The 288,358-nt window shown below is 38.6% G+C and overlaps 3 protein-coding genes and 1 pseudogene across 9 annotated transcripts; 3 read left to right on the top strand and 1 right to left on the bottom strand.

Annotated features, from left to right (window-relative positions):
• Positions 1-2,878: 2,878 nt before the first annotated feature.
• Positions 2,879-156,396, top strand: ATP7A (ATPase copper transporting alpha). 7 transcript variants are annotated; one of them, XM_041741456.1, is made up of 25 exons: positions 2,880-3,146; positions 4,249-4,305; positions 49,031-49,092; positions 52,015-52,155; positions 80,541-81,030; positions 81,699-82,424; positions 92,122-92,325; positions 95,738-95,901; positions 101,311-101,472; positions 102,920-102,996; positions 103,380-103,605; positions 104,887-105,120; positions 106,459-106,550; positions 107,790-107,917; positions 109,151-109,305; positions 109,521-109,655; positions 127,005-127,199; positions 128,741-128,923; positions 131,181-131,397; positions 136,830-136,976; positions 138,932-139,074; positions 148,676-148,879; positions 149,409-149,526; positions 151,833-151,935; positions 152,484-156,396. In XM_041741456.1, exons 4-25 carry the CDS (start codon positions 52,036-52,038, stop codon positions 152,758-152,760), a joined length of 4,500 nt encoding a protein of 1,499 aa, XP_041597390.1. In that variant the 5' UTR covers positions 2,880-3,146; positions 4,249-4,305; positions 49,031-49,092; positions 52,015-52,035; the 3' UTR covers positions 152,761-156,396. The 7 variants fall into 7 exon arrangements, with proteins under 7 accessions (XP_041597392.1, XP_041597393.1, XP_041597390.1 ...); XM_041741455.1 differs by lacking the exon at positions 4,249-4,305 and adding an exon at positions 22,259-22,344; XM_041741457.1 differs by lacking the exons at positions 4,249-4,305; positions 49,031-49,092 and adding an exon at positions 22,259-22,344.
• LOC121483029 lies at positions 114,464-118,129 on the top strand (annotated as a pseudogene).
• Positions 156,397-174,299: 17,903 nt separating the features above from the next.
• PGK1 (phosphoglycerate kinase 1) lies at positions 174,300-195,833 on the top strand. Its single transcript, XM_041741607.1, has 11 exons — positions 174,300-174,469; positions 180,836-180,886; positions 183,925-184,080; positions 184,192-184,336; positions 188,206-188,309; positions 188,990-189,109; positions 192,484-192,598; positions 192,848-193,027; positions 194,233-194,410; positions 194,878-194,976; positions 195,350-195,833. The coding sequence occupies exons 1-11, from the start codon at positions 174,405-174,407 to the stop codon at positions 195,388-195,390; spliced, it is 1,254 nt and encodes a 417-aa protein (XP_041597541.1). The 5' UTR covers positions 174,300-174,404; the 3' UTR covers positions 195,391-195,833.
• Positions 195,834-199,385: 3,552 nt separating this feature from the next.
• Positions 199,386-208,190, bottom strand: TAF9B (TATA-box binding protein associated factor 9b). The gene is made up of 7 exons (XM_041741684.1): positions 208,059-208,190; positions 207,330-207,411; positions 206,879-207,015; positions 206,480-206,614; positions 205,285-205,360; positions 202,252-202,362; positions 199,386-201,366 (listed from the first exon to the last, which is right to left on the bottom strand). The coding sequence occupies exons 1-7, from the start codon at positions 208,107-208,109 to the stop codon at positions 201,197-201,199; spliced, it is 762 nt and encodes a 253-aa protein (XP_041597618.1). The 5' UTR covers positions 208,110-208,190; the 3' UTR covers positions 199,386-201,196.
• Between the last annotated feature and the right edge of the window lie 80,168 nt (positions 208,191-288,358).

The raw sequence follows: 288,358 nt of genomic DNA on the forward strand, positions 1-288,358 counted from the left end.
CTTTTAAATTCATTAAACTTGGAGCACCTGGGTGGCTCAGTCGTTTGGGTGTCGGACTCTTGGTTTCCACTTGGGTCATGATCTCAGGATTATGAGATCAAGCCCCATGTCAGGCTCTGTGGTCAGCAGGAAGTCAGCTTGAGGATTCTCTTCCTCTGCCCCTTCTCAGCTTGCTCATACACTCACTCTCTCAAATCTTTAATAAAAGAAATTCATTAAACTTATTAAGAACTAGATACTAACAGATATTGAGTTCTCACCCTTGTGACTATTAACTTTTTTTGAGATATATTAATATCACTTTATAATCATTTTGGGGGCACCTACTATCGGCTCAACACCAGAAAACTTGATTACTTGATATTCACTTCTATTTGAAAACTAGTTAATAGTATGTATAAAACTGTTAGTATGCTTATGCATTGATAAAGGGAGGTTAGGGATGATGCACTTAGAGATGGGAGGTGTTTTAGAGTGAGGGAAAAGTTCAACGACTAAGGATATACATAATAGTCTTGCAGCTCATAATGGTAAACTTTATATAAAAATTAGCTGGTGAATTTGAGACTCTGATAAGGCTTTATTAATAGTTTCTCATTTTTAGTGAGTTTCTTTGTAAGCTTAACTGATAATATTGTAGTTATAAACCAACTGGCTAGGGCAGCCCTGGTGGCTTAGTGGTTTAGTGCTGCCTGCAGCCCAGGGTGTGATCCTGGGGTCCCAGGATCAGGTCCCACATCAGGCTTCCTGCATGGAGCCTGCTTCTCCCTCTGTCTGTGTCTCTGACTCTATCTCTGTGTCTCCATGAATAAATAAATAAAATGTTAAAAAAAAACGACGGCTAATAATTGGAAGCCCATTTAAAAGTCATCTTACTTTCATGTGATGTGATTTTTAAGATTTTAAGTTTGGGGTTGAATTTATGACTTAAGTTTGTGAACATTGACAATTACAACTTAATGGCTGGGAAGGTTAGGAGTCTAAAAGATATTTATGTGGATGGGTATAGAGGAGGAAGGAATACTTCTTTCTTAAATACTTAATTGTAGGCCTAAAATTTAGATCTGTGGGCAATTTTAAATGTTGCCTGTCAAGTCTTAATAGGGATTTCACAACAGGTGGAATGTAATTAGTTTATTTAACCCTTTTTCCCCAAAGATTTATTTATTTATTTATTCATGAGAGACACAGAGAGTCAGAAACATAGACAGGGAGAAGCAGGCTTTCCACAGAGAGCCTGACACGGGACAGATTCAGGGATCCCAACTACTGAGCCACCCAGGCGTCCCTAGTTTATTTAACCCTTAAGTATGTTTAGTGTGTGCCACTTTCATAAGCCTTTTACAAATACCAATTTAATATTATACTTAGTGTACTATTTTGGGTTTGGCATTATTAGGGGAGGGGCGCCTGGGGCATCTGCCTTAGGCTCAGATCATGACCTCAGGGTTCTGGGATCCAGCTCAGCTCTGTGGGGAGTTGCTTCTGCTCCCTCTGCCCCTCCCCCCCCGCTTGTACATGGGCGCTCTGCCCCCCCCAAACAAATTTAAAAAGTCTCTCTATATATATATATAAAGACCTGATACTCTTCTTAGGGGAACTGGGTTCAAATGGTTCTAGTTGAAAAAATAATTTCCGGGATCCTTGGGTGGCGCAGCGGTTTGGCGCCTGCCTTTGGCCTAGGGCGCGATCCTGCAGACCTGGGATCGAATCCCACATCGGGCTCCCGGTGCACGGAGCCTGCTTCTCCCTCTGCCTATGTCTCTGCCTCTCTCTCTCTCTCTCTCTCTCTCTCTCTCTCTCTCTGTGACTATCATAAATAAATAAAGATTAAAAAAATAATTTCCCCATGCATCTCATGACAGATATTCAATGAAAGGAAATATGAAAAGATCACACCTCACTACGAATTTAGTGAGATGGAGCCTGTCCCTCTTAATGTTAATATTCACTGTTTTAAAAATCTTAGGATTTTAGGGCGCCTGGGTGGCCAAGTGTCTGCTTTGTAAGTGTCTGCTTTCGACTCAGGTCATGATTCCAGGGTCCTGGGATTGAGTTCTGCATGGGGCTCCTTGCTCAGCGGGGAGTCTGCTTCTCCCTCTACCCTGTCCCCCTGCTTGTGGTCTCTCTCAAATAAATAAAATCTTAAAAAAATTAGGATTTTACCATTTCTTAAAATGGGAAAACAGGATTAAAAGAATACATTTTTCTCAAACGCTTTCTGTAACAGTGCATCATATTGCAACATTTTATGCATCTCATTTCTTTCTAAACTCATGGTGGTAGATACTCTAACATTGTTTGCATCCTTGGAATCCTCTAGGTTTTTAGAATGATAGACAAGTAATGGATAAATGGGCAAGTGGTTCAAAGCTTTAGATTGGTGATATGAAGGTAGGCATGAGGTGAGACGCCTGCCCCAACTCCAACACACACATAAAGGTTATGAATTCAAAAGCATGAATAAAAAATCATAAATTTTTTGACATCATTTTTGAATAGAGGGACGAGTGCAAGTTCATAGTTTTGGAATTGCAACTGGAGTTAGGCTACACAGTAACAGCAGCACGTTAATTTCACGCTGGGAAGGGCTGAACTATGCAGAAGATGATTTGCAAACAGGTCTATGGTACTTCTTGGCTTGGGGTTAGGATACTACAGATGATACAGGTTTTGGTGGGATTTTGTTTTGTTTTGTTTTGTTTTTGGTGATGGGGGAAGGAGAGGTCTCTGCCGCGCCAAAAAGACTTCCGCCCCAGGCTGCGTGTCAACCCAGGGGCAGTAGGGGGCGGGAGAAGCTCAACTCTGGGGCTCCTGTCCCTCTTCACGTGATGCATCCCTCACTCCGCGTCTCAGGCCTTGCTTCCGGCCTGGGCGTCACCCGGAAGTGGGGGGGAGTGAGGAAAGGACGAGTAAAGGCCACAGGCCCTGGCGGCGGTGGGTGGAGGAAGAGAAACCGTGGGAGTGCCGCCACTGCTGCCGCAGCTGCCGCGGCTCTGACGCCGCCGCCCCCCTCCCCGCAACCCCCCTTCCACGCCACCACTACTGTTTCTTCTCCCGGTGTGTGAGATCGGAGCCTGTGTGTGGATTTGCGGCTGCCACAGCTGCATAGCTCGCGAGGTTTAACCATAGTAAAGAAAAACCAGGTAAGTCCTATATTGTCTTCCTGTAGTCCCCTTCTACTGGAGAGGTGTTTTGTATTGTCAGTCTTTACTACGGAGTGTAGTGGGGTCATTTTAATCAGGGGCAGTCTCCAAACTCTCACTTCTCCACGACTCTCGTATTTACCACCCTCACGTTTTATCTTCCTAGTAGGGGATAATCGAGGGGAGATTGAGTCCAGACCCAAGTCACTTTCCTTGTACTCTCCTGGGGAACTGTCTTGATTATCCAGTGGCCTATGTTACCTAATTAGTTGAAGGTACAAGAAGGTCCGTGCCCGGTATTGGAAGTCGTATGGACTGATGACGATTAATAATGTAAAAAAATTATTTTTCTTCTTGTCTCGCTCTGGGAGTATAAGCTAAACTGAGAGAACACTCTTATTTCCATTTCATTTTGTTCATTCCGCCCCTTTCCCAGTAAAGTTATTCTCCATCTCTGTGGCATCTTTATCCTTGACACTTTTTGTTGTAGACGTTGAGGTTATTCTAAGCACCAACAACTCTTTTTGTTGTTCACAAGTTCGTATTTTCAGCATCTGATTTTTTTTTAGAGTCTGTTCATCTACAGAAATATGGTTTTGTATTGAGTCTTAATGTGTGCAGAACATTGAATTGGGTGATATTAAGGTGTAGGGGTGGTAGGAGGTATACACAAGAAATAGGACTGAGTCCCTGGCCTCAAATGAGTATGCAATCAAGTTGGTTTAGTTCAGTTATGAAGACAGTGGGTTCTAGCAGCCCCACTGATTGAATACTTTGCGTATCTCATCCTTTTTATTTATTATTTTTTAAAAAAGATTTTATTTATTTATTTGAGAGAGTGTGAGAATGAGAGAAAGAGCAGGAGCGGGGGTGGGGTGGGGTGGGAGCAAGGGGAGGGGCAGGGAGAATGGGAGAAACGGAGGAGCACACTCCCCTCAGTAGGGAGCCTGAGGCGGGGTTTGGGTCCTGGGACCCAGAAATCATGACCTGAGCCCAAGGCAGATGCTCAACTGACTGAGCCGCCCAGGTGCCCCAGTATTGACAAACTTTAATCAAGAATTTTGATACATTCCAATGACTGAAAATAATATTTTTTTGCCAGTTGGGAAATTAAACTGTGAAGAGAGATTTGCCTGAGGTGATACAGGCACTGGCACAGGTGAGAATAATATTTGGGAATTTTAAAATTCCCTCTACTCATCTTTGTTAAAGGTTTTACAGAGTTTTGTTTTTAAGTTGTGATCTTTCTTAAAACATAAATCAAAGTGTGGGTGGAGGTGGGTGGTGGGCAGGAGAGAGAGGCAACAAGCCTATTTTGGTTCAATTTACCATCCCAGCAATCATGTTTTTTACTTACAAATCTCAGTCTTCAGGTCAATTTAATGTGATATAAAACTTGCTTGGTTACTTGCTGAAGCAGTATGGCAAGAAAACTATCACAATACTTTAAGAATGTGTTTCATTAAAGTGTAAGGGTAGGATGTTTCTTGTTTTATAAATATGTTCCTAGCTTCTTCAGAACTGTTAGAAAATCGAAATGATTTCCATATCTTTGTTGAATTAAATGTGTGGGATATTAGTAGATTACATTAGTTTTCACAAATATTTCTTTCCTTAAAGAAAATGAAGATAAAATATCCCCATTTTGAGCCAGTTAATTGTACTTTGTCTCATGTTTTCTGTCCACATTTAGAATTGTACAGCTATGTTTTTTAAACCTATTTTTACTCTAATTCTCTAGTGCAGAAATCCAATTTTCCAGACCTATACTCAGGAGTACATTTTCATAATATACTAATTGAAATTAATAGGTTATTTTACATCTTAGGGGAACTGTTTTAACTTGGCCATTTTGTTTTTTTTTTTTTTTTTTTTTTTTTTTTTTTTTGGCCATTTTGTTTTTAAGAAATGTTTTGTTTTATGCTCTTGTAATTGTTGCTGATTCTGCTTGGGCATTGATGTCCCAAAGATTGGGAGGGAAAAATACTGGAATCACTTCCCTCCTCTACTCTGATCTGAGAGTTTGCAGGGCATTGTATATTCTTGGAGTTGTGAAGATGGTTTCCACTCTCTTGAGTGTTCATTTCAGTGTGCTACCTGCCATTTAGGAGAGGAGAGCATTAAGAGGGCTTCTGTTAAGACCTGAAAAACTGTCAACAGAGATATAAGGACAGAGAAAAAGAATTCCATAGTGCAGAGCCCTTTAAAGAAAATTCTCAGGACTATTTAATTTGTAGCTGACTTCTAGTGTCATGAGAATACTTAAGAATTGATCCTTGAGCTAACAAAAGGTTACAAAGCTTGGTTGTAAAGTAGTTCCAAGTGTTATCTCCTTTGTTGATCATTGCACTTATATTGGTAAGGAAAAAAGGTATCTTTTTTGTGATAATAAGATTATTTGCTCTAAGAAATCTAATTGAATTATTAAATCAATTAATAATAATGCTATTAAGGGGTGCCTGGGTGGCTCACTCGGTTAAGCATCTGACACAATCTCAACTCAGGTCTTGATCTCAGGGTTGTGAATTCAAGCCCTGCATTGGGCTCTATGCTGGGCATGGAGCCTACTTAAAAAAAAAAAGGCTAACAACCTATCAGAAAAATGGGAAAAAAATAATGCTATCAATATAAAGTATATTGTATTGATTGTTAATAAATATATTATTAAAACATTCTATTAATATTATTTATATACGACCAATTTCATTTTGGCCAACAAATGCTTTCTGTTCTTTTACTATGCCATTTCACCATTAATTCTAAATATCAGTTTTTAGTTCAGACTTACAGCCGCAGTATCTTGGTATTAATTTCTAATCACAGCTGTAAGTGGGTTTTTATGTATTAGCAATCAAATTGGTGTCATATGTCTTCAAGTATTGTCTGTCAAAAGCAAAGTGTTTTATCTGGCTTCTCTGTTTCTAGCTAGGTGGTAATTGGATGACTTTTAGTCATAAAAAACCTTTGTAGTCTTCATATAGTTTTTTTTTAAAGGTTTTATTTATTGAGAGACACAGAGAGAAAGAGGCAGAGACATAGGCAGAGGAAGAAGCAGGCTCCCTGCAGGGAGCCCTATGTGGAACTCCATCTTGGGATCCTGGTATCACGCCCTGGGCTCAAGGCAGATGCTCAACCACTGAGCCACCCAGGCATCCCTTCATATAGTTTTAAAGCGTTAAACTCACTATATGATGACAGAAAAAATAATAATTTATTTAGTGCAGTATATTATTTGACCTTGAATTTAAGGTATGATTAGGATTGCATAAGAGTGTGTCCACTGTGTTTATTACAAAAATAACGCACAAGTGCCTGTTTCTTAACTTTGGGGGAAGTATTAAGTCATGGGATCTTGAAACTTTTTTCTTTCTTTTTTTTTTTTTTTGTGCACAGAAATGAAGGAGACTAGAACTGATCATTCCTCTGGTGTGATACAATGAATCTGGTATTTTGTCTATAGTTTGCACTTTGGTACGAGTTGACATATTCTTTCATAGGGCCAAATTTTATTTCTAGGCCTGGCAAGTGGCTAGGCTGAGATTTAAAGCCAGTCAGTCTGGTCTTAGAACCTGTGTTCTTTTTTTTTTTTTTTAAAGATTTTATTTATTTATTCATGAGAGACACAGAGAGAGAGAGGCAGAGACACAGGCAGAGGGAGAAGCAGGCTCCATTCAGGGAGCCCGACGTGGGACTCTATCCCAGGTCTCCAGGATCATGACCTGGGCCGAAGGAGGCGCTAAACCGCTGAGCCACCCGGGCTGCCCAGAACCTGTGTTCTTACCTTACATAATGGAACTGTATTTTTTTTTAAAGTAGACATTTGTGCAAAATTAACTCTATTGGAATTAAGTTTCTTGTTTGTCCTAAAGGGAGAAATAACTCATTTATCTTCTTTGAAAGTATGAATGAGCAAATAGATTTGATGATAAAAAAAAATAAAGTATTGGTGGCTCAGAATTTCCTTGATACATTCAAACTAAATTCGTAAGTAAGGACTCATAGTTTTGTTTTTAGCTAATTACATTATTTAAAGATATGCAAAAAGGGGGATCCCTGGATGGCTCAGAGGTTTAGTGACTGCCTTCGGCGCAGGGCATGGTCCAGAAGTCCCGGGATCTGGGGATCGGGTCCCACATCGGGCTCCCTGCATGGAGCCTGCTTCTCTCTCTGCCTCTCTCTCTCTTTGTGTGTCTCTCATGAATAAATAAATAAAATCTTTTAAAAAAAGATATGCTAAAAGACCTAACGTTTAAAATGGTTAGTCTTTTTTTTTTTTTTTTTTTTGGTATTTTCTAAGTCTCCCATGAAGAAAAGAGAAATGGTCTGTGTGTTTATTTTTATCTTTTTTGTAAAAGAAAGAATGTTTATTCAAAAAAAAAAAAAAAAGAAAAAAAGGGACGCCTGAGTGGCTCAGTGGTTGATTGTCTGCCTTCCGCTCAGGGCGTGGTCCTAGAGTCCCGAGATTCAAGATTTGAGTCCCTTATCTGGCTCCTCTCGAGGAGCCTACCTCTCCCTCCACCTGTGTCTCTGCCACTCTCTGTGTTTCTCATGAATAAATAAATAAAATCTTTTTTTATTTTTTTCTCTTTGTTTTTGTATTTTTATTGGAATGCTCTATAGCAATGTTAAAAAGCCATGAATAGATTTCAGAAATTTCAGAATCAGTCTTAGGATTTGGCTCTTTTTAAAAAACTTTATTTTATTTATTTTTTGTATATTTTTTTATTGGTGTTCAGCTTGCCAACTATATAGCATAACATCCAGTGCTCATCAGTGCCCCCCTCAGTGCCTGTTACCCAGTCACCCCATCCCCCCGCCCACCTCCCTTTCCACTACCGCTTGTTCATTTCCCAGAGTTAGGAGTCTCTCATGTTCTGTCACCCTCACTGATATTTCCCACTAATTTTCTCTCCTTTCCTCTATAATCCCTTTCACTATTTTTTATATTCCTCAAATGAATGAGACCATATAATGTTGGTCCTTCTCCGGTTGACTTACTTCACTCAGCATAATACCCTCCAGTTTCTCTCTCTCTCCCTGTGTCTTTCATGAATAAATAAATAAAATCTTTAAAAAATTATTTACTGTTAAAGTAATGTTAGCAACCTACCTATATAATAAAATTGTAAATTATAGTTTTGCAGTAATACAAATTGAGTGGACTGTAGGAGAAATATATTGATCAATCAGTACTTGCAGGCAATATTTAGTTTCCAAATGACACCACAGAAATATGGAAAACTCAGATTAGAAGGGCACAGTAGTCTACGTACACCTACAGTAAGCTAACATCATATCTCAAAACTCATTATGACAGTTATCAAGTCAAATCACCCTGATGTACTTTTCCTGCTTCTCTACTGAGAAAACTCATGATGATCTACTTGTATAATTAGTGAGCTACAGACTCTGGGCCATTGAGCTTTTCTGGATTATTTCTCTAATTGCTGAATGCTGAAACATACTTCTGAATGATTTATTAAATACAAAATATAGGCAGTAGAGAAGGCTTTATGTATGTCTAACCTACTCTGCAAAATAGTGCTGATCCTATGTCAGCACTCCAATGAATACGTGTTTATTGTGTGCTTGTTGTATATCTAGGGTTTATGTGGGTTCTGTAAGATATTCAAAGAAGCATAAGGCATATGCTCCAATGTCTAGCCAGAAAAAGAAATCTAATATCAAACAATTACAGAGTAATTAGGTGCTAAACTATGATGCTGATTCCAAGGGTCTTCAGAATTTAAAAAGGAAGTGGGTATGAGTATTTGACATGTTTTTCATGGAGGAGGTGGGACTTGGGTTCATTGATTAACTCAGCAGTTACTTGGGTAGCTATGATTTGCTTTTATGATTTTCTTTGTTTTTTAAAGATTTTATTCATTTATTCATGAGAGAGAGAGAGAGAGGCAAAGACACAGGCTGAGGGAAAAGCAGGCTCCACGCAGGGAGCCTGGCGTGGGACTCGATCCCAGGATTCCAGGATCACACCCTGGGCTGAAGGCAGGCGCTAAACCGCTGAGCCACCCGGGCTGCCTGGAAGACTAGGATTTTCTAATACAGCCATCTTTTGAATGCTTTGAGCAGCTATTTAATCTGTGGTAAATTCCTTGGATAGGGTGTTTTGGAGAGGGTTAGCATGCATGGGCTTTGGAGTCATAGGCCTCAATTTGATCCCATTTTCATTCTAATTTGTTACCTGAGTTTAGATTTTTTTTTTTTTTGAGAGAGAGAAAGCGCATGTGAGGTGCAGGACAGAGGGAGAGGGAAAGAGAATCTTAAGCAGACTCCATGCTCAGCTTGGAGCCCCATGCAGGCCTCAGCTCATGACCCTGAGATCATGACCTGAGCCCAAATCAAGAGTCAGATGCTTAACTGAGTCACTCAAGTGCCCCCTGAGTTTAGAATTTTGTATTAAGTTTTCTTAATGACAGGACTATGTAAGCAATAAAATAATATTTACACAGAGCAGCTGGGATTAGTAACCCTAGTAGCACCAAGTAGCACTAGAGAGCAATGTGTCAGTGGAAGTGCAAGAAGGAGGTTAGGCAAGAGAAAGAAATACACTCTGTGATGGTTGGTAGAATGCTATCAGAAATATCTTCAAGATACAGAGTACATTTGCTTCGCCTTTGTTTTCAGTTGTGTTCCTTTAAGAATAGTGTGTTTTCTTTGTCCAGATATGAGGAAAAGAAACTTAACTGCAGTTGCTTGACATGACCACTTGAGGACTACCGATGTTATTTTAGGTTTTATTCTACATTTGAATCATCTGGTCAGTTTCAGATTATCTTCTATATTTGAAGCATCCGACTAGATTATTCTGTCCAAGTTTTGTATTTTACCTAAACATAACTTGGTCAGAAGCTGATATAGTAAGTTTTGTCTATAATCTGTGTTAGGGTTCTCTCAATTGGTTTAAGGCATGAGTGGATTACCAAATGAATGCTTGTTATGATCTGCCTTTTGTTTCTTGTTACCTTTGGATTTAATATAAGTGTGATCATATTCTAAGGAGGTTTAACAGAATACTGTTATTCTGGCACTTTCTAGAATTTTTTCCTGCCAGATAAGTAGAAATGATTGATTACATCAGACCATTTTCATCTCTTCCCAATCCTTTATCAAGGTGATCTCCAACCTTATTATATGGAAGGCCTTCTTTTTATTTCTCTCTCTCTCTCTCTTGAAAGTAGGCTCCACGCCCAAAACGAGGCTTGAACTCACAACCTTGAGATCAAGAGTTATGTGCTCTACTGAGTGAGCCAGCCAGTGCTCCTGGTGGACCTTCTTTTAATCTGAGTCTTGAGATTAGAGCAGATACAATCATTGTAGTTCCTGAGAAGTAGTTGCTGGCTGTACTGTTCTCCCTTTCACTCTGGGAATGTTAGCTGGGATGTGTGGCAGAAAGGGGTTGTAGCAAAGTGGAGAAAACATTATTGGAAGCCACCTTGGGGCTCCATGAAGCAAGATTCCTAGACCTACCAGTAGATCCTGATCTGCAGGTTGGAGACTTCTTTTTTTCATCTAGGGCTATTGTCTTACACAACTCTGGGGGCAGCAATCACATTGTTAGTCCATAAATATTATAAATATATGTAAGTCTATAAATATTATGATGTGGACTTATACAATAGGCTGTCTTGAAACCTACCCAAACCATTTCTATTTCTAGCCCCTTTTTCTTCTCAATACCTACAACATTCAGCAGCCCAGGTAGTCCCAAGCTCATCACTTGAATCTCACTTCCCACCTTGAGGCTCTTCTGTAATCCAACAGATGAAATTTAGATCTTTGAGGATTTTAAGGGTTACATCATGTTTCTTACTCTATTTAAGTGTACTCATCAGTAAAATGGTGATACCTGCCCTCACTCATAGGTTAAGAGTATCAAGTGAAATAATGTTGAAATCACTTTATAGATTATAGAGTGCTATATAAAATGTAGCATAATATTCTTTCTTGATGTGTTTTCTTGTAGTGGAAAGAGTACTGACTTTGAGGGATGCCTGAGTGGCTTAGTGGTTGGGCGTCTGCCCTCGGCTCAGGGTGTGATCTTGATAGAGTCCCACATCAGGCTCCCTGCATGGAGCCTACTTCTCCCTATGCCTGTGTCTCTGCCTCTCTCTCTGTATCTCTCATGAATAAATAAATGAAATCTTAAAAAAAAGAGTACTGACTTTGGAGATAGTCTAGAGTTTAAGTTCCATTTCTGCTATTAACAAACTGTACCTTGGACAAATTAGTGTTTCTGGGCCTTTGTTTCTGTCTATAAAAGGAAACTAATAATGCCACTCCTCTCTACCTAGAAACCCAAGAATTATTTTTTTCCTTGCCCCGACATTGAGTCAGGTTACCAAGTCTGTTGTCTAGTTACTTTTTTTCTTTTAAGTAAGCCCTATGCTCAATATGGGGCTTGAATTTACAACCCCCATTGATGAAGAGTCACATGCTAAGCCAACTGAGCTAGCCAGGCCCCCCTGTTGTCTAGTTCTTGATATTTATCAACATTTCTCCCTCTTCTGTATCTCCATTTAGTCCCTAATCATTTCCTTTCTGGGCTATACTCTTTTAAAAGTTTATGGTAGGGGTACCTGGGTGGCACAGTGGGTTAAGTGTCAGACTCTTGGTTTCAGCTCAGGTCCTGATCTCAGGGTTGTGAGATCTAACCCTGCTTTAGCTCCACGCTTATTGGGGGAGTCTGCTTGTCCCTCTCCCTCTGCTCCTCCTGCTCTCTTCTCTCTCTCAAAAATAAAAGCACAGACTCTGGATCAAACTTACTGGGTTCAGATTTTGGTTGTCACTTACTAGCTGTGTGACCTTGGGAAAGTTCCTTAACCTCTCTGTCTCAATTTCATCATCTGTAAATGGAGATAATATTAGTACCTATCCCATTAAGTTGTGAAGATTAAAATAGTAAAAAATATTAAGTACTATTATTTATTATTATTCACTGACAAAAATATTAAGTACTATTATTTATTATTCACTGACAAAAATTTTAGTTTGAATGAAAAGAAACACAGTACATAATTTTTATTAAAACTGTGTGTGTTTAACTATCTCCTAAACTAACACAACACACACACACACCCCTACCTCAAAATGTTAATGTAGTTATCTCTTGGTAGTAGATTGATTTGTTGTTTATTTTTATATTTGCTTATCTATGTTTTATATTTTTCTCTAGTTGATGTTTATTCCTTATATATATATTTTTTTGATTATTCGTTATATTTTAAAGGAAAAAAAGACACAAAGTATCTCTTCTATGAAGTCTTCACTGAACTCCCTTCCTTCATCCTTTAGATCACCAGTGTAGCATGCATTGCTAAACTCCTTGAAGGCAGAGCCTATGTTGTATTCATTCACTTTTTTTATCCAGCTGGGCCTAGTATAGAATCTAGAAGATACTAGGAACTTGGCAGTATCAGTAAGGTGAAGAAGAAATGGAATTATGAGCCTGGCACTTTACATGTATTACCTCATAATGTTTCTCTCAACAGTCCCATGAGTGAGTTATCTATGTTTTTAAATGAGAAAATTGTGTATCAAACAGCTCAATTTGCTGAAAGTCATACGGCTACTAAGGTGCAAAATTTAGATTCAAGTCCAACTCTGTCTGGTGCCAAAGATGTTCTCTTTAATGTATATCAAATTAATGAATTGCTTAATGAATATACTTGCTGTTTCTAATGAAATAATTTATGAAGCACTTCTTTGTAAACAGAAATGTGCTGTGTGAATGTAAGGATATGTTGTTGTTGTTTCTTTTGTGATATTCTATTTTCACCTACACCCTCAATTTTGACTAGGCAAACCTGTTTTCCTGTTCCCACACACAATTTTTCTTCTCTGTTCAACTGGCATTTTATTTCCTTTTGTCTTTTTATATTGCTCATGCTCTATCCACTTTTTATGAACTTGGTTTCTAATAATGATGTGAAGCTTTTCAGGTTAATCCATGCATTTCCATCAAACTCATTATTGTGTATTATTATGGCTTCTGCTTGCTTGTGATAACAAAGCACTTGAGGGGTGCCTGGCTGGCTCAGGTTTCATGAGTTCAAGCCCCATGTTGGGTGTGGAGCCTACTTAAAAAACAAAAAAACAAAGCAGTTGAAACTTCCCAGTTAAAAACTCTAAAGGGTATGGAATGATATAGGCCTTTTCTGAATTCATTCTCATTTATCTGTATCAAAAAAAATACCCAGCTAAACAGTTGCTTTTGACAATTTGGAACTTCTAGTCTCTTTTTAAAAGCTGAACTCCCCGGACATTCCTAGTACATAGTTTTTCATCCTTATATGTTCTGATGGTGATTGAACTTTGAACAGGAGAGAATGTTATCAGATTTTCACCTTCGTTAACTGAAGTGTATTAAACAGGTCATTAAAGGAATTAAGGGGTTGGGTGTGGGTGGGGATATAGATCTGGACTATATTTACAGGGTGTCTGCTTGCTTCATACTGAAAATTGTTCTTTGAACCTTGGTTTGATAAAAAAATATGAAAAATATGGATGTTAGGAGTAGTTAAACTATTTTGAAAAATAGATACATATTTTTATGTTTTAGTCATTGCATACAAATATTCCATCTCTAAGAATTAAGACAAAACAGTTTTTTAAAAAAACCTTTTATTTTTATTCATTTATTTTTAAAGATCTTATTCATTTATTCATGATAGACATAGAGTGGGGTGGGTGGGCAGAGACACAGGCAGAGGGAGAAGCAGGCTCCATACCAGGAGCCTGATGCAGGACTAGATCCTCCAGGATCTGGGACTCCAGGATCACGCCCTGGGCCAAAGGCAGGCGCTAAACTGCTGAGCCACCCAGGGATCCCTGACAAAACAGTTAAAAAAAATTTTTTTTATTTATTTGAGGGAGAGAGTAAAAGAGAGGGAGAGCACAAGCAGGGCAAGTGGCAGAGGGAGAGGGAGAAGTAGGCTCCCTGTGGAGCTCGATCCCAGGACCCTGAGATCATGACCTGAACTGAAGGCAGATGCTTAACTGACTGAGCCACCCAGGTGCCCCAAGACAAAATAGTTTTTCTACCAATATTTTAACTACTTTTTTTTTAAGTCCTGGAAAGATTAATTATATTCTTACCTGATAGGGGAGATATTTTTGCATAATCAGCAAGATGAGTCACCAAGATATACCACATGTACTGAGTATTACAGTTTCCTTCAACACAAGTTAAATGTTAGTGTGCATGGTGTTGGTGATATAAATCTATGTGATACGTTTATGGTTTGGCTGATTTAACAGTATTAATGAAGCCAAAATTATAGATCTCATCCCTGTGTGTACTTGTCTCCTGGTGTCATTAGCTATACCTCTAACTCTGCTTCACAGTTTTCTGAGTGTAGTTTGTTAGTTAAGAGGAAGACTTGTCCAGAGGAGAGATAGGTCACTAAAATAGTCATCATCAATTCCCATGCTTTTTTTTCTCTTGATAGGAGGGTCTATGATACCTAGATGTATTTGTAATTTCAAACACTTTATACATATTTTTACTTATCAATGGAGGCTGCACTTTGAAACTTACTCCTTTGGACTTCCAGAATATTCTGCTCATGTCTCTGTGCTTTCAACTCTAGATCCCTTTTGCCTTTATTATAGACTCTTTTGCCTTAAAAGAACCCTTGGGTGGCTCAGTCGTTGAGCGTCTGCCTTAGAGTTTGGGTCATGATCTTGGGATCCTGGGATCAAGACACATCTTGGGCTCCCTGCTCAGTGTGGAGTCTCCCTCTTCCTCTGCCCCCCGCCCTCGTTCATGTGCTCTCGCTCTCCATCTCTCAAACAAATAAGTAAAATCTTTTTATTTTTTATTTCTAAAGATTTTATCCATTTATTCATGAGAGACACACAGAAAGAGGCAGAGCCATAGGCAGAGGGAGAAGCAGGCTCCCTGACTCATCCCCAGACCCAGGATCATACCCAAGCCACAGGCAGAAGCTCAACTGCTGAACCACCCAAGCATCCCAGTAAAATCTTTTTAAAGCAACAACAACAACAACAACAACAACAACAACAACAAAACCTTTCATGGTTTCAGAGAACCAAGGAAAGCCTTGGCTCACTATATACATTTTTAAAAAGTAATAGTTTTTTTTTTTTTTTATCTCCATAAAGTGATCTCAACAAATGTCTCTGGAGTTGTAGATCTACAGTTTTGGAATTGAAAGTAAATAGCTTTTTTGGGGTTTAATAGGCTCATCTGTAGAGAAGTTTTAAGTGAGCCTCTGAAGATCCCATGAAATTGAGCCTCCAGTGCAGTCCAGGGTCTTTGTGATCTGTAGTACCTTTTACTAAGCATCGGTGAGGAATGAGGAATTTCACAGAAGTGAATTTTCCAGAGAACTGAAGTCTACCCTTTAAATTTTAGTCATTCAGAGGTCTTAAATGTGTCTTGGTCCAGTCCCTTATTAATGTATGAATCCTCCAAATGTATCATTGAAATACATTAACTTTTTTAAAAGTAGAAATACTTTTTTTCTTATTAGAAAATTAGTAAATGGTCAATGTAAAAACAAAATCTAGGCAATATTTTGATATCTGTCTTTACAGGGTTTTGTTTTTTTCTTTATAACATCACTACTTGATTTTATATATTACTTTGTTGGCTTACTGTCCATCTCCCACATGAGAATGTAAGCTCCATGACGGTGTAAACTGTGTCTATGTTCTTCACTTGCTCTATCACCAGCATCTAGAATAGTACTTGAAATATAGTAGGAATTTAATAAATATTTGGTGACTGAATGAATGAAGAAAGTGATTATTACCCTAATTCTATCATCTAAGTAGTAGCTGTTGTTAAGATTATGATATAAATTCTTCCAAAAGTGGGGCACCTGGGTGGCTTACTCAGGTAAGCATCTGTCTTTGGCCCAGGTCTTGATCCCAGGGTCCTGGAATCGAGCACTGCATTGGGCTCCCTGCTCAGTGGGGAGTCTGCTTTTCCCTCTCCTTCTGCCTGCCACTCCTCCTACTTGTTCTTTCTCTCTCTCTCTCTCCTTCTCTGTAAAATAAATAAATTAAAAAATTGGCATTTCTGTGTTGAAAGGGCATGCATATTTTCAGGCTTTGATAAATATTGCCAAATTATCTTTTAGAAACCCTACAGGGTTTTAGTTTGTGTTCCCATCAGCAGTGCATCAGAATTAATTCACTCAAAACTATTTTTTTTAAGATTGTTTTATTTAAGAGCAAGGGATAGAGCATTCAAGGGAGCACATGAACAGGAGGAGAGGGAGAGGGAGACAAGCCGACTCTACTGAGTGAGGAGTCTGACACGGGGCTCCATCCCAGGACCCTGAGATTAGGACCTGAGCTGAAATCAAGAGTCCGATGCTTAACTGACTGAGCCACCCAGGTGCCCCAAAACTATTTTTATATTGAAGATTTTGTGTAAAAGACCTTGTAAAATATATCAAGTATTTCATTCAGTAATATATTGCTTTCCTAAGCAGAATACCAGGACCTGGGATCCCTGGGTGGCGCAGGGGTTTGGCGCCTGCCTTTGGCCCAGGGCGCGATCCTGGAGACCCGGGATCGAATCCCACATCAGGCTCCCGGTGCATGGAGCCTGCTTCTTCCTCCGCCTGTGTCTCTGCCTCTCTCTCTCTCTCTGTGACTATCATAAATAAAAAAATAAATAAATAAATAAATAAAAAATAAAAAAGAATACCAGGACCTGACTTAATTATCTATGAAAGACCTGGCATGAGTTCACTTGTTATTGTTGTTGAAGATAAGCATCACTTACCCCTATCACTGCCTGCATGGGGCAGAGGCATCTTTTTTAGAGCTGAAAATGTAAATAGGAGATAAGTGTCTGTTGGCATCTTGATTTCCTAATTGGAACTCACTGTGCATTGCTTCATAAAAGTCAGTGCTAAAATACTATTAATATATAATCTAGCTTCATTATTGCCAAGAAACTTCTGAAGATCAATCTGTGAACCTAGCCAAGAAACTTCTGAAGATCAATATGTGAACCTAGCTATCATGTATAATGTTCTTTCTATGAGAAAACATGGTTCATCTTCAAAATCAACTGAGAAACAACTGTTCAAGGAACCCATTTTTTGGTTAAAAGTAGCTTATTGAGGTATAATTTTACATACCATAAAATTCACCCATTGTCTATGAATAGTTCATTTATGCAGTTGTGCAATTATTATTGTAATTCAGCGTCAGGGTCAATTTTTGTTTTCTCAGTCCATCTTTTCTGTATGGTAAAGTCATCTTTGAAAGGCCTCTTCAGGGATCCCTGGGTGGCTCAGTGGTTTAGCACCTGCCTTCGGTGCAGGGTGTGATCCTGGAGACCCGGGATTGAGTACCACATCAGGCTCCCTGCATGGAGCCTGGTTCTCTCACTGCCTGCGTCTCTGCCTCTCTCTCTCTCTCTCTCTCTGTGTGTGTGTGTGTGTCTTTCATGAATAAATAAATGAAATGTTTAAAAAAAAAAGAAAGGCCTTTTCAAAAAAAATGAAAGGCCTCTTCATTGAAAGATGGTGGATGTTGGATTCTAAAATTATTTTCTAATCTAATGATCTGAGTCTCTCTCTTCAATTTGACATATGCATCTTAATAGCACAAAATGATTTTATTTTATTTTAATTGATTTTTTCTTTTTCTTTTTTTTCTTTTTTTAGATTTTGAGAGAGTGCACATGTGCATGCATGTAAGCATGCAAGGAGAGACAGGGTAGTAGCAGAGGGAGAGGGAGAAGCAGACTCCCCACAAGCAGGGAGCTGGATATGAAGTTTCATCTCAGGACTGTGAGATCATGACCTGAACTGAAGTCAGATGCTTAACCAACTGAGCCACCCAGGCACCCCACAAAATGGATTTTAAAAGCAGCAGGAAGGTCCTTTGCTATCTTTAGTAGTAAAATTTTAAGGGTTAGGCAGGCATGATACAGCCTAGATTCTGTTTGGCGTCCCATAGTAAGATCATTATTCTTTTTTTTAAGGATTTTTATTTATTTGTTCATGAGACATACAGAAAGAGAGAGGCAGAGACATAGGCAGAGGCAGAGGGAGACACAAGCAGGCTCCATGCAGGGAGCCCGACGCAGGATCCAATCCCGGTACTCCAGGATCACATCCTGGGGCGAAAGCAGATACGCCTAACTGCTGAGCCACCCAGGCATCCCAAGATCATTATTCTTGGTCCTTTCACATAAAAAAGTTCCACAGAATGAGTACAGTCATAGTTCCCAACAGAAATGTAGGTATTAAATGGAACAAAATGTGAATAGTTCTCTTATGCTCCCCAATCCTGCTGGCAATGAAGTACGCAAGCTGGTGACATCTCCCAATCCACCTAGGAAGCTGGCTGCTACAGTCTACAAGCTAGGGCCACTGATTCTCAGTGAAGCACCCAGAGAAGGGGCCTTTGGTATATTCACTGAGTGCCCTACAACAGAGAACCCTGCACAGAAGCAGAGCAAGGACAGCCAGTATTTTAGGCAGGCCGGGCATAGCACAGTGGGAACAAAGAACATGGCTTTATCATTGAGGTGCGGGATCACCAGGAAGGTCCTGCTTCCATCTCCTAGCATGCCAGCCAGCTCCTGACTTTTCATTTGTTCCCTGGAGTCCCAAACCCATACGAAGCCCCTTGCTAGGACTGCTGCTGCCAAACACAGAAAACCCACTGTTTCCATGTTCTGTAAGTTGCACTCAAGGAACCCATTTTTAAATTGAAAAATAATAAATAAATAACCCATTTTAAATTCAGTAAATACTTATTGAGACCTATCATATGTTTCAGAGAAATAGGCACTCAATTGATATTTTTTTTCTTGATTCACTGTTAAGGCACCTAGTCAACACTTATTTCAGGACAGGATAACCAGTTGCAGTTTTAACTTGGGGAGGAAACGTTGCTAGAATGTATGTGTTTGCACCAGGTAGGGGACCAGAGGGAGGGGATTCTATAGAACTTTGGGGACCAGAATCAAAAGAATAGCTACTCAGAAGAAACAGAAGCAAAAAACAGCTAGGAAATGATAAGGAAGTAGGAGAAATGGAAAGAATTGGAAAGTTTAATGTTTGTTTGGGAGGGGGGATACTGTTTGTGTGTCTTTTCAGAATGAGTGAAGTTGGACATTCATGTTAAATTGTATTTGTCACCAAAATGCCATGTGTGAATATTAGTATTTGCAAATACCTGTACAAAGCTGATCACTAGTGTTCTGTTTATAGTTGAGTACTTGAGAGCAGTGCTATACTGCTGCTATAGTATATGCAAAGAATCTCTTGAACCCACTCCCTATTTCAACTTTAATGACTGTTATCTTAGTTCAGGCCCTCATCTTTTGCCTGAACTGTTGTTTCTAGACAAATCAAGTAGAGGAAAGGACATACTTTTGGGGAGTCTAAGAGATGTGACTTAGAATCAGACTCTATCATTCATTAGCTTCTTGGCATTAGGCAAAGAAGCTCTCATTATTCTGAACTTGAATTTCATATTCAAAAGGAGAGCAGTTTATTTTTTTCCATTTGTTTTTATTGAAGTTTGATTTGCCAACATATAGTATAATACCCAGTGCTCATCCCATCAAGTGCCCAAGGAGGACAGTTTATTTTTTTATTTTTATTTTTTTTAATTATTTATTTATTTATTTATGATAGTCACACAGAGAGAGAGAGAGAGGCAGAGACATAGGCAGAGGGAGAAGCAGGCTCCATGCACCGGGAGCGCGACGTGGGATTCGATCCCGGGTCTCCAGGATCGCGCCCTGGGCCAAAGGCAGGTGCTAAACCGCTGCGCCACCCAGGGATCCCAAGGAGGACAGTTTAACATGGTTGTTAGGATTATAGTATTTTAAAATCCTTGGCATATAATAGTAACTCAGTAACTTTTAATTACTTTTCCCTTTTATTATCTTCCCCTTTACCCATATTTCTACCTACTATCAGCATCATCTTCCAGTTTTTAAATCTTTATTTGAAAAAAAAAATCATAAAAGTAGTATATGGAGTTAAATATGGCCACCCAACCATACATGTTTAGCTCTTGTCTGTCTCAAACTCCACTAATATGATATAGTAAACAAATTTTAAAAAAGATTTTATTTATTCATGAGAGACACACAGAGAGAGGCAGAGACATAAGAAGAGGGAGGAGAAGCAGGTTCCACGCAGAGAGCCCGATGTACTTGATCCCGGGACTCTGGGATCATGCCTTGAGCCAAAGGCAGATGCTCAACCACTGAGCTACCCAGGCATCCCGATAGTAAAGACATTTTAAAAGGCTTAAACCCACAAGGACAAAGAGAACAGAAGAGGAACATCACCAGACGAAAGGTTTAAACACATAAGTGGAACATAGGAAACAGAAGAGGGGGAATCTTGCCTGCAGAGGGAGATATCAATGAAAGTGAGGTCTTTTATCATATTACCCATGAGAGGTTCAGAATTTGGAGATAAGTATTTATTACTGAAAGGTGAGGAGGAGACCCATGGCTGAAAATAAAGGAAATGTTTTAAAAATTGACAGAACAGGGACACCTAGGTGGCTCAGTGGTTGAGTGCCTGCCTTTGGCTCAAGGCAAGATCCTGGGATCCCAGGATTGAGTTCCACATCGGGCTCCCTGCAGGGAGCCTGCTTCTTTCTCTGCCTGTATCTCTGCCTCTCTCTCTGTCTCTCATGAATAAATAAGTAAAATCTTTAAAAAAAATAAAAACTGATAGAACAGGGTTGGACCCCTCAGGTCTCTTCTGTTTCCTGCTACACTAAGGTGATCCTCTTGCTTGTTTCCCCATCCTACCCTGGGGAATAATGTGGCTGTGAACAAGTTATTTAACCTATTTCTACCTTAGTTTTCTCATCTGTAAGATGGAGGTAATTATAGTATTTACCTCAAGATTGTTGTAAGGATTAAATGAGGTAATATGTGCAAAATACTGTTCATGGTAACCTCTTGATGAATGTTGAGAAAGGAGATGTGGTGCCCAGGGACTTCCTAGTTGCCAAAGGCAGCTCTAGAATTTACATCATGCCCCATGGTGATTAGCAGGCTTTAATACTTAGGGTGGAAGATGGGGTCAGAACAGAGGTTTTGACCCTGCAGAAAGCACCTTTCCCAGTCCCTCTTCTTTGCTTCCAACTCTTTTAGGGATGTCTTGAACTATAAGACTGGCTCCAATTGGATCATTAAGCTCTTATTATTATTTTACTAGGTTAATATTTATTGGGTGCCTGCTCTGTGCTGAGGACTACTCAGGCTACTGGAATGACAGGTCAATAATAATAGCATTTATTGAGTGCTTACTGTTTTGCTAAGTGCTTTATATATATTAAGTCTTATAATTCTCATTACAACCCTGTGGGAACAGATGTTGTTATCTCTGTTTTATAGATAAGGAAACTGAGGCACAGAACTTAAGTAACATGCCCAAGGACACATAGCAAGTGGCAGAAATAGGAATCAAACAGTCTGGCTCTCAAGTCTGTTTTTAAACACTATGCCTCCCTACTTTTATGGAGCTTACATTTTGGAAGGGGAAGACAGATAGTAGATAATTAAAGTACATAGATATCAAGTAGTGATAAACAGTATGGTAAAGTGTAAAACAAAAAGATTGTGATATTAAGAGACTGGCAGAGGGTAGCTTGTAATGGAGAGGTCAATGTTTATGAGTATCAAATAAGAGATGTGACAGTTCTCTAAGAATTGATTAGAGTATTGCTGTCTCTGCAGATTTGCAAAATGCCCTTTTTATTATTTGATTCCTAATGCTATAGGCACATTTTGACATTGCTAATAAAAAAACAATAGCAGTTCGGGATGCCTAGGTGGCTCAGGGGTTGAGCATCTGCCTTCTGCTCAGGGCATGATCCCGGGGTCCTGGGATCGAGTCCCACATCTGGCTCCCCACAGGGAGCCTGCTTCTCCCTCTGCCTATGTCTCTGCCTTTCTCTCTGTGTCTCTCATGAATAAATAAATGAAATCTTAAAAAAAACCCAAAACCCAGTTCATGTGCACTGATGGCTTACTGCATATGAAGGACTGTACTAAGCAATTTGCATAGATTGTTTCATTTTATTCTTACAGCAATGTTTTAATAATTTTTATTTTTCAGCTGTGGAAAACTGAAGCTTAAAGAGACAAATTAACAGGTCCAGGGCTTTAAATTCAGCAAATGACAGAGCCAGGATTCAAACCAAGGTAGACTGATTCTGGAATACGTGCTCTTAAATACTTATATTTTATAGATTTGTCCAAGGTAACTCTTTTTTATAAACAATAATAGCAAAAAAATCCCCACCCTACAATTAATAGCTAACTTTTATAGAGATTCAAAGTATTCTAAGCATTACTAGGTCTTCACAGTATCAGTGAACTTACCTATATCTTGAAACCTCAAGATGAGAAAAGCAGCACATTTGAGTGAACAAGTTTCTAGTGCTATGATTTTATCACCCCAAGTTGGAAATTTCATTCATATGAACTAAAATGTGTAAGTTATTTCAGCACAAAGCCAGAGCCAGGATTTGACATGAGGTCTTTTGACTTCAGATTAGAGTTGTTATCTACTCCATTGCAAAGTAAAATAACATGTAGCTTATCTTTGTTCAATGTATTGTGGGAAACCAATGTAGTGAAATTACATTCAACAATCCCCAAGGAATGTTTGTTAAATTATTTGTAATTCTTAAAACTTAAAAAATTTTAAACATAAAAGCTGAAGAGAGAGTTATTCAGAGATTTAGAGGTAGTACAGGGAATGGTCTACAGTTAGAGCTCTGGGATTGGATTGTCTGGTAGCTTCTACTCATCTTCACTCCTTGATTTACTGACTCAAGTATGACCTTGAACAGGCAACTTTGCCCTCCAAGCCTCAGCTCTTTTTATTGTGAAAGAAGCGGGGATGCCCGGGTGGTTGAGCATCTGCCTTTGGCTCAGGCTCAGGGCGTGATCCCGGAGTTCCAGGATCGAGTCCCACATTGGTCTCCCTGCGAGGAACCTGCTTCTCCCTCTGCCTGTGTCTCTGACTCTCTCTCCCTGTGTCTCTCATGAATGAATAAATAAAATCTTTTTTTTTTAAAGAAAAAAGCGTAGTATACTATCTGCCTTATGAGTATGAGGACTAAAAGAGACAACTTTTCTACATGGCTCATTTTGTCTGGCTATTTTTCATCTTGGAAAAGAATCTTCATTCATCTTCCATGGATCCAAAGTGAATCTTTGGCTCCATTGCATTGGTTTCAGTACTGCTTGAAGTGTTTTAACAAATATGTATGAGCTTTGGAACATAGACATCCCTGACATATTGTTGCTTGGTTGCAGTTTTTCCTTTTTATTATGGTAAAGTTATATTATTATGGTAACAAAATTTTACCATTTTAACCGTTTTCTAAGTGTTAGGTTAGTAGCATTAAGTAAATTCATGTTGTTATGCAATCATCATCACCATCTGTCTCTTGAACTTTTCTAGTATTCCCAGACTGAAACTCTGTACCCATTAAACAATATTAGTGGCAGTTTTTGTTTATTTGTTCTCAGCCTTTGTGACTGAGGCTGCTAATTAGGAGAAATGTTACTCCATGCAAAAAGACATGAACAAAGAAATGTGATTAGAAATCTATATTATCCCAAAAGCACAATCCATACATGAAAAAATGGTTATTTGGACTTTATTAAAATTAAAATTTTTTGTCATATGAAAGAAAATGCAAAGACAAGTCACAGATGGGGAGAAAATATTTGCAAATAACATTTCTGATGAAAAATTGTAGGTTTTAAAATTTAAAACCCTCAAATTTCAAAATTCAACAATTAGAAAATAACCCGATAACAAAATAGGCAAAAGCTCTGAATAGACACTTCATCTAGAAGACATACAAATAAGCAAATAAAGTAAATGCAAATTAGGCTGATGCAAATGAAAACCGTTAGAGAAATGTAAATTAAATCCACAGTGATGATTGTAACATGTACAATCTGATTCAGGATGTTGATAGTGGAGAAGGTTGATTGTACATGGGAGAGGAAGAGTATATGAGAAATCTTACACTTTCTGTTCAATTTTGCTGTGAACCTAACAGTGCTTTAAAAAATACTTTAAAACATTATAGTGAGATACCTATGTCAAAACAAAACAAAGCTGCAATACCAAGTGTTAGCAAGACAGAACAACTGGAACTTTCAGATATTGCTAGTGGGAATGAAAAATAGTACAGCTACTTTAGAAGAGAGTTTGCTAGTTTTTTAATGAAATTAAACATATATTTGCCATATGATTCAGCAATTCTTCTAGCTATCTAAGTGAAATGAAACCTATGTTCACGTAAAAACCTATATCTGAGTATTTAGAGCAGCATTATTAAGTATTAATCACTAAAATCTAGAAGCAACCCAGTTATTTCAACTGATGGATAAACAGATTGTTCTATACCTATACTGTGAAATACTACCCCATGACAAAAGAGGAACTACCTGTTGATTCATACAATATCAGGTGAATCTTAGTATGTATTTAAGTGAAAGAAGCCAGATTCAAAAGGCTTATGTAGCCTTATGTGATTCCACTTACATGACAATCTGAAAAAGCCAAAGTATAAAGAAGAAAACAGATCAGTGGGTGCCAGGATTTAGGGATGTAGGGAAGTGTTGGCTATAAAGGGATAGCATGAGGGAATTTTGGAAGTGGTTCTCACATCCTTCCCACCCCCAACCTCTGTTGCCAACTCTCACCAAAGTAACAGGCATGTAGTGAGTGTTAAATACATTCTGGTCTGTCAACTCTCATAAGTAGAAATAAAGGCAACTAATTATTCCCCTCCCCCGAAATCTGTATTATCAACTTGGTAGCATATAAAATGCAGTTCACCTAATGAAAGTAAATGCAACTTTATTAACTGTAATGTCATATGGAAAGTCATAGAAGTGCCTTTTTCATTTAAAAAATGGGGAATTCTATGTTAAAACCAAAAGCCTTCTCATTTCATTGGAATTTGCTGATCCTATCAGATGAACTTTTACTACTGCTTGATCATTCAGTAAACCATGTGGGTAAGTTAATGATAAATGTTATAAGCAAACTACTTGAGCTCCTCAGATTGTTACAGAAAAGCTTTTATCTTGCAGTACAGGCAGCCCAGGATGGAAGGTGCTAAAGTAAGGTAAATGCTTTCCTTTTGTAAGTATCTTAAAGTTAGATGGAACAAGATATTTTTCCAGCGAATGTTTTCTTCTTTTCAAGTTTATTTAAATTCCAGTTAACATACTTTGTAATATTAGTTTCAGGTGTAGGGGGTTTAGTTATTCATCACTTAAATACAATAGCCAGTGCTCATCACAAATAACCTCCTTAATACCCATAACCCATTTAACTCATGCCCCCACTTTTTTTTTTTTTTTTTTTAAATCTTCTCATAAACATCAGGTATCATACAACTAACTCTTCCAGATCAGAGAGTGGCACTTTTTCTAAGTTCATTTTTTTTAAAAAAGATTTTATTTATTTATTCATGAGAGACACAGAGAGAAACAGAGACACAGGTGGAGGGAGAAGCAGGCCCCATGCAGAGAGCCCGATGTGGGACTCGATCCTGGGACTCCAGGATCACGCGCTGAGCCGAAGGCAGACACCCAACTGGCAAGCCACCCAGGCATCCCTAAGCTCATTTTTTTAAATCAAAGGTAATATGTATGTTCATAGTGATAAAATGTTACGATACAAAAGTGAAAAGTAAGATTTTCTGACTTCCCAGCCCCCTTCTCTAAGAAACTGTTAGTAGATTCTTGTATACTCCTCAAAAATTTTCAGTGCATTTTCAAGCCTATGTAATGCCTCTTTTTTTTTTCTCTTTTGCACATGGGATCATACTATGTATGATCATAATATAATACATATGCATATATAATATGTATATTACTATATATGTATGTACACATTATTTTGCAGTTTCCATCTTCCATTTAACATATCTTGTACATCTTATATCAAGAAATATTGACCTACCTTATTTTTTTAAATGGTTGTATGATATTCCATTGTGTGAATATGCTGTATTTTATTTAAATTAATTCCTTTTTGATTAATATTTAGGTTGTTTTCGGTTCTGTGTTATAATAATAAACTGCTTCAATGAATATTCTTTTGTGTATATATATATGCATATATATACGTGTATATATCTTTTTAAAAATATTTGATTTATTTATTCATGAGAGACACACAGAGAGAGGCAGAGAGAGAAGGAGGACCCATGCAAGGAGCCCGATGCGGGAATTGATCCCAGGACCCCAGGATCACAATCTGAACCAAAGGCAGATGCTCAACTGCTGAGCCATCCAGGCGTCCCTATATCTTTTTTTAGAAAGATTTTATTTATTTATTCATGAGAGACACAGAGAGAGGCAGAGACATAGGCAGAGGGAGAGCAGGCTCTCTGCGGGGAGCCTAATGCGGGACTCGATCCCAGGACCCCAGGATCACAACCTGAGCCAAAGGCAGATGCTCAACCACTGAGCCACCCAGGTTTCCCTTCTTGTATATATATCTTTATGAGCATATCTTTTTTTTTTGAGCATATCTTTTATATAAAATTACTAGAAGTGGAGTTGCTAGGTTATAGGGCATATACATTAAATATTTTGATAAATAGTGCCAAAATGGCCCCCAGAAAAGTTGTACAAATATATACTTCCAGTAACATATATAAAAGTGGTTAATAGTTTTTAAGACTTTTGATAACATACTGCCAACTTTTGTTCAGAAAGCTACCATTTGGGCAGCCCAGGTGGCTCAGCGGTTTAACGCTGCCTTCAGCCCAGGGCATGATCCTGGAGACCCAGGAGGATCGAGTCCCACGTTGGGCTCCCTGCATGGAGCCTGCTTCTCCCTCTGCCTGTGTTTCTGCATCTCTCTCTGTGACTATCTGAGACATAGAGAGGCAGAGACATAGGCAGAAGGAGAAGCAGGCTCCTGGTGGGGAGCCTGATGCAGGACTGGATCCCAGGACCCCAGGATCATGCCCTGAGCCGAAGGCAGATACTCAACCACTAAGCCACCCAGGTGTCCCTATTCATAGGGCTTAATGTAATTTATGTGTCTTATTCCTAATTTGATAGACTTTCTATATTACTAGTTTTGGAGAAGATTCAATTAATTTAGAAATTTTGCAAATCCCTTTGCCCCAAATTTATTCCTAAAGTCAGATTATTAAGAGATGCTGTGTGTTTTCCTAGGTATTCCAAAGATTCCAATCAGGCAGTTTAGAAACTGGTTTGTTCATCTTTCTCTTGAGGCTTTGTATAATTTCCTGATTACAGGTGGATTTTCCTAGGTTTTTAAAACTAATTGTAGTGAGATTTTTTTTATTGCTGCTGTTTATTTTAAACTCCCCTTCTGTGACTAAGGAAATTATATCTCAGTTTTTCTTTTCACTTCTCTTTCCAATTTAAGATTACAGAATCATATTCTGCTCATTGTTTTCATGCCCAGCACTAAAAGAATTCCTTTCTGTAGGTTTTCTATCAGTCTGCTCATATTCCTCTTTTCCTCATTTCCTTTATTTTTTGCAATCTCTTTTTTTTTGGTCATCCTTAACCTTTGCTTGTTTTTAAAAATAAGAACTGTATGTGACTTTCTTCCTCTTTTGTATTTGAAAAAAAAAAGCTATCTGTAAATGTCTAAGCTCTAGGAAAAAAATATATGCATCCGTTTCCAGCAAAGAAAATATGTTTGGAAATTTTAGCCTTTTATTTATTATATTTTTCTGAATACTAAAGTATTACATGCTTATTTTCATGAAATTATAATAATATGGAAGTATATAAAGTAAAAAAAGTCACCCCTTCAAAGGGTAATTATTTTTAATAGTTTATATCTTTCTAAACTTTTTTTCTATTCATTGATACGCTTTCATCATTTTCAGTTGAATCAAGACAGATTTAGCTCATTCTTTAACAGCTGTGTAGTCTTCTATAGTATGAATGCATCACAGTTTATCTATTACTGTATTGACAGACATTTAGAGAGTCTCCAAGTTTTGACTGTTTTAACTACTTATCCTATAGCCTTCTACATCTGTATATTTTGTAGTTTAGATTCTTTTGTGTACAATTGCTGGGTCGGATCTTGATAGGTATTGCAAAACTGCCCTCCAAAAAAGGCCATAATGATTTGCACTTCACTGACAGTATGGTAGAATATTTTTCTGCACCCTTGATCATATTGAATAGATACATTGGTCTTTCTTTTTTTATTTTATTTATTTACTTGAGAAAGAGTGAGAGTGCATGACTGGGAGGGAGGAGGAGAGGGAGAGGGAGAAGCAGGCTCCCCGCTGAGCAGAACCTGGGGATCACGACCTGAGCCAAAGGCAGATGCTCAACCACTGAGCCACCCAGGTGCCCCTAGTAATGTTTTTTTATAAAATTAATAATACACTTGAAAAGTTTGGTCAAACCGAGTTGTTATTTTCAGCCTCACCAAACTTTTATTATTTACAGTTTTCTTATTCTTAATCAGTTATAGCGAATATAAAATAAATGCTTTTGCTACTTACTCTCTATAATGGTTAAATACTGGGATCCCTGGGTGGCGCAGCGGTTTGGCGCCTGCCTTTGGCCCAGGGCGCGATCCTGGAGACCCGGGATCGAATCCCACGTCGGGCTCCCGGTGCATGGAGCCTGCTTCTTCCTCCACCTGTGTCTCTGCCTTTCTCTCTCTCTCTGTGACTATCATAAATAAATAAAAATTAAAAAAATGGTTAAATACTGACAGTTGCTTTTATTTTTCATAGATGATGTTTCTTCATCATGGTTTGTAGCACTGTTTTGTCTTATTTTTTTAAAAACACTTGCTTTTTTTTTTTTGCAGGTTTTATTTATTTATTCATGAGAGAGAGAGAGAAAGAGAGAGAGAGAAAGAGAGGCAGAGACATAGATAGAGATGCAGGCTACATGCAGGAAGCCCGATGTGGGACTCGATCCCGGGACTCCAGGATCACGCCCTGGACCAAAGGCAGGCGCTAAGCCGCTGAGCCACCCACGTGTCCCTGTTTTGTCTTAGAACTAAAATTGTAAGGTGGATTTTTCCTTATGAAGAAAGTGATGTCATTGCAAACAGTCTGTTATTTACCTACAGATTGTATCTGACAAGCTTGAGTTAGATCATTATTTTGACAGGGGGGAAAATCATACCAAACAGTCTTCTTAGAATCTGAGTGAGTGCTACAGCAATACCATATTATACTATAATATGGTTGAAAAGTATCTGACACATTTCATTGTCAGATAGTTGAATCCTACTACACTCTACTTTTCTGGGATAACAATGGTGTTGTCTGAGGCAATGAAAATTTTTATCTGTACTAAAAACATGTTTTTCCCTCTAGTCTGTTATTTACATGGCAGCAGATGCTCATCCCCTGGTGGAAAGGCACCTAGTAACTTGAGGACTATTTCTCAGTTTGGTTAGAACCTGTCCCTACCTGTGTACATTGAAGGATATCAGTACTTCTCAAGCATTTTCCCCATCCTACCCCCAAACCTTTGGCTGGTTTTATTTTATGCATTTTGCAAACATTGCCTTATTAATTCATTTGAGGCTATTGTTAGGTCTGGACTTCAGCCTGAATTGTCTGTATAAGGGTGAATAAGCCTGAGTGTTAGCTCCCTTAATTTTATTTATTTTTTATTTTTATTTTTATTTTTATTTTTTTTTAGCTCCCTTAATTTTAAAAGGAGACTACCACTCTATTTTATGGCAGAATTGAGAAATTCATGTATATGATGGTTTTGTCAACTATTCAGTGTTACAAGAAATTGAAACATCTGTATTGTTATTATAAGGACAGCTCTTTTGTAGCAAGGCAATAATTAGCCCAGGAGTCACAAAAATGACCAACAAGACACATTACCTTTTCTCAATTTGAATGTTCTATTCTGTTCTTTATTTGACTTTATTAATATGTCTTAAGTATTGACTCCTAATCTTTTGGGAATGGTCAATTTATGTTTTGAAAACGTGCTTGTCTACTCCAGCAGTTTCATCTAGAATATTCATCCTCTATTTATATAATGACAATTGTCTGATGGAAGAGATTAGGTACTTGGTATTTTGAAAATAGGTTAAAGTGTGAGATCAATTTTCATTTTAAAGGCTTACACAATTTTTTAAAGATTTATTTATTTATTCATGAGGGACACAGAGAGAGGCAGAGACATAGGCAGAGGGAGAAGCAGGGAACCCGATGTGGGACTTGATCCTGGAACTCCAGGATCACGCCCTTAGCCAAAGGCAGACGCTCAACCACTGAGCCACCCAGGTGTCCCATAAAGGCTTACACAATTTAAACGAAAGAGGTACCATTATATAAGACAATAGAGAAGTTAATGTTTTCCCTTTTTGTTTGCAATTTAGAGTTGGTAGTAATTTTATTTTGCTGTTTTTTTGTTGTAAGTAAGCTGTAGGCTTGAACTCCTGACCTCAAGATCAACAGTTGCATGCTCTGTAGACTAAGCAACCAAGTGCCCCTAGAGGTGATAGTGATTTTAAATAAAAGCAAATGGGTAGGAAACAATTAAATAGACTTGGAAATATTATATAGATACCTTGAAGGCAGCTGGTTTAACGTTTGCACAGCTAGAAATCATCAGTTTGTTTAACAACATCGAGATTGTTTTTATAAAATGGTATAATAGGGGTATTTGGGCTGTTTATATGTTTATCATTAGTCTCACATTGAATTATTTCAAATTTAGTAACACTTCTCTTAATTTCTGCACATTCCCTTTATTTTTCTTCTTTATTTCCCCCTAAAATAAGCTGGCTTTTTAGAAATGTTTTTTCCTCAGCTTTATTGAGGTATGATTGACAAATAAAAATTATATATATTTAAAGTGTGTAATATGATGTTCTGATATACCTATACATTGTGATTACCACAGTCAAGCTAATTAATCATCACCCCACAGTTACCTTTTTTGTTTTTTGAGAACAATTAAGATCTCTCTTAGCAAATTTCAAGTATACAATATTTTTAGTCATAGTTACCATTCTGTAAATCTCCAGATATTAATCCTATATAACTGAAACTTTCTACCTTTTAAAAAGAGTTTTTATTCAAATTCCAGTTGGTTAACATACACTGTAATATTAATTTCAGCTGTACAATATAGATTCAACACTTATATATAACACCCAGCGCTCATTACAAAAAGTGCACTTCTTAATCCCTGTCACCTGTTTAACCCATCCTTCACCTAGTTCCGCTCTGGTAAGCATCAGTTTTTCTCCATAGTACCCACTATTTTAAATTTTGTTTAAAGAAAAGTTGCCCTTTTATGTAAAGTGCCCTTTTTATAAAAAGATTTATTCATTTAGAGTGGGAAATATCAGAAAGGGAGACAGACCATGAGAGACTCCTAACTCTGGGAAACGAACAAGGGGTAGTGGAAGGGGAGGTGGGGTTGGGGTGACTAGGTGAGGGGCACTGAGGGGGTCACTTGATGGGATGAGCACTGGGTGTTATACTATATGTTGGCAAGTTGAACACCAATAAAAAATATATATAAAAAAGTCTGTTCCTTTTTTTAAAAAAATAATTTTTATTGGTGTTCAATTTACCAACATACAGAATAACACCCAGTGCTCATCCCGTCAAGTGTCTACCTCAGTGCCCGTCACCCATTCCCCTCCAACACCCGCCCTCCTCCCCTTCCACCAACCCTAGTTCGTTCCCCGAGTTAGGAGTCTTTATGTTCTGTCTCCCTTCCTGATATTTCCCAACATTTCTTTTCCCTTCCTTTATATTCCCTTTCACTATTATTCATATTCCCCAAATGAATGAGAACATACACTGTTTGTCCTTCTCCGATTGACTTATTTCACTCAGCATAATGCCCTCCAGTTCCATCCACGTTGAAGCAAATGGTGGGTATTTGTCATTTCTAATTGCTGAGTAATATTCCATTGTATACATAAACCACATCTTCTTTATCCATTCATCTTTCGATGGACACCGAGGCTCCTTCCACAGTTTGGCTATTGTGGCCATTGCTGCTAGAAACATCGGGGTGCAGGTGTCCCGATGTTTCATTGCATCTGAATCTTTGGGGTAAATCCCCAACAGTGCAATTGCTGGGTCGTAGGGCAGGTCTATTTTTAACTCTTTGAGGAACCTCCACACAGTTTTCCAGAGTGGCTGCACCAGTTCACATTCCCACCAACAGTGTAAGAGGGTTCCCTTTTCTCCGCATCCTCTCCAACATTTGTTGTTTCCTGCCTTGTTTATTTTCCCCATTCTCACTGGTGTGAGGTGGTACCTCATTGTGGTTTGGATTCGTATTTGCCTGATGGCAAGTGATGCAGAGCATTTTCTCATGTGCATGTTGGCCATGTCCATGTCTTCCTCTGTGAGATTTCTGTTCATGTCTTTTGCCCATTTCATGATTGGATTGTTTGTTTCTTTGGTGTTGATTTTAATAAGTTCTTTATAGATTTTGGAAACTAGCCCTTTATCTGATATGTCATTTGCAAATATCTTCTCCCATTCTGTAGGTTGTCTTTTAGTTTTGTTGACTGTATCCTTTGCTGTGCAAAAGCTTCTTATCTTGATGAAGTCCCAATAGTTCATTTTTGCTTTTGTTTCTTTTGCCTTTGTGGATGTATCTTGCAAGATGTTACTGTGGCCAAGTTCAAAAAGGGTGTTGCCTGTGTTCTCTTCTATGATTTTGATGGACTCTTGTCTCACATTTAGATCTCTCATCCATTTTGAGTTTATCTTTGTTTATGGTGAAAGAGAGTGGTCCAGTTTCATTCTTTTGCATGTGGATGTCCAATTTTCCCAGCACCATTTATTGAAGAGACTGTCTTTCTTCCAATGGATAGTCTTTCCTCCTTTATCGAATATTAGATGACCATGCATTTCAGGGTCCACTTCTGGGTTCTCTATTCTGTTCCATTGATCTATGTGTCTGTTTTTGTGCCAGTACCACACTGTCTTGATGACCACAGCTTTGTAGTACAACCTGCAATCTGGCATTGTGATGCCCCCAGCTATGGTTTTCTTTTTTAAAATTCCCCTGGCTATTCGGGGTCTTTTCTGATTCCACACAAATCTTAAAATAATTTGTTCTAACTCTCTGAAGAAAGTCCATGGTATTTTGATAGGGATTGCATTAAACGTGATTCCACACAAATCTTAAAATAATTTGTTCTAACTCTCTGAAGAAAGTCCATGGTATTTTGATAGGGATTGCATTAAACGTGTACATTGCCCTGGGTAACATTGACATTTTCACAATATTAATTCTGCCAATCCATGAGCATGGAATATTTTTCCATCTCTTTGTGTCTTCCTCAATTTCTTTCAGAAGTGTTCTATAGTTTTTAGGGTATAGATCCTTTATCTTTGGTTAGGTTTATTCCTGGGTATCTTATGCTTTTGGGTGCAACTGTAAATGGGATTGACTCCTTAATTTCTCTTTCTTCAGTCTCATTGTTAGTGTATAGAAATGCCACTGATTTCTGGGCATTGATTTTGTATCCTGCCAGGTTACCAAATTGCTGTATGAGTTCTAGCAATCTTGGGGTGGAGACTTTGGGTTTTCTATGTAGAGTATCATGTCATCAGCGAAGAGGGACAGTTTGACTTCTTCTTTGCCAATTTGAATGCCTTTAATGTCTTTTTGTTGTCTGATTGCTGAGGCTAGAACTTCCAATACTATGTTGAACAGCAGTGGTGAGAGTGGACATCCCTGTCTTGTTCCTGATCTTAGGGGATGGCTTTTAAGATGTCGAGGAAAGTTCCCTCTATCCCAACACTCTGAAGGGTTTTGATCAGGAATGGATGCTGTATTTTGTCAAATGCTTTCTCTGCATCTAATGAGAGGATCATATGTTCTTGGTTTTTCTCTTGCTGATATGATGAATCACATTGATTGTTTTACGAGTGTTGAACCAGCCTTGTGTCCCGGGGATAAATCCTACTTGGTCATGGTGAATAATTTTCTTAATGTGTTGTTGGATCCTATTGGCTAGTATCTTGTTGAGAATTTTTGCATCCATGTTCATCAGGGATATTGGTCTGTAATTCTCCTTTTTGGTGGGGTCTTTGTGTGGTTTTGGAATTAAGGTGATGCTGGCCTCATAGAACGAATTTGGAAGTACTCCATCTCTTTCTATCTTTCCAAACAGCTTTAGTAGAATAGGTATGAGTTCTTCTTTAAACGTTTGATTGAATTCCCCTGGGAAGCCATCTGGCCCTGGACTCTTGTGTCTTGGGAGGTTTTGGATGACTGCTTCAATTTCCTCCCTGGTTATTGGCCTGTTCAGGTTTTCCATTTCTTCCTGCTCCAGTTTTGGTAGTTTGTGGCTTTCCAGGAATGCGTCCATTTCTTCTAGATTGCCTAATTTATTGGCGTAGAGGTGTTCATAATATGATTTTAAAATCGTTTGTATTTCCTTGGTGTTGGTAGTGATCTCTCCTTTCTCATTCATGATTTTATTAATTTGAGTCTTCTCTCTCTTCTTTTTAATAAGGTTGGCTAATGGTTTATCTGTCTTATTAATTCTTTCAAAGATCCAACTCTGGGTTCTGTTGATCTGTTCCATATTTCTTCTGGTCTCGATTTCGTTGAGTTCTGCTCAAATTTTAATTAACTCTCTTCTGCTGGGTGTAGGGTCCATCTGCTATTTTTTCTCTAGCTCCTTTATGTGTAAGGTGAGCTTTTGTATTTGAGTTCTTTCCAGTTTTTGAATGGATGCTTGTATTGTGATGTATTTCCCCCTCAGGACTGCTTTTGCTGCATCCCAAATATTTTGAATGGTTGTATCTTCATTCTCATTAGTTTCCATGAATCTTTTTTTTTAAATTTTTTTTTTAATTTATGATAGTCATACAGAGAGAGAGAGAGAGAGAGAGGCAGAGACACAGGCAGAGGGAGAAGCACGCTCCATGCACCAGGAGCCAGACGTGGGATTCGATCCCTGGTCTCCAGGATCATGCCCTGGGCCAAAGGCAGGCGCCAAACCGCTGCGCCACCCAGGGATCCCTGCATGAATCTTTTTAATTCTTCCTTAATTTCCTGGTTGACCCTTTCATCTTTTAGCAGGATGGTCCTTAACCTCCACGTGTTTGAGGTCCTTCCAAACTTCTTGTTGTGGTTTAGTTCTAATTTCAAGGCATTATGGTCTGAGAATATACAGGCGACTATCCCGATCTTTTGGTATCGGTTCAGACCCGGTTTGTCACCCAGTATGTGGTCTATTCTGGAGAAAGTTCCATGTGCACTTGAGAAGAATGTGTATTCAGTTGCGTTTGGATGTAAAGTTCTGTAGATATCTGTGAAATCCATCTGGTCCAGTGTATCATTTAAAGCTCTCGTTTCTTTGGAGATGTTGTGCTTAGAAGACCTATCGAGGGTAGAAAGAGCTAGATTGAAGTCACCAAGTATAAGTGTATTATTATCTAAATATTTCTTCAGTTTGGGTATTAATTGGTTTAAATATTTGCAGCTCCCACATTCGGGGCATATATATTGAGGATTGTTAAGTCCTCTTGTTGGATAGATCCTTTAAGTATGATATAGTGTCCCTCTTCATCTCTCACTATAGTCTTCGGGGTAAATTTTAGTTTCTCTGATATAAGGATGGCTACACCTACTTTCTTTTGAGGACCATTTGAATGGTAAATGGTTCTCCAACCTTTTATTTTCAGGTTGTAGGTGTCCTTCTGTCTAAAATGAGCCTCTTGTAGACAGCAAATAGATGGGTCCTGCGTTTTTATCCAGTCTGAAACCCTGCGCCTTTTGATGGGGTCATTAAGCCCGTTCACGTTCAGAGTTACCATTGACAGATATGAGTTTAGTGTCATCATGATATCTATTCAGTCCTTGTTTTTGTGGATTGTTCCACTGGACTTCTTCTTAAAGGGGAATTTTAAGAGTCCCCCTTAATATTTCTTGCAGAGCTGGTTTGGAGGTCACATATTCTTTCAGTTGCTGCCTGTCTTGGAAGCTCTTTATCTCTCCTTCCATTTTGAATAAGAGCCTTGCTGGATAAAGTATTCTTGGTTGCATGTTCTTTTCATTTAGGACCCTGAATATATCCTGCCTGCCCTTTCTGGCCTGCCTGGTCTCTGTGGAGAGGTCTGCTGTTACCCTAATGCTTCTCCCCATAAAAGTCAAGGACTTTTTTTCTCTTGCTGCTTTAAGGATCTTCTCATCTTTGGAATTTGTAAGCTTCACTATTTTTTTTTTTTTTGTAAGCTTCACTATTAAATGTCGAGGTGTTGAACGGTTTTTATTGATTTTAGGGGGGGATCTTTCTATTTCCTGGATCTGAATGCCTGTTTCCCTTCCCAGATTAGGAAAGTTTTCAGCTAGGATTTGTTCAAATACATATTCTGGACCTCTGTCCCTTTTGGCGCCCTCGGGAACCCCAATTAAACGTAGGTTTTTCTTCCTCAGGCTGTCGTTTATTTCCCTTAATCTGTCTTCATGGTCTCTTAATTGTCTCTTTTTTCCTCAGTTTCCCTCTTTGCCATCAACTTGTCTTCTATGTCACTCACTTGTTCTTCCACCTCGTTAACCCTCATCGTTAGGACTTCTAGTTTGGATTGCATCTCATTTAATTGATTTTTAATTTCTGCCTGATTGGATCTACATTCTGCAGTCATGAAGTCTCTTGAGTCCTTTATGCTTTTTTCTAGAGCCACCAGTAGCTGTATAATAGTGCTTCTGAATTGGCTTTCTGACATTGAATTGTAATCCAGGTTTTGTAACTCTGTGGGAGAGAGGACTGTTTCTGATTCTTTCTTTTGAGGTGAGATTTTCCTTCTAGTCATTTTGCTCAGTGCAGAGTGGCTAAAAACAAGTTGTACTGGGAAAAGGAGAAAAAGAGAGGGAGAGAAGGAAAGAAAAGAGAAAAAGAAAAAAGAGAAGAAAAAAATGGAAAAAAGAGAAAGAAAAAGAGAAAGGTGAAAAAAAGGGGTGGGGGAAGCAATAGAAATCAAAAAGAAAGAAAAAACAAAACAAAAAGAAAACAAAGAAACAAAAAAAAACCCAAAAAACACGGCGGAGTATCTTCTGATTCTGTATACTTTAAGTCCCTTGGTTCCCCTGGAGCTGGTCCGTCTAGCTGGTCTTCTGGGGTAGGGGCCTGCTGTGCTGATTTTTAGGTGTTAGCACTTGGGGGAGCTGCTCTGCCCCCTGTCTGGTGCAGGGCTCAGTTGGGGTTGTTTACCCCGTGAGGCCCCAAGAGTAACAGCCACAATGGCTAGGCAGCTCTGGAAACCTGGATTCAGCCCCCGCAGTAACTTCGGGGCTCTCCGTCTGCAGGGCATGGAGGCTCCGGGGCGGGGCCGCTGCTCTGCTCAGCTCGGGGCAGGAGCGTCCTCGCTGTCCTGGGCCCTCCCGGCCTCTGCCTGTCCCGGGGGGAGGTCGGATCCTGGGCTCTATCCCAGCGCCCTGTGCTCCGGGGCCTGCGCTGTTGGATTCGCGCTCTGGGCAGTGCAGCCCCCTCCGCGGAGCTGCCGCCCGAGCCCCCCCCCCCCCCCCCAGCTGCTCCCGGAGCCGCGCAGCCCCCTCCGGACGGAGCTTCTTCCTCTGCCCGAGCCGCCGCCTCCGAGCTCCTCCCGGAACCGCGCAGCCTCCTCCGTGGAGCCGCTGCCCGAGCCCCTCCGAGCCCCTCCGAGCTGCTCCGGGTCCCTGCTCCGGGTCCCGCCGTGCGCTCTGCAGCCCTTAGGGAGCTCGGTGCACTCTCCCGGGGCGCAGGTGTCTGTTAGTGTCCCAGGGAGCCTGAGGGTATCCTCGCCCCTCCTGGGATCTTGGTCCAACTCCCTGCGAGCGCCTTTCCATCCGGGAAGGTTGGTGCAGCTCCTGCTTCTCCGGGACGGGGCTCTCCTGTCCTGGGGACACTCGCCCTGGCCTTAGCCCGGCTCCTCGCAGGGCCCCTCCCCCTTGGAGGCCTTTTGTTTCTTTATTTCTTTTTCCCCGTCTTCCTACCTTGATAGAAGCGCGAACTCTTCTCACTGGAGCGTTCCAGCTGGTCTCTCTTTAAATCTCAGGCCGAATTCGTAGATTTTCAGGATGATTTGAAGGTTATCTAGGTAATTTGGTGGGGACAGGTGATTTGGGGACCCTACTCTTCTGCCATCTTGCCCTTCCCTCCTGTTCCTTTTTTTTTTTTAAAGATTTTATTTATTTATTCATGGGAGACACACAGAGAGATAGAGGCAGAGACATAGGCAGAGGGAGAAGCAGGCTCCATGCAGAGAGCCCTAGGCTGGACTTGATCCTGGGTCTCCAGGATCACGTCCTGGGCTGAAGGCTAAACCGCTGAGCCACCGAGGCTGCCCCTCCTTTTTTGTTTCTTAAATTCACACATGAGTGAAATCATTTGTCTTTATCTGACTTATTTCACTTAGAATAATACTCTCTAGCTCCATCCATGTCATTGCAAATGGCAAGATTTCATTTTTTTTATGGCTGAATAATATCTTCTTTATTCATCAGTCGATGGACATTGCATTCTTTCCATAATTTGACTATTGTTGATAATGCTACTATAAACATTGGGTGCATGTATCCCTTTGAATTAGTGTTTTTGTATTCTTTGGGTAAATACCCAGTAGTGCAGTTGCTGCATCATTGGGTAGTTCTATTTCTAAGTTTTTTTTAAAAGATTTTATTTATTTATTCATGAGAGACAGAGAGAGGCAGAGACATAGGCAGAGGAAGAAGCAGGCTCCATGCAGGGAGCCTGATGTGGTACTCAAACCCAGGGTCTCCAGGATCACGCCCTGAGCCGAAGGCAGAAGCTCAACCACTCAGCCACCCAGGCGTCCCTATTTTTAAGTTTTTGAGAAACCTCCATACTGTTTTCCAGATTGGCTGCATTGTTTGCATTTCCGCCAAAAGTTTCTCCACATCCTTGCCAACTCCTGTTGTTTCTTGTGTTAATTTTAGCCATTCTGACTGGTATGAGGTGATATCAAATTATAGTTTTTAAAAAATTTTTTTTAAGATTTATTCATTTAGGGATCCCTGGGTGGCGCAGCGGTTTGGTGCCTGCCTTTGGCCCAGGGCGCGATCCTGGAGACCCGGGATCGAATCCCACATCGGGCTTCCGGTGCATGGAGCCTGCTTCTCCCTCTGCCTGTGTCTCTGCCTCTCTCTCTCTCTCCCTGTGTGACTATCATAAATAAATAAAAATTAAAAAAAAAGATTTATTCATTTATTATTTATGATAGACATAAAGAGAGAGAGAGAGAGGCAGAGACAAAGGAGGAGGGAGAAGTAGGCTCCATGCCGGGAGCCTGACGTGGGACTCGATCCCGGGATTCCAGGATCGCACCCTGGGCCAAAGGCAGGCACCAAACCGCTGAGCCACCCAGGGATCCCCCTCAAATTGTAGTTTTGATTTCTATTTCCCTGATGATGAGTGAGAAACTTTGTACCGTTGATCAACACTTCTTTATCTCCTCCACTGCATCCCCCTCCAGGCCCTGGTCATCACCCTTCTAGTCTCTCCTTATGAGTTTGACATTTTTTAGATTCCACATATAAGTGAGATCATGCAGTTTTTCTCTGTGTCTGGCTTATTTTACTTAGCATAATGTCTACCAAGTTCATTCATTTATTTTCCTTTTAAAAATTCTTACAATAAAAGAATTTAGGTCAACAGAGTATAGAAAGCCCTGTAAGTTAAGTGTGTGTCTACTACACAGCCTAAGAAGTTAAACCCTACATATATAGTTGAAATTCCTCTTTGTGCTCCAGTTGCATCCCTTCCTCCCTCCCCAAACTTCTGAATTTGACATTTGTTATTCCCATGCACATTTTTATATTTTGACTAACATTACTACATATGTATGCATACAGAAACAATATATGGTATTGTTTTATGTTTCTAGACTTTTGTGTCCTTGTGAAAATTTTTATTGCCTCAACTATGTTAATTAGATTTATCCACGCTGCTGCTTATACTTCTAGTTTCTCAGGCTCTGTTGTATTGACATTTGGGACTAGAAAATTCTTTGTTGTGAGTGGATTTCTTTTTTTAAATATTTATTTATTTTTTAGAGCGAGCAGGTGTGAGCAGGGGTTAGGGGCAGGGGGAGAGGGAGAAATAATCTCAAGCAGACTCCCTGTTGAGTACAGAGCCCCATGCAGAGCTCTGTTTCAAGACCTGGAGATCATGACTTGAGCAGAGATCAAGTCAGATACCCAACTGACTGAGCCACCCAGACACCCCTGTGAATGGATTTCTTGTTTTTTAAGGATGTTTAGTGGTGTCCCTGGCCACTGCCCACTAGATGCCAGTAGCATCTCCTCCTATTCCCCAGTTGTGATAACCAAACGTGTCTCCAGACTTTGCCACATGTCCTTTTCGTGGTAAAATCTCCCCTTCTCCCAGAAAGAACCATGCTTTAGTTCATTATTTTAACTACTGTATCATTCTCCATTATATATATATTCCACCACCTATTTTTCCATTTTCTAGTTGACAGACATTTCCAAAGTTTTAACTATTAGGAACACTATTGCAATGAGCATTCTTGTTCATGTTTCCTCTGCACATGTGTGGGGTGATACGCTTAGGAGTGAAAATGTTAAGTTGTAGTATACGCATATCTTCAACTCTACCAGATATCACCAAACAGATTCCCTAATGGTTGTACTAATTTACATTCTCCATCAGCTGAGTAGGAAAGATCTTGTTGCTTCACATCCTGACACTTGGTATTGCCAGATTTTGAAATTTTTATCTATCTGATGGATGTAAATGATATTCATTGTGGTTTTAATTTGCATTTACTTAATTACAATTTATTAATGCAGAAACCATTCCAAAATTATGAAGGCTAATTATTTTAGGGGGCTTAAAAATGATATTTGAGCTTCTGTGATCAGCTTTAAGAAGTGGTTTTGAGCAGACTCCATATATATGTATCATGTTTGTATTCAACTCATTCAGTTTCTGTTTCTTAAACCAGAGATGATGATCTAGTCATAATGCTGTTCTTCCTCTTAGAAAATGTTTCTAATGGTGATTACCATGTGTGTTTAGGGAGTGGCTCAAAATATTTTAATAACCAGAAGTTATTTCCCTCAGTGTTGTTGGATGCTGTTGTTCTAAGAGTTACTTCATTCCTAATAGCCACATGTCAGATTTGTTCTTTGATATTGTGATCTCCCAGAAGCCTACGTGTTTTTCCATACCATATGAAATTGTTTATGTTCCTACTCTGTTTTCTGAGTCATTTTGCTAAATACAGTAGGAGGTTATAAAAGATGTTCCTGACTTTGTACCTATTATTGAGACATTTAAAATTCAAAAGGGGGACGTAGCATATGTGACAAAATCAATTAGTTATACATATAGGAGTAGTATGAGGGAGATGGAATTCTTCTGCGCTTTTGTGTATAAAGGACAATTTGAGTAGAATTTTGAAGAGAAAATGCAGGTGAATTATGAAGGCAGGAGGAAATACATATTTTCATAGATGATTTAACATGTTTGAGTTAGGATTTAGGCAGAAATGTGGCTATATTAATGTAATTTTCATTTGTGCTCAGAAATTCTCTCTTCCCGAATACATACTTCCAGGTGAATTATCCAGTTACTTTATTTTTTTTAAGATGTTAGTTATTTATTCATGAGAGACACAGAGAGAGAGGCAGAGACATAGGTAGAGGGAGAAGCAGGCTCCCTGCACGGAGCCCGAGGTGGGACTTGACTCCAGGACCCTAGGACCCCAGGATCACGACCTGAACCAAAGGCAAACACCCAACCACTGAGCCACCCAGGTGTCCCTATCCAGTTACGTTAAAAGTGCCTTTCTATTTAAGTTTCTCTCAGTTCCTCAGTAAGCCTGAGAGATGCTCCAGTACTTTGGTCTGGGACATACCCTATTAGAAAACCGTATTTCAGTATTACATTTCTAAATAACCAGATAAACTAGCTTTCATTTGATGAATGTATTATAGTCTAAAAGTTTGTTACCAATTCTATTTGAACTTGACATTTTCCCATAAAACAATTTAGTTTTGGTAGTATGCCTAGATCAACCTTCAAAAGCCCCATTTGACCCATAACATATCTGAGTTATATAGTACTAAGTCTAAGTGTTCTGTCCTAGAGGCAGGCATCCATGTGCTACAAGAGGAAAGAGAAAGGGTCTCCTTTATAAGGCAGAGGACTGACACTAGACGACATTTTGATAGGATCATTTGTTTTAGATGTTACTCTGCTTCCCTTTTTATACCCATTACTGCTAGGGAGAGTGACCCTCTCCCTAGCCACTGATGCCTTTATGTTGGCCTTAAGTACCTCACCTTTGGACGTTTCACCTGGGCCCATGAATTCCCTTCATCTGAGGTATCATTTGTTCACAATTACCTGCTTTTCCTGTCCCATCTGGGCTTCATAGGTATTAGGGGATTAATTCTAGCTATGAGTCTCTTAAACTATCAAAGAGGAGTTTGTATTTTATTTTATTTTATTTTATTTTATTATTTTATTTTATTTTATTTTATTCTATTCTATTCTATTCTATTCTATTTTATTTTATTTTCATGAGAGACACACAGAGAGAGAGACATAGGCAGAGAGAGAAGTAGGCTCCATGCACTGGGAGCCTGACGTGGGATTCGATCCTTGGTCTCCAGGATCGTGCCCTGGGCCAAAGGCAGGCGCCAATCCGCTGTGCCACCCAGGGATCCCGAGTCTCTCATGTTCTGTCTCCCTTTCTGATATTTCCCACTCATTTTTTCTCCTTTCCCCTTTATTCCCTTTCACTATTTTTTATATTCCCCAAATGAGTGAGACCATATAATGTTTGTCCTTCCCCTATTGACTTATTTCACTCAGCATAATACCCTCCAGTTTCATCCACATTGAAGCAAATGGTGGGTATTTGTCATTTCTAATGGCTGAGTAATATTCCATTGTATACATAAACCACATCTTCTTTATCCATTCATCTTTCGATGGACACCGAGGCTCCTTCCACAGTTTGGCTATTGTGGATATTGCTGCTATAAACATTGGGGTGCAGGTGTCCCGGCGTTTCATTGCATAAGTATCTTTGGGGTAAATCCCCAGCAGTGCAATTGCTGGGTCGTAGGGGAGATCTATTTTTAACTCTTTGAGGAACTTCCACACAGTATTCCAGAGTGGCTGCACCAGTTCACATTCCCACCAACAGTGCAGGAGTGTTCCCCTTTCTCCACATCCTCTCCAACATTTGTTGTTTCTGGTCTTATTAATTTTCCCCATTCTCACTGGTGTGAGGTGGTATCTGATTGTGGTTTTGATTTTTTTTTTTTACCTTGAATACAGGCTGCTTCAGGTCATTAAAAATTAGACAAAATGTATTCCTTTATATTGAATAAATATTGTAAGTCTATGTAAAAATAGATAATAATTTAATACTGGTTTCATAAGAAGTAGTAGTGGACACAACTGAATTGTTACCTATCACATTTGTAATAGCTTTAGCCATAACTTTATTTTTTATTTATTTATTTATTTATTTTATGATAGTCACAGAGAGAGAGAGAGAGAGGCAGAGACATAGGCAGAGGGAGAAGCAGGCTCCATGCACCGGGAGCCCGATGTGGGATTTGATCCTGGGTCTCCAGGATCGCGCCCTGGGCCAAAGGCAGGCGCCAAACCGCTGCGCCACCCAGGGATCCCTAGCCATAACTTTAAAAGTGAATAACATGGGGGTGCCTGGCTGGCTTAGTCAGTAGAGCATGTGACTATTGATCAGGGTTGAGTTTGAGCCCCACATTGGGTGTAGAGATTACAAAAAGAAAAATAAATAAACTTAAAAATATAAAAGTAAATAACACAAGGCTTCCAGTTATGGAATGAATAAGTGATAGTGATGAAAGATACAGTATAGGGAATACAGTCGATGGTATTGAATAGTGTTGTATGGTGACAGATGGTAGCTGCACTTGTGGTGAGCATAGCATAATACATAGACCTGTTGAATTACTGTATTGTATACCTGAAGTTAATGTAACATTGTATGTTAACTATACTTCAATAAAAATAAATATAAAAAATAAAATAACACAAGTAGACTAATTTATGAATCAATTTCAGATAAGTCATACCATATAATTATTCCATAATTAATGCTAGTTGAATGAAATTAAGACAGAATGGTGAGCTTAGTGATGAATTTTCTTTCAGCTTTTCTTTTTTAGAAAACAGATTTATTTATTTATCTTTAGAGGGAAAGCATACAAGTGGAGGGATGGAGAGAGGGACAGGGAAGGTAAGAGAATCTTAAGCAGACTCCTTGCTGAGTGTGGAGCCCGAAGCAGGGCTTGATCTCATGACCCTGAGATCATGACCTGAGCTGAATCAACAGTCAGTTGCTTCACGAACTGAGCCACCCAGGTACCCCTCTTTCAGCTTTTCTATGTTTTTACATTTTCAAAATGAATATATAGAAAATAGTATGAATGAAGGTTCCTCAAAAAATTAAAAATGGGACTACCATGTTATCCAGCATTTCCTTTTTTTAAAATAATAAATTTATTTTTTATTGGTGTTCAATTTGCCAACATACAGAATAACACCCAGTGCTCATCCCGTCAAATGCCCCCCTCAGTGCCTGTCACCCATTCACCCCCACCCCCCGCCCACCTCCCCTTCCACCACCCCTAGTTTGTTTCCCAGAGTTAGGAGTCTTCGTGTTCTGTCTCCTTTTCTGATATGTCCTACCCATTTCTTCTCCCTTCCCTTCTATTCCCTTTCACTATTATTTATATTCCCCAAATGAATGAGACCATATGTTTGTCCTTCTCCGATGACTTATTTCACTCAGCAGAATACCCTCCAGTTCCATCCACATTGAAGCAAATGGTGGGTATTTGTCATTTCTAATGGCTGAGTAATATTCCATTGTATACATAAACCACATCTTCTTTATCCATTCATCTTTCGATGGACACCGAGGCTCCTTCCACAGTTTGGCTATTGTGGACATTGCTGCTAGAAACATCGGGGTGCAGGTGTCCCGGCATTTCATTGCATCTGCATCTTTGGGGTAAATCCCCAACAGTGCAATTGCTGGGTCATAGGGCAGGTCTATTTTTAACTCTTTGAGAAACCTCCACACAGTCTTCCAGAGTGGCTGCACCAGTTCACATTCCCACCAACAGTGTAAGAGGGTTCCCTTTTCTCTGCATCCTCTCCAACGTTTGTGGTTTCCTGCCTTGTTAATGTTCACCATTCTCACTGGCGTGAGGCGGTATCTCATTGTGGTTTTGATTTGTATTTCCCTGATGGCAAGTGATGCAGAGCATTTTCTTATGTGCGTGTTGGCCATGTCTATGTCTTCCTCTGTGAGATTTCTGTTCATGTCTTTTGCCCATTTCATGATTGGATTGTTTGTTTCTTTGGTGTTGAGTTTAAGAAGTTCTTTATAGGGATCCCTGGGTGGTGCAGCGGTTTGGCGCCTGCCTTTGGCCCAGGGCGTGATCCTGGAGACCCGGGATCGATTCCCACGTCGGGCTCCCGGTGCATGAAGCCTGCTTCTCCCTCTGCCTGTGTCTCTGCCTCTCTCTCTCTCTCTCTGTGTGACTATCATAAATAAAAAAAAAAAGTTCTTTATAGATCTTGGAAACTAGCCCTTTATCTGATACTTCATTTGCAAATATCTTCTCCCATTCTGTAGGTTATCTTTTAGTTTTGTATCCAGCATTTCCATTTCTGGGTATTTATAAAAAAAAATGAAATCACTGTCTGAAAGATGTCTACACCCATATTCATTGCAACACTATTTACAATAGCTAAGGCATGGAAACAACCTAAATGTCTTTCGATGGATAAACGGTCAAAGAAAATGCAGTGTAATATATACATACATTATTCAGCCATTAAAATGAAGGAAATTCTGTCACTTGTAACAATGTGGATTTAGGGCATTATGCTAAATGAAGTAAGTCAGAGAAAGGCAAATTACTATGTAAACTCATTTATATGTATAATCTGAAAAAAGCAAACTCCTACAGAACAGATTGTTGAGTTTTCAGAGGTGAGTGTTGGAGATGGGTGAAATGGGTGAAGGTGGTCGAAAGATATAAATGTTCAGTTATAAGATAAATAAGTTCTGGGTATATGATGTACAACATGGTAACTATAGTTAACAGTACTACATTGTGTATTTGAAAGTTGCTAAGAGAGATCTTAAAGGTTTTTATCATAAGAAGAAAAATTTAACCACATGGTGATAAGTGCTAAATAAACTTATGGTGGTAATCATTTCACAGTATACACATATATCAAATCATTTTGTTGTACACCTAAATCTAATATAATGTTATATATAAGCTATATCTCAGTTAAAAAATGATTAGAGGCAACAACAACAACAACAACAAAATAGATACATTGGACTTAATCAAAATTAAAAACTTTTGGGCACCAAAGGACTCTATCAAGAAGGTGAAAAGATAACCCACAGAATAGGGGAAAATATTTGGAAATCATATATGTGATTAGGGATTAATATCTAGAATATATAAAGAAATCCTACAACTCAACAACAACAAAAAAACAACAAAAGCCCAATTAAAAAATGGGTAAAGGACTCATGTAGACATTTCTCCAAAAAAGATATACAAATAGCCAATAAGCACATGAAAAGATATTAAGTATCAGGGAAATGCAAATCAAAACCACAATGAGATATCACTTAACATTTACTAGAATGGCTAAAATAAAAAAACCAGATAATAACAAGTCTTTATATGAGGAGGTAGAGAAATTAGGACCCTTATATGCTGCTAGTAGGAATGTAAAATGGTACAGCTGCTTTGGAGAGCAATATGGCAGTTCCTCAGTTGAAACATAGTTATAGGACCCAGCAATTCCACTCTTACCCAACAGAAATGAAAACAGAAAAATTTGTACATAAATATTTATAGAAGCCTTATTCTCGGTAACCAAAAGATAGGGACAACCTAAATTCCCATCAGTTGGTGAATGGATAAACAAAATGTGATATATCCTTATATAATTCAGCCATGAAAAGGAGTGAAGTACTGATACATGCTACGACATGAATGAACCTTGAAAACATTATGCTAAGTGAAAGAAGCCAGTCACATATTGTATGATTTCATTCATATGAAATGTCCAAAAGAGAAAAATCTATACAAACACAAAGATTAATTGTTGCCTGGCAGTGGGTTAGAGGCTTAGGAGGTGGGAGGGTGATAATTAAAGGTATCAGGCTTTTTAAGGTGAAAGAAATATTGTAAAATTGACTGTAGTGATGGTTGCAAATATCTGTGAATGTAACACCTATTGAATTCTACACATTAAGTGTGTGAATTATATGCGAACTTTATTTCAGTAAAGCTGTTTTAAAAAATGGTGCTGGGAGAACTTGACATCCACACGTAAAAGAATATAACTTGGATCCCTACTATACATCATGTACAACAATTAACTCAAAGTGGATTTAAAGACTTAAATATAGGAGCTGAAACTACCAAACTCTTAGAACATAGAAGTAAATATTCATGGCTTTCAGTGTAGCAGTTGTTTCTTACATAGGACACCAAAAGCACAAGCAACAAAAGACAAAATTGATAAATTTGGCTTCACAAAAAATAAGTATTTTTTGCTTCAAAAGATGCCATCAAGCAAGTGAAAACAATGAAGTACAGATACATTCCACACATTGTTAAACCTTAAAAATATTATGCTAAGGGAAAGAGTTCCAGACACAGAAAGCCACATATTGAATTAATCCCTTTTTATGAAATTATCAGGATGGGCAAATCCATAGAGATAGGAAGTAGATTCATTTTTGCCAGTAGCTGTAAGGGGACCAAGGAGTGACTGCTGATGGGTATGGAGTTTTTTTTGAAGGTAATGAAAATGTTCTGCAATTACATAGTCATTATTGTTGCATATCCTTGGGAAATACTAAAAAGCACTGAATTGTACATCTTAGGGTGAATTTTATAGTGTTCGAATTATATCTCAAAAAAAGAACACGTATAATGAAAAATATGTGCTTAAAATGAATTAACATTTGAAAAAAATTATCCCTAAAGGACTTCTGTGGTTTTAGATATTTGGAAATTATATTGGTCCAGTTGTTCAAAGCTCCAACGAAATCAATCAAAGAAATAAGAAGAGTCCATTTAACTTGCTTTGTTAGGAGCAGAGGATGTGGGTCAGCAGCAGTTTCTGTTTGTTTCTCTGAGCTTAGCAAAGCCAGGATGATGTAGTAATTGTTTTTATACCACTCAGAATAAATTTATTGCAAGAGATGTTTCAGTTTAAATAGTTTTTCCTAGGGGCACCTGGGTGGCTCGGTGGTTGAGCGTCTGCCTTTGGCTCAGGTCATGATCCCGGAGTCCTGGGATCGAGTCCTGCATCAGGCTCCCCACAGGGAGCCTGCTTCTCTCTCTGCCTATGTCTCTGCCTCTCTCTCTGTCTCTCTCATGAATAAATATACAAAATGCAAAAGCTTCCCCAACCACCCAGTCTCTTTCCCTCTCTGGAGTTAACTAATGTTACTGATATAGTATTTATGAGTCCTTCCAAAGATCCTTTTACATAGTGTTTTGATTTTTAAAATTACTGCCCTCTTGTAGTTTGGCGTTTTTAAAGAAACTACTTTTGGGGCAAAATAGAGTCAATGTAAATCATGGTATTTGTATAATACCTTTTGAGTTCTGTAGTTGGCCATTGTTAATTTTGACAAATAAGTCTAAGAGAAATACTTTGTCTCTAATTTTTTATTATGGTCACACAACAAGATCTTTATCCCAGGTCATGGAGACCCTAATGAATATTGGATTAATTTTATTGGACCTAAGACTTGTTTTTTTATTTGTACTTCAATTTTAGGTGATAGCATCTCATGATAACTGGTTATTTCCTGTTCTTCTTTTCCCTCATCACTGGTTTGGGTAAGTTTTACTTCAGTATTTCTCTTCTCCCTCTTATTTTTTTAAAAATATTTTATTTATTTATTCATAGAGACACAGCTAGAGAGAGAGAGGCAGAGACACAGGCAGAGGGAGAAGCAGGCACCATGCAGGGAGCCTGATGTGGGACTCGATCCCGGGTCTCCAGGATCACACCCTGGGCTGCAGGCGGCGCTAAACCGCTGCGCCACCGGGGCTGCCCTCTTCTCCCTCTTAGACAAAATAGTCCTTTCTACATAATTTATAATCTTTGCAAAACTTTTTGTTGCAAATCTATATAATTTGCAAGTTCTTTACATTGAGCTAATATATTCTTCCAAATAAAATTTTTCTTCCATAATTAAACACTTTCTTTTTTAAAAAAGATTTTATTTTATTTATTTATTCATGAGAGACGCAGAGAGAGAGGCAGAGACATAGATAGAGGGAGAGGCAGACTCCTCACAGGGAGCCTGATGTGGGACTCAATCCCTGGACCCCGGATCATAACCTGAGCCAAAGGCAGACACCCAACTGCTCAGCCACCCAGGCGTCCTGTAATTAAACATTTTCTAATTAAACCCTCTAATTTACCTAAACATGAATAATTTCTAGTGCTCTAAGAGAGACCCCTAGATCTATATTGGGAAATCTCTGGTTTTATTCCTGAATAATTTCTTAAGCCTGATTCTAGCTGCTTTTATCATAATCATTTCACATTATCCATTAAAGAAAATAGTTTTAAAGAAATATGTTCTTTTTTTTTTAATAAAGATTTTTCATTTATTTATTCATGAGAGACACACACAGAGAGAGGGGCAGAGATATAGGCAGAGGGAGAAGCAGGCTCCACGCAGGGAGCCTGATGTGGGACTCGATCCCGGGTCTCCAGGATCAGGCCCTGGGCTGCAGGCGGCGCTAACCCGCTGAGCCACTCGGGCTGCCCAAGAAATTTGTTCTTAGTTTTTTTTTCTTTTCTTGTAATTTTCATTTATCTTCCTTGCTCTCTATTGGCATAATTTAATTTTCTTTATTCTCTTTCTCACTCTACTATTTTGGAAGCTATATATTCTATTTCTAGTCTCCTACTAAGTACCTTTAAATTTTTAACATGTATTGTTAACAAAATCTAAGGTTTATTTCTTTTTATACATTCCAAACAAGACCAGGGATCTCAGAATGCTTGAGCTATAAACGCCCATCCCTATTATTGTTTTTTATTATTTCAGGTCCATTGTTCCTTTGTGTGTGTGATATGTGTGTGTGTGTGTGTGTGTGTGTGTGTGTGTGTGTGTGTTTGAATAGATAATACATCTTCATGGTACAAAATTTAGAAGATACAGAAGAAACTAGATCTTAATTGTTCTCACCACAAAAAATGAAATGATGATTAAGTGATATGATAGAGGTATTAGCTAATGGTTTTAATCCTACAAACCAACAATCCTACAAACCAACACATTGTACACCTTAAACTTACACAATGTTTTGTCAATTATATCTCAACTTTAAAAGAGATGCAAAAGGTCATATACTGAAATTTTTTTCTCCCACCCTTATCCCCTAACCACTTAGTTCCCCTCACCAGAGGAAAACACTGTTTTCATGGGATATATTAGGTTGATCTATATGAAATTGGCAGTATTTGACTATTTTGATACACAACAATGGCAACTTCACATGGTTCAAACTAACATCAGTGGGAAAAAAAAAGATTACTGCATTCATGGAATTTTCATTCTAGTGGGACATATATTAGTTAATTATTGCAGTGTAACAAATTACCTAAAAATGTAATGGCTTGAAAGAACAAACACTTATTATCTTCTAGTTTTTGTGAGTCATAAGTTTGGGAGTGGTTTTGCTGAGTGGTTCTGGCTTAGGATATCTCATGAAATTGTAGTAAGTATGTGGACTGGAGCTTCAGGCATCTAAAGGCTTAATTAAGTCTGAAGTATCAGCTTCTAAAATGGTTCACTCATCTGGTTGTTGGCAGGAGGCCTCAATTTCTTGCCACATGAACATCTCCCTAAGGCTACTTGAGTGTCCTTATGATGTAGAAGATGGCTTCCTCTAGATCGGGTCATTCAGGGAAGAGGACAAGGAGGAATCCACAGTGACTCCCTCCTCCCCCAGTGCCTTTCATAACCTACTCTTGGAAGTCATACCTTGTCTATTCCACCATATTCTGTTTGGAAACAAGTTACTGAACACAGGCCACATTCAAGGGGAAAGGATTTAAATTCCACCTCTTGAAAGAAGGAGTAATGAAGACTTTGTGAGCACCTTTTATTTATTTATTTTTTTAATTTTTATTTATTTATGATAGTCACAGAGAGAGAGAGAGAGAGAGAGGCAGAGACATAGGCAGAGGGAGAAGCAGGCTCCATGCACTGGGAGCCTGACATGGGATTCGATTCCGGGTCTCCAGGATCGCGCCCTGGGCCAAAGGCAGGCGCCAAACTGCTGCGCCACCCAGGGATCCCTGTGAGCACCTTTTAAAACTGCCACAGGAAAACAGATAATAAGCAACAAACGGTAACTGAATTATAGACTGTATTAGAAGATAATAAGTTCTATAAAAAGACAAAATAGAGCAGATGTAAGGGGAATCAGAGTGTATTTGTGTAAAAGGGATGTGTATTGCAATTTTAAGCAGGGCGTCAGTGTAAAACTCATTAAGGGGATTAGATTTGAGTAAAGACTTGAAAGAGATGAGGAAGTTAACTAAGCAGGTATCTGGAAAAAAGTCTATTCCAAGGGAATAGCTAAATCAGTGGTCTTGAGGTGAGAGTAAAATGAGATGAGAGACAAGAATGCTGACCATATTTTATTAGTAGAATATTTTCAGTTGAGAAGGTGGGGGAAAAGTTGAGGAAGGATTATTTCCATGGCTGAAATTAGTGAGTTCATTTTTTCTAATAGGAATGTAAAGAAGAAATCAAGATGGATCGAAGTATGAGTGTGGATTCAGTCACCATCTCTGTGGAGGGGATAACATGTGATTCCTGTGTTTGTACCATTGAGCAGCGGATTGGAAATCTCAATGGTGTATATCATATTAAAGTAAGTTTGTCTTTGGAAATCAGTGAAGTCAAATGTTGTTGACTGGAATTCTAGAAAATCACTTCTAACACTGAGATTGAAGCAGACACACTGACATGTTTGATAATAAAAACTGAGAAGATTAATGTATTTTCTTTGCCCCTTTAACTTTTCTTTTTATAAAAAATACAAAATTATATATTTTTTCAACTTGAAACATCTGAAAATGGAATCTTGACATTATTATGGTTGTATGTTTATAGATTTATGTTTTATAAGTGTATAGATGCTAATATACTCTTTATTACTCTTAATTTCATACTGAACTAAAATATATGTTTTCAGGTAAAGGGTTGTAGGCTTTCTTCTCTTATATAGTGTGACAATTATGTGAAATAATAATGTAGTCTTCCTTAAGTACATGCATACAAGGTGTAACAGCAATTTTCTAAGCTTTTTTACTTCAATTTTTAAATGTTTCTAGTTTTTAAAAAATATGTATATATATTTATTTAAGTAACCTATACACCCAACATGGGACTTGAACTCACAACCCCAAGATTAATAGTTACATGCTCTACTAACTGAGCCAGCCAGGTGCCCAGTTCACTCAGTTTTTTAAAAAAGATTTATTTATTTTAGAGAGTGGGTAGGGGTTGGGAGGATGGGTAGAGAGAGAGGGAGAGAGAAACCCAAGCAGACTCCATGCTGAATGTGGAGCCCCATGCAGGGCTCCATTTTGTGACCCTGAGATCATAGCCTGAGCCGAAACCAAGAGTCAGATGCTTAACTGACTGCACCACTCAAGCACCTCTTCATTTCAATTTTTAATTGCAAAAATAAAATTGACCTTGTCAGACCATCTTAACACTATATATTCTAATTTGTCTATAATGAACCTGAATTATAACCATTATAAATAGATAAGCTAAATGGCTTTGTTTTACACCTTATAAACACAAGAACCAAAGTCCAAAAGTCAATATAAAACTACCCTACAAGGGATATAATGATGCCATCCCCCCTCATATCTTAAAAAAATTTTTTTGGAATGTTTCCCATGTTCATTTTTTTGACATAGACATATGATAAAGCTACAAAGGCTATTACATAATGAATTCAATAATCTAACCTCTTCATTTTACAGATTAGCAAATGGAAGCTGAGATTAATGAGGTGACTTGTGCTAAATTACAGTTACCTATTACGAAAGCAAAACTAGAACTCAAGTTCTGTGATTCCTGGGCCAGTGTTTTCTGGTCATACAGTGTCTACAAATGCATTTTAATTTGCATATGTTCTCAAACTGGTTGTCTCTGAATTATTTTCTCACATAAATTCTGAAAAAGTTAATCATGAAGGTGCCTCTTACCACCAATTGATGTATTAGCTATGTATTGCTAGTCTCTATAAATTCTTCTCAGAATAATTGTAGTATTTTTAGTATGAGAAACCTCAAATTATGTTTTGTCATTACTTTTTTAAACTTTCTATTTTCATGTTCATAAAAATGTCTTTGAAATTAAAGCTTTTGGGGTAAAAAAATGTTTTGATTAATCTTTATCATCCAGCTTTCTCAATCTCAGCACTGTTGACATCTTGGGTTGGATAATTCTTTATTGTCTGAGGGCTGCTCTGTGCGTTGTAGAATGTTTAGCAACACCCCTGGCCTTACCCACTGGGTGCCAATAGCCTTTTCTTGCTTGCACTTATGACAACCAGAAGTGTCTCTAGGCATTGCCAAATATCCTCTGTGGGCAGAGTTGCCCTCAGTTGGGATTCACTGCTGTGGTCCCTTCTCAGAGAACCTACTATACACATTTTGGCTGTTTAGTTAGTATTTTATGATGATGAATTGATTTATTGAATAGGTTCATGTGCCACCTTCTCTTCATAATCACTTCTTATGGTTCTTTATTGCCAGTGACAGATACAGTGAGTAGTGGTCCTCAAACCATAACCTGGTTAGTTGTGAGAATCACCTAGAAGACTTGCTAAAACATACAGTGCTGGGTCCTACCCTCAGAGTTTCTGTTTTAGTAGGTCCGATGGGGCCTGAGAGTTTGCATTTCTAACAAATAGTCAATTAATTCTAGTGGTGCTGGCCCTGGAACCACAATTTAGGATGATTATGTTGCATGAGATATACCTACACTAAAAATTATTTGTTATTTGAAACTTAAATTTAACTTGGTGTCTTGTGTTTTTTTAATTAAAATTTTTATTTATATGTTTTATTTTATTCTAATTTTTTAAAAGTAAGTTCTATGTTCAACATGGGGCTTGAACTCATGACCCCAAGATCAAGAGTTATGTGTCCATGGGTATCTTGTATTTTTATTTGCTAAATCTGGTAACCCTACTTTGAAGTCATTCCTCCTCCTTACTTTCAGCCCCTCATAACCACTGATTTGTTTTTTTGTCTCTATAAATTTTACTTTTTAAAAAAGATTTTATTTATTTATTTGAGAGAGAGAGAGAGAGACAGAGATAGTGACAGAGAACACAAATGGAGAGGAGAGGGAGAAGCAGGCTCCTGCTGAGCAGGGAGCTCGATGCAGGGCTCTTTTGATCCCAGGACCCTGGGATCTTGACCTAGGCTGATGGCAGATGCTTAACCAACTGAGCCACCCAGATGCCCCACATTTTACTTTTTAAAAACTATCATATAAATGGAATCATATGGCCTTTTGAATCTAGCCTCCTTCATGTAACATCTTGCATTTGAGATCTACTTATATTATTTTTTGTATCACTGGTTCTTTTCTTTTTCTTGCTGAGTGGTATTCCATTTTGTGGATGTGCCAAAATTTGTTTGCCGATTCATTCATTGAAAGACATATGGATTGTTGCAACTTTTTTGTGATTATATAAAACAATGCTCTGAGTGTTCACACAAGTCTTTGTTTGGACATATGTTTTCTCTTGGGAAAATTCCTAGGATTGGATTTATTCCACTGTATGGTAAGTGTGTGTTTCATTTGTTGAGGTACTGGCAAATGATTTACCACAGTGGCTGTACTATTTTATCTTCACCAGCAATGTTTGTGAGTTCTGCTTTTTCAGATTCTCTCCAACACTTTGTATTATCAGTCTTTTTAGTTATAGACATTTTAGTCGGTGTGTAGTGGTATCACACTAACTGTCATTTCCTTAATGGCTAATGCTGTTGAGCATTTCGTGTGTTTGTTAGGCATTTGTATGCCTTCTTTGGTCAAATGGCTGTAAAAACTTTTCTCAAAATTTTTTGCTGTTTTTCTTTTGTTTCCTTATTCAATTTTGATTGTTCTTTATATATTCCAAATAAATCTTCTTTTAGATATGTGATTTTTTTTGCAAATATCTTTTCAGTCTATGGCTTGTCTTTTCATTCTATTTTTAAAACAGATTTATTTACTTATTTTAGAGAGACAGTGTGCTCATGAGCAGTAGGGAGGGGCAGAGGCACAGAATCTTCAAGTAGACTTCCTGCTGAGCATGGAGCCCAGCACTGGGCTTGATCCCATGGTACATGAGACCATGACCTGAGCCAAAAACCAGGAGTTGGCGCTTAACTGACTGAACCATCCAAGCACCCCTCCTTCTGTTTTTTAAAATTAAGTTTCTATTCAAATTCCATTTAGTTAACATACAGTATAATATTAGTTTCAGGGGTACAATTTAGTGATTCAACATTTACATACAACAAACACCTGGTATTCATCACAAGTGCTCTCCTTAATCCCTGTCACCTATTTACCCCATCCCCCTCTGGTAACCATCAATTTGTTCTCTATAATTAAGAATCTGTTTCTTGGTTTTCCTCTCTTTTTCCTCATGTTTGTCTGTTTCTTAAATTCTGCATGTGAGTGAAATCATGATATTTATCTTTGACTTATTTTGTTTAGCATAATACTTTCTAGCTCTATCTGTGTTATCACAAATGGCAAGATTTCATTCTTTTTTGGCTGAGTAATATTCCATTGTATATATATGTATACTATATCTGCTTTTTTTTTTTTATATATATCTGCTTTATCCATTCATCAATGGATGGACATTTGGGCTCTTTCCAAAATTTGGCTACTGTTGATAATCCTGCTCTAAACATCGGGGAACATGTATCCCTTCGAAATAGTATTTTTGTATTCTTTGGGTAAATAGCTAATAGTGCAATTGCTGGATCGTAGGGTAGTTCTATTTTTTGAAAGATTTTATTTATTTATTTTAGAGATTCCACAAGCGGATGGGGAGGGAGAAGCAAGCTCCCTGCTAAGCAGGGAGCCCAATGTGGGGCTCAGTCTCAGAACCCCAGGATCATGACCTGAGCCACCCTGGTGCCTCAGGGTAGTTCTGTTTTTACATTTTTGAGGAATCTCCATACTCTTTTCCATAGTGGCTGCACCAGCCTACATTCCCACCAACAGTATAAGAGGGTTTCCCTTTCTTTGCATCCTTGCTCACACGTTTCCTGTGTTGTTCATTATAGCCATTCTGACAGGTGTGAGGTGATAGCTCATTGTAATTGTGATTTATATTTCCCTGATGATTACTGATGTTGAGCATCTTTCCATGTATCTATTAGCCATCTGTAAGCCTTTGGAAAAATGTCTGTTCATATCTTCTGCCTATTTCTTAACTGGATTTTTGTGTGTGTGTGTTGAGTTTTTAACTTCTTTATATATTTTGGATACTAACCCTTTGGCAGTTATGTCACTTGCAAATATCTTCTCCTATTCCAGAGATTGCCTTTTAATTTTGTTGATGGAAAGTTTCCTTTGCTTTTCAGAAGCTTTTTATCTTGATGAAGTCCCATTAGTTCATTTTTGCCTTTTTTCCCCTTGCATCAGGAGACGTATCTAGTAAGAAGTTGCTATGACTGGTGTCAAAGAGGTTATACCTGTGTTCTTCTCTAGGATTTTAATGGTCCTGTCTCACATTTAGGTCTTTAATCCATTTTGAATTTATTTTTATATATGGTGTAAGAAAGTGGTCCAGTTTCATTCTTTTACATGTTGCTGTCCAGCTTTCCCAACATCATTTGTCAAAGAGACTGTCTTTTTCCTGTTGGATATTCTTTCTTGCTTTGTCAAAGATTGAGTGACCATATAATTGTGGGTTCATTTTTGGGTTTTCTTTTTTTAATTTATTTTTTAATTTTTTATTTATATATATATTTTTCAATTTTTGGGTTTTCTATTCTATTCTACTGATCTATGTGTTTATTTTTGTGCCAGATCCATACTGTTTTGATCACTACAGCTTTGTAATATAACTAGAGATCTGGAATTGTGATGCCTCCAGCTTAGCCTTTCTTTTTCAAGATTGCTTTGGCTATTTGGGGTCTTTTTTGGTTCCATACACATTTGAGGATTGTTGATTCCAGCTCTGAAAAATGCTGGCGGTATTTTGATATAGTCATTGCATTTAATGTGTCGATTGCTTGAGTCATATAGACAATTTAACAGTACTTGTTCTTCCAATCCAAGAGCATGGAATATTTTTCCATTTTTTTGTGTCCTGTTCAATTTTTTTCCTAAGTGTTCTATAGTTTTCAGAGTACAGATCTTTTACCTCTTTTTTTTTTTTTTTTTAAGATTTTATTTATTTATTCATGAGAGACACACACACAGAGAGAGAGAGAGAGAGAGAGAGAGGCAAAGACACAGGCAGAGGGAGAAGCAGGCTCCATGCAAGGAGCCCGATGTGGGATTCGATCCCGGGTCTCCAGGATCACGCCTTGTGCTGCAGGTGGTGCTAAACCGCTGCGCCACCGGGGCTGCCCGATCTTTTACCTCTTTGATTAGGCTTATTCCTAGGTATTTCATGGTTTTTGGTGCAATTGCAAATGGGATTGATTCCTTGATTTCTCTTTCAGCTGCTTCATTATTGGTGTATATAAATGCAAAGATTTCTGTATGTTGATTTTGTATCCTGCAACCTCACTGAATTCATGTATCAATTATGGCATTTTTTTTTTTTTTGGTCTAGTCTTTCAGGTTTTCTATATGGTGTATCATGTCATCTGTAAATAGTGAAGGTTTTACTTCTTCCTTGCCAATTTGGATACCTTTTATTTGTTTGTGTTGTCTGATTGCTGAGGCTAGGACTTCTAGTACTATGCTAAATATTGGTAAGAGTGGACATCCCTGTCTTGTTCCTGACCATAGAGAAAAAGCTCTCAGTTTATTCCCTATTGAGAATTGTATTACCTGTGGGTATTTCATAAATGACCTTTATTATGTTGAGGTATGTTCCTTTTAACCCTACTTGTTGAGAGGTCTTATCATGAATGGATGTTGTACTTTGTTAAATGCTTTTTCTGCATCTATTGAAAGGATCATATGGTTCTTTTCTTTTGTTGATGTGATGTATCACATTGATTGATTTACAAATATTGAACCACATTGCATCCCAGGAATAAATTCCACTTGATTGTGGTAAATGATTTTTTAAAATATATTCTTGGATTTGATTTACTAATATATTGTTGAGGACTTTTGCATCTGTGTTCATCAGAGATTTTGACCTATAGTTCTCTTTGATTGTAGTGTCATTATCTGGGTTTGGTATCAAAGTATTGTGGTCCTCATAAAAGGAATTGGGAAGTTTTCCTTTCTTTTCTATTTTTTTCTGGAATAGTTTGAGAAGAAGGTATTAACTCTTCTTTAAACATTTGGTAGAATTCCCCATAAAACCATCTAGCCCTGGACTTTTGTTTTTTGTGAGATTTTTGATAACTGATTCAAATTTCTTTGCTGATTACCAGTCTACTAAATTTTCTATTTCTTCCTGTTTCAGTTTTGGTAGTTTATATTTTTCTAGGAATTTATCCATTTCTTCCAGGTTGTCCAATTTGTTGGCATCTAGTTTTTCGTAATACTCTCTTTTAATTGTATTTCTGTGGTGTTGGTTGTTATTTCCCCTCTCCTATTTGTGATTTTGTTTATTTGAGTCCTTTCTCTTTTATTTTTGTAAGTCCGGATAGAGGTTTATCAATTTTATTAATTCTTCTTTTTTAAGATTTTATTTATTTATTTGACAGAGAGAGAGAGAGCACACATGCACACATGCACACATGCACAAAATGGGGGAGTGGCAGGGAGAGGGAGAGGGAGAAGCAGGCTCCCTGCTGAGCAGGGAGCCCAATATGGGGCTTGATCCCAGGACCCTAGGATCATGACCTGAGCTGAAACCAAGAGTTGGACACTCAGCCAACGCTGCCACCCAGGCACCCTACATTTTTCATTTCTGAGTGATTCTTTTTTAACTCTTATCTGGTAGCAAGGACCTTTCTGAATTCTTCCATTTTTTCCTCAAGCCCAGCAAGTATCCTTATGATTGTTGCTTTAAATTCTCCACCAGACGTATTACTTATATCTGTTTTGCTTAGATTTCTGGCCATGACCTTATCTTGCTGTTTCATTTAAGATGAATTCCTCTATCTTGGCATTTTGTCTAAGTCTCTGTCTTCTTTTTTTGTGTTAGAAAACCTTTTATGTTTTGTGCTCTTGAGATAATGGCTTTATGAGGAAGAGATCATTTACTGTCAGGGCCTGGCACTTTAGGAAATGTCTCTGGTGTGTGCTGTGTACACTCTGCTGCTGTGTTTTGGCTGCTCTGTCCTTCAGGCCAATTGTCTGGAGAGGGTCTCCTTGCCTGCAGTGGACAGTGTTTGGTCCTTGGTCAGAGTGTGGAGAGTTTTAATTAGTTTCTGGTCTGCTGTTAAATGAGACTTGATACTACTTACACTAGCATAGAGGCCTTGCAGAACTGTCTGGTCAGGAGACATGCAGTGGGCAGGGGTGTCCACTGGTCTTCTGGGGAAGGGGCTTGCCGTGCTGGGACTGAGGCAGACTTGACTGAGAAAGGCAGTACTGGCAGAGCACAGCAGTATGAGACCTGGTGTAAGTAAGCAGGTTAGGCAGCCAGGGTCAGCACTGTGCTATTTGCTGCAGGTGGCTGTGTGTTTATGCTATTGGGGTTGGGTAGGGAAATCGTGCCAGACAGGTCCTTTTTCCCCTGGAGAGGGGTCTCTGTGTTTATTGCTCTAAGGAATCACTCCCGGAAGAGCCAATAATCTCCCCCTTGTGTTGCCCTAGGCATTTTCAGTCACTGTTTTCACGCTATCTGCCTATGGATTGTTTGCCTGCCTTCTCTCCAGGAACAGCACAGTAGCCTCTGGGCTCTATGTCAGCCATGCTTGCTAACTTTTAAAAGTCCAGGCTTTAGGGATATGATGGGGGCAGGGGCCTGCAGTGTTCTTCTGGGAGAGGGTTTTGCTCTGCTGGGACTGAAGGAGGTTTGACTCAGAGGGGCAGTTGTGCCAGAGCACAGGGGCATGGGACTGGGATCGAGCAGGTTAGGCAGCCAGCGTTGGGACCAAACAGCCCTGCTTGGGTGGCTGTGTGTTTATGCTGAGGGGCAGGGGATGGAAAAGTGACCCACCAGCTCCTTTGTTTTTGGAGAGATGTCTCTATGAATACTACCTCTCACAGATGTGCTCCAAGAAGAGTGGATAATCTCCCCCATGTGTGCCCCAGGTGTTCCTCAGATCATGGTGTCTTCCCCTGGGTTGTTTGCTTGCCATTTCTCCAGGAGCAGCACAATGTCCTCAGAGCTCTATCCCAGCCAAGCCAGTGACCTTTAAAACTCCAGTCTTTTAAGCCCTGCTGGTTCTAAGAATTAATGAAAATAAGCCCCTCTCATTTTCCCAGCCAATGGCTTTGGGGAAGTGTTCTCCTTGTGCATTTCCCTGTGTGTTCCTCTCTCTTTTGCCTTTCTCCATTGACCAGGCCTCCCGCACCTCTGTGGCACCTGCAATCCATTTCTCCCCCAAACCACATCTCCACACTTCCCGCTTTCCTTGATGTGGTCTCTTCTCTCCCTCTACTTGTGGAATTTGTTTTTTCAGTCCTCGGGTTAATTTCTTGGGTATTCAGAATCATTTGATAGATATTTAGTGTTTGAGGAACGAGATGAGCCTAGGGTCCTCCTACTAAACCACCATCTTAGCTCCCCCTGTCTTCAATCTCTTAAAAGTATCTTTCCCAGAGCAGATGTTTTTACTCTTGATGAATTCTAGTTTATCTACTTTTTTCCTTTATGAGTCAGGGTTCTGGTGTCGTGTGTAAGAAATCTTAGTCTCACCCAAGGTCACAAAGATTTTCTTCTATGTTATCTAAAATTCTATCATTAGGTCTATGATTCGTTTTTGTTTGAGAGGGAAAATGAGTGCACACAAGGGGTTTCAGAGGCAGAGGGAAAGAGAATTTTAAGCAGCCTCCATGCTCACTGTGGAGCCTGATGTGGGGCTCGACCTCACCACCCTGAGATCATGACCTGCGCTGAAATCAGGAGTCAGATGCTTAACTGACTGAGCCACCCAGGTGCCCCTCATTTTGAATTAATGTGTACACATTTGATATATGGGTTGAGGTTAATTTTTTAATACAAATGTCCAGTTTTTCCAACACACACCATTTGTTGAAAAATCTATCCTTTATGCATTGAATTGCCTTTGTACCTTTTTTGAATATCACTTGACCACATATTTATGGGTATATTTTTGTATGCTCAGTTCTGTTCCATTGATCTGTGTTTCTCTCCTTTTTCCAATAAATACCACAAAGTTTTGGTTATTTTAGCTTTATAATAAATCTTAAAATCAGATATTGTGTTTCCTCAACTTTGTTTTTTTTCTTTTGAAAATTGTTTTGACTATGCAAGTTCCTTTCCATTTCCATATAAGTTTTTGAATCATCTTATACATTTCTATAAAAATATCTGCTAGGATTTTGATTGGGATTGTGTTGATTCGGTAGATCTGTTTGGATAGTATTAACATCTTTTTAAAAAATTTTATAAAGATGTTATTTATTTATTTATTTATTTAATTGAGAGATAGCCAGCACAAACAGGGAAGAGGGGTAGAGGGAGAGGGAGAAAGAGACTCCCTGCTGTGCAAGGAGACTGATGTGGGGTTTCATCCCAGGACCCTGGGATCATGACCTGAGACAAAGGCAGATGCTTAACCAACTGAGCCACCCAGCTGCCTTGGGATTAATATCTTAACAATATTGAGTTTTCTAATCTACATATGATATATATCTCCATTTATTTAGGTATTCCTTGGTTTCTTTTATCAGAGATCTATAGTTTTCAGCATATAGATCTTGAATATATTTTTTAGATTTATATTTAAGTAATTCATGTTTTTTAATGATATTTAAATGGTACTGTTTCTTAAATTTTAGTTTCATTTGTTCATTACAAGCATATAGAAATGCAATTCATTTTTGTATGGTGACTTTGTATTCTGAACTTTGCTAAATTGTCATAATAATTAGCTTTTTTGTAGATTCCTTGGGATTTTTCTACATAAGTAATTATGTCATCAGGGCATAAAGAATTTTATTTTCTTCTAGTCTGTATGGCTTCTTTTTCTTGCTTTATTGAACTGGATAGAATCTCCATTACAATTTTGTTAAGATTTTATTTATTTATTCATGAGAAACAAGTAGAGAGAAAGGCAGAGACACAGGCAGAGGGAGAAGCCGGCTCCATACAGGGAGCCTGACATGGGACTCTATCCCAGGTCTCCAGGATCACGCCCTGGGACGAAGGCGGCACTAAACCAACGAGCCACCAGGCTGCCCTCCATTACAATTTTGAATAGAAGTGGTAAGAATGGAATGTGAGGGTGATCAGGCTGCAACATCTGTCACCCCATTGACTGCAAAGGTTGATTCAGCTGATCTGGCTGGCTAGGCGGGTATCACCTTCCTGCCTTACTACTCCTTGTGCATCCTTCCCAAAACTGCATGCTTGGTTGAAGAGTATGACCTTCCCTGATAAAGGAAGACAGTTCTTTGGTCAAGGATATACAAGTAGCTGTGCTCCCCAGCTTGAACTTCCAAACAAGCTCTCAAGGTCCATTTATAGAAGAATGTAGGATAGTCAAGCTTCCAAGACTCCTTACACATCCAAATGGGGTGCTGCATTTGGCAGTCTGCCTTTCTTTAAAGAAAAGTGATAAGAATGAACATCTTTGTCTTTTTCCTGATCATGGCAGGGGTGGGGAGAAGCATTCAGTCATTCATCGTTAAGTATTACGTTAGTTGTAGGGTTTTTTTGCAGATGCCGTATATCAGGTTAAGGAAGTTTCTTTCCATTCCTAGTTTTCTGAGAGATTTTTGTTTTTTTGTTTTTTGTTTGTTTGTTTATAAAGATTTATTTATTCACGAGAGACACAGAGAAAGAGAGAGAGGCAGAGACACAGGCAGAGGGAGAAGTAGGCTCTTTGCAGGAGCCTAATGTGGGACTCGATCCCGGATCTTGGGATCACGACCGTAGCAGAAGGCAGATGCTCAACTGCTGAGCCACCCAGGTGTCCCAAGAGCTTTTGTTTTTAATTATGAATTTATGGATGGTGAAATTTTTCTTTTTTTTTAAAGATTTTTTTTTAATTAACTTTTATTGGTGTTTAATTTACCAACATACAGAAAAACACCCAGTGCTCATCCCGTCAAGTGTCCACCTCAGTGCCCGTCACCCATTCCCCTCCAACACCCGCCCTCCTCCCCTTCCACCACCCCTAGTTCGTTTCCCCGAGTTAGGAGTCTTTATGTTCTGTCTCCCTTCCTGATATTTCCCAACATTTCTTTTCCCTTCCTTTATATTCCCTTTCACTATTATTCATATTCCCCAAATGAATGAGAACATACACTGTTTGTCCTTCTCCGATTGACTTATTTCACTCAGCATAATGCCCTCCAGTTCCATCCACGTTGAAGCAAATGGTGGGTATTTGTCATTTCTAATTGCTGAGTAATATTCCATTGTATACATAAACCACATCTTCTTTATCCATTCATCTTTCGATGGACACCGAGGCTCCTTCCACAGTTTGGCTATTGTGGCCATTGCTGATAGAAACATCGGGGTGCAGGTGTCCCGACGTTTCATTGCATCTGAAAGATTTATTTATTTATTTATTTATTTATTTATTTATTTATTTATGAGAGAGAGAGAGAGAGGCAGGCAGAGACACAAGAGGAGGGAGAAGCAGGCTCCATGCCCGGAGCCCGACGTGGGACTCGATCCCGGGACTCCAGGATCGCGCCCTGGGCCAAAGGCAGGCGCCAAACCGCTGAGCCACCCAGGGATCCCCGATGGCGAAATTTTTCAAGTGCCTTTTTTTCATGTAGAGATGACCATATTATTTTTCTTCTTTAGGGTATTAATATGGTGAATTACATTGATTCATTTTCAAATGTTATACCAGCCATGCATTCACATGGTAAAGCCTACTTGGTCACAGAGTACATACTTTTTTTTAAAAAAGTTTTTTTTTTAAAGATTTTATGATTTGTGGGAGATTCCTGGGTGGCTCAGTGGTTTGGCGCCTGCCTTTGGCCCAGGGCACGATCCTGGAGTCCCGGGATCGAGTCCCACATTGGGCTCCGGGCATGGAGCCTGCTTCTCCCTCTGCCTGTGTCTCTGCCTCTCTCTCTCTCTCTCTGTCTCTCATAAATAAATAAATAAATCTTTTTTTTTTATAAATCTTTAAAAAAATAAAGATTTTATGATTTATTTATGAGAGACAGAGAGAGAGGCAGAGACATAGGCAGTAGGAGACTCAGGCTCCCTTTGGGGAGCCTGATGTAGGACTCGATCCCAGGACCCCAGGATTATCATGACCTGAGCCTAAGGCAGACACTCAACCACTGAGCTCCCCAGGTATCCCTAAAAAAGTTTTTATTTAAATTCCAGTTAGTTAATATACAATGTAATATTAATTTCAGTTGTACAATATACAACACTTCCATACAATACTTGGTGCTCATCACAACTAACATATCCCTTAATCTCCATCTAGTATTTAACCCATTCCCCACCTACCTCCCTTCTAGTAACCATCAGTTTGTTCTCTGTATTAAGAGTTTGTTCCTTGGTTTGCCTCTACTTCTCTTTTTTTTTTGTCCTTTTGCTCATTTGTTTTGTTTCTTAAATTCCACATGAGTGAAATCATATGGTATTTGTCTTTCTCTGAGTTATTTCACTTAGCATAATACATTCTAGCTCCATCCATGTCATTGCAAATGGCCAGATTTCCTTCTTTTTGGTGACAAGTAATATTCCATAGTGTGTCTGTGTATACACACACACACACGTAAGATATATATATATATATAATATATATATATATATTACATCTTTATCCATTCATTAGTCAATTGCACTACTATCTGTATTTACTCAAAGAATACAAAAATACTAATTTAGGGGAATACATGCACCCCAGTGTTCATAGTAGCAATATCTATAATAGCCAAATTGTGGAAGCAACCCAAATGTCCATCAACTGAGTTCTTAACTTTTAATTATTTATTTAAAGGTATATTTATTTATTTTAGGGAGAGTGTATATAAGTAGGGGAGGGGTGGGGGAGAGTGAGGGGGGCAGCATACTCCCCACTGAGCAGAGATCCACATGTAGGGCTTAATCTCACAACTCTGAAATCATGACCTTAACTGAAATCAAGAGTCAGATGCTTGGCCAACTGAGCCACCCAGACACCCTGAGTACTTAACTTTATTTTTTTGTGTGTGTGAGTACTTAACTTTTATTTTTTTATTTTTTATTTTATTTAATTTTTTTGAGTACTTAACTTTTAATGAGAAATTTCAAACATACACAAAAGTGGAGAGCCTAGTACAAGGAACCTCCCTCTACCTACCCCCAGGAGAATCCTTGCTGTTTATTTTCATCATTTGTGTTTGGTAATGTATTTTGCTGATGCTTCTAAGAGTTAATATAGGCCTTTCTGCCTGTTGTACTTTGTTAAGGTAGAAGTCCCTGACCAGTGCATGGAATTTCCTAGTATATCTCAATACCATTTCCAAACCTTTTTGCTGCCCACCCCTGCCTCTTTCCTTGTTACTCTTCAGGATTCTCAGCACTGTTTGGAGTGTAGCTAATATCAGCACTCTTTAATGCTTCATTCAGTTTGGTTCCTTTCCTGTTCTCCCCTGTTTCTCTCCAGTTTGTATCTAAGAGTCCAAAGGAATTAACAATATTGCTTTCTTGCCAGAAGTTTAGGAATTTCTACTATAATGACAGTAACATATGGCTGCTTTTTCTTAAATATTATACTATGAATTACTGCCTCTTGAACTTATTTCACAATCGCAGCTTAATGAGTCAATCCCCAGATATGTCATTTTAACTGAGTTGTTTCCTCATTTGTGTAATGTACTGATTATTTCAATGTGTTATGTGAGTTTTTCACATCATTAAACAACTTTGTATTGGTGGTGGTTCTATTTACTGGAGGTTTTCTATAATTTTGCTTTTATACAATATTTGTTACAGTGATGGTGGAAATTAATGCAACCTTGAAATTTGATCAATTGCATCAATCTTAAAGTGGTTTTCCTATGAGTAGTTCAGATCTATATACAAAGGTACATTTTTAGACACACTACCCTGAGTAGATATTAATATTTTAAAGGGAATTTTGTCCAGCTGCATTTAGCACAGATTTTTAAAAAGATTTTATTTATTCATTCATGAGAGACACACACAGAGAGAAAGAGAGAGAGAGAGAGAGAGAGGCAGAGACACAGGCAGAGGGGAAGCAGGCTCCATGCAGGGAGCCTGAGGTGGGATCAATCTTGGGTCTCCAGGATCAGGCCCTAGGCTGAAGGCGGCGCTAAACTGCTGAGCCACCTGAGCTGCCCTAGCACAATCAGATTTAGCACAACATTTAAATTCAGAGATCAATGGATTCTTCTAATAATCAGAAGATCATTATATTTTTAAGTACATGAGTCATTAAATTTGGACTAGAATATCTGATGTATCCCCAGATCAGCTAGATACTTATGAGAGCTCTGCCTTTTAATTAATCTAAAACATTAAGTTTTACCCATCTACATTGATTTTACCCAATTACATTTTGTAATTTTTTCACTGATCATAACTATCCAACAATTAGATGGATATTTTCCAGTTTATTGATTAGAAAAAATGATGATAAAAGTAGCTCTGCACCCTTCAGTCCCATATCTTTAAAAATGAGTTGTTTAATTTCATTGAGTAATAAATATGACACCTACATTTGATTTATCTTCAAATGAAAGCAGTTAAACCTCCTCTACTTGATCCAAGGTAGCTGATCTTGGAGGGCCAGAATAGAAGCTGAATCTAACTAATTGTCTGTGCTAACTGCAGTAAAGCTATTTTAACCATCCAAAAACTAGTTCACATAATTTTTTTTCAGATGACTTAGGTGCTTATTGTCCACTAACAGCTAGTGTATTTTCTAGAATCTCCAACTCTTTGCATGGCCAACTATTTTAGATTAATATGTTTTCCCCACATATTCATGTATAACTAAAGGAAGGGATTCTGCTTGACATTTGCAAGTACATTCATTAATAGATTTTCCAAAAAAGTCTGTTGCACGCCATTCATATTTAAGGCTGGTATTTTTCCTGCATCTTCCTAGAATTCCCCTGTACTTAATAAAGTCTGTTTAAGGTCAGAAAAATACAATTGAATTGGATTAACTTGGAAAAGTAGCAGTAATATAATATGAAAGCACTTTGTGTTATCAACAGTGATTTATGTGGAGTCCAGTGATAGATAAGCTATACTTTCCAGGGCACATTCATAATTTGCTGAAAATAAAAAGACACATACCTTTTTTTCCTAGCTCTGCCTCTCCTCCTTCAGTCAAAAGCCCAGATGATATAGTATATATTATTAGTAACCTTTCTTCTTTTTTCTTTCCTTTAAAAATATTTTACTAAATGCCTAGTCTTCTAGGCCAAGAGACAGATTTATTGTGAAGTTTAAGTTTCATAGCCTTTCACTTGAATTGACCCCTTCTGAGACTGGAGGGAGTCTTAGCAGTTTGTTCACATGTTATGTGTTTTTGCAAAAGTAAAATATTTTAACCACAAGCATTTAAGTCCGTTGTCTATTTCCACTTAAACTTGTCCTCTGTTAGACTTTCCCTTTGTGTTGAGTGGTATTAGATTTGCCATGGGTATTTTGGGGATCTGACTAAGGAAAGGTTGAGATGGGGATGTTTGGTTTGGGATTAGTAGCATATTTGGCCAAATGTGCTGATCACTTCTGTGTATCGTGAAATTTTTTCTAGGAATTCTGATGTAGAAATGTCTTCCAATAATACTCCTACCACCCATATTACCAACTCACTCAGTATCATGACACAAAAATGTAGGGCCGGGACACCCGGGTGGCTTAGCGGTTTAGCGCCTGCCTTTGGCCCAGGGTGTGATCCTGGAGTCCTGGGATAGAATCCCACATCAGGCTTCCTGCATGGAGCCTGCTTCTCCCTCTGCCTATGTCTCTGCCTCTCTCTTTCTCTTTATCTCACTCTCTCATAAATAAATAAATAAATAAATAATAAATAAATAAATAAATAAATAAATAAATAAATAAATAAAATCTTTAAAAAATGTAGGGTCCAGTGTAAAAATGGTAAATGATTGTTATCAATTCAAAGAGTATTTAATACTAATCAGTACACAAGTAAACTTCTCTGAAATTCTCTGAACTTTTCTAGTACACATATGAAAAAAACTTGATAGTTTTCCCAAACTTGACAACAGCTCTAAAAATTTATTAATACCTAGTTGTGATATTGAAAGGAACTTTACTAAGCTATCATTAATAAAAAATATTTTGACATACGGGGATAGCTAAATTATCTTTCTTTTCTCTTTTTGAAAATGCCTTTACAAAGTTATTGTTAAATGAAGCAGGAGAGGGGTGCCTGGGTGGCTAAGTTGGTTAAGCGCCAGGCTTTGGCTTAGGTCATGATTCCAGGGTCCTGGGATGCAGCCTTGCATTGGGCTCCATGCTCAGCAGGGAATCTGCTTCTCCCTCTCCATCTGCCTCTCCCCCCGCTCATGCTCTCTCTTTTTCTCTTTCTCAAATAAATAATTTTTTTTAAAAAAGAAATGAAATAGGAGAATATACATGAAAATATAGGAAAAGAAAATAGGTATATCAGGATTTTATGGTATTTGGCAGCTTTCTAAACTTTGTAACTTGTGATTTTGTTACTCATTTGAAATATTTACTTTTGTACTGAATTTTGTTATTTATAGTTTTGTGTTATTTTTCTTAAGGAAAGCCCTTAAAATGTTTGCATTTCAGAGGCCATAAACGGTGGATTTATGGGGCACCTGGGTGGCTCAGTGGTTAAGTGTCTGCCTTTGGCTCAAGTTCTGATCCTGGAGTCCTGGGATCAAGTCCCGCATCAGGCTCCTATGTCACTGCCTTTCTCTGTATCTCTCATGAAGAAATAAGTAAAATCTTTTTAAAAATAAAAGTTTTTTTTAAAAAAGGTGGATTCACTTCTTTCTAGGCATTACATAGAAAATTTTCCTGTGCAAACATAATTTATAGTCAGAATGCAACTCAACATGTTAATACATAAATATTGGTCACTTTTTAAAATATTTTATTTATTTTTTTATTCATGAGAAACACAGAGTGGCAGAGAGAGGCAGAGGGAGAAGCAGATTCCCTGCTGAGCATGGAGGCTCCCCACAGGGACTCAATCCCAGGACCCCAGGATCACTTAACCACTGAGCCCCCCCCAGGTGCCCCTATTGGTTACTTTTTAAGAACTCAAGGTTTCAAATTTCTGGATCATAGTTATAGCTGAGATTACCATTAAGAGTAATGTGCAGTCACTTTAGAAAACAGATTTGATGGGGCACCTGGGTGGCTCAGTTGGTTAAGTGTCCAACTCTTGATTTTGGCTCAGGTCATGATCTCAGGGTCATGAGATAGAGCCTTGTCTCAGGCTCCCACTTGGTGGGGAGTCTGCTTGAAATTTTTTCTCCTCTACCCCCCTTCCTCCCCCTCTGCTCCTTTCCTGGCTGGTGGGCACGGGAGCATGCACTTATGTTCTCTCTAAAATAAATAAATAAAATCTTTTTAAAAAGAAAGAAAACAGATTTAAAGAGGGCATTTTTTCAACTAAATCAAGGAGCTCTTGTGTTTGGAATAAAACCCCGATATGAGGTAATGTAATTGTGATCTTAAATTGAGTGGGGTTGTTTTATTGAAAAAATGCTACAGTGGAACAGATTAGAGCTTTAACAGAATTCAAGGAGAGTTGAATAGTCAAGATGTCTCTAATTTTGTAATAAGTAGAAGTAATGTGATTATTTCTCTTTGCAGCATCAGCATTTAAATACATTTTGGGAAATGGTCTTATCTTGTGAAGTTTATAAATGAGTATAATACTCTTGTTTGTCTTGTCAGTGTGAAGACTGGAGACTTTAAAGAGATTAACCCAAAGTTTAACTTAATCACTCTAGTGGTCTGTTCAGGGTAAAAATGGTCAGATGATATGAAGGTCTTTCTCTGGAATCTTTTGGCCTTTTTGAAAGTGGAAATGTAAAAACAAATTTAATTAGATATAAGTACTGGATGACTCCAAAGATTAATGCCTTATTACCAAATTACTTTTGTCCTTGAAATTGATACTGGTAACATTTTGAGTGCTTTTTCCCTTTACTGAGGTAAAGGCTGCAGTCCATACACCTAATTTAGATTATCCTTTAAAAAATGGCCACCTAGATGCTAGCAGTTACCAAATTCATCCTGTGGACCAATACATTCCTTGCCCCCTTTAAAATTAACTGGTTTTTAAAAATTTAAGTATAGTTGATATACATAACAGGTTTTTAATTTTTTTATTATTTTTAAATTTTTGTATATTTTTTATTGGAGTTCGATTTGCCAACAGTTTTTTTTTAATTGAAAAAGTAACACAGAGTAAAATCCCCCTCCCAATGGAAACCAGTTATTAGTTTGCTAATGTATGTATCCTTCCGTAAATAGATTATGAATGTAAAATGGTTTATATGTATATATGTGTATCTATCTATATCTATCTATATATATCCTTTTATATAAATGAGAGCATATGTCCACTGAGAAAAGAGGAAGAACTAAAATAAAAGCATTTATTTGGGGTCTCAGGATTACAATTCATGAAGCACAGATTTAGATAGCAACACAAATTGTGTTCCTCTAGGGAACAAAAGTCAGTAGTTTTTATTTTTTATTTTTTATTTTTATTTTTATTTTTTAAAAAATATTTTATTTATTTATTAGAGACACACACACACACACACACAGAGAGAGAGAGAGAGAGAGAGAGAGAGAGAGAGAGGCAGAGACACAGGCAGAGGGAGAAGCAGACTCCATGCAGGGAGCCCAACGCGACACTTGATCCCAGGACTCCAGGATCACGCCTTGGGCTGAAGGCAGGTGCCAAACCGCTATGCCACACAGGCTGCTCTGCTTTTTTCACTTAGCAAATACATCTTAAAGATTATGCCATAAAAAAAAAAAGATTGTGCCATATCAGCATATAGAGCTGAATCTTTATTTCAATTTGGGACTTTCTTCATTTGCTAACTTTTGCTATGACAAATGATAGAGCTTTGAACATTGTGTTTTTCAAACACTGTATTAGAGTAAAACGGGCATTTTGCTTAATATAATTTCTAGGTGGTAATCATCCGTCCATGAAGATGTAGAGTCAATTATTCGATTATTCGAAGAGGGTTAGGTTTCTGATTTAGTTGAACTTTATCCCAAATTTCAAATAAAGGTCAAATTCAATGTAAAAAACTAGCAGTGGAGGAATGGTATGGATGGAGAGTTTCATTATTTCCTTGTATGGTTTTATATTTAAATATTTCATAGTGAATAACTATGCATTAGTTATAATTTTTGAACAAAATGATAATATATTAGCAATGAAAATTTTGCTAATGCACTCAGTTTACAGATTAGTGTATGAAAAAACAATGCTACAACTTAAAAAATTATAAAATTTGGTTTTTGAATTTTTTCATAAAATAGAAACTTTAATCAATTTTAACAAATGTATCACACCTAATGTAATACATTAAGCAATAATAGGGGATATTGTAAAGGAATAGTTTTATGGGAAATCTGTAGTATCCAATATTCTTTTTTCCTGCTTTTTATGTAAATTTTGGTTAGTTAACATACAGTGTATTATTACTTTTAGGTGTACAGTATAGTGATTCAGCACTTCCATACAACATTTGGTGCTAATCCCAACAAGTCCACTCCTTAATCATCATCAACTATTTTTTTTTAATTTTTATTTTATTTATTTATGATAGGCACACAGTGAGAGAGAGAGAGAGAGAGAGAGAGAGGCAGAGACACAGGCAGAGGGAGAAGCAGGCTCCATGCACTGGGAGCCTGACATGGGATTCGATCCCGAGTCTCCAGGATCGCGCCCTGGGCCAAAGGCAGGCGCCAAACCGCTCCGCCACCCAGGGATCCCCATCATCAACTATTTAAACCATCCTCCCACCCACCTCCCTCTGGTAGCCATTATGTTTATTTTTCATAGTCTGCTTCCTGTTTTGCCTCTCTCTCTGTCTCTTTTTTTTAAAAAACTTTATTTATTTATTCATGAGAGACACACAGAGAGAGGCAGAGACACAGGCAGAGGGAGAAGCAGGCTCCATGCAGGGAGCCCGACATGGGACTCGATCCCGGGTCTTCAGGATGAGGCCCTGGGCTGAAGGCGGCGCTAAACCATTGAGCCACTGGGGCTGCCCTCTCTCTGTCTCTGTCTCTGTCTCTTTTTTTCCTCTTTGCTCATTTGTTTTGTTTCTGAAATTCCACATATGAGTAAAATCATATGGTTTTTATCATTTCCTGACTGACTTATTTCACTTAGCATAATACTCTCTAGCTCCATCCATATTGTTGTAAATGGCAAGCTTTCATTTTTTATGGCTGAGTGATATTCCATTGTTCCATATTTTTTTAATCCATTCATCAGATAGTGGACACTTAGGCTATTTCTGTAATTTAGCTAGTACAGATTATGCTGCTGTAAGCATCAGGGTATATGAATCCCTTTGAATTAATATTTTTGTATTGTTTGGGTAAATACTTAGCAGTGCAATTGCTGGGTCATAGGGTAATTCTATTTTTAACTTTTTGAGGAATCTCTGTACTATTTTCCTGAGTGGCTGCACCAGTTTGGATTCCCACCAACAATGCAGGAGATTTCCCCTTTCTCCACATCCTCGCCAACAGCTGTTGTTTCTTGTATTATTGATTTTAGCCATTCTGACAGGTGTAAGGTGATATCTCACTGTAGTTTTGATTTGCATTTTTTCTGATGATCACTGATCTTGAAGCATCGTTTCATGTGTCTATTGGCCATTTGTATGTCTTCTTTGGAAAAATGTCTATTCATGTCTTCTGCCCATTTTTCATTTGGATTTTTTTTTTTGGTGTTGAGTTTGATAAGTTCTTTATATATTTTGCATCCTAACCCTTTATTGGATATATTATCTGCAAATATCTTCTCCCGTTTGGTAGGTTGCCTTTCTGTTTTGTTGGTTTATTTCCTTTGCTATGTAAAAGCTTCTCATTCTGGTGTAATCCCAATAGTTGATTTTCGTTTTTCTTTCCCTTGCCTTATGAGACATATCTAGAAAAATGTTGCAATGGCTGATGTCAGAGAAATTACTGCCTGTGTTCTTTTCTAAGATTTTTATGATTTCAGGTCACACATTTAGGTCTTTAATCCATTTTGAGCTTATTTTTCTGTATGGTGTTAGAAAGTGATCGAGTTTAATTCTTTTATATGTTGTTGTCCAGTTTTCCTGGCACCATTTATTGAAGAGTCTGTCTCTTTCTCATTGTATATTCTTGCCTCCTTTGTCATAGACTCAGTGACCATATAAGCATAGGTTTATTTATGGGTTTTGTATTCTGTTACATTGATCTTTGTGTCTATTTTTGTGCTAGTACTGAACAGTTTATATTAATGACTTTTAGTTTTCAGTACCCTATATTGAAGCATCAAAGTAGAGTGTCGCTTGATTAATATTATTGTTTTCAACAAATAATAATAGAATTTGTATTATAAAATGTGTAATTTATATCAGGTTCCTCCTATATATTTTATGTTTATTTATTCATTCATTCATTTTTAAATATTTTATTTAAATTAAATTTGCCAAGTTCAAAAAGGGTGTTGCCTGTGTTCACGAGGCGGACACTTGACGGGATGAGCACTGGGTGTTTTTCTGTATGTTGGTAAATTGAACACCAATAAAAATTAATTTAAAAAAATAAATTAAATTTGCCAACATACAGTAGAACACCCAGTGTCTCCTATGTTTTATTTATTCATTTATTTATTTATTGGAGTTCGATTTGCCAACATATAGTATAACACCCAATGCACATCCCGCCAAGTACCCCCCCATTCCCTGTCACCCAGTCACCCCATCCCCCCGCCCACCTCTCCTTCCACTACCCCTTGTTCATTTCCCAGAGTTAGGAGTCTTTCATGTTTTGTCGCCCTCTCGAATTTTTCCCACTCATTTTCTCTCCTTTCCCCTATAATCCTTTTCACTATTTTTTATATTCCCCATATGCGTGAAACCATATAATGTTTGTCCTTCTCTGATTGACTTACTTCACTCAGCATAATACCCTCCAGTTTCATCCACGTCGAAGCAAATGGTGGAAACCTCACTTTCAAAATAAAAATGTTACCCTTTCTTGCATGGGCCTTCAGGTTTCATTACTGTCAGCTGAAGACCCCTGGTGAAGAGTTGCAAATGGTCATGAGAGGAGAGGAGTCTGTATAACCTGCTTCTGTGAGGTGGGGAGGTGGTGGGCAATCACGGAGCCCATGGGGAGCCAGGCTTGGGACAGGGCAGAAGAAGTTTCCCCTCAGGGCTGTGGATATGTCAGGCCACACTACGGGGACTCATGATGGAGGACATCATGCATGACCAGTGTCTCCTATGTATTTTAAATAATTTTTAGTTGAGTCAAAACTATTTGTGGTTGGTGAATCAAATATATTAGAAATTCAAGATAACTGATGAATCATTTCACTTTAATGACTTTGGTCTATATAAAATGACCGAATCCTTTCAAGGTCTGAAAAACCTCTGATTACTTTTATGTTGAGTTGTTATGAAAATGTAAGAAAGTAAGCTTTAGACTGGTCTCTTAGGAAAATGAAGTCCTTTAAGTTAGGGTAACTTGTCCAAAGTTCTAGCTTTCATCCTACTTGAGAGCAAATTATATAGAAATCACATGCAGATAAAGTATACTGTGCTTGAATTTCATGTTTTAAACATTTCAGTAAAGAATACCATACTCATTAAAATAATGGATCTTTACAATTCCTGTGGGCATTTAGCACCCCTTTACTCCACTGTTAATGCTATGAGGCCACAGAGTATCTTTGATTTCTTTTCTTTTCTTCTCTTCCACTTCTGCCTTCATCTAAATACAGCGAATAGTCTTCCTCTTTTTGTCCTTCCTACAAGTCACATTCATAATTTGTAGCCTGTTACATGTTTATTTTTAGAGGAACTGTTGATTTAATGGAAGAATAGTTCTTATGAAAATAGATAAAACAGCATTGGTTCTTTTTTTTGTTTTATTTAAATTCAATTAGCCAACATATAGAACATCATTAGTTTCAGATATAGAGTTCAGTATTCATCAGTTGCATATAACACCCAGTGCTTATCATATCACATGCCCTCCTTAATGCCCATCACCCAGTTACCCCATCCCCCCAATGACCTCCCCTCCAGCAACCTTCAATTTCTTTCCCATAGTTAAGAGTCTCATGGTTTGTCTCCCTGTCTGATTTCTTTCCATTCCGTTTTTCCCTTCCTTTCCCTATCATCCTCTGCACTGTTTCTTATATTCTTCATATGAGAGAAACTATATAATTGTCTTTCTCTGATTGACTTATTTAATTTCTCAGCATAATACTCAGTTCCATCCATGTTGATGTAAGTGGTAAGATCTTATCCTCCTGATGGTTGAGTAATACTCCATTGTATGTGTGTATATATGTCACATCTTTATCCACTCATCTGTTTTTTTTTCCACTGTTTTTTGTTTCCACTGTTTTTCCACTTTTTTTCCACTGTTGTTTTTTCCACTGTTTTGTTTTCCACTGTTTTTTTTTTCCACTGCATCTGTTAATGGACATCTCCGTTCTTTCCAAAGTTTGGCTATTGTGGACATTGCTGCTATAAACATTGGGGTGCAGGTGCCCCTTTGGATCACTACATTTGTATATTTGGGGTAAATTCCTAGTAGTGTAATTAACAGCATTGGCTCTTAATGAAAGATTGAGAGAACAAGACAGGCTGATGAAACTTTGGAATAACGTGGTGAATAGGTGGAGGTGATATCTGTTGGTAGGGTTAATGTGAAAGGGTTAAGCTGACCCAGAATCATATTGCTACCAGCAGTTTCTGGGCTCACCATTGTATCCTAGCAGCTAGCACAGTGCCAGGCACATAATAAGCACCTAGTAAATATTTGTTGAATAAATAAATGTTATTTTAAGCTTCCTGCCTAACGATTTGGTATCTAGAACAGTATTGTGATAATCACTATATGAATTTCCTCTTAAAAGAAACAGAGGTGCTGCTTGTTTTTGTTTCCTTTGAGACTTTAGGCTTGAAAAGTCTTTTTGATATCTAACTCTTCTATGACTTTTTGATATCTAACTCTTAGATATCTAACATTCAGAGGAAAAGTTAAGTGACGTTATTCAAAAGGGGAACATTTTTGTTTGTGCTAAGGGTGGTTGGCCAGCTTTAAAACACACAAATAGAAGTTACTAAATGAGGAAATGTTTTTAGTCTACAGCATGAAAACAACATAGGGTAATATAACTTTTTTTTTTGTAATATAACTTTTTAATGTAGTATTTTATATACTTAGTTTCCTTATCTCCTTATGCCTATTATAATTAGAATATAAGCTAATGCAGTAGAAATTACAGCAAACCATGTAGTGAGAAAGTGAGTTTGCTTATATAGCCAGTTTTAAGAATAGTTTCTCATTGGGCATGTTGGTAAATTAGCATTTTTTGAGGAGGTGGAAATTATTTGAAACCAGATCTTTTTAAAAAGATATGATATAGGGTTTCCTGGGTGGCTCAGCGGTTTAGCGCCTGCCTTTGGCCCAGGGCATGATCCTGGAGTCCTGGGATTGAGTCCCACATTGGGCTCCCTCCATGGAGCCTGCTTGTGTCTCTGCCTCTCTCTCTCTTTCTCATGAATAAATAAATAAATAAAATCTTAAAAAAACCATATAATGTGTATTTAAACATAAAGAGAAAAATTCCCACCCTTTTAAAAAAGTTTGGTACTTTATCATAAAATATACTAGAGCCTGAAGCAGTATGGTCCAATGCAATGTACTACAATGATGGAAACGTTCTATATAGACCCAGTACCATATTGCAGCCACTTAGCTACATTGGCCATTGAACACTTGAAATTTAGCTAATACAACTAATGAGTTTTTTAATCTTAATTTTTTTGTTTAAAACCATTATCATACAGTAAAATTGACTTCTTTGGTATACAGTTCTATTATTTTTTTTTTTTAGTTCGGTGAATTTTAACACATGTACATAGATTCATTTCACTATCACCACAACCATGACACTATAGTCCCCTGTGCTGCCCTTCCTTCCCTACCCCTCATCTGTTCACTATCTTCTTCCTTAGCTTGAAAGTTTAAGTTTTTTTAAGATTTTATTTATTTATTCATGAGAGACACAGAGAGGCAGAGACACAGGCAGAGGGAGGAAAAGCAGGCTCCATGTAGGAGCCCGATGTGGGACTTGATCTTGTTCCGGGATCCCATCCCGAGCCAAAGGCAGATGCCCAACCGCTGAGCCACCCAGGTGTCCCAAATGTTTAAATTTTTTTTAAAGACTTTATTTATTTGAGAGAGAGAGAGAGAGCAGGCATGAGTTGGGAGGAGGGGTAAAGGGGGAGGGAAAAGCAGACTTCCCACTGAGCAGGAAGCCCAACTTGGGGTTTAATCCCAGGACCCTGAGATCATGACCTGAGCAAAAGGCAGGTGCTTAACCAACTGAGCTACCCAGGTGCCCCTGAATGTTTATATTTTTATTTATGTATTCATGAGACACAGAGAGAGAAGCAGAGACATAGGCAGACTGTTGTGGTACTGCAGGGAGCCTGATGCGGGACTTGATCCCTGTACCCTGGGATCACAACCTGAGCCAAAGGCAGATGCTCAACCACTGAGCCACCCAGGCATCCCTATTTTTGACACTTTAAAGTGAGATTTCCTACTCTGTTACTTTTTTTTTTTTAAAGTAGACTCCACACCCAGCATGGAGCCTAATATGGGGCTTCAACTCATGATCCTGAGATGAAGACCCAAGCCAAGATCAAGAGTCGGACACTTAACTGACTGAGCCACCCAGGCGCCCTGACTCTTAATTATTTTTAATTATATTTTTGGGTTGCTTTTATTTATAGAACAAAGGTTTTCACCAGGAATCCAAAATGATAGTATTAATAATAATAATGCCCATATTTTGACTGCTTTTAGAACATTAATACCCTCTTGCCTCTCAAAATCAATGAATCTAAAACTAAATTTGTCATCTTTCTTTTCCCTCCACTTTTAACTTCCTCCAGTTTTCCTTTTAACGTCCTCCAGTTTTCCTCCTCTCTCTCTGATAATAGTTAATGACAACACCATCTATTGGCCCAAACCATAAACATATAAGTCATCGTAATCATCTCCTCTATTCTCTATAATCTCCTTACTAGTTCTTGCCCTTGCAAATGCACCAAATATATGTTGGAAATGCCCCCTTTTTCTTTGTCCCCAGTGTTCATGCCTTAATATCCATCTTCTCTGTATCAGTATTACAATTGCAGTAGTCTCTTAACTGATCTTCCATCCTGTCACTCCATTCCACCCACACACATCTTCTACAGTGTCTCCCAAATGATTCTTCTCTAAAATGCTAAAACAATCATGTCATTCCCTTGTTTAACTTTTTCATAGCTCCCTATTACAAACCATTATTGGCATAAAAGGGGCCCCATAATAAATTAGTTGCCTAATTCTTTTGCTTATGATCTTTATCTACTTTTTCCATTTGTCTAGAATTCCTCCCTCATGCATCCTTGCTGATTTCTGTTTGTCCTTTTACATGAAGATCTCCCCTAAGGGAGATAATAAAAGGCTCCCCTAAGGAGCCTTTTCTGAACCATATTCCCGGGATGAATACATGTCTGTTTTCTGTATTTTCTTTTCTAGTTTTGTTCCCTGTGACTGTGTCACGCTCAGCTTTGTGTCTTGAGAATCCTGGTTCCTGGCACATATAAGTGCTTGGTAAATATTAGTTGTTCAGTGTTTAGCTTTAACTCACTGCTGCAAAGAACTACTTTTTATTTACTCATATGATCCTTATAACAACCCTAGAAGACTATAGGGTATATTTCCCCATTTTTCAGATGTCATAATTAATTAGTGTGGTTGGCTAATAAGTGGAGAATTTTTAAAAAGATTTTTATTTATTTGAGGGAGACAGAGAGTGAGAGAGAGCACAGCAGGAGGAGAGGCAGAGGGAGAGGGTGAAGCAGACTCCCCACTGAGCAGGGAGCCTGACATGGGGCTCGATCCCAGGACCCTGTGATCATGACCTGAGCCAAAGGCAGATGCTCTACCAACTGAGCCACCCAGGTGCCCGAAGTGGAGAATTTTTTATGGAACTCAAATCTTCTGACTCCCAGCCCAGGAGTTGTGTGTTTGTACATATGTGTTTGTGTGTATGACTGTATCATTAACTTTTGTAAGCTGTCAGCCAAAGATATGCAATGCAGTCATGGTAGTAGTAAAATTATATAGTAGCTCAGCTTTAGGAATCCAGTCATTATTTTTATCATTGAATCAGGCAAAACAATAAACATATTCTTATTTTGAATAAAAGTAATATTAGGCTGTAGTAACTTAGAAAGTTATAGGAATATATGCTACAAAATCTTACAGTACTACCTTTAATCATAAACTAGCATGTTTATATCTTTTCTTCCAAACAAAGTTATCTTAATTGAACATCTTAAAATTTAAACTTCATATCACCTTTTATATTCTGCAACTGATCCTGTTTTTTTTTTTATTATCTTTTGAATTGGTAGAGTGTGAAGTATTGGAATAATTTGTGAAAGGAGATGGTAAGAAGGAGTTTATACTCTGTTGTGAAATTCTAGGGTGTGTTTGTCGATGTGTATGTTTCAAGTGCACAATTAGTACTTGAGTCACATACACCTACATATAATTTTATAATTCCTATAAGTACAGGAAACATTTTCTGTTTCTTTCCAAAGAGAATAGTAAAGAAGAGAACTAATAGAGAAACTCCCAGGTTGAATTATTTGTTGCATTCTTCTTGAATGTGATATGATGATTGCAATTTTTTAAGTTCTAGGCCATGAAATGTAATTAAACGGACTTTTGAAATTTTCTTCCAAAAGGTTTCACTGGAAGAAAAAAATGCAACTATTATTTATGACCCTAAACTACAGACTCCAAAGACCCTATTGGAAGCTATTGATGACATGGGCTTTGATGCTGTTCTCCACAATCCTAATCCTCTCCCTGTTTTAACTGATACTGTGTTTCTGACTGTTGCTGGTTCACTGGCTCTGCCATGGGATCATATCCAAAACACATTGCTCAAGACCAAGGGTGTGACAGACATTAAAATTTCTCCTCAGCAAAGAACTATAGTGGTGACATTAATCCCTTCTATAGTGAATGCCAATCAGATAATAGAGCTGCTTCCAGATCTCAGTTTAGATATTAGAACTCTAGAGAAAAAATCAGGAACCTGTGAAGATTACAGTATGGCTCAAGCAGGTGAAGTCATGCTGAAGATGAAAATTGAAGGGATGACCTGCCATTCATGCACCAGCACCATTGAAGGAAAAATTGGGAAGCTGCAAGGTGTTCAGCGAATTAAAGGTAATATATCTTGTGTTATTTTTTTAATTGTCTTGTGAGCTTAGTTTTCTGTTTTGGTCTTTGAGGTTTTTACTTTACCTGAGCATGGATTTTGGCCCCAGTGGACTAGAATACTTACTGTTTCATTGAAGTCTGGGTACAATGTGGGTATTCACAGGGTTGATGTGGGTAAAGTTAATGATTATAATGAAAAATTACATGAGTATTAAACAAGTAAAAAAGGTAGCTTGAGTGGCAGTTCATGGAGTTCAGGTTTTTTTTTTAAAGATTTTATTTATTTATTCATGAGAGAGAGAGAGAGAGGCAGAGACACAGGCAGAGGGAGAAGCAGGCTCCATGCAGGGAGCCCAACATGGGACTCTATCCCGGGACTCCAAGGATCACGCCCTGGGCAGGCACTAAACCACTGAGCCACCCAGGCATCCCTGGATTTCAGGGTTTTTATTGCAACATGCATGTGGTCCTCTCTACCTCTAATGCATTTCTATTCAGGCATGTGGAAACTTGGAGACTATAGATATAGTGGTCATATTTTTTGCTTTTTTTTCCAGTCTGTTGTCAATAACATTTTCTGAAAAGAACTGAAATATCTTAAAGGATGATGATAATAAAGACAGAGAAACAATTGTGTGTGGTATTGATATAATATTTCTCTTTTTATTAACTAGTCTCCCTGGACAACCAAGAAGCTACTATTGTTTATCAACCTCATCTTATAACAATAGAGGAAATAAAAAAGCAGATTGAAGCTGTGGGCTTTCCAGCCTTCATCAAAAAACAGCCCAAGTACCTGAAATTGGGAGCTATTGATATAGAACGCCTAAAGAATACACCAGTCAAATCCTCAGAAGGATCTCAGCAAAGGAGTCCATCTTATACCAGTGATTCAACAGTCACTTTCATTATAGATGGCATGCATTGTAAATCATGTGTGTTAAATATTGAAAGTGCTTTATCTACACTCCAATATGTAAGCAGCATAGTAGTTTCTTTAGAGAATAGATCTGCCATAGTAAAGTACGATGCAAGCTTAGTCACTCCAGAAACCTTGAGAAAAGCAATAGAGGCCATATCACCAGGACAATACAGAGTTAGTATTGCTAGTGAAGTTGAGAGTACCTCAAACTCTCCCTCCAGCTCACCTCTTCAAAAGATTCCTTTGAACATAGTTAGCCATCCTCTGACTCAAGAAACTGTAATAAACATTGATGGCATGACTTGTAATTCTTGTGTGCAGTCTATTGAGGGTGTCATATCAAAAAAGGAAGGTGTAAAATCCATACGAGTATCTCTTGCAAATGGCAATGGGACTGTTGAGTATGATCCTCTACTAACCTCTCCAGAAACCTTGAGAGAAGCAATAGAAGACATGGGATTTGATGCTGCCTTGTCAGGTAATTATCACTTTTTTCTCAGATTCCTCTAATGTTTTGTATTTCCTATTTTGGATTCTTTGGCTTTCATCAATAATAAGTGAGTAATAGGCACTGCAATTCAAGTTTTTCGAAGTAAGTCCTCTAGAGGTAGTCAGCAACGCATACAAAGATGCATAAGGATGTTTGCATAATTATCTGTAATATTTAAAAACTAGAAACATTAAATCATGATATGTCCATATGATGAAATGTTATAAAACTATAAAAAATGACAGTATTTTAATACTGATACTTAATGCCACAGGAAAGTGTCTGAGATATTTTGTTAAATGAAAAAAAAGCTAAAAATCTTTATATTCAGTATGATCGAAATTTTATAAACACATATATAAGGATTTATGCCATGTGTATATTGTTTATGTATATAAGTGAATAAAATTCCTGGCAGGACATGAACTAAAATTTTAACAGTGGTTGTTATATGAGTAGTAGGATAAAGGTGATATTTATTTCCATTGTACTTTCTTTCCTATGTGTTTTGTTTTTTGTGACAAGGATATATGTATACATGTATTATTAGAGAAGCAAATGCTATTTTGAAAAGAAAAAAGGTAGATATAAATAATAGAATTTAAACTTAGTTTTAAATTTAGACATTCAAATGAAACTGACTCTAGAACTGCCTAAAAGTCTATTTCCTGATAGCTCTTGAACTGAAACCAAAAATGAATATTCAATGAATTTGCCTATGTGAACTTGTTATTTTGAACTAGAATTGAACCTAGGCTTCAATTAAATTGGAAATGCTCTAATGAAATTTCTTGCTGTAAATAAAATAGAAAAACAATATAACTAATTTCCAGATAATGTTATTAACTTTTGCTATTCTGATCAGAATGAAGGATATTAAATAGCTATATTCTTTTTTCAAGCTCACTAAAACTGAGAAGCATAAAAAATTATATCAAACACATGCTCAAATTATTGTGGTAGATAAACGTCATTGGAAGAGGAACCAGAAACATACTAAATATTCTTACTTTTCATATTCATGACAAATAGTGGAAATCATAGAATTCTCACTTTTTAATGTAAACATGTAGTTTACATTCCATAAAATTTACCCTTTTAAAGTATACAATCCAGTAGTTCTTAGTATATTCAGAGTTTTGCAGCTGTTACCACTATCTAATTTTATGGTGTTTTCATCACCCCAGAAGAAACCTATACTCATTAGCAGTCACTCCTCATTTCCCCCACTCCTCCCCTAGCCCTTGTTATTTACTGTTCAACTTTTTAAAGATTTTATTTATTTATTCACCACACACACACACACACACACACACACACAGAGAGAGAGAGGGAGAGAGAGAGAGAGAGAGAGAGGCAGAGACACAGGTAGAGGGAGAAGCAGGCTCCATGCAGGGAGCCCGATGTGGGACTCAATCCTGGGACTCCAGGATCATGCCCTGGGCCAGAGGCGGGCGCTAAACCGCTTGAGTCACCAAGGGATCCCCCTACTGTTCAATTTTTTATCTTTATGAATTTGACAATTCTAGGTACCATATAAGTGGAGCCATAGGATATTTGTCCATTTGTGTCTAACTTCTTTCATTTAGTATATTGTTTTCAAGGTACACAAATGTTTATCTTATGTTTGTAACATATATCAATATTTCATTTCTTTTTATTGCTAAATAGTATATATAATATATATATGAATGTCTAAATTTAAAACTACAGTTAATATATACGTATATATATATATATAAATATATAAATATATAAATATGTGTATTTATATACCTTGTTTTGTTTCCCCATCAGTTCATGGAAATTTGGGTTGTTTCCACTTCTTTTTTAATGAATAATGCTGCTAAGGACATTTGTGTATGAGTTTTTACATGAATATATATTTTTTTCTCTTGAGTGTATACCTAGGGTTGTAATTTCTGGGTCACAGGGTGAATGTTTAACTTTTTCAGGAATTTCCATACATTTCCAAAGTGGCTGAACCACTTCACACTGTCACCTAGAATTCTGACTTTAATAAAGAAAAATCTCAAAAGACCAAAGTTTTTGTGCTCTAAAAAAGAGACACATAATTCCTTATTAGAAAATTCAAATAGAATACTGAAATGTTAAAGAGCCTCCGGTACTAAAAGTCTGAACAAAGTACCTGGGAGATCCCTAATTGCAAAAGAAAATAATTATGAAACCAGAAGAAAATTTTTAGTTGGAAATACTGAAGTAAAACTGTATCAGGAAGCCATAAAAATGAATAAAATTGGTTTCAGCAAAATTTAGTTGTATCTATCATTCCTTACAATTTTTAATACTTTATTTATTTAGAGAGCGTGAGCAGAGAGTAGAGGCAGAAGGAGAGGGAGAAGTTGGAGTGGAGCTTAACACGGGGCTCAGTCTCACAACCCTGAGATTATGACCTGAGTGGAAATCAAGAGTCAGGTGCTTAACCAAATGAGCCACCCAGGTGCCCCCATTGCTTATAATTTTAAAAATTTTCAAAATGACAATATTTGAAACTGATTCACATTTTGCTAACTCATAATGTTGAATTATTCTTCAGAGTTTATATTAAAATAATTTGGCATACATGATGCATAATGGACACCACATAAATTAGTTTACCTTAATAATCAGACAAGTTACTTACACTGTGATATTCCTGTGCTTCTTAAATTAGGAACTCAAATCATATCAACTTATACCACATATAGTATAAAAGTGATATACTTTTAAAAAATAAAATCTAATATCTGGCATTATTGTAAGTAGGAACCTTACAGACTTTCAGATTGGACCCCCAAATTAGAATTTATCCTATTGGGATGCATGGGTGGATCAGCAGTTGAGCGCCTGCCCTCGGCCCAGGGCGTGATCCTGGAGTCCTGAGGTCAAGTCTCACATCGGACTCCCTGCATGGAGCCTGCTTCTCTTTCTGCCTATGTCTCTGCCTCTCTCTGTGTCTCTCATGAATAAATAAATAAAATCTTCAAAAAAAAAAAGGGATTTATCCTATTCATTTGAGTCTGTATTTTTGCAGCTTAAAGTATTGTTCACAGATCAGCAGTAGCAGCGCCATCACTGGGAGCTTCTTAGAACTATACTCTCTGACTCACTCCATACTCATTAACTAAAAATCTACATTTTATTTTTTTTAATAAGCTCTCCAGGTAATTCATATGCACATTAAAGTTTGAGAAGCACTGGCATAAATAATTTGCCGCAGTGACCTCCATAAATAAACTCTCTGAATTAAATCTATATTAACACTGTTCATTTAATGTAATGATAATATTAAATAATATAAGATAGCATTTAAGAGTTTCTATATAACAGATGTGAGCAGAGTAAAAGTAAATTTCCAACTACCTCCTATGGCTTCAAATATGTAATATTTTAGCAATAGGAGAAATTATGGTCAGACTAATAAGTGGAATTCAGGAGTACTTGATAGTCTCTTGTACCATGTCTATCATCTACTTAGTCCTCAGGATCCATGAATGCAAGATGTTCAGTAACATTAACAATGGCTTTTACCTTAACCAACTATTGTCAAGGGCTCCAGGAATTGTTTGACAAATAATTACCAGGAGCCTGTTATGTGCCCTACATCCATTAGGGGTCATAACAAACACATTAATGGTCATGATGAATAAGTAAAAACAAACAAACAAAAAACTTGGCACAGTGAATGTCATCATAAAAGAACTGATAGAGTTGTGACTACAGTGACCCATATTATTGAGATAAAATGTTGATATCAAGTGATTGCATTCTGTATTTCTGCTAGAGATCATTCAGAGTTTAAGATGCCATCAGAATGGTGGCTGTCCATTTTCTGAATATCAGTGTCAATGCTGATCCTGGCCTCACAACCTATCACCATAATCCTTTTCCAGACAGAGAGAGGCCTGCATGATTTGTCTTTATGACACACTAATCCTGGGTGGGCTGTAAAAGTTAAAGGAGATAGAGAAATATGAGGTGTTTTTTTCTTCATTGGTGAATTATTTTTTTAATTTTATTTTAAAAAATTTTAATTCAGGTTTAGTTATCATACAATGTTACAATAGTTTCAGGTGTACAACATAGTGATTCATCAATTCCATACATCACTGGGTGCTCATCACAAGTGCACTCCTTAATCCCCATCACCTGTTTAACCCATCCTCCCAACCCTCCTTTTAGTAACCATCTGTTTATGGTTTATAATTAAGAATCTTTCTTAATTTCTTTCTCTCTTTTTTGCCCCTTTGCTCATTTGTTTCTTAAATTCCATATATTAGTGAAATCATACAGTATTTGTCTTTCTCTGACTTATTTCCCTTATCATTATATTCTCTTGCTCCATCTGTGTTATTGCAAATGGCAATATTTCATTTTTTGTGGCTAAATAATATTCCTTTGTGTGTTCATGTGTGTATGCATATGTATATGTGTATATATACATATATGTGTGTATATATACGTGTGTGTGTGTGTGTGTGACACTTTCTCTGTCTATTCATCAATCGATAGACACTTGGGTTGCTTCCATAATTTGGCTATTGTAAATAATACTGCTGTAAACATTGGGGTGCGTGTATCTCTTTGAATTAGTATTTTTATATTCTTTGGGTAAATAACCAGTAGTGTGATTGCTGGATCATAGGGTAGTTCTAGATTTAACTTTTTGAAGAACCTCCATAATATTTTCCACAGTGGCTGCACTTGTTTGCCTTCTCACCAACAATGCAAGAGGGTTCCTTTTCTCCTACCTCCTTGCCAACACTTGCTGTTTCTTGAGTTTTTGTTTTTAGCCATCCTGACAGGTGTGAGGTTATATCTCATTGTAGTTTTGATTTGTATTTCTCTGATAATCACAGATATTAAGCATCTTTTCATGTGTCTGTTGGCCATCTGTATGTTTTCTTTGGAGATATATCTGTTCATGTCTTCTGCCCATTTTTAAATTGGATTATTTGTTTTTGGGTGTTGAATTTGATAAGTTCTTTATATATTTTGGATACTAATCCTTTATTGGATATGCCATTTGCAAATACTTCTCCCATTCAGTAGGTTGCCTTTTAGTTTTGTTGGTTATTTCCTTTGCTGTGCAGAAGCTTTTCTTTTGATGTCCTTCCAATAGTTATTGTTCCTTTTGTTTCCCTTGCCTCAGGAGGCATATCTAGAAAAAAGTTGCTATGGCCAGTGTCAAAGAAGTTACTGCCTGTATTCTCTTCTAGGATTGTGATGGTTTCCTGTCTCACATTTAGATCTTCTTAGGTCTTTAATCCATTTTAAATTTATTTTTGTGTATAGTGTAACAAAGTGGTCCAGTTTCCTCATTTTGCATGTAGCTATCCAGTTTTCCCAACAGCAGATGAAGAGACTTTTTTCCATTACATATTCTTGCTGCCTTTGTCAAAGATTAATTTACCATAAATTCTGGATTTGTTGTTGGGCTTTCTATTTTGTTCTATTGTTTTGTGTCAGTACTATAATATTTTGATTTCTACAACTTTGTAATATAAATTGATGTCTGGTATTGTGATACCTCCAGTTTTGTTTTTCTTTTTCAAGATTGCTTTGGCTATTCAGGGTCTTTTGTGGTTCTATACAAATTTTAGGATTGTTTGTTCTAGTTGTGTGAAAAATGCTAATTGGCATTTTGGTAGGGATTGCATTAAATGTGTAGACTGCTTAGATTAGATGTGTAGAATAGACATTTTAATATTATTTTTCCTTTTTAAAAATATTTTATTTGTTTATTCATGAGAGACACACACACACACAGAGGCAAAGACACAGGCAGAGGGAAAAGCAGGCTCCATGCAGGGAGCCTGACTTGGGACTAGATTCCTGGTCTCCAGGATCACACCCTGGGCTGAAGGTGGCGCTAAACCTCTGAGCCACCCGGGTTGCCCTTATTTTTCCTTTTAATCAATGAGCATGCAATGTCTTTCCATTTTTTTGTGTTGTCTTCAATATCTTTCATCAGTATCAATGTTTTATAGTTTTCAGAGTACAGATCTTTTACCTCTTTGGCTAAGTGTATTCCTAGGTATTTTATTATTTTTGATGCAATTGTAAATGGAATTGCTTTCTTAATTTCTTTTTCTGCTGCTTCATTTTATAATAAACGGATATTGTAATTTGTCATGCTTTTTCTGCATCTGTTGAAATGATCATATGGTTTTTTTTCCATAGAAATACAACAGATTTCTGTACCTTGATTTTGTATCCTGCGACCTTACTGAATTCATTTATGAGTAGTTTTTTGGTGGACTCTAGGTTTTCTATGTAATATCATGTCATCTGCAAACAGTGAAAGTTTTATTTCTTCCTTGACAATTTGGATGCCTTTATTTCTTTTTGTTGTTTGATTGCTGTGGCTAGGACTTCCAGTATTATGTTAAATAAAAGTAGTGAGAACAGACATCCTTGTTCCTGATCTTAGGGGGACAAACTCAGTTTTTCACCATAGAGTATGATGTTAGCTGTGGGTTTTTCATATAAAGCATTTATTACATTGCAGTGTGTTCCCTCTATACTTACATTTTTGAGAGTATTTTATAATAAATGGATATTGTAATTTGTCATGCTTTTTCTGCATCTTTTGAAATGATCATATGGTTTTTTTTTTCCTTTTTTTGTTGATGTGATGTATCACATTGATTGACTTGCAAATACTGCACCACCCTTGCATGGGAGGTTCTTTATATCATGATCATTAATCTCATCATTCTCTTAAAAAGATATATAATATATGAAGTTAAGTCTTCACTAACCAATTAAAGCATAAAAATACTCAAATTCTTTTCCTGTTTTGTAACTTTTTATTTTTAATTTCAAACTTACAGAAAAGCTGCAAAATACAAAAAAATTCCTGTTTACCAATTTCTCTCAGATTCCCTCATTTTTAATATTTTATCACATTTGTTTTATAATTATCTGTTGACAGACACATAGACACACACACTTTTTCTGAATCATCTGAGAGTATGTTGCAGAAATGATGTTCTTAATTCTTTTTAATCTATTATTTGATTATGTATTTGTTTTTCATATTACTTCAGACACTGATCCCACCAGTTTTGAGGATGAGATTGGAAACTCTTTCTTGAAATATTTGGAATCTTCTCTGATTGTTGCCTCAAGTGCAGGAAAGTCAACCTTCCTTCCTTTTGAATTCACTTAAGCATAGGCCATGTTGCTAGAGCCTATAGAAAATCTAATTGAAGAAAAGTAGTCCTTTAATTCAGTGTGGCTTTTTAACACCTGCACTGCTTCTGTGGAAGATGAAAACTTTTGCATTTCTGGTTGCCACACTCACTGGGGTAAAGGGCACAATTTTATGGATCTTTGTTGAGAGGTCATGCCAAGGTAGCTAAAAGGAACTACCTCTATGACTTATTTTAATACTATACTACCAGAGTATGAAAATTGCAGATTGTATTATGGGTTATCTCTGGTACCTAAAATACCTGAATTACTCTGGAACAGGACCTAAAGTAATTAGCAGTATAAACTTTTTTTTTCAGTATCTAAGTTCAAAATTAAGTCTTTATAGTAATTATGAGAGAATGAAGTAAGCTCTTGGATGGATTAAAATCATGTATTTTTTCAAAGCCACAGCTATTTCCTTTGGGCAAATGAACTTCCTTTTTGAATTCTTTAAGATAACAATAGTATTTGGTAACTTTTTCTATCTGTCTTCTAAATAATGCTCTCATAATCTGAATGAATTAGTATAGTTTTCTAAATTGATTTTCTTAAGACAGAGACTGACCAGTTTTGGGATTGAGTATCTAGTCCATGTGATTAGTGTCCTTTGCTGTAACCCAACTGGCTGTAGTGCCATCACCTGGAAGAGTGGTGGAAATGCAGGATCTCAGGTTCCATCTTAAATGTACTGAACCAGAATCTGCATTTTAACAAAACCCCCAGGTTATTATATGTGCATTAAAATTTAAGAGCTATTACTATACTGATTTGGGAAATCTATATCATTATTTATGAGTTAAATGGTTAGGTTAAAGTTTTTGCAAAAGATGCCTTCTTTAACGTCCTGAAAACCAGCCCTGATGCAGGGATTCCTCTATGGGCTAGCCAAATAGACCTGAACCAGTTTTTTGCCCAAGGGGAAGAAAGAACAAGTTAGGTGCCTGAAAATTTCCACGTCACCCCTTTAGTCTTTGTCTCTGCAAGAGAGTATAAAATCTTTAGCTTTGGAAGTGCATGGATGTGCTAGAGAGAATAACTTCTCCCTTCTTGGAGGTGATTAATATTGCTGGGATAAACTCAAACAGAACGGTAGATTTTCTGAGACTGCGGGGGATCTTCTGGATGATAGGAGCTTCCATTGTTCCACAGTGCATAAATATTGTATGGAGGGATTTTCCAAATATTACTTTTATTTTATTATATATTTTTTTTAGAGAGAGAGAGAGTGTGTGCGTGCCTGCACACACTGTGGGGGAGGGGTGAAGGGAGAGGGGAAAAGAGAATCTTAAGCAGGCTCCACATCCAATACAGAGTCTGACATGGGGCTCAGTCTCACGACCCTGATATCACGACCTGAGCCAAAATCAAGAGTCGGACACTTAACCGACTAAGCCACAAAGGCACCCCCCAAATATTCCCTTGCACAGAACAAAGATTACTGCAGACTTACTCCTTGCCTTTTCTTCTATTGTCCACAAAGACATTTTAATGTAAAAAAAAATACTATATATTAGTGTTTAAAATTCAAACAATACAGAAGTGTCTATAGAGAAAATGTGTTCATCTCTCATTCTTTTAAAAAATATTTTATTTATTTGCTCATGAAAGACACACAGGCAGAGACACAGGCAGAGGGAGAAGCAGGCTCCCTGTGGGAACCCGATGCAGGACTTGATCCAGGACCTCAGGATCATGCCCTGAGCCAAAGGCAGATGCCCAACCAGTGAGCCACCCGGGTGCCCCTCATCTGTCATTCTATTCCTACCTTAACCCCATTCCTCAGAAATAGCCACCATTAATATTTTGACCTTCTTATGTATGGTCTCATATATACATATACACAAAAAGTTTTAAAATTACATCATACTGCAGTGCTGTTTTATAAATTGCTTTTTGTTCTACTTACTATATCATGAGTTACTTTAATGTCAGTATGCAAATCATTAACATGATAATAAAAATTCATTATAAAAATAAGAGCTATCCATCAACAAACTACTCTCTACCTGGGGTTTGCAGTAGAGATAATAGCTAGAAGAACTTGGGTTCATTTTTTAAGATTTTATTTATTTATTTGAGAGAGAGAGAGCCTGCATAAGAGAGGAGGGGCAGAGAGAAGGAGTGAAGCAGACTCCCACCTGACCAGGAAGCCTGATGTGGGGCTCGATCCCAGGACCCTGGGATCATGACCCAAACTGATGGCAGACGCTCAATCCACTGAACCACCCAGGTGCCCCGAAGAACTTGGTATAACCAATGTTTTGTTTATTCAGTTGGTTCAGGTTTTCTAGAGAACTGGGATGGACAGTACTGGAATTCAAAGTCACTTTCTGGAAAGTGTAAAAGATAACAGTGCTGAGAGCTCTAGGTCCATGCTGGTTTGAAAGGAATGGATTGACAGTGTCTAGAGGTGTGGATTGTGATGAATGACAAGGATGCAACTGAAGAATACCTCAAATGAAAAGAATCTTTCCCTGTCCACCAGATATAAATGAGCCATTGGTAATAATAGGTCAGACCTCATCGGAAATGCCGCTTTTGACCTCAACTAATGAATTTTATACTAAGATGATGACACCAATTCACGATGTGGAGACAAAGACTTCATCTAAGTGTTACATACAGGTCACTGGTATGACTTGTGCTTCCTGTGTAGCAAACATTGAACGGAATTTAAGACGAGAAGAAGGTGAGACACTCTTGAAGCCTCTCATTTTGTGTATTGATTTGAGGACTGTCCTTTTTGTTCTCTTAGGTGTTTTGCAACCATTTTTGTGGTTCTTGCCACAAAAGGCCTTATGAAGTCCTGCGTATGAGTGATGTGCAGGACAACTTTGACTTTCTGACAGCCAGTTTTTGTGTTTTGTTACCTTAGTTCCCAAGTTCCTATCTTGTTTACCTCATGATCACATTTTAATATCAATGAAATTTGTAGGAAAACAGCAGAAGGAAAGATATAAGGTTACTATTCTCTATGGACCTTGGTTGCAATGGATTTTAAGAAACATACCAATTTTCTGATAAAACTACACTTAAACCTAATAACCACAGTCCATTAGTTTCAATATTAATGTACTTGGACCAAAAACCAGACCAGAACCAAGTTTGTTTAGAATTATGTTATTCTCTTCCAACAGTTTGATCACTGATCATTGCTTGCAGTAAAAATGTTTAAAAAGTTACTTAATATTCTCTACAGATTTTAACTCTAGGTTACAAAATCTTAGAAAATTTACAGCAAACCTTTTTTTTTTATTCAATCAAACTCAAATGTTTTGCGTTATAAGTTTGCACTCATATTAATTGGCTTCACACTGTGACATAATAGATTTGTTAGGGATGCCTGGGTGGCTCAGCGGTTGAGCCTCTGCCTTCGGTCCAGGGTGTGATCCCAGAGTTTTGGGATCACGTCCCGTGTCCCAGCTCCCTGTATGGAGCCTACTTCTCTCTCTGCCTATGTCTCTGCCTCTCTCTGTGTGTCTTTCATGAATACATAAAATCTTTAAAAAAAATTTTTGTTAATTATAGAGATAAAGAGATATACAGTTATGTTTAATGAGACTGAAGTTGGTACTTTGGCAGCCCTAGCCCCAGTGTCTTAACGTGCCCTTAGTCACAAGGGCCAAATAAGTAAGATTAATATCAGCTTATCCCTTCTATTGTGGGAAAATAACTCAAAGTGTGTAATAATAATACAAGCTTGTGGTCCACAGGCCTTATATATAAAGGCCTTATATATTCCATATATATATATGTATGTGTGTATATATACACACATATACACACATACGTTACTTTATATATAAAGGCCAGAAAATTATAACAAAGTGTATGTTATACAGTTATTCCTTTATCTGCATTGTGTCATTTTTGCCTGTCATTTCAGTCTCCGTTTTATCTAATTAAAATGCATTTGAGGCTGAAGCTTGTATCATGCTTTTTTTAAAAAGGATTTTATTTATTTATTCATCAGAGACAGAGACAGAGAGAGAGAAAGAGAGAGAGAGAGAGAGAGAGGCAGAGACAGAAGCAGGCTTCCCATGGGAGCCCGATGTGGGACTTGATCCCAGAACCCTGGGATCACGACCTGAGCCAAAGGCAGACATTCAACCACTGAGCCACCCAGGTGCCCTTTGAATGATTAAAAGAGGAAAGGTGGGAGGTTACAAACAAATGAAAGCAAAGGAAATTTGTAAGGTTCCTGTTTAATTTTAGGACCAACTATTTTTTTGGCAATCCAGAAATAGCCCTTTTCATGAGATAAGCAATGCCTATGCCAATCATGAATCCCTTAAAAAAAATCCATTGTGCTGATTGATTCTTCCAGTTGCTCCTTATTATCCCCTTTACCACCTCTTTACTCCATTAGGAATACCATTGGCCTAGCTAGGGTCACTATATTTACTTTTTAAAAAACTAAGTAACACTGGTTGTCTCAGTTTAATTTGCATTATATTTCTAAAAATGAATAGAATTCTAATTATAGTTTGAAGTAAGAGTTTTAAAAATTATCCATAATTTATGTACTTATGAAACCTATCTTTGAGAGTCAGATTTTCCCTTCTCTTTCTGTTAGGCTATAGATTACATGCAATTGGAGCAAAAAAAAATTTTCCTACTTTCTCTATAACCTACTCTTATTACTGATGGTTTCCTATGAACTGATCCTCTGAATTATTTGGTATCCACAGAGCCCAGAATGCAAGCATTTTATATAGAAAACTTAGATTATATAGGTACTTTGTTTTCTTATTAAAATTATTAAGTTAATATTAAGTTATTAAGTTATTATTTTATTTTCTATCAAACTGCAGAGTTGACCTATGGACTATTGATCCCCATTCCCTGTCAGTCACCAAGTGCCATAGATTACCGGAAAGAGATGACATTTCTGCTATGCAGAATTAATTTTCTTCCTGGCAATGACAGCAATAGCTGGCCTAGAGAAGTAGGATGGTTGTTAATAAAAGGCTTGTGCTACAGAACAGGATAACTGTGATAAAATGAACTCCTTTGTTTTATTGACAAGTAGTATGGCACTTTTTACCCCTATGAATAAGAATACTTTATATTAGTGTGTGTCAGATAGTCATATTTGATAATTGTAAGAAATGACTATTATTTATGTTATAATGTGCATGTTGGTACATTCTTGGATTCTTTGCTGTAACTGCAGTGATTTCCTTAAGTGCATGAGATCCTTTCTGTAGGTCTCTAAGTTAGTTTCTACAAATGCTTTACATTTATTTACATTATTTACATTTATTTACATTATTTACATTTACAATCTATTGCAATTCATGGGTCTTATTTGGATCCCAATTTAAAAAGACAAACTGAAAAAAAAATAAAAAAAATAAAAAGACAAACTGTGTTAGATAAACTAATAATTACAAGACAATTCTGGAAATGTAAATTCTGCCTGTATATTTTGTGATATTGAGGAATTATTTTAGATGTGATAATGGTATTATAGGTATTTTTTAAGAGAAGAGTCTTTTAGAGATATGTATTTAGATTTTTACATATGAAATGTTATCTGGGTTTTGCTTCAAAATAATTGGAGGTAGAGTGCAGGAAGTAAAAGGATAGGAATATAGATGAAACAAGATTAGCCACAATTGTAATTTTTAAAAAGATGTATTTATTTATTTGAGAGAGAGAATTGTGGGAGAGGCAGAGGGAGAGGGAGAGAGAGAGAATCCTCAAGAAGACTCCCCACTGAGCACAGAGACTAATGTAGGGCTTGATCCCAGGACCTCAGATCCTGATTTGAGCTGAAATCAAATTAGCTACAAAACTGACTGAGCCACCTAGGTGTCCCTAGCCCTAGTATTATTGATAATTGTTGAAACTGGGCAATGGTTGTATCAAGTTTATTATGTTGTTCTCTGTTTTGGGTATATGTAATTGAAAATTTCCATAATAAAAAGTCATGGCCCCCTTTCAAAGTAGTTTTGTTTGGGTTCAAGACTATATAAAAGTTAAGTAATAAATGTCTCTAAGTTCACTTTAATCCTTTTACAAGTGAAAAAAAACTAATAGTATTACTCTTTTTATAAGGATATTATCTCAATTGTTTTTCTTATCAATGCTTCTAGGAATATATTCTGTACTTGTGGCTCTGATGGCTGGCAAGGCAGAAGTAAGATACAATCCTGCTGTTATACAACCTCCAATGATAGCTGAGTTCATCCGAGAGCTTGGATTTGGAGCCACTATGATAGAAAATGCTGATGAAGTAGATGGTGTTTTAGAACTTGTTGTAAGTAATTATTTTTATGTGATTAATACAATTTCTAGGAAAACTTAGGGAGGATTCAGAAAATAGTTCCAAAGGTATTTAAGGGTTGGGAAAATAAGACATAAAAGAAAAGTTAAGGAAAATGGAAAATAGAAGGATAAGATATAACTTAATGGAATGGTGGCCTTTGAGCATGGAATGTAAAAGATACTCATATCTCTATTAAGAACCAAAAAAAAGAAGATTTAGGTTTGAATAAAGAAATGAAAATCAACTTTTATTTTATTTTTTAAAAGATTTTATTTATTTATTCATGAGAGACAGAGAGAGGGGGAGGGGCAGAGGCATAGACAGAGGGAGAAGCAGGCTCCACACAGGGAGCCTGATGTGGGACTTAATCTCAGGACTCCAGGATCACGCCCTGGGCGGAAGGCAGGTGCTAAACCACTGAGCCGCCCAGGCATCCCAAAAATCAACTTTTAAATATAGTATGATTCCTACCAAGTAGGAATAGAAAAGAATAAATTTCAGATGCACCGAAGACTTAAATTTTATAAATGAAGTCATAGAACCAGGTTTAAGGCTTAAAATGATCATTTTCTCCAATCCAACAAGTTGCATTTTATTTGTATAACTTAAACAATTAAAACAAAAAACTTAACACTGTACCAAGATTAGTTCCAGCTCAGTCAGAAATTTGAATGTAAAAAAACAAACATGAAATTACTAGAAGAAATATTTAGAGCTCTTTTCCCAGTATTTTATTTTATTTAAATCTTTATTTTTTATTTTTATTTATTTTTTAAAGATCTTATTTATTTATTCATAGACACAGAGAGAGAGAGAGAGAGAGAGGCAGAGACACAGGCAGAGGGAGAGGGAGAAGTAGGCTCCATGCAGGGAGCCCGACGCGGGACTTGATTCCGGGCCTCCAGGATCACACCCCAGGCTGCAGGCGGCGCCAAACCGCTGCGCCACTGGGGCTGCCCATCCCAGTATTTTATTATAAAAACTTGACACATCAGAAAAGTCGAAAGCATTGTACAGCAGACACCCTTATACACTCCACCTAGATTCCCCAATAACATTTTAGTGTATTTGTTTTACTATATGCAAGTCTGTTAATCCATTGTGTAAATAATTTTAGACTCACAAAGTTGCAGAACTAGTAGAGAATTTCTATGAAGCTTCCACCCAGCTTTTCCACAATAACAATATCTAATCTGTTGCTTAAAAAATAATATTAGAGTGGAAATGGCCTTTCTAAATATCATACAAAACCTATAAAAGGAAGGATTGATAAATTCATGTACATAAAAATTTTGTTTTGGAAGGAAAACACCATAAACAAAGTCAAAAGACAAGTAAATTGAATTTATTTCTTATCATAAAGATTAATTTTCTTAATTATATAAAGAGGTATCAATAATAATAAAAGAACCAACAACCCAAAAGGGAGATAGTAAAGGATATGAACTGACAGTTCACAGAAAATCCAAAATATTACCATTTTAAATATATGAAAAGATGTTCACCCTCACTTGTAATAAGAATAAAGCAAATAAAAACTGCATTGAAATGCTTTTTCACCTATTAGGTTTGTAAAGATCATACACAATTTTGGTAACACTATGTGATCTCTCATGTATTGCTGGTGGAGAGTTAATTGATACAGGCTCTCAGGGAATTTGTCAATGTCTATTAAAAATAAAATTGCACATACCCTTTGCTTTGGAAGTTCCACTCACAGGAAGTTATCCAACAGACATCGTTGCAAATGTATGAAATGACATGAGTGCAAATATATTCATTATAGTATTTTTTATTATAGCAAAAGATAGGAAAAAACCTAAATGAATCACTGGGGACTAGTTACATAAATTACAGTACATTCATATAGTGGGATACTAAGCAGCTATTAAAAAGAATGGATAGGTTTTTATTTTTTATTATTTATTTAAAAATTTTTGGGGATCCCTGGGTGGCGCAGCGGTTTGGCGCCTGCCTTTGGCCCAGGGCGCGATCCTGGAGACCCGGGATCGAATCCCACGTCGGGCTCCTGGTGCATGGAGCCTGCTTCTCCCTCTGCCTGTGTCTCTGCCTCTCTCTCTCTCTCTGTGACTATCATAAATACATAAAAATTAAAAAAAAAATAAAATAAAAAAATTCCCCATTTAAAAAAAAAATTTTTTTTAAAAAGACATTATTTTAGAGAAAGGGAGAGTAGGGAGAGGGGCAGCAGGGGAGGGAGAGAAAATCTTAAGCAGATGCCATGCTAGTGTAAAGCCTAATGCAGGGCTCAGTCTCACTACCTGGAGATCACTACCTGAGCCAAAATCAAGAGTGGGATGCCCAACTGACTGCACCACCCAGGCGCCCCTATTTTTAAAGACTTCTAAACATAATAGCTTTATTGAAATAAAATTCACATACCACAAAACTCACCCTTTTAAAGTGTACAATTCAGTATTTGTTTTTTTATATCTTCAGAGTTGTGCAAGTATCACCATATCTAATTTTTAAAAACAATTTTTTAATTGGAGTTCAATTTGCCAACATATAGCATAACACCCAGGGCTCATCCCGCCAAGTGCCCCCCTCGATGCCCATCACCCAGTCACCCCAACCCCCCCCCCCGCCCACCTCCCCTTCCACTATCCTTTGTTCATCTCCCAGAGTTAGGTGTCTCTCATGTTTTGTCACCCTCACTGATATTTTCACTCATTTTCTCTCCTTTCCCCTTTATTCCCTTTCACTAATTTTTATATTCCCCAAATGAATGAGACCATATAATGTTTGTCCTTCTCCGATTGACTTACTTCACTCAGCATAATACCCTCCAGGTCCATCCACATCCACCGCCTGGGCTGCTCCAGGGCACGCCGGCCTGCGCTCTAGCCCTTTAGGGAGCTCGGGCCCGTGGTGTGGGGCGCGTTCTCCCCTGGGGCGCAGTTCCTCTGTTAGTGCCCCTGGGAGCCTGAGGGCATCCCTGCCCTCCTGGGATCCTGCCCAAGCTCCCTGCAAGCGCCTTTCCTTCCTGAAGATTGGTAAAGTTTCTGCTTCTATGAGACTGGGCTCTCCTGTCATGGGGGCTCTCGCCGACCGACCGGCCTTAGCCCGGCTCCTCGCGGGGCCCCTCCCCCTTGGATGCTTTTTTATTTCTTTATTTTTTTCCGTCTTCCTACCTTGATAGAAGCGCGAACTCTTCTCACTGTAGCATTCCAGCTGTTCTCTCTTTAAATCTCAGACCGACTTAGTAGGTTTTCAGGATGATTTGAAAGTTATCTAGGTAAGTTGGTGGGGACAGGTGACTTGGGGACCCTACTCTTCCGCCATCTTCTCCTGCCTCCCATATCTAATTTTTTAAAAAAGATGTTTATTTATTCATGAGAGACACACAGAGAGGCAGAGATATAGGCAGAGGGAGAAGCAAGCTCTCTGCAGGGAGCCTGATGCGGGACTTAATTTTAGGATCCCGGGATCACAACCTGAGCCAGAGGCAGACGCTCACCTGCTGAGCCACCCAGGTGCCCTCACCATATCTAATTTTAGGAGATTTTCACTAACCCAAGAAAGAAATGCCTTGCCTGTTAGCAGTTACTCCTTATTCTTAATGTTAAGCATTTGTGTCTTCTTTCTTTTTCCCTTGGTCTACCAAGTTTGTCAATTTTGTCAGTTTTTTCAGAAAAATAATTTTTGGTTTTATTGATTTTCTCTATTCTTTCTTTTATTAATTTCCATTCTAATCTAATTTCCTTCCTTTTGCTCACTTTATGTTTAGTTTGCTTTTCTTTTCTAGTAGCTCAACATGGAAGGTTACGTTATTTATTTGAGATCTTTCTTATTTTTTAATATTGACATTTACAGCTACACATTTCCAAGTACTGCTTTTATTTCAGTTATTGTACTTTTCAATTCCAGACTGCATTGGGCCTTTTTAATAATCTCTCTTTATCAATATTATTTATTTGATGAGGTATTATTCTCATATTTTCCTTTAATTCTTTTAAAAAAATTATTCATTTATTTTAGAGAGCGTGTGAGTGGGGGGAGGGGCAGAGAGAGAGAGAGAGAGGGAGAAAGAATCCTCAAGTAGACTCCCTACTAAGCACATAGCCAGACATGGGGCTCAATCCCAGGACCTCAAGGTCATGACCTGAGCTGAAATCAAGAGTTGGCTGCTTAACCACCTGAGCCACCCAGGTGCCCCCTCTGATTTTCTTGAATAAATGCTTCCTGGATTGCTGAAAGCTTCTGTTTAATTTCCAAATTTCAAAAAAAAAGTTGGTTCTGACAGTTTTTGCCAGTCTTCTCATTGCTTTTATGGAGGAAATAATTTTCAAAGGCCTTTACTACACCATTACTGATACTCTTTCAGTAGATATTTTTTTACTTGTTTTTATTGAAGTTCAATTTGCCAACATGTAACACCCAGTGCTCATCCCATCTCAGTAGATATTCTTGAATAGAAGCTTTGTAATTTGTTGTATACTTGTTAGTCACTTCCCAGAGTCTTTAAATGGTTGTTTTTTGAAACTTTTGTCCAATTTTTAAAAATGATTTTATTTATTTGAGAGAAAGAGAAAGAGAGAAAGTGAGAGAAAGCATGAGCAGGGAGGAGGGAGAGAAACAGTTTCTCCACTGAGCAGGGAGCCCGACTCAGGGCTGCATCCCAGGACCCTGGGATCATGACCCTGAGCCAAAGGCAGATGTTTAACCGACTGAACCATCCAGGTGCCCTAAAACTTTTGTTCAATTTTATCGTTGCTTTTTGGGGAAAGGATTTGCTGAGCTTCACACACAGTCATTCCAGAAGTTCTGCTATTCTATTTTAGAATTTAATACCAAGCTGAACTATAACCTCACCCAAGACATAAGGCAAAATGCATTTTTAGACAAAAGTATGATACTTTTGTCATCCATTACCCTTTTTAAAAGTAATTAAAAAAAAGACTAAAAATTCTGGACAGAAACAAGACATTAAATACAAGAAACGAGGGATGCATGAGTGGCTCAGCGGTTGAGCGTCTGCCTTTGGCAGGGCATAATCCTGGAGTCCCGGAATCGAGTCCCACATCAGGCTCCCTGCATAAAGCCTGTTTCTCCCTCTGCCTCTCTCTGTGTCTCTCATGAATAAATAAATAAAATCTTTTTAAAAAATACAGGAAACAATAGATGTCAAATCCTCTATCACAGAGTAATGACAGGAAGAGGGATACTGACTTAGTGAGATCCTCTTCTGTTTAACCTATTGCAGCTGGGACCATATCTTTGTTCCATGTAATTTTATATGAAAACAGCATTCTAATGAACATATCTGAAGGATATTAATAGTGCAGATAAGGTCTTGTGTGTTAATCTCATGTTACAATCAATGTTTAATGGAGGTAAGAGTAGATTTCTGAGTAACAAAACCTTTGTCTTTAACAGGTGAGAGGAATGACGTGTGCCTCCTGTGTACATAAAATAGAGTCTATCCTCACAAAACACAGAGGGATCTTCTACTGCTCTGTGGCCCTGGCAACCAACAAAGCACATATTAAATATGACCCAGAAATTATTGGTCCCAGGGATATTATCCATATGGTTGAAGTAAGTGGTAAGATTTTGCATTTCTGTGTTCTTGCCTGTTCAGTCAGCACTCCGTTGAATCATTTCTGGTTTGTATCAGATATGATGAAAAAGATCTGGTCCCTTTGATTACTCTCAATTAACATGTCTCAAATTTAACATAAATATGTTTACAACATAATATGGTTTTTTTTCTTGGTCTTTGTCAGGAAGAGTTAGGCAAAGCCATACTGGCACTATTAATCAGGAGCAGACTGAAGATAGAACCACAAATCCTTTAAAAATATTTAGAAAATAGCAATAAAGTATAATTTGTTATAAGATTATTTAATCATTAAGAAAGCAAGCAGCATCATGTTAGATCCTTTATTGTTAGGTCAAAGCAAATGATGTAATTTTTAAAATTTGTGTATAGTTGACACAGCAATGTTATATTAGTTTCAGGTATACAGTATAGTGATTCAACAACTCAATAGTTATGCTGTGCTTACCACAAGTGTAGTGACACCACATCTGTCACCATACAACACTATTACAGTACCATTGACTGCATTCCCTATGTTGTAGGTTTTTTTCCCCATGACTTATTCATTCCATACCTGGAAGCCTGTATCTCCTGTTTGTCTTCACCCATTTTACCCATCTCCCATCTACCTCCTCTCTGCCAGTAATCAGATTGTTCTTTGTATTTATGGGTCTGATGCTGCTTTAAAAAGATGTGTTTTTAAGTATGAAATTTAAAAAAAAGTATGAAATTTAAAGGAACAAACCCTTTTGTCACAAACTTATCTTGTGTTCTTCAATTAATCTGAAGTGATAGTACATGTGAAAATGCTTTAAAAGATTTAATGCGGTATAGCCTTGGTATTATAATAATTGGAGCATATTAATAGTTCAAATAAGATCCTATTGGTATAGATAATAATATCATTAACATCTTTGTGAAGCTAGCATTATTGAGTATTATGAGCCAGTTACCAAGATTGCAAAGCTTCACCTCTTAATTTTATTCTCACAACAGTGTTGTCCTCTTCATTTTGGAGGTGATGAAACTCAGGTTAATAGAAGTTAAGTTACTTACCCAAAATGACATAGCTAGTAAGTGTCATAGCTGGGATTTGAGCCTATTCTTTCTGACTTTAAAGCTCATCCTTGCTTTTTTCACTGGGCTACACTGCTAACAAATATAAGATGGCAGCATTTTCCCTAGCAGTTGAAAATATAGTATATGTTACTGTCTATATGCATATGAATCTTACTTATGTGTAGTTTTCTTTAATACTTTGTTTTATTTAAGAAAAGGGAGCACATCTTCATCTGTGCATTCACCGGAGTGACTTAATTCACAATTATTGACTTACACTCAATAACTGAGTTGTTCTTAATGACAATACAGTGGCTTAGAATTTCTCTCTATATAATATTTTTACATTCAGTAAAGTAATTGTTTTCTTGTGAATTTCCTTAGAGCTTAGGTTTTGAAGCTTCTTTGGTCAAGAAGGATCGGTCAGCAAGCCACTTGGACCATAAACGAGAAATAAGACAGTAAGTACTTCTGGTGTGTCAGTGAAAAACAGATATTGACTCTTTGTTACAAATTTGTTTTAAGAGGGAAAGAATGAGGGAGAGGCAGAGGAAGAGGAAGAGAGAATCTTAAGTAGGTCCCACACTCAGCACAGAGCCTGACATGGGGCTTGATCTCATGACCCTGAAATCATGATCTGAGCTGAAATCAAAAGTTGGAGGCTTAACGGACTGAGCCACCCAGGTGCCCTCTTTCTTACAAATTTAACATTCTGTTGACATGTCAGTTTTTACAATGTCATCCTTATATTGGTTGAAGTGGTCACAATTTGTGTTTCCCTATAGTAGATAGAATCTTTAACCATTAGCTACTTAACTAAAATAAGTTTTCTTTTCTATGTAAGGTGGAGACGATCCTTCCTTGTGAGCCTCTTTTTCTGTATTCCTGTGATGGGGCTGATGATATATATGATGGTTATGGATCACCATCTAGCAATTCTTCACCATAATCAGAACATGAGTCAAGAAGAAATGATCAACATTCATTCTTCTATGTTCCTGGAGCGCCAGATCCTGCCAGGATTGTCCATTATGAATTTGCTATCCTTTTTATTGTGTGTACCTGTACAGGCAAGTGAAATGTTAATAAGTATATATGTTAATAATGAAAAATAGCAAAATGTGACAGGCAAGGCTATTTTCAATTGCAAAACAGATATTAGCCAGAAGTTTGATCATTTTATGCTGGATGTCTCATAAAAACAATCTTAAACTGAGTGGTTAGAATAGATAATGAATTCCATTTAATTCCTAAGGATATTGTTTAACAACAAAGCAGAGAAATAGTTCAATTCATATCTGCTGTTGTATATAACTTCATCTTTAAAGTTATAATAATAAAATAGATTATATTTTAGTTACATTTGTATTTTATATTCTATATTAAATATATTAAAATTAATTATATTCGTATTAGTATGTTATAAATATATATTTACTTAATTAGTAATTTATTATATAAAATTATGGTGATAATTATAATACCATGTTATTATTTTTATTATTTCTCCCTGGTACTGAAGTACATTACTTTTGTATGTTTTCAACTCTTCTTTTTAGATAAACTTTTACTGTGGAACACTTCCATCTAATTAATTTATTCCTTTTTCTGATCCTTATAAAAGGCAATGATGATTTCAAGAACAACTTAGTATGTTTCTCTGTCCTAATGAAAAAATAAGCTTTTCAGTTATGTTTACCAGTGAAAACAGCCAGCAGTTCCAGTAGCTTGTGATATACTACTTAGGTTGAATTTCAGGCAGGGGAGCTGAGTTTTATATAAAAAAAACCCTTGTCAAAAGAATGTAATTATTTTCTTAGTTCTTATTTTTGCTAGCATCTAAAAGAAAAACCCATGAACCATTTAACTTTCTTTGTATTATGGAATATCCATTGGGTTGTAGAGGACAGCTGCCAAGGACTTCTACAGCAATTTGAATCTCAATACACACATAACCTGCTAAAATACAAACATTATTGTTTCAGCTTAAAATCTTTCTGTAAATGTGTGGGAGATATCAGAAAGGGAGACAGAACATAAAGACTCCTAACTCTGGGAAACGAACTGGGGGTGGTGGAAGGGGAGGAGGGCGGGGGGTGGGGGTGAGTGGGTGACGGGCACTGAGGGGGACACTTGATGGGATGAGCACTGGGTGTTATTCTGTATGTTGGTAAATTGAACACCAATAATAATTAATTTATTAAAAAAATAAAATAAAATCTTTATGTAGTGTTTATGGATTAGATCAAAGCAAAAGGAAATTAATATTGAGACTGTACCTTTGTTGTTGAGCTATACATGTGAATCTCAGCATTTTTTAAAAGGCAATAATTATTGTGTTTATATTACAGTTTTTTGGAGGCTGGTACTTCTACATTCAGGCCTACAAAGCACTGAAGCATAAAACAGCAAATATGGATGTACTGATTGTGCTGGCAACCACCATTGCATTTGCCTACTCTTTGGTTATTCTTCTGGTTGCAATGTATGAAAGAGCAAATGTAAACCCTATTACTTTCTTTGATACACCTCCTATGCTATTTGTGTTTATTGCACTAGGCCGGTGGCTGGAACATATAGCAAAGGTAAAGTAAGAAAGGATGACATTTGTTAATATCTTGAGTGGATAAGAGATCATATTTTCTAGACCAGTTATTGGAAATATACATTGATTTATATAGTTAACAAAAGAAGTACTTCCATTTGGGTAATATTTTAAGTTAAATATTCCTTTAGAAGATTTACCAAATTTATGGAATTAATACTGTAGATAGTACAGTATATCCATATTTATTTTAAGAGAGAGATATTTCCTAAGTACTTATTTATATCACGTTTCTAATGGAAAAATTGATGTGACCACAAGATTTAAAATAATGATGGAAAAAAATATTCAGGGATCCCTGGGTGGCGCAGCGGTTTGGCGCCTGCCTTTGGCCCAGGGCGCGATCCTGGAGATCCGGGATCGAATCCCACGTCAGGCTCCCGGTGCATGGAGCCTGCTTCTCCCTCTGCCTGTGTCTCTGCCTCTCTCTCTGTGTCTCTCATAAATAAATAAATAAAATCTTTTTAAAAGATTCACCTGTAATCCCATGCTATAATGGAAATTACTTTCTAATTCTGTTCTATATACCTTTATATTTTAGAAAGTGGCAAACATAGTATATATACTAGTTTATCCTTAACACTAGAAAGTTTTTTCCCTATTTTTGCATTCCAGATAATTATTTGGTATTTTCTAAGTATTCTGTCAAATCATTGTGCTGTGACTCACGAAACCATTTCAGTTTTGTTCTCAATTAGATTGTTCCCAGTTTTAAATTTTAGATAATCCTGCATTAAACATATTTGTGTTTAATAGTAATTTCTATTGAATTAGTATCTTAGGATAAATTACAAAGTATATGAGTAAAGGGCATAAATCTTTTTTTGGCTCATGCTACAAGTTGTAACAATTTTTTGTCAGTAACAATATGTTAGTGAAGTAGTTTTACAACTTCATCAGGATTAACTCCTGTATAATTTCTTGCTAAGTTAGTAGGCATTAAATGGTATCATAGAGTTGCTTTTGTTTGCATTTCTTCTATTAATAGCAGGAACAAATCTTTTTCTACACACCAGTTATTTTATTTCTTCTTAAATGAATTGCCTGATGATGTCCTTTGCTCATATATCTGAGTTCTTGATGTTTTTCCTGTTAATTTACATTACTTACTTATAAACTATACCTAATAATACATTTTATATTTTGTATACTTCATATTTTTGAAGTGAAACATATTCTAATTTGAACTAATTAATATTCCTAAAGCTACCTTTTTGGCAAATGTTAAGTATTATATCTTTATTTTAGGTAAAACCTGAGCTTTTTTTTTTTTTTTTTTTTGCCTTAGCCTTGTTAACATGTTTATTTTCATTTATAGGGCAAAACATCAGAGGCACTTGCCAAGCTAATTTCACTACAAGCTACAGAAGCAACTATTGTAACTCTTGACTCTGATAATATTCTCCTAAGGTATTTATTTTCATTCTTCCCCCTTCTCATTTTAACTTCTTATGAAAAATGTCGAATATACCCAGAGGTAGAGAGAAGAGTATAATGAACCCACATAATCTATCTCCCAGATTTAACAATTATTCACATTTCATCAAACTTCATTTATACATCCTATCTTTACATTGTTGCAGTAGTATTTTAAATTACAGTCATATTGGTTTATTGCTAAATATTCCTATAGTACCTCTATTAAAATAGGACATATTCTTATGTAACTATAATACCATATTGCCTTTAACAAGATTAACAATACTTTAGTATCATCTAATATGTAGTCTATATTCTCATTTTTCCTTTTATCTCCAAAAAGTTATTTATTTGTTTATTTAGAGAGGGGTGAGAGAGAGAGCATGAGTGAGCACATGTGTGAGTTGGGGGAGGAGCAGACAGGGAAGAGCAGATGAGGAGGGCAAGGGAGGGGGAAAGAATCTCAAGCAGACTCTGCTGAGCACAGAGCCCAAGGTGGGGCTTGATCTCATCCTGAGATCATGACTTGAGCAGAACAAGAGTCGGATGCTTAACTGACTGAACTATCCAGGTGCCTCTGTCTCCAAAAGTTTTGTTTCTTTGTTTGAAATTGAAATCAAACAAGGTCCATGTGTCAAGCATTTGACTGACATGTTTCTTTTAATCTAGAACAGCTCTTCCCTCTTATTCACACCCTCTCGCTGCCGCCCTTTGCAGGTGTCTTGTTAAAGAACCATGCATCAATTGTCCTGTAGAATATCACGCAGTCTGAATCAAATTCTGCTTCCTTGTGGTGTCACCTAACTTGTTCTATAACTCCTGTGTTACCTGTAAACTGGAAGTTAGAGCTAAAGACATGAGAAGATTTCATTCTGTTTTTAAAAATTTCATTCTTTTTTATTTCTTATTTGTATACTCATACAATTATATAGGCAAATTTACACAATAAATAAATAGTTTAGTTAAATACAACCTCTCACATTATTTTCTAAAGATTTAACTTATTCATTCAGTCACTATTCAACAAAAATACAGGGCACCCACTGTGTGCTGGGTACTGAGCTGTTCCCCAATAGTAAACAGGACTGACATTGCAGCTCCAGCTTACATGTTAGTTCTAGTTTCCATTGATAGCAATTATGCAGCCACAAGCTTGACCTGAACCAATAAGCTGGCACAGAAAGATCAGGCTGAAAAGCATATTTTCCCAATATTTTAATTCCTATCCAGTGAAGAACAAGTGGATGTAGAACTTGTACAACGTGGAGACATCATTAAAGTGGTTCCAGGAGGCAAATTTCCGGTGGATGGCCGTGTTATTGAAGGACATTCTATGGTAGATGAGTCCCTCATCACAGGTATGTTCTTTCAGAGGATCATGACATGAAAGTAAAGTGAATCCACAGTGTTAATAAAAAAAAAAAGGAACAAAAGGTAGAGAGCTTTTTGTAGAAACTATGGAATAAGTAAATGATGAGTAAAGAGAATATGAATTCTGTTTAAGACTGTATTATTTCAATTTCTGTAGATTTACTTTGTGTTTTCCATGATGCTACTGAAAGCTTTTTTCACTGAGAATTGTTAATTACTACAATGTGTAACCCAAGGAAGTTGTCTCATTCTAATGTGGAGTCCAAGAGACTTTGGTAGATTTTCCTGAGCAAATACCTATTTTGTTTTCCTGCCCTAAAGACTGGTTTGGTCTGAGCTGGAATATGATGCCAGGTTTTCCACATCAGGGTCTGCTCTAAGAGATTAAGCTTTAGAGTAGTTTTGGAGATCTTAGATAACTAAGGCCAATCTGGAACAGAACCAACATAATACCTTTCCTGCCTTAACCCTCAGGATAGTCCCAGAAAAGGCTCAGTTTACGGATTATGAGGAAATGATTTAGGAATCTGTGTTTCTCAATAGGGTCCTATTGCCAGTTCAGGTGGGACAGTTCTTCTGGGAGACTGCTTGCACATTGTAATACATTTAGTATCCCTGACACTGGCCCACTAAATTGGAGTAGCAGTACCCCATGCTCCAATAGTTATTATAAACAAGAACTCCCACATTTCTTTTTTTTTAATACTTTTTAAAAATTTTTTATTTATTTATGATAGTCACACAGAGAGAGAGAGAGAGAGAGAGAGAGAGAGAGAGGCAGAGACACAGGCAGAGAGAGAAGCAGGCTCCACGCACCGGGAGCCCGACGTGGGATTCGATCCTGGGTCTCCAGGATCGCGCCCTAGGCCAAAGGCAGGCGCTAAACCGCTGCGCCACCCAGGGATCCCCCCCACATTTCTAAATGCTCCTTGGGAACATATTTAAAACCAATGATCTAAGACTAGGATGCAGCTTTAAAGGTGTCTGCATATAAGAGCTGAATTAATAGATTTTTCTAGTTTAAGGTATGTATCCCTGGGTTTGGCCCAGAACTGACATAAGAAAAAAGGGAGGAAAACTTTGACCTAGGCATTTATCCAGATTCTATTTCATGAAGTAAGAATGTACTTTCCACATATTTTTGACAATTAATAAATAACAACATGTTTCAAGATAGTATTAATTTATGTTCCCTAAATCTATCTTTACTCCTTATGCAGGGGAGGCAATGCCTGTGGCTAAGAAATCGGGCAGCACAGTAATTGCTGGTTCCATTAACCAGAATGGGTCACTACTTATCCGTGCAACCCATGTTGGAGCTGAAACAACACTATCTCAAATTGTTAAACTTGTGGAAGAGGCACAAACATCAAAGGTAACTTAATTCCCTAGGAAAAACAAAGTATTTTTTAAAAGACTGCTCAGTATAAATCTTGACCTAGCTTTTTATTTTCCTTTAACTCTAGTTGCATTAATATGGAGATTATTAAAATATTTGTGTGTAATACCAAATATACTCTGTATTCATTATCAAAAAAGGAAACTTTTATACATGTATTATTATTATTATTGTTGTTGTTATTATTCTAGGCTCCTATCCAGCAGTTTGCAGACAAACTCAGTGGCTACTTTGTTCCCTTTATTGTTATTATTTCCATTGCTACCCTTTTGGTTTGGATTATAATTGGATTCCTGAATTTTGAAATTGTGGAAACCTACTTTCCTGTAAGTGACTTGTAACAACTCTTTACCATATGCAAAACAGTTTGTGAATCTTTTGTATAAACTATTAGTTGGAAAATAACTTTAGTAATTACTATTATCTTTAAAGGCCTAGAATGGAAGTGTAATAAGAATAACATTTGCATTTCTATAAATATAAAAATTTCCTTCAGGAAAGGAATTTTTTCTTTAATTTTTAAACTTATTTTCATTATGATTTTCCCAAAGCAAGTACTGAACATTTATATTTTATACCTAGTCTCATTGCCAACATGACTTTGCTTTCTAACAGGGCTGTAGATAATATTGAGAAAAATCATGGGATCTCAGCTCTGTCATATGCCATCAGTGTGACCTTAGGTCAACTTAATTTTTTTTTCTGGATTTTTTTTATTGGAGTTCGATTTGCCAACATATATAGCATAACACCAGTGCTCATCCCGTCAAGTGCCCCTCTCAGTGCCCATCACCCAGTCACCCCAACGCCCCACCCACCTCCCTTCCACTACCCCTTCTTCGTTTCCCAGACTTAGGTGTCTCTCATGTTCTGTCACCCCCACTGATATTTCCCAATCATTTTCTCTCCTTTCCCCTTGATTCCCTTTCACTATTTTTTATATTCCCCAAATGAATGAGACCATATAATGTCTGTCCTTCTCCAATTGGCTTACTTCACTCAGCATAATACCCTCCAGTTCCAACCACGTTGAAGCAAATGGTGGGTATTTGTGATTTCTAATGGCTGAGTAATATTCCATTGTATATATAAACCACATCTTCTTTACCATTCATCTTTTGATGGACACCGAGGCTCCTACCACAGTTTGGCTATTGTGGATATTGCTGCTATAAACATCGGGGTGCAGGTGTCCCGGCGTTTCATTGCATCTGTATCTTTGGGGTAAATCCCCAGTAGTGCAATTGCTGGGTCGTAGGGCAGATCTATTTTTAACTCTTTGAGGAACCTCCACACAGATTTCCAGAGTGGCTGCACCAGTTCACATTCCCACCAACAGTGCAGGAGGGTTCCCCTTTCTCCACATCCTCTCTAACATTTGTTATTTCCTGTCTGGTTAATTTTCCCCATTCTCACTGGTGTGAGGTGGTATCTCATTGTGGTTTTGATTTGTATTTCCCTGAACCAGTGATGTGGAGCATTTTCTCATGTGCTTGTTGGCCATGTCTATGTCTTCCTCTGTGAGATTTCTCTTCATGTCTTTTGCCCATTTCATGATTGGATTGTTTCTCTGCTGTTGAGTTTAATAAGTTCTTTATAAATCTTGGATACTAGCCCTTTATCTGATGCGTCATTTGCAAATATCTTCTCCCATTCTGTAGGTTGTCTTTTAGTTTTGAGGACTGTTTCTTTTGTTGTGCAAAAGCTTCTTATCTTGATGAAGTCCCAATAGTTCATTTTTGCTTTTGTTTCTCTTGGCTAGTATCTTGTTGATAATTTTTACATCTGTGTTCATCAGGGATATTGGTGTATAATTTTCACTTTTGGTGGGATCTTTGTCTGGTTTTGGAATCAAGGCTATGCTGGCTTCATAAAACAAGTTTGGAAGTATTCCATCCCTTTCTATCTTTTGGAACATCTTTAGTAGAATAGGTATTGTTTCTTCTTCAAACGTTTGACAGAATTCCCCTGGGAAGCCATCTGGCCCTGGACTTTTTTGTCTTGGGAGGTTTTTGTTGACTGCTTCAATTTCCACCCTGATTATTGGCCTGTTCAGGTTTTCTATTTCTTCCTGTTCCACTTTTGGTAGTTTTTTTGGTTTTCCAGAAGTGCATCCATTTCTTCTAGATTGCCTAATTTATTGGCATATAGCCGCTCCTAATAGGTTTAAAAAATTGTTTGTATTTCCTTGGTATTGGTGTGATCTCTCCTTTTTATTCATGATTTTATTAATTTGAGTCTTTTTTCTTTTTAATAAGGCTGGCTAATCGTTTATCTATCTTATTAATTCTTTCAAAGAACAAACTGCTCGTTTTGTTGATCTGTTCCACAGTTCTTCTGGTCTCTATTTCATTGATTTCTGCTCGAATCTTTATTTACTCTCCTCTTCTGCTGGGTGTAGGTTTTACTTGCTGTTCTTTCTCCAGTTCCTTTAGGTGCAAGGTTAGCTTTTGTATTTGAGTTCTTTCCAGTTTTTGGATGGATGGTTGTATTGTGATGTATTTCCCTCTCAGGACTGCTTTTCCTGTATCCCAAAGATTTTGAATGGTTCTATGTTCATTCTCATTAGTTTCCATGAATCTTTTTACTTTTACCCTAATTTCCTGGTTGACCCTTTCATCTTTTAGCAGGATGGTCTTTAACCTCCACGTTATTGAATTTCTTCCAAACTTCTTCTCATGATTGAGTTCTAGTTTCAAAGCATTATGGTCTGAAAATATGCAGGGGACAATCCCAGTCTTTTGGTTTTGGTTAAGATCTGATTTGTGACCCACTATGTGGTCTATTCTGGAGAAAGTTCCATGTGCACTTGAGAAGAATGTGTATTCAGTTGTGTTTGGATGTAAAGTTCTGTAATTATCTATATGAAATCCATCTGGTCCAGTGTATCATTTAAAGCTCTTGTTTCTTTGGAGATGTTGTGCTTAGAAGATCTGTCAATTACAGATAGCGCAGTATTGGTCTCCCAGTATTAGTGTATTATTATATAAGTATGTCTTAACTTTGGTTATTAATTGATTGATAGTCTTGGCAGCTGCCACATTAGGGGCATAAATATTTATGGTTGTTACTTCCTTTTGTTGGATAGATCCTTTAAGTATGATATAGTGTCCCTCTTCATCTCTTACTACCGTCTTTGGGATAAAGTTTAATTTATCTGATAAATAGCAGGATTGCTACCCCTGCTTTCTTTTGAGGACCATTTGAATGGTAAATGGTTCTCCACCCTTTCATTTTCAGGCTGTAGGTGTCCTTAGGTCTAATATGAGTCTCTTGTAGACAACAAATAGATGGGTCTTGCTTTTTCTTTTTCTTTAAGATTTTATTTATTTTTTCAAGAGATATATAGAGAGAGCGAGAGCGAGAGAGAGAGAGAGAGAGAGAGAGAGATAGGCAGAGACACAGGCAGAGGGAGATGCAGGTTCCATGCAAGGTGCCTGATATGGGACTCGATCTGGGACTCCAGGATCATGCCCTGGGCCAAAGGCAGACACTAAACTGTTGAGCCACCCAGGGATTCCCGGGTCTTTCTTTCTTATCCAGTCTGAAACCTTGCCTCTTTTGATGGGATCATTAAGCCCTTTCACGTTCAGAGTTGAAAGATATGAATTTAGTGTCATCATAATACCTATTCAGTCCTTGGTTTTGTGGATTATTTCTTTGGGCGTCTTCTTTCTTTTACAGAGTCCCCGTTAATATTTCTTGTAGAGCTGGTTTAGTGGTCACATATTCTTTCAGTTTCTGCATGTCTTGGAAGCTCTTTATCTCTCCTATTCTAAATGAGAGCCTTGCTGGATAAAGTATTCTTGGCAGAACGTTCTTCTCATTTCCTAAATGAGAACCCTGAATATATCCTGCCAGCCCTTCCTGGCCTGCTAGTTCTCTGTGGATAGGTTTGCTGTTAATATAATAGTTTTCCCCATAAAGGTTAGGGATCTCTTGTCTCTTGCTGCTTTAAGGATCTTCTCTTTATCTTTGGAATTTGCAAGTTTCACTATTAAATGTCGAGGTGTTGAGCAGTTCTTATTGATTTTAGGGGGGGATCTCTCTATCTCCTGGATTTGAATGCCTGTTTCCCCTCCCTACGTTAGGGAAGTTCTCAGCTATGATTTGTTCAAATATGCTTTCTGTTCCTCTCTCCCTCTCAGCGCCCTCTGGAACCCCATTTAAACGTAGATTTTTCCATCTGAGGCTGTCATTTGTTTCCCTTAACCTGTCCTCATGGTCTTTTGTTTTTCTCTTTTTTCTTCAGCTTCTTTCCTTGCCATCAACTTTTCTTCTATGTCACTCACTCGTTCTTCTACCTCATTAACCCTCGTCGTTAAGACTTCCAGTTCAGATTGCATCTCATTTAATTGATTTTTAATTTCTCCCTGAATAGATCTAAATTCTGCAGTCATGAATTCTCTTGAATCTTTTATGCTTTTTTCCAGAGCCACCAGTAGCTTTATAATTGTGCTTCTGAATTGGCTTTTTGGTATCCAATTGTAATCCAAATTCTGTAACTCTGTGGGAAAGAGTACTGTTTCTGATTCTTTCATTTGTGGTGAGTTCTTTCTAGTCATTTTGCTTAGTGCTTAGTGCAGAGTGCTAAAAGCGAATTGTAGAAAGGAAGAAAAAAAAGGGGACGGGTATCTTCTGGTTCTATATACTGTAAATCCCTTGACTTCCCCTGGAACTTTCCAGCTCTCTCCTGTCATTCCAGCTGGTCTACTGGGGAAGAGGCCTGCTGTGCTGATTCTCATGTGTGTGTACCTGGGGTACCTGCCCGGCCCCTGCCAGGCTCAGTGCTCAGTGGTAGCTGTTTATCCTGTGAGGCCCCTGTTCCCTGGTGGCCCCGCTCCATCCCAGGAACAGGGTGACACAAGGAGGAACAACAACACTGGCAGCGGCCAGCCCTCCAGCTCTAGAGTCAGCTTCTGCGGTAACTACCGCAGTCTCTCAGTCCACCCTGGCTTAGATGCTCCTGGGGTGGGGGCAGTTGATCTGCACACCTTGGGGTGCCTGGCAGCAGGAGCGTCCTGGCTGTCCTGTGCCCTCCCCGTGTCCATCTGTCCTGGGGGAATGCAGGATCCTGGGCTGTGTCCCCTGGAGCCCTGGGATCTGGGGCCTGTGCTGCTGGAATTGCGCTCCCATGGCTGTGGCTCCTGACGGTAGCAGGGCGCAGCCCCCTCCATCTGGAGCCACTGCATGATCTTTTCCTGAGTCCCCGCGGAGCGTGCACTCCAGCCCTTTACTGAGTTCTGCCCACAGTCTGTGGCGCTGTACCCCCGGGCTCACTTCCTCTGTTAGTGACCCTGGGAACCTGGAGGCTCCACTGCCCCTCTGCGGTTCTAGCCGAATTCCCTGCTAAGCGCCTTTCTGTCTGGGAAGAATCTGTGCAGATTTTTAAAGTTCCTGTTTCTCTGGGACTAGGCTTTCCTGTCTGGGGAGGCTTTTGCTGCCCAGCCTTAGCCCGGCTCATCGCGGGGCTCCTCCCCCAATTGATTCTTTTTTATTTTTTTTCCCCATCTTCCTACCTTGTTAGAAGCGCTAAGTCTTCTCTCTGTAGTGTTCTTGCTGTTCTCTCTTTAAAGCTCCGGCTGAATTAATAGGTTTTCAGGATGATTTGAAATTTATGTAGGTAAGTTGGTGGGGACAGGTGACTTGGGGACCCTACTCCTCCGCCATCTTGCCCAAGGAATTGGTCAACTTAATTTCTCTCTGAGCTTCAGTTTCCTCATTTCTAAAATGAGATTCTAATAATATCCATCCTGCATAACTTTACAGTTGTTGTGAAAGTTAAATAAGATGATATATTGGAAACACTTTGTAATTTGTTAAATGCTTTATAAATGTAATGTTAGTGCTTGTTCCTCTCTAAAGTATGGTGTTATGAAGTGTTAAAGTAGACCTGGATTGTGCCTGATATTAGAGATAGAACCTTTAAGTCACTTCTGTTATCCTCAGTTTTGTCACTTGTAATATAGAGATTGTAATACCTAAATTGCAAGATTGGAATTAGTATAGGTGAAAACATGCACATATGACATATATTAAAGCATAGTGGGATGCCTGGGTGGTTCAGTGGTTGAGCATCTGCCTTCGGCTCAGGGCGTGAGCCTGGGATCCAGGATTGAGTCCCACATCGGGCTCCTAGTGTGGAGCCTGCTTTCCCTCTGCCTGTCTCTCTGTCTCTGTCTCTGTCTCTGTCTCTCTCTCTCTCTCTCTCTGTGTGTGTGTGTGTCTCTCATGAATAAATGGATAAAATCTTTAAAAAAAGAGCATAAGCTTTCATGTCTATGAGAGTATCTTCCAGCTGTTTCTATACAGATAAATACCTCTTAGGTGAACATTAAGTTTAAGTATTTGAGAACTTTGTAAGAACCTAGCACCATAGGGACGCCTGGGTGCCTCAGTGTTTGGGCATCTGCCTTTGGCTCAGAGTGTGATCCTGGAGTCCCAGGATTGAGTCCCACATCGGGCTCCTTGCATGAAGCCTGCTTCTCCCTCTGCCTGTGTGTGTGTCTCTCTCTGTGTGTCTCATGAATAAATGAATAAAATATTTAAAAAAGAACATAGCATCATAAAGCCATTACTAAGAAAGTCTGTTGTGTTTCTTTATTTTTAAAAATGCCGTGATATACACTGCTTCATGTTATTTGTTAATTAAAGAACAAGTAGAAAAATAGATAGATAGACAGATATAGATAGATAGGTAGATAGATGATAGATAGATAGATAGATAGATAGATAGATAGATAGATAAAACAATTAGGATCAGGGGAGTGAGAGTGATATGTAGAGCCTTACTGGGGACCTGAAGAAAAACTTGCTGCCAGGAAGGACATTTTGAAGATATTATTGTCTAGAAGATGTGTCTCTGGGATCTCATTCCTAGGTATTTATTGAAGATGGGAAAAAAATTAAATCAGGGCCCTTGGAGACACAGAAGGTCATAGCACTTCTGATCTTTGCTATCTCCATTGATACAATAGACTCTTTCTAGTTTGTCTACAACTTTGGAGTCATCAGTGTTCCTGAGACAGTCATAAAGGAGTTTCTCAATTCTTTGGAAGAGAGGTTAGAAATCTCCCTCAACTCAGGGTCCTTGTCTTGTCCCTATCTGTGGCCCTCTGGTCGTTGTCTGGGCCATCTTCTCCATTAGTATTGATTGACTCCTTTTCCAATGGACTTTTTGTCAATAGTTTTGGCAGGTGAAATTCAGTGCTTATTGTCAACCTATTGGCTGTTGCTGGTACCTGCCTTATGGGTTCCTCCAAGTTAGGAGAGTCTATTGAAATGCTGACCCTGGGTCAAAGATTATTGACCTCTCCTTCAGATAACTGTACAGATTTTGTGTCCATGTGCATTGGAAAGGTATCTCTTACATGCTTTATGGTAGCAGATGGAGTGGGAGCCCTTTGGCATTCCTAACCGGCTGGGTATTGTTTTTTTTTTATTTTTATTTATTTATGATAGTCACAGAGAGAGAAAGAGGCAGAGACACAGGCAGAGGGAGAAGCAGGCTCCATGCACCGGGAGCCCAACGTGGGACTCGATCCCGGGTCTCCAGGATCGCGCCCTGGGCCAAAGGCAGGCGCCAAACCGCTGCGCCACCCAGGGATTCCCCGGCTGGGTATTGTTACCAGGATTCTGGTGGCTCAGATTTTTGTTCTGAAAGTCATCTTGGTGACTGAAGAGCTTTGGCCCATGCTTTCACCATCATTCTAGCTGTCCTACAAATTAGCCCTTCCATTTTGCCCTGAATGTCCTAGATTCTTGGCCATTAACAGGGAGAGGTGAGTGCTAAGGAGATCTTCTAGTGATCATGGGGCACCCAGGATGTGACTCAGAGAAGACATTGGGGAAATGAAAGATGAGAGTGCTAGGATGGCACAAGAAAAACAGGTCACTGTACTGGAGCTCTTCAGAAGTACTCAGCTACTGACAGCGTATCATCATTTTCACCATGCTCCAGCTCTCCCAGCAGCTCTCTGTGCTGTGTTCTGTTACTCAATAGGAATCTTCAAAGATGCAGGTGTTGGGAAGCCATTGGTGTGGGTGTGGTTAATAGTGTCTTCACTGTAGTTTCTTTGTTTTTGGTGGAAAGAACAGGGAGGAAGACTCTACATCTGATTAGTTTTGGAGGGATGGATTTTTATTCCATCCGCATGACTATTTCATTGTTATTAAAGGACAAGTATAACTTAAAGAGCTTTGTCTGTATTGCAGTTGTCTTGGTCTTCATGCACTTTTTTGAAATGGACCCAGGCTCCATTCCATGGTTTACTGTGGCCAAACTCTTTAACCAGGGACCCCATCCAGGTGCAATGACAGAGGCTGGTTGTTCCAACTGGACCTCCAACTTTTTGACTGGGCAACTCTTCCCCCTCAGCTGCATTCTGTTTAGGAGCCTACATTTTTCATTTTTATTGTCTTTACTGGCTTGCTTGGTATCTTCTTGGTCTTCCATCCCTGAGACCCACAGCAGGACTTTTGAGGAAATTACATGAGCCTTTGAAGGGCAGGTTAAAGAGGCCAGTAGAGCTGACAAAGGCCCCATTGTGGAGATAAACAGCATCCAACCTATTAAGGAGACTATACCACCAAGGTCTAAGCCATGCGTCCTTCCTGCCTACCTAACCAACACAAAAAAGCAACCTCTCCCTGAATGAATGAGAGAGAGAGAGAGACAGAGAGACAGAGAGAGAGAAACCTCATCAGATTGTTACCCAGGACTGTTTCTGAATGCTGCTATTTGATTTCTTTCTCTCAACACACTTCATGAGCACTCAGAGGAACCCAATACTGGAGTTAGTTGGACCTTCAATGGTTTTTTAAACATTTTATTTCTTGGACATTCTCTTCTGTTTAGGAGAGACCAAGTGAACATTCCTTCATTTCAAGAAGAATTGATTGCTTGACATATGACAGCTTTGCCAGCTTTTCCTCCCTTGGGTTCTAATATTACCTCACAAGGACATATAGGAGTATAAGAGTAAGGTGTAGTTTCCCCTACCCCAGACTTAACAGGAAGCAGATCTACATGAGTGTGGAGGGTAGAGAGGGATTAAATGAGAAATGAGAGCACCTTCCTCACTTCCATACAGCTCTGGAGAGAAAAATTTTTTTTTTTTTTTTTTTTTTCTGGAGAGAAAATTAACTTGAGTTTTATTTATTTTATCTTCTGGTTTTATTACATAAGTATTTATATATTTATAGTTCTTTAAGTATAAAGCAATTTTACCAAATAATGAGAACATAAGGAAATTGAGGTTAGAGGAAAGTGCATAAAGAGAGGTTATAGGGTAGAAGATTTGATACTGGAAAAGTCAAGGTGCAATAAGAAGACAAGACTTTAGAGAGAAATGTAAAATGTTATTGAAGCATACATATGTGGTGTGTAAGGTTTGCACGTTGCCTCTTAACAATTTCTTTCAGGTGGAAACTCAAGTTTAACTTCTTAGAAAGTCATGTGCCTATATTAAGAAGCTGCTGGTTTCCTTTGGAACTTCTTTCTTTGTAGAAGATTATAAGCAGTATTACTTGAAATCTAGGATGATTACTAAAATAGGCATTTTAACTGTTGGTGAGAATGTGAACTGGTACAATAACTCTGGAAAACTGTGTGGAGATTCCTCAAAGAGTTAAAAATAGAGCTACCCTATGACCCAGCAATTGCACTGCTGGGGATTTACCCCAAAGATACAGATGCAATGAAAGACTGAGACACCTGCACCCCAATGTTTATAGCAGCAATGTCCACAGTGGCCAAACTGTGGAAGGAGCCTCAGTGTCCATCAAAAGATGAATGGATAAAGAAGATGTGGTCTATGTATACAATGAAATATTACTCAGCCATTAGAAATGATGAATACCCACCATTTGCTTCAACATGGATAGAACTGCAGGGTGTTATGCTGAGTAAAGTAAGTCAATCCAAGAAGAACAAACATTATGTGGTTTTATTCATATGGGGAATATAAAAAATAGTGAAAGGGAATCAAGGGGAAAGGAAAGAAAATGACTGGGAAATATCAGAGAAGGTGACAGAACATGAGAGACTCCTAACTCCAGGAAATGAACAAAGGGTAGTAGAAGGGGAGGTGGATGGGGGGATGGGGTGACTGGGTGAAGGGCACTGGGGGGGGGCACTTGACGGGATGAGCACTGGGTGTTATACTATATGTTGGTAAATCGAACTCCAATAAAAATATACAAAAGAAAAAATAGGCATCGTAATTAATGATAGTTGATGGATTCTAATTTTGGATGGAGTACAGAGAAGGGAAGATTAATTCTAGAAATCCTTTCTCCCTTTACTGAACCAAACAAGTTTTTCCCCATGTAGCAGTCTCACTTCTTTTTTAAAAAAAGTACTCCTAACCAGCCATCTGGTGAGGGAGCCTTCCCAATGAGCAAGCAAATTTTGGTTTTTAGGAAATTTTAGCTGTTGATTTTTATTTTTTGAAAGTTTTAATTTTAATTCCAGCTAGTTAACATACAGTGTTATATTAGTTTCAGGTGTACAATACAATGTTTCAGTAATTCCATATATCACCCAGTGCTCATCATGACAAATTAACTCCTTACTCCCTGTCACTTATTTAACTCATCCCTCCATCACCTCCCCTCTGGTAACTGTTACTTTATTCTCCGTAGTTAAGAGTCTATTTCTTGGTTTGTCTGTCTGTCTGTCTCTCTCTTTCTCTCTCTCTCTCTAGTTTTTTTACTCTTTGTTTTAGTTCTTAAATTCTACCTATGAGTGAAATTATATGGTATTTGTCTTTTTCTGACTGACTTATTTTGCTTACCATCATACTGTCTAACTCCATCCATGTGGTTGCAAATGGCAAGATTTTATTCTTTTTTATGGCTGAGTAATATTCCACCTTGGCTATTATAAATAATGCTGCCATAAACATAGGGGTGCATGTATTCCTTTGAATTAGTGTTTTTGTATTATTTGTGTAAATACTCAGTAGTATGCTGGATTGAAGGGTAGTTCTGTTTTTAACTTTTTAGGAACTTCCATACTGTTTTCCAGAGTCACTGCACCAGTTCTCACCAATGGTATAAGAGGGGTTCTTTTTTTCCCACAAACTCACAAATACCTGTTATATCTTGTGTTGTTGATTTTAGCCATTCTGACAGGTATGAGGTGATATATCGTCGTGGTTTTGATTTGCATTTCCCTGTTGATGAGTGATGTTGAGCATCTTTTCATGCGTCTGTTGGCCATCTGGATATCTTCTTTGGAGAAATGTCTGTTCATGTCTTCTGCTTATTTCTTGACCGGATTTTTTGAGGTGTTGAGTATAAGTTCTTTATATAATTTGGATACTAACCCTTCATCAGTATGTTGTTTGCAAATATCTTCTTCCATTCCATAGGTTGCCTTTTAGTTTTGTTGACTGTTTCCTGTGCTGTGCAGAAGCTTTGTATCTTGATGAAGTCCCAATAGTTCATTTTTGCTTTTATTTCCATTGCCTTTGGAGACATATCTAGCAAGAAGTTGCTGCAGCCGAGATCAAAAAGGTTGCTGCCGGTGTTGTCATCTAGGATTTTGATAGTTTCCTGTCTCATATTTAGGTCTTTTGCCCATTTTGAATTTATTTATTTGTATGGTGTAAGAAAGTGGTCTAGTTTCCTCATTGTCCATGTAGTTGTCCAGTTTTTCCAATACCATTTGTTAAGAGACTGTCTTTTTCCCATTGGATATTTTTTCCTACTTTGTTGAAGATTGATTGACCATATAATTGTGGGTTTATTTCTGGGTTTTCTATTCTGTTCTATTGTCCTATGTATTTTTATGCCATTATTATAATTGTTTTCATTCCTATAGCTTTGTAATATAACTTGAAGTCTGGAATTGTGACACCTGCAGCTTTGCTTTGTTCTTTCAAGATTGCTTTTGTGGGTCTATATAAATTTTAGGATTGTTCTAGTTCTGTGAAAAATGCTGTTGGTATTTTTTTAAAGATTTTGTTTATTCATGAGAGAGAGAGAGAGAGAGAGAGAGAGGCAGAGACACAGCCAGAGGGAGAAGCAGACCTCATGCAGGGAGCCCAACGCGGAACTCTATCCTGGGTCTTCAGGATCGTGCCCTGGGCCAAAGGCAGATGCTCAACCACTGAGCCACCCAGGTGTCCCTGCTGTTGGTATTTTGATAAGGATTACATTAAATGTTTATATTGCTTTGGGTAGTATAGACTTTTTTAAAAGATTTATTTTCAAGACAGAGAGAGCAAGCATGAGCTGAGGGAGGGGCAGAGGGAGAGAAAGAGAATCCTCAAGCAAATTCCCTGCTGAACATGGAGCTCAACACAGGGCTTGATCCCAGGACCCTGAGGTCATGACCTGAGCTGAAATCAAGAGTTAGCCACCCAACCAACTGAGCCATCCAGGTGCCCAAGGCAGTATAGACATTTTAATAATATTTGTTTTTCTATTCCATGAGCATGGCATATTTTTCCATTTCTTTGTGTCATCTTCAATTTTTTTCATCAGTATTTTAGTTTTCGTAGTACAGGCCTTTCGTTTCTTTAGTTAGATTTATTCCTAGGTATCCACTTATTATTTTTTTTAAAGCAGTTCTTTTCTTAAAATGTATTTATTTATTTATTCATGATAGAGAGAGAGAGGGAGAGAGAGAGAGAGAGAGAGAGAGAGGCAGAGACACAGGCAGAGGGAGAAGCAGGCTCCATGCAGGGAGCCTGACGTGGAACTCGATCCCAGGACTCCAGGATCGCGCCCTGGGCCAAAGGCAGGCACTAAACCACTGAGCCACCCAGGGATCCCCTGAGCCACCCAGGGATCCCCAGGTATCTTATTATTAAGGTGAAATTATAAATGGGATTATTTTCTTAATTTCTCTTTCTCCTGCTTCATTATTGGTGTATCCAAATGCAACAGATTTCTGTAGATTGATTTTTGTATCCTGCTACTTTACTGAACTTAGTTTTTTTGGTGGAACCTTTCAGGTTTTCTATATATAATATCATGTAATATGCAAAGAGTGAAAGTTTTACTTCTTACTGATTTAGATTTTGCCTTTTATTTATTTTTGATTATTGCTGTCTGATTGCTGTGGCTAGGACTTCTAGTACTATGTTGAATAAAAATGGTTAGGGTGGACATCTTTGTTCTGTTTCCAACCTTAGAGGAAAAGCTCTCTGTTTTTCTCTAGGATGATGTTAACTATGGGTTTTTCATAAATGGCCCTTATTATGTTAGCTATATTCTCTTCAAATCTACTTTGTTGAGTGTTTTTATCATGAATGGATTGTTGTACTTTGTCAAATGCTTTTTCTGCATCTATTGAAATGATTGCATGATTTTTATCCTTTCTCTTATTGATATGGATTTTTATTTTGTTTTAAGCCATAGCTTTAAAAGAATTCAGAGGGGGCATCCCGGGTGGCTCAGCGGTTTAGTGACGCCTTCAGCCTAGGGTGTGATCCTGGAGATGAGGGATCGAGTCCCACATCAGGCTCCTTGCGAGGAGCCTGCTTCTCCCTCTGCCTGTGTTTCTTGCCTCTCTCTCTGTGTGTGTCTTTCATGAATGAATAAATAAAAATCTTAAGAAAAAAATGTTAAAGAAAATAAAGACTTCAGAGGAGAATGTTCATAGGTAACTTTGAATTTGTAACCTCAGCAATGGAAAAGGATTTTTCCTGAACAATTATTATCTTGTTGATGTATGTTGTTGCTTTAGCATCACCATATGCTTGTTCATCCATTACCATGTAATGTTACCCTTATTACCACACTTCCACTGTATTAGGTCAAGTACCCTTTTAGGGGTCCATATGTTTGAGATAGTATGAGTAAATGTGCAGTGTAGCCTGCACTTAAGAGAGTATGAATTTATATGCACCGTTACTTTGCTCTAGTTGGAAGTAGTTTATCAGTAGCTTGTTTCCTCTATGTTCCTACAGCCCCTTTTTAAAATATATTTTTTAATAATAAATTTATTTTTTATTGTTCAATTTGCCAACATACAGAATAACACCTAGTGCTCATCCCGTCAAGTGCCCCCCTCAGTGCCCGTCACCCATTCACCCCTACCCCCTGCCCTCCTCCCCTTCCACCACCCCTAGTTCGTTTCCCAGAGTTAGGAGTCTTTATGTTCTGTCTCCCTTTCTGATATGTCCTACCCATTTCTTCTCCCTTCCCTTCTATTCCCTTTCACTATTATTTATATTCCCCAAATGAATGAGAACATATAATGTTTGTCCTTCTCCGATTGACTTATTTCACTCAGCATAATACCCTCCAGTTCCATCCACGTTGAAGCAAATGGTGGGTATTTGTCGTTTCTAATGGCTGAGTAATATTCCATTGTATACATAAACCACATCTTCTTTATCCATTCATCTTTCGATGGACACCGAGGCTCCTTTCACAGTTTGGCTATTGTGGACATTGCTGCTAGAAACATCAGGGTGCAGGTGTCCCGGCATTTCATTGCATCTGCATCTTTGGGGTAAATCCCAGCAGTGCAATTGCTGGGTCGTAGGGCAGGTCTATTTTTAACTCTTTGAGGAACCTCCACACAGTCTTCCAGAGTGGCTGCACTATTTCACATTCCCACCAACAGTGTAAGAGGGTTCCCTTTTCTCCTAATCCTCTCCAACATTTGTGGTATCCTGCCTTGTTAATGTTCACCATTCTCACTGGTGTGAGATGGTATCTCATTGTGGTTTTGATTTGTATTTCCCTGATGGCAAGTGATGCAGAGCATTTTCTCCTGTGCATGTTGGCCATGTCTATGTCTTCCTCTGTGAGATTTCCCTTCATGTCTTTTGCCCATTTCATGATTGGATTGTTTGTTTCTTTGGTGTTGAGTTTAATATGTTCTTTATAGATCTTGGAAACTAGCCCCCTATCTGATAGGTCATTTGCAAATATCTTCTCCCATTCTGTAGGTTGTCTTTTAGTTTTGTTGACTGTATCCTTTGCTGTGCAAAAGCTTCTTATCTTGATGAAGTCCCAATAGTTCATTTTTGCTTTTGTTTCTTTTGCCTTCGTGGATGTATCTTGCAAGAAGTTACTGTGGCCGAGTTCAAAGTGGGTGTTGCCTGTGTCTCCTCTAGGATTTTTTTTTTTTTTTTTTTTTTAATTTTTTTTTTTAAATTTATTTATGATAGTCACAGAGAGAGAGAGAGAGGCAGAGACACAGGCAGAGGGAGAAGCAGGCTCCATGCACCGGGAGCCTGATGTGGGATTCGATCCCGGGTCTCCAGGATCGCGCCCTGGGCCAAAGGCAGGCGCCAAACCGCTGCGCCACCCAGGGATCCCTCCTCTAGGATTTTGATGGAATTTTGTCTCACATTGAGATCTTTCATCCATTTTGAGTTTATCTTTGTGTATGGTGCAAGAGAGTGGTCTAGTTTCATTCTTCTGCATGTGGATGTCCAATTTTCCCAGCATCATTTATTGAAGAGACTGTCTTTCTTCCAATGGATAGTCTTTCCTCCTTTATCGAATGTTAGTTGACCATAAAGTTCAGGGTCCACTTCTGGATTCTGGATTCTATTATTGATCTATGTGTCTGTTTTTGTGCCAGTACCACACTGTTTTGATGACCACAGCTTGTTTTTATGACCACAGCTTCCTACAGCCCCTTTTTGGATAGAATGTGTTAAACCTGTCTCTGTGTATAAATACCACTGCCTCTACTTTGTGGAATTGCATCTGTGCTTTTTTCCAAAACTTTAGTGTTCCGTCTCATCTGGCTACTTTTCCTTGTTGGTGCGTTGGGGAAGAACTCCTTAAATCTTGGGTTCAGGGAGGAGGGACTCTATCTCACTCTCGACACAGACAGTGGAAATCGGAAAGAAGAGTGTGAGATCAGGACATGTGGCTTCTTGGGGGCAATGGACGGGAGTGGTGGGAGAGAAGAGGTCTTTCTTTTAAGGGAATAAAAAACAAACTGAAGACTTCTAACTCTGGAACATTTCAGAGAGTTAGATGAGGTGGAGGGATTTACTCTTGCCACAGATGACAGACACCTCCACAAATCATCTAGTTTCCTGCTATTTTTTTTAATGGAAATTGGGCCCCATGATAGTTACTGTCTCTTCCCCTTTTCATATGTTACTTGATCTCCCTTTCTCTTCTTGGTACTTAGGCTCTTCAGGGCCTTTAGCCAAACCCTTACCTATGCCAGTATTTTAGTTAACAGTTCTCACTGTTCCCTCTGGTTGTTGAAGCTTGGGATAAAAACTCACAGAGCTATGGAATGGGGCTTTGTTGGGGCAGGTGACTTCTAATCTCACCTGTGCTTCTGGCTCCTCAAACACAGTGGGTTGGCTGTAATGCAGGGTGGAACTTTTCCCATTTCTCAGTGACCAGATTGTGAATATTTCCAAATGGATTTCCTATTATACTATTACTGTGGTTTTGAATGTAAAAAAGAAATAGAACAGGTTGAATAATAAAAACTACATGTCTACTTCATGATATATGCTCATTAGTATAATTTTTTAAATGATTCATATTGGTTAATTACACATTGAACAAGAAGATTGCTGAGTATTTTGGAATGTGTATCCCTTAGGAATTTTTCTCATGAGTTCAAGGGGGTCTAGGAGATTTCCCCTAATGCTGTCAATTGTATTTACTCACACAAGCAAATATTCAATGTCACTAAGAGCTATACTACCTGATATATTCAGTTCACACTGTTATGTTCAAGAAAATTTTACTGAAATAGGATTAAGCTTCCTTTGCATGTTGGGCGATTTTTCCATTGTCTTTAAAGTATAGTGTGAAAGGCAGATTTATGGTCTTAGTATGTAGAGATTCAGAATTCTTTTTGTTCAGGATCAGATTTGCTAAGAATTAGGTCCCATGTTTGCAGCTATTTTTGAAAATCTCTAATAAAAGCAATTATTCTCAATATAGAGGGGAAAAGGTGACTTTCATGTTCTTTAGATTTTTTTAAAGATTTTATTTATTTATTCATGAGAGACACAGAGAGAGACAGGGAGAGAGAGGCAGAGACACAGGCAGAGGGAGAAGCAGGCTCCATGCAGGGAGCCCGACGTGGGACTCGATCCCGGGTCTCCAGGATTAGGCCCTGGGCTGAAGGCGGTGCTACACCGCTGAGCCACCGGGGTTGCCCATGTTCTTTAGATTTTTAAAAAATATTTTATTTATTAATGAGACACACACACACAGAGGCATAGACACAGGCAAAGGGAGAAGCAGGCTCCCTCCAGGGAGTCCAATGCGGGACTCGATCCCAGGAATCTGGGATCATGCCCTTAGCTGAAGGCAGACGCTCAACCACTGAGTCACCCAGGTGTTTTCATGTTCTTTAGATTAACTGTGTAGTTTGTAACAGGAATCTGGGATCATGCCCTAGCTGAGGCAGACGCTCAACCACTGAGTCACCCAGGTGTTTTCATGTTCTTTAGATTAACTGTGTAGTTTGTAACTCAGGAATCAGCAAAATTGAATTTTTAATTTTAGGACTATGACTTGTTTACCAGTAATGTCACAATTTCTTATATTCCTACAAGAAAAAAAGTTTTCTTACTAGTTACTGAAACGTATATGTTGGCAGCTAAGTAGGTTATGTGTGACTTGAAAAATGTGGTTTTATTTAAATAGAGTTAAGCTTTGTTCCTTTTGTTTTATACAGCTCTAGATCAATAACCAAAATTCATGCCTTTCTTCTAAAGGGATATAACAGAAGTATCTCCCGAACAGAAACGATAATACGCTTTGCTTTCCAAGCGTCTATCACAGTTCTGTGCATTGCATGCCCCTGTTCACTGGGACTAGCCACTCCAACTGCTGTGATGGTGGGTACAGGAGTAGGCGCTCAAAATGGCATACTAATCAAAGGTGGCGAGCCATTGGAGATGGCTCATAAGGTAAGATAGTCTCCAGAACTGTTCCATCCAAACTGGCAGTAGAACCCCTTTTGAGAAACAGAATCTAAAATTATTTCCACATGGTCCAGAAGCTTCTTCTCATGGTCCCATGAGCTGCTTCTGGGACTGTCTTGAGGGTTGAGGTAGGAAAGGTGTTTTTTTGGTTCTGTTCTGGATTGGTCTTAGTTCTGTAAGATCTCTAAAACTACTACAGGTCTTCTTTCTTAGAGCAGACCCTGATGTGAAAAACTTGGGAGTCCTATTCCAGCTTAGATTAAAAATGTCTTTAGATAAGGATGATAGAAGGCATATTTGCCCAGGAAAAATGCAAGTCTTTGCTTGTGTTCTTCAAGGTAAGGTAGTGCTTATAGTAGTAACATTGTAGTTTCTTTCCCTTTGCCACTAGCTGACAGTTTGCAGCTATGACGTCAGAAATATAATCTTATCCCTCATCTCTCTCATATTAGGATTTCCACAACAATTTCAATCAAAGCTGCTTGACTTCAACTAAAACCGTATTCCTTCTAATATGTTCTTATTATGAGGATATAAACTATATACAGATGCATGTAGTAAACACAGAACACAGCTTACAACAGACTTGGAACCTCATATAACCAGTGAATACAAGCTGTTAGTTTTTATAGTGATTTTTTATTTACTTTGATATAATTTCAAACTTAAGAATTGAAAGAACAGTATAAAGAACTCTTGTATTCCGTTTACTGCAGATGTCAGGCTCCTTTCCTAAGAACAAGGATATTCTCTTACATAATCATAATATAGAGATCAAAATCAAGAAGTTGACATTGGTATAATACTGTTATCTAACCTTTAGTCCATATTCCAGTTTCCTCAGCTATTTCCATAATACTCTTTATAGCTATTTCTTCTTATGTTCAGATTTATGCTTTGTATTTAGTTGTTCTTTCTCTTTTCATCCTGCTTCCTCAAGCTATTCAGTTTTCAAGGTTCATATTCCAAATTTACTGTGGAGTGACTGTGTTCTCTAATTCCAGATTCTTCCTTTTAAGGAAGTCTGGGCTCAGTTGCCCTCATGGGTTCACTGAGCTGTCTCTTCTCAGACCAGGCTTCTCCTCTAGACCCAATAAAGTCATAGCAAACCAGCAGGTCTTATTTGGTGCTCAAAGTTACCTTTCTTTTATAATCATATGCCTATTGCCCAGATTTCCACTCCAGTTCTGGAACTGGTTAGTATTGAAAGCCTTTCTCTTTCCCTGGAGGCAGAGTCATCTCTTCTTTACTTACTAATAGTCAACAATTAACAATTCTAGTTGTTTAACATATATTCACAGTATGGTTAAACATTTGCAAGGGAGGGTTATTAGATATAAATAAGAGTATTTTTTTTTCCTTATTCTCCATTACTTTTGCTCACTCAAAGACAGTTCAACTCCAATTAAGTGAAAGGTCAATTTATTAAGAAACAAAATATTCATATGGTAAAATAAACCTTTTTCTTATTTTTGGGAAAGTGATATTAAGTCATATAGGTACAGTGTATTTTAATTTTCTTACAGGTGAAGGTAGTGGTATTTGATAAGACTGGAACCATTACCCATGGAACCCCAGTAGTGAATCAAGTAAAGATTCTAGTGGAAAGTAACAGAATATCACGCAATAAGATCCTGGCCATCGTGGGGACTGCTGAAAGTAATAGTGAACACCCTCTAGGAGCAGCCATAACCAAATACTGCAAACAGGTACAATTTTTCCTTTATTTATTAGTGTAGTTGTCCTCTACAAAAATTATACAGACCAAATCTAAACTGGTGTTTGACTATGATTTACATATATAGTTGGTAGGAGGTTAGAAAGACTTCTATTTTCTCATTTTATTTTATAATATGTGTTAGTTTCTTCATACAGAAGACTATAAAGATGGAAAAGGAAATTAACTATAATTTTATCACACAGATGACCCCTGTTGACTAAAAAATTAAAATATAGTGCCTATTTATGGTAGGAAAATTCAGAGAGTTCAGAGAGTTGCATAATGAAAAAGGAAAGCCTCATTCCCTGCCCTCTTTCATAATTCTTCTTTCCAAAGTTTAGCAAGTGTTAATTCATTAGCAGTCTTTTAAAATACAGTGGTCTTGGGATCCCTGGGTGGCTCAGCAGTTTAGTGCCTGCCTTCAGCCTGGGGCGTGAGCCTGGAGTCCCAGGATCAAGTCCCACATCGGGCTCCTTGCATGGAGCCTGCTTCTCCCTCTGCCTGTGTCTCTGCTTCTCTCCCTCTCTCTATTGTCTCTCATGAATAAATAAATAAAAATCTTTAAAAAATAAAATAAGATAAAATGCAGTGGTCTCCCCTTATCTACAGGGAATCCAGGAGCCAATTGGATGCTTGAAACTGCAGAGTGCTGAACCCCAAATATACTGTGTTTCCTCCTATACATACATACTTATGATAAAGTTTAATTTATAAATTAGTCACAGTAAGAGATTAATAAGAATAACTAATAATAAAATAGAATAATTATAACAACATACAGTAATAAAAGTTATGTGAATGTAGTCTCTCTCTCTCTCTCCCTCAAAATTACTTTTTGTACTATACTAATCCTTCTTAGGATGATGTGAGATGGTAAAATGCCCGAGTGATGAGTTTAAATGAGATGAATGATGTAGGCATTGTGACATAGCATTAGGCTACAATTGACCTTCTGTCACAATGTCAGAAAGAGGATAATCTGCTTCCAGACCATAACTATGCAGCTTTATTGAGATACAATTCACATACTATAAAGTTCATTGTAAATTGTATAATTCAGTAAATTTTAGTATAGTCCCAAAAGTGTGCATTTGTTAACCATTTTTAATGCATATCTGAAAATATATGCATTTATTACTTTTTAGACTTTATGTAGAAAGGTCACACTGTGACCAATCTTTGGTACCTTGTTTTATTTTATTGAATGATTTTTCCATATTAGGACATATAGATCTGCCTCATTATGTTTAATGGCTATATTGTATTCTACTGTATGATTGGTTTTTTGTCTTTTATAATGTACAGTTAATGTTCTTGTCAGCTTTTGCAAGTTTATCTTTATGTTAAATGCATATCAGTGCAATTGCTAGATCAAAGGATACATGCAGTTAAATTCTGATGAATACGACCAATGCCCACATAGCAAATATTACCGATACCCACATGAAGGGTTGTACCAGTTTATACTTTCACCAAAAGTTATTAGTGCTCATTTCCCCACATTCTTACTTTATTTTTTCCAATTTAATAAATAAAAAATATTTACTCATTGGTGGTTTGCTTTGCATTTACATAATTATGTAAATAGGCTGAGCATCTTTTCAATGGCTATTTGAATTTCTTTCTGCTTGTATCCTTTGCCTGTTTTTTTTCATAGGATTATTTATCTTTTTATCATTGATTTGTATAAGTTCTTTGTAAATGATCTCATAATTTTACAGTTATGATATGGCAATTCCTATCATTGGTGTTCTTTCCTTTTTACCAATTTACTATTACTGACCTGGCTTCTTTACACCCAAACCAAACAACAGAGAGGATGAAGATATAAAGAGCCAGGAAACAATGATGGCCACCAAAATTCTTTGGCTTACTAAGGACACAGAATCATACTAGAGAGGCATTCTGGTAACTAAAGGCCCTGTTCTTTGTTACCCTTTGCCCTGTACTGAATAGAAAATCTGACTTGACAATAGAATTAAAAATTTAACTTGTAATTCTCTACTGGAAAGGGCAGAGAATATTGGTAAATCTTACCTGTTTTCTTTCTCTAAACTTGGTATACATTTTAGAGAGTGGGATTAAAATAAACAATTCTGATATTTTGTTCTAAACATTTAGAATTAACTGGGCATGTGGCATGTGTCTAAACATTTAGAATTAACCAGTGGTAATCTTTGAGTGTGCTATTGACGATCTTGGATTATTAGAACAGCAGAAGAAATCCTTCTGTTTCTATTTGTTAGGAGCTGGACACTGAAACCTTGGGTACCTGCGTAGATTTCCAGGTTGTGCCAGGCTGTGGTATTAGCTGTAAAGTCATCAATATTGAAGGCTTGCTACATAAGGATAACTGGAAGATAGAGGAAAATAATATTAAAAATGCATCCCTGGTTCAAATTGGTGCAAATAATGAACAGTCATCAACTTCATCTTCCATGATTATTGATGCCCAGCTCTCAAGTAAGCTAATTTTCTTCATAGTACCAATTATGGGACAAATATTAACAGATGTCTAATTTTATAATCCTGAACTGTTAGATAAGAAACAAAAATTGGCATCATGGTTTCATTCTCTCAAATGATTTTACCATAGGCCTTCTGATCACTTCACTTGGGTTACTCAAGAATATTTCCCAACTGTGCTCCTTGATTGTACCATAGGGTGACAAATGCTAGTCTTAGCTGATCTTCCATATTAGTTCAGCTATCTTTCTTTTATTTCTCATCACAGCTACTCTAAACCTTTTATATCTTGCACGAGATACTGTGACCTTCTCCTTAGTTCCCTAAGCAAATTATCAAGTTTATTTTTCACATAGAAAATTAAGGTTCTCAGACATTTGTTCTTTGAACTTTTTGCTCAGAATGATTCCTTTTTCAGGGGAAGAGGTATCCCTCCTCTTTGCTCTAGATCCCACCCTCTCTTGATTATTCAGGGACCTTATTCTGTTACATCCCCTTGCTTCTTTGTTTTCCAATTCTGTGCTAGCTCCTTCTCCTAAACATATAAACATTTCTTCCATCAATATCAGTGTAATCCTGTCTAGATTGTATCCTCTTAATTTTCCTTTATATCTAAGCTACTAGAAGGAGTAGTCTAGGTTTACTTAATTCACTTATTCATTGCACAGCCTGTCTTCTGCCCCATCCATACTACTGAAACTACGTTTTCTAAGTGCATTGATGACCTTATTCAATACTTACTCCAGTGGTTTCTTCTCAAGTCCACATCTTGCATGAGCTCAAATGCCTAAGGCATTTGAGAACTATTGACCATTTCTTTCTTCCTAAAGTTCTTTCTTCTCTTAATTTCATGACCATTCTTTCTCTAAATTATCCTGTCACTTACCTGGCTGTTGCTTCCAATCCTCCTCTAATTCCTCTTTTCTCTTTCTCTCAAATACTGGGTATCCTCAGGGTTTTGTTCTTTGTCTTTTTCTTATTTTATATACTCTGTGTACAATCTCATTCATATCTATTGCTTGTTCTGCCACCTCTAGGCTTTTACCACCACTCCAAAATCCACATCTCTAGCCAAAACCTGTTTTCCTAAATTTCTGGTTGGTTTGTCCATCTGCCCCCAAACATAATATACCCACCTGAGTGTTATAGCACCTCCCTACCCATTTATGCTTGAGTGATTTTGCTAACCTGCAAATATGATTATATAACTTTCTGACTGATATCTTTTATTATAGTGTTTTATAACTTATTTTTTGAATAATGAACCTTTGGAGGAATGTAATGAAAGTTATGCCTACCCCTCAGAAAATTTTTGTTTTGGAGATTTGTATGTATCCTAAACCCTATCAATGCAGTTCTGTTAGGGATCCTGGCTTTGCTGGTTGTCTCCTGTGGGACAAAGACCAGTCTCTCTGGACTTTGTTCTAGGTCTGTTCCCCATGCTATGTCTCCTAACTCCCTGCACCACCCATTTTGTCTTTTTCCACTGACCTCCATGCATTCTGTGTTCCATTTATATGGAATTACTTACAGTTCCTTTTTACATTATGTCATTTCATGCCTATTAGATCATTTAATTTACTGTTTTCTCTGGATAATGTCCTTTCCTACAGTGGCATCTACCTCATGAACTTATTTTCATCCTTCAAGATTCAGCTCACCTCTTTCTTCAGTGAAGCCTTTGCTGACTGACATGTATAGGTAGAGATATTTGCTCTTCTTTTTAAATCACAATTGTACTTACTCTCTGTTTTTAGCATGATAATACTTTATTTACCTGCTTTATTCTACCCAACTATATTTTATTATTTGTCTGTGAAGTTCCAGCATCAAGCATACTGACACATAGTAATTTTGTTCATTTGACACCTTTTGTTAAACACTGTTCAAGACACTAAATAATCAGCTAAGCAGAATAGACAAAGTGACTATCTTTTGGAACTTGTATTTCTGGTGGGATAACACAAAACAGTGAGCAAACAGATAAGAAAATATAATATGTCTGACAGAGATAGTAGTGTAGAGGAAAATAAAGGAAGGTAAAGTAGGGAATAGGGAATGCTGTGAGTATTGTGTCCCATTTTATATAGGATGATCAGGGTAGGCCTCATTGAGATGTTGGTGCTGGAGCAAAAACCTGAGAAGGGGGAAGGAGAAACCTATGTGAGTATCTGTGACAAGAACATTCCAGGTAGGAGGGATGTTAAATACCAAAGTCCAGGGTGCTTGACTAGTTTGAGGAACAACAAGGAGAACACTGTGCCTAGAGCAGAGTCAATGAGTGGGAACTGGGTAAGAGATGAGGTTAGAGAGCAGTACAGCACTAGATTATGTAAGGACATTGAAAGAATTTTGGCTTTTGCCCTTGAGATGGGAAGTCATTGGAGAGTTTTGTGTATAGGAGTGACAGAATCCAACTTAATGTTTCAAAAGTATTACCCTGGATGCTCTGATAAAAATACATGGTTGGAGGAATAAGGGGAAGGGCAGAAGCAGGGAGATGAGTTAGTAGGCTGTTGCCATAATCCAGGTGAAAGATAAGAGTGTTTTGGGCCAATGTGTTAATAGTAGAGGTCATAAGAAGTGATCAAAATATGAATGAGTTTTGAAGGGAGAGCTAGCTGACAGATTTTCTAACATTGGATATGAGGTGTGAGAGAAACATGAGTCAAGAATTATGTCAAGGTTTGTGGCCTAACAATTTAGAAGGATGAAGTTACCATTTAAATAAAATGGGGAAGACCATTGGAAGGGCAATATTGGGGATCTCTGGGTGGCTCAGCGGTTGAGCGCCTGCCTTTGGCTAAGGGCATGATTCTGGAGTCCTGGGATCGAGTCCAACATCGGGCTCCCTGCATGCAGTCTGCTTCTCCCTCTGCCTGTGTCTCTCTGCCCCTCTCTCTCTCTCTGTGTCTCTAATGAATAAATAAATTTTAAAAATCTTTTTTTTTAAAGAAAGGACAATATTGATGAGAACTGATCAGGAGATCAGTTTTTTACATGTTAAATTTGAGTGCCTACTAGATATTCAATTGGAGGTGCCATATAAATGGAAATAACAACTAGGCAGTTGGGTATACAAGTCTGGAGTTCAGTGAAACAGAGTAGGTTGGAGATGTAGATTTGGGAGTAATCCACTTATAGATCTGTGTCATCCAATATGATAGCCATTCATTGTATATGACTATTTAAACTTAAATTATTTGTATTTAATTTAAAATTCAGGGTTGTCTGGTTGGCTCAGTCAGAGGAGTATGTGACTCTTGATCTTGGGGTCATGAGTCTGGGTCCCATGTTGAGTGTACAGATTACATAAAATAAATACATAAATAAACTTAAATTTTTTTTTGATTTAAAATTCAGCCCTTCAGTCATACTAGCCACATTTCACTGCTCAATAGCCACATGTTGTTAATGGCTACTGTATTAAAGAGTAGAAAAAGAACATTTCCAAATTCTGTTGGACAAAGCTGGTATAGCTTATATTTAAAGCAATGAGACTGGATAAGATCACCAAGGAGTGAGAGTAGATAGATAGAAGAAGGAGGGAAAATGATTTAAGGATTGAGTCCTACACAGCGGTTTAGCGCCTGCCTTTGGCCCGGGGTATGATTTTAGCGTCCTGGGATCAAGTCCCACATCAGGCTCCCTGCATGAAGCCTGCTTCTCCCTCTGCCTGTGTCTCTGCTTCTCTCTCTCTCTGTGTATCTCTCATGAATAAATAAATAAAATCTTTTTAAAAAAAGGATTGAGTCCTACAATATGATAGGTTAATAGGTCAGGGAGATCAGCAAAGAAGATGGAAAAAGTGGTGAATGAGAAGGTAACTCATAAGAATGTGCTGGAAGCCAAGGAAAGAAAGTATTTCAGGAAGGAGGGAGTGATCAACTGTGTTAAATGCTGCTAATAGGGCAAGTAAGATGAGGAACAGGAATTAGCCATTAGATTTATGAAAGTGAAGATCACTGGTACACTGTGTGAACAATTCTTTGGAGTAGTAGAGACAAAAGCTTTTTTTTTTTTTGGTGGCCTTTTTGGATTTTATTTTGTTTTTGTTTTTTTATAAATTTATTTTTTATTGGTGTTCAGTTTGCCAACATATAGAACAACACCCAGTGCTCATCCCGTCAAGTGCCCACCTCAGCGCCCGTCACCCAGTCACTCTCACCCCCCACCCACCTCCCCTTCCACCACCCCCAGTTCACCTCCCAGAGTTAGGAGTCCCTTGTGTGACAAAAGCTTTATTGGAGTGGGTTCACAAGAGAATGGGAATATATGAATTGGAGATAGTCAATAGAGACAACGCTTCCAAGTTCTGCAGTACAGAAGCAGAAAATTAGGGCAGTAGTAAAGAGGTAAGTAAGATCAAGAGAGTTTTTTTTAAAGATAGGACTATGTGCAACAAAGATAGAAAATGTGATTATGCAGTAGAAAAAGAAAATTATTGGAGAAATGTTCTAGAATAAGCAAAGGAAAGAGGTCTAGTGCATAAGTGGAGAAGTTGGCCTTAAGTAGGAGCAAGGGCAGTTTATAATAACAGAAGGGAAGCTACATTTGTGTGTACATAGGCATAGGTAGTTGTTTAGAAGAAATAGTGAAAGGGATTGTAAGGGAAAGGAGGGGAACTGAGTGGGAAAAATTAGAGAGGGAGACAAACCATGAGAGACTCCTAACTCTGGGAAACAAAGGGTTGCAGAAAGGGAGGTGGGTGGGGGGATGACCTAACTGGGTGACAGGCACTGAGGCGAGCACTTGATGGATGAACACTGGGTGTTATAGTATATGTTGGCAAATTGAATTTAAATTTTAAAAAAAGATGTGGCAGTGAGAGCTTGCAGAAGTTCTCTTGATTGCTTTTTAGTTCTTTTTGAAGTAGGAAGCCGATTCATCATCTGGCCATATATGAGGGTTAGAGGAGGGAAGATATAAAATAGCCCTTTAGAAGGAATGGAGAATGAATGGACTAGAGAAGTGTAAAATTGCCAGACAACTCTAAGGGCTTGTGTAAAGTTAGTGGTCACATGTTTAAAATTAGATATCAGTATGGTTGTATGTTTTCATCCAACCATATTCAGCTACTGAGGCATAGCAAATATTTTTAATTTAATTCAGTTGTGTGGAAGATCAAAGGGAAAGCTTCACCAAGAAAGTAACATTTGAACTGGCTGTTGAAGAATATGATGGAGTTTGATAAGTGGAGAGGAAGGTAAGGACATTCCAGGTGGAGACAAAGCAAAATGTGCAAAGGCCCAAAGGCATAGAAGAGCAGAGTGTGTTTCTTGAAAATTTGGAAATTACTGTTGTGGACTACAGTCTACCAAAAATACAACATATTGACTGAGTAAGGTTAGACAGGAAGAACGTGCCTCGCAGGGTTTTTATAAGTATTAAGTGATCTCACTAAATGTTGTTTCTGTACTTTATTTCAGATACTCTTAATGCTCAGCAGTACAGAGTCCTCATTGGTAACCGGGAGTGGATGATTAGAAATGGTCTTGTTATTAACAACGATGTAGATGATTCCATGACTGAACATGAAAGAAAAGGTCGGACTGCTGTATTGGTGGCAGTTGATGGTAAGGTTTTCCATAAGTATGCTATGACTCAATGATATGCTCTCAGTTATTATTTTATGTATATTTTTGAAAGACATCTGAACTTAAGGGCTTTTAAAAAGCAGCCTGAATACAAAGTAAAAATGTTAGCAATACATAATTGTTACTGATTAACTTAGAATTCTCTTACATTTGCCTGGCTTTGTTATTTTCCTCCCTAGCCTATGGTTTTCTTTAAAAAAACAAACAAACAAACAAACAAACTAATCAAGGGTTTTTTTTAAAACCTAAAAATCATGGGCACCTGAGTGGCTCAGTCAGTTAAGCATCTGCCTTCAGCTCAGGTCATGATCCCAGGGTACTGGGATTGAGCCCCGTGTTGGGATCCCTGCTCAGCTGAGAGCCTGTTTCTCCCTCTCCTTGCCCCCCCCCAACCCCCTCTCATGCTCTCTCTCACTCAATTTCTCTCAAATGGATAAATAAAATCTTTAAAAAGAATCTAAAAATGACATAACATTAAAGTAATAGCAAAATAAAATAATGTCTATAATTTCATCCTCCTAACTCAATGTCAGTTTTAATTACATGTATTCCATTTCTAGTTTTTTTGATACCAAAAATGTAATGTACCAAATATGTATATTGTATATGTATAATATACAATATATAATACATACATATATAGAATTATAATATCAGTATACATATTAGTTTTTTAAAAAGATTTTATATATTTATTCATGAGAGACACAGAGAGAGAGAGAGGCAGAGACACAGGCAGAGGGAGAAGCAGGCTCCATGCAGGGAGCCCGATGTGGGACTCAGTCCTGGGTCTCCAGGATCACACCCTGGGCTGACAGCGGCGCTAAAGGGCTGCCCAAACATATTGTTTTTAAGTGGGTGTATTTTGCATATAAATTTTACCTCAATACAGTTGAATAAAATTTAAAATTTTTAAATGTAAAATCCCTTGTACAGGTATCCCTGGGTGGCTCAGCGGTTTGGTGCCTGCCTTCAGCCCAGGGCATGATCCTGGAGTCCCGGGATCAAGTCCCACATTGGGTTCTCTGCATGGAGCCTGCTTTTCTCTCTGCTTATGTCTCTGCCTCTCTCTCTCTCTGTGTCTCTCTTGAATAAATAAATAAAATATAAAAAAAAATAAACTCCCTTGTACACATACCCTTATATTTTGCTTTATTCATTTATTTACTATATTCATAAATATTTTCTAATTTTATTTTAATTCTGCATAATTTATCATATACTGTAACTAACATAATCATTCCCTTGTTGGAAATTTAAGCTATTTGTAATATTTCTTTATTATAAAAAACACTATGATAAACATATATGAGGTTTTAGGTGTTTTCTTTTGTTAAATTATTTTTTGGGTAAATTTCTAGCTATGAGATTAGTCAACATTTAAAATCCTTGCTAAGTATGAAGGCAGTATCTTAACTATGACATTTTTAGGTCCAGGAAGAAGCAGAAACTACCATTTACTTTTGTTTTTAAAATAACTACTTGCAGTGATTTCTTTCCCCCAGTATAAAATGTCAGTTTTGTCTCAATCCACCCCCTTCACCTTAAAAAGAAAAAGAAAGTATTAGTTTTCAGTGTCATTTGCCTTAAAATGAACTACAGTGCTAGGAACTATCACTGTTGATATGTGTATCAACCAATACTTCTCAAAGGAAAGAAAATGAGTCTTTTAGTATCCTATGAGGTCTCTTTTCATTTTCTAATTACTGCTTTCATTAGTAATCGGTACCTCATTCTGTGAAAGTTTCATAACTAAATTTGGAGGTTGTCACAGATTTTGTGGAATACAGCCTGTGTGGGTTTGGAGACATTTTGAATTAAGCTAAGGCCTGAATAACTTTGCTTAACAAAATTAATTTCTTAAATTTTAAGTTAGAATATTATTCCTGCTTTCATCATATTCCAAACTCTTATTTTCTGGTGTTCCTGTTTAGATGAGCTGTGTGGTTTAATAGCTATTGCTGATACAGTGAAGCCTGAAGCAGAATTGGCTGTCCATATTTTGAAATCTATGGGCTTAGAAGTAGTTCTGATGACTGGAGACAACAGCAAAACAGCTAGATCTATTGCTTCTCAGGTAATTGGTTTACTTAGTTGTTGGGGTGAAGGGTATGTGGTAACTTCTACTTCTGTCATATACAGTTTTTTTCTTGCTTTCAAGTGCTAAAGATTCACGTTACCTATTATTTTCCTGTATCACTGAGTATTGATATCTGGTTCTTTAAAGAACAGTAGGCATGCTGTATGGGAAGGACTTTGGACTTTGTGTGTTACTATTATAACTAAAGAAACATTTACTTAATTCATGAAATACTTCAGTTACACCATACACCAGTGTCTGTTGATATTTCCTTTGAAATGTTGCTCATATTCTTTATCAGTGCTGCAAGCCTAAGCCAGGCTCTCAGATACCCAATCTCTCATGCCTAAATTACAGCAAGAGCTCCAGGCACTTTCCTCTCTAGTCCATCCTGAACATCACTGGTGGAACCATCACCTAATGCACCACTTTGACATATTTTTCTGCTACTGACCCCCTACATTTGCCTTACCTACAGAACTTTTCTCATATTAGTCTTTTCTACTTCAAAATGCCTTCTTCCTCCTCAACTAAATAACACAGTAATATATGAATACATTCTTATATAAAAATGCAGAAGGATATAAAGTAAAAAGTTTAAGTCATCCTTCTCCCAATCTCCCTGTCCAGTCTTATTTCTAATATTTCGTATGCATGTGTGTTCACATACAAATGTATATTCTGATATTTTCTACATAAATTACATCTTTTTTCTATAGATTGTTTACTCAGCAGTTTTCTTTTTTTATATAACAACATATATGCTTTGGAGCTTTGTCCATACCTGAACATACAAAGTTATTTTATTCTTTCAACATTACTGCATGGGGGATCCCTGGGTGGCGCAGCGGTTTGGCGCCTGCCTTTGGCCCAGGGCGCGATCCTGGAGACCCGGGATTGAATCCCACGTCGGGCTCCCGGTGCATGGAGCCTGCTTCTCCCTCTGCCTGTGTCTCTGCCTCTCTCTCTATCTCTCTGTGACTATCATAAATAAATAAAAAATTAAAAAAAAAAACAAAAAACAAAAAAAACACATTACTACATGGAATTCTATAGTATGGATGTATAATAATTTACTTAAACATTCCTCTAATGATGGATATTTAGGTGGTTTTGAAGATTTTGTTACAAACAGATAATGATGTACATCCTTGGGCATACATCTTTTTATAAGGGGGAGGATTTCACAGTGCTTTCATTTTTTATTTTTTAACATTTTATTTTAGTTCCAGTATAGTTAACATGCAGTGTTATATTAGACTCATATGTACAATGTAGTGATTCAATAGTTCTATACATTACTCAGCACTCCTCATGGTAAGTGTACTCCTAATCCCCTTCACCTAATTTTATCTGTACTCCCACCTAACTCCCTGCTAGTAACCATCAGTTTGTTCTCTATAGTAAAGAGCCTGGTTTTTGGCTTGTATCTGTCTTTCCTTGTTCATTTGTTTTGTTTCTTAAATTCCACATAGGAGTGAAATCATATGGTCTGTTTTTCTCTGACCGACTTATTTCACTTAACATAATAGTCTCTAACTCCATCTACATCATTGCAAATGGCAAGAGTTCATTCTTTTTTTAAGGCTGCATAATGTTCCATTGTATTTATATATCCTTTATCCATTCATCTATCAGTGGACACTTTGGCAGCTTCCATATCTTGGTTATTATAAATAATGCTACAATAAACATAGCATTGCATATATCTTTTTGTTTTTTTAATAATAAATTTATTTTTTATTGGTGTTCAATTTGCCAACATACAGAATAACACCCAGTGCTCATCCCATCAAGTGCCCCCCTCAGTGCCCATCACCCATTCACCCCATCCCCCACCGTCCTCCCCTTCCACCACCCCTAGTTCATTTCCCAGAGTTAGGAGTCTATGTTCTGTCTCCCTTTCTGATATTTCCTACCCATTTCTTCTCCCTTCCCTTCTATTCCCTTTCACTATTATTTATATTCACCAAATGAATGAGAACATACAATGTTTGTCCTTCTCCGACTGACTCATTTCACTCAGCATATATCTTTTTGAATTAGTGTTTTCACATTCTTTGTGTGAATACCCAATAGGAGAATTACTGGATCATATGGTAATTCTATTTTTATTTATTTAAGGAACTTCCATACTGTCTTCCACAGTGGCTGTACCAGTTTGCATTCCCACCAACAGTGCACAAGCGTTCTCTTTTTTCTACATCTTCACCTGCACCTGTTTCTCGAGTTTATTTTAGCCATTCTGACAGATGTGAGGTGATATCTCATTATGGTTTTGATTTGCATTTCCCTGATGAGAAATGTTGGGCATCTTTTCACATGTCTGCTGGCCATCTGTATGTCTTCTTTGGAGAAATGTCTGTTCATGTCTTCTGCCCATTTTTTTTTTGTCTTCTGCCCATTTTTAATAGATGTTGAGTTTTGTGTGTTCTTTATATATTTTATATGTATTTATATATTTTGGATACTAACCCTTTGTCAGATATGTCATTTGCAGATATCTTCTCTGTGGACAGATCTGCAAACCTGATCTTTCTTCCCTTGTAGGTTAAGGACATTTTTCCCTTCCTGCTTTCAGGATTCTTTCCTTGTCTCTGTGTATTTTGTGAATTTGACTACAATATATCTTGGTGTTGGCCAGCGTTTGTTGAGTTTGATGGGAGTTCTCTGTGCCCCTTAGATTTCAATGTCTGTTCCCTTCCCCAGATTAGGGATGTTTTTAGCTGTAATTTGCTCAAATAAACCTTTTACCCTTTTTTTCCTTCTCTTCTTTTTCTGGGACTACTATGATATGAATGTTATCATTCTTTATAGAGTCGCTGAGTTCCTTAAGTTTACATTCCTTATCCAGTATTTTTCTTTCCCTCTTCTTTTCAGCTTCATTATCTTCCATAGTTTTATCTTCCATATCACTGATTCATTCCTCTTTTTCATCCATCCTCATTGTCCTTGCATCCAGTTGGTTTTGCATGTCAGTTATTAGCTTTTTAAATTTTGGCCTGACTAGTTTTTCATTCTTTTATCTCTGCAATAAGGATTCCCTAGTGTCTTCTATGCTTTTCTCAAGCCCAGCTAGTATCCTTATGATTATTGTTTTAAATTTTGGCCCAAGTATATTATGTATATCTGTTTTGTTTACATCCCTGGCTGTCACCTCTTCATGTTCTTTCTTGTGTGGTGAATACCTGTCTTGGCATTTTGCCTAGGGCGCTGTTTTTTTGGTGTATGTTAGGAAAGCCTGTTATATTTTCTGTTCCTTAGAATAATGGCTATATTAAGAGGCCTGAGGCTTCAGAAAGTGTTTTCCAAATGTGTACTCTGCTATTGTGTTTTGGATGCTCTTTCTCTCAAGTCAGTCCTCTGCAGAATTTGTCCTTGCCTGCCATGTGAGGTGTTTGGATATTGTCCAGCGTATGGCATTTTAACAAGGTGTGCTTTGGTCTGCTTGTTAAAATAACATAATCTTATTTCCACTAGAGCTGAAGCTTTGTAGCACTCTATGATCAATATACTTGGTGTGTTCAGTGGGTTTCTGCTGGTCTTCAGGGATAGGGCCCTACTGGGCTGGTTATCAGGCTGACTAGCCCTGGTAAAAATGTACCTGCAGGCACAGGAGGGCAGAACTTGTAAGCAGCTCTAGCCAACACTGGGGAGTGCTGTGTTGCTCACTGAAGTCTGTACATGCTGATGTGCTAGGTGGGGATGGCATCACCCTGCCCTGTCCTCCCTAGAGAGGGGAGTTGGCATTCGCTGCTGTTCAGGAATCCCCCACAGAAGAGCGAACACGCTGCTGTTCAGGAATCCCCCACAGAAGAGCGAACAATCTCCCTTCTTGTGTCCCAGGCTTCCATCAGAACCCTGTTTTCATCCTGTCCGTGTCTGATCTGTCTGCCTGCCAGTACTCCTGTGTTTTTATCTCAGGCTTGTGGCTGGATTTCAAAAACTCCAAATTTTAGGGATCCAGTACAGCAAGGACCCATGCTGATATTCTGGGAGAGAGTCTCACTATGCTGTAGGTGGTGCCAGTTTGTCCCAGAAAAGCAGTCACATGACCATGTAGGGGCTTGGAGTTTACGTTAAAGCAGAGCCAAAAGCTGGCTTCCAGGTTAGTTGCCTTCAGCAGGTGTCTCTGCTGCTATGCTAAGTAACAGGGTCTCTCAGTGGTGTCTGCTATCTCTTTGGTCCCCTGTGAGGCAGTGCCACCTTTTCCAAATGTACTCCAAGGGGATGAACTGTTTGTCTTGTTGTGATCCAGGAGATCCTAATATCATGCTGTCCACTCCCAGGCGTCTGCTCTCCTTCCCCATAGGAATGCCACTAAGCCTGCTAGGCATGACCCCAGTGAAGGCACAGACTGTTAAAATTTTAGACTTTGAGCTCCAATGCTTGTAAAAACTTGTGATAATTAGCCTCTCTCCTTTTCTCAGTCAGTGGTGTTGGGGAAGAGTTTTTCTTGTGCAGTCCCCTGCACACTGCTCTCTCTCTCTCTTTCTCTCTTTCTCTTTCCTCTCTGTGTGATCAGGGCTTCCTCCTCTCCATAGTACCCACAGCTCTTTTCTCCCCCAAATCAACTCTCTATAGCTCCTACCTTCCACAATGTGGCTACTTTTTCCCCTCTAGACGTGAAGTTTATTCTTTCAGTCCTCAGATTCACTTCTTGGGTGTTCAGAATAATTTCATATTTATTTAGCTGTGTTTGAGGGACAAGACAAGCATAGGGTCCCCCTCCTACTCCACCATCCTAACTGATGTAGGCCTGTTTTGCAATAACCTTCCCTTATTTTTTAAAAAATATTTTATTTATTTACTCATGAAAGACACACAGAGAGAGAGGCAGAGACACAGGCAGAGGGAGAAGCAGGCTCCATGCAGGAAGCCTGATGGGGGACTCAATCCCAGGACTCTGGGATCATGCCCTGAGCCAAAGGCAGATGCTCAACCCCTGAGCCATCCAGGAATCCCTAACTTTCCCTCTTAAAACAGCTTTTGCTGCATCTCAAAGTTTTTGAGCCATTTTGTTTTCATTTTCGTTTGTCTCCATGTATGTTTTGATTTCCTCTTCAATTTTGGGATTCACTATTTAGTATCTAACCTTCATGTTCTTGTTTTCTTTACAGGTTTTTTTTTGTTGTGGTTGATTTCTAGCTTTATAGTATTGTGGTTAGAACAGGTGCATGGTATGACTTCAGTCTTTTTGAATTTGTTGAGATTTGTTTTGTGGCCTAACATGTGATCTATTCTGGAGAAAGTTCCATGTGCACATGAAAAGAATGTGTGTTTTGCTGTCTTAGGTTGGAATGTTCTGAATATATCTGTTAAATCTGGCCCATTGTGGGGATGCCTGGATGGCACAGTGGTTGAGCGTTTGCCTTCGGCTCAGGGCGTGATCCCGGGGTCCAGGGACCGAGTCCCATACGGAGTTTCCTTCAGGGAGCTTGCTTATCCCTCTGCCTGTGTCTCTGCCTCTCTGTCTCTCATGAATAAATAAATACAATTTTAAAAAAAGATCTGTTTCATTGTGTCCCATTGTGTCCAAAGCCACTGTTTCCTTGTTGAGTTTCTGTTTGAATGATCTATCCATTGATGGCAAGTGGGGTGTTAAAGTCACCTACTATAATTGTATTACTATTGATTACTTTCTTCATGTTTATTCTTAGCTGCTTGATGTATTTGTGTGTTCCCACCCTGGGTGCATAAATATTTACAATTCTTACATCTTGCTGGATTGTTCCTTTTGTGATTATACCTTCTTTGTCTCTTAGTCTATTTTGTCCTATATAAGTATTGCTATCCCGACTTTATTTATTTATTTATTTATTTATTTATTCATTTATTTTCATTTCCTTTTTTATGATAAATGTGTTTCCATACCTTCACTTTCGATCTGCATATGTCTTTAGGTCTGAAATGAGTCTTGCTTTTTTATCCAGTCACCCAGTGTCTTTTGATTGAAATGTTTAGTCCATTTACATTCAAAGTAAATACTGATAGTATTGGTTTTTTTTCGCCATTTTGTTACTTGTTTTATGGTTGTTTGTGTAGTTCTTCTTTCTTGTCTTGCTCTCTTCTCTTATGGTTTGCTGGATTGTTTTAGTGATATACTTGGATTCCTTTCCCTTTGTTTCTTGCGTATCTATTACCAGTTTTTGATTTGTGATTGCCGTTAGGTTTATATATAACATCTTATAGCAATCTATATTAAGTTGATGGTCACTTAAGTTTGAAGCCAGTTTTTTACTCCTCTCCCCTATTTTTTTAGGTATGTGGTGTCACACTTTACGTCCTTTGATTTTGTGAATCTCTTAGCTGACTTTTATAGATATATTTAATTTTAGCTTTTGTGCTTCCTACTTCTTACTTCTACTTACAGTCTTTCCTTTTCCTTTTTTTTTTTAATTAATTTTTATTGGTGTTCAATTTACCAACATACAGAAAAACACCCAGTGCTCATCCCGTCTCCTTCTTTTTTTTAAACAGCAGTCTTTCTTTTTCACTCAGTCCACTGTAACATTTCTCGTAAAGCTAGATTAGTGGTGATGAATTCCTTTAACTTTTGGGGGGAACTCTTTATTTTTCCTTTTATTCTGAATGATAGCATTGCTGAAGAGAGTATTCTTGGTTGTAGGTTTTTTCCTTTAGTACTTTGATTGTGTCATTCCAGTTCCTTCTGTCCTGCAAAGTTTCTTCTGAAATATCTTCTGGTATTTATGGTATGGAGTAGTCTTATGGGGTTCCTCTTGCATGTACCTGATTTCTTTTCTCTTGCCTTTCTTTTCTTTTTTTCCTTTCTTTCTTCTGAGAAAGCGAGCATGAGTAGAGGGAGGGCAGAGGGGGAGCAAGAGAGAGAGAGAATCTTAAGCAGGCTCCATGCTGAGTGCAGAGCCTTATATAGGGCTTGATCTCATGACCCTGAGGTCATGACCTGAGCCAAAATAAAGAATCAGATGCTTGACTGAGCCACTCAGGTGCCCCTTTCACTCTTGCTGCTTTTATTTTTAATTTTTTGTAAAAGATTTGTTTTTTTTTTTTTTTTGATAGAGAGCGAGAGAGAGCACGCACAAGCAGGGGGAGTGGCAGGCAGAGGCAGAGGGAGAAGCAGGCTCCCACTGAGCAGGAAGCCCGATGTGGGGCTTGATCCCAGGATCCTGGGATCATGACCCGAGTTGAAAGTAGATGCTTAACCAACTGAGCCACCCAGGTGCCCCTCTCTTGCTGCTTTTAAAATTTTCTCATTATCACCTCTTTTTACCATTTTAAATACTATGTGTCTTAGTGTGAACCTCTTTGGGTCAATTTTGTTGGGAGTTTTTGTGCCTTCTGGATCTGGATTTCTATTTCCTTCCACTGATTAGGGAAGTTTTCAGCTATTATTTCTTCAAATAAATTTTCTGCCCCATTTTCCCTTTCTTGTCTTTCTGGGATTCCTATAATGTCAATGTTATTACTCTTGATAGTGTTGCTATGTTACCTTAGTCTACTTTCATTTTTTGTTATTATTTTTCTCTCTCTGGTTAAGGTTGATTGCTTTCCATTACTCTCTCCTCCAGGTTGTTGATCTATTCTTCTGTTTCCTCTAGTCTCCTGTTTATTCTCTCTAATATATTTTTAATTTCAGCTATTGAGTTCTTCATCTCTACTTTTTTATGCTTTCTGTCTCTTTTTTGATGGTAACATTGAAGTCTCCGTTGTTTTTCTTAAGTCGAGGGAGTATCCTTATGACCATTACTATGACCTTATGACCATTATCTATCAGGCATATTTACTTATTTTCGTTTCATTCAGCTCTCTTGCTATGATATTGTCCTATTCTTTCACTTGGGACATATTCCTTTATCTCCTCTTTCTAAGTTTCTGTGTCTGTTTCTATGTGTTAGAAAAGTCAGCTGCAGTTCCTGCTCTTGAAACTAGTGTCCTTATGAAGGAGAGTCCTTTACTACCCTGTAGTACAGTCTCCTCTGTTCACTAGATCCTGGCAGTTTACTGGTGTCTCCTATGTGTGTTGCATGCACTGGACTATTTTGGCTGAGCCACATTTTGCCTTCAGTTCAGTTGTCTACACTGTCACTCTTTGCCTGTTGGCAGCAAGGTTTGGTCCCGGTGGTGTTAGTGGACCATTCTGGGGCCACCTTGAGCATGAATTGAGTCAGACCAGGTATTTGCAAGAGATTCAGTAGCACCAAACTATAGAGTACTCTACCTGTGTTGTTTCTTGAGAAGCTTTCTTTGGTGGGTAGAGCGTGCCATCAGACCCAATATCTACCTCCACCACACTGTTGGGGCCCCAGGTGGACTTGTGTGTATGATTATATTTCCCTCTGCATGGGGCTAGAGCCACTTTGTAGTGGTTCTGACCCCTGTCAGGGCTGCTTGTACACTGCCAGGCTTGTGGCACCGCTTTGGATGGGCTCTGTCCAAGGGGAGGGGGCAGGTCCACAGGAGAAAGTGTGGTCAGGGCATGGGGTTCCAGCAAGGTCTGTACTGGCCTGCTATGGGAGGGGACCTGTAGTCATCAGGGAAAACCGCTGAGTCTGGCTGGGTTGGAAGGGGTGGATCTGTAGAATTGCGTGGCAGCAGGGCACACTGTTAGTAATCTATGTGGAGAGAGTTGGAACTATGTTAGTTACCACAGGTATTGGTGTATGTAGGCTGGGGGCAGGGGAGAAAAATGCTACCTGCCAGTTCTTTGGTTCTTGGAGAAGTCTCCCAAAGATCCCTGCCCCTACTGAACACACTCTGAAATTAGTAAACAAATCTCCCTCCTGTATACCCCATGCATTTTTCAAACTGCTGCTTCTATGCTATAGAAGTTGTTTGTTGTGCTAAGTGAGGATAGAGAAGAAGGGACTGAGTTTCTTATTATCCTCTGGTTCTCCCAGAGCTGAACCAGCTGATTTTTAAAGTTCCAGGTGTTAAGCCCCATTGATTGTAAGAACTCACAAAGCAGGCCCCTCTGGTTCTCAAAGCCAAATTCTATGTGGACTTGCCTTCCTTGTGCAGGCCCCTGTACCTGGGGCACCCAGTGTAGGGATCTGTTCCTCTCCCCTCTCCAGGCCCATCACATTCTTCCTTCCCGCAGACTTCCCCATGAGTCCACCTGGCTCCAGACCGTGTCTTCCCTTCCACACCTTCCTCAACATGGCCTCTTTTGTATACCTAACTGTAGATAGTCTATTCCGCCTGTCCTTAGACCATTCTCTGGGCCATTCATACTGACATGGGTGCATCCAGTTACATCTATGGGATGAGGTGAACCCAGGATCTCCCCACTTTGCCATCTTTCCTGGAAGTCAAACATGCATCTTTTTTACTTGTATAATTATGTCCAGAATATGGCTGGAAGTGGAATTGCTCAATCAAATGATGTGTGCACTTTGATAGATCCTGCCAAATGCCCTCCAAAAAGACAATAACAGTTTACATGTCCACTGAAAGTGTATATAAGAGCTCATTTCTCCATATCCTTACTATCACTGGATATTATCAATTTTTGAAATTTTGGACATCTGATGGGTGGAAAAATGATGCTTATTATTGCTGTGTTGTATTTGAGGTCCTAGTAATATTTCTTGAAATGAATTTATTTTTCCTCACGTAGGTTGGCATCACAAAGGTGTTTGCTGAAGTTCTTCCTTCTCATAAGGTAGCTAAGGTGAAGCAACTTCAGGAAGAAGGGAAATGGGTTGCAATGGTAGGAGATGGAATCAATGACTCTCCAGCTCTGGCTATGGCTAATGTAGGAATTGCCATTGGCACAGGTACAGATGTAGCCCTTGAAGCAGCTGATGTGGTTTTGATAAGGGTAAGTCCTGTGTCCTGAATGTTGAGGTCTGTGACACTGCTCCACATGGTCAGAGATAATGTTGTAAAGTATATTGAGTAGAACAGTTCTTACCTTCTAATTCACATGCTCCCAGCCTTTGATATTAGGAGAATTCAAGGTGGGAGTATGAGAAATCATTCTAATTACTTCCAGACTTTTTCAATCCAGCAAAGCAAATGAGAATTCCAAGCTTCTGAAGTATAGAATAAGATTGGAATATACTTTATAATAAAATAATCTTCAACAACACTTGCTGAGATTATTTTAAGTGATGTAATCTACATACCAGCATATAACCCAAAAAATGTTTTCTAGACCTCTGAGAAAAATTCCTGAAAAACATTTTCCAAGGCTGACTGAAATTTTTAGCAATATTTGAGATTTATAGTTAATTCATATTACCTACCCTAAGGTTCACATCACCTTCAAAATCACAGTATCAAATACAAAAGTACTTATTAATTAAGTTAGAGTCTCTCACTAATATCACAAATTTTTCTGTTCTCAGAATGATCTTCTGGATGTAGTGGCAAGTATTGACTTATCAAGGAAGACAGTCAAGAGGATTCGGATAAATTTTGTTTTTGCTCTCATTTATAATCTAGTTGGAATTCCCATAGCTGCTGGTATGTGACTATTGGCTAGTATTACTTTTTCCTCTGAAGTCTTTAGAGATCTATCATATTGGAAGTTTTAATCTTATTATTTGCTTCAAGCTCAGTTTTTATATGTAGTCTGCTGGTATGGTGAAAGATCAAAAATTGTACGGGTACCTGGGTGGCTCAGCCAGTTAAGTGTCTGCCTTTGGCTCCGGTCATGATCCCAGGGTCCTGGGATCGAGCCCCATACTGGACTCCTTGTTCAGCAGGGAGCCTGCTTCTCCCTGTCCTTCTGCCTGCTGCTCCCCCTGCTTGTGCTGTCTCTCTGTCAAGTAAATAAATACAGTCTTTAAAAAAATAAAATCAATAATTGTAATTTTGAGCAATGTTAATTATGGCATAAAATGTATAAGGATTCTGATAGGTTTATTTTAATTTACTTTATTTTCCCCTCCAGTTTTATATTTTGAGAAATTTCAAAGCTATGTATAACAAGGAAAAAAGGTACAATGAAAATCTGTATAGTCTTCATTTAGATTCACCAATTACTAATACTTTGCCACATTATTTCATCTCTTTCTCCATATGCTATCACTAATTTATTTATTTATCTTTTGATGAAGAGAACAAATTTACTTTTATAGATTTACTTATCAGAGAGAGAGAGAGAGAGAGAGAGAGAAAGCTCATGAGTGGGGGAGGGGCAAAGAGAGAGGGAGAGAGAATCTATAGTGGACTCCTGCTAAGCATAGAGCCCAACACGAGGCTCAATCTCAATGAGATCATGACCTGAGCTGAAATCAAGAGTCAAATGCTTAACAGAATTTACTTTTAATCTTACTGTGTAAGCATTTTAGTGTATTTGCTTCCAGTCTTTTTTTTTACTTTGCATCAGTGTTTTTGTTTTGTTACATAGTTATAGCATATGGGGAATTGTTTGCTCTTCACTTTATATTCTAATAGCCAACAGGATTTTTTTAACAGGGTTTTTTGTGTGTTCCAGGAGAGAGAGAGTCAGAGAGGGAGGGAGATGGAGGGGGTGGGGGGGGGAGAAAAGAGAAAAGGGGAGGGGAAAAAGAGAGGGAGGGAGATTGATGGAGCAAATAAAGGAATATGACCAAGAAAAAACAATTTAGAATTTTTAAATAAACACTTGAAAATGTCCTGTATTTAGGGATTTGGTAGGAAAAGTAATACATTGTAATTTTTTAGAGAGAGAGAGAGAAAGAGAATGCAGGGGGAGGGGCAGAAGGAAAGGGAGAGGAGAGAATCTTAAGCAGGCTCCATGTCCAATGCAGAACCTGATGTGGGACTCATCTCATGATCCTGAGGTCCTGAGATCATCACCTGAGCTGAAACCAAGAATCGTATGCTTAACCAACTGAGCTACCCAGGCGCCCCAGGAGTTAGTAATAACAGAAGAGAAATAGTTATCACTTTCTTCTTGTTCTCTCTGGTTTGAGAGCCAAAGAAGGACGTGAAATGATGTTAGAACAATTACAAACCTGTTTATAAACAAGGACACAAATGCTGAGGGAACAAAAAATAAAAGAATAGTCAAAATCCAGAAAGATTAATTCATGTAGCAAATGATTTTTTTTTTAATTATGTAAGTAGGGGCAGAGTAGAAAAAAAATTATGCAAGTAATATATGATCATTATAGAAAAATGAAAAATATAGATAAGCACATAAAAAGTTAGAAGACAGTAAGTCTATCTTATTCCTATTGTATAAGCCAAATGTTCAAATATCTATCAAAACCAAGTGTGGAGGGGCGCCTGGATGGCTCAGTCAGTTGGGCATCCAACTTACGATTTTGGCTCAGATCATGATCTAAGGGTCCTGGGATCAAGCCCAGTGTTGGGCTCCCCGCTCAATGAGGGGTCTGCTTCTCTCCCATTGTTCCTCCCCCCACTCATGCACTCACTCTTGCTCTCTCAAATAAATAAAATCTTTTTAAAAATAGTGGATGAATTTGTAGAACATGAATTCATACACTATTGGTGGGATTATGATCTGGTCCAAAGCACTTTGGAGAACAACTGACAAATATCCACCTAAAGTAGAAGATGTGCCCATGTTATAATCCAGTTTCACCTCTGGTATGTACCCTGGAGAAATTCTCAAACACATGCACAGGGAGACATGTACAAGAAATGTTCACAGCAACACTCTATCCTCCTGTTGGTGGAGATTTATGTGACTGCTGATTTTTCATTTATAAAGTGCTAATAACTATCAAACAAGGAAATTATTTGTATCTATGTATTAGAAAAACATTAACAATCTGTTTAGTACTGTCTGCTCTAACTAATCCATACTTGTTTCCTAGGAGTTTTTATGCCTATTGGTTTGGTTTTGCAGCCCTGGATGGGATCTGCTGCAATGGCTGCTTCATCTGTTTCAGTAGTACTTTCTTCTCTCTTCCTTAAACTGTAAGTATGATGGCTTGCTCATGTTCGTATTTTATATTCCTTTTATCATCCACAGTCGGTCTTGGTAGGTCTTATTCTTGTGTGATAGGCCCAAACTGTTCTTAATAATGAATGTTAGTGGGCAGCCCTGGTGGCTCAGCGCCACCTTCAGCCCAGGGTGTGATCCTGGAGACCGAGGATCGAGTCCCACATCAGGCTCCCTGCATGGAGCCTGCTTCTTCCTCTGCCTGTGTCTCTGCCTCTCTCTCTTTCTCGTCTCTCATGAATAAATAAATAAAATCTTTAAAAAAAATAATGAATGTTAGCTATGTAATTATCATCTTATGTAGTCTCTACCTAGCTCTGAGTGTGGTAAGAATGTAATGCATTGGCTCCGAGAAGTAGAATTTCTGATTGTGTGACTCCATAAAAATTTTTTGAGCTACTTTCCTAACAGGAACCACCTTTGTAGATTTCATACCAGGCAAATATATTTCCAGTTTTGAATATAACAAGTTTCTAGTTCACATTTGGTTATTTCAGACTAGTGTACCTTTGTATGTGTTCAGTTACAGAAAACCAACATATGAGAAATATGAACTGCACGCGCGAAGCCAGATGGGACAGAAGAGGCCTTCGGAAATCAGCGTTCACGTTGGAATAGATGATACCTCAAGAAATTCTCCTAAACTGGGTTTGCTGGACCGGATTGTTAATTACAGCAGAGCCTCCATAAATTCACTACTGTCTGATAAACGGTCCCTAAACAGCATTGGTACCAGTGAACCTGACAAGCATTCACTTCTGGTGGGAGACTACAGGGAAGATGATGACACCACATTGTAACAGGCCACCCAGCTGATGATGTTATGCACTGATACAGCATTAATGATGTCTTCTTAACTTTTCAAAATATTGTGGAAGGATTTTCCATTGGTCTCATGCCCTTATGTTAGGGAATCTATTTGAATTGCATTTGTCTAATGGCAAAAATATTGTTTTTCAGAGCATTGGCTCTTAACCTAGCTTTATTTAAAGTGAATTTCCAATACTTTTTGTTTTCACCAGTAACAGAGAAGGTAGGCCAGTAAGATTTACAACAAGCCCTACAATTGAAGATTGCTGAATTGCTGCTAAAGTGATAGATACTTTTTTATTTGACCAAAAAGAAAAGGCTCAAGAAAAAGGATACTTAAAAGTTTGAAGATCTGAGAGCATGATCTTGAGGACATTCTTGAGCTCTCATCCCTGCCAGGTTGGGGAACAAGGGCTTTTAAAACACTGTATAAAGCATGTGGTTTTAGAAGGAAAACAGTAGAAACTGTTTAAAAATAGATGTGCCTTATTTATTAGTGGCTTCCCCCCCCCTTATTCTCCCCGCATCTTTGTCTTTGTAGTTGCTTTCTTAGATGCACCAGTACAGTTTTTTGTTGTTGTTGTTCTTTCAAGTGAGCTAAGTGTAGGCAATTTTTGATTGATAAAAATAACTGACAACTTTTCCAATATCTTTTTCCTTTGTCTTGTAGCCCCAAAAATCCTTGAGGGTCCATAGGGTTCCCTGATTCCGATTTCCATTCTTGTAAAAAATACATCAGATTTTTCTTTCATTGACTTCCTAGCTCTGTACAGACTTTCAATTTGTGGGACGCCTGGGTGGCTCAGTGGTTGAGTGGTCTATGGCTCAGGTCGTGACCCCAGAGTCCCATGTTGGGCTCCCTGCAGGGAGCCTGCTCCTCCCTGCCTGTGTCTCTGCCTCTCTCTTTCTGTGTCTGTCATGAATAAATAAATAAAATCTTTTAAAAAAACCCTTTCAATTCGCTCCTGCTGAGTTCCACTATAAATTGTTCTTAGTCTTTTCAGCCTTAGTCCAAAAACTTAAGATTTTGAGCCTCTTCTGCAGTTGACTTTTTCAAAGATTAACAGTACCATCTTTAACCTATACGGGTCCTATGTAGTTACCTAGATTCACTAAATGTGTCCTTTTTTGGAGAGAATATAAGAATTTAGCTGGTATATATAATTTAATAGATTTTAATTATATTTTAGTATTTTAGATTACTTCTCAAAATGACTTTAAAATACTGCTATTACACAAAGCCACATTTACCAAAAAAATACAATAAATTGTACTACAGAAATGAAAATCTCCCTAGGTTGTGATACCTTTTAGCCAAATCTATACTTTTCTCTAGTTTAAAGCATTTGCCCTCACTAGTTAGCATAGTTCACAAATTCAGGGGCTGTTCTCAGTGCCATATAGAGTTAGAAATAATCCCCCTGAGTGCCTAGGAGTTAATACACTGCTCAGAGATCTGGTATTTGTATCACTATTGAAATTCTTCATTAATTGCCAGATAGATTTCATATATAGAATATGGAAGTGAAAATAAATAAATACCTAATATTTTGTTCTCATTGCCATACGTAAAGCTGTTAGCATGATGCCTAGCACCTAGGACTTGTACTCAGTAAATGTTAGTTCTTTTCTCCCCTTGAGATCTGTAATCAATATTAATAATCAATTTTTTTAGGACAGAGTCTACAATCAGGTGGGAGTGGGGGATGGGTTTCTTCCTCTCCTACTTCCTTTTTCTTTTATCCTTTCATACACTCACAAAAAAAGTTTACAACATATTCTATGTTAGCTTTTCAGATTTGGGGAAAAATCTCATTTTTATCTCGACTATCTTAGAGAATTGAAACTATTGATGAAGGTGCTATTAATCTAGAAAGGCAAACCCATTTTAATGAAATATGGATTGTGTTTGTATGTCTAGGGTCTTTAAACACTTATGCCATCTTCCATGCTTCCACTTTGAATTTTAATATTTGTTTTTTATTTTAACTCTAGTGGTTCCTCATACCACAACCTATTTCTTCTAGAAGAAAGAGCTAATATAACAAATGTACAATAGACTCTTGAAAAAAGAAGCACCTCTCCTTCTCCCTTACTCTTTCTCTGTCTTTGAAACACTTGAACATAGCCAGTTACTACTTTTATTTCTATGTGTGTTTTCGAGTTGTCCTTTTGTCCCCCACTTGCCAAGGGACCCACGTGTCCTAGAACAGTGAGAAGAGCACCCTATAATCTGGGAAAAATCAAGGATTTAATTTCAACCCTTACTATCAGAACAGAAAACATGTTGTTTAGAAAGAATCCTATTTTAAATATCTGTAACCACCTTTGAATTCTCTACCCCAAGTCTCTTTTGTAATCCTGAACTCCCATTAGCTTCAGAGAGCAGCTGTATTCCCAGGGGAGAAAGATGAATCTGGATCAAAAACATTGCTTTCAGTTAATAACTAGCTTTAAATAACTAGTGACTAGTGAGAACAAACGTTATAAATAGATATGTGTGTATGTACACATACATGTTTACCATATAGAAGGAAAATGGATTTATATCTGAATTTGATTTTTGAATATTTGAAGTTCTTTATTTGTTGTTTCTTTATCACTCTTCTGTATTCACTCAGTAACCATGCCCTCAGTCTGAAGATAAAAAGGATGTTTTGATATCCAGTTCTGGTTCTGACTCAACTATGGGGCACCTTTTATCTTGAATATCCAAAGATGCCTTTTGAATTTCAAAGGTTAAAACACAACTAGGATAGTTAGTTTCGTAGTCTAAAGAAGTATGTTATCAGTTGTGAAAATAGTGATGTTCTTTTTCTTAGCTTAGTATCAGCATTTTAGTGTGTTAAATTTGATGCCTTGTGAACAAAAAATTTTACATTGTGCTTTAACTTTGTACAAGTTTTTTCTTTTTTCAAATGTTTCTTTCTTCAGAATGCTTAAAATAGCACTGTAGACAAAGTGTTTCCGAAAATTTAAGTGTGCATATCTTTTATGTACACAGCTTAAAATCAAGAATGTATGTTCTTTGAGACTTTTTTCCCATTTCTGGTGAATCTTGCTTTAAAATTATTTTTTCTTAATATTTATTCTACTCTATTTTGTTATTTTCTTTGGGTGAGGCATCTGGTTATTGGTTATTTTAATAAGAATAAAAACATTCCTGGAATCACTCCCTTTGGATTTTTTGCTTGTTTATTTCTTACTTTTCCATACTTAAAAATATTATTTTACCAAATATAAAAAATATAAATTCATGCCAAATTACTATTTTTACACTAAGTTGCTATAGTCCCTCCGAAAGTTTATCTGGTATGAATCACCAAATAAACACAAAAGTATGAAATCTTGTTCTTCAATTTAAAGTGTTTCTATAATGGCATTGATAATGGATACCATCTGTAGCCAAAACCAGGTGTCTCAACCTTGTGGTTTTAGTTAAATGTTTAACTAAACATTGTTAAACATTGATTGTTTGGTACCCAACAGAGCAGTGGACAATGTTGTGCAATAATCATCTACTACAGTTAAGATATTTAGTAGTTTGTTTTTCCATAAGCATGTAATTGATTATATTTCTGCCAAGGATGTGCCTTCAAATTTATAATTATAGTATTGTAGAGAAATGTTTTTTGTCAGTGTGTCTTTTGTTAAACCATCCAACTCTTCTTCTAGCGGTCCCAAACTACCCTGGATTAAGTTATGTTTTTTTGACTATTACTCAATGGTGGGGTAGGATTGGAGGCAGCACTACACATTCACGAAGAGTGGGAGGGAAGAAAACTGTTTTCCTTCACTTCCACTCTACCTGCTATATCATTTAGTGAGGAGAAACAATGAGAGGAATATAGTTGTCCTCAAAAGGAATTCTGTAGTCTCTAATACATTGTTGATATTGTCTATCCCCAATGAGCTTAATGGAGACAAGAGGTTTTCTTGCATTTGGGGATCCCTATACAGTGCGGATCCCACCCCAAATATATTCTTATACCAAACACTTTTGTGGGTTAAGGAAAGGGTTTTTAACTTATTGTAAGGAAAAACTCATTTTCATTTCTCTCCCTTAGTCTTGAGACCATTCAGGTTGATGAGATAGGTTTTACTTATATGGGAACATGAGTAAAATCCCTGAACTGGTCAGGGTTTACCAACCCTCAGTGGATTTACTGAACTCAATCCACTGAGCTGGTCACTCTCTCTTCCATTGGTGTCTTGACTAACCTCAGAAGGATGTGCAGGATAGCAATATCCTGGGCAAGGTTTCAAAACCTTCCAGACAAAAAAAACCAAAAAAACAGAAAAGCTTCCTATTGGGGAATGCTTCCTATGTTAGGCATCGACATCCCTGCTAAATTTTTTTTTTGAGCTTTTGTCACTTTATTGTTAACCAATGAATGTTATCCAAAATTATAGATGTAATTGTAACTTAATTGTACAACACAAAAGTATGCTAATGGTAAAAGCCTGTTGGAATTTACCAAATACTCATTAATATATTTTACATTGCTATATGAACATGTGCTCTCAGCTGCTAATAAGAGTTATAACTGATTTAATCACTATGAAAACCCATATTGCAAATAGTTGTTCCTGTTTAGAAAAATTCACACAGCTTTAAAAATGGATTAAATCCATTTTAATCCTAATCTACAAATAGATTATAAACAGCAAATATAACTGGTAGTTTTTCAACACGGATATCAAACTGATGTAGCAATGGTAGTGCACACAATCAAAATGAAGAAAATTAATAAAAATCCAATGGAAGTCCAGGTTTTCACTTACTATGGCAATGGCGTTGATGCTTTGGAAAAGTGAACATTTATGCTTTAACGTATGAAGAGCAGAGTTCAACTATTCCTCAAAGGAATGAAAGGAATGGAGGCCTTGTCCTCCAGGACAAGGTTTAAGTGACGATGCTATTATAAATAGGATCTCCTGCAATTTAAGAAATCTGAGAACTCCCATACAGCCTTCTCTCTGGAAAAATTTGAAATAAGCTGTGTAGTCTTGCATAATGTACCCATGGCCCTGTAGTGGCCCCCAGCTTTTCATTGTCAGCAGCCTGTTCCATGCCCACAGGCCTGCCAATAAACTCAAGTGCTACTATTATGTCTACATTACTTGCTTTACCTCACCCAAACAAAACTTTGATTTTTTAAAAAAAAAATTTTTTTTTTTAAATTTATTTATGATAGTCACAGAGAGAGAGAGAGAGAGAGGCAGAGACACAGGCGGAGGGAGAAGCAGGCTCCATGCACCGGGAGCCTCATGTGGGATTCGATCCCGGGTCTCCAGGATCGCGCCCTGAGCCAAAGGCAGGCGCCAAACCGCCGCGCCACCCAGGGATCCCAAAACTTTGATTTTTTCATTCCAGTTTCATCACCAGGTAATAGGACAAAAACTGAGATTAATTTCACACATCCAAAAATGCCAATGACCTTTAAATATGGCCAGAAGTATTTGCAGTTATTCGGAAAGATTATTTTTAATCCAAATAACTTTACTGAAATGAAAAACCTCTGGCCATCTGGAAGAGGTTTTGGGGAAAGTAGACCCCAGGATCGACTCTCCTCGGCTCTTTTTTGCAGCTTTTTACTTTCCAATTTTTTAAAGATATTTATTTATTTGAGAGTGAGTGAGTGAGGATGAGGGAGACTAAGGGGGGAGACAGACTCCCTGTTGAGCAAGGAGCCCAATGTGGGACTCAGTCACAGTACCCCAGGATCATGACCTGAGCTGAAGGCAGCCACTTAACTGAGCCAGGCGCCCCTACCTTCCACTTTTCTATCCACCATTTCTTTAAAAAGCATCACATCCCCATAGTGATAAGAAAAACACTGATTTTGGAGCCCACAGGAGCTATTTGCAAAATCCCAGTTCTGCCACTTAACCATAACCACATGGGTGACTATTAGTTTCCTCTTTTTAAAAAAGATTTTACTTATTTATTCATGAGAGACACACAGAGAGAGGCAGACATAGGCAGAGGGAGAAGCAGGCTCCCTATGGGGAGCCCGATGTGGGACTCGATCCCAGGGCCCTGGGATCACACCCTCAGCCACTGAGCCACCCAGGTGCCCCTATTAGTTTCCTCTTAATGCCGTAACAAATTACAGCAAACTTTGTGTCTTAATACAAATTTATTTTCTGAAAAAAAAAATTATTTTCTGGAGTTCTGAAGGTCAGAGTCTGAAATGGGTCTCGAGGCTAAAATCAAAGTGTCAGCAAGTCTGTATTATTTTTATAGGCTCTAGAAGGAATCCAGTTCCTTGCCTTTTTCAGCTTCTAGAGGCTGCCTACATTTGTTGGCTCAGGGCCCCTTCCTTCCATCATCACATTTTCTATTGCCTTTGATCCTTATGCCTCCATATTACAAAGACCTGTGTCACCACATTGGGTCTATGCTGCTGATCCAGAATAATTTCTTCATCACAATGCCCGTAATTGTATTGCCAAGTCTCTTCTTGCCATGTAAAGTAACATTTCCACAGGTTCTGGAGATTGGGACCTGGGCATCTTTGAGAGACTGTTATGCTGCCTACAACAGTGACCACTGACAAGTTGCTTAAATCTAACCAAACCTCAGTTTTTTCAAGTGCAAAATGAGGATACGAATACCCACCTTGCACAATTGTGAGACTTGCTAGTATTGGGGATAATATTTCCCAAACACCAAAACCACAGTGGTAAATGCTGCTGTTTCCTTGGCCTGAGCATAGGGCTAGAAAGACGAGTCGAAGTCTGAAGTTTTAGAGGTCAGTGCCATGGTCAGGGTGTCAACTGGCAAGCTCAGGGGGTTCCCTGAGGGGGAAGGAGGGCAGACTCCAGGAGTGGGCAGCCTGGTCTGAGGATTCCCTGGGTCTCTCGGGGAGAAACATTCCCCTTGTTAGTGTGCGTTTGGGATAGGTGGCGCGGCCTCGCTGGGGACAAAAGACCCAGCAGGCTCCTTTGAGCTGCTCAGATCACTAACAGGCACTGGGATGCTGGCTGAAGGTGGCGAGAGACGTGGTGCTTGCGTTTTGTTGTGCTGTCACGTGTCCATTTTCTGGGACGTGCCAGCACCTGTCAACAGTGAAGCGAGACCCTCTCCCAGAGGATCAGTGCGGGTCTGTGCCACATGCAGATCAATAAAATTTTGGGGTTTTGAAACCCAGCCACACGGCTGAGCAACAACACAGGAGTACTGTGCTGCTCAGACACAGGCAGAGTGAAGGCAGGGATCTGGCGGAAGCCGGGAACACAACACGGGTGATTGTTTGCTCTTCTGTTAGGGTTTCCCGAAGCTGGCAGGCGCAAACATCCGGCTGCAGGAAGTAGACATCCGGCATTCCAGGAAGTAGCAGTAACAACGCCATTCCTGCTGCTGGAGTCCCGGCCCCCCTCCGCTGCCTGCCGCCCTTCAGCACTGACCAACTTAAGTGAGCAAAATAGCGCCACAAGTGGAGGCCAGAGCCGCTAACACCAAACCCTGCCCTCCTGTGCTCTGCAGGTGCATTAACACTAGGGCAAGTCAACCTAAGAATCAATGTGTACCAAGTCCCACCCCACAGAAAACCAGTAAGAAACCCTCACAAGCAACAAGTCTACTGATCATAGAGTGCTGCAAAGCTTCAGCCCTAGGGAAAATAGGATCCAGTTTCCTTTGTTTTGTTTTGGAGAGGGAAAGAGAGAAAGGGGAGGGGCAGAGGAAGAGGGAAAGATATAATCTTAAGCAGGCTCCATGCCCAGAGTGGACCCTATGAAGGACTCCATATCACAACCCTAAGATCATGACTGAGCCAAATCAAGATTTGGAAGCTTAACCAACTGAGCTACTTCAGGCTCCCATGAACCAGATGGGCCTAACAGATATATTCAGAACATTTCATCCTAAAGCAGCAGAATACACATTCTTTTTGACTGCATAAAGGACAGTTTCCAGAATAGATCACATATGGGGGTCACACTCTGGCCTCAAGTACAAAATATTGAGATCATACCATGCATATATTCAGACCATAATAATATGCAACTAGAAGTCAACCACAAAAAAATTAGGAAAGACCACAAATACATGGAAATTAAAGAACATCCTACTGAAAAAATGAATGGGTTAACCAGGAAATTAGAGAAGACATAAAAAATACATGGAAGCAAATGACAATTTGCTGATAATTACACAACAACGTTAAACACAACATTCCAAAATCTTTGAGATGTGGCAAAGGCTATCCTAAGAGGGAAGTATATTGCATCACAGGAAAGTATCAAGAAATAAGAAAAGTCTCAAATGCACAACCACCTTACGCCTAAAGGAGCTAGAAATGGAAGAGCAAATAAAGCCTAAAGCCAGCATGAGAAGGGAAACAAAGAGCAGAGCAGAAATAAATGATATATTAACACACACACACACACAACCCAGTAGAACAGATCAATGAAACTAGGAGCTGCTTCTTTGAAAGAATTAATAAAATTGATAAACCCATACACAGACTTATGAAAAAAGAGAAAGGACCCAAATAAAATCATGAATGAAAGAGGAGAGATCACAACACCATAGAAATATAAACAATTATAAGACAATATTATGAAACATATGTCTACAAACTGGGCAATCTGGAAGAAATGGATAAATTCCTAGAAACATACAAACTACCCAAACTGGAACAGAAAGAAATAGAAAATTTGAACAGACCTATAACCAACAAAGAAATGGAATCAGTCATCAAAAATCACCCAGAAAAATAAAAGCCCAGGGCCAAATGGGCTTCCAGCGGTATTCTGCCAGACATTTACAGAAGAGTTAATACCGATTCTTCTCAAACTGTTCCAAAAATAGAAATGGAAGGAAAGCTTCCAAATTCCTTCTACGAAGCCAGCATCACCTTGATTCCAAAACCAGACAAACACCCCACTACAAAGGAGAATTACAGACCAATATCCCTGATGAACATGGATGCAAAAATTCTCAACAAGATATTGGCCAATCAAATCCACAGTACATTAAAAGAATTATTCTTAATTCTTAATTATTCACCACAACCAAATAGGCTCTATTCTCTCAGCCCTTTCTTGCCCTTGATATATCTCTTCTATACCCATTCGCCCAGAGTCCTCTGTGATGCCTTGATCACTGGCCAGTGAATAGATCTTATATATTAACTACCAACAATTAATTAAAAGATAATAAAGATCAGATATGAATGTTAGGCCAAAAGAAGGGTCCTCAAAAGATATCCACATCAAATCCCTGGAACCAATTAATGTAACCCTAATTGGAAGAGTCTTTGCAGATGCTAATTGGATTAAGCATCTTAAACTATGGGACCTAAATGCGATTACAAGTGTCCCTATAAGAGAGAGAGAGAAGATCAGACACACAGAAGAGGAGAAGGCCATGTGAAGAGGAAGGCACAGACTGAGGCAACGTGGCCACAAGCTCAGGGATGTTGGCCGTCAGCCACCGGAATCTGGAGAAGGCAAGGAACAGATTCTCCCTCAGAGCTTCTGGAGGGATCATGCCCTGCCTACACCTTGATTTTTGGAATTCTGGCTTCCAGAACTATGGGGGAATAAATTTCTGTTGTTTTAAGCCACTATTTTTGTAGTAATTTGTTACTCAGCACTAGGCTGCACATTAAGACAAGACCCTTGATGGGGGGGGGGGAGTGCATGTGTGATAGTATGATTCATTAAATAACCAAAAGGTGGCAGTGCTATGCAGGGTAGAGCAAGGAAACTCCAGTTACTTCACTTCCTCTCCCCTTTGGATATTAACTTGCCTTTCATGACTCCATCTCACTAACTTGGAATCTTTTCTCTGGATCTGAAGAGCTGTAGACTTGGGCCTTGGATATCCACAGGTAGCTTAGATTATAGATATTAGGTTGGGCATATCGAGTGGTGGTAAGCAATGAAATGAAAATCTGTCTTTTTTTAAAAAAGAAAAAAAGAAAATCTTTCAGTACTCTACAAAGCTTGAAGTATCAACTAAGCTGTAATTTTGGCGGGGAAGCAATCCAGGTCTCCTTTTAGGGATGTCTTTTGTCAAATGGTGAAGTGGTCAAAGCTAGTGGCCTCTGTATTTCTAGCTGCTTCTCTTCAGTAAAAGCCCTTTCTCTTTTACACCCATTGCTCTTTCTGCCCTAGGTCTTTCAATCATAAGGAAGGTGAATTTCTTAGCTAACATCTATGGGCCAAGCATCCTGCTAAGTCCTTCTATACATTATTATATTTAACCCTTAAAGCAGCATAAAAAAGCTATTTCAGGGGCACCTGGGTAGCTCAGCGGTTGAGCATCTGCCTTCAGCTCAGGGTGTGATCCCGGGGTCCTGGGATGGAGTCCCGGATAGAGCTCCCCATGGGAAGCCTGCTTCTCCCTCTGCCTGTGTCTGTGCCTCTCTCTCTGTGTCTTTCATGAATGAATGGGGAAGCCTGCTTCTCCCTCTGCCTGTGTCTGTGCCTCTCTCTCTGTCTTTCATGAATGAATAATAAATAAATACATAAATACATAGATAAATCTTTGAAAAAAGAATCCTGTCCTTGTTACTCTATTTAATAATTTTCAATTTAGATTCTATTGAGAACTTTATTTGAAAACAAAAAATTGTTAGGACTGGATTCAGAACTACAATAATCCATAATAGCTTTATCCTTATTCTTCCTAAATGCTGTAGGATGCAATAGGCCACTTATCAAAGGCTTAAATTCCTCCTGCAGGTATTATATAGTAAAATCAAAGATGATTGTAGTAAGTGACATTGGGTCAGTGTCACCTTCTTAATCTGCAAACAAACCTTTACAGTCATTTGTGTCCAGACACATCTACAACAAACCTGTTTTTATAGTTTCATAGTGAATAGATCCTCTAAGCTGTTTTCACTTTTCTTAGGCTAATTCTAACTCACTCAAGTTAAGTTGCAATTGATTCAAATCAACACATATGTAGCTTCCAGAACCCCCTTTTTTTTAACCTCAACAATTAGAATGAATGTTATTTTAGACATAAAAATTAAATCTATCCAATCATGAAGATCCCTTCTGGGATTCAATGAACCATTTTATGCTTAGAAATTTATCCTCACGGGATCTCTGGGTGGCTCAGCGGTTGAGTGCCTGCCTTCAGCCCAGGGCATGATTCTGGAGTCCCGGGATCGAGACCCACATCGGGCTCCCTGCACGGAGCCTGCTTCTCCTTCTGCCTGTGTCTCTGCCTCTGCCTCTCTTTCTCTGTCTCATGAATGAATGGAATATTAAAAAAAAAATTTATCCTCACTATATTACTTTTTATCTCATGACTCATATCTTATGTCTACTTTGAATTCATAATTTATTTGAGTCTCACTGTACCAGTATTTCATTCTTAGTGTTTTTCCAGGTTTCCTGAAATATTACTGACATACAACATTGTAAAAGTTTAAGGTATACAATGTGTTGATTTGATAAACTTATATATTGCAAAATGATTAGCACCATAGTATTCTTGAAGTTTTCAATGGTCCTTAGGAAAAAGCAATACAGTATTGCCCTAACTTCATATTTATTGGTAGAATGATTAGGGTGCACTGGTTTAATGAGTTACCCATCATAAAGATATCAAATGAGATCATAGATATGAAAGTCTTTGGAAACAGTAATCAACTACACACATGTTAAGTTATATTATTACTGCTATTATTTTTAAAATAAATATCACAAGAAGAGAAATCCAAAGAACGTTTAATGATTAAATTTTGGGGGCAGCCCGGGTGGCTCAGCAGTTTAGCGCCGCCTTTGGTCCAGGGCCTGATCCTGGGGTCCCAGGATGGAGTCCGGCCTCGGGCTCCCTGCATGGAGCCTGCTTCTCCCTCTGCCTCTGTCTCTGCCTCTCTATCTTTCTCTGTCTCTCAGAACCCAGTGCTTCTCAAAAGTTTAATGTCCATAATAATCTCCGAGGCATCTTGTTAAGATGCATATTTTGGTTCAGTAGGTCTGGGGCAGGGCCTGAGTGTCTGCATTTCTGACAGTTCCCAGTGGTGTGCATGTTTCTTATCTATAGATCACACTGTGAGTGACAAGGAATAATTTTGGCTCTGCCTTTTAAACCCAATCACTAATATTACAGTTCCAATGGCTTCATGTAAAAATACCTGTAGTAATCTGCAGAGCTTGGCACACACTGGGATCTTTCAGCTCCAGGGCCAGAGATTAGGGCACGGACATTTTTATTTTCATCCTCCAAAGAGGCACAGAAAGCCTTGCCACACGCAGCAGTTACATAGAGCCTGGCCCCCTGGCAAGGCACAAGCACCTGAGAATCAGCATAGCAGGCCTCTCCCCCAGAAGATCACCTAGAAGAACAGGTGAACAGAAAATTTATGGACCAAATAGGACTGTAAAATTACAGTGCTAGGGGAAAATAGTGTATAGAACCCTAGGGGGTTTTTTTTATGTTTCATTTATCTTTGTGTTTAAAATTTTCCAATTTTTTTCTTTTTTCCCATTTCAATTTGTTTATTATTTTATCAACTCTTTGTTTTGCTGAGTGAAGTAAGTCAATCGGAGAAGGACAAACATTATATGTTCTCATTCATTTGGGGAATATAAATAATAGTGAAAGGGAATATAAGGGAAGGGAGAAGAAATGTGTGGGAAATATCAGAAAGGGAGACAGAACATAAAGACTCCTAACTCTGGGAAACGAACTAGGGGTGGTGGAAGGGGAGGAGGGCGAGGGGTGGGGGTGAATGGGTGATGGGCACTGAGGGGGGCACTTGATGGGATGAGCACTGGGTGTTATTCTGTATGTTGGCAAATTGAATACCAATAAAAAGTAAATTTATTAAAAAAACTGTTTTAAGTCTTTTTTAACTTTAATTTTTTACAATTACATGTTAGAGATATATTCTTAATTTTTGGCTTCCTATCACTGTATTCAATTTTATTTTTGTATTATATATATATACATTTTGTATACATTTTTGTATGATATATATAAATTTTGTATTATATATATACATATATATGTACATTTTGCTTTCTTTATAATTTTGGAATTTAGTATCTTCTAACACAGACCAAAATACACTCAAGGTCCAAGTGGATCACCCTGTTTTGTCCACTCTGTGAGATTATGTCCTTTCTCCCCTTCTTTTACCCCTTTTTCTTTCTTCACTTGTTTTTCTTTTTCTTTTTCTTTTTCTTTTTTTTCTTTCTTTCTTTCTTTCTTTGGTCTTTTTTCTTTTCTGGTTTCTGACCTCTACATAATTGTCTAGTGTGTATTTTGCTTGGGTCATGATTGATATTATTGATTCTGTTCACTCATTCAGCCATTCTTTACTGGACAAAATGACTAGAGGGAGGAATTCACAACACAAGAAAGAAAGAGAGGTAATGCTCTCTGCCACAGATCTATGGATATGGATTTAAGTAAAATATCGGAGATGGAATTCAGGATAACAATTATAAAGTTACTAGCTGGGCTTGAGAAAAGCATAAAAGACTCTAGAGAATTTCTTAGTGCAGAAATGAGATCTAATCAGGCCAAAATTAAAAATACTCTGAGATGCAATCTAAACTGGGTGCTCTAACAGCTAGGATGAATGAGGCAGAAGAGAGAGTAAGTGGATTAAAAGACAAGTTGATGGAAAGGAAGGAAGCTGAGGAAAGGAGGGAAGAACAACTAAGGGCCCATGAGGAGACGCTCTGAGAGATAAATGATGCTGTGAAAAAAAAATCTGAATTATTGGAATTCCTGAGGGTGTTGGGGGCAGAAGGTATATTTGAGCAAATCATAGCTGAGAACCTTCCTAATCTGGGGAAGGAAACAGGCATTCATATCCAAGAAGTATACAGGACCCCTCCCAAAATCAATAAAAATAGATCAACACCCCGACATATAATAGTGAAGCTTGAAAATTTCAAAAATAAAGAGAAAATCCTGAAAGCAACGTGAGACAAGAGATTCTTAACATACAGAGGGAAAATCATGGCATACCTATCCAGAGAGACCTGGCAGACCAGAAAGGGCTGGCAAGATATATTCAGGGTACTAAATGAGAAAGATATGCAGCCAAGAATGTTTTATCCAGCAAGGCTGTCATCAGAATGGAAGGAGAGATAAAGAGCTTCCAGGACAGACAGAGATAGACAGAATATGTGACCACCAAGAGAACCCTGCAAAGAAACATTAAGGGAGATCCTGTAAGTGAAGAGGGAGCTCAAGAGTAACACAGACCAGAAAGAAACAGAGACAATCTGCAGAAACAAGGACCTTACAGGTAATATAATGGCACTAAATTCATATCTTTCAATAGTTATTCTGAATGTGAATGGGCTAAATGCTGCAATCAGTATAAGATTCCATCACATGGCAGTATCAAAATTTATTCAGTCTCTCTAATCTTGAATGTTTATTTCTTTATAATAAATAGGGCTGTCATTTGTAATGATGTGGATGGAACTAGAGTATTTTACACTAAGCGAAACAGGTCATTCAGAGAAAGACAAATACCATACGATTTCACTCATATGTGGGATTTAAGAAACAAACAGATGAACATAGAGGAAGGGAAGGAAAAATAAAATAAGATAAAGACAGAGGAAAATCATAAGGGATTCTTAACAGTAGGGAACAAACAGCGTTGCTGTAGGAGAGGTGGGTGTGGAGATGGGGTAATTGGATGATGGGCATTAAGGAGGGCACTTGATGCAATGAGCACTGAATGCAACTGAAGAATTACTAAATTCTACTCCTAAAACTAATACTACAGTATATGTGATATCCTAATAATTGTATATATATCCAGTAATGTAACTAAATGCCCTTTAATGTAATATCCATTATTCAATATTCAAATAGAAGCTAGAAGTTTAAAAGGCATTTTTATAATATAGGAGGTAAGAGTTTGGACCTGTGGTATCTTCAAATTGCTACCAACTGTGAAATTTTTTATATTTTTATAATTACATGAAAATATAAGCATAAGCAAGACATGTAGGCAGTGGCCACAGTGGCTGAAATATGCCTTTAATATTCCTCAGAATTGTTATGTTCATCTCTTCATGGGTTGAAGAATATGCTGTAGGATATCTTCAGGTCTAGGCCTCAGCAAAATTAGGACCCAGGTAAAATGTATGTGGTGGTTTTAATATATGTCCACAAATTCCTCTATTTTTCTCCCTTCAAGAGGTGAAACCCAATACTCCTACCCCCAAATGTGGGGCTGGATTTAGTGGTTACTTCTTTTTTTAAGATTTTATTTATTTATTCATGAGAGACAGAGAAAGAGAGAGAGAGAGAGAGAGAGAGAGAGAGAGAGAGAGGCAGAGACACAGGCAGAGGGAGAAGCAGGCTCCATGCAAGGAGCCCTATATGGGACTCGATCCTGGATCCTGGGATCATGCCCTGAGCCAAAGGGTGGCTCAACTGCTGAGCCACCCAGGCGTCCCAGTGGTTACTTCTAATGAATGGAATATGACTGAAATGATGGTGTGTGACTTCTGAGACTAGGTCATAAAAGGCATGATGGATTCTTCCTCATCCTATCTTTAATCATTCATTCTGGAGGAGGCTAGTTGCCTCGTCATGAGGATACTCAAACAGCACTACAGAGAGGCCCATACGGTGAGAAACTGAGGTTTCTTTCCAACAACCATGTGAGTGCACCATCTTGGAAGCAGATCCTTCAGACCCAGTCAAGCCTTCAGATAGTTGCAATGTCATGAATGACCCAGAGTGAGAGCCACCCAGCTAAGCTATTCTTGAATTCATGACCCACGGAAACTGAGATATTTTTTGTTGTTTTAAGGTGCTGAGTTTTGGGACAAATAGAAATAGATAAGTAATATACTTCATAATTTTTAAGAAAGATTTATTATGTATTTTAGAGAGAGAGACAGAGAGAGTGAGAGAAGGGGCAGAGGGAGAGAATCCAAGCAAACTCCTCCCTGAGCATGGAGCCCAATGCAGGCCTGGCTCAGTCTTGTGATCCATGAGATCATGACCTGAGTCGAAATCAAGAGTTGGATGCTTAATGGAGTGAGCCACCCAGGTGCCCCTGTATTTTTTTAAAGGATTTTATTTATTTATTTACTTATTTATTTATTTGACAGGGAGAGAGAGGGAGAGAGAGAGAGAGAGAGAGAGAGAGAGAGAGAGAGAGAGAGAAACAAGGAGGGGGGAAGCAGGCAGAGGGAGAGGGAGAAGCAGTCTCCCCACTGAGCAGAGAACCTGATGCAAGGCTTAATCCCAGGACCCTAGGATCATGACCTGAGCTGAAGGCAGATACTTAACCAAGCCACCCAGGCATCCCTGTGTTTTTTTTTAGGTAGACTCCACACCCAGTGTGAAGTCCAACATGGGGCTTGAATTCACAACCCTGAGAATGAGACCTGAGCTGAGATCGAGTTGACTGCTAACCAACTAAGCCACCCAGACACCCTTATACTTTGTAACTTTTGCTTGTATATGAAAAATGTAGTAATAATTTGAGGCTTTTTGATAATGTTGTCTTCCTCCAGAAAGTGTTTATATTTGTTTCTTTGTGGTGGACCACTAAGCTAGAAGAAATTCCAGGTCACTTTATTCAATATGGATTGAGAAAAGAAGCTGGGCTTCATATGAAAGCTGATCTATTCCTATTCTCCCTTATTCCTAAGGTGTTGCCTTCAAGGTCACAACCCCAAGTCTGATGGTTTATGAAAGCCCCGTTTCCTTGGTAGCCCCTGAAGTATAATTTTTCCTCTTTAGTTCCCTGAATCTAACCAAAGTTATGCTAGGTCTCTCCTCTGCCTCTTCTGGAGTTGGTACATGTCCTTATGGGAAAGAAAAAGAGCCCCAGATATGGACTTAACTTCTCGGGGTTTCATTTTTCTCTTGAATCACGGCTTCATAATTCTTTATTACACTTTACTGACCTTGGTAGTTCTCTAATACCTTGAATAGATGCTTTTAAAATTTGTCCAAAAAATTTGTCCAGATTTTCTATTTCTCAATGGGAGGATTAGTTCTAATTACTGAGTCCAAGATTACCCCAGTAGCAGAGGTGAAACTCTCCCAGAAACAAACTTTTAAAAATGTATACTTGATTATACCACTCTTGCTTAAATCCCTTCGATAGTGCAGAAAGATATTTTCAGCTACAAGCAACAGTATACTCAGTGAAATGTGGCTTAAATTATAAGGTTTGTGGGATGCCTGGGTGGCTCAGCGGTTGACCGTCTGCCTTCAGCTCAGGGCGTGATCCTGGAGTCCTGGGATTGAGTCCCACATCGGGCTCCCTGCATGGAGCCTGATTCTCCCTCTGCCTATGTCTCTGCCTCTCTCTCTCTCTCTCTCTCTCTCTCTGTGTGTGTGTGTGTGTGTGTGTCTCTCTCATGAATAAATAAGTAAAATCTTTTTAAAAATTATAAGGTTTGTTAATCTCAGTGGTAAGAAATTGGGTAATAGTGAGGCAGGCAGGCTGGGTCCAAAGATGCAGGGTGGGTACCACAGGACCAGCCAAGAGGGTCCTTGGCTTTGCTCAGAATAGAAATTGAATATAAGCCAGCAGGAAGTGAGAGCAGAATTTTTTGAAGATAAAGAGCAGATACAGATGAAACATCTGGGAGACTTGGAAAGGAAAAGAGCATGAGTCTTGCTTTTGTTGGGGCCTGGGGTTTTCTACTAGGAATGATGGTCTGTGTACATGTCCTTTCAGGCATCCAGGAACTAGTTGAACAAAGATCAGTGCTTAGGTGTCCTCCATAAGTCACTTATGCCCTGGAGCAAGGAGTCCTGGTGCCAATGTGTTTGGAGAATGTTCATGAAGACTGCCTGGTCACTCCTTAGGTGTTATCTATTGTGCTGAAAGACTCCAAAGAAATCATTAACTACTTGACCTTTACAAGGAGGATATATATCAAGGCATGTGTAAGGTAGGAGTTCAGGTTCTAGCAAGAATAAAAGCAAGGAAAGGAGCAAGGAAAAGAAATAGCTTTTTAAAGGCTAAGTAACAAAATACCTCAAAACTTAGTACCTTAAAACAATAGATAATTAATTAAAAAAAACAAATATTTATTATCTCACAATTTTTATGTGTCATGATGTGGAAACAGTTTTGGTTCAAGGTCTCTTGTGAGATTGTAGTAAGGATGTTGGACAGAACTTGAGGCTTGAGTGGGCCTGCAGGATCCATTTCCAAGATGGCTTATTTGCATGGCTACTGGAAGGAAGCCCTAGTTCTTTGCTGGCTGTTGACAAGAGGCCTCAGTTTGTAACACAGGGGCCTCTCCAACAGGCTATTTGAATATCCTCATGACATGGCAGCTGGTTTCTCCAGAGTGAACAATCTAAGAAAGAGGAAGGAAAAATCTACAATGTCTTTTAAGACCTACTCTTAGAAGTCACACACAGTCAATTCTATCACATTGTTTGTAATTGGGGTGCAGGGATACAATAGCACCTGGCTCTGGGGGTTCCAAATAGACCAGGTTCGGCCACTCACCACTGACAAAATTCAAAGGCAGAGAGATAAGTGGTGGTGAAACAAGAAAGGAACTTATTTAAGTAAGTTCAATGCTGGGAAGACTAACATCTCAAAGACTGCCTCCCAAGTGCTGAAAATACTTCTAGGTTTATATAAGGAAATGTGGGACAAAGGTCAGTGGGTACATGCAGGTAGGCGGTAAAGGTCAGGTAAATCACTGCCTTCCAGTCAATCAAAAGGGGGCTTGCTGGCTCAAGGCAGTCCTTATTGCTTAAGGGGTAGTTTCAGTTCCTATCAGGGGATACTTTGTCAACAGGTCTTTTGCCTGAGTTAAGAGATAAGCTGGAAGGGGGCACCTGGGTGGCTCAGTGATTGAGTGTCTGCCTTTGGCTCAGGTCGTGATCCTAGAGTCTTGGGATCAAGTCCCGCATAAGGCCCCCCGCAGGGAGCCTGCTTCTCCCTCTGCCTATGTCTCTGCCTCTCAATTTGTGTCTCTCATGAATAAATAAAAAAATATTTAAAAAAAGAGAGAGATAAGCTGGAAAGAACTCAATCAGTTAGAAAGCACAGACTGAGGTCAAAAGGGAGATAGTTTAAGTCCTCTTTCATGGTCCTCAGAAGTTAATCAGTAAGTATAGCCCACATTCAAGGACAAGGAATCAGGCTCTGCCTTTTTAAAAAATATTTTATTTATTTATTCATGAGAGACAAAGAAAGAGGTAGAGAAAAGGCAGAGGGAGAAGCAGGTTCCCTGCAGGGAGCCCGATGTGGGACTCCATCCTAGGACCCCAGGGATCACGACCTGAGCCAAAAGCAGACAGTTAACCGCTGAGCCATTCAAGCGTCTCAGGCTCTGCCTTTTGAAAAGATGAGTATCAAATAATTTGTGGACATATTTTAAGACTACCATGAATTGCAAACATGATGTTCTTATAGGACAGCATTCCGAGCAAGAAGTTGGGAGCAGGGGCAAAAAAACTACCTTGCTCCTATAGCTCCTCTCTCTTTTATCAGAGAACAAAGTCCTTCCCAGAAAGTGTCAGCTGACTTATTTTTTTAAGTAGGCTCCACTGCTCAACATGGGGCTTGAATTCACAACCTGAGATCAACAGTCATGTGTTCAGATTAAAAAAAAAAAAGAGTCATGTGTCCTAACCACTGAACCTTCCAAACACCCCTGACTTTTTGTATGTCATTTGCCTAAATTCAGTAAATGCCCATTCCCGGACCAACTCATGACAAAGGGGAATGGGATTGCCAAGCTTAGTTTAGGTAAATTGTGATTCATCTCTTGAGGCTTTGAGATAAACCTACCTTCCCTGAGTACTTGTCTTGGGCCCAATAATCAAATCAGGTTTCTGTTAGCAAGGAAGATGGTGGCTGGGGAATGGCTGTTGGGTAGGCAACAGTGACTTCAAAAATGGATTCTCATTGCTTTTAAGATAAAAGTTGCATCTTTTTCATGGTTATAAGGCCCAAAGGATCTGGTCCCTGCTTACCTTACCTTGTCAGTATAATTTTATTTTTTTCCAGATTTTTAAAAAATTCTAATTTGTTAACATATAGTGTAATATTGGATTCAGGGGTAGAATTCAGTGATTCATCACTTACATATATGACAAGAAAGCTATTGACACAGGTAAACTGAAGGACTCCATAAGAATCTGCTCTTGCTCCTTTTCCTGCTTCTATTCTTGTTAGGCCCTGCACTCCCACCTACTTTACACGTGGCCTGTAGTGCAAATAGCAGATATCCTCCTTGTAAAAGACTGGGAGTTAATGATTTCTCTAGAATAGATAATATCTGAAGAAAGGAGGGTGAAAGGAGGACGCTATCATATGCATATTCCAGACCACTGGTGCTAGACATCTAGATGCTAAGGCCCTCTGGCTCCAAGGAATAACACCTAGTCTTTGTTCTAACAGGTTCCTGGATGCCTGAGGGGACACGTATACCAGACAGTCATCCTCAGTAAACCCCCCCAGGCCCCAAACAAGAAGAAGACATGCTTCTTTCCTTTCCAAGTCTTCCAGATGCTTCATCTGAATCTGCTTTGTCTTTATCTTCAATAAATTCTGCTCTCACTTCCTGCTGGCTCACATTTGACTTCTATCCTGAGTGAAGCCAAGGACACTCTTGGTTGGTCCTGCAGGACTCTGTCTGGGTCCTCGGACTGGTCTGTAGGCGTCGTTATATCTCGTCTTTCTTTTCTCGGGGACCCCAAATCATGCTTACAATTCCAGCCAACTCTACAAACATGTGGGACATGGAGTAACTATTTCCCGGCAATGATGTCTGTATTACAGTGTAGTTACATGTATGGACTCTATATCTGGACTGCCTAGGTTTGGGTCCACCATTTAGAAAAATCTGAAATCTTAAGCTAGTCACTAAACCTCTTTTTGCATCATTTACTTCATCTGTAAAATGAGGAAGGCAATACCTACTTCCGAGTTTTGTGGCCATTACTAGTTAATATATGAAAAATGCTATTTGTTTGCCATTAGCATTGTGTCAAAATCAGAACAATTACATTGAACTTTTTATTATAAAAAAGGGGGATCTAGGAGGGACCTGGGCTTTTCCCGAATTCTGATCGGTCTCAGTTATCAAGGGCAATTAGCAGCCTTACTTTAGAATTCCATTTTGGGGAGCCAGGAAACCAGATTAGTTTTCCAAAGGGAAGTGCCATTTGCATCTATCCCGGTGGGGCTGCCAAGAATTCCCTGGGGTGGGATGCGGCGCTTCTCTGGCCGTAGTGGATTTTGCTGGGCGTTGCAGCTGCTCTGGGCTTGGCAGCGGCAGGGACCTAGGCGGAGGCCTTGGGCCTCTCACTCCCTCCTCATCCGCCCGGAGGCACCACCCAGTTCCCTTCTCCTCCCCCAGACAACTTCGTGGACCGACTCCAGCTCCCGCCCTCAAGTCACAAAGGTCTTGGGCAGCTTGCTACGTGCCAGACGTGACAAATGAAAACCGCACGTCTCACCAGTGTCCTCGCAGACAGACAGTGCCTCGGAGCAATGGCAGGATGCTGGTGCCTTTCGGCCGCGTCCAATAGCGCTGCGCGCTGAGGAAGGGGCGGGGCGGGAGGTGGGGCGGGGTGGCCCGGGCCGCTCTCTACATTCCGCACGAGGTTGTAGCACACGCAGGCTGCTTTCTTCTCCGCTGTTTAAGCTCTCAGCCTCGCAACCCTTCTATTGCCAAGATGTCGCTTTCTAACAAGCTGACTCTGGACAAGCTCGACGTGAAGGGCAAGCGGGTCGTCATGAGGTAATTATACACATCTGCTCTTGCTTCCTCAAGGGCTTGGCCGCAGCCTCTTCGGCCAGAGCCAAGTTGCTTTCTCCCCTGCCCAAAGTTGCTTTTAGTTGTTGGCTCGGCCCCATGGGTTCTAGGCCTGCAGAATGAGGCTTCCCACCATTGTGGCTGAGGCTTTGCCCCAGTTTTATGGTTTTGGATCTCATTTGCCTCAGCGCAGAAAGGGAGCCGTTTTTGCCCTTTGGAAGTGGATCCACCAAAGAAGGGCTCAATTCCGGGACCAGTTTTGCCCTCTTTCCTATTCCTGAATGCACTTACGTCGCCTCCAGCTCCCAGCAGGCGAGGTGGGACCTAATGCTTAGCTAGCAAATCCCTAGGCCCCAAAGAAGGGACCTTGAAAGGTCATTTGGTTTCCCTTCCCCCACCGCCCTAGATCATCCCAGATAAATGAGAAAAGGCACACATTTCAAAGGCCCCTGCACAAAAGGGTAATTTTCCCAGAAGATGTTGACTTAGATGTTCAGGAGTAGAACCTCCTAAAACATTGGGGATGGGAAGATGAGGACGGGTGGGGCACACTGAAGGAGGCCCTGCAGAGCTTATGTAACAGGCCTCTGCATGACACTGTCAGACTACAGGCCATAGGGGTTTTCATCAGAATTGTGACACATGCTGGGTAATGGTAGAGCAGGGTGTGGGTGCTCATTCTTGCTGTTCTCCAACCTCACCTCTCAGATGGCTAGAGAAGCAGGATATTAGAAGTGAGGATGGCTATCTATCCATGGACTTTGGGGTCTTCTCCTTTGCACCTGTGGATCCGTGGTCACTTACCCACATGACTTCTCCCTTATATGCCAAAACTAGTAGTATGGTGTATGGAGCTTTTATATTTATCCTTTTTGTAATGTCTGATATATTTGCAATTCAGGAGCAAAGTGCAGGACAGTAAGGTATGTAACTCATGGAATGACTGTTGATATACCTTGATATAGGATCCAAGGGTGGTGCGTTCCGCATCATAGGGCTTGCCTTGATAGCCCTTTGCAGCCCTGTCCTTTTTGGGACGTGATTGATTGATGGACAGGCATGTGAATGGTGTGATCCAGCCCCTTTTCCAATTTGGGCTGGTTCAAGTGAGGGCATATTTTAGATATTAACAGACACATAAAGCAGTAGGTAAGCTCCCTTTACCCAAGGCTTAAACATAGGAGGGCACGCTGAATTTCAGTACTCTGGGTACCATAAAAGTAAATGCAGCTCTACTCTTTTCTCTAATTTCATTATGGCCGCTATTAGTTTGCAAGTGGCCTTCTCTGCCTTGTGGAAATAGAAGAACTCAGTAGCCAAGAGAAACACCTGGTTGTCTACATTTTCCCAAATGACCTAGGCATTTGCAATCTGGGACAAAGGATTCAAAGCCATCCTAGTATTAGAAAAGGGCCCTTCCTATTCTTTAGGTGGTCTTTTTTTTTTTTTTTTTTCTTTAGGTGGTCTTAAGAGAGAGTATAGATTCTACGAAAAACAGTAGTCCTGGCAGTGGACTTTGGCATGCAGCTAGATTTTATTTCCTCCCATCTCACTGGGCTCAAGGCTGACTGACCTTTCCAAATACGTAACACTAGCCAAAAGACCAGGGGTGGAGCATCATGCTGGTCACCTTCCTACAATTGCCATCTTGGGGTTTATCTTCTCCTGGAAACTGATTTGAGTAATTAACTGGGCTGCCCAGGAGTGGGACTTGAGGTGCCTATCTTTCCTCCCTCTGGACCGAACATGAAACAACTTGCTGTCCAAGGGCTCAAAGTTTCATTTAACACAGATTAACCCTGAACCTTAAAATGATTGGCTAGTCCTGTTTTGCTGATAGAAAATTACCTGTCCAAGGTCACTGAACTAGCAAATTGGTGGCTAGCTAGGCCTAGAATTTGGGTCTCTTTGGTTGCTAACCAGATCCTCTAAATATGCAACATTGTAAACAAAGACAGGCTGCAAAAAGACTGCTGAAGGTTGAGATCAGTATCTGACCACCCCCCCCAATCTGGATAAATTGTGCTTATTTTGCCTGTGGACAGGAAGTTACTTTGTTCCTTGATTATTAATGTATCTCTTTTGAATACATTTTGCAGGACTTTTTGGAAGAGCCTAGTCAGCTATGCCTTGTCAGCTCAAATTTCTTTTTGTTTCAATGCCTTTACATGGTGGTTGCTGGCAGTGTTTCAGAAATGGGGCCTCCCTAGTAGTGGTTGCTTCACTGGCCTCCTCTCTTTGTCCTACAAAAGAAAACTGGTGTTAGCCTGTTAGCTGAGTCTGTGGCTCCTGCTTTGAATTGCCAAGGGAAACAGGCTGATTTGCTGAGGGAACTTTAGAAAGCCAGAAACCTCTGACTGGATAATTACCAGGTTCTACCTCCATTTTTTTTTTTTTTTTTTTTAGGATTCCAGTTGACTTTACAGCCTTTTGAGTAATCTCCCCGCTTGTATTTGCAGTATCATTTCCGGTCTTCCCCTCACAGATTGCCAGTTTTATGGGGACTTGTGAAGCACTTCCCTTTTGCTTGCTCCCTCCACCCCTGTTTTGTTTTAAACCTCACTGTTTTTCTCTAACCTGTTCTAACTTGTTAAACAACAGCTCTGATGTAGTGGAAAATATGGAGAGGAAAAACTGAGCAGAGAAAAAGTCTTAAAGACACTCATAATTCCCCAATTTTTTAGTTGGGCAGCGACACAAGGGTGGGCATGGTACTTTTGAGAGCTTTTAATGGGACTGGGCCTGGACCCCTGAGATGTCAGGTGACAGACTTGATATTCTTATTTTGACTAACTATTTTTTTTACATTTTATTTCAAAATAATTACAGATTCACAGGAAGTTGCAAAGTTAGTACAGAGAAGTCTTTGTTCGCCCAATTTCCCCCAAAAGATACATCTTACAAAATTACTGTACAATATTTAAAGTAGGAAGTTGACTTTGGAATAATGTGTATAGTTCTGTGCTATGTTATCATGAGTATAGATTTGTGTAACTCCCACCACAAGTTACAAAACTGTTCTGTTTGATTACTACAAAGACCTTCATTCTACCTCTTCAGAGTCCTGGCACCCTAACTCACTCCTCCATTCCAGCCCCTGGTAACTACTGATCTGTTTCTTGCCCCTAAAATTTTGTCATTTCAAAAATGTTACATAAATAGAATCACAGTATATAATCTTTTGGGATTGGCTTTTTTTTTCCATTCAGCTTAATACCTTTGACTTATCCAAGTTGTTGCATGCATCAGTAGTTCATTCTTTATATTGTTGAGTAGTCCTTTATGGTATGGATGTTGCACAGTGTGTTTAGCCATTCACTCATTGAAAGACATCTAGTTTATTTCCAGTTTGGGGTACTCTAAATAAAGCTGCTGTGAACATTGAATAGTCCTGCACAAGTCTTTCTATGGATATATGCTATCATTTCTCTTAGGTAAACATCGAGAGTAAATCACTGGGTCATATATTGAATTCCTAGACTGGTTTCCAAAGCAGGTACACTACTTTATATTCCTACCAGCAGTATGAGTGATCAGTTTTTCTGCATCTTCAGCAGTATTTGGTGTTGTCATTATTTCAGCCATTCTGATAGGTGTGTAATGATACCTGAGTTCATGCCTGAAGCTAAGCTCATGAGTGTTTCTGGAAAGTGGAAAAGGAAGGGGTGCATATTTTACATAGACTGGAAGAAATGGAATGTGTAGGCAAGAGCAGTTAAGGGGTTAGAGTCCTCAGAAAGGGGAAGCTAAAAAGCAAAGCTGTTCTTGAGAGTCTAGGAGGTGATGAAGGGGAGTAAACCACAGGCAGAGAGACATCCAGTTCTCATCAGTAAGCTGTGTCATAGCAGCTGGGATAGATGACACAGAGTCTTGAGTATTTCAGCCCAAAGAATTTCCTTCCTGTACTGGCTTGGGAATAGGGTGGCTTGTGTTCAGCCTGTTGCCATTAGCCCTTTTGACCATGGGCCTTTCTGGGAAGCTGCGAGAGGGAAAATGACACAGGTAATGGGATACTCTGTCCTCTTCAGAATGTACTTTTAAAGCTGGCAGGAGCCTTGTTCGGGATATTTAGAGAAGATGCTTAGAATCAGAATCAAGTAACCTGAAACTGAATAGAATATATTTCTTCAGAGGCATACTGCTTTTATTTTTGAATATTTAATTAAAATGTTTGAATATAGAATTATTTCCTCAACCCACATTTGGAAAGGCTGTGAGGTTTTCGATGAGGTAGGGGTTGGAGTATAGTCCTAGGGGATATAGGACATTGGTGGTCTTCTTAATAGGCCTAAGGATTTTTTAAGTGTCTGCTAGGCCTCAAGCATGGTAGCAGTCTTCTCGACTAGGTCATATCTTCCCTGTAGTCCCTTAGCATGTGACGCTAGCTGCTTTTGTAATGGTTGATCTGCCTTTTAAAACACAAATTAGATTTTGGAGAAGCATTAACATATATCATAATAGCTGCCATTTGTATGGCACTTACTGTGTAGCAGGTACTCTTCTAAGCCCTTTACAAATCAACACTAACTCATTTAATTCTCACAATAACTGTGAGATAGATGTCATCCCCATTCTGCAGATGAGAAAGAAAGCATTTAAACAGGATCTTGGCAGGCAACATTTAGACCTAACAACTAGCTATCACACATTGTTGTTTTCAGTCAGATTGAAATAGGCTGAGGTTCCAATGAGTTCAGAAGTTCAACCAGAGGTAAGGGAAAGAATTATTGGTTCTTAAAAAATGATGGAGTAATCTGGTAGGTAAAAAAGGAGAGACAGCAGTAAAATATTTGCTTGTGTCATCATGATCACTTCTCTTCTAATTGCCTGTTTGTTAGGTAGGCAGGATCACGTGTTCTACTCTTCCCTCTCAGTTTTCATGAAAGAAGCTATCTTATTTTTATTGTCTGTATTTTGCTTGAAGAGTACTGTGTGAACTTGGTCTTGGACGGTGAGTTTTTTCTGATCATGAGGCTCCAGACTTTCATCAGAAGGAATGATGCTCTGTTGATTTGTTTTATTTTCCAGTCATTTTTTTTTCTTTTGAGTGATTTCAGTGAGCTTCACTAGGACCCAGAAACAGTATCAAAAGAATCAGAATCAAAATATGTTCCTTAATTACCCCTTATCCATCCAGCTGCCATTATTAGTTACTATCATGGCTAGGTCCACATAAAAATCTTTTTATATTCCCCAAATGAATGAGACCATATAATGTTTGTCCTTCTCCGATGGACTTACTTCACTCAGCATAATACCCTCCAGCTCTATCCATGTCGAAGCAAATGGTGGGTATTTTCCATTTCTAATGGCTGAGTAATATTCCATTGTTTACATACACCACATCTTCTTTATCCATTCATCTGTCGATGGACACCGAGGCTCCTTCCACAGTTTGGCTATTGTGAACATTGCTGCTATAAACATTGGGGTGCAGGTGTCCCGGGGTTTCACTGCATCTGTATTTTGGGGTAAATCCCCAGCAGTGTAATTGCTGGTCGTGGTCTCATTCATTTGGGGAATATAAAAAATAGTGAAAGGAAATAAAGGGGAAAGGAGAGAAAATGAGTGAAAATATCAGTGAAGATGACAGAACATGAGAGACTCCTAACTCTGGGAAATGAACAAGGGGTAGTGGAAAGGGAGGTGGGCGGGGGGTTGGGGTGACTGGGTGACAGGCACTGAGGGGGGCACTTGGTGGGATGAGCACTGGGTGATATGCTGTATGTTGGCAAATTGAACTCCAGTAAAAAAAATCTTTTTAGATGGAACTGGTTTTAGCTTCCCAGGTCTTCAGGGCTAGTTCTTATGATGTTAGTTAGGTTTGTTTATATTTTTAAAATTTTCTCTAAAGTATGAAAAACATACCTGAAAGGACACAAATCATAAGCTCAAGGAATTAGCACAAAACAAACACATTTCTGTAATCACCCAGGTCAAGAAACACACGACAACCCCAGAAGGACTCTCTGATGTCCTATCCCCAGTCACTAGTCCCCCACCCCATGGCTAACCACTATCTTGACTTCTAATACCACTGATTATTTTTTTTTTTACCACTGATTATTTTTAAGGTGGATTTTGGACTCCCACCTTATTTGACTGGTTCATTAAAAGTACTTCTACTGGGACGCCTGGGTGGCTCAGCGTTTGAGTGTCTGCCTTTGGCTCAGGGCATGGTCCCACGGTCCTGGGATCAAGTCCCACATGGGGCTCCCTGCATGGAGCCTGTTCCTCCCTCTGCCTAAGTCTCTGCCTCTCTGTGTGTCTCTCATGAATAAATAAATACAATTTTTTAAAAAGTGCTTCTACTAATCTTTGAGAGAATCTGAAACTTTGTTTCTTTTTTAGAGTGGACTTCAACGTTCCTATGAAGAACAACCAGATAACAAACAACCAGAGGTAAGGTCTCTGCTAAACCTTGAGTTTTGTTTACGATGTGTAAGTGTGTGGGTATATAGGATGAATGGTTTTCCTTTCTTACTGCAGAACTGTAGTGACTTAAGCCGTATGTTTTTGGTTTTCCACAAACCCACTATCTGGTCTGCTTTCTTACGAGAATGTAGAAATTTTAAAAAGTCATCTTAACAAAGTGATTTTTTTCTCCCCATTTTTTGAAAATTTGAAGAATTTAGGGTTATGCATTTTTAAAGAATATCAAAGCTGAAGGTTACTTTGCTTCCCTTGTAAAATGAAGAACTGTGCAAGAGGATTTTTTTAATACTAGTAATTTTTAAGCTTACATGTATTTTTACAAGCCCCTATTCAAGATGGCCCAGATAAAATCAGTTTTTAAGAATTTTGTTGTAAGGGAAAAGATTTCAGAAGTAATATTTTCTGTTAGTTAAGGCTGTTCTAAATACCTTGGCTTCAAAATCAGAAGCCACAATTTTAAGTGATAGTACTACTTTTGCTTTGGACTAGATTGTAAAGAAGGTTTAACTTTAAATTTCAGATGAGGGGTTTGAGCTGGAGAGGTATGCTTTCCAATAATCTAGAGCAGTGTTGTCTAAAAGAAATATAATATGAGCCACATAGAATTTAAAATTTTCTAGTTGTTAAAAAGATAAGAAGAACTGAGTGAACTTAATTTTAAGTAGTATATTTTACTTAATCCAGTAAGATCAAAATAATCATTTCAATATGTAATCAATAAAAAATTAATCAAAGGGGCATTTAACTTTTTTGGTATTAAATCTTCTAGGCCCAGAACTTTTTCAGATATTGGCCCCAGGGTAGAGTCTGGCATTTTTACCAAGTACATCCTGCTGCACCATACTGGAAGGTCTTTGTTTTGTACAGGGCAGTGCCGATCCTTCTTGATTTTCATTATTTTCTGCAGCACACAGCAGAAAAGATTGGAACTATGCCTATTAAGGTGTTTTATGAATTAAAAGCAGAGAAGCAAAAAAATAAATAAATAAAAGCAGAGAAGCGGGTCTGAGCACATTTTTCCATTTTCAGAAATCCATGGACATAACAAAAAGAAGCATTAGAAATAATAGAATTTGCTGAAAAGGGATAGGCCTGAAGAATAATTTGGTTTCTTTGGGCAAACTTCAGACCTGATGAAGGTTTCTTCTTAATTTGGTATTAGTGAGTTATTGTATATGTCAAATAGCATAAGATACTTTAGAAAGATAACTTGGTTTTTTATTATTCCATTCTCTGCTGATCTGTCACCTTATCAGAGACTCCTGACAACCCTATCTAAAATCCCCTTTACCACTATTCCTCAGTCATTCTTCTTTCTCTACCTTTATTTTTTCCATACCCTTATTACCACCTGATACACACACACACACACAAACACACACACATACTCATATGTGTACACACATATATAGGTTTATTGTTTCTCCCTCCATTAGAATTTCACTTCCATGAGAGCAGAGACAGTTTTTTTTTAAGATTTATTTATTTATTCATGAGAGACAGAGAAAGAGAGAGGCAGAGACATAGGCAGAGGGAGAAGCAGGCACCTTGCAGGGTGCCCGATGTGGGACTTGATCCCGGATCCTGGGATCATGCCCTGAGCTGAAGGCAGACGCTCAACTGCTGAGCCACCCAGGCATTCCAAGACTGTTTTATTTTTTATTTTATTTTTTAAGACTGTTTTATTTAGCCTTGTATTCTCAGAGTTGGGAAAGGTACCTGGCATAAGAAGCAGTCAATAAATATATGTTGAATTGATGAATGATTTTCCTTATTATCAATTTTAATTTTTTAAAGACCAGCAAAAATGGAAAGTTAGTATCAAGTTCATAACAAAAATTTGACATGTTTAAAGGAAGTTTAATAATTTTTTGGTTAAACTATAATGTAGATAATATGACCTTTAAACTATGTTCTAGGGCAGCCCAGGTGGCTCAGCATGCTCAGGTTTAGTGCCGCCTTTAGCCCAGGGCCTGATCTGGAGACCTGGGATTGAGTCCCACGTCAGGCTCCCTGCATGGAGCCTGCTTCTCCCTCTGCCTTTGTCTCTGCCTCTCTTTCTCTCTCTCTGTATCTCTCATGAATTAATAAATAAAATTAAAAAAACCTATGTTCTATATAATGAATTTATTTTTTCCTACAAAAAATGTGCCTTAGGATCAATAAGGTACAAAAATGTTACTACATATTTTTAAGTTTTTCCTAAATTTCTTTTAATGGTCTCAAGATTTGGGAATTTTCAATTTCTTCCTCAGTCTTACAAGAGGATGTTTCAGGGATTCCCCAAGACACCCACATATTTGGTGATTCACTAAAAGGACTCATGGGATTTAGCATATAGTTCTCATCGCTAAAGTTTATTATTACAGCAAGAGGATGCCTGACAAGATCAGCAAGGGAAAAAGACAACACAAAATCTGGAATCCATGCATGGGCTCCAGTGCTCTCCCTCCAGTAGTGTAAACTGCAGTAGTTGTATGCATTGTTTTTGCCCAGAGAAGCCCATAAGAGATTTGGCTCCCAAGATTTTTACTGGGTCATATGAGTACCCTCTGCCTAGCAACCAACAAAATTCCAGACTATTTGAGGAAAGCAGATGTTCAGCGTAAATCACATAGTTTGTACAGTCTAGGAGCAGTGTCAGTTGGAATGGCCTGTGTCAGAGAACTGAGGGACCACTTTGGAAGCCAGGTTCTCAGACACTGGCCAAGGGCCAACCTTGCAAGCAAGTCCTCCTAAACATAGCAGCTTCAGTCCTGCTAGGGTAACTCTTTTCTTTATAAGGAGCAAAAACACGATTGGATTGAATAATCCTAGGTGGAAGGTTGGCATCATAATGGACTTCTTCCCCTGAACATGAACCTGAGGACCATCACTGAGTTGCCCACAATAGATTTGAAGGAGTTTAGAGACAAAAGGGTCTTTATGTTTTACAAGGCCATAAGTAAAATTAGTTCCCACTAATTCCTAACCTTGATCTACTTGCTGTCTCTTTTTGGTTGCAGAATCAAGGCTGCCATCCCAAGTATCAAATTCTGCTTGGACAATGGAGCCAAGTCAGTTGTTCTTATGAGCCATCTGGGCCGGCCTGATGGTGTCCCCATGCCAGACAAGTATTCTTTGGGGCCAGTTGCTGTAGAACTTAAGTCTCTGCTGGGCAAGTAAGTGCCAGATTCTGAAGCTGGTGGACTCTGTGACAGGAGATGTTGTGAAGCATGTTGTTACTGGTTCTTTCAGACTGCTCAAGTATCTCCATCTACTGCTTTCCCCAGGGATGTTTTATTCTTAAAGGACTGTGTGGGCCAAGAAGTGGAGAAAGCTTGTGCTGACCCAGCTGCTGGGTCTGTCATCCTGCTGGAGAACCTTCGCTTTCATGTGGAGGAAGAAGGGAAGGGAAAAGATGCTTCTGGGAATAAGGTAGGACCTGTGACTTTTACATTATTAGAGGTGAGGAGGACAGAGTCTGTAAGAGGCTGAAGAATAGAGGTAGTTTGTGTTTATTTTTTCCTTAGACACCTTTATACTGAAAGTATAACAAAATACACACACACACACACACACACACACACACACACATATGTGCCTTATCTTGCCTTTGGCATAGTCTTGATGCAGAGGTAGGAATCAAGTATTGCTCTCACATTTGGTGCCCTTTTGTATATATATGCATAGCTTGATGAATTAGGTCAAGGAATAGAATATTGGCTAGCATCCCAGAAGCCCTTCTCATGCTTAAGTGTTTTGTAATATCTTTGAAAAATAAGTGAATACCATTTGGATATGAGTATTCAGTGGACATGCCTTTGCAATTGTTTCTTTGTTACCCACTTGGCCTATGATAGATGGGAATTCTTTTTCTGACAGTGTGTGATAATCCTATTGAAGGGGGTAGGCTATGATTTCCAAGTGCTGAGAGCAGACATTCACAGGCAGTTGTGTGTGTCCATGCTATACCAGGTGTTCCTCCAGCAGAGCCAGTTAGATTGTTTTGTCAAGGCTGAACAGTTGTTCTAAGCAACAAACCCTAGTCTGTTATGGAGGGACAGTAATATTATTTAGAAGGGGAATTAACTTAATGGTTGACCCTGGTACTCTTAAAACTGTAGATGAAATGTGATATAATTGGGATTTTCATATAAAAGAATTATATGAGTAGAAAACGTACTTTCCTAAGTCAAGTGGAAAGGGGGACTATATGGGAAAATTGATTGTAGTTGGGTAAATGATGGTCATGATGGTATTGCCTTGGATTTAAGACATTTTTTTATGAAGTATAAAGCATTTTTTTTGAATTCTCTTTAAGATAAGGAAGTGCAGGTATTGTCATCATTTCGTAAAGAAATGTAAGTCTCAGAAAGGCAGTCATTTTACTGAAATTAGAGGCAGTGGTGCTGTTGCTTGGCTTTATATATAGCTCAGTCCATTAGATCAAATTTTATCTATAATGGGCCAGAAAATAAATATTTTAGGCTTTGTAGGCCATACAGTCCAAACTGTAGATGGTCTCTGTTGGAACGCCTAAACTTTTGCTATTGTCCTGCAAAAGTGAACATAGAAAAAAACCACTCAAAACAAATAAAAAAGAGCAACCATAGATAATCTACAAAATAGATTACTGTGACCTGACAACCAGAATTCAAATATTAAATGACAAAACTGGCTCTTTGAGGATGATTTAGAATTTGCCTATTGGTAGCCTATTGGTAGAGTGAAGCTGAAGTTATCCTTTAGAACTTTCCACTCTTAAGGTTTTAGTGTCTTGGGGGAAGAAGATTCTCTAAGGCTAGTATCTCAGTCTCCTGTTGTACTTCTGGTGTTTCCTTTTTTTTTTTTTTTTGAGAAAGTATATTTTATTTTGATTTTGATGAATACAGACAAATGAGGCCTCCCAAAACGTGTTTCTGTTATATTACCACTAGCAGTATAAGAGGGCCTTTTCCCCATATTTCATATTGCCAGTGTTTAATATTTTTCATGTATAGCACTCCCCCAAATGGTATGTCACTGTGGTTTTAATTTGCATTTCTTTCATCTAGTATTTACACACCTGCTAATATAGACAGAAATATCTGTGTGTGTGTGTGTGTGTGTGTGTGCATGTGCATGTGTGTGTGTGAAGGAGTGGGAGGAAAGAATGGAAGGGAGCATGTGAGGTTCAGAGGCTAGGTCTGGAAGTAGTACCTCACATTTATTTGTTCATCTACATTTCTTTTTTGTATTTTATTTTATTTTTATTTTTTAAATAAATTTATTTTTTATTGCTCTTCAATTTGCCAACATATAGAATAACACCCAGTGCTCATCCCATCAAGTGCTTCTCTCAGTGCCTGTCACCCAGTCACCCCCACCCCCGCCCACCTCCCCTAGTTTGTTTCCCAGAGTTAGGATTCTCTCATGTTCTGTCTCCCTCCCTGATATTTCCCACTCATTTTTTTCTACTTCTGGTGTTTCTTAAGGTCACTTGAGTACCTGCTTTCAAGCAGTTTCTTTTCTTAGCACCTCAGGGCCTAGTTTTGCCTTATCTTGCTTTTGGCATAGTCTTGGTACAGTAGAAGGAGTCAAGTAATGATCTCAAATTTGGTGCCCTTTTAGAGTGAAACTCACTTGCACAGATTCTAGGACTTAGAAATGGTAGCAAACTGAGGCAAAACTTATTCAGGAAATGATGAACTAACAGTGCTAGTCTATGACTTTTTTAGTTAATTAACTTTACATTTAGTATCCAGTGACTTTTGATGCATGAAATTTCAAGAGCCAGTAATAAGTTCAAAATTTAAAAAAAAGGACATAAGGTTTTTCCTTTTCCCAGTGTGCTCACATTAGTTTTTGAGGAACGTTTTCTTCTAGTTATTGACAGATCTGAATGAAAAAACGCTATGAAATGAAAAATGGGTTCAGATTATTACTTTCTGTAGTGCCTTTTTCATAAAGAGCTTCAATTTGCTCCCTTTTTCCTTAGAAAATTCTTAGGGGTTATCATGCCTTTTTAATAGATGGGGAAGATTTCGGGGACAGAGATCACTTGCCAAGCGTTACACAGCAAATTAGTGTTAGAGTTGGGCCTAGAATCCAGGTGTCCTGCCATTTGGGCAGTATTTTCATTACTACACAGATTATCTTCCAGTCACTAGTGGCAGATGATATTCCATTCCAGAAAGACTTTGTGGGTTCTGTAGTTGTTTTACTTTTAGTATTAGTTCCCCTGCATTCTTTGGGTCATTAGAGGAAAGCCCCTGTTCTTTGTGGCAGTCTCCTTCACCTTGAAACAGGAGGATGTGAGTGGGTGTTGACTAAAATGAACGAACACCTGTCCTGAACTATGTATTCTTCTGTGCCGTGTCCCCCTGTGCATCTCTGCTTGGCTTATTTCTGGAGATTCTTTGTTCATCCTGCCATCCTACTTTATGTTTTGTTGGGGGGGATCCTGAATAATAAGCTGATATGTTACTTAAGTCAAAGCCATAATGTTTTACTTCTACTTTTTGTTTCTTTTTTGTAGAAGGGTATTTCTTGTTTTCTTAGAGGCCTAACTTCTAGGGAAGGTTATATGGAATACTCTCTTTTAATATATGTAAAATGCTTCTGAGGTCCTTTTCTGTGTTATGTTTCCTGCTTTCTCTGTTCCAGCTTCATGAAGAAGGTGTGTGAGGGCCTCTTTTCCTTTCCCATAGAAAGGCCTTGGTAGCTAGAAGCTTGAGTCAGGTATAATTCCAACTTTTGCAAGGAGAATATGTTAAAATGAGGATATGAGTCAAGATAAGGAAAGGAAAAGATAATCAGAATCTTATTTTAGGAGTTTGGGAGAGGCCAGTGGGTGGGATATGATTAGCCTCGTGTGATTAGAGGTTAAGCCATGGTTTAGGAATCTTAAATTTGCAATTTGAGGCAAGATGAAGGAGAGCAGAATGCAGAAGTGACCAAAAGACCTGGAATATTGGAAGATTTTTTTTTCTGAGAGACACAGAGAGAGAGGCAGAGACATAGGCAGAGGGAGAAGCAGGTTCCCTACAGGGGAACCTGATGCCGGACTCGATGCCAGGACCCCCAGGGTCATGCTCTGAGCCGAAGGCAGACGCTCAACCACTGAGGCACCCACACACCTCAAGACGTGGAATATTTGGAAGAAGAAATAGATTCTGTTGTTAGCTGTGAAAATTGCTGTCCTGCCAACTCCCCGGGTCTTTAGAGATATTCAAGAGGACTCTTGGTATGAAATGTTTTTACAATTGTCTTTGGAGCCATCAACATTTTCTGTGTTTTTTTTCTCCATTTTTTTTTCCTTGCAGGTTAAAGCTGAGTCAGCCAAAATAGAAGCCTTCCGAGCTTCACTTTCCAAGCTAGGAGATGTCTATGTCAATGATGCTTTTGGCACTGCTCACCGAGCCCACAGGTACCAAGAGTCTTTTGATGTTGAGCTAGGAGCAGTATTCCTCTATTTACTCAAGCAGCCCAAGTTCTGGGTTGTTTTTGGAGAATTCTGTATTATATAGAATGATGAATTATATGAAACATCATCCTCTCAGCTTCTATCTCTAATTGGAGCTGCCAGTTAGACTGTGATTCTTTTTGAGTATGCTTGGTCCTTGTTTTTTTTGAGGAAATAAAAGCAAAATGTGTTGAGAATTGTGGAGCTTTTTGTCAAGCTTCAGGAAGAGATTGCTCTTAGGATACTTCAGGTAGAGTCCTCCCTTTGTTAACATTGTAGGATCAGAATCTTGTCATTAGGAAGCAAGTTGAGGAATCTTCTCCTGTTGTCATCAATTGGCTGATTGTTTAATATAGACTTGAAGACTATTCATTGGGTATCTTAAATTCTACTTAAGATTGTTGCTTTTTACTTGTTCCCTTTGTCCTTATTTATTTATTTATTTATTTATTTATTTATTTATTTATTTCCCTACTCTTTTAGTCAAAAACCTCATCTTATACCTGTTTTTGTTGCAGTTTACGGATGAAAACTGTGGTCTCCTGGAATCTCAGAAGTGAAAGTATTTCAGTGATGAGATGACTTTTGAATTGGGAGAATTGGTAAGGATTTACCAAAATTTAAATGTCTCTGGTCTTTTCTAGCTCCATGGTGGGAGTCAGTCTGCCACAGAAGGCCGGAGGTTTCTTGATGAAGAAGGAGCTGAACTACTTTGCCAAGGCCTTGGAATGCCCAGAGCGACCCTTCCTGGCCATCCTGGGCGGGTATGAAGGACTCTTAAGATCATGCTTTAGTGTATTTGCATGGTAGTAGCCTATGACTTGGGTGGTTTATTATAGTCAGAAAGCATAATCAAACTGAGTAAGTGAGATTTTATTTCTTTTAAGATTTTATTTATTTATTCTTGAGAGACACAGATAGGCAGGGACATAGGTAAAGGGAGAAGCAGGTTCCCTACAGGGAACCTGATGTGGGACTTAATCCCAGATCTTGAGCCAAAGGCCGACGCTCAACCATTGAGCCACCCAGATGCCCAATGAAGATAATTTAATAAAGGGACTATCTATAAATGTGTGGGTAGGGTTCAAGGATACAAGAGTCCCTTGATGCAGTCCATGCAGGTCAGCCTCCTGGGACAAAACAGGGACAAGAAGGATAGTAAGTGGTTTTGGAAGGAATAATGGGAAAGATTCACCATAGGTGCTTACCTAAATTTTTGAAGCACTTGAGCCTTTCACATACATAAAGTCTGGCAAGAGTAACTATGAACATCTCCTCACATGTATTTAATATATCATTTAGAGCTTATTTCTCCAGATTATATATCTTTTTATATTTTTTCCTGTGGGAAAGTGTACCATGTGGATAACGGTACTCTAATGGCTTAAAGTAGAAATTTGAGAATTGCGGGTTAAGAACCTAGGAAGATAAATTTTAGAGTGGGGACAGGGACCTTAGTACTGCTTGGATAAGAGAACTTCTTGTCACTTGGCCTGGCTATCTAGGTAGCACCCTCTCTATGGCTGAATGCCACTGACCCTTCTATAATTATGTTTTTTTTTTCCATGGGATTGAACACACTCAGCATTTTCCTATGATAGCTGACTCTGGAGATGGGTGTCAATTTCAGGTAGCATAGTTGTTCTTCAGACTTCATGAGTCCAGTTTCAGGGTTCTAAAAATAATTAGGCAGGTACAGGTTGTTATCTGTATTCTAGAAGCATTACTCCTCTTGTGTACTATGTAATAAGGTCACACTCATCTTCTATGGAGATGAGGATTTGAGCTGCTTTTTGTTTTCCATTCTTCTTGTAGATCTGGAGTATGGAAGTAAGTACCACTTAGTGATTATGATTAGGTTTTAGGCTCAGCCTGAAATAGCTGTTTTAGAGAAGTTGATGTAGAGGTTATTTTTTATTTTATTTTATTTTTTTTGCCAATCCTTTCTTCCAGTGTAGTCTTCTTAGACCTTTAACAGTTTTGGGGGAAATTTTACATTTTATTAAGTCATTACTGTGGAAACACTGAAGCATGTACAGAAGTTGAGAGAACAGTATAAGCCCCCAGATACCTAAACCCTGTTTGAATAATTACTGACATTTTTGTCAGGAGTACTTTATTTATTCATGAGACACACACACACACACACACACACACACACACACACACACAGAGAGAGAGAGAGAGAGAGAGAGAGAGAGAGAGGCAGAGACATAGGCAGAGGTAGAAGCAGGCTCCACGCAGGAAGCCGGGTGTGGGACTTGATCCTGGGACTCCAGGATCACGCCCTGGGCCAAAGGCAGGCGCTAAACCGCTGAGCCACCCAGGCATCCCTATTAGGAGTATTTTTTAAAAGATTTTTATTTATTCATGAAAGACACACACACACAGAGAGAGAGAGGCAGAGACACAGGCAGAGGGAGAAGCAGGCTCCATGCAGGGAGCCTGACATGGGTCTCGATCCTGGGACTCCAGGATCACGCCCTGGGCCAAAGGCAGGCGCTAAACCGCTGAGCCACCCAGGGATCCCTATCAGGAGTATTTTTAAGCAAGTCTTAGACATATAATTTCACTTAGTAGTTCTGTATGTATCTCATAACTGATAAAGAGCTTCTTTTTAAATAACCATCATGTTATATCTAACACAATTTAACAATTTTGTTAGTGTCATCTAACATTTAGCCTGTACTCAGAAGTTCTTTGTCATCTTAGAAATGTCTTTTCATAGTTGGCTTGGTTGAATAAGGATCCAGATGAAGTTCATGCATTGTATTTGGTTGTTAGGCATTTTCTATTCTGTAATAGTCCCCCTTTTCTTATTTTCATTCCATTGATTTGTTGAAGAAGCAGGGCATGTGAGCTGTAGAATGTCTATCCCACACTTTTTAAAAAGATTTATTTATTTATTAGAGCATGAGTATGTGCATAGGCAAGAGGGTCAGAAGGAGAGGGAGAGAGATCTGAAGCAGACTGTGCTGAGTGTGGAGCCCAACACTGGACTTGATCTCATGACCCTGAGATCATGACCTGAGCCAAAACCAAGACTACTTAACTGACTGCCACCCAGGCACCCTGAGTTGTGGGACAGTTTTGAGTGGGCTCAGGGATCCCATGATTAGCAGTCTTGCTCAGGTATAATTATCTGTCTTGACTGTGGTTTCTGTGTGGAGAGTAGGGGCAAAATAGATGTATTTGGGTCTCATGGTTTCTTTAGACAATAGTAGGTCTTCTAAGTCCTTTTTGTCTAGGATTGCACCTCTAAGAGATTTTCTTAGAAACAGATGGGCCTTTTGGTTGAAGAAACATGGGGCAAAGTTAGCCAGTATGTTTTTTTCTTCCAAGTTTTTATTTAAAATTATTTTCTTCTAAGTTTTTATTTAAATTCCAGTTAGCTAACATACAGTGTAATATTAGTTTCAGGTGTAGGATTTAATGATTCATCACTTACATGCAACACCCAGTTCTCATCATGTGTGCCCTCCTTCATACCCATCACTCAATCTATCCCCCTTACCCACTTCCCTTCTAGCAACCCTCATTTGTTCTCTGTAGTTAAGAGTCTGTTTTATGGTTTGTCTCTCTTTTTTCCCCCATGTTCATTTGTTTTTCTTAAATTCCACATATACGTGAAATCATATAGTATTTATCTTTATCTGATTTATTTCATTTAGCATAGTACTTTCTAGCTCCATCCACATGATTGCAAATGGCAAGATTTCATACTTTTTATGGCTAAGTAATATTCCACTGTGTGTGTACACACTCACACACACATATACATACTCTACAACTTTATCCATTCATCAGTCAGTGGACATTGGGCTCTTTCCATAATTTGGCTATTGTTGATAATGTGGCTATAAATATTGGGGTGCATGTATCTCTTTGAATCAGTATTTTTGTGTACTTTGGGTAAATACCTAGTAGTACAATTGCTGGATCATAGGGTAGTTCTATTTTTAACTTTTTGAGGAACTTCCATACTATTTTCCTGTGTAGTTAGCCAATACTTTTGTAACTTGTGGGACATTTCTCTGTTCCTATGCCTTGATATAAAAACTCAGGCACTATGTAATATCACTTCCTTAGTCCATCATTTGTTCTTTTGGTGATGATTATTGATTGCTTTCCCTCCTAGAGCTAAAGTTGCAGACAAGATCCAGCTGATCAGTAATATGCTGGACAAAGTCAATGAGATGATTATTGGTGGTGGAATGGCTTTTACCTTCCTGAAGGTGCTCAACAACATGGAGGTAGGAAACCGATGCCAAGTGGATGTGAAATGGCTCTCCATGAGAAATATCAGGTTATGTAAATTTAAAAAGAAAGTCAGCTTCTGATGTGAGCCCTCAAAACTCCTATTCTTACTTATTTTGGAAAGTTGGTATCTTTTGTTTTGGAATTTTCCCTTTATACTGTGTTGTATCTTATTCCTGTCTCCTTTGTGAGGTAATCATGTTCTTAGTATAGAGGCTGATCTTTATCTTGGCTCCCTTGTATAGATTGGCACTTCTCTGTTTGATGAGGAGGGAGCCAAGATCGTCAAAGACCTGATGTCCAAAGCTGAGAAGAATGGTGTGAAAATTACCTTGCCAGTTGACTTTGTCACTGCTGAAAAGTTTGATGAGCATGCCAAGACTGGCCAAGCCACTGTGGCTTCTGGCATACCTGCTGGCTGGATGGTGAGTCACTTTGGGTTGGTTGGTAGTACAAGTGAACAAAAACATTTTTATTTCATTCATTCTTTCATTCAACCAACCAGCAAGGATTTTAAAAGAATCTCTACAGGAGATCTCTGTCAGAGAGGGCTCCAGATGTAGCATTGAGGCCTTCTTCAAGAGGGAATCTGAGGGGGAAAAGCATGATTGCCTCTGTCTTCATCAGTAATGTGGGGGCAAAACCATTTTTTGTTTCTTTTATTTAATGTACTTAAGTACTTGTGTATTTAAGTACTTAACTATGTGCTGGGGTTGGTGCTATGTACTTTCATGATTTGGGCTGTTCTGGATTATGTTGTTACCTAGAAAGCTGTATAATAATAACTCTAATGAAAACCTTAAAATAGCAGAAATATGCTGATTATAAACAGGGAAAAAAATGTATGTGTATAATAAAGACTAAATATTTGGCTGCAATGTCATCTACATACTGTCATTTTAATAGCTGTATAAAACTGTCATGTTGATATACTAGTTTGCTTATTTTCCTCTTATTAAGCATGTGGGCATTATTTTGTTCAGTGTTTCTCAAAGTGTGGTTCCAAGAAGAGCATCAGCAGCATTTTGGAACTTAAAAAACGTAGGTTTCTGGGCCCTATCCCAGTCTTACTGAATTGGAAACTGGGTGTTGGACCCAGCAATTTTTTGCTACAACAAGCCCTTCTGGTGATTCTGACACATGCCAAAGTTTGAGAACCACTGAGTCTAGATAATTGTTTCTCAACCTTGGCACTGTTGATGTCTCAGATAGTTGTTGTGGGGAGCCGTCCTCCACATTATAGGATGTTGAGCAGCATTCCTGACTCTGTCTCCTATATGTCAGTAGAACTTGACCTCCCTCCTCAAATTGTGACAACCACCATATCCCCAGACATTGCTACGGGACCCTTGGGGAGGGGTAGAATTAACCCTAGGTAAAAACTACTGACTTAGTTCTTCACAGTCATAAATAGTGTGGTTAAAAATGTTTTAATCTGAGGTTTTCCCTTCCATTTATCGTTCATAACGGACATGAGCAGGTTTATAATTTTAAGGACTGAGGGATATTTTTTGGTTCTACAAGAAACTCTAGTGTTCAACCTTGAGTTCAGGTCTTGGTGGACGTGGTGATTACTCCTCTAAGAAGCTTTTCTTGGTAGCTCATCTTCTTTTTTAACTCTGCCCCTTAGGGCTTGGACTGTGGTCCTGAGAGCAGCAAGAAATATGCTGAGGCAGTTGCTCGGGCTAAGCAGATCGTGTGGAATGGACCTGTGGGTGTATTTGAATGGGAAGCTTTTGCCCAAGGAACCAAAGCCCTCATGGATGAGGTGGTGAAAGCCACTGCTAGGGGCTGCATCACCATCATAGGTAAAGGGTCCTTTACAAAGTTAATGCCAGTGTAATCTGGCAGAATTCTGATCAGAGGAAAGTTGAAGGGAGATAATCAACTTTTATTGGGTTTTTTGGTGCCAGATGAGTCTTAAGAGCTGAACGGATGTACAATTCATGGAGGGCCTTCTTAATGAGATGGAGTTGGGGATTCATCATCTACCTTTTGGGCTTAAGAGCATACTGCCTTGGGATGCTTGGGTGGTTCAATGGTTGAGCCTCTACCTTCAGCTCAGGGCATGGTTCTGGAATCCCAGGATCAAGTCCTACATCGGGGTCCCCTTGAGAAGCCTGCTTCTCCTTCTGCCTATGTCTCTGCCTCTCTCTGTCTCTCATGAATAAATAAATACAATCTTTAAAAAAGAGAGCATATTGTCTTATAGTTTGGTGCCAGTCCTTTTTAATTTTTTCTTTTCTCTCCTTTTAACTTTGCTTTCATTCAACAGGTGGTGGAGACACTGCCACTTGCTGTGCCAAATGGAACACAGAGGATAAAGTCAGCCATGTGAGCACTGGGGGTGGTGCGAGTTTAGAACTCTTGGAAGGTGAGATTCTTCCTGTTATTTGACTTGTTGGGGGAAAGGTTGGGGTGATGCAGTGACAGGTGGGTAGAATGGAGTGGAGATAGTATGTGGTATTATCATTAGTGTTCATTATTATCTGGGCAGTACAAATGGAGGAACTTAAGATAATTTTCTTGGCATCAATTTTGTGGGGGAGGGGCAGAGAGGAAGACTTATTCCAGAGAGGTTATACTCAAGTAGACCTGGGACCCAAGATGTAAAAGTCACCCAAGTCTTGGTCATATATCCTAAGGAAGAGCAGACATATTATAGGGATGTATTATTGGGAAGATAGGCGTATCTGGCTCAGTGGGTCTTACAGTAATGCTGTCTATGTGTGCTCTCTCAAAAACAGGTAAAGTCCTTCCTGGGGTGGATGCTCTCAGCAGTGTTTAGTACTTTCCTGCCTTTTGGTTCCTGTGCACAGCCCCTAAGTCAACCTAGCACTTGCTGCATCTCTCCTTGGCATTAGCTAAAATCTTCCCTCATGTCAAGATTCAGCTAGTGGCCAAGAGATGCAGGACCAGGAACCCTTAAACAGGCGCACAGCATCTCAGCTCCTCTTTACTGCACCCTGGATTTGCCTACATTCTTCAGGATCCCATTTGAATTTCTTAGTGACTAAACCATTGTGCATTCTAGAGTGCATATATTTATATTTTGCCTGTTAGAAGAAAATGAGCTGTGTTGGCTTCTCTTTTTGAAGTAGCTTATTCTGATTATAGCTGTGTCATTGTTTCACTACTCAGCATGGAAATAAGATGAAATTCCAATTGTAGGTAGGTAGGGAGACAAAGTTGGTGATCTATTAAATCAATAAAAGTATCCACCGAAACGGATTTTTTTTCCCTGTTATACTTTGTCAGGGTGAAAACAGAATCTCGAGAAATCTGTCAAATCAGCTACATTCTGAATGCAAGAAATGGGACAGCATTGGTGGGGGTGGTAGGGGAGATTAGATAAACGTCTACTCTTTTACTGAGGTCCTACTTTATGGCACATAATGTGACATGTGCTTTATTTTAGGTTTTATTTTTATCTGTTACACATGACCATAGTTTAAAAAGTTCAGGCTTACAACAACAAAATATAGGCTTCAGCCCATTCCTCCCATTTGTGATTCCCATTCTCCAGAGATGACTGCTTTTTACCTCTTAGCATTTTCGGGTTTTTACCTCCATGTTCCTAAGTAACATACTTTTAATTTCTTGATTTTTATAAAAAGCTATTTATTACTTTAACACATGGGAAGATTTAGCTCTCTTACAGCCTCTGTTCCACATATACTTGCCCTTCTTCATTTGCCCAGTATAGTCTTAATACAATCTTAGATTAGATCAATAGTGTATATTGTGATTAAAAGTATTCACAGCTAAAAAAAAAAAAAAAAAAAAAAAGTATTCACAGCTGAGCTATGTTGTATGCTATGATTGTGTTATGTACCTTTTTATTTTCTTTGGTGTTAGTAAGTTTTGAAGTTTTCTTTTTTTTCTATGTACTTATTCATTCCCAGTGTGTTCAAATTTATAAGTCTGTTCATTTTTATTAGAGATAATCCCTCCTGGAGTCCTTTGTGCTTCCACTCCAATTTGCCCTGGCTGCTTTCTAAGTTTGCTGTATAGCTGTTGCTCTGGGATTTCCTTTCTGAAGAAATCCCTTTGGGGTAACCCTGTTGGGGATTCCTTTTACCTCCTGTGTTGGATCTCCCCTTTCCTGGATCCCTCCCCCACCCTCTTGGTTTATTTTCCTTTTTGTGACACACAAGACTACTAGCTTCCTGAGAAAGAATACCTGGGAGGCAAGATTTTTGAGACCTTCTATGTCTGAACATATCTTTATTCAACTCCCTAATACTTGCTTGTTTGGCTATATGTAGAATGTCTGCCTACATATCAGTTTCTCAGACTTGAAGGCTTTGCTCTATTGTCATTGCTTAAAATCTAATGACATTCTGCACTTGATCTTAGCTAAAAGGCTGAGAAGTGATTTCTTTTTTAATTTTTAAATATAATCATCTCTTTTTATTTTATTTAAATTCAGTTTGTCAACATATAGTATAACACCCAGTGCTCATCTCATCATGTACCCTCCTTAATGCCCGTCACCCAGTTACCCAACCCCTCACCCACCTCCCCTCTGCAACCCTTTGTTTCCCAGAGTTAGGAGTCTTCCTCTCTATATTATTCCCTACTCAGTTTCCCTCCTTTCCCTTTTGGTCCCTTTCACTATTATTTATATTCCATATATGAGTGACACCATATGATAATTGTCTTTGAGAAGTGATTCTAATGTCATTCTGATTCGTTTGTCCTTGTAACTTTCCCTTCCTTTCTCTTCCTGCTATTTTAATAGAGTTTTGGGAGTGAGCAAAGGTAAGCATGGGATTTCAAAAGGCCATGTTTAATCAGAATTCCTCTGCTGAGTATTTTACATACTAGATGTGTATTTCACCTTTATGAAGAGAAATAAACTCTTGGAGGATCACAGAGATGGTAGGCAACAGCAGGGATTCAAATCCAGGTTTGTCGGATTCTGAAGGCTGCTTTTTCATTGTGTCCCACTCTTTGAAATGATACTTCTAGCCTAGGATTATTTGTTTAACTCTGGAAAGAATAGCAGAAGAAAATTTTGGTGGTTGCTTTAAACAAAACCATTTTGAAGACTTGAAATTTTTAAAACTTCATTTGCATCTTAATACTGTCCCCACAGTTGTAGTTAATTTTAAAATGTACCATGTTTCTTTATACAGGGTACAGTATACCCTAGTATGAGAAGCAGGAATTCTGTCTATTTTTGTAGAGGAGGCCCAGAGGTGCTACCCATAGATCCGGCAAATTAATGTCACAGCCTGGCTAGAACTCTAGCATACTGATGACTTTTCTCCCCTACTGATCACCTTTCCCTCAGTATTTTATTATTTCATATGTACACAGGGATTAAAAGAATTTTATACCAATAAACCTAGCACTTAGATTCCACAACTGCCAATTCATCTATCCATCCATCAATCCCTGATTGTACCTTTTAAGTGCTTTCTACTAGACCCTGCTTTCAGGATCATTCCCCATTTATTTGGGTCATTAATCCAGAGAATGGATGAAGAAACATAAATAGCCAAATATTTGAGTACCTGCAATATGCTTAGGACATAATGGAGGAAATCTAAGATAGCATTTATGTCCTGAAGGAATTTACAACCTCGTTGAGGAAGATTAACTTATGAGCACATAAACTAGAATAGTACAAGGATATGCTTCCTGATTTGATAAAGAATTAGGAATTTTTGATAAAATATTGTGAGGATTTAGGCATAAGTGTAGCATAGATGTGTATGCCTGTACAGAGAAATGACAATCTTTGTGTCAGAAACTAATTCAAGCTCTTAAGCTCAGTGTTTCCTGCTTCCCTTGTTTTCCTTTTTATGTCCCAAACCCCCCTCTAGCACATGATACAAAAGTCAAAAAGGGGTATAAAATGAAAAGACACCTTCTTACCTTAGTCCCTTAGCTACCAGTTTCCCTCTTTAGAAATAGCCACTGTTCAGAATGGTTTCCTTTGGTCTAGAGCTACTTAATGCATATAAAAGCATATTTCCATGTATATGTATACATATGAATTAAAACATGGTAGTTAATATATTATACACTGCTTTGTACCTGCTGTTCTGATTAGTGTTGTCTTTCCTAACTCTCGAGTACTTCCTTTCACTCAGGACTCCTTAGGACCAGTGTGCATTATGTTTTCTATTTTCCCCACTACTGGCTGTATTCCTATATTCATACTCAGATCAAAAACACTTGTTTCCTACTTTTAAAAGAACTTGTAAAAGGACAACAATGTCCTCACCACATTTATCATCAGTATGTCTTTTAAAAAAAATCTACCTGGAAGCTGGAGGACAAGAACTGCCTTAAGTCCTTCTAGAAGCTATATTAGGTAGACCTAATTAAGGAAGGGAGTTCTGCAAGATAAAGCAGTCTTCATTTGAAGACTGGCTGACCTAGCAAGTGGATGAAAATTCAGACTATAGCCTCAATTATATGTACAAATTCCTACCAATGACAGCATGTTATGTTTTTAACAGACTTAAGCCTCATAAAGCAGTCTTCATTTGAAGACTGGCTGACCTAGCAAGTGGATGAAAATTCAGACTATAGCCTCAATTATATGTACAAATTCCTACCAATGACAGCATGTTATGTTTTTAACAGACTTCAGCCTCATCATTTTTATTTTGCTTCACTATGAGTTACATGCTGATTACAAAAAAAGCAAGCAGTTCCCTGATTTAAGATTAAGTCACCCATTAAATCTTAATTGCCTGTTGGACCTCAGAATTACTGGATCTTGTTCATCTTTGAATCCCTTAAATCAGAAATAAAAGATAAATGGTAAGTTCAATTTTTTATTAATAATCTTAGAACAAATACATTAACACTTTCTTGGTGTTATAAACCATTTTACAATTTTGAAAGAATTTTCTCATATACCAATTAAACCCTCACAACATCCCTGTGAGGTAGGCAGGGTTGGTGTTATTTTTCTATTACTGAGAACTAGGTTCAGAGGTGAAGTAAGGTCACATAGTTGGTAAATGATGGAGCCAGGACTAGAACCTAGGCTTTTTGACATGCTGCTTCCCTGAGAACATTCAATTAATGATAATCCTATGCTATATAATGAACATCTTTCTCCTATCATGATTGGACCTGTTTTTATAAGTTTGATACCACCTTTTTCCTAGTATCTAAAAACACTCAAACTGTGATAAGACAGGTCTTCTCTGTCACTGGACTATTTCTCTTCAATGTATCAAGCACCATCCTAACATGAAACTTTGTGCTTTAAGTTTGAGGATCCTTGGCTGTAAGTTCTAAATTATGATATATGAAAATTTATTTTAGAAAACTCTGCAAAAGTATTCCTATATTGAATATGTCAAACTTACTTAAAAACAAGCCTATTTATATTTTTGAAAGCTTTGCAATGTTTTCCCCTAAGATGCTTACATGTGTATAAGTGGAAAATAATGAAAGGTGTTTAGCAACATTACCAGGAAACCTATGCATAGTACACCTAAATGCAGGTCACATTACACTGATTTGATTTTGTTGTTGGCCTTCTAGAGGATTTTCAGGTCTGATGCCATCTCATGTATGATATCCTCAGCAACAAGCTAGAAAAATGAATTATACCAATAGAAGGGTTCAAGCAGTAGTGAACATAGCATATATGTATGGTAGGAAGAAAACACTTGCTTTTTAGTGGTTTCTGCCTAGGTCCAGTGTAAATATACTTTTCAAGGCAGATTTTAAGTTATGGCATCTCTGTTAACATTAGAAATATGAAATATGTGGTGTTATCCATTTGCAATATAAGACAAACTAACTGACCCCAAACTACCTGTTAAAAGCAGAGGAAAGCTCAAACAGCATAAAAGGCAATGGATAAAACTCAACTGTTCTAATATGGAGAGAAAAACAGCAAAGCAAACCTTTAGGCATGTAAAGCAGGTTTTTAAAAATAGGAAAATGACACTGAACTGTACTATTAGGAATTAGACTATTTAAGTTCAAGTTTTGGCCTTCTAAGAGTATTGGTAGAAACTTAGGCCTATGGGGAAGAGGTGATACAGAAATGAATGGGATCTAGAAACTGGGTTGAGGAGGTGGGAAGTTAGGGAATACCAAGAAACAAATACACTCAAAATGAATTTAGAATCCCTTTAAATCTATCCTTTCCAAAAAATATTTCCTAAATTTAGAGATTTGGTCAAAAAAGTTGGTGAAAACCAAAATTGTGACTATTTTACCTTACAAAAGAAAGTATTTAAATGTAAATTAGAAATTATGCTGTACTAATGTCCACTGATAAGGCTGTAGAAGCTGACACTTGAGTGCTACTGTCCGTGATAATACATGGCAGAAAACTGCTTCCAAATATAAAATTGTTATAGAATTCAACATTAATCAAAATATTAAGAAACAAATACTTCTTTACTTGAAGCCTAATGAAAAAGCATTGGTATGCTTACTTAAGATATCTAACAGTTTAAAAAAGAGAAATCTAACAGTTTAAGCTAATATGAAAAATACTGCAGCTACTTTTAAGTTTTCTAAGATAAAACTTGAGAAGATAGAATATTCTAGTTTAGTATAATGGGCTCCAAACCAACATTTGAAATACATCTTGATTGTATTCTTTACATAGTGTCATTATCATCATCATCATCATCTTCGTGTTTTCTCTTCAATGGGTTTGATTCATTGGCCATGTTCTGTGATGAAACCATGTTGGTGGTAATGAGAATATTTTTGGGCCCAATTATTGAAGGATTAATCAGAACATTTTGAACTGCAGTTGTTGCAGGAACTGTAAACAGGAGAAAACACCCTCAAACTGAATTACCCCAAATCAGAAACATGGTAAATAGTATTCAACAAGGCAAAATATAATTCTAATAAGAACTTTAATAACATGAATTGCAATTACATCATAGAAGAAATGGCTATTTATGTTGCATTAAGAGTTGGATATAATTTTTTAATACTTTAAATTACTTAAACTAGTATCTAGGAAAACATTAAAGTTCTTTTTTTTTAAACTTAACTACCTAAAATTATAGTTAGTACTTAGCCATGGGAAGCAGTGCACTCGACTCCTCATGGAACATACTAAAGGCCCACGTTCAAGATTAGGAATCACATTTCCCTTATATGCCAATATTTTATATAAGTAGTTTTACTATGTACAGCTAGGTTTCAGAAGATGTAAATTTTAAATATATGCAGTAATAAATCATGCTATAGCAGAATTTTACTTATATATTATTCCAACTTTATATGTATCCTTCCGTGAAGTAAAGGTATAATTTTTGATATACACTAAGTTATATTATTTTCTTGAGCTTTGATCCTAGTGCTTTTCCCTGAAAATGCCTTAGATTTGTGGACCCTAGCTTATTTTAATTCATTGTTCTTTGAGAATCTGATGATTGCTCTGAATACTTTCTCCTATCAAAACATTACATATATGTAAAATTTCATACAATTTTAGTAGGCTCATAGGCCCTTCTGAATAACCCTGATTTGTAGCATTACTGCCACCTTCCTGGTATGATATTAAAACAACTCTTGCTATAGGAATATAAACTGTTCTATAATCAAAAATTATTCACAAATTTTAAAATTCAGAAAAACTTTAAAAAAGAAAAACACTATCAACACCCCTACCCCCACCTGCCGCCCATCATGTTACCTGATTTGACAGGTGTAGACTGAGAAGTCGGAATCTGCACCGTAAATCTTTGGCTTGTCACTGACACTGGAGGTGCAACTTTGTTTGGGACAGATGCTGTTTGTGGGGTTGCTGTAGTTGTAATTAACATACCATGTTAGTTACATAACTTCATTATTCTGTACTCTTTGGCATATCAGAAACTACCTTCAAAGCACAGGGAACTAATAAAGGTGAGAAAAATCATCAAAATAAGCAAAGTACAAGCTCAATAGTTTATAGATGCTAAAATTCAGAGGATAGTATAGTGGTAGAGAATGTAGGCTTTGGAGCCTACCTACTTGAGTTTGAATCCGGGTTTTATCATTTACTAGCTGAATGTCTTTGGGCAAATTATTTAATCTTTTAGTACTTAAGTTTTCTCATCTGTTAAATGGGATAACAGTATCTATTACATAAAATTCTTGTGAAAATTAAAATAATCTACCTAAAGCTCTTCAAACAGCATCTGACACTGAATTGTAGCTACATGAAGTTGTGAAATTGGATGTCTAAAACTAGCAGAATAAAGACCCAACTTTGCTATTCATTACCTTAGGTGGCATTTTTAATTTGTTACTGAGAATTAGAAGATGTCTACTAGGCTTGTGAAGCTAAATCAACATGCAAGTAACAAAAAGCCCGTCAAATATACCTCTTAGGGTCCCCAGGTGAGCACGAAAGTCCTTCCTTTTTTTTTTTTTTTTTTGACGATTTTATTTATTTGTGAGAGACACAGAGAAAGACAGAGACATAGGCAGAGGGAGGGAGAAGCAGGCTCCTTGCGGGGAGCCTGATGTGGGACTCCATCCTGGGACCCCACAATCACACCCTGAGCCAAAGGCAGACCTTCAACTGCTGAGCCACCCAGGCATCCCAGTCCTATTCCTTTTCTATATTCAGGTACTTTTTTAAGCAGAAAGGGATGTTGGAGATAATTTAGTCCAAACTCCCCTCATCTTAATTCTACCCATTATTCCAGGTACAACTCAAATACCACCCTATTTTATAAGATTTCCTTGATTTGCTCAGAAGTCATTGCCTGCCTCTGAAATTACTTTGTTATAGGAGCCTTTATTAGTATCCTATCTTGTTCTCAAGATTATAAGCCTTGGCTGACACTTTTTTATCCTTATGAGCATATGGTTTTTGTGCCTTACTCCTAATAGGCACTCAACAAATTTTTGCTTAATGAATGAATTTTGCAAGACTCAAAGATATACTGACAATATAGCTCTCTAGAAAATATATTTATAGAAACATGTCTGTTCCTAGTTTTTCCTTTGGGGATTCAGGCTTTCCATACATCGTCCTTTCCCCTGGAACCAGCAGTCTGCCCAGGGAAGAGTTGCTGAAAAAACTACAACTATCCTCCCCAGGGACAAAGAGGAAGAAAGTTTAAATGGGGAAATGGGGGAAGAAAGCTCAAAGGTACCCAGGAATCTGGTTCTAGTGCTTTCTCTCCCCAACTCAGAATGTGAGGCCTTACTCTGACATCTTCATTCCTAGTCAAGTTTTCTGATGAAGGATTGGTTCAAAGAATTTGGTGAAGCTTAATGAAACAGTGTTATGTATTTATTTTGTCAAGGAAATTCATAATAGGTAGAGGTTTTCTTGGCCATTACCATAAGGATTTGTTAACATTTAAGTATGGAATGTATAATAAATGTCTAAGTGGGATAAAAATCACAACTGATAACTAACATTGGTTAACTTGGATAGCCTGGGTGGCTCAGCAGTTTAGCACCACCTTTGGCTCAGATTGTGATCCTGGAGTCCCAGGATCAAATCCTGCATTGGGCTGCCAGCATGGAGGCTGCTTCTCCCTCAGCCTGTGTCTCTGCCTCTCTCTCTCTGCCTCTCTCTCTGTGTCTCATGAATAAATAAATAAAATCTTAAAAAAAATAAAATTGGTTACCTTGCCAACATGTGTAACAGATTACCACAGCTTAGAGTTTTGTTTTTAAACCTGGTATTCAATGAAGTAGTATGAATCCACAAATAATATATGACCAAAAAGTTGCACAAATTATATATGTAAATTTCTGTCCACAAAGTTCACATGAAGGTAAATTAGAAGTGTATAATATACCAGATTGGTTTTAAAATGTTAAAATGAGAATATTAAGAGATTGTCTACACACTGCAAAAATCAAATGCTACTTATGTTAGAGCTATATGACATCTGTAGGATTCAAATTTATAAACCATAAGAGCATTCCAAGAAATCAATACTGGTCAAAGAGAAGGATAATTTCTGAAAATACTTCAATTTTGAAAGAAATCCAGCAAAAATGTAGGACAAAGAAATCAGGAAATCCAAATCCATTTGTGTTTTATTACCTAAACAATGACATTAAAAGGAAGCAATGGTTTCTAAGTACCATTCTCTACTAAAAGAAACCAGGGCTCTTTGGAGAAAGTGGCTGGTTGCAGGACTGGGGTAAAGAAGCTTAGAACATGTGCCAGAAAGCAAGAAATGCTCTAAGAATGATTGGAGACCTGTCACAAGGGACACAGGAGACAGCTTGAAGGAGCAATATAGGATGGTCAGTGCTACTTTAGAAAAGATTAGTATTAAAAATACTGATTTTAAAATTTGATATACTTAAGCTTTTTGCACATTTTAAAGTTCTTTCTTTTGGTTGCATTCTCTTGCCAGTTTACTCAAATTTCTTCAATTTCTGACAAGTAGGCTACTGCACTGAGTGGCAGCTTGATTTGTACAGAGGCAGAACACAGCTTAAACTGTTTTTGGTACTCAGTCTATACCAATGACAACGTTGGGTAATGTCTAATTTTATACTCATTTGGGCAAGATATTCCTTGTGGCTTTCTCATTTTGAAATCTGATCAAATATATGTTTATAGTTTTATTAGAGGATGAATAAATGTATCAATGACAACACATATTTGGGAATCTCTGACTCAGGTTTTGACTTGGATTATTGTTCAAAATCAAGTGCCAAGGCACTTCTTTACCAGATAGAAAAGTCATTTCATTCTCTCACTCACCTACAGTAGGAGTGGAAGGTCTACTACTAATAGCACCAACACTTAACCGTGGAACTAGTCTTCCTTGGTTAGGTCCCTAAGGGATTAAAAAAAATGAGTTTTTTTTATTAAAGATTTTATTTATTTATTCATGAGAGACACAGAGAAAGAGAGAGAGGCAGAGACACAGGCAGAGGGAGAAGCAGGCCCCATGCAGGGAGCCTGACGTGGGACTCGATCCCAGGTCCCCAGGATCATGCCCTGCGCCAAAGGCAGTGCTAAACTGCTGAGCCACCTGGGCTGCCCAACCCATCAGTGTTTTTTTTTAATTTTTATTTTTTAAAGGTTTATTTATTATTTATTATAGACATAGAGAGAGAGAGAGAGGCAGAGACACAGGAGGAGGGAGAAGCAGCCTCCATGCTGGCAGCCCGATGTGGGACTCGATCCCGGGACTCCAGGATCGCGCCCTGGGCCAAAGGCAGGCGCTAAACCGCTGAGCCACCCAGGGATCCCTCCCATCAGTGTTTTAAATTCAACTTTTAAACTAGGGTCTTCACAAACATATATAAACATAATACATATCTATATGAACATGGATATGAACACACACATATAAAATTCTATGTAGTTTGTTTAGGGTAGAGTCTTATTTGGGGATAACAGTTAACATCCTTACAACAACTTTTAATCTTAACTAGTCAATATCTTAACCTAAAAAGAAAGATACTCTTTTGTAGGAGAATTTCAGACAACAAAGGCAGCTAGCTGAATATATGGGGAGAACTTTTTCAGTGGTGGGAGAGCCTTAGGTTGTATTTCAGAAAGCAAGTCCAATTCCTGATGGTACATAATTTACTCTGTTACCAGGTGCCACAAAGAACTGATATAGTGGAAATACTGGCAGTTATGAGACCTGGGAATCAGTCTGAGCTTTGCTACTAACTCCATAGATGAATTGAGGATCAAGTCCTTGATATGAACACTAATTGCTGAATTAGATGAACACTAGAGTTCCTTTTAGCTCTAAAAATCTTGGATCTTATATTTTAACATAGTAGCTAATTGCAGACATAGTATTTTCAAGGCTATAAATTTAAAAAATCTTAGCAAATTATTTCAGTCTTTAATCTATCTACAGGACTCTGCTTTTTTACAAATTCCCCTAACACATCTCACCTTAAAAAAAAAAAAACTGTTGACTAAAAATTCTTACCTTTTTAATTAAGGATTTCAGTCTATAGTTTGGAGCTGTTAAGCAGTATCTGTCAGGTGGCAGTCTGGGTCCTGCATATGGCTTAATCAGTGGTAAAGGGGTTTGATTTTTCTGCCTTGCAATATCTAGTAAAAACTAAAAAAAGGAAATATCAGAAAGGGAGACAGAACATAAAGACTCCTAACTGGGAAATGAACTAGGGGTGGTGGAAGGGGAGGAGGGCGGGTGGTGGGGGTGAATGGGTGACGGGCACTGAGGGGGGGCACTTGACGGGATGAGCACTGGGTGTTATTCTGTATGTTGGCAAATTGAACACCAATAAAAATAAATTTATTATTTAAAAAAGAACTACAATTTAGGAAATTTTAAGTAAAATGAACTTCAAATAAATTTGCTCACATCTCTTGGGGGAGGAGAAGTAAAAGATTGATCAGCACGACACTGGATTGCCAGCCTTACATCATCTGCATCAACATTAGGTTTCTTAGCATGACTTGAATAAATTTTTGCATCATCCAGAATTGTAGTCACATATCCTTTAAGAACAAAACATTATTAAACATGAAAACAGTTTAATATTTATGGTCACTTTTCTTAATGGAAGGTTCTTCCTAACTTCTAGAAAATTTATGAATTTTGGTTCTAGTATCTAATTGTTCTAGCAATATGACTAATTATAAACGATATCACAGTACAAATACTACTGTTTCCATAGGTTGAGCTCCTTTTTACTGCTTTAGGCTGAATTCTGTGATATTAATTGTTAAAACGATTTAGTTGAAAATATTCTTACGATAAAAGAATGTTTTCAAATTCACAAGTTAGGCAAATTTTTGGTGTTTTAACTTACGGAAAGCAAATTCCAACATTTGATTTATAACCCTTGGTTCATACTCCGTAATTCCCATATCCTTCAGGATTTGTGCCATCACCTGTGGATTCAAATAAAAACGCCAGATGCATAATCTAGGTACTAGAAATTAAGACTAGACCGAAGGTAGTATTTATGTTTAAGATAAAAGGTCCTCGTTCTCTGGGCTCCAGACTTGTACTCATATACTTTTCCTCTCAAGTGAGTGTCAGGATCACACCAAACCCCGTCCTAATCTCTGCTGAAAACTTTTTTTTGGCGGGGGTGGGGGCGGGGGCGGGAGCGGGGGCGGGGGCAAGGAGAAGAAAAAGGCCTGGGTTGTCTTTCCCACCGGAAAATGTAGGGAAGGCTACAGCTGGTTGTCATTTTCGGATGTGGCGATGGGGGAAGCTAGCATCAGAATACTGGAAGTGAGAGTCAGGGCTCACAGACCTGGTGAGACGACAAAGCGTCTGGAGCCCAAGGCCCAGGAGACAAAGCCGGGTGGCTGGACTGCGCGCACTCTGGAGGGCCGCGAGCCTCCCCCTAGCGGGGCTACCGGAGAAGCGCCCCGGGGTCCACGGCACCCCGATATCACACTCCTTCCGGCCGCCCCGACTGGGTTGAAGCGGGCACACGCGCCCAGTCTGAGGCCCTCCGCCAGGGCCTGCCTCCCAAGATGTTAGCAGCGCGGACCTTCATGCCCCGCCTCTCATCCTTCGCACTTACCAAGGCATCTCTCGGAGCGTTCTTGGGAGGCGCCATCTTGCCCGACTCCATGTTATCCTGCCACCCGTCATCCGGGGAGAGAGGGCAGCTCGCAGGCTCCTCTCTCAGGCTCCACCCCTGCGGGGTGCGGAAGGCGGGGTTACAGCGCCCGCCCCGCGGCCTGCTGCTTTTCAGCTGCTACTCAACCCTGTGGAGGCTGAGGGGAGCAGGGCTAGCTGTGAAGCCACGGTCTCAGGAGGTTTGGAAGAGACAGTTAAGCCTTCCCTGAGGAGCCCTTGGCCAACACTTGGAAGGGCCAAGAAGCTCGTCTTCCTAGAGTTGTTCTCCGGTAAAATGTACCAAATGGGTCACCTTTGTCTTTTCTGTGGCCCCTCCTCACATCCTCCCTGCTGCTACTCTGCCCCCTTTCATTTCCCTGTAATGCCTGCAGCGGCTTCCTCCACCTGCCCCTGTGATAGGGTTGCTTGAGTAAAATAACACCTAGTTAAATTTCTCAGATCAACAACGAATACATTTTTAGCTAAAGTATATCCCAAATACTACATGGGCTATACTTATCTGCAAAATTATTTGTGGTTGATCTCACATTTAAATTTAACTTGGCATTCTGTATTTTTATTTGCTAAATCTGGCAACTCTATCCTATAGTCTGCCCTCTACACAGCAGGCCTTTGGTCAACTCTCATCAAGCTCAAAGCCCTGTCATTCTCACCCATTTCACACTGATGAAGAGCTAAAGACTTTGCGGGCCTGCAAGAATCCCTGCCAGAGCCCCTCTAGCTTTGTCCTTTGGCCCCCAGGAGTTTTCTTTCTGTCCCCGCTGAGGCCCACTCAGGGCTGTCACTTTGCCTCACAGATGCCCTCCCTTCCCCAGTTTCCACACAATAACCTGAGTGACTTCCAAAAAAACCATGCATTAGTTAACCATCTTTGGCTTAAAGTGCCCCAAAGAGAACTCTTCCTTATTCTTCCACAATCCACCAATGCCCTAGTGTTCTCCATCCCAAAAAGACACACTGTGCTACCCAAGTCAGAAACAGCAGCTAGCCATCTTATGCATCCCTCTCTCCACAATCCACACTCAATCTATATAGAAAGTCTTACCAGGGCTAACTCCCAAGGTCACACCATGTCTGTGTCTCCACATCCTCATTCAGTGCTACCATGTTAACAGTCCAAACCAACAGCAGTACTCACCAAGACTACAGAAATAGGCCCTCAAAATTGAGCTACCCCACGTTCTTCTCACAACCAAAGTGATCTCTGAGTCATAAATCACGTAATTATATTCCTTTCTTTAAAACCCTCTAATGGCTTCCTTCACAAAACAAATTCATACTGATTTTGGGGGGTTAGAAGACCCTTCAGTTTTGAGCACCAGTTTACCTCATCAGGCTCATCTGAATCAGTCATCCACCAGGCAGCCATCTTGAATTTGGGGCCAGTCCCCCAAGAGCCACGTGTTCTTAACTCATTGTTTCCAGCGGGAACCCTGATCCCTCTGCTTCCACCCGCACCTTTTCCAGTTCACTGTGTGCAATTACTGTTTAAGGCTAATAATGATTTTCTCCCTTTGGACTAGGTAGTACATGCACAAGGTGCACAGTTCTAAAAATACATTTAAAAAATAAGAAAAAGAAACTCTCTCTGGCAGGTTCCATACACTAATTTGTCTTTCACAGAAGGCACCACAGTTTACCAGTTTCTTATCTATGTAATTTACAAATATTACCATTTTTATATTCTATTCCCTGTCCAAATGGTACTATACTGTTCGGGTGACCAACCTCTAGAGTGCCAACAAAGGACACAGCTAGACTAGATGAGAAGACCTATGATATATAATAAATAATTGCACAAAGTGTTCTTACATTAATATAAAAATATGTAAATAGATATTCAAAATAATGTTTTTCCATATTATTTACTTTTCTGTACTTACACGCTATTATTTAAACAAAACAATAGGACTAGTTAACAGTGGCAATTAGCATTAATAGTAGGACTAATTAAATACTTTGTGTGAGACAATATGACAGTATTTTACATATTTCTGTCCCCGTTACAGCAATTTATCTTAATTCTTCTTTTTTAATTAATTTTTATTGGTGTTCAATTTACCAACATACAGAAAAACACCCAGTGCTCATCCCGTCAAGTGTCCGCCTCAGTGCCCCTCACCTATTCCCCTCCAACACCCGCCCTCCTCCCCTTCCACCATCCCTAGTTCGTTTCCCAGAGTTAGGAGTCTTTATGTTCTGTCTCCCTTCCTGATATTTCCCAACATTTCTTTTCCCTTCCTTTATATTCCCTTTCACTATTATTTATATTCCCCAAATGAATGAGAACATACACTGTTTGTCCTTCTCCGATTGACTTATTTCACTCAGCATAATACCCTCCAGTTCCATCCACGGTGAAGCAAATGGTGGGTATTTGTTGTTTCTAATTGCTGAGTAATATTCCATTGTATACATAAACCACATCTTCTTTATCCATTCATCTTTCGATGGACACCGAGGCTCCTTCCACAGTTTGGCTATTGTGGCCATGGCTGCTAGAAACATCGGGGTGCAGGTGTCCCGACGTTTCATTGCATCTGAATCTTTGGGGTAAATCCCCAAGAGTGCAATTGCTGGGTCCTAGGGCAGGTCTATTTTTAACTCTTTGAGGAACCTCCACACAGTTTTCCAGAGTGGCTGTACCGGTTCACATTCCCACCAACAGCGTAAGAGGGTTCCCTTTTCTCCGCATCCTCTCCAACATTTGTTGTTTCCTGCCTTGTTATTTTCCCCATTCTCACTGGTGTGAGGTGGTACCTCATTGTGGTTTTGATTTGTATTTCCCTGATGGCAAGTGATGCAGAGCATTTTCTCATGTGCATGTTGGCCATGTCCATGTCTTCCTCTGTGAGATTTCACTTCATGTCTTTTGCCCATTTCATGATTGGAATGTTTGTTTCTTTGGTGTTGAGTTTAATAAGTTCTTTATAGATTTTGGAAACTAGCCCTTTATCTTATATGTCATTTGCAAATATCTTCTCCCATTCTGTAGGTTGTCCTTTAGTTTTGTTGACTGTATCCTTTGCTGTGCAAAAGCTTCTTATCTTGATGAAGTCCCAATAGTTCATTTTTGCTTTTGTTTCTTTTGCCTTTGTGGATGTATCTTGCAAGAAGTTACTGTGGCCAAGTTCAAAAAGGGTGTTGCCTGTGTTCTCTTCTATGATTTTGATGGACTCTTGTCTCACATTTAGATTTCTCATCCATTTTGAGTTTATCTTTGTGTATGGTGCAAGAGAGTGGTCCAGTTTCATTCTTCTGCATGTGGATGTCCAATTTTCCCAGCACCATTTATTGAAGAGACTGTCTTTCTTCCAATGGATAGTCTTTCCTCCTTTATCGAATATTAGATGACCATACATTTCAGGGTCCACTTCTGGGTTCTCTATTCTGTTCCATTGATCTATGTGTCTGTTTTTGTGCCAGTACCACACTGTCTTGATGACCACAGCTTTGTAGTACAACCTGAAATCTGGCATTGTGATGCCCCCAGCTATGGTTTTCTTTTTTAAAATTCCCCTGGCTATTCGGGGTCTTTTCTGATTCCACGCAAATCTTAAAATAATTTGTTCAAACTCTCTGAAGAAAGTCCATGGTATTTTGATAGGGATTGCATTAAACGTATAAATTGCCCTGGGTAACATTGACATTTTTACAATATTAATTCTGCCAATCCATGAGCATGGAATATTTTTCCATCTCTTTGTGTCTTCCTCAATTTCTTTCAGAAGTGTTCTATAGTTTTTAGGGTATAGATCTTTTACCTCTTTGTTTTTTTTTTTTTAATTAACTTTTATTGGTGTTCAATTTACCAACATGCAGAAAAACACCCAGTGCTCATCCCGTCAAGTGTCCACCTCAGTGCCCGTCACCCATTCCCCTCCAACACCCGCCCTCCTCCCCTTCCACCACCCCTAGTTCGTTTCCCCGAGTTAGGAGTCTTTATGTTCTGTCTCCCTTCCTGATATTTCCCAACATTTCTTTTCCCTTCCTTTATATTCCCTTTCACTATTATTCATATTCCCCAAATGAATGAGAACATACACTGTTTGTCCTTCTCCGATTGACTTATTTCACTCAGCATAATACCCTCCAGTTCCATCCACGGTGAAGCAAATGGTGGGTATTTGTCGTTTCTAATTGCTGAGTAATATTCCATTGTATACATAAACCACATCTTCTTTATCCATTCATCTTTCGATGGACACCGAGGCTCCTTCCACAGTTTGGCTATTGTGGCCATTGCTGATAGAAACATCGGGGTGCAGGTGTCCCGACGTTTCATTGCATCTGAATCTTTGGGGTAAATCCCCAACAGTGCAATTGCTGGGTCGTAGGGAAGGTCTATTTTTAACTCTTTGAGGAACCTCCACACAGTTTTCCAGAGTGGCTGCACCAGTTCACATTCCCACCAACAGTGTAAGAGGGTTCCCTTTTCTCCGAATCCTCTCCAACATTTGTTGTTTCCTGCCTTGTTAATTTTCCCCATTCTCACTGGGGTGAGGTGGTATCTCATTGTGGTTTTGATTTGTATTTCCCTGATGGCAAGTGATGCAGAGCATTTTCTCATGTGCTTGTTGGCCATGTCCATGTCTTCCTCTGTGAGATTTCTCTTCATGTCTTTTGCCCATTTCATGATTGGATTGTTTGTTTCTTTGGTGTTGAGTTTAATAAGTTCTTTATAGATTTTGGAAACTAGCCCTTTATCTTATATGTCATTTGCAAATATCTTCTCCCATTCTGTAGGTTGTCTTTTAGTTTTGTTGACTGTATCCTTTGCTGTGCAAAAGCTTCTTATCTTGATGAAGTCCCAATAGTTCATTTTTGCTTTTGTTTCTTTTGCCTTCGTGGATGTATCTTGCAAGAAGTTACTGTGGCCGAGTTCAAAAAGGGTGTTGCCTGTGTTCTCCTCTAGGATTTTGATGGAATCATGTCTCACATTTAGATCTCTCATCCATTTTGAGTTTATCTTTGTGTATGGTGCAAGAGAGTGGTCCAGTTTCATTCTTCTGCATGTGGATGTCCAATTTTCCCAGCACCATTTATTGAAGAGACTGTCTTTCTTCCAATGGATAGTCTTTCCTCCTTTATCGAATATTAGATGACCATACATTTCAGGGTCACTTCTGGGTTCTCTATTCTGTTCCATTGATCTATGTGTCTGTTTTTGTGCCAGTACCACACTGTCTTGATGACCACAACTTTGTAATACAACCTGAAATCTGGCATTGTGATGCCCCCAGCTAAGGTTTTCTTTTTTAAAATTCCCCTGGCTATTCGGGGTCTTTTCTGATTCCACACAAATCTTAAAATAATTTGTTCTAACTCTCTGAAGAAAGTCCATGGTATTTTGATAGGGATTGCATTAAACGTATAAATTGCCCTGGGTAACATTGACATTTTTACAATATTAATTCTGCCAATCCATGAGCATGGAATATTTTTCCATCTCTTTGTGTCTTCCTCAATTTCTTTCAGAAGTGTTCTATAGTTTTTAGGGTATAGATCTTTTACCTCTTTGGTTAGGTTTATTCCTAGGTATCTTATGCTTTTGGGTGCAATTGTCAATGGGATTGACTCCTTAATTTCTCTTTCTTCAGTCTCATTGTTAGTGTATAGAAATGCCATTGATTTCTGGGCATTGATTTTGTACCCTGCCACGCTACCAAATTGCTGTATGAGTTCTAGCAATCTTGGGGTGGAGGCTTTTGGGTTTTCTACGTAGAGTATCATGTCATCGGCGAAGAGGGAGAGTTTGACTTCTTCTTTGCCAATTTGAATGCCTTTAATGTCTTTTTGTTGTCTGATTGCTGAGGCGAGGACTTCCAGTACTATGTTGAACAGCAGTGGTGAGAGTGGACATCCCTGTCTTGTTCCTGATCTTAGGGGAAAGGCTCCCAGTGCTTCCCCACTGAGAATGATATTTGCGGTGGGCTTTTCGTAAATGGCTTTTAAGATGTCAAGGAAAGTTCCCCCTATCCCAACACTCTGAAGGGTTTTGATCAGGAATGGATGCTGTATTTTTTCAAATGCTTTCTCTGCATCTAATGAGAGGATCATATGGTTCTTGGTTTTTCTCTTGCTGATATGATGAATCACATTGATTGTTTTACGAGTGTTGAACCAGCCTTGTGTCCCGGGGATAAATCCTACTTGGTCATGGTGAATAATTTTCTTAATGTGTTGTTGGATCCTATTGGCTAGTATCTTGTTGAGAATTTTTGCATGCATGTTCATCAGGGATATTGGTCTGTAATTCTCCTTTTTGGTGGGATCTTTGTTTTCGGAATTAAGGTGATGCTGGCCTCATAGAACGAATTTGGAAGTACTCCATCTCTTTCTATCTCTCCAAACAGCTTTAGTAGAATAGGTATGATTTCTTCTTTAAACGTTTGATAGAATTCCCCTGGGAAGCCATCTGGCCCTGGACTCTTGTGTCTTGGGAGGTTTTTGATGACTGCTTCAATTTCCTCCCTGGATATTGGCCTGTTCAGGTTTTCTATTTCTTCCTGCTCCAGTTTTGGTAGTTTGTGGCTTTCCAGGAATGCGTCCATTTCTTCTAGATTGCCTAATTTATTGGCGTAGAGCTGTTCATAATATGTTTTTTTTTTTTTTTTTTTATTAACTTTTATTGGTGTTTAATTTACCAACATACAGAAAAACACCCAGTGCTCATCCCGTCAAGTGTCCACCTCAGTGCCCGTCACCCATTCCCCTCCAACACCCGCCCTCCTCCCCTTCCACCACCCCTAGTTCGTTTCCCCGAGTTAGGAGTCTTTATGTTCTGTCTCCCTTCCTGATATTTCCCAACATTTCTTTTCCCTTCCTTTATATTCCCTTTCACTATTATTCATATTCCCCAAATGAATGAGAACATACACTGTTTGTCCTTCTCCGATTGACTTATTTCACTCAGCATAATACCCTCCAGTTCCATCCACGTTGAAGCAAATGGTGGGTATTTGTCGTTTCTAATTGCTGAGTAATATTCCATTGTATACATAAACCACATCTTCTTTATCCATTCATCTTTCGATGGACACCGAGGCTCCTTCCACAGTTTGGCTATTGTGGCCATTGCTGATAGAAACATCGGGGTGCAGGTGTCCCGACGTTTCATTGCATCTGAATCTTTGGGGTAAATCCCCAACAGTGCAATTGCTGGGTCGTAGGGCAGGTCTATTTTTAACTCTTTGAGGAACCTCCACACAGTTTTCCAGAGTGGCTGCACCAGTTCACATTCCCATCAACAGTGTAAGAGGGTTCCCTTTTCTCCGCATCCTCTCCAACATTTGTTGTTTCCTGCCTTGTTAATTTTCCCCATTCTCACTGGTGTGAGGTGGTATCTCATTGTGGTTTTGATTTGTATTTCCCTGATGGCAAGTGATGCAGAGCATTTTCTCATGTGCATGTTGGCCATGTCCATGTCTTCCTCTGTGAGATTTCTCTTCATGTCTTTTGCCCATTTCATGATTGGATTGTTTGTTTCTTTGGTGTTGAGTTTAATAAGTTCTTTATAGATTTTGGAAACTAGCCCTTTATCTGATATGTCATTTGCAAATATCTTCTCCCATTCTGTAGGTTGTCTTTTAGTTTTGTTGACTGTATCCTTTGCTGTGCAAAAGCTTCTTATCTTGATGAAGTCCCAATAGTTCATTTTTGCTTTTGTTTCTTTTGCCTTTGTGGATGTATCTTGCAAGAAGTTACTGTGGCCAAGTTCAAAAAGGGTGTTGCCTGTGTTCTCCTCTAGGATTTTGATGGAATCTTGTCTCACATTTAGATCTCTCATCCATTTTGAGTTTATCTTTGTGTATGGTGAAAGAGAGTGGTCCAGTTTCATTCTTCTGCATGTGGATGTCCAATTTTCCCAGCACCATTTATTGAAGAGACTGTCTTTCTTCCAATGGATAGTCTTTCCTCCTTTATCGAATATTAGATGGCCGTACATTTCAGGGTCCACTTCTGGGTTCTCTATTCTGTTCCATTGATCTATGTGTCTGTTTTTGTGCCAGTACCACACTGTCTTGATGACCACAGCTTTGTAATACAACCTGAAATCTGGCATTGTGATGCCCCCAGCTAAGGTTTTCTTTTTTAAAATTCCCCTGGCTATTCGGGGTCTTTTCTGATTCCACACAAATCTTAAAATAATTTGTTCTAACTCTCTGAAGAAAGTCCATGGTATTTTGATAGGGATTGCATTAAACGTATAAATTGCCCTGGGTAACATTGACATTTTTACAATATTAATTCTGCCAATCCATGAGCATGGAATATTTTTCCATCTCTTTGTGTCTTCCTCAATTTCTTTCAGAAGTGTTCTATAGTTTTTAGGGTATAGATCTTTTACCTCTTTGGTTAGGTTTATTCCTAGGTATCTTATGCTTTTGGGTGCAATTGTCAATGGGATTGACTCCTTAATTTCTCTTTCTTCAGTCTCATTGTTAGTGTATAGAAATGCCATTGATTTCTGGGCATTGATTTTGTACCCTGCCACGCTACCAAATTGCTGTATGAGTTCTAGCAATCTTGGGGTGGAGGCTTTTGGGTTTTCTACGTAGAGTATCATGTCATCGGCGAAGAGGGAGAGTTTGACTTCTTCTTTGCCAATTTGAATGCCTTTAATGTCTTTTTGTTGTCTGATTGCTGAGGCGAGGACTTCCAGTACTATGTTGAACAGCAGTGGTGAGAGTGGACATCCCTGTCTTGTTCCTGATCTTAGGGGAAAGGCTCCCAGTGCTTCCCCACTGAGAATGATATTTGCGGTGGGCTTTTCGTAAATGGCTTTTAAGATGTCAAGGAAAGTTCCCCCTATCCCAACACTCTGAAGGGTTTTGATCAGGAATGGATGCTGTATTTTTTCAAATGCTTTCTCTGCATCTAATGAGAGGATCATATGGTTCTTGGTTTTTCTCTTGCTGATATGATGAATCACATTGATTGTTTTACGAGTGTTGAACCAGCCTTGTGTCCCGGGGATAAATCCTACTTGGTCATGGTGAATAATTTTCTTAATGTGTTGTTGGATCCTATTGGCTAGTATCTTGTTGAGAATTTTTGCATGCATGTTCATCAGGGATATTGGTCTGTAATTCTCCTTTTTGGTGGGATCTTTGTTTTCGGAATTAAGGTGATGCTGGCCTCATAGAACGAATTTGGAAGTACTCCATCTCTTTCTATCTTTCCAAACAGCTTTAGTAGAATAGGTATGATTTCTTCTTTAAACGTTTGATAGAATTCCCCTGGGAAGCCATCTGGCCCTGGACTCTTGTGTCTTGGGAGGTTTTTGATGACTGCTTCAATTTCCTCCCTGGATATTGGCCTGTTCAGGTTTTCTATTTCTTCCTGCTCCAGTTTTGGTAGTTTGTGGCTTTCCAGGAATGCGTCCATTTCTTCTAGATTGCCTAATTTATTGGCGTAGAGCTGTTCATAATATGTTTTTAAAATCGTTTGTATTTCCTTGGTGTTGGTAGTGATCTCTCCTTTCTCATTCATGATTTTATTAATTTGAGTCTTCTCTCTCTTCTTTTTAATAAGGTTGGCTAATGGTTTATCTATCTTATTAATTCTTTCAAAGAACCAACTCCTGGTTCTGTTGATCTGTTCCACAGTTCTTTTGGTCTCGATATCATTGAGTTCTGCTCGAATTTTAATTAACTGTCTTCTTCTGCTGGGGGTGGGGTCTATTTGTTGCTTTTTCTCTAGTTCCTTTATGTGTAAGGTGAGCTTTTGAATTTGAGTTCTATCCAGTTTTTGAATGGATGCTTGTATTGCGATGTATTTCCCCCTCAGGACTGCTTTTGCTGCATCCCAAAGATTTTGAACGGTTGTATCTTCATTCTCATTAGTTTCCATGAATCTTTTTAATTCTTCCTTAATTTCCTGGTTGACCTTTTCATCTTTTAGCAGGATGGTCCTTAACCTCCACGTGTTTGTGGTCCTTCCATATTTCTTGTTGTGATTAAGTTCTAATTTCAAGGCATTATGGTCTGAGAATATACAGGGGACTATCCCGATCTTTTGGTATCGGTTCAGACCCGATTTGTGACCCAGTATGTGGTCTATTCTGGAGAAAGTTCCATGTGCACTTGAGAAGAATGTGTATTCAGTTGAGTTTGGATGTAAAGTTCTGTAGATATCTGTGAAATCCATCTGGTCCAGTGTATCATTTAAAGCTCTCGTTTCTTTGGAGATGTTGTGCTTAGAAGACCTATCCAGGGTAGAAAGAGCTAGATTGAAGTCACCAAGTATAAGTGTATTATTATCAAGGTATTTCTTGAGTTTGGTTATTAATTGGTTTAAATATTTGGCAGCTCCCACATTCGGGGCATATATATTGAGGAGTGTTAAGTCCTCTTGTTGGATAGATCCTTTGAGTATGAGATAGTGTCCCTCTTCATCTCTCACTATAGTCTTCGGGGTAAATTTTAATTTATCTGATATAAGGATGGCAACCCCTGCTTTCTTTTGAGGACCATTTGAATGGTAAATGGTTCTCCAACCTTTTATTTTCAGGTTGTAGGTGTCCTTCTGTCTAAAATGAGTCTCTTGTAGACAGCAAATAGATGGGTCCTGCTTTTTTATCCAGTCTGAAACCCTGCGCCTTTTGATGGGGTCATTAAGCCCATTCACGTTCAGAGTTACTATTGACAGATATGAGTTTAGTGTCATCATATCTATTCAGTCCTTGTTTTTGTGGATTGTTCCACTGAACTTCTTCTTAAAGGGGAATTTTAAGAGTCCCCCTTAAAATTTCTTGCAGAGCTGGTTTGGAGGTTACATATTCTTTCAGTTCCTGTCTGTATTGGAAGCTCTTTATTTCTCCTTCCATTTTGAATAAGAGCCTTGCTGGATAAAGTATTCTTGGTTGCATACTCTTCTCATTTAGGACCCTGAATATATCCTGCCAGCCCTTTCTGGCCTGCCAGGTCTCTGTGGAGAGGTCTGCTGTTACCCTAATATTCCTCCCCATAAAAGTCAGGGACTTTTTTTCTCTTGCTGCTTTAAGGATCTTCTCCTTATCTTTGGAATTTGCAAGCTTCACTATCAAATGTCGAGGTGTTATACGGTTTTTGTTGATTTTAGGGGGGGATCTCTCTATTTCCTGGATCTGAATGCCTGTTTTCCTTCCCAGATTAGGAAAGTTTTCAGCTAGGATTTGTTCAAATACATATTCTGGCCCTCTGTCCCTTTCAGGGCCCTCGGGAACCCCAATTAAAGGTAGGTTTTTCTTCCTCAGGCTGTCGTTTATTTCCCTTAATCTATCCTCATGGTCTTTTATTTTTTTTTTAAAATTTTTTTAAAATTTATTTATGATAGTCACAGAGAGAGAGAGAGAGAGAGGCAGAGACACAGGCAGAGGGAGAAGCAGGCTCCATGCACCGGGAGCCTGATGTGGGATTCGATCCCGGGTCTCCAGGATCGCGCCCTGGGCCAAAGGCAGGCGCCAAACCGCTGAGCCACCCAGGGATCCCTATCCTCATGGTCTTTTAATTGCCTGTCTCTCTTTTCCTCAGTTTCCTTCTTTGCCATCAACTTGTCTTCTATGTCACTCACTCGTTCTTCCACCTCGTTAAGCCTGGTCGTTAGGACTTCTAGCTTGGATTTCATCTCATTTAATTGAGTTTTAATTTTTGCCTGATTGGATCTAAATTCTGCAGTCATAAAGTCTCTTGAGTCCTTTATGCTTTTTTCTAGAGCCCCCAGTAGCTGTATAATAGTGCTTCTGAATTGGCTTTCTGACATTGAATTGTAATTCACATTTTGTAACTCTGTGGGAGAGAGGGCTGTTTCTACTTCTTTTTATTGAGGTGAGGTTTTCCTTGTAGTCATTTTGCTCAGTGCAGAGTGGCCAAAAACAAGTTGTATTGGGAAAAGGAGAAAAAGAGAGAGAAGGAAAGAAAAGAGAAAAAGAAGAAAGAGAAAGAAAAAAAAGGGGAAAAAGAGAAGAAAAAGAAAGAAAGGAGAAAAAAAGGATGGTGGGGTGGGGGAAGCAATCAGAAATCAAGAAGAAAGAAAGATAGAAAAAGCACAAAACAAAAACAAAACAAAAACAAAAACAAAAACAAAAAAACACGAGGGAGTATCTTCCGATTCTGTATACTTTAAGTCCCTTGACTTCCCCTGGAACTGGTCCGTCTAGCTGGTCTTCTGGGGGAGGGGCCTGATGTGCTGATTTTCAGGTGTTAGTACTTGGGGGAGCTGCTCTGCCCCCTGCCCGGTGCAGGGCTCAGTGGGGGTTGTTTACCCCGTGAGGCCCCGGGAGGAAGCCACAGTGGCGGGGCGGCAGCTCTGGGAACCTGGAGTCAGCTCCCGCAGTAGCTCCGGGGCTCTCCGTCTGCAGGGCCTGGGGGCTCCCGGGTGGGGCCGCTGATCTGCTCAGTTCCAGGCAGGAGCGTCCTTGCTGTCCTGGGCCCTCCCGGCCTCTGCTTGTCCTTGGGGGAGGCCGGATCCTGGGCTGTGTCCCGGCACCCCGTGCTCCGGGGCCTGCGCTGTTGGATTCGTGCTCCAGCCCCGCAGCCCCCTTTCCGGAGCCGCCGCCCGAGTTGCTCCCGGAGCCGAGCCGCCCCCTCCGCGCGGAGCTTCTTCCTCTGCCCAAGCCGCCGCCGCCGCGGAGCTGCTCCCGGAGCCACTCAGCCCCCTCCGCGGAGCCGCCGCCCGAGCCCCTCCGAGCTGCTCTGGGTCCCGCCGAGCGCTGCAGCCCTTCGGGAGCTCGGCGTATCTCCCCGGGGTGCAGTTCCTCTGTTACTGTCCCAGGGAGCCCGAGGGCATCCCCGCCCTCCTGGGGTCCTGCTCCAATTCCCCGGGAGCCCCTTTCCGCCCGGGAAGGTTGGTGCAGCTCCTGCTCCTCCGGGACGGGGCTCTCTTGTCCTGGGGACACTCGCCCCGGCCTCAGCCCGGCTCCTCGCGGGGCCCCTCCCCCTTGGAGGCCTTTTGTTTCTTTATTTCTTTTCCCCGTCTTCCTACCTTGATAGAAGCGTGAACTCTTCTCACTGTAGCGTTCCAGCTGGTCTCTCTTTAAATCTCAAGCCGAATTCGTAGATTTTCAGGATGATTTGAAGGTTTTCTAGGTAATTTGTTGGGGACAGGTGATTTGGAGACCCTACTCTTCCGCCATCTTTCTATCTTAATTCTTAAATATTTAAATTTTATAGGCTGTAGTATATATTCTTAACATACTTAAATATAAGACTTTTAAAAAGGAGAATATAAATACAATATGACAAATTAGACATATCATCTATCGCCTATATTTGGAGGGGAATGGGTGACGGGCACTGAGGTGGACACTTGACGGGATGAGCACTGGGTGTTTTTCTGTATGTTGGTAAATTAAACGCCAATAAAAGTTAATTAAAAAAAAATAACAATTAAATGTTTCTTTTGGCTCTGTGGTACAGTAGGATACTTTTACTCTTTTTTCTCCAGTAATGTTTCTCTGAACTGCCTGCAGACATTAGGACATCCTTCTTTTCTTTTATGTAGTGGTAAAACTGAATGTAGTTTAACATAACATTCAGTTGATATGCATCTCTGGTCTTATCAAGCCCACATTAGACTGATTCTTGGTGTCAGTCCAGTATGGTTTCCTCAACATAAGTGTCCTTTCAAAAAAAAGTGTTTGAATAATATTCCTAAGTATTACTTATTAGGAATTGTAGGTTTTTAGATGTGTAGGAGTTAGTTTTCAGTTCTCTAGAAATGTCTATTCACTTAGTACTAGAGGTTTGTCTTGGTAGACCAGCTATTTGTCAGTCAATTAGGTCCCCTGCAGCTATACATTCATTCACTAAACTGTCCATGACTAAAATATTCATCATTTTTTAACATTCCAAAGCATTTAGATGTCAACATAAATTATTTTTTTTCCTTCAGGGAAAAAGATTTTATTTTTATTTTTTAAATAAATTAATTTTTTATTGGTGTTCAATTTACCAACATACAGAATAACACCCAGTGCTCATCCCGTCAAGTGTCCCCCTCAGTGCCCGTCACCCATTCACCCCCATCCCCCGCCCTCCTCCCCTTCCTCTCCCCCTAGTTCGTTTCCCAGAGTTAGGAGTCTTTATGTTCTGTCTCCCTTTCTGATATTTCCCACACATTTCTTCTCCCTTCCCTTATATTCAGGGAAAAAGATTTTAAAGTGCAGAGGGAATTTCAACTTGTGAAATTGAAGTTAAATTCCAAATAAGTTAAAATTTTAGCAAAGAAATTAGAGTCTTGTTTAACTTAGGTGCCTTTCTGGTGAGTTTTTTGTTGTTCTGAGGTAGACTTATTTCCAAAAACTGCGTCTTTTTTTCTGTATGAGTTTTTGTTATAGTCTACACATAACATTAGACAACTTGGGCACAGTCAGTTCTTTTCTAGTGTCCATATGGCCTCTTCAAATATCAAGCAGTTTTAGATAGACAACATATACATCTTTGTTTTACTGTAATCCTTTCACCATTCTCATCCTTAATGTATTTATAAATTAAAGGCCATTTTCCTTGTCCTACATTTTGAAAGCAAGTTTACAGCAGGCCAACATTTTTTTTTAAAGATTTTATCCATTTATTCATGAGAGACAGAGAGAGAGAGAGAGGCAGAGACACAGGCAGAGGGAGAAGCAGGCTCCCCATGGGGAGCCTGATGTGGGACTTGATTCCAGGACCCTGGGACCACAACCTGAACCAAAGGCAGATGCTCAACCACTGAGCCACACAGACGCCTGCAGGCCAACATTTTGACACCTTTTCTACAGCCAGTAACAGTAATCGCCATCATGTAAGGCACATGTTTTATGGAGATTATTCCTTACATTACATTATAGGAAAAAAATCTCATTAGGCCCTTGTACACATTTTGAGAAAACTTAAAAGTGAAGAAAACTTCATTATGAAAGTCTCAAATGCCCAGGTAAGAAATCACATTCCTTTTTTTTTTTTACATTCCTTTTTTTTAAGCAGTATTGTATATAAGATGTATGTACCCTAAGCAGATAAGATCTTTTCATTTTCTGTGTTTCAAAGTTTATAGACTGAATGGAATATGTCAAAATTTATATTTACATTCTCTGCTTGAATATGAACATGGATGAGCAAAATATAGTATGTATTTGGACAAGATATCAATATTCTTTTGTTTTAGGGCATCTGGGTGACTCAGTCAGTTGAGTGTCCAACTCTTGATTTCAGCTTTGGCCCTGATCTCAGGGCTATGAGATCAAACCCTGCATCAGGCTCTGCACTGGATGTGGAGCCTGCTTAAGATTTTCTTTCCCTCTGCTCCTCCCTGCACCTAAAAAATTCTTCTATTGTTTTAATAGTATTTTTAAAACTAAGGTATAGTTGACATACGATATTATATTAGTTTCAGGTATACAGCATAGTGATTAGATATATACATTATGAAATGATCAACATGACAAATCTAGTTATCATACATAGTTATTATAATATTATTGGCTATATTCCCTATGGTGTACTTTATATCCCAGTTACTTATTTATTTTATGCTGGAATTTTGTACCTCTTAATCTGCATCTATTTTGCTCATCCCCCTCAACCCCTTCCATCTGGAAACCACCAGTTTGTTCTCTGTATTTATGAGTCTGTTTTGTTTGTTTTGTTTAATATTCCACATGTAAGTAAAATCATATGGTATTTGTCTTTGTCTTATTTTATTTAGCATAGTGCTCTCTAGGTCCATCCATGTTTTCACAGATGGCAAGACTTCACTCTTGTTTATGGCTGAATAATAGTCTATTGTGTGTGTGTGTGTGTGTATATATATATATATATATATACACACACATATATATTATATCTTCTTTATCCATTTATCTATTGATGGACATTTGATTGCTTTCATATCATGGGTACTATAAATAATGCTGCAATACACATAGTGGCATATATCAAATTCGTGTTTTTGTTTTCTTTGGATAAATACCCAGAAGTGGAATTTCTGGCTCATATGGTATTTATATCTTTTAAGTTTTTGGAAACTGTTTTCACCATGGTATATATTTTTTAATATGATTGTCTTTTGACATTGAATTGTATGAATTCTTACCTTTTAATGATTTATTTATTTAAGAGAGAAAGAGAGAGAATATGAATCTCAAGCAGACTCCCTGCTGAGTGTGGAACCTGATGCAGGACTCAATCTCATGACCGTGAGATCACCACCTGAGCTGAAACCAAGAGTTAGATGCTTAACCAACTGTGCCACCCAGGTGCCCCAAGATGTATGAATTCTTTACATATTAACCCATTATCAGATATATCATTGGCAAATATCTTTTCCTATTTAGCAGATTGCCTTTGTTTTGTTGGTGTCTTCTTTTGCCATGCCAAAGCTTTTTAGTTTGATCTAGTACCAATTGTTTATTTTTGCTTTTATTTACTTTGCTTGAGGATCCAGTTCCAGAAGAATATTGCCAAGACTGATGTCCAAGAGTTTACTGCCTATATTTTCTTTTAGGAGTTTTTGGTTTCAGGTCTTTAATCTAGTTGGTTTATATTTGTGTATGGTGTACGAAAGTGGTCTACTTTTATTCTTTTGCATGTTGTCTGGTTTTTTTCAATACCATTTATCGGAAAGAGATTGTCTTTTCCCCATTGTGCATTCTTGCCTCCTTTGTCATTGAATATTGACCATATAATTGTGACTTTATATCTGGATTCCCTATTCTTTTTCATTGACACATGTGTTTTTCTGCCGGTATCATACTATTTTGAGTACTATAGCTTTGTAGTATAGGTTGAAATCTGGGAGCTTGAAACATCCAGCTTTGTTTCCCCCACCCCTTCTCATGATTTCTTTGGCTATTTGGAGTCTTTTGTAGATCCATACAAATATCAGGATTATTTGCCCTAGTTCTGTGAAAAATTCTTTTGCTATTTTGATAGGGATTGCATTAGATCTGTGGATTGCTTTTGGTAGTATGGACATTTTAACAATATTGGTTCCCTTTTCTCCACATCCTCTCCAACATTTGTTGTTTCCTGCCTTGTTAATTTTCCCCATTCTCACTGGTGTGAGGTGGTATCTCATTGTGGTTTTGATTTGTATTTCCCTGATGGCAAGTGATGCAGAGCATTTTCTCATGTGCATGTTGGCCATGTCCATGTCTTCCTCTGTGAGATTTCTCTTCATGTCTTTGCCCATTTCATGATTGGATTGTTTGTTTCTTTGGTGTTGAGTTTAATAAGTTCTTTATAGATTTTGGAAACTAGCCCTTTATCTGATATGTCATTTGCAAATATCTTCTCCCATTCTGTAGGTTGTCCTTTAGTTTTGTTGACTGTATCCTTTGCTGTGCAAAAGCTCCTTATCTTGATGAAGTCCCAATAGTTCATTTTTGCTTTTGTTTCTTTTGCCTTCATGGATGTATCTTGCAAGAAGTTACTGTGGCCGAGTTCAAAAAGGGTGTTGCCTGTGTTCTCCTCTAGGATTTTTTTTTTAATTAACTTTTATTGGTGTTCAATTTACCAACATACAGAAAAACACCCAGTGCTCATCACGTCAAGTGTCCACCTCAGTGCCCGTCACCCATTCCCCTCCAACACCCGCCCTCCTCCCCTTCCACCACCACTAGTTCATTTCCCCGAGTTAGGAGTCTTTATGTTCTGTCTCCCTTCCTGATATTTCCCAACATTTCTTTTCCCTTCCTTTATATTCCCTTTCACTATTATTCATATTCCCCAAATGAATGAGAACATACACTGTTTGTCCTTCTCCGATTGACTTATTTCACTCAGCATAATACCCTCCAGTTCCATCCACGTTGAAGCAAATGGTGGGTATTTGTCGTTTCTAATTGCTGAGTAATATTCCATTGTATACATAAACCACATCTTCTTTATCCATTCATCTTTCGATGGACACCGAGGCTCCTTCCACAGTTTGGCTATTGTGGCCATTGCTGATAGAAACATCGGGGTGCAGGTGTCCCGACGTTTCATTGCATCTGAATCTTTGGGGTAAATCCCCAACAGTGCAATTGCTGGGTCGTAGGGAAGGTCTATTTTTAACTCTTTGAGGAACCTCCACACAGTTTTCCAGAGTGGCTGCACCAGTTCACAGTCCCACCAACAGTGTAAGAGGGTTCCCTTTTCTCCGCATCCTCTCCAACATTTGTTGTTTCCTGCCTTGTTAATTTTCCCCATTCTCACTGGGGTGAGGTGGTATCTCATTGTGGTTTTGATTTGTATTTCCCTGATGGCAAGTGATGCAGAGCATTTTCTCATGTGCTTGTTGGCCATGTCCATGTCTTCCTCTGTGAGATTTCTCTTCATGTCTTTTGCCCATTTCATGATTGGATTGTTTGTTTCTTTGGTGTTGAGTTTAATAAGTTCTTTATAGATTTTGGAAACTAGCCCTTTATCTGATATGTCATTTGCAAATATCTTCTCCCATTCTGTAGGTTGTCTTTTAGTTTTGTTGACTGTATCCTTTGCTGTGCAAAAGCTTCTTATCTTGATGAAGTCCCAATAGTTCATTTTTGCTTTTGTTTCTTTTGCCTTTGTGGATGTATCTTGCAAGAAGTTACTGTGGCCAAGTTCAAAAAGGGTGTTGCCTGTGTTCTTCTCTAGGATTTTCATGGAATCTTGTCTCACATTTAGATCTCTCATCCATTTTGAGTTTATCTTTGTGTATGGTGAAAGAGAGTGGTCTAGTTTCATTCTTCTGCATGTGGATGTCCAATTTTCCCAGCACCATTTATTGAAGAGACTGTCTTTCTTCCAATGGATAGTCTTTCCTCCTTTATCGAATAGTAGATGACCGTACATTTCAGGGTCCACTTCTGGGTTCTCTATTCTGTTCCATTGATCTATGTGTCTGTTTTTGTGCCAGTACCACACTGTCTTGATGACCACAGCTTTGTAGTACAACCTGAAATCTGGCATTGTGATGCCCCCAGCTATGGTTTTCTTTTTTAAAATTCCCCTGGCTATTCGGGGTCTTTTCTGATTCCATACAAATCTTAAAATAATTTGTTGTAACTCTCTGAAGAAAGTCCATGGTATTTTGATAGGGATTGCATTAAACATGTACATTGCCCTGGGTAACATTGACATTTTCACAATATTAATTCTGCCAATCCATGAGCATGGCATATTTTTCCATCTCTTTGTGTCTTCCTCAATTTCTTTCAGAAGTGTTCTATAGTTTTTAGGGTATAGATCCTTTACCTCTTTGGTTAGGTTTATTACTAGGTATCTTATGCTTTTGGGTGCAATTGTCAATGGGATTGACTCCTTAATTTCTCTTTCTTCAGTCTCATTGTTAGTGTATAGAAATGCCAATGATTTCTGGGCATTGATTTTGTATCCTGCCACGCTACCAAATTGCTGTATGAGTTCTAGCAATGTTGGGGTGGAGGCTTTTGGGTTTTCTATGTAGAGTATCATGTCATCGGCGAAGAAGGAGAGTTTGACTTCTTCTTTGCCAATTTGAATGCCTTTAATGTCTTTTTGTTGTCTGATTGCTGAGGCTAGGACTTTTATTACAATGTTGAATAGCAGTGGTGAGAGTGGACATCCCTGTCATGTTCCTAATCTTAGTGGAAAGGCTCCCAGTGTTTCCCCATTGAGAATCAGCTATTGTGTCTTAAATAAGTTTTTTTTTTTGTTCCCCTTTCTCTTTCTTCTTTTGGTACTCTTATGATTTGTATTTCATGGAGTTATTGAATTCTATTTTCATGTTGTGTAATTGTTTTTTTCTCTCTTGTTCAGCTTGATTACTTTTCATTACTCTGTCTCCTAGGTTACTAATGTCTTCCTGTTTCTTGCATCCTGTTGTTCATTCCATCAAGTGTGTTTCTTATCTTCATTTTTTAAAAAAATTCAGTTAATTAACATATAATGTATTATTTGTTTCAGAGGTAGAGTTCAGTGTTTCATCAGTCTTATATAATACCCAGTGTTCATTATATCACATGCCCTCTCTAATGTCCTTCACCCAGTTACTTCATCCCCTTACCCCTCTCCCCTCCAGAAAACCTCAGTTTGTTTCCTATTAAGGAGTCTCTTATGCTTTGTCTAAGGTGTGTTTCTCATCTTGTTTATTGAGCCCTTTATCTCTGCCATGTTACTTCTTATCACTGTTAAAGGTCTCATTCATGTCTTCCACTCTTTTCTCAAGTCCAGTGAGTATCCTTAAGATAGTTACTTTAAATTCTGTATCAGGCATGTTACTTATATCCATTTCATTTAGATCAGTGGCCATGGCCTAGTTCCGGTTTTTCATTTAGGATAAATTTCTCTGTATTCTCATTTTTTTCTAAATTTTTGTGCCTTTTTCTCTGTGTTAGGAAAGTCAGCTATATCTCCTGTTCTTGGAGGATAATGAGCTTATGAAGAAGAGGTCTTGCAGTGCCCTGCTGTGTAATGTCCCCTATTCCCCAGGGTCTAGCACTTTGGGAGTGTCTCCAATGGGTACTGTGTTTGCTCTGCTGTTTTGTCTTAATTGCTTCATCCTTCATGCCAGTCATCTGCAGAGTCTCTCTTTGCCTATTGTGGGCATTGTTTGTTCCTTGGCCTGAATATGGCACATTTTACTAGATGTGCTCTGGTCTGTTTGTGAAATGAGATGTTACTACTGCTGCTGGAACTGATGCTCTGCAAAACTCCCATGTTGGGAGATGTGATATGAGCAGAGGTTTGGCTGGTCTTCTAGGGGATGAAGCCTACTGTGCTTGGACTAAGGCAAGCATGACTAGGAGGGGGGAATTCCATGGGAGTGTGTGTGTGTATGTGGAGGGCAGGGCTCAGTAAGCAAGTTAGGTAAGCAAGTATCAGTGCTGCGCTGATTCCCACAAGTGGCCCTGTGTTTATGCTGGGGGGAGGGGCAGGTTTAGGAAAATGTTGCCTGGCAATCCCTTTTTTTCCTGAAGGGGTCTCTCTGTGAACACTCTTGGATGGGTGCTGAAATGAGTGACTAGTCTCCCCACTGTGTGCCCCAGGCACTCTTCAGATTGCTGTTTCCACACTCTGTGTCCACAGGCTGTTTGCCTGCCTTATTTCCAGAGCAATACACTGCCTTCTGGGCTTTACCCAAGCCAGGCCCACCTACCTTTAACATTCTAGGCTTCAAGCCCTGATGGTTGCAAGAAACTACAAAATTTGGCCCTTCTCACTATCCAAGCCAGTTACTATGGGGATTCATTTTCCCCATGGGCTCCCCTGTGTTCTAGTCTGTCTCTCACCAGAAGAAATCATTTTAATATACTATATACAGATATGAGTCATCATATGTATGTTTAATGATTCTGATTACAGGGTAACCACCATTGGGTGTATTTTAAAGAGTTTAGAATAGTATAAAATGGCTCCCCACTTTCCAACTTCTACTCACAAAGTGTCTGTAAGTTACTATTTACTAGTATCAAAGTAATTATCAGGGTACAAGCCAAACAGCTGAATACATTACTTTGAAAAAATTACAGTTCAGACGGTTGGTAGATATGTTTTTATTATTTCATATGAATGTAAGTTGACATATAGAATTGATTTTTCTCACTTCTGAATGAAATTCCAAAATGCTATCCTCTCATAATTCTAAAAAAATTTGCAAAATATTATTTTAAAAAATTAATAGAATAGTTTTCATGAGAGGTCCTAGATACTTCTACATAATAGTGGAAGTGTTTTGTTGCTGAAATTCTCAAATTTAAAATAGATTTATTTCTTTTTAAAATCTCTTATATTGTTACAATGAATTTCTTGAGTCTAAGTTCTTTTCTTTCACTGTCAGGTAAATAAATGTTTATAAGGATTTCTACCGAATGAGATTTACATGTAAGTAAGAATTGAGACGGGGATCCCTGGGTGGCGCAGTGGTTTGGTGCCTGCCTTTGGCCCAGGGCGCGATCCTGGAGACCCGGGATCGAATCCCACATCGGGCTCCCAAGCATGGAGCCTGCTTCTCCCTCTGCCTGTGTCTCTGCCTCTCTCTCTCTGTGACTATCATAAATAAATAAAAATTAAAAAAAAAAAGAATTGAGATGTATCTAGCAATTTTTACATGTGATGTAATTTGTCTTTGGAACTTCTGAAAAAGGTTAAAATGCATAAAAATAAATTAGTTGGTTAAAAAATGTTGAATTAGAACAGCACACAAAATAGCAATTAGTGCAAATCATATCACAATGGTTAGAACAAATGTATCATCACTCATTTCTATCCTGGGCTTTTCATCTTTCTCTTCACCAGTGCTACTTCCTCCCTTTCCTCCACCACCTTTCCCAGGCCATGGATGTTGCTTATGAGTTGAGAGAAGAACACTGGGGCTATATGATCCCCAGGGCTCTTGTATCCCAGCAGAATTCTGATATTGGCGTCCAGCACAGACCTTGAAGCGATAATATGAATTTGTGGCAAAGTTGGAAAAGGAGAATGAAGTGTTTGGTCCTTTGTATATCTAAAGAAAAATGAGACAAAATGAAAATTATGTTGTCTTACCAAATAATATGGTATAGTTTTTGACAAGAAAAATATGAATTAACCCATTAACTTCATAAATACATTTAAAACAAAAATAAAGTTTATTCTTACAGTCTTTAATATCATGAGGACCCAGTACTGTTCAGATAATTTTATCCAGTGTAAGAAATAACGAAGACTTATAATTGTTGAACTTTAATTGGATTTGGTTTGGAATGAGTTGTGCATGTGATCAGTGAAACTTAGAAATATCAAATCATTCAATAGTAATATATTAACTAAGTGAATAAGCAAACTGTCCCCAAATAAGTCATATGTACACAAAACTTTAGATAAAAGGTATGACTTTTGTATAAGATTTTGTTACTTTAAACCTTCTAAAAGGATTTCTTGCTCTTCAGCAAGAGCTCAATCCCCAGTAGAATACAAAATTATAAAATTTTAAAGACAAATTTGTAAGAATTTACCACATCAGTTCCTTTTTGACTGATTAGTTGAAGACTGTAAACAATGGGATCTCCTTTTATTGGCTCCAAAGACTCCCATTTAATCTCACAAATATTGCTATTCACATGCTGTAATTTAGGTGCTAGAAAAAGAGAATTTCAGTTTAGAGGGTTTAAGTTTTCTTATATGATTTTGAATATGTTGAACTCTGATACAGTTTTCCATGATGAGTAAAAGGCAGCCCATGTAGGCTTAGTTTAAGAAATATATAGTTATAGTTCTTATTATAAAGCCTTTTGCAACACCATCAGGCATCTGAATGATTGTAATAAAAACTTTAAGAACTTAAAACTATCAATGAATAAAGCATTTCACATACATTAACAATTTTTAAAAGATTTTATTTATTTGACAGAGATTAAGAGCAGGCAGGGGAGGCAATGGAAGAGGGGAGAGAGAATACTAAGCAGACTCTGGGCTAAGCATGGAACCTGATGTGAAGCTCAATACCATGACCCTGAGATCATGACCTAAGCAAGAGTCTGTCGCCTCAAACACTATGCCACCCAAACGCACCACATATGTTAATAATTTTGTTTTAGGATCACAGCAACTGTGTGAGGAAAGGAAAGCAGGATCTTTATTTATGTTGTCTCTCTACATTTCAGAGAAATGGGTCTTAAATATATAAGAAGAGAACAAAGCATTGTTGTGGTCTAAGTCATTTTTAATTCCAGTATGTTCCAGTTAGCTTTTCACTGAAAACAAACTACTTCATAATAGTAATGGGACTTGTGTGGAAACATTGGAGCAACTGAATTTCACAACTGTGAAGAAAAAAATGCTCAAAGCTTGAGTTTTCATGATTGTAAATTGACCTTGTTATGTATTATAGAAAGTAGTTTATTTCACTTTTCAATTAGGGAGATTAAATTCAGAGTTTCAGAAATTACTAAGTATGTACTAATTACCAAATGAAGTTAAAATTTGTACTAAATATGTATAAATGTGTATCATATACTAAGTTCATTTTTTAGCTTTAATCAGTATGATATCTATCAGCTGATATCTGTTGGTGTATTCATCCATTTGAGAAAACGTGAGGTGTAGCAAGGAATGGATATCATGACAAAGTAGAAGGAGAACTATGATGGGGTTTAGGAGCCTATAATTCCAATTTTGGCTGTGCTACTGGCTCATAGTTTTCTTTAGTTAGGTTACTTACCATTCAAGGAATTTGCTTCTTCCTCTTAAAAAATGGCTGTGGTGATAGAGTGGCTGGATTAATTGATTTCAAAGATGTTTTTGAAATATTATGATTTGAGGGGGGAATAATAGTGTGACCCTAGGCTTGTCATGTCCTACTAATACTACTAGATATCTGTGAAATCACCCCAAATACCCCAGAAATCAACCTGAAGACTGACAGAACAAACTCCACAACTAAAGGGAGAGAAGAGGCTACATTGAAGAAGATAGGAAGTGTGGAGCCATGATTTAGGGGAGAAATGGATCCTGGCTGCTGTGGAGAGGAGAGGAGGGAGCCCTGGTTGTGGAGAAGGGTGAGAGAGGAGCACAAAGGGGAATGCACAAGGAGAATGTTTCACCATAGACATTGGGTTGTAAAACAAGAGGGGCTGAATTTTGTGAGTTCTTACAACCTCTGGGGCTTAAAGCCTGGAGTTTTAAAGGTCAGTGGGCTTGGCTGGGAATGCAGGCAAACAACCCAGGGGCATACAGTGAGAAAACAAGGATATGAAGAATGCCTGGGGAACATGGGTGGAAGATTATTCACTCTTCTTGGAGTGCTTTTCACATCTTGGAGAGGCAGCATTTATGGAGATACCTCTCAGTGAACAAAGCAACTGGCTGGCCACCATTTCCCTCCCTGTCCATTAGGCATAAACACAGAGCCACCTACAATGGCTGCCTAACTTGCTTATACCAAGTCCCACAACCTTGTCCTTTGGCATTTCTGCTCTTCTCAGTCCAGCTTGTTTTAGTTCTAGTGTGGCAGCCCCCTCCCCTAGAAGACCAGGACAAACCTCTGCCCACACCATGTCTCACAACCAGAGAGTTCTGCAGGGGCTCAGTTCTAGTGGAAGTTAGTATCAGGTCTCATTTTAGAAGAAGATCAGAATATACTGAGTTAACACTTGCCACATTCAAGCCAGAGACCAAACACTGCACAGAGAAGGCCAAGGAAGGCTTCTGCAGATGACTGGCCTGAAGGATAGAGCAGACAAAACACCACAGCAGAGCACATGCAGCATGCACTAGAGACATTTTCTGAATTGGCAGGTCCTGGACACCACATGACCTCTTCCTCATAAAGACATTACTTACAGGAGCAAGAAGCATAGTGGCTTTTCTAACACAGAACAGAAGGAAGAGACTTGAACAAAATGCCATGATGGAGGAATTTATCCCAAGTGAAAGATCAAGATAAGGCCATGGAAAGAGATCTAAGAGAAGCAGTTATAAGTAACATGCTGATAGAGAATTTAAAGAAACAAAAAAAAATTTTTTTTAAGTAACAATCATAAGGGTACTCACTGGGTTTGAGAAAACAGTAGATGACATCTGGGAGACCCTTATCACAGAGATAAGAGACTTAAAAAAGAATAAATCAGAGATGAAGAAGGAAATAAATGAGATTGGAAAAAGGCTCAATGCAATGAATTGCAGGCTGCGAGAAGCACAGGAATGAATTAATGACCTAGAAGACAAACTAATAGAAAATAATGAAACTGAAAAAAAGAGAGAATTATGGAACAAGAAAATAGACTTAGGGAACTCACTGACTCCATCAAATGTAGTAACATATGTATGAGCAGAGTCCCCAGAAGAAGAGAAAAAGGGACAGAAAATTTATTTGAGGAATAACAGCTGAAAACATCCCTAAATTAGGGAAAGAAACAGATATCCAGATCCAGGAGGCACAGAGAACTCCCATCAAAAAAACAAGAAAACAAAAAAACAAAAACAGGCCAACACCATGAGATACTGTATTTAAATTTGTAAAATATAGTGATAAAGAAAGAAAACCAGGAAGATAAAAGAAGGTCTTAACTTAGAAGACCCATAAGGCTAGCTGGAGAGATCTCAACAGAAGCTTGGCACATGAGACTGGAGTGGCATGGTTTATTCAAAGAACTGAATGGAAAAATCTACAGGCAAGAATATTCTATCCAGCAAGGCTATTATTTAGAATAGAAGGAGAGATAGAGTGCCCCAAACAAAACTAAGGAGTTCATGACTACTAAATCAGCCCTTCAAGAAATGCTAAATATTTTCCACTCACTGAGTGGAAAGGAAAGACCAAAAGTGATAAAGATAGGAAAGGATTACAGAAGAATCTCCAGAAACAACAAAACAAATAAAAACATGGCAATAATATCAATAGTTTCTTTGAATGTGAATGCATTAAATGCTCCAATCAAAAGACATAGGGTGTCAGAGTGGATAAAAAACCTAAGACCCATTTTTGTGCTGCCTAAAAGAGACTCCTTTTTGACCTACCACACCTGCAGATTGAAAGTGAGGGGATGGAGAGACATTTATCATGGAAATGTATGTTAAAGGAAAGCCAGAAGAATGCTTGGGTTGCTCAGCAATTGAGCTTCTGCCTTGACTCAGGGCGTGATCCCGGAGCCAGGATTGAGTCCTGCATTGGGCTCCCTGCATGAAGCTTGCTTCTCCCTCTGCCTGTGTTTCTTCCTTTCTCTGTATGTCTCTCATGAATAAATAAATAAAATCTTTAAAAAAGGGAAAGCCAGAATTGCAATAATTATATTGGACAAACTAGATGTTAAAAAAAAGACTATAAGAAATGATAAAGAAGAGCAGTAGGGGTGGGGCAAGATGGGGGAGGAGTAGGCTCCCCAAGTCACCTGTCCCCACAAACTTACCTAGATAACTTTCAAATCATCCTGAAAACCTACAAATTCGACCTGAGATTTAAAGAGAGAACAGCAGGGAAATTAGTTCCCTAATTTAAAGAGGGAACACTACAGAGAGAAGAGTTTGCACTTCTAACAAGGTATGAAGATGGAAGAAAAAAAATAAAAAAGAATCAAGTGGGGGAGGGCTCCCACAAGGAGCCAAGCTAAGGACAGGTGGTGAAAGCCTGTTCCTGGGACAAGAAAGCCCAGTCCCGGAGAAGCAGGAACTTTAAAAATCCGCACCACAATGAGATACCACCTCACACCAGTGAGAATGGGGAAATTAACAAGGCAGGAAATCACAAATGTTGGAGAGGATGCGTAGAAAAGGGAACCCTCTTACACTGTTGGTGGGAATGTGAACTGGTGCAGCCACTCTGGAAAACTGTGTGGAGGTTCCTCAAAGAGTTAAAAATAGACCTGCCCTAGGACCCAGCAATTGCACTGTTGGGGATATACCCCAAAGATTCAGATGCAATGAAACGTCGGGACACCTGCACCCCGATGTTTCTAGCAGCAATGTCCACAATATCCAAACTGTGGAAGGAGCCTCGGTGTCCATCGAAAGATGAATGGATAAAGAAGATGTGGTCTATGTATACAATGGAATATTACTCAGCCATTAGAAATGACAAATACCCACCATTTGCTTCGACGTGGATGGAACTGGAGGGTATTATGCTGAGTGCAGTAAGTCAATCGGAGAAGGACAGTGTATGTTCTCATTCATTTGGGGAATATAAATAATAGTGAAAGGGAATATAAGGGAAGGGAGAAGAAATGTGTGGGAAATATCAGAAAGGGAGACAGAACATAAAGACTCCTAACTCTGGGAAATGAACTAGGGGTGGTGGAAGGGGAGGAGGGCGGGGGGTGGGGGTGAATGGGTGACAGGCACTGAGGGGGACACTTGACGGGATGAGCACTGGGTGTTATTCTGTATGTTGGTAAATTGAACACCAATAAAAAATTAATTTATTAAAAAAATCCCTATAACATAGCAGATACTTTATTAAATAAATGAGTAAATGAACAGATAAAGCTATAAAGTATTTTTTATCAACCAAACTTATTATTAAACCATCTTATATCAACACGAAGAAAGAATCTATGTCTAAATCATCTTTCCAACTCCAAAGAACTTTCTACAGGCAATGCCCTGAACACTGTACATGCTCAAAAATTAATGACTGAAACAATAAAGGAAATTCTGTTCTAACATGTTTAAATATAAAAAATAAAAATAAAAAAATAAAAATCCGGACCAGATTCTTCCAGGACAGAAAGGCGCTTAGCAGGGAAATTGGGCAGGACCGTCGGAGGGGCAGTGGAGCCTCCAGGTTTCCGGCGTCATGAACAGAGGAAGTGCGCCCCAGGGGAGAGCGTGCCACAGACCGTGGGCCAAATTCAGTAAAGGGCTGGAGCACACGCCTGGCGGGGACTCGGGAAAAGCTCAGGCGGTGGACCAGCAGGCAGGGATCTGTGCCCTGCTGCCTTTGACAGTCACGCGACCGGGGAACGTGATCCCAGCAGCACAGATCCCGGATCTCAGGGCCCCGGGGTACACAGCCCAGGGTCCTGCATCCCCCCAGGACAGACGGAGGCAGGGAGGGCACAGGACAGTGAGGAGGCTCCTGCTCCCTTGGGCCCCAAGCTGTGCAGGCCAGTGCCCCAGCCCCTGGAAGCATCCAGGCCAGTGCAGGCTGGGAGCTGTGGTAGTTACTGTGGGGGCTGATTCCAGACCTGGAGAGCTGGTCGAGGCCAGTGTTTGTTGTCCCTCCTGGTGTCACCCTGTACCTAGGACTGGGCGGGGCTGCCAGGGAACAGGGGCCTCACAGGATAAACCTCTCCCACTGAGCCCTACACATGGTGGGGGGCAGGGCAGCTCCCCTCGGTGCACACACCTGAGAATCAACACAGCAGGCCCCTCCCCCAGAAGACCAGCTGGAAGGACAGGGAAAGAGCAAGTTTTTAACCAAGCAGTGCTGGAAAGCTCCAGGGGAAGTCGAGGGATTTACAGTATACAGAACCAGAGGATACACCTCCTTGTTTTTTTTTTTTCTTGTACAACTCATTTCTAGCTACTCTGCACTGAGCAGTAATTCTCCCACAGAGTTACAGAATTTGGATTACAATTCAATGTCAGAAACCCAATTCAGAAGCACAATTATAAAGCCACTGGTGGCTCTGGAAAAAAGCATAAAGGATTCAAGAGACTTCATGACTGCAGAATTTAGATCTAATCAGGCAGAAATTAAAAATCAATTAAATGAGATGCAATCCAAACTGGGGGTCCTAACGACGAGGGTTAATGAGGTAGAAGAACGCGTGAGTGACATACAAGACAAGTTTATGGCAAGGAAGGAAGCTGAGGAAAAAGAGAGAAAAACAATTAAAAGATCATAAGGAAAGGTGAAGGGAAATAAATGACAGCCTCAGAAGGAAAGACCTACGTTTAATTGGGGTTCCAGAGGATGCTGAGAGGGACAGAGGAACAGAAAGCATATCTGAACAAATCCTAGCTGAGAACTTCCCTAATTTGGGGAGGGAAATAGGCATTCAGATCCAGGAGAGAGAGAGAGATCCCCCCTAAAATCAATAAAAACCATTCAACACCTCGAAATTTAATAGTGAAACTTGCAAATTCCAAAGATAAAGACAAGATCCTTAAAGCAGCAAGAGGCAAGAGATCCCTAAAATTTATGGGGAGAAGTATTAGATTAATAGCAGACCTTTCCACAGAGACCTGGCAGGCCAGAAAGGGCTGGCAGGATATATTTAGGGTCCTAAAGGAGAAGAACATGCAGCCAGGAATACTCTATCCAGCAAGGCTCTCATTCAGAATAGAAGGAGAGATAAAGAGCTTCCAAGATAGGCAGAAAGGGAAAGAATATGTGACCACCAAACCAGGTCTGCAAGAACTATTATGGGGGACTCGGTAAAAGAAAGAGGAAGCCCAAAGAAGTAAACCAAAAAAAAAAAAAAAACAGGGACTGAATAGGTATTATGATGACACTAAATTCATATCTTTTAATAGTCACTCTGAACGTGAATGGGCTTAATGATCCCATCAAAAGACACAGGGTTTTGGACTGGATAAAAGAGCAAGACCCATCTATTGCTCTCTACAAGAGACTCATTTTAGACATAAGGACACCTACAGCCTGAAAATGAAAGGGTGGAGAACCATTTACCATTCAAATGGTCCTCAAAAGAAAGCAGGGGTAGCAATCCTGCTATTTATCAGATAAATTAAAGTTTATCCCAAAGACTGTAGAAAGAGATGAAGAGGGACACTATCATACTTAAAGGATCTATCCAACAAGAGGACCTAACAATCATGAAGACTTATGCCCTGAATGTGGGAGCTGCCAAGTATATCAATCAATTAATAACCAAAGTAAAGACATACTTAGATAATAATTCACTAATACTGGGAGACTTCAACACGGGGTTTTCTGCAAATGACAGATATTCTAAGCAGAACATTCCCAAAGAAACAAGAGATTTAAATGATACACTGGACCAGATGGATTTCATAGATAATTGCAGAACTTTACATCCAAACGCAACTGAATACACATTCTTCTCAAGTGCACATGGAACTTTCTCCAGAATAGACCACATAGTGGGTCACAAATTGGGTCTGAACCGATACCAAAAGATTGGGATTGTCCCCTGCATATTTTCAGACCATAATGCTTTGAAACTTGAACTCAATCACGAAAAGAAATTTGGAAGAAATTCAAACACGTGGAGGTTAAAGACCATCCTGCTAAAAGATGAAAGGGTCAAACAGGAAAGTAGAGAAGAATTAAAAAGATTTATGGGAAGTAATGAGAATGAAGATACAACCATTCAAAATCGTTGTGACACAGCAAAAGGAGTCCTGAGAGGGAAATACATCGCAACACAAGCATCCATCCAAAAACTGGAAAGAACTCAAATACAAAAGCTAACCTTGCACCTAGAGGAGCTGGAGAAGGAACAGCAAATAAAACCTACACTCAGCAGAAGAAGAGAGTTAATAAAGATTCGAGCAGAACTCAATGAAATAGAGACCAGAACTGTGGAACAGAGCAACAAAACCAGGAGTTGGTTCTTTGAAAGAATTAATAAGATAGATAAACCATTAGCCAGCCTTATTAAAAAGAAAAAAAGACTCAAATTAATAAAATCAGAAATGAAAAAGGAGAGATCACAATCAATACCAAGGAAATACAAACGATTAAAAAAACTTATTATGAGCAGGTATACGCCAATATTAGGCAATCTAGAAGAAATGGACGCATATCTGGAAAATCACAAACTACCAAAACTGGAACAGGAAGAAATAGAAAACCTGAACAGGCCAATAACCAAGGAGGAAATCGACGTACTCATCAAACACCTCCCAAAACACAAAAGTCCAGGGCCAGATGGCTTCCCATGGGGATTCTATCAAACGTTTAAAGAAGAAATAATACCTATTCGACTAAATCTGTGCTGAAAGATAGAAAAGGTTGGAATACTTCCAAACTCGGTCTATGAGGCCAGCATCACCTTAATTCCAAAACCAAAGACCCCACCAATAAGGAGAATTATAGACCAATATCCCTGATGAACACAGATGCAAAAATTCTCAACAAGATACTAGCCAATAGGATCCAACAGTACATTAAGAAGATTATTCAGCATGACCAAGTGGGATTTATCCCTGGGATGCAAGGCTGGTTCCACATTCATAAAGCAATCAATGTGATAGAGCATATCAATAAGAGAAAACAAGAACCGTATGATCCACTGGGTGATGGGCACTGAGGGGGGCACTTGGTGGGATGAGCACTGGATGCTATGCTATATGTTGGCAAATTGAACTCCAATAAAAAAATTTAAAAAAAATAAACTTTCACTTTTAACATAAAATAAAAAAAAATAACCATATAATCCTCTCAATATATGCAGAGAAAGCATTTGACAAATTACAGCATTGATTCCTGATCAATACACTTCAGAATGTAGGGATAGAGGGAACATTCCACAACATTTTAAAAGCCTTCTAAAAAACCCACCCACAGCAAATATAGTTCTCAATGTGGAAACACTGAGAGCCTTTCCCCAAGATCAGGAACACGACAGGGATGTCCACTCTCACCACTGCTATTCAACATAGTACTAGAAGTCCTAGCCTCAGCAATCAGACAATAAAAAGAAATAAAAAGCATTCTAATTGGCAAAGAAGAAGTCAAACTCTCCCTCTTTGCAGATGACATGATACTGTACCGAGAAAACTCCAAATACTCCACCCTAAGATTGCTAGAACTCATACAGCAATTTAGCAACGTGGCAGGATACAAAATCAATGCCCAGATATCAGTGGCATTTCTGTACACTAACAATGAGACTGGAGAAAGAGAAATTAAGGAGTCAATCCCATTTACAATTGCACCCAAAAGCATTAGATACCTAGGAATATACCTATCCAAAGAGGTAAAGGATATATACCCTAAAAACTACAGAACACTTCTGAAAGACATTGAGGAAGATACAAAGAGATGGAAAAATATTCCATGTTCATGGATTGGAAAAATTAATATTGTGAAAATGTCAATGCTACCCAGGGCAATTTACACATTTAATGCAATCCCTATCAAAATACCATGGACTTTCTTCAGAGAGTTGGAACAAATCATCTTAAAATTGTATGGAATCAGAAAAGACCCCGAATATCCAGGGGAATATTAAAAAAGAAAACTATAGCTGGGGGCACCACAATGCCAGATTTCAGTTTGTACTAAGTCATCAAGACAGTGTGGTACTGGCACAAAAACAGACACATTAGATCAATGGAACAGAATGGAGAATCCAGAAGTGGACCCTCTACTTTATGGTCAACTAATATTCGAGAAAGGAGGAAAGACTATCCACTGGAAAAAGCACAGCCTCTTCAATAAATGGTGCTGGGAAAATTGGACATCCACATGAAGAAGAATGAAACTAGACCATTCTCTTTCACCATAGAGAAAGATAAACTCAAAATGGACGAATGATCTAAATGTGAGACAAGATTCCATCAAAATCCTAGAGGAGAACACAGGCAATACCTTTTTTGAACTTGGCCACAGCAACTTCTTGCAAGATATTTCTATGAATGCAAGGGAAACAAAATAAAAAATGAATTATTGGGACTTCATCAGGATAAAAAGCTTCTGCACAGCAAAAGAAACAGCCAGCAAAACTAAAAGACAACCTACAGAATGGGAGAAGATATTTGCAAATGACCTATCAGATAAAGGGCTCGTATCCAAGATCTCTAAAGAACTTATTAAACTCACCAGCAAAGAAACAAACAATCCAATCATGAAATGGGCAAAAGATGTGAACAGAAATTTCACAGAAGAAGACATAGTCATGGCCAAAAAGCACATGAGAAAATGCTCCACATCACTGGCCATCAGGGAAATACAAATCAAAACCACAATGTGATACCACCTCACATCAGTGAGAATGGGGAAAATTAACAAGGCAGGAAACAACAAATGTTGGAGAGGATGTGGAGAAAGGAGAACCCTCTTGCACTTTGGTGGGAATGTGAACTGTTACAGCAATTCTGGAAAACTGTGTGGAGGATCCTCAAAGAGTTAGAAATAGAACTGCCCTACGACCCAGCAATTGCACTGCTGGAGATTTACCCCAAAGATCCAAATGCAGTGAAATGGCAGGACACCTGCACCCCAATGTTTATAGCAACAATGTCCACAATAGCCAAACTGTGGTAAGAGCCTCAGTGCCCATCGAAAGATGAATGGATAAAGAAGATGTGGTCTATGTATACAATGGAATATTTCTTAGCCATTAGAAATGACAAATAGCCACCATTTGCTTCAAGGTGAATGGAACTGGAGGGTATTATGCTGAGTGAAGTAAGTCAATTGGAGGAAAGACAAACATTATATGGTCTAATTCATTTGAGGAATATAAAATATAGGGAAAGGGAATAATTCATTTGAGGAATATAAAAAATAGGGAAAGGGAATAAAGGGGAAAGGAGAGGAAATGAGTTTGAAATATCAGTGAGGGTGACATAACATGAGAGACACCTAATTCTGGGAAACAAACAAGGGGTGGTGGAAAGGGAGGTGTTAGGGGTTGGGGTGACTGGTGACATGCACTGAGGCTGGACCTCGGCAGGATGTGCACTGGGTGTGATGATATATGTTGGCAAATTGAACTCCAGTAAAAAGCATACAAAGAAAGAAGAGCAGTATATCATAATAAAGGAGATAGTCCAACAGAATTTTTTTTATATACTTTTATTTTTATTTATTTTTTAATTTTTTAAATTGGAGTTCAATTTGCCAACATATAGCCTAACACCCAGTGCTCATCCCACCAAGTGCCCCCCTCAGTGCCCATCACCCAGTCACCCCAACCCCCCGACCACCCCTTGTTCCACTACCTTTCCACTACCCCTTTCCACTACCCCTTGTTCATTTCCCAGAGTTGGTGTCTCTCATGTTTTGTCACCCTCACTGATATTTTCACTCCTTTCCCTTTATTCCCTTTCACTAATTTTTATATCCCCCAATTAAATGAGACCATATAATGTTTGTCCTTTTCTGATTGACTTATTTTACTCAGCATAATACCCTCTAGGTCCATCCACGTTGAAGCAAATGGTGGGTATTTGTTGTTTCTAATGGCTGAGTAATATTCCATTGTATACATAGACCACATCTTCTTTATCCATTCATCTGTTGATGGATACCGAGGCTCCTTCCACAGTTTGGCTATTTTAGTCCAATAGAATTCTAACAATTGAAAGTATTTATGCCCCTAACATGGGATCACCCGAAAATACAAATCAATAAAAAACATAAAGAATGAATTGGTTAAAAAAAAGAATGAATTGGTAATAATACAATCATCGTAGGGTACTTTAACCACCCATGTATGTCAGTGGACAGATCATTTAAGCAGAAAATCAACAAGGAAACAGTGGCTTTGAATGACACACTGGACCAGATGGACATAACAGACATACTCAGAACATTTCATCCTAATTCAGCAGAACACACATTCTTTTTTTTTTTTTTAATTTTTTTTTATTTATTTATGATAGTCACAGAGAGAGAGAGAGAGAGGCAGAGACATAGGCAGAGGGAGAAGCAGGCTCCATGCACCGGGAGCCCGATGTGGGATTCGATCCCGGGTCTCCAGGATCACGCCCTGGGCCAAAGGCAGGCACCAAACCGCTGCGCCACCCAGGGATCCCCACACATTCTTTTTAAGTGCACATGGGACATTAGCCAGAAGATTGGACACTAGGTCACACATCAGGTCTCAATAAGCACAAAAAGACTGAGATCATCCTCTGCTTATTTTCTGACCACAATGCTAAGTATTTTTAAGTCATTCAGAAGAAAATATTTGGAAAGATCACAAATTTTTAGAGGTTAAACTACATACTACTAAACAAAGAAAGGGTCAAACAGGAGATCAAAGAAGAAATAAAAGAATACATGGAAACAAATGAAAATGAAAACACAATGGTCCAAAACCTTTGGGATCCAGCAAAGTGGTGGTGAGAATAAAGTATATAGCAATAAGGCCTACCTCAAGAAGCAAATAAGCAACCCAACCTTACACCTAAAGAAACTAGAAAAAGAACAACATACAAAGACTAGAGCCAGCCAAAAGAAGGAAATAATAAAGTTTAGATAAAAAAGAAATGATATAGAGTCTAAAAAATAATGGAATAGATCAATGAAACCAGGAGCTGGTTTTTTGAAAAAATAATAAAATTGATAAAATCCTAGCCAGACTTATCAAAGAGAAAAGACAGAGACCCAAATACATAAAATCACAAACTAGAAAGGAGAAATAACCAACAATATTGAAATATAAACTGTAAGACAATATTATGAAAAACTATTCCAGCACATTGGATAACCTGGATGAAATTAATAAATTCCTAGAAACATAAACTAAATGGATAAATTCCTAAAAACAGAAACAGAAAGAAGAAGAAATAGAGAACTTGAGCAGACCAGTAACCAGTAATAAAATTGAATCAGTAATCAAAAAACACCCAACAAACAACCTCCAGGCCAGATGGCTTCACAGATGAATTCTTCCAAACATTTAGAGAAGAGTTAATACTCCTTAAACTATTCCAAAAAAAAAAAAAAAAAAAAAAAAGAAGAAGAAGAAGAAGAAGAGAAGGAAGGAAAACTTCCATAGTCCTTCTGTGAAGCCAGCAGTATTCTGATACCAAAACCAGAGAAGGACTCCACTAAAAAAACTACAGGCCAATACCCCTCATCAACATGGATACAAAAATTCTCAAAAAATATTAGGAAACTGAGTCTAAGTACACATTAAAGAAATGATTCAGTACAATTAAGTTGGATTTATTCCCAGGTTCTAAGTATGGTTCAATATTCCCCAATCAGTCATTGTGATATACACCACATTAATCAAAGAAAGGATAAGCACCTTATGATTATTTCAATGGGTGTATAAGAAGCATTTGACAAAATACATCTATTTGTGATAAAAGCCCTGAGAAAAGGTTTAGAGGGAACATACCTCAACATAATAAAGGTTATATATGAAAAACCCACAGCTAATATCCTCAATCCGGAAAACTGAGAGCTTTTCCTCTGTGGTCAGGAACAAGACAGGATGTTCACTCTCACCATTGTTATTTAACATAGTGCTGGAATTCCCAGCCTCAGCACTCAGACAACAATAAGAAATAAAAGGCATCCAAATCTACAAGGAAAAAGTCAGACTCCTACAGTTTGCAGATGACATGATACTCCATATAGAAAATCCAAAAGAATCCACCAAAAAATTATCCTAGAACTGATACACAAATTCAGAAATGTTGTAGGATACAAAATCAATTGACAGAAATCTGTTGCATTTCTATACACCAATAATGAAGTAGGAGAAAGAGAAATTAAGGAATCAGTTCCATTTATAATTGCACCAAAAACTATAATAAATAAAGCAAATAAAATTTGTATGGAACCACAAAAGACCCTGAATTGCCAAAGCAATTTTGAAAAAGAAAAGCAATGCTAGAGGTATCATAATCCCAGATTTGAAATTACACAAAGCTGTAGTGATCAAAACAGTATGGTACTAGCACAAATACAAACACATAGATCAATGGAACAGAAGAGAAAACTCAGAAATGATAATTGGTCAATAACAAAATGAAATTTGGTCAATCTTTGACAAAGCAAGAAATAATATCCAGTGGGAAAAGTCTCTTCAACAAATGGTGTTGGGCAGCAACATGCAAAAGAATGAAACTGGGCCACTTTCTTATACCATACACAAAATTAAATTCAAAATGTTAAATTCAAAATGGTTTAAAGACCTAAATGTGAGAGAGTAGATTATAAAAATCCACGAGGAAAAAGCAGGCAGTATCCTCTTTGATATCAACTGTGGCAACTTCATTCTAGACATGTGTCCTGAGGCAAATGAAACTTCAGACTTCATCAAGATAAAAAGCTTCTTCTTTTCTTCTTCTTCTTCTTCTTCTTCTTCTTCTTCTTCTTCTTCTTCTTCTTCTTCTTCTTCTTCTTCTTCTTCTTCTTCTCCTTCTTCTCCTTCTTCTTCTTCTTTTTCTTAAGATTTTACTTATTTATTCATGAGAGACGCAGAGAGAGAGAGAAGCTTAGACACAGGCAGCGGGAAAAGCAGGCCCCATGCATGGAGCCCAATGTGCGACTTGATCCCCAGACTCCAGGATCACATCCTGACCTGAAGGCCGATGCTCAACCGCTGAGCCACCCAGGCGTCCCAAGATAAAAAGCTTCTGCAGAATATAGGAAGCCATCAACAAAACTAAAAGGGAACTTACTGAATGGGAGACGATATCTGCAAATGACATATTTGATAAAGCGTTAATATCTAAAATGAATACATTATGAAACTCAACATATAAAAATAATCTAATTAAAAATGGCCAGAAGATATGAGTAGACATTTTTTTTCAAAGAAGACATATAGATTGCCAACAGGCAGGCATATGAAAATTGTTAACATCACTGATCATCAGGGAAATTCAAATCAAAACTACAATGAGGTATCACACCACATCTGACATAATGGGTAAAATCAATAATACAAGAAACAACTTAGATTGGCTAAAATTAACACAAAAAACAGTAGGTGTTGACGAAGATGTGGAGAAAGGGAACACTCTTACACTTTTGGTAGGAATCAAAGCTGGTGCAACCACTCTGGAGAACAGTTTGGAGGTTCCTCAACAAGTTAAAATAGAACTACCCTACAAACCAGTAATTGTACTAGTAGATATTTACCTGAAGGACACAAAAATATAGATTCAAAGGGGGTACATGCAACCCACTGTTTATAGCAGCATTATCAACAATAGCCAAACTTTGGAGAGGGTCCAAATGTCCATTGACTGGTAATATTATATTTTATATTCCATTATGTATATCACATCTTTATCCATTTACCAACTAACAAAATTTAAAATGAAAAAAAAAAAAGAGCTGCATTATGCTCCAGCATTTGCAGTATTTGCGCAAGGAATACAAAAATACACATTCAAAGTATACATGCATCCTGATGTGTATAGTGACATTATCTACAATAGCCTAATTATGAAAACAACCCAGATGTCCATCAATTGATGAATGGATAAAGTGGTATATATTCAGTTGAATATTAGCCACAAAAAGAATGACATCTTGCCATTTGCAAGGATATGAATGGAGCTAGAGAGTATTATGCTAAGTGAAATAAGTCAGAGAAAGGGAAATACCATATTTTACTCATGTGGTATTTAAGAAATAAAACAAAAAAGAGTGAGAATTATTTTTTAAAGATTTTACTTATTTATTCATGAGATACACACACACACACACACACACACAGAGGCAGAGACATAGGCAGAGGGAGAAGCAGGCTCCATGCAGGGAGCCCGATGTGGGACTTGATCCCAGGACCCCGGGATCACACCCTGAGCCGAAGGCAGGTGCTCAACTGCTGAGCCACCCATGTGTTCCAAAAGAGTAAGAATTAAATGAAAAAACAGGGACGGCTGCTTCTCCCTCTGCCTATGTCTCTTCCTCTCTCTCTCTCTCTCTCTGTGTGTCTTTCATGAATAAATAAAATCTTCATAAAAATAAATAAATGAAGTTTCTTCACTCTTAAAAAAAAAAAGTATAGTAGTTGTCACACATAAGATCAAATATCAAAGTCCTGAGATCAGATAAGTCTAGACATGGTCTGGTCATTCTTTTCCTTCAACAGTTCTTGGATCCATTGACTTGTGGTATGATTTTCAACCTGGCTGGCCCTTCAGTGAAGCCAGCAGAACATTCTGGAACAGAGGCTCTTGTTGGCTGCATATTAGAATCACCTAGGAAGCTTTTTGCAGCCTCTCCCAGACCAATTAAATCAGAATTTCTTAAAATAGGGCTCAAGTATCTGGATATTTATAAGCTCTCCAGGTGATTCTAATATGTAGCCAGGGTTGAGGACCCATGAACATCAGAACCACCTGAGAACCAATAAAAAAAAAAAACTACTGATGCTTGCATCCCACCCTCAGAAATTCTGACTTAATTGGTATAAGGGGCGGCCTGGGCACTGGGAGTTTTAAAAGCTCCCTAGGTGATTTTAATATGCAGCAAAGTTTGAGAACCACAGCTCCACATACTTTAATACACTTCAGATCTCCCAGGGACCTTGCTAAAATGCAGATGCTGACTCAGTAGGTCTAGGGTGTGACCTGAGATTTCTGCATGTCTAACAAGTCCCAGGTGACTCTTAAATATAGAGAACAAACTGATGGTTACCAGAGGGAAGGTAGGTGGAGTGATAGATTAAATAGGTCATGGGGATTAAGGAGTGCTCTTGTGATGAGCACTAGGTGCTGTATAGAAGTGTTGAATCACTATATTATACACCCGAAACTAATAGTATACTGTACATTAACTAATGAATTTAAATAAAAACTTATTAAAAAGTAAAACATTATAGTTTTTGGAGTCTTATTAAATTCTAAATTGTACCTTGAATCCATAATTAAGTACTAGAGTCTCTTGCTATTATATTGTTCAACATTTCAAATGAACTGTACTACAGAATTTCATATATGAGTTACTGGAGCTCATATTAATGAAACCTTTATCATCTAGCTTATAATACTTACCTTTAAGTATGGCTGGTGGAGTTTTGGTTGTGGTGAAAGTGTAGATACTAGACAGTGGTCCCTCACCAGCTTCATTACATACTTGGATTTTAAATTTGTATTGAGTATATTCACTCAGTGTCTGCACTTTGTGAGTCTGACAAGGTCCGTGGTAAATGATAGAAAATCTGGGAGTGGGAATCAAGATTGAAGAAGCAATATTATTAATCAACAGTTATTTAGGTACAAGTAACTCTATATAACTGACCTGAAACTGGGTCCTCAATAAAGCCTAAATAAATCAACTTGAAGCCTGGTGGGTATAACACAAAAGGAAAAAAAAATCAGGTTGTAAATATCATAATGGCAAGCTGTTGTCTTTCATAGTACTTTGGTAACTTCTGTTCCTTGGTATTAATGTGTGTTATATAAAGGAAGAAGTCTTTTAGAAGAGCAAAAATAGCTACATTATCAGTAGGAATTAAAGGAAGTATATCTAACATGATAATGTACTGCTTTCACGTCTATCAGTTCATTGAAACCGCTTTAGACTACGGTTTAAGATAGGAAATTTAAAAACATTTTTATTAGAATACATATTAAATAGTATGGTAGTTTACCTTCCAGATCGATCTCCAATTAACAGATTGTAGTTTATAAGGTTATAAAGTAATCTTTTGCTTGAAGAGCTACCCCATTTGAGTTTGAGGCTCTGGTGTCCATAGACCACACAATCAAGATGTGGAGGATCAAGTGGTAGTGGTTTGGTTTTGGTTCTTATTGATTGGCTAAAAGGGCTTAGTCCATAATGATTGATAGCGTGAATTCTGATTCTAGTGGTAAGAAAAACTTAAACTATTAATTTGGATTTACAAAGGGAAATAAATTTCTACATTTAAACTATGTCCCTACCTATCCTATGAAAGGATATTAACTATAATATTATACCAATTATTATAGACAAATTTTTGAGGCCAAAATCTTGAATTTGCATAATCAGTATTGACATTTTTTAAATGAGAAACTGGCTCATAGTAACGCCAAATTTTTCTAAAACAGTAAAATTCTCTTTCAAAAAATGTATAGGCTATATAAAAGAAAATATGTAGGTTAGTTCAAAATTCTCAAAAAACTTCATCTACCCAAAGTAAGATATAAGCAATTTACTTGTATGTGGTATCAGGCTGTAGATTTTTCAGAAGACACTCTGTTACTCTTTCAACAGTTAAAATTTTTCTGTCTCCATATTCAATGTTATATCTAGTGATTGGAGAGCCATGACAGTCTGGTTCCTCCCATTGGATAGCAATGCAAGATGATGCCAATTTGGCAGGAACTTTGTTTTCAACTTCATGTAGCATTGGTACTACTGCTGGTACAGTTGCTGGTGTGGTTACTGTACCAGTTCCTCCAAATAGTCCAACTCCAACTACATTTGCAGCTTGAAAATGTACATTCTCTTAGAGCTTCATTATTTTGTTTTGTGCATAAACCATTTTGTTGTATAAAAACGACACAAAATTTTTATTTTTATTTTTATTTTTTTATTGGAGTTCAATTTGCCAACATTTAGCATAACACCCAGTGCTCATCCCGCCAAGTACCCCCCTCGGTGCCAATCACCCCAACGCCCTGCCCACCTACCTTTACACTACCCCTTGTTCATTTCCCAGAGTTAGATGTCTCTCATGTTTTGTCACCCTCATTGATATTTTCACTCATTTTCTCTCCTTTCCCTTTATTCCCTTTCACTAATTTTTATATTCCCCAAATGAATGAGACCATATAATGTTTGTCCTTCTCCGATTGACTGATTTCACTCAGCATAATACCCTCCAGGTCCATCCATGTCGAAGCAAATGGACACAAAATTTTTAAACCTCAAATTCTAAGAAAATGTTTTTTTTTTTTAAATTGGGATAGAATTGATCTAATAACATTCTGTGAGTTTAAAGTGTGTAACATGTTGCTTTGATACTTTTCTGGTTTTTTTTTTTTTTTTTTTGAGAGAGAGAGAGAGAGAGAGAGAGAGAGAGAGAAAACAAGTGGTGGAGAGGGGCATAGGAAGAGAGTGAGAGAGAATCTTAAGCAGGCTCCATGCCCAGTGCAGAGCCTGATGTGGGGCTCGATCTCGTGACTCTAAGATCCTGACCTGAGCTGAAGTCAGGAGTTGGAAGCTTAACTAAGTTATCCAGGCACCCCTGATTTGACACATTTATATATTACAATATGAAGCAAAATGGTTTAAAGATGCTCACATAAACACCAAAATCTTTAGGTTGCATATTTAGGAAGGTGAAAAGTCTAAATACGTGAAGATAAGTGAAGAATGATAATATGAACACTTAAGGAAAAATATACCTGAACTGAACTCATCACTTAGCCCACCAAAGTTTCTTTCTTTTCTTTCTTTTCGAGTTTCTATCTCTGTTGGTGGTAGCCTGAAGTTCATTCACTATGTTTTATTGATTTTATAACATTAAAAAAAGATTTTATTTATTTATTCATGAGAGAGGCAGAAACATAGGCAGAGGGAGAAATAGGCTCCCTGCAGGGAGCCCAATGTGGGACTCAATCCTAGGACCCCAGGATCATGACCTGAGCTGAAGGCAGATGCTCAGCCACTGAGCCACACAGGCATCCTGATTTTGTAAAATTTTTAAATTTTGGGATAATTGTGGATTCTGATGTACAACTTATACACTTTACCACAAAAGGAACATTTTGCATAACTATAGGACAAGATACAATCAGAAAATTGACATTGATAAATCCATTGACATTATTCAGATTTCACCAGTTTGACATGCATTCATTTGTATAGAATTATGTGGTGTTTTATCACAAGTAACTTAATGTGACAAACAACAGTTAAGATATTCCATTGCAAGTATCCCTTGTACTACACTTTTATACCCACAACAACTTCCTTCTCTCTTTTTCTAATCCCTGATAACTAGTAATTTATTCTTTAACCTATATTTTTGCTATTTCAATAACATTATGTAAATGGAATAATGCAGTATGTAAATTTTTCAGATGGCTTTTTTTTTTCAGTCAGCGTAATTTCCCTGAGACCTATCAAAGTTGTATGAATCAATAGTTTGATGCTTTTTTTTCCCCAAATAGTATACCATGGTATGAATATACTACAGTTTTTAAAATTACATGTTGAAGGACATCTGAATCATTTCTAGTTTTTGGCTTTCACAAATAAGGAGTTATACATATCCATGTACAGATTTTTATTGTGGACATAAGTTTTCATTTCTCTGGGATAAGTGCCCAAAGTGCTGGGCATATTAGTATGTGAGTGTTTAGTTTTGTAAGAAACTCCCATACTATTTTTTAAAAAAGATTTTATTTATTTATTCATGAGAGACACACAGAGAGAGGCAGAGACACAGGCAGAGAGAGAAGCAGGCTCCATGCAAGAGCCTGATGTGGGACTTGATCCTGTAACTCTGGGATCACATCCTGAGCCAAAGGCAGACAGACTCTCAACCGCTGAGCCACCCAGACGTCCCACTCATACTGTTCTTTTAAAAAAGATTTTATTTAAGAGAGAGAAAGAGGATGAACGAGAGAGAGAGAGAGAGAGCACAAGTTGGAGGAGAGGCAGACAGAGAGGGAGAAGCAGACTCTCTGCTGAGCAGGGAGCCCAGCTCTGGGCTGCATCCCAGGACCTCAGACCATGACCCGACTAGAAGGCAGATGCTTAACTGAACAAGCCACCCAGGCTTTCTACCCCAAGAAAGTCCCATATTATTTTATAGAGTGGGTGTAATTCATACCAGAAATGTATGATTAGTCCAATTTCTTTACATCTTTGCCATGATTTAGTGTTATTACTATTTATTATTACCCATTCTGATATGTGTGTCATGTTATCTCATTGTGCATTTCCCTAATGACTAATATTCTAGATCTTTTCATGTGTTTGCTTGCCATTTGTATATTCCCTTCTGTGAATGGTCTGTTCATGTCTTTTGCCTGTTTTGTAATTGGGTTGTTTGGATTTTTAAGTGTTGACTTTTGAGAGTTCTTTATATATTTTAGATATTAGTACATTGTCAGATATATGTTTTGTAAACACTTTCTTCCAATCTATGCTTGTCTTTTTTGTCTTCCTCACAGGGTGTTATGCAGAGTAAACTTTTAAATTTGAGGGGATCAAAATTATCAATTTTTCATTTTATGAATTGTGCTTTTGTTATGAAGTTTAAGAACTCATTGCCTACATTAGATCCTGAAGATCTTCTGTGATTTTTTTTCTCAGATTTACTTTATTCAACATTGTTTTTCAGATTTATATGTGATTTTTTTTTAAAGATTTTATTTATTTATTCATGAGAGAGAGAGAGAGAGAGAGAGAGAGAGAGAGAGACAGAGACATAGGCAGAGGGAGAAGCAGGCTCCATGCAGTGAGCCTGATGTGGGATTTGATCCTGGGTCTCCAGGATCATGCCCTGGGCTGAAGACAGGCACTTAACCACTGAGCCACCCAGGAATCCCTTATATGTGATTTTGTGTGTACTTGTAGATCATTCTTTTTGCTGTCAGTGTTCCACTTTATGAATATGCAATAATTTATTCATCCATTCTACTATTGATGGACATTTGAGTCATTTTCAGTTTGGGGCAGTTTGCTACTATAAGTACTCATTTACATGTCTTTGGAGCATAGGTGCGAGTTCTTCTTAGGGTATAATGGCCTAAGAGTGGGATTTATAGGTAGGATTAAGATTGCTGGGGAATCCCTGGGTGGCTCAGCAGTTTAGCACCTGCGTTCAGCCCGGGGCATGATCCTGGACTCCCGGGATCGAGTCTCACGTCGGGCTCCCTGCATGGAGCCTGCTTCTCCCTCTGTCTGCCTCTCTGCCTCTCTCTCTCTCTAACAAAATCTGGGTGGCTCAGCAGTTGAGTGTCTACGTTTGGCTCAGGTCGTGACCCCGTGGTCCTGGAATGGAGTCCCATATCCGGCTCCCCACAGGGAGCTTGCTTTTCCCTCTTCCTATGTCGCTGCCTCTCTCTCTGTGTCTCTCATGAATAAATGAATAAAATCTTGAAGCCCCTCTTACTGGTCAAGGTCCTAATTCCACGCCAGCTTCTTGCCCGATCATCCAGCTCTTTTGCATATTCAAAGTCTTACACGTTTCCAATGAGTATTTCTTATCAGTTAAGTTATGATTCAGGATCCCAAGGTGGGGATCACCATGGACCCAGGTCCCCCTTCACCACCCACGGTGGAAGTCTAGGTAGTTCTGCCAGCAGTTCCTGGTCTGGTTCTGGTTGGGAAAGCAGCTGTCACAAGGGGGCAGTGTGGTAGTCCTCGATTTGTGTCTTGACATCTGCCGCGGTGCTGACTCCTAAAGACACCCCTGAGGCAGCTTACAGCTCATTGTGACCCAGTGAAAGCACTTTTTAAAAAAATATGTATTTATTGATGTATAGTTGGCATATTGAAGTACTTTTTAACCAGTGTTGCTCATCCAGCCCTCTTGGAGCAATTTGCTGCAGCCGGCAACAGCAATGGAGTTACAGCCTATGCTCTGCCAGCCTCCAACTTAACCTGGGACTGCTGGATCCGTAGAGGACACTAGAAGTCATCTAAATCAGGACCCTTGGGGATCCCTGGGTGGCTCAGCGGTTTGGCGCCTGCCTTTGGCGGGGGGCGCGATCCTCGGGTCCCGGGATCGAGTCCCGCGTCGGGCTCCCTGCGTGGAGCCTGCTTCTCCCTCTGCCTGTGTCTCTGCCTCTCTCTCTCTCTCTCTCTGTCTATCATGAATAAACAAATAAATCTTTAAACAAATAAAAAAATAAAAAATAAATCAGGACCCTTTCTTGTGTATGGCTTTTTCTGTGCCAGACACTGTGCCAAGCAATTGGGAAACAGAGATGAACCAAAAACAAAGAACAAAACAAAACACCTCTGACCTCTAGTTCCTTACAGTCTGGTGCATAACACAAATGTAAGCATATAATGTGATAGGTGTTAACAGAGATATAGAAACAGAGTATTAAGGTGACAGCTGGCCCTGGAGAGGTCAGGGAAGGCTTCCCAGAAAAGGAGACCCTACAACTGGATGTTTCAAGTGGAAAGAATAGAATGTAAGAAGCAGCCTGGTAGGTGAGGTTGCTGAGGTAGTCTTCCTTGAATTATGTGATTTTTTTTCTAAAAATTTTATACTTTTGTGTTTTAATTTTCAGTTTTCTATGGTTCATTTTGAGTTAATTTTTGTATGAGATGTGAACTTTATGTTGATTACTCCAGAAAAGACATACAAATGGATTATAGACACATGAAAAGATGATCAACATCACTAGTCATCAGGGAAATGCAAATCAAAACTACAATAAGCCTTCCTGACCAAAAAACAAAGCAAAACAAAACACAACAACAACAAAAAACTACAATAAGATATCACCTCATACCTGTCAGAATGGCTAAAATTAAAAACACAGCAAACAACAAACATTGGCTAGGATGTGGAGAAAAAGGACACTTCTTGCTCTGTTGGTGGGAATGCAAACTGGTGCAGCCACTGTGGAAAGTAGTATAGAGGTTCCTCATAATGTTAAAAATGGGACTCCCCTATAGTCTAGTAATCACACTATTTACTCCCCCCAAGTACAAAAACACTAATTCAAAGGGATGAATGCACACCTTTTTGTATTGCAGCATTATTTACAATAGCTAAATGATGGAAGCAGCCCCAGTATCCGTCAATGGATGAATGGATAAAGGTGTGGTATATATATATATATATATATAATAGAATATTATTCAGTCATAAAAAATGAAATCTTGCTATTTGTAGCATTGATGGAACTAGAGAATATAATGCTAAGTGAAGTAAATCAGAGAAAGACAAATAACATACGATTTCACTTAAATGTAGAATTTAAGAAACAAAGGAAATGAGGAAAGGAAAAAATAGAGAGAAACCAAGAAACAGACTCAAAATATAGAAAACAAACTTTTGGTTACCAAATGCAAAGATGGTGAGGGAATGAGGTAAATAGGTGATTGGGTTTAAGGAGTGCACTTGTCATGATGAGCACTGGGTAATATATGGAATTGTTGAATATTGTACAGCTGACACCAGTGTAACACTATTTTAGCTATATTGGAATTAAAATACAAAAAAAGTGCGATGAGAGCCATTCTGACAGGTGTGAAGTAATATCTCATGTAGTTTTGGTTTGTATTTCTCTGATGTTTAGTCTTTTTGGTCATCTTTTTGTATACCTGTTGAATATTTGTGTTTTCTTTGGAAATATGACTATTAAATTACTCTGCTTATTTTAAAACTGAATTATTAGTATTTTGCTCTTGAATTAAATGAGATCCTCATATATTTTAACCCTTTATCAGATACATGATTTGCAAATATTTTCTCCCATTCCATAGGTTCCTTTTAACTTAAAAAAAAAGATTTTATTTATTTATTTGAAAGACAGAGAGAGCAAATGAGAGGGAGAGGGATAATGTGAAGCTGACTCCACACTGAGCACATCCTGACACAAGGCTCAATCCCCACAACTGGAAGATCCTTACCTGACCTGAAACCAAGAGTTGGTCGCCTGACTGAGCCACCTAAGTGCCCTGCCTTTTAACTTTTTTAATGTTTACTTTGCTGTGCTGAAGGATTTTAGTTTGATGTAGTCCTGCTTAATTATTTTTACTTTAAGTGCCTTTGCTGTTGGTGTCAAATCCAAAATATTGCCACAACCGATGTCAAGAGGCTTACCCCCTGTTATCTCCTAGGATTTTTATGGTTTCAGGTTTTTTAAAAAAAGATTTTAGTTACTTATTCATGAGAGATACGCACAGAGAGAGGCAGAAACACAGGCAGAGGGAGAAGCAGGCTCCATGCAGGGAGCCCGATGTGTGGCTTGATCCTGGGACTCCATCCTGGGACTCCGGGATCATGCCCTGAGTCAAAGGCAGACACTCAACTGCTGAGCCACCCAGGTGTCCCTATGGTTTCAGTTTTTATGTTGAAGTCAACTCATTCTTGATTGATTTTTGTGTATGGTGTAAGATAGTGGTTCAGTTTCATTCTTTTACACATGGCTGTTGAGTTTACTATTTAGAAGAGATAAGCTATTTCCTCTTGTATATTCTTGGCTCCTTTGATATAAATTAATTGACCATATGTCCTGTTTACTTCTGGGATCTTTATTCTGTTCTATTGATTTATATATTGGTTTCTGTGCTAATACCATAGTGTTTAGATTACTATAGCTTTTAATACAGTTTGAAAGGTGGAAGTGTGATGTCTCTCCTTTTTTGTTTGTCAGGATCTTTGGTTATTTGGAGTCTTTTGTGGTTCCATAGAAATTTTTAGAATTGTTTGTTTTATTAATATGACAAGTGTTACTAGTATAGATTCCATTATTGTTATAGCTATTCTAATGTTAATTCTTCTAATCCATGAGCACAGAATATTTTTCCATTTATTTGTGTCTTCCTCAGTTTCTTTCAAGAATGTCTCAAAGTTTCAGTAAACAGATCCTTCACCTTGGTTAAATTTATTCCTAAGTATTTTATTTTATTATTTTATTTTTAAATATTTATTTATTTATTTATTCATGAGAGACACAGATTGAGAGAGAGAGGCAGAGACATAGGCAGAGGGAGAAGCAGGCTCCTTGCAGGGAGCCTGAAGTGGGACTCAATCCCGGACTCCGGGATCATGACCTGAACTCAAGGCAGGCACCCAACCACTGACCCACCCAGGCGTCCCATCCTAAGTATTTTAGTTTTGAGATGCAGTCATAAATGGGATTCTCTACTTAGTTCCCCTTGTAGATTGTTATTAGTGAATAGAAGCACAAATTATTTATTTAAGATTTATTGATTTATTTGAGGAAGGGTCAGAGAGAGAGCGAGAACCCCAAGCAGACTCCCCAATGAACAAAGTGCAAAAGAGAGCTCAATCCCATGACAGAGATCATAACCTGAACCAAAACCAAGAGTTAGATGCTCAATGGATTGAGCCAGAGAGGTGCCCTACAAAACTTAATTTTGCGTATTGATTTTGTTTGCTGTAACTTTACTGAACTCAGTGATTTCTAACAATTTTTTTCGTGGGGTCTTTAGAAGGTTATACATATAATGTATCATCTGAAGATAGGGGTTATTTTACTTCTTTTTTTCCTTTGTTTTTACGGAGGTTCGATTTGCCAACATATAGTATAACACCCAGTGCTCATCCTATCAAGTGCCCTCCTCAGTGTCTGTCACCCAGTTACCCCAACCCCCTTCCCACTTACCCTTCTGCAACCCTTTGTTCATTTCCCAGAGCTAGGATTCTCTCATGGTTTGTCTCCATCTCTAATTTTTCCACTCAGTTCCTCTTCTTTCCCTTATAATTCCTTTCATTATTTTTTATATTCCCCATATGAATGAAACTATTTGAAGATTGTCGATCTCCAATTGACTGACTTCACTCAGCATAATACCCTCCAGTTTCACCCACGCCAAAGCAAATGGTGAATATTTGTCCTTTCTGATGGCTGAGGAACATTCCATTGCATATAAATTATATACCACGTGTTCTTTATCCATTCATCTGTCAAAGGACTTCATGGCTCCTTCCAAAGTTAGGCTATTGTGACCATTGCTGCTATAAACATCGGGGTGCAGGTGGTACAGCATTTCACTACATCAATATTTTTCAGGTAAATACCCAGTAGTGTAATTTTTGGTCATAGGGTAGCGCTATTTTTTACTCTTTGAGGTACCTCCACACAGTTTTCCAGAATTGCTGCACCAGCTCACACTCTCACCAACAGTGGAAGAGGGTTCCCCCTTCTCCACACCCTCTCCAACATTTGTTGTTTCCTGTCTTGTTAATTTTCACCATTCTCACTGGTGTGAGGTGGTATCTCATTGTGGTTTGCATTTGTATTTCCCTGACGGCAAGTGATGTGGAGCATTTTCTCATGTGCTTGCAGGTCGTGTCTATGTGTTCCTCTGTGAAATTTCTGTTCACGTCTTTTGCCCATTTCATGATTGGATTGTTTGTTTTCTTGGGTGTTGAGTTTAATAAGTTCTTTATAGATCTTGGAAACGAGCCCTTTATCTGATAGGTCATTTGCAAATATCTTCTCCCATTCTGCAGGTTGTCTTTTAGTTTTGTTTCTTTTGCTGTGCAGAAGCTTTTTATCTTGATGAAGTCCCAATAGTTCATTTTTACCTTTGTTTCCTTTGCCTTCATGGATGTATCTTGCAAGAAGTTGCTGTGGCCAAGTTCAAAAAGGGTGTTGCCTGTGTTCTCCTCTATGATTTGGATGGATTCTGTCTCACATTTAGATCTTTCATCCATTTTGAGTCTATCTTTCTGTATGGTGTAAGAGAATGCTCTAGTTTCATTCTTCTGCATGTGGATGTCCAATTTTCCCAGCACCATTTATTGAAGAGACTGTCCTCTTTCCAGTGGATAGTCTTTCCTGCTTTGTCAAATATTAGTTGACCATAGAGTTGAGGACCCATTTCTAGATTCTCTATTCTGTTCCATTGATCTATGTGTCTATTTTGGTGCCAGTACCACACTGTCTTGATGATCACAGCTTTGTAATACAGCTTGAAACCCAGTATTGTGATGCTCCCAGCATTGGTGTTATATTTCAATATTCCTCTGGCTACTGGCGGACTTTTATGATTCCATACAAATGCTAGGATGATCTGTTATAACTCTCTGAAGAAAGTCCATGGTATTTTGATAGGGATTGCATTAAACGTGTACATTGCCCTGGGTAACATTGACATTTTCACAATATTAATTCTTCCAATCCATGAGCATGGAATATTTTTCCATCTCTTTGTGTCTTCCTCAATTTCTTTCAGAAGTGTTCTGTAGTTTTTAGGGTACGATCCTTTACCTCTTTGGTTAGGTTTATTCCTAGGTATCTTATGCTTTTGGGTGCAATTGTAAATGGGACTGACGCCTTCATTTCTCTTTCTTCAGTCTCATTGTTAGTGTATAGAAATGCCCCTGATTTCTGGGCATTGATTTTGTATCCTGTCATGTTGCTGAACTGCTGTAGGAGTTCTTTTTTTTTTAGGGGAATTCCACCAATTATTAATTAATTAATTAATTAATTTTTAATAAATTAATTTTTATTGGTATTCAATTTACCAACATATAGAATAACACCCAGTGCTCATCCCGTCAAGTGTCCCCCTCAGTGCCCGTCTCGCATTCATCCCCACCCCCCGCCCTCCTCCGCTTCCACCACCCCTAGTTCGTTTCCCAGAGTTAGGAGTCTTTATGTTCTGTCTCCCTTCCTGATATTTCCCACACAATTCTTCTCCCTTCCTTTGTATTCCCTTTCACAATTATTTATATTCCCCAAATGAATGAGAACATACACTGTTTGTCCTTCTCCGATTGACTTACTGCACTCAGCATAATACCCTCCAGTTCCATCCACGTTGAAGCAAATGGTGGGTATTTGTCATTTCTAATGGCTGAGTAATATAACATTCTATACATAAACCACATCTTCTTTATCCATTCATCTTTCGATGGACAACGAGGCTCCTTCCACAGGTTGGCTATTGTGGACATTGCTGCTAGAAACATCGGGGTGCAGGTGTCCCGGCATTTCATTGCATCTGAATCCTTGGGGTAAATCCCCAACAGTGCAATTGCTGGGTCCTAGGGCAGGTCTATTTTTAACTCTTTGAGGAATCTACACACAGTTTTCCAGAGTGGCTGCACCAGTTCACATTCCCACCAACAGTGTAAGAGGGTTCCCTTTTCTCCGCATCCTCTCCAACATTTGTTGTTTCCTGCCTTGTGAATTTTCCTCATTCTCACTGGTGTGAGGTGGTACCTCATTGTGGTTTGGATTTGTATTTCCCTAATGGCAAGTGAGGCAGAGCATTTTCTCATGTGCATGTTGGCCATGTCCATGTCTTCCTGTGAGATTTCTCTTCATGTCTTTTGCCCATTTCATGATTGGATTGTTTGTTTCTTTGGTGTTGAGTTTAATAAGTTCTTTATAGATTTTGGAAACTAGCCCTTTATCTGATATGTCATTTGCAAATATCTTCTCCCATTCTCTAGGTTGTCTTTTAGTTTTGTTGACTGTATCCTTTGCTGTGCAAAAGCTTCTTATCTTGATGAAGTCCCAATAGTTCATTTTTGTTTTTGTTTCTTTTGCCTTTGTGGATGTATCTTGCAAGAAGTTACTGTGGCCAAGTTCAAAAAGGGTGTTGCCTGTGTTCTCCTCTAGGATTTTGATGGAATCTTGTCTCACATTTAGATCTCTCATCCATTTTGAGTTTATCTTTGTGTATGGTGAAAGAGAGTGGTCCAGTTTCATTCTTCTGCATGTGGATGTCCAATTTTCCCAGCACCATTTATTGAAGAGACTGTCTTTCTTCCAAAGGATAGTCTTTCCTCCTTTATCGAATATTAGATGACCGTACATTTCAGGGTCCACTTCTGGGTTCTCCATTCTGTTCCATTGATCTATGTGTCTGTTTTTGTGCCAGTACCACACTGTCTTGATGACCACAGCTTTGTAGTACAACCTGAAATCTGGCATTGTGATGCCCCCAGCTATGGTTTTCTTTTTTAAAATTCCCCTGGCTATTCGGGGTCTTTTCTGATTCCATACAAATCTTAAAATAATTTGTTGTAACTCTCTGAAGAAAATCCATGGTATTTTGATAGGGATTGCATTAAACGTGTAAATTGCCCTGGGTAACATTGACATTTTCAAAATATTAATTCTGCCAATCCATGAGCATGGAATATTTTTCCATCTCTTTGTGTCTTCCTCAATTTCTTTCAGAAGTGTTCTATAGTTTTTAGGGTATAGATCCTTTCCCTCTTTGGTTAGGTTTATTCCTAGGTATCTTATGCTTTTGGGTGCAATTGTAAATGGGATTGACTCCTTAATTTCTCTTTCTTCAGTCTCATTGTTAGTGTATAGAAATGCCAATGATTTCTGCACATTGATTTTGTATCCTGCCAAGCTACCAAATTGCTGTATGAGTTCTAGCAATCTTGAGGTGGAGGCTTTTGGGTTTTCTATGTAGAGTATCATGTCATCGGCGAAGAGTGAGAGTTGACTTCTTCTTTGTCATTTTGAATGCCTTTAATGTCTTTTTGTTGTCTGATTGCTGAGGCGAGGACTTCCAGTACTATGTTGAATAGCAGTGGTGAGAGTGGACATCCCTGCCTTGTTCCTGATCTTAGGGGAAAGGCTCCCAGTGCTTCCCCATTGAGAATGATATTCGCTGTGGGCTTTTCGTAGATGGCTTTTAAGATGTCAAGGAAAGTTCCCCTCCATCCCCACACTCTGAAGAGTTTTGATCATGAATGTATGCTGTATTTTGTCAAATGCTTTCTCTGCATCTAATGAGAGGATCATATGGTTCTTGGTTTTTCTCTTGCTGATATGATGAATCACATTGATTGTTTTACGAGTGTTGAACCAGCCTTGTGTCCCGGGGATAAATCCTACTTGGTCATGGTGAATAATTTTCTTAATGTGTTGTTGGATCCTATTGGCTAGTATCTTTGTGAGAATTTTTGCATCCATGTTCATCAGGGATATTGGTCTGTATTCTCCTTTTTGGTGGGATCTTTGTGTGGTTTTGGAATTAAGGTGATGCTGGCCTCATAGAACGAATTTGGAAGTACTCCATCTCTTTCTATCTTTCCAAACAGCTTTAGTAGAATAGGTATGATTTCTTCTTTAAACGTTTGATAGAATTCCCCTGGGAAGCCATGTGGCCCTGGACTCTTGTGTCTTGGGAGGTTTTTGATGACTGCTTCAATTTCCTCCCTGGTTATTGGCCTGTTCAGGTTTCCCATTTCTTCCTGCTCCAGTTTTGGTAGTTTGTGGCTTTCCAGGAATGCGTCCATTTCTTCTAGATTGCCTAATTTATTGGCGTAGAGCTGTTCATAATATGTTTTTAAAATCGTTTGTATTTCCTTGGTGTTGGTAGTGATCTCTCCTTTCTCATTCATGATTTTATTAATTTGAGTCTTCTCTCTCTTCTTTTTATTAAGGTTGGCTAATGGTTTATCTATCTTATTAATTCTTTCAAAGACCCAACTCCTGGTTCTGTTGATCTGTTCCACAGTTCTTCTGGTCTCGATTTCATTGAGTTCTGCTCGAATTTTAATTTACTGTCTTCTTCTGCTGGGGGTGGGGTCCATTTGCTGCTTTTTATCTAGCTCCTTTATGCATAAGGTGAGCTTTTGAATTTGAGTTCTTTCCAGTTTTTGAATGGATGCTTGTATTGTGATGTATTTCCCCCTCAGGACTGCTTTTGCTGCATCCCAAAGATTTTGAACGGTTGTATCTTCATTCTCATTAGTTTCCATGAATCTTTTTAATTCTTCCTTAATTTCCTGGTTGACCTTTTCATCTTTTAGCAGGATGGTCCTTAACCTCCATGTGTTTGTGGTCCGTCCAAACTTCCTGTTGTGGTTTAGTTCTAATTTCAAGACATTATGGTCTGAGAATATACAGGGGACTATCCCCATCTTTTGGTATCGGTTCAGACCTGATTTGTGACCCAGTATGTGGTCTATTCTGGAGAAAGTTCCATGTGCACTTGAGAAGAATGTGTATTCAGTTGAGTTTGGATGTAAAGTTCTGTAGATATCTGTGAAATCCATCTGGTCCAGGGTATCATTTAAAGCTCTCGTTTCTTTGGAGATGTAGTGCTTTGAATACCTATCGAGGGTAGAAAGAGCTAGATTGAAGTCACCAAGTATAAGTGTATTATTTTCTAAGTATTTCTTCACTTTAGTTTTTCATTGGTTTAAATATTTGGCAGCTCCCACATTCGGGGCATTATATTGAGGATTGTTAAGTCCTCTTGTTGGATAGATTCCTTTGAGTATGAGATAGTGTCCCTCTTCGTCTCTCACTATAGTCTTCGGGGTAAATTTTAGTTTATCTGATATAAGAATGGCTACCCCTGCTTTCTTTTGAGGGCCATTTGAATGGTAAATGGTCCAACCTTTTATTTTCAGGTTGTAGCTGTCCTTCTGTCTGAAATGAGTCTCTTGCAGACAGCAAATAGATGGGTCCTGCTTTTTTATCCAGTCTGAAACCCTGCGCCTTTTCATGGGGTCATTAAGCCCGTTCACGTTCAGAGTTACTATTGACAGATATGAGTTTAGTGTCATCATGATATCTATTCAGTCCTTGTTTTTGTGGATTGTTCCACTGGACTTCTTCTTAAAGGGGAATTTTAAGAGTCCCCCTTAAAATTTCTTGCAGAGCTGGTTTGGAGGTCACATATTCTTTCATTTCTTGCCTGTCTTGGAAGCTCTTTATCTCTCCTTCCATTTTGTATGAGAACCTTGTTGGATAAAGTATTCTTGGTTGCATGTTCTTCTCATTTAGGACCCTGAATATATCCTGCCAGCCGTTTCTGGCCTGCCAGGTCTCTGTGGAGAGGTCTTCTGTTACCCTAATATTCCTTCCCATAAAGTCAGGGACTTTTTTTCTCTTGCTGCTTTAAGGATCTTCTCCTTATCTTTGGAATTTGCAAGCTTCACTATTAAATGTCGAGGTGTTGAATGGTTTTTATTGATTTTAGGGGGGGATCTCTCTATTTCCTGGATCTGAATGCCTGTTTCCCTTCCCAGATTAGGAAAGTTTTCAGCTAGGATTTGTTCAAATACATATTCTGGCCCTCTGTCCTTTTCGGCACCCTCGGGAACCCCAATTAAACGTAGGTTTTTCTTCCTCAGGCTGTCGTTTATTTCACTTAATCTGTCTTCATGGTCTCTTGTCTGTCTCTTTTTTCCTCAGTTTCCCTCTTTGCCATCAACTTGTTTTCTATGTCACTCACTCGTTCTTCCACCTCGTTAAGCATCGTTGTTAGGACTTCTAGTTTGGATTGCATCTCATTTAATTGATTTTTAATTTCTGCCTCATTGGATCTAAATTCTGCAGTCATGAAGTCTCTTGAGTCCTTTATGGTTTTTTCTAGAGCCACCAGTAGCTGTATAATAGTGCTTCTGAATTGGCTTTCTGACATTGAATTGTAATCCAGATTTTGTAACTCTGTGGGAGAGAGGACTGTTTCTGATTCTTTCTTTTGAGGTGAGGTTTTCCTTCTAGTCATTTTGCTCAGTGCAGAGTGGTCAAAAACAAGTTGTATTGGATAAAGGAGAAAAAGAGAGAGAAGGAAGGAAAGAGAAAAAGAAAAATGAGAAAGAAGAAAAAAGGGAAAAAGGAGAAGAAAAAGAGAAAGAAAAAGAAAGAAAGGTGAAAAAAAGGGGGGGTGGGGGAAGCAATCAGAAATCAAAAAGGAAAAAAACAAAACAAAAAAACCCAAAAAAAACTAAAAACTGAAAACACGGGGGAGTATCTTCTGATTCTGTATACTTTAAGTCCCTTGACTTCCCCTGGAACTTGTCCGTCTAGCTGGTCTTCTGGGGGAGGGGCCTGCTGTGCTGATTTTCAGGTGTTAGCACTTGGGGGAGCTGCTCTGCCCCCTGCCTGGTGCAGGGCTCAGTGGGGGTTGTTTACCCCATGAGGCCCCAGGAGGATCAGCTACAGTGTGGCGGCAGCTCTGGAAACCTGGATTTAGCCCCCGCAGTAACTCCGGGCCTCTCCGTCTGCAGGGCCTGGAGGCTCCGGGGCAGGGCCGCTGATCTGCTCAGCTCCGGCCAGGAGCGTCCTTGCTGTCCTGGGCCCTCCCGGCCTCTGCCTGTCCCTGGGGAGGCCGGATCCTGGGCTGTGTCCTGGCGCCCTGTGCTCCGGAGCCTGCGCTGTTGGATTCGCACTCCCGCCCCGCAGCCCCCTCCGTGGAGCCGCCGCCCGAGCCCCTCGGAGCTGCTCCAGGTCCCGTCGTGCGCGCTGCAGCCCTTAGGGAGCTCGGCGCACTCTTCTATGCGCGCCGCAGGTGTCTGTTAGTGTCCCAGGGAACCCGAGGGCATCCCCGCCCTCCTGGGTCCTGCTCTAACTCCCTGCGAGCCCCTTTCCGCCCGGGAAGGTTGGTGCAGCTCCTGCTTCTCCGGGACGGGGCTCTCCTGTCCTGGGGACACTCGCCCCAGCCTCAGCCTGGCTCCTCGCGGGGCCCCTCCCCCTTGGAGGCCTTTTGTTTCTTTATTTCTTTTTCCCCGTCTTCCTACCTTGATAGAAGCGCGAACTCTTCTCACTGTAGCATTCCAGCTGGTCTCTCTTTAAATCTCAGGCCGAATTCGTAGATTTTCAGGATGATTTGAAGGTTATCTAGGTAATTTGTTGGGGACAGGTGATTTGGGGACCCTACTCTTCCGCCATCTTGCCCCTCCTCCTGCTGTAGGAGTTCTAACAATCTTGGGGTGGAATCTTTTGGGTTTCCTATGTACAATATCATGTCCTCTGCAAAGAGGGAGAGTTTGACTTCTTCTTTGCCAATTTGAATGCCTTTAGTGTCTTTTTGTTGTCTGATTGCTGAGGCTAGGATTTCTAGTACTATGTTGAATAGCAGTGGTGAGAGTGGACATCCCTGCCTTGTTCCTGATCTTAGGGGAAAGGCTCCCAGTGCTTCCCTATTGAGAATGATATTCGCTGTGGGCTTTTCATAAATTGCTTTTAAAATATTGAGGAATGTTCCCTCTATCCATACACTTTGAAGAATTTTAATCAGGAATGGATGATGTATTTTGTCAAATGCTTTCTCTGAATCTATTGAAGGGATCATATGTTTCTTGTTTTTTCTCTCGATGATGTGAGCTAACATATTGATTATTTTACAGGTGTTGAACCACCCTTGCATCCCAGGAATAAATCCCACTTGGTCATGGTGAATAATCTTCTTAATGTACTGTTGGATCCTATTGACTATTATCCTGGGGAGAGTTTTTGCAACCATATTCATCAGGGATATTGGCATATACGTCTCCTCTTTGGTGGAGTCCTTGTCTGGTTTTTGTATCTAGGTAATACTGGCCTCATAAAACGTGTTTAGAAGTATTCCCTCCCTTTCTATCCTTCGAAACTGCTTTAGTAGAATAGGTATTATTTCTTCTTTAAAAATTTGATAGAATTCTCCTGGGAAGCCACCTGCCCCTGCACTTTTGTGTTTTGGGAGGTATTTGATGACTACTTCAATTTCCTCCCTGTTTTTTGTCGTGTTCAAGTTTCCTATTTCTTCCTGTTCCAGTTTTGGTAGTTTGTGGTTTGCCAGAAATGCATCCATTTCTTCTAAGTTGTCTAATTTGTTGGCATACAGTGCTCATAATACGTTTTTAAAATAATTTGTATTTGCTTGGTATTGGTAGTGATGTCTCCTCTTTTATTTGTGATTTTATTAATTTGAGTCTTTTCTCTTTTTTTAAAAATAAGACTGGTTAGGGATTTATCTATCTTATTAATTCTTTCAAAGAACCAGCTCCTGTTTTTATTTTTTTTAATCTGTTCTACAGTTCTTCTGGTGTTTATTTCATTGAATTCTGCTTGAATCTTTATTTATCTCTCTTATCCTTGGTGTAGACTTTACTTCTACAATTCCTTAAGGTGCGAGGTTACCTTGCGTATTTGAGTTTTTTCCAACTTTTTTTTTTGATTTATAGTCAAGTTTATTTATTTTTAATAAATCAATTTTTATTGGTGTTCAATTTACCAACATACAGAATAACACCCAGTGCTCATCCCGTCAAGTGTCCCCCTCAGTGCCCGTCACCCATTCACCCCCACCCCTCGCCCTCCTCCCCTTCCACCACCCCTAGTTCATTTCCCAGAGTTAGTTTTTCCAACTTTTTGAGGGAGGCTTGTTTTGCAATGTATTTCCCTCTTAGGACCACTTGTGCTGTATCCCAAAGATTTTGACCAGTTGTATCTTCATTTTCATTAGTTTCCATGAATCTTTTTAATTCTTCTCTAATTGCCTCATTGACCCATTTATCTTTTAGTTGGATACTCTTTAACCTCCATGTGTTTGAGTTCTTCCAAATTTCTTCTTGTGATACAGTTCTAGATTCAAAGCCTTGTGGTCTGAAAATATGCAGTGGACAATCCCAATCTTTAAGTATCAGTAGAGACCTGATTTGTGACCCAGTATGTGGTCTATTCTGGAGAAAGTTCCATGTGCACTTGAGAATAATGTGTATACAGTTGCTTTTGGATGGAAACCTCCATATATATCTGTGAAATCTGTTTGGTTCAGTGTATCATTTAAGGTTGTTATGTCTTGGTGATGTTCTGCTTAGAATATCTGTCTTTTGGTGAGAGTGTTGTGTTGTAGTCTCCTACTATTAATGTATTTTTTCTATATATCTCTTTTCATTGTTTATTAATTGATTGATATGCTTGGTGGGTCCCACATTAGGAACACAAATATTCATAATTGTTAGGTCATCTTGTTGGATAGACCCTTTAAGTATGATATAGTGTCCCTCTTCATCTCTTACTAGAGTCTTTGTTACAAACTCTAACTTACCTGGTATAAGGATTGTTACCCCAGCTTTCATTTGAGGACCATTTGAATGGTAAGTTGTTCTTCACCCATTCATTTTCAGTTTGGAGGGGTTCTCTGGTCTAAAATTAGTCTCTCATAGACAGTATATAGGTGGGTCTTTCTTTTTTATCCAGTCTGATGCCCTGTGTCTTTTGATGAGATCTTTTAGCCCATTCACATTCAGAGTAACTATTGAAAGATATGAATTTAGGGTATTCATACTATCTGTTCAGCCCCTGTTTTTGTGGATTGTTTCTTTGGGCTCCCTCTTTCTTTTACAGGGTCCCCCTTAATATTTCTTGCAGGGCCGGTTTGTTGGTCGCATATTTTTTCATTTTCTGCCTATCCTGGAATTTCTTTATCTCTCCTTATTTTTTTAATAATAAATTTATTTTTGATTGGTGTTCAATTTGCCAACATACAGAATAACACCTAGTGCTCATCCCGTCAAGTGCCCCCCTCAGTGCCCGTCACCCATTCACCCCCACCCCCACCCTCCTCCCCTTCCACCACCCCTAGTTCATTTCCCAGAGTTAGGAGTCTTCATGTTCTGTCTCCCTTTCTGATATTTCCTACCCATTTCTTCTCCCTTACCTTCTATTCCCTTTCACTATTATTTATATTCCCCAAATGAATGAGACCATATAATGTTTGTCCTTCTCTGATTGACTTATTTCACTCAGCATAATACCCTCCAGTCTCCTTATTATTCTAAATGACAGCCTTGCTGGATAAAGTATTTTTGGCTGCATGTTCTTCTCTCTCTGTCTCTTTTTAAAAAAGATTTTATTTATTCATGATAGACACAGAGAAAGAGAGAGGTAGAGACACAGGCAGAGGGACATGCAGGCTCCATGCAGGGAGCCCGACATGGGACTTGATCCCGGGTCTCCAGGATCTGCCTGGGCTGTAGGCAGGTGCCAAACTGCTGAGCCATCCAGGGATCCTGGCTGCATGTTATTCTCATTTAGCACCTTGAGTATATCATACCAGTCCTTTTCTGGCCTGCCAGGTCTCTGTGGAGAGGTTTGCTGTTAATCTGATATTTCTCCCCATATAAGTTAATAATATCTTGTCTTGCACTGCTTTAAGCATTTTCTCTTTATTTTGGAATTTGCAAGTTTTACTATTACAGGCTGAGGTGTTGAACAGGTTTCATAGATTTTTTGGCAGGTCCTTGCTATCTCTTGTATCTGAATGCCTGTTTTCTTCCCAAGATTTGGGAAGTTCTCAGCTATGATTTGTTCAAATATACTTTGTGGTCTTCTTTCTCGGCCTCTTTTGGAATCCCTATTAGACATATATCCTTCCTTCCCAATCTATCATTTATTTCCCTAAACCATTCCTCGTGGGCTCTTAATTGTTTTTCTCTTTTTTCCTCAGCTTCCTTTCTTACCATCAACTTGTCTTTTATGTCACTCTCTCTCTTCCACCTCATTAACCCTAGCCATTAGAACATCCAGGTTGGATTACATCTCATTTAATCTATTTTTCATTTTGGCCTGATTGGATCTCAATTCTGCAGTAACGAAGTCTCTAGAGTGCTTTGCTTTTTCCTGAGCCACCAGTAGCTTTATAATTGCACTTCTGAATTGAGTTTCTGACATCGTATTTAAATCCAAATTCTGTAACTCTGTGGCAGAGAGTATTGTTTCCGGTTCTTTCTTTTGTGGTGAATTCTTCCTTCTAGTCATTTTGTCCAGTGCATAGTGGCTGTAAGAGCGAGCTGATTCAAAAATATCAACCATGACGAAAGTAAAATACACCCTAGATGACTCCAAGGAGGTCAGAGACCAGAAAAATAAAAGAAAAAGAACAGGTCAAAATAAAACAAGAAGATATTATACGGTCTCATTCATTTGGGGAAATAAAAGAATAGTGAAAGGGAATAAAGGGGAAAGGAGAAAAAATAAGTGGGAAATATCAGAAAGGGAGACAGTACATGAAAGACTCCTAACTCTGGGAAATGAACTAGGGCTGGTGTTAGGGGAGGTGGGCGGGGGTGGGGGTGACTGGGTGGTGGGTACTGAGATGGGCACTTGACGGGATGAGCACTGGGTGTTATTCTGTATGTTGAGAAATTGAACACCAATAAAAAATAAATTTATTAAAAGAAAGAATAAAAAACCAAGAGGACCACTAAAGTGAAAAAGTATGTAAAACAAAGTAGCAAAAATAAAAAGCCAAAAACCAAAAACAAAGAAGAAGAAATAGAAGGAGGAAAAGAAAAAAAAGTAAAGAGGAAAAAGGAAAAAAAGTGGGGATGGTAATGGTGAAGAAGTGGTAGTGGACAGAGAATATAGTCTATCTGAGCATTCCTAGAGGGTGATCATCTTGGTTCTGAGTGTATTTTATTCTGTATGTTGGAGGATGTTCAATCCCAAATTTATATAAACCAGCAATACTTATATAAATGCCCAATATTGACCACAAAAACATAAAGAAGATAAAAGAGGGGGGCAGAATGGGAAGGAAGAGAGAATATAATCTCACAGAATGAACCAACCCAGTGTTCCACTTGGTTCTGGGTGTACTTTGGTCATGTTTTCGAAGGTATTAATTTCCACCATTGTAAAACAAAATGAAGCAAGAATAAACAAAAACCAAAAAAACCCCAAATACCCATATCTTGTATATCTATCAAAATTAAATTGAGTACATTGAAGGAAATCCAGAATTGAAAAATATATCTAAGACTTGTAATTGTAGAAATATGAAAGTCAAAAAGGAAAAATCTTAAAAATTAAGAGGTGGTAAAATACTGTAGTTATGGGGGAAAAGAGAAAAAATATTGGAAATTTTTAGTCTGATATGATAAAAATGAGTTGTAATGGAAAAAGAGAAAGAAAAAGACAAAAATAGGACTCTCTTGTTCTATATACTATTTTCCCTCAGTCCTGGAGCTTTCCAGTGCTGCTTGATGAGTAAACTTGTTCTTCCTTTGTTCTTCCAGCAGTTCTGGTGGAGGGGTCTGCTGTACTGATTCTCAGGTGTCTGTGCCTGGGCAGAAATTTCCTGCTCCTTGTCAGGTGCTGTGCTCAGTATGAGCTGTTTATCCTGTGAGTCCTTGTTCCCTAGAGGCCCTGCCTCTCCCAGGCACAAGTTGAAACAAAGAGGAAAAGGAACAATGGTGACAGCCAGATTTCCAACTCTGGAGTTGAACTCCCCAGGAGCAACAAACCGCAGCTCCCAGTCCACACTGACCTAGATGCTTCTGGGGGCAAGTGTGAGTGCACTGCTCTGCACAGCTTGCAGTGCGCCCAGTGGCAGTAGAGTTCTCACTTTCCTGTGCCCTCTCTGCTTCCACATTGTCCAGGGGGAATGAAGGATTGCTGGCTTTGTCTTCTTGGGTGCCTTTTGGATCCAGGGCCCTGTGTCACTTGACCAACGTGCCTAGGGACCACCTCTCCTGAAGGGGATGGGGTACAGCCACCTCCATACAAAGCTGGCCCACCTAACCCACTTGCTTCTCTGAAATGCCCTGGATGGCTGCAGAGCTCCAGCCCTTTACCAATATTGGACCATGGTTGTGGTGATGTTTCTCCCAGGCACCCCTCCTCTTATAGTGACTCCAGGAATCTGGAGGCTTCACTGCCCCTCCTGGGATTCTGCCCGATTTCCCTGCTAAGCACTTTTCATTTAGGGAAAACTCTGGCGCTGATTTTTAAAGTTCCAGCTTCTCCAGGGCTGAGCTTTCCTGCCCAGGAGGCTTTTGCCACTCCTCTTTAGTATGCCTACTTGAAGGGCCCCTCCCCCACTTTGTTCTTTTTAATTTTTTTCCCCTTTCTACCTTGTTAGAAGTGAAACTTTTCTCTCTGTAGCATTCTGGCTGTTCTCTCTTTAAATCTCAGGTCAAATTCATAGGTGTTCATGATATTTTGAATGTTATCTAGGTAAGTTTGTGGGGCCAGGTAAGTTGAGGATTCCTACTCTTCCACCATTTTGCCCCTCCCTCCACGATGATTTTAATTCTTTAAGATTTGGATGCCTTTTCTTTTTCTTCCCCAGTTGTTCTGGCCAGTAGTCCATGGACTGTGTTGACTAAAAGTGGCAAGAATTGACATCCTTGTCTTGTATGTGACGTTGGTAGAAAAGCTTTCAGCTTTTTACTGTTGAGAATAGTGTTAGCTGTGAGCTTGTCATATATAGCCTTTATTATATTGGGGTATGGTCATTCTTTAACAAGTTTGTTGAGAGTATTTTTTTTTTACTGTGAATGAATGTCTAATTTTGTCAAATGCTTTGTCTACATCTGTTGAGATGATCATATGAATTTTTTGATCATATGATTTTTATGCATTTCATTAATGTGGTATATCATACCAATTGATTTGCTGATGTTGAACCATTCTTGCATTCCTGGAATTAATTACACTTGATTATAGTGTGTGATCCTTTTAATGTATTAATGAATTTGGTTTGCTAATATTTTGTTGAAGATTTTTGCATATTTTTTTGGGATATTGGCCTTTAATTTTTTTCTTGTACTATATTTGTCTGATTAGTATTGTAATGTTTGTCTCATAAAATTAGTTTTAAGTATTTTCTCCTTTTTTATTTTTTGAAAGTTTAAGGATTGTTATTCTTTAAATGTTTAGTATAATTCACCAGTAAAGCTGATTGAGTCCTGGACTTTTCTTCATTGGAAAGGTTTTTTTTTTTATTACTGATTCAATTTATTTACTCATTATTGATCTGTTCATATTCTCTACTTATTCATAATTCAGCCTGGGCAGGTTGCATATTTCTATTCTATGAATATTTCTATTTCATGTGTCCATTTCTTCTACCTTTTCGAACTTGGCATATAATTATTGATAGCACTCTCCTATGGTGTTTTATATTTCTGTGGCATCAGATGGAAAGTCTCCTTTCTCATTTATAGTTTTGTTTATTAGAAACAAAACTCTTGGAGTGCCTGGGTGGTTCAGTTGCTTAGGCATTTCACTCTTGGTTTTGGCTCAGGTCATAATATTGGAGTCTTGGAGTGCCTGGGTGTCTCAGTTGCTTAGGCACTTGACTCTTGGTTTTGGCTCAGGTCATGATATTGGAGTCTTGAGATTGGGCCCTGTGTCAAGCTTCCTGATCAGTGGGGAGTCTGCTTTCTCCCTCTTTCTCTGTCTCTCCCTCAGTTCACACATTATCTCTGTCTCTTTCTCTAAAATACATAAACAAATGTTTAAAAAAAGAATCCTCATTCTTGTTTTCTTGGTAAGTCTAGATAAGGGTTTGTCTTTTTTGTTTAAGAAAAACACCCATGTCTGGTAGAAAGGGAGGTGGGCAGGGGGTGGGGGTGACTGGGTGACGGGCACTGAGGGCGGCACTTGATGGGATGAACATTGGGTGTTATTCTATATGTTGGAAAATTGAACACCAATAAAAAATAAATTTATAAAAAATGAAAAAGAAAGAAAAACACCCATGTCTTAGTTTTGTTAATCTCTATTTTTAAAAAAAGATTTTATTTATTTATTCATGAGAGACACACAGAGAGAGGCAGAGACATAGGCAGAGGGAGAAGCAGGCTATTTGCAGGGAGTCCGATGTGGGACTAGATCCCCAGATGTGGGATCACGCCCTGAGCCAAAGGCAGATCCTCAAACACTGAGCCATCCAGGCATTCCTGTTAATCTCTATTTTTTAGTCTCTAATTATTTCCACTCTGATCTTTGTTATTTCATTTCTTTTACTAGTTTATTGTTAGTTCATTGTGTTATTTCCCTCATTCTTCTAGGCTTAGTTTGTTTTTCTAGTTCCTTAAGGTATATACATTTAGTTCATTTATTTGAGCTCTTTCTTTTTACTTATTATAGGCATTTATCACTATGAATTCCCATCTTAGAACTGCCTTTGCTACATCCCATTAAGTTTTAATATGTTGTATTTACATTTTCATTTGTCTCAAGATATTTTTTGATTTATCTTTTGATTTCTTCTTTGACCCATTGGCTATTCAGTGGCATGTGTTTAGTCTCCACATATTTGAATTTTCCAGTTTTCTTCTTAATAATTCATTTCTAGTTTCATACCATTGTGGTTGGGAAAGATGCTTGATATCATTTCAATCTTCTTAAATTTATTAAGGCTTAAAAATATTTTATTTTTATTTATTCATGAGAGACACTGATAGAGAGGCAGAGACATAGGCAGAGGGAGAAGCATACTCTCTGTGGGGAGCCTGATGCATGACTCAGTCCCAGGACCCTGGGATCACGACATGAGCCAAAGGCAGATGCTCAAACACTGTGCCACCCAGGTATCTCTATTAAGGCTTTTTTTTTGTGTGACATAACATATTATCTATCCTGTAGAGTATTCCACATGTGCTTGAGAAGACTGTGTATACTGCTGTTGGATGGAATGTTCTGTAAATGTCTGTAAAATCTACCTGGTCTAACTTGCAGTTTAAGTCCCATGTTTCCTTTTTCATTTTCGGCTCAAACAATATATCCATTATTGAAAGTAGAATGTTCAAGTTTCCTACTATTATTGCATTTGTTGTTTATTGCTTCCTTCAGGTCTCTGAGTATCTGCCTTATATATTTAGATGCTCTTATGTTGGGTTAATCAATATTTATAAATGATATATCCTCTTCTTGGGCCATTTTTCACTAGTTAGTAATCTTATCTGTCTCATTGCAGTCCTTGGCTGAAAGTCTATTTTGTCAAATATAAATATATCTACTTCTACCTTTTGCATGGAATATCTTTTCCTATCCCTTCACTTTCAGTTTGTGTGCGTCCTTAGAGCTGAAGTGAATCCCTTGTAGACATTATATAGTTGGGTATTGTTATTTTATCAGCCACCCTGTGCCTTTTGACTGTAGAATTGAATCCATTTGCATTTGAAGTAATTATTGATAGGTTTGGACTTATTACTACAATTCTGTTAATTGTTTTCAGGCTGCTTTGCCAGAATTGTCTTTTTTTCCCTTCCCTTGCTCTCTTTGTGATTTGATAATTTTCTACAGTGGTATCCTTAGATTCCTCCCTCTTTCTCTCTTGTGTATCTGTTATATGTTCTTGCTTTGTGATTATCTTGAGGCTTATAAAAAACATATTTATAACAGTCTATTTTAAGCTGACAGCAACTTAAGTTTGAATGTGTACTAAAGGTCTGTATTTTTACTCTACCCTCCATTTTATGTCTTCAATGGTACAATTTATATCGTTTAATATTACTTAACCATTAAATTATTGTAATTATTTTTAGTACTTACACTTTTTAACTTTCTTTTTTTTAAAGATTTATTTTTATTTATTTATTTATGATAGACATAGAGAGAGAGAGAGAGGCAGAGACACAGGCAGAGGGAGAAACAGGCTCCATGCCGGGAGCCTGACGCGGGACTCGATCCCGGGACTCCAGGATCACGCCCTGGGACAAAAGCAGGCGCGAAACCACTGAGCCACCCAGGGATCCCATTTTTTAACTTTCATAATAAGATTTATAAGTGTCTTACCTGCCAATGTTATATTATAGTATTCAGAATTTAACTACATAATTACCTTTGCCAATGAGATTTATACTTTTATGTTTTCCTGTTATTAATTATTGTCCTTTCATTCAGCTTTAATTACAAGTCTCTTTACCATTTTTTAAGGCCAGTCTGTTGGTGATTATCCTCTTCAGGTTTTGCCTCTGGGGAATGCTTGATTTCTCCTCAATATTGAAGGACTTTTCTAGGTAAAGGGTGCCTTGTTGGCAGTTTTTTCTTTCATCTCTTTGAATATATCATGCCACTTTCTTCTGTCTTGTAAGTTTCTGCTGTGAAATCTCCTGATAATGTTATGGGGGTTCTCTTGCATGTAATAAATTGTTTTTCTTTTGCTGTGCTTAAGATTCTTTTCTTGTCTTTAATTTTTGGCAATTTAATTGTGTCTGGGTAATGGATTATTTTAGTTGGACTTTCTGGGTTCTTGGATCTGGATGGCTGTTTCTTTCCCTAGTTTAGGCAATATTTTAGCCACTGTTTCTTTGAATAAGCTTTCTTCCCCTTTCTTTCTGTCCTCCTTCTCGGATCCCTATAAATTGGTTTATGTTAAAGTATTCTGTAAGTCCCCTCTTTTTCATTTTTTTTTCTTTTTGTTCCTATGATTGGATAAGTTCCACTGCCCTGTCTTCAAGCTTGCTGATCCTTTCTTCCATTTGATCTTGTCTGATGTTCAACTCTTTCATTGATTTTCTTTTCAGTTCAATTGTTACATTTTATATATTTGATTTCTCTTTGGTACTTTTTAACTTTTTATCTCTTTTTTGAAATTTTCACTTTGTTCATGCATTGTTCTCCTGACCTTGGTGAGTATCTTTATGACCACTATTTTTAACTTCTCAGGTGAATCTCTTATCTCCATTTTACTAAGGGCTGTTTCTGGAGAATTATCTTGTTCTTTTGTTTGGAATATATTCTCTGTTTCCTCATTTTACCTTTCTGTGCATTCGACAAAACATCTACCTCTCTCACAGTCTTGAGGGAGTAGCCTTGTTCAGAAGATGGACATTATCATTTGGCCTAGTCCTACCTCTGTTTTCTCTCAAACCTTAGTGCTTGTGTAAGCTAGTTTGTTTCTTCTTAGTGGTTCCAGTAGTTGAAGGTATGCCAGTATCTGTCAGTGTCCCAAAGGGGAGGATATCAGTCATCACCTAAATTCAAGCCTATTGGAAGCTGGACTCTCAGTTGCAGCTTGTAAGATATGCAAAGTAGACTCTTTCAGGGGAAGACTGGGAGATGGCTATTTCTGAATTGTGCCTCTGTACTCAGCCCTAGGGTTATAGCCAGTGAAGAACTGTTTCTTTGTTTACTACAGTACTCTGAAACCTACAAATGCAAGCTTCACTGGCCACCAGAGCCAGGAAATCAATTGTTGCATCCTCTGGGTGGCAACCACAACGCTGGGGTGCCATATATGTGCACAAGCTCCTTTCAAGGAAATACTAGGGATCTGGAGTGTGGCAGACAGTGATTGCAGTAATCGCTTAGATGTATGCTAAATTAGAAGACTGACCCTCAGGTTATAGTTTTAAAAATATTCAAATAGGCCCTTTTCAGGGAAAGGCTAGGAAGATGAGTATTTCTACCATCTCTGCATTGAGACCTCAGGGGATAGCCAGTGTTAGTCCTAACAAACCCATTAAGACTTTTTCTTTGTTAAGTATAGTGTTGTGGGTCTCATAGATGCATACCCCATTGGCTTTCAGGTTTAGGTGTTTCAGGGGCCCGTCCATTACTTGGAAGTTTTCAAACTTGGCATGCTAGTTGTTGGATCCAAATTCCTCAATTTTCAGGGAAAAACTGGGAGTTGGGAGTTTCCTCCCCATTGTATGTTGCTGGGCTGTGGTGTTTATGCTGAGAGTATATTCCTGGTTTTCTTACTCATTTTGATGTGGTTTTTCTCTCATTTATCTGGTTTTTTAGTCCCTCAGTTAATTTCTGTATTTCTTTTCAGAGGAAATTGTTCACGTGTAGCTATGTTTTCAGGGTATCTGTGGGAGGAGATGAGTTCAGGAGCCTCCTATGTCACCATCTTGGATCAGAACCCCAATATCATTTATTTTCTGAAGTTCTAAGACTTCTTTTGTTATCATTTTTTTTAAAGAGTGCTTTCTGTAGCCAATTTTTATTGGGAATTTTACTGGCTACAAGCTCTTAGTTTTTCTTCATCTGAGAATGTCTTTATTTTCTTTTCATTTCTGAAGGATAATTTTGTTGAATATAATTTGGAGTTGACAGTTTTTTTCAGTACTTGAAAAATGTTATGCCACTTATTTTTGGCCTTCATAGTTTCAAAAGAGATATATTTGTCTTTTGAGTTGATTTTCACCTATAAATAATGTACCATTTCTATATGGGTGCATTCAAGATTTTTTATTTGTTTTTATTTTATTTTCAGAACTTTAATTATGATGTGTTTTTGTAGTGTGGATTTATTCAGATTTATCCTATTTTAGATTTTCTCAGTTCTTTGAATCTTTTGGTTTATGTTTTTCCCCTTGGGAAGTTTTTATTGTTTTTTTGTACAGTTTTTCATTCCCACTCTTTCTCTCCTCTCCTTCTGGGAGTTAATGATATGAATATTAGCTCCTATGTTTTTGTTCTATATGTCCCTGAAACTTTGTTAAGTTTTTTTCTTTTAAAATCTTTTCTGTTACTCAACCTGTATTCAGATTTTATTAACCTGTGGTTCAGGTTCACTGATTTTATTTCCTGTCATCTCTACTATTGAATCCATCCAGTAAGGTTTTTATTTTGGTTTATTATATATTTTAGTTCTATAATTTTCAGTTGTTTGTTTTCTATAAATATTATTTTATTTTTATTAATGTTCTCTATTGAGATTTTTAAATATTTTTTCATTTATTTCAAGATAACATGTAATTGTTTGTTGAAGCATTTTTTGGTGGTTGCTTAAATCCTTTTCAGATAATTCAAACTTCTGATTTATCACAAATGAATTAATTGTTTTTGATTGTCTTCATCATTCAAGTTCTGATTTCCCTGGCCCTCATTATGACAAATGATTATTCTAGACATTTTGAATATTATATTATGAGAGTCTGGGTCATATTTAATCATTATTGTAGGAAACAGTATCCCTTAAAGCTATAGGGCAAAGGTTGAGTAGGGTGGAAATTCATCTCTTGTCTACACCCTTTTGAAACCTTTCCAGCAGAAGTAGGGCAACTATTTGTACTGTATCACTGAGTGTGGATCTAAGCCTAGCTCCTCACTGGTCCCTGATGATACCATGAAGGGGGAAATGGAGAACTAACACCTCTGTGTTCCTGAAGGGTGGAGGTAGAAACTCAGTTCCTGGTTGGGTCTTAATGACACCATGGGAAGGGAGTGGGGGAGTAGGGTGCAAAGTAGCATAGCCTCTCACCACCTAGATTTGCCTCCCTGATGCTGAGTAGAGATGGAGGCTGCGCTCCTCAGTAGACCCTGCTTGACAGCAGGTGGGGGGGGGACCTGAGTGTTGCCTAGCCCTGCTTCCCATGTCCTCATTCAGTTTCAGGGCTTGTAGGTAGAAATGTAGGTTAAATTTCTCACTGGGCTTCACTGACACAGGAGTAGGAAGAAAGTAGAGTGCTAAATAGCCTGAATCACACCACCTTGGTCAGTCCATTGCTGCTGAGTGAGGGTGGAAGTTGAGTTTGCCTAGTCAGCTTATTAGAGTGCTGCTTCCTGCTTCCATCAGAGAGGTGTGGAAGATCATAAGGTCCCTGTTTGGCCATACTGACACCAGTTGGTAGTGGAATAGGAGCAGAGCACTGTATGATTTTGCCAGAATTGAGGATTAACTCCATGCTTGGCCCTGCTGAAACTGAGGCCACTGGGTAGGGAAATTGGAGCACGTTTCTTGCTTCTGGGGTGGGTTGGATGATCAGCTGCCCACTCTGCCTATTGAAACTTCCAGGGTGGGGAAGGGCAAGTGTGTGTGTGTGGTTTTTCAATTGAAATTTCAATTTCGTTTGGCTGGAGTAAGGTGGGAATTACCTAAGATATTTTCTGTGATTAGGATAACATTTTCCCAGTCATTTTGTTGGGAAGGGAGGCGGAATGTATTCTTTTCTTGAAGGTTTTTTTCCCTGTCTCTGTTGGCAGTTCTGAATTGGAGACTTCTCCCATATTCTTTTTGGGATATCTATGAGGTGATAAGGAAACCCAGGGGGCCGACTACTATGTTGTTTCTCAAATTATGAGGTCCTTAGGATCTTTTCCTTTGTACATTTTTCTTTCTTTCCACCATTCAGTTTTCCTATGCTTGTTTGTTGTGTTATGTTTAGGTTTTTAGTTGTAAGAAGGAGAACCTGGGAGGAATGGGGATATTCTGTCTTGGCAGGATCTTATTCCATTGGTATTAACCTCTCAAATACCTTTCAAATCCATTAATGTCTCATCATTCCCATTATAACCTTCCTAATATTCATAAACTCACCTGTCCTTTGGACAAGTGGGTGGCCTTCTCACAAATATATATCAGGAGAGCATTTTTCCAAAAAATAAGACAACCAAAAAAGTTGACAAAAGATTTTTTAAAACTACTTCCAGTGATGAAAGGCAATTTGAGAGACGGAGCTTAGATTCTGAGTATTAGGGCCCCTAGGATTTGATGGCTCAAGTTTATAGAGACAACATATCATATCATTCTAAATTTGGATTGTCTTTCCAAACCTTAAAGTTATGTGTCTAATAATTTTAGTAGTTCAGAAGAGGAAGAGATCACTGCTGGATAAGGTTCTCAGGGAAGCATTCATGCAAAAGCTTGGTTTTATGGGACAAGATAGGCAATGAATGAGGTATAAACAAATATACACGGCATACTTGGGGTGGTGGTGGAATAGACTTGTTTGTTTGAAATAGTTTCTGAAGTTTTTCCTAATTGATGATAATTGTCACTTTGAGTGATTTTTAATTTTGCAGGTTAACAAATCACTGGATTAGAAATTTTGGCTCAGTATGTCTAAGGGGAAGTTCAGGAATCAGTGTTTTAAACAAGCCTTTCAGGTGATTAAGTTCAAGATAATTTAGGAAACAACTGTAGAAAAAATAATGGAAGGTCAAATTGGAATAAAAAGTAAGTTCCAGATTATGTGCGACTTTAAATGCTAGGTGAAGGAGCTTACAATGATGTTGCTGAACATGAGAAATATATTTAGCATTTGGAAGTCTGCGACTCCCTTCTAGTCACTACATTGGAAATGGTGCCAGGGTTATGGATGCGGATATTATAGGTAATTAACTGTTGTCTTATTTACATTGTAATAACTGTTATGATTACCTGAAATCTGCAAAAGTATGTAGTTGCAGGAATGAGACCTTTAACTTCATAGCTCAGACAGGGGCCAGTGTAAATCAAATGCATTTATTCTTCAACTTGTCCCCACTCAAGTCTGTAATCAGTGATTTCAGCACCATTACATACAGGAATCTAAAAGATGCAGGAAACACAGAAATTGAGTTGTTTCTATAAGTTGTCACTATACTAGATATTGTGGAGAGTTAAATGATTCTTTCAGTGTCAAAGTTATAATATATTAAATGATATGATATATACACAAGTGTAAAAATAGTCATATGGCAGAACACTATAATAAACATTAAAAGGCTCAAATAAAATTAAAAGAAAGAATTGGCTAATCCTGCATATTTGATAAATTCCTATTTTTAATTTGTTAAAATTATTCCCAAATAGGTTACTTTGAAAAGCAAATTTAGATTTTTTTCCTTAAGATTTTATTTATTTGAGAGGGAGAGAGAGATAGAGAGAAGAAAGAGAGAGAATGCATGAGTGGGGGGAGGAGCAGAGGGAGAAGGAGAAGCAGACTCCCCACTGAGCAAGAAGCCTGACATGGGGCTCCATTCCAGGACTCCAGGATCCTAAGCTGAAGGCAAATACTAAATCAACTGAGACAGCCAGACACCCCCAAACTTAGTTATATTAATATTGCTTAATATTACTATTGATTAGTGGGATCAAACACAAATTCTAGTACTCTCTAGATTTTGTACATTGCTGTAGTCAGATCTGTCATTTATTATTATCAGACTAAAGCTTTTGTGTTAATGCTAAAAAACCTCTGCTAGTGTCTTGGAAGAATGGAAGAAAAATTCAAAGATACCTAGGTGAGCTTCATAACTAGGCCAATTTTTATTTTTTTGAGTTTGTTTAAATGGGAGCTATTCACATGGATGCAAAACATTTTTTGAAGCTTCATTATTTCATAGTCACATTTTTAACATGTCATATTGTAGAGTTATATGTAAACAAACTACTAGAGATTTCTCAATAAGCTCTTAAAAATAGTAAGTTCTACAAATTGGTTTAATTTTATTATCTCTTGTTTTGGTTTTAAAAATTAAATTAGTGATATATTGATAGTCTATTTGGTTTTCCAAATTTATTAATCTCCATAAGTATAGAGTCTGGAAAGCAGGTTTACTCTGGTAATCCAGAGTCTTAGCCTGCCTTTCTTTCTTTCTTTCTTTCTTTCTTTCTTTCTTTCTTTCTTTCTTTCTTTCTTCTTTCTTTCTTCCTTTCTTTCTTTTTTAAAGATTTTATTTTAGAGAGAGAGCAAGCATGAGCAGGGGAAGGAACAGAGAGGGAAGGAAAAGGAGAGGGAAAGAATCTCAAGTAGACTCTATGCTAAGCATGGAGCCTGATGCAGGGCTTGATCTCAAGACTCTGAGATCTTGACCTGAGCCAAAACCAAGAGTTGCACACTCAACTGACTGAGCCACCCAGGCGCTCCTAGTCTTAGCCTTTCTAATAGTACTAGTATTAGGTCTTATGTGTTTTCTAGAACGATGGTCCAAGAATAATGGAACCCTAATCTAAACTCTGACTCCTTAGGGAGCTGTAGACTTTCACAAAAAATACTAAATCAATTACTTTGCTCTTATTATATCAACAATTAAAAAAATAAATTGATAACATACCCCCCAACTAACAACTACACAGTTTGGACCCTTGCAGGTTAGCACAGGTATACCACATTGAAATGGAGGGCTTGGGACTGGTGCAGTTTCACACTTTACTGAATGAGATCCAAACTACAAATAAACACACACAAAAAAGAAGAAAACACAAAAATGACTGTGCAGGTATGGTTACTCCCCACCCTAACAGGAAGTAGAAGCATATACTCATCCAAAAGGAAATGAAGTATGAATGGGTCAACTGAACAATATAACTTCCCCAGCACTATACACTGCTTTTAACCAGAAAGTGGATTCTTCAGAAATTACTTTACTCACTATGCATTTCACTTTCGAACCAGGGTGCCCTCTTTTGTCATCTTGGTTTCCTTCTGCCTTTTTGACATATGCAAGTGCTTCAGAGTTTCCATTAGGAGGATTATCTACAAAGATGAACAAAATAAACTTAAAATTTGCAAATAATTTTAAGGATGATCCTTTAAAATAATATAAAATAATTTTAGAAGACACAATGTCAAAACTTAATAAAGTAACAAAACTCAAATTATATTAATTTGTGTCAATTAACTTTTTAATTTAATTTCCAGACATTTATTTGAAAAAATCCAGACAATATAGATGGACCTAAAAGGTATTATACTAAGTGATGTGAGTCAGACAGAGAGAAGTACCATATGATTTCACTTATATGTGGAATCTAAAAAACAATCCAAAAAAAAAAAAAACACAGAGAAGAAACTGGTGGCGACTAGAGGAGAGTTGGGTGAGGGGATGGGCAAAATAAAGGGGATTAAGAGGTACAAACTTTTAGTTATAAAATAAATAAGTCATGGAGATGAAAAGTAGAGCATATAGAATATAATAAGTAATATTGTAATAACATTGTATGGTGACAGATAGTGATTATACTTATTGTGGTGAGCACTGACTAATGTATAGAATTATTGAATCAATAGTTGTACACCTGAAATTAATATAACACTGTTAACTATACATCAAACATTATTATGAATTCAATTACCAAGTAAGAAATATTTTTCTGAATATTATTTGATTTTATAGTAGAAAAACTGCACTTGCTCTGCTTTAATACCATTAGTTAAAATCAGAGGTTATAAAACAAGAAATGTAGGTGAAGTCATTCAAATCATAAAGTTTTTTTTTAAATTTTTTTAATTAATTAATTATTTATTTATTTATGATAGTCACAGAGAGAGAGAGAGAGGCAGAGACATAGGCAGAGAGAGAAGCAGGCTCCATGCACCGGGAGCCCGATGTGGGACTCGATCCCGGGTCTCCAGGATCGCTCCCTGGGCCAAAGGCAGGCGCCAAACCGCTGCGCCACCCAGGGATCCCAAGTCATTCAAATCATACCAGAAGTCTCACCACATTTGATGTTGGCTTCTTTGATCTTCACTTCACCATTCAAGGGTGGAGGATGGCAAGATGCAGGAGAAAGAGAAGGTGTTTTTTTTTTTTTAAAAGCAATGATATTCTTTATATTCCCTTTCACTATTATTTATATTCCCCAAATGAATGAGAACATACACTGTTTGTCCTTCTCCGATTGACTTACTGCACTCAGCATAATACCCTCCAGTTCCATCCACGTTGAAGCAATGGTGGGTATTTGTCATTTCTAATGGCTGAGTAATATTCCATTGTATACATAAACCACATCTTCTTTATCCATTCATCTTTCGATGGACAACGAGGCTCCGTCCACAGTTTGACTATTGTGGACATTGCTGCTAGAAACATCGGGGTGCAGGTGTCGCGGCGTTTCACTGCATCTGAATCTTTGGGGTAAATCCCCAACAGTGCAATTGCTGGGTCGTAGGGCAGGTCTATTTTTAACTCTTTGAGGAACCTACACACAGTTTTCCAGAGGGGCTGTACCAGTTCACATTCCCACCAACAGTGTAAGAGGGTTCCCTTTTCTCCCATCCTCTCCAACATTTGTTGTTTCCTGCCTTGTTAATTTTCCCCATTCTCACTGGTGTGAGGTGGTATCTCATTGTGGTTTTGATTTCTATTTCCCTGATAGCAAGTGATGCAGAGCATTTTCTCATGTGCATGTTGGCCATGTCTATGTCTTCCTCTGTGAGATTTCTCTTCATGTCTTTTGCCCATTTCATGATTGGATTGTTTGTTTCTTTGGTGTTGAGTTTAATAAGTTCTTCATAGATTTTGGAAACTAGCCCTTTATCTGATATGTCGTTTGCAAATATCTTCTCCCATTCTCTAGGTTGTCTTTTAGTTTTGTTGACTGTATCCTTTGCTGTGCAAAAGCTTCTTATCTCGACGAAGTCCCAATAGTTCATTTTTGCTTTTGTTTCTTTTGCCTTTGTGGATGTATCTTGCAAGAAGTTACTGTGGCCAAGTTCAAAAAGGGTGTTGCCTGTGTTCTCCTCTAGGATTTTGATGGAATCTTTTCTCACATTTAGATCTCTCATCCATTTTGAGTTTATCTTTGTGTATGGTGAAAGAGAGTGGTCCAGTTTCATTCTTCTGCATGTGGATGTCCAATTTTCCCAACACCATTTATTGAAGAGACTGTCTTTCTTCCAATGGATAGTCTTTCCTCCTTTATCGAATATTAGATGACCATACATTTCAGGGTCCACTTCTGGGTTCTCTATTCTGTTCCATTGATCTATGTGTCTGTTTTTGTGCCAGTACCACACTGTCTTGATGACCACAGCTTTTTAGTAAAACCTGAAATCTGGCATTGTGATGCCCCAGCTATGGTTTTCTTTTTTAAAATTCCCCTGGCTATTCGGGGTCTTTTCTGATTCCACACAAATCTTAAAATAATTTGTTCAAACTCTCTGAAGAAAGTCCATGGTATTTTGATAGGGATTGCATTAAACGTGTAAATTGCCCTGGGTAACATTGACATTTTCACAATATTAATTCTGCCAATCCATGAGCATGGAATATTTTTCCATCTCTTTGTGTCTTCCTCAATTTCTTTCAGAAGTGTTCTATACTTTGTAGGGTAGAGATCCTTTGCCTCCTTGGTTTGGTTTATTCCTAGGTATCTTATGCTTTTGGGTGCAATTGCCAATGGGATTGACTCCTTAATTTCTCTTTCTTCAGTCTCATTGTTAGTGTATAGAAATGCCAATGATTTCTGGGCATTGATTTTGTATCCTGCCACACTACCAAACTGCTGTATGAGTTCTAGCAATCTTGGGGTGGAGGCTTTGGGGTTTTCTACGTAGAGTATCATGTCATCGGCGAAGAGGGACAGTTTGACTTCTTCTTTGCCAATTTGAATGCCTTTAATGTCTTTTTGTTGTCTGATTGCTGAGGCTAGGACTTCCAGAACTATGTTGAATAGCAGTGGTGAGCGTGGACATCCCTGTCTTGTTCCTGATCTTAGGGGAAAGGCTCCCAGTGCTTCCCCATTGAGAATGATATTTGCTGTGGGCTTTTCGTAAATGGCTTTTAAGATGTCGAGGAATGTTCCCTCTATCCCTACACTCTGAAGAGTTTTGATCAGGAATGGATGCTGTATATTGTCAAATGCTTTCTCTGCATCTAATAAGAGGATCATATGGTTCTTGGTTTTTCTTTTGCTGATATGATGAATCACATTGATTGTTTTCCGAGTGTTGAACCAGCCTTGTGTCCCGGGGATAAATCCTACTTGGTCATGATGAATATATTTGCAAATGGCGTATCGGATAAAGGGCTCCTTCCACAGTTTGGCTATTGTGGACATTGCTGCTATAAACATCGGGGTGCAGGTGTCGCGGTGTTTCACTGCATCTGTATTTTGGGGTAAATCCCCAGCAGTGCAATTGCTGGGTCATAGGGCAGATCTATTTTTAACTCTTTGAGGAACCTCCACACAGTTTTCCAGAGTGGCTGCAACAGTTCACATTCCCACCAACAGTGCAAGAGGGTTCCCCTTTCTGCACCTCCTCTCCAGCATTTGTTATTTCCTGTCTGGTTAATTTTCCCCATTCTCACTGGTGTGAGGTGGTATCTCATTGTGGTTTTCATTTGTATTTCCCTGATGTCCAGTGATGTGGAGCATTTTCTCATGTGCTTGTTGGCCATGTCTATGTCTTCCTCTGTGAGATTTCTCTTCATGTCTTTTGCCCATTTTATGATTGGATTGTTTGTTTCTTTGGTGTTGAGTTTAATAAGTTCTTTATCGATCTTGGAAACGAGCCCTTTATCTGATACGTCATTTGCAAATATCTTCTCCCATTCTGTAGGTTGTCTTTTAGTTTTGTTGACTGTATCCTTTGCTGTGCAAAAGCTTCTTATCTTGATGAAGTCCCAATAGTTCATTTTTGCTTTTGTTTCTTTTGCCTTCGTGGATGTATCTTGCAAGAAGTTACTGTGGCCAAGTTCAAAAAGGGTGCTGCCTGTGTTGTCCTCTAGGATTTTATTGGACTCTTGTCTCACATTTAGATCTTTCATCCATTTTGAGTTTATCTTTGTGTATGGTGAAAGAGAGTGGTCTAGTTTCATTCTTCTGCATGTGGATGTCCAATTTTCCCAGCACCATTGATTGAAGAGACTGTCTTTCTTCCAGTGGATAGGCTTTCCTCCTTTATCGAATATTAGTTGACCATAAAGTGGAAGGTCCACTTCTGGATTTTATATTCTGTTCCATTGATCTATGTGTCTGTTTTTGTGCCAGTACCACACTGTCTTGATGACCACAGGTTTGTAGTACAATCTGAAATCTGGCATTGTGATGCCGCCAGATATGGTTTTCTTTTTAAAAATTCCCCTGGCTATTCGGGGTCTTTTCTGATTCCACACAAATCTTAAGATGATTTGTTCCAACTCTCTGAAGAAAGTCCATGGAAGTTTCATAGGAATTGCAGTAAATGCGTATATTGCCCTGAGTATCATTGACATTTTCACAATATTAATTCTTCCAATCCATGAGCATGGAGTGTTTATCCATCTCTTTCTGTCTTCAGAGGTGTTCTGTAGTTTTAAGGGTACAGATCCTTTACCTCTTTGTTTAGGTTTATTCCTAGGTATCTTATGCTTTTGGGTGCAATTGGAAATGGGATTGATTCCTTAATTTCTCTTTCTTCAGTCTCATTGTTAGTGTATAGAATGCCACTGACTTCTGGGCATTGATTTTGTATCCTGCCACACTACCAAATTGCTGTATGAGTCCTAGCGATCTTGGGGGTGGAGTCTTTTGGGTTTTCTATGGACAGTGTCATGTCATCTGCGAAGAGGGAGTGTTTGACTTCTTCTTTGCCTGTTTGAATGCCTTTTATTTCTTTTTGTTGCCTAATGGCTGCAGCTAGAACTTCTAGTACTATGTTGAATAGTATTGATGAGAGTGGACATCCCTGTCGTGTTCCTGATCTCAGGGGAAAGGCTCCCAGCATTTCCCCATTGACAATGATGTTTGCTGTGGGCTTTTCATAGATGGCTTTTAAGATGCCGAGTAATGTTCCCTGTATCCCTACACTCTCAAGAGTTTTGATCAGGAATGGATGCTGTATTTTGTCAAGTGCTTTCTATGCATGTATTGAGAGGATCATATTGTTCTTCTTTTTTCTCTTACTGATATGATCAATCACATTGATTGCATTATGAGTGTTGAACCAGCCTTGCATCCCGGGGATAAATTTCACTTGGTCATGGTTGAATAATAATCTTCTTAATGTATAGTTGCATCCCATTGTCTAGTATCTTGTTGAGAATTTTTGCATCTGTGTTCATCCGGGATGTTGGTCTATCATTCTCCTTTTTGGTGGGGTCTTTGTCCGGTTTTGGAATTAAGGTGATTCTGGCCTCGTGGAACGAGTTTGGAAGCATTCCATCTCTTTCTATCTTTAGTAACAGCTTTAGTAGAGTAGGTATGGTTTTTTCTTTAAATGTTTGATAAAATTCCCTCGGGAAGGCATCTGGCCCTCGACTTTTCTGTCTTGGGAGGTTTTTGAGGACTGCTTCAATTTCCGCCTTCATTATCGGCCTGTTCAGTTTTTCTCCTTCTTCCTGTTCCAGTTTTGGTAGTTTGCGGTTTTCCAGAAATGCGTCCACTACTTCTAGATTGCCTTATTTATTGGCGTATAGCTGTTCATAATAAGTTTTTAAAATTGTATTTCCTTGGTATTGGTGGTGATCTCTCCTTTCTCATTCATGATTTTATTAATTTGAGTCTTCTCTCCCTTCTTTTTAATAAGGCTGGTTAATGGTTTATCTATCTTATTCTTTCAAAGAACCATTCCTGGTTTTGTTGTACCACAGTTCTTTTGGTGTCTATTTCATTGAGTTCTGCTCCAATCTTTATTAATTCTCTTCTTCTGCTGGGTGAAGGGTTTATTTGCTCTTCCTTCTCCAGTTCCTTGAGGTGCAAGGTAGCTTTTGTATTTGA

Source organism: Vulpes lagopus, chromosome X, assembly GCF_018345385.1.
Source record: "Vulpes lagopus strain Blue_001 chromosome X, ASM1834538v1, whole genome shotgun sequence".
Taxonomy (NCBI): Eukaryota; Metazoa; Chordata; class Mammalia; order Carnivora; family Canidae; genus Vulpes; species Vulpes lagopus.

What these genes read in the sequence shown, in the direction of transcription:
- ATP7A (XM_041741456.1), top strand. Translation starts at nt 52,036, where the DNA reads ATGGATCGAAGTATGAGTGTGGATTCAGTCACCATCTCTGTGGAGGGG. An exon ending in ATGGTGTATATCATATTAAA is followed by an intron (nt 52,156 to 80,540) that starts GTAAGTTTGTCT and finishes TTCTTCCAAAAG; the next exon opens with GTTTCACTGGAAGAAAAAAA. An exon ending in TAACCAAATACTGCAAACAG is followed by an intron (nt 128,924 to 131,180) that starts GTACAATTTTTC and finishes TCTATTTGTTAG; the next exon opens with GAGCTGGACACTGAAACCTT.
- PGK1 (XM_041741607.1), top strand. Translation starts at nt 174,405, where the DNA reads ATGTCGCTTTCTAACAAGCTGACTCTGGACAAGCTCGACGTGAAGGGC. An exon ending in GGCAAGCGGGTCGTCATGAG is followed by an intron (nt 174,470 to 180,835) that starts GTAATTATACAC and finishes TTTCTTTTTTAG; the next exon opens with AGTGGACTTCAACGTTCCTA. An exon ending in GAGTTTAGAACTCTTGGAAG is followed by an intron (nt 194,977 to 195,349) that starts GTGAGATTCTTC and finishes TCTCAAAAACAG; the next exon opens with GTAAAGTCCTTCCTGGGGTG.
- TAF9B (XM_041741684.1), bottom strand. Translation starts at nt 208,109, where the DNA reads ATGGAGTCGGGCAAGATGGCGCCTCCCAAGAACGCTCCGAGAGATGCC. An exon ending in CTTCTCCTCCCCCAAGAGAT is followed by an intron (nt 206,615 to 206,878) that starts GTGAGCAAATTT and finishes TCCTTTTTTTAG; the next exon opens with TTTTTACTAGATATTGCAAG. An exon ending in ACCTTCCACTCCTACTGTAG is followed by an intron (nt 202,363 to 205,284) that starts GTGAGTGAGAGA and finishes TTACAACTACAG; the next exon opens with CAACCCCACAAACAGCATCT.